General features: G+C 38.4%; 9 protein-coding genes, 1 long non-coding RNA gene and 3 pseudogenes across 15 annotated transcripts in view; 9 read left to right on the forward strand and 4 right to left on the reverse strand.

Annotated features, from left to right (window-relative positions):
* Window positions 1-14379: 14379 nt before the first annotated feature.
* Window positions 14380-29366, forward strand: LOC148719796 (discoidin domain-containing receptor 2-like). The gene is made up of 4 exons (XM_088739160.1): window positions 14380-14610; window positions 28429-28742; window positions 29008-29152; window positions 29317-29366. The coding sequence occupies exons 1-4, from the start codon at window positions 14541-14543 to the stop codon at window positions 29364-29366; spliced, it is 579 nt and encodes a 192-aa protein (XP_088595286.1). The 5' UTR covers window positions 14380-14540.
* On the reverse strand, window positions 20490-23224 carry LOC148719797 (uncharacterized). The gene is made up of 3 exons (XR_015992917.1): window positions 23089-23224; window positions 20856-21778; window positions 20490-20721 (listed from the first exon to the last, which is right to left on the reverse strand). It is a non-coding gene; the product is annotated as an uncharacterized LOC148719797 (long non-coding RNA).
* A 674-nt stretch (window positions 29367-30040) lies between the features above and the next one.
* LOC148719798 (neuropilin-1a-like) lies at window positions 30041-41575 on the forward strand. Its single transcript, XM_088737478.1, has 3 exons — window positions 30041-30344; window positions 40202-40349; window positions 40970-41575. The coding sequence occupies exons 1-3, from the start codon at window positions 30042-30044 to the stop codon at window positions 41281-41283; spliced, it is 765 nt and encodes a 254-aa protein (XP_088593604.1). The 5' UTR covers window position 30041; the 3' UTR covers window positions 41284-41575.
* Window positions 41576-41585: 10 nt separating this feature from the next.
* On the forward strand, window positions 41586-117050 carry LOC111342857 (receptor-type tyrosine-protein phosphatase delta). 4 transcript variants are annotated; one of them, XM_088737366.1, is made up of 17 exons: window positions 41586-41896; window positions 43700-44001; window positions 44083-44227; window positions 55586-55908; window positions 57110-57257; window positions 57810-58115; window positions 58381-58683; window positions 60985-61287; window positions 62296-62595; window positions 68924-69217; window positions 69729-70031; window positions 112307-112415; window positions 112675-112984; window positions 113227-113269; window positions 113618-113884; window positions 114283-114576; window positions 116254-117050. In XM_088737366.1, the coding sequence occupies exons 1-17, from the start codon at window positions 41887-41889 to the stop codon at window positions 116616-116618; spliced, it is 4125 nt and encodes a 1374-aa protein (XP_088593492.1). In that variant the 5' UTR covers window positions 41586-41886; the 3' UTR covers window positions 116619-117050. The 4 variants fall into 4 exon arrangements, with proteins under 4 accessions (XP_088593492.1, XP_088593491.1, XP_088593493.1 ...); XM_088737365.1 differs by lacking the exons at window positions 62296-62595; window positions 68924-69217; window positions 69729-70031 and adding exons at window positions 103392-103691; window positions 110361-110654; window positions 111134-111436 and having other exon boundaries at window positions 41760-41896; XM_088737367.1 differs by lacking the exons at window positions 41586-41896; window positions 43700-44001; window positions 44083-44227; ... (6 more) ...; window positions 68924-69217; window positions 69729-70031 and adding exons at window positions 93607-93789; window positions 96886-97209; window positions 98218-98365; ... (4 more) ...; window positions 110361-110654; window positions 111134-111436.
* LOC111341100 (uncharacterized) lies at window positions 81698-83828 on the forward strand. Its single transcript, XM_022948057.2, has 3 exons — window positions 81698-82526; window positions 82647-82712; window positions 82929-83828. The coding sequence occupies exon 3, from the start codon at window positions 82930-82932 to the stop codon at window positions 83620-83622; it is 693 nt and encodes a 230-aa protein (XP_022803792.1). The 5' UTR covers window positions 81698-82526; window positions 82647-82712; window position 82929; the 3' UTR covers window positions 83623-83828.
* On the reverse strand, window positions 83625-85252 carry LOC148719799 (uncharacterized). The gene is made up of 2 exons (XM_088737462.1): window positions 84394-85252; window positions 83625-84309 (listed from the first exon to the last, which is right to left on the reverse strand). Exons 1-2 carry the CDS (start codon window positions 85055-85057, stop codon window positions 83897-83899), a joined length of 1077 nt encoding a protein of 358 aa, XP_088593588.1. The 5' UTR covers window positions 85058-85252; the 3' UTR covers window positions 83625-83896.
* LOC148719800 (uncharacterized) lies at window positions 85530-87775 on the reverse strand (annotated as a pseudogene).
* Window positions 104538-109028, forward strand: LOC148719801 (uncharacterized). Its single transcript, XM_088737456.1, has 2 exons — window positions 104538-108054; window positions 108902-109028. Exon 1 carries the CDS (start codon window positions 104966-104968, stop codon window positions 106187-106189), a length of 1224 nt encoding a protein of 407 aa, XP_088593582.1. The 5' UTR covers window positions 104538-104965; the 3' UTR covers window positions 106190-108054; window positions 108902-109028.
* Window positions 117051-120640: 3590 nt separating the features above from the next.
* LOC148719802 (uncharacterized) lies at window positions 120641-122485 on the forward strand. The gene is made up of 2 exons (XM_088739161.1): window positions 120641-120763; window positions 121514-122485. Exons 1-2 carry the CDS (start codon window positions 120641-120643, stop codon window positions 122483-122485), a joined length of 1095 nt encoding a protein of 364 aa, XP_088595287.1.
* Window positions 122486-124156: 1671 nt separating this feature from the next.
* LOC148719803 (uncharacterized) lies at window positions 124157-126324 on the reverse strand (annotated as a pseudogene).
* Window positions 126325-131178: 4854 nt separating this feature from the next.
* On the forward strand, window positions 131179-179853 carry LOC111342856 (receptor-type tyrosine-protein phosphatase F). Of its 2 annotated transcripts, none has more exons than XM_088737350.1 (43): window positions 131179-131432; window positions 132951-133264; window positions 133518-133662; window positions 134560-134870; window positions 138848-138995; window positions 139918-140223; window positions 140560-140859; window positions 141652-141962; window positions 143992-144136; window positions 144562-144875; window positions 145410-145560; window positions 146200-146505; window positions 147022-147324; window positions 147714-148016; window positions 150679-150992; window positions 154229-154373; window positions 154948-155246; window positions 156017-156164; window positions 161240-161542; window positions 163639-163947; window positions 164325-164425; window positions 165088-165277; window positions 165856-165958; window positions 166566-166824; window positions 167228-167288; window positions 167891-168005; window positions 168098-168237; window positions 169363-169514; window positions 170037-170118; window positions 170522-170598; window positions 171002-171041; window positions 171652-171749; window positions 171934-172050; window positions 172760-172908; window positions 173505-173640; window positions 174618-174767; window positions 175380-175482; window positions 176068-176138; window positions 176365-176499; window positions 176818-176940; window positions 177877-178031; window positions 178397-178532; window positions 178885-179853. In XM_088737350.1, the coding sequence occupies exons 1-43, from the start codon at window positions 131363-131365 to the stop codon at window positions 178963-178965; spliced, it is 7719 nt and encodes a 2572-aa protein (XP_088593476.1). In that variant the 5' UTR covers window positions 131179-131362; the 3' UTR covers window positions 178966-179853. The 2 variants fall into 2 exon arrangements, with proteins under 2 accessions (XP_088593476.1, XP_088593477.1); XM_088737351.1 differs by having other exon boundaries at window positions 167894-168005.
* A 470-nt stretch (window positions 179854-180323) lies between these two features.
* Window positions 180324-192067, forward strand: LOC148719804 (EGF-like repeat and discoidin I-like domain-containing protein 3; annotated as a pseudogene). The gene is made up of 5 exons (XR_015993344.1): window positions 180324-180420; window positions 180676-180801; window positions 187558-187871; window positions 188119-188263; window positions 191356-192067. The product of XR_015993344.1 is annotated as an EGF-like repeat and discoidin I-like domain-containing protein 3 (transcript).
* Window positions 192068-212269: 20202 nt separating this feature from the next.
* LOC111319496 (receptor-type tyrosine-protein phosphatase F) overlaps window positions 212270-217189 on the forward strand; it is a 27737-nt gene continuing 22817 nt past the window's right edge. Inside the window, 1 exon segment of the mRNA XM_088739163.1 lies at window positions 212270-212766. Coding sequence (XP_088595289.1) covers window positions 212697-212766 — 70 coding nt within the window. The 5' untranslated portion in view covers window positions 212270-212696.

Below are 217189 nucleotides of genomic sequence, written 5' to 3' on the forward strand. Positions count from 1 at the left end.
TGACAAAAATTAACTCAATGAAGGTTAAAAGGAACTTCACGTACCGGTGCTCATCGTTCTTTCGTTTCCTCCCCAAGTTTTCCCCATAGACAGAGGGAACACTGCAAGGCGAAAAGAGAAAAACGCAGAAGACTGCAGAGTTGGACTTGATGGCGCGATATGGACGCATACCGGAATCACCAGCGATCTCGGTATATACTTCATGGCTTAATGCCATATAGACGACAAAATGGTTGATAAAAAAAATGTTATATATAGTATATACCGCGATTTCAACTAATGAGAGATGCGATGACACTTAAGAAACCTAATTCAATATGTTTTATACACAGTCGGACGATTGGTGGACATGTCACGCCGGATAGAGAAATTTAACATTTAGCACAATAATTAGCTTCCGGTCATTCCAGCTCTTTGGGGCTGCATGGTGCTGCTCGGTCAGTTAAAAAATCATCCTACAGTTTACCGTTTACTAGATCTCAGGTTTGAGGAGTTCTTTCAACATGTCCATATTGATCCCGGATTATGCCTCTGATCGCCGATCCCTGGATTCTGATCCATCATTCCATCCCTTGATCCTTGATCCCACATAGCTCGTGATACGGCATTAGCGTGTAGATTTTTTCCAAATGTTTGGAATCTCTCCAAATAACATTTGATACTCTCAAGAGGTTTAGAGTGAATTCAGTACCTTCTTTGCCATGACAACGTCATTGCAAGTAGGTGTAAATGTATTGAAATATGAGCTACAGCGCATGGCATGCTAGGAAGTATCAAAGTACAATAAAATACCAACCTTATAAAGCACAAGATCGTTATGCAACAACTGCAGACGAATTTGATTGGGAGGGAAAAAAGGGGCCTCTTTTCAAATGAGCTTTCTGTTACAAATGGCCGGTCGATTAAGTAGAGCAATCGTGATCACATATCGTGATGCCCGCAATCCAACCATGGCGCAGTTTTATCTCGACATTTGTTTCCGGTTAGCTTTTCTCGCTGCACTTAATTCTCTTGTTTCCGGTGAGTACAATATTATCTGAAATCTATTCGAAAGGCTTATGTAAGATATATTCCAGCATCTGGACAGGTTCTTGAAAATACTGATTGTCCTGCCGTCAAAAATGTGTACAGAATGTCGACTGAAAGGTTCTTTAATCTTCCCAAGAGTATCAGATTTTTGGTTTAGAAATGGCAATAGCCTGCAGGCGCAGGAGTCTCATTAGGGTGTGACGATGTTGATAAGCGCCCGATCAAAACTCGTTTCCTCAACCGGCCATCTTTGATTTGGGGTAAACGGTAGGGGAAAGGGGCGGGGATAGGAGAAAAGACGCCGGACTGATATTCACTCCCCACCCTTACCCCTCCTTATATTTTTTTTAATAATGCTCGCCCCCTTGGTACAAATTCATTTCTCTCGCCCAGCCTTCCTCTCCCACCTAAATAAAATGTGACGGTCCTAAACTTTCGCGAAGAAAATACAGAGCACTAGTTCGCAAAGATTACGCCTGCTCTACGGGTTAAAATGGCTAGCTATTTCAAATCCTACGTCGTTTGTTTACATATCGTAAAATTTCACGGATTGGATTGAGACTTAGCGATTATTTGGTATCATCACATTGGGTCGGAAAATTTATCTACTTAAAGAAGTATTCTAATTTCTAGAATCACTTAGCACACATCTAAAAAAACAACTTTTAATATTTTGAAGTTTGAAAGAGCTTACGAGGGGAGATTATGTATAAATTTCTGAATATCGGACCTGGAGTCTTTTCAAAAGCGTGTCAGTCTGGCGGTCATTTAGAATTGAAAATATCTACAAAATTTCAGGGTATTTCGTGTATAAGACTTTCTCGCAACTAAATTGCCTATACGGACCGTATAAATATCAAGGAGATGAGACAGCTGCTCCGGGTTTCACATTTGTTTTTTCTCTTTTTGTTAAAAGATCATCTCCAAAAAACAAAAAGGAGACAGTCAAAAATCTACCTGCCTGTGTGAGCAGCTCAATTTTAAACATTAAATTTTTCAGCAAACATAAAGAGGTTTCTGAACCATTGTGTTTCAACCAAGCTATATCCAGGGATTGTTTTTCCAGTTATCAGAAGTTATAATTTGTTTTACAGTCACGATGGAGATAGAAAAAACCAGGAAAGATTTATTACTCGACGTTTCGGGGTCATCATGACTCCATTATCAAGAGACTAGTTTAAAAACATGCAAATAAGGAAAGGTACAAGAATAGCATAAATTAGACTGAACGGCTTAAACAAACACCTTGGCGCGGATGGAATCCGTTTGCACGTTCAGTGTTGGCTTACGCATGCGAATATACAACATTTCATTAACAAGGCAATCAAATTTGCCGTTACATTTCGTGATGACGTTGAATTGCTCGATCAAGCGTTCAGGCATTTCACTATTGTGCTGGAGGTGGTAGTGTTTGTAGATAGAAGATGATTTCCTTTTGTGCCCTTCTACGCGCTCGTGTAAGTGACCACGAGTATAGCCCACATACCCTGCATCACACAGGTTACATTTAAATTCATAAACGATACATTGTTGGTTAACAATAGGGGGCTTAATTTCGTGTTGCTTAAGCTGTTGATCGAGCTTAGGGCTAACGAACACTGGTTGGACAGTTGTATCGTTTATGAATTTAAATGTAACCTGTGTGATGCAGGGTATGTGGGCTATACTCGTGGTCACTTACACGAGCGCGTAGAAGGGCACAAAAGGAAATCATCTTCTATCTACAAACACTACCACCTCCAGCACAATAGTGAAATGCCTGAACGCTTGATCGAGCAATTCAACGTCATCACGAAATGTAACGGCAAATTTGATTGCCTTGTTAATGAAATGTTGTATATTCGCATGCGTAAGCCAACACTGAACGTGCAAACGGATTCCATCCGCGCCAAGGTGTTTGTTTAAGCCGTTCAGTCTAATTTATGCTATTCTTGTACCTTTCCTTATTTGCATGTTTTTAAACTAGTCTCTTGATAATGGAGTCATGATGACCCCGAAACGTCGAGTAATAAATCTTTCCTGGTTTTTACGATGGAGATGTACCAGTAAAGATTTCTGCAATAGATAAAAAATGCATCGTCACACAGTTGATGTATTGGCAGGAGAAACTTAGCAGTTTCATGTCAGAGCTAGCTGTGACTATTAAACCTGGTCCAAATGAGACGATAGCTGTATCCACCAGGGAATATGGCGAGTTCCTTAAATTTACCGTTACTTGAATTGCATTGCACTTGGGCACATTTTCATGTATCACATTATTTAGTGACCTCATCTTGGTGATCCTTGTTCATGTTTAAAAATAATTAGATTCTTAACTTATTTTCTATTTGTATGATTTGATATGCTCACCATGAAAATAATAAGTATCTTGCATTACCAGAAAACTCTTTAAGTGAGTTTGATCTGTTATAACATTCTTGCTACAAGGTACATGTTTAAATATTGCATAGCATGAGCTACCGATCAACTCTACTTTTATCACAGGCATATTAATTTATATTTCAACCAAGGCATAGTAACCCGTTTTTCTTTTTTTTCTTTTTTTTATTTCGTGTATTTTTTCTTTTCTTTTTTTAACAATAACCTTTCAATATCTGTCACAGGTTGAACTGATTTCTAACATTTTGAGACTATTACTATGTCATTCTGTTTCACTTTAGTTGAGTTTTTTTTTTCATCCAAGAGTAATTAATACAACATGGTAAAAATTGTTTCTCGTGTTCGTCAAATAGAGCCTATTCGTGGACCAGAATAGATATCTTCCGCCGCACTAAACTCCACAAACATCAATATAACTTGGCCTAGACTGCCAGGAGAAGCAGCCTACGGTAACGTCATAAGATATGAAGTAAGGCTTACTGTAGTGGAAAATTGTACGCAGATCCAGTTTGCCTATCATTCAATCGTTAACACGACCATTACCTAATGCACTCTCTTTTTGTGCCAAGTACGAAGTGTCTGTTAGAGGCCAAACTGCTGTGGGGCCTGGACCCTACAGAAGACCTGTAATGGTGCAGACATTGGGTAAGTGAGCTTGTAGGGAGCTTTATGAGGTAATTAGTTGGGTGGGAATGGAGCTGAAAGATGGTAACAACTTCGGGGAAAATTTGGAAAGCATGGAAAAATGTTTTTGGTTCGAGCCAAGGCAATGGGTTAACGAGTTCTTTGGGTGTGTATTGAGACACAATGTAATCTCACATGTTCTCCTCCAGAGTAAGAGCTGCTTTTACAACTACTACCACTACTACTACTGCAACTCTTGCTGTCACCACCGCTACCATTCTTTGCTGGTAAATAGGTAAGTAGACCTTAGTTAACGACCTGGCTGAAGAAGACATGCAGTCGAAACGTTGCAATCCACCTCCCAAGTGATCAAATCATGCGACAAACAATTACATTTCTCTTTAAAGTGTTATTTATCACGAGGAATAGTTCGAAAAATTGCGAAAGTTGAATTGAAAGTGATCCATAATTTTTTTGAGAGCATTATACTTTTTTCCCTGATAATATTAAGCGAAAGTGTTTCTCAAAGCGAAACCTTCGGTGTCTTGCCGTTGAACAAAGTAGAAAATGTAAGTAGATGAGTTGGTCTGTGCGAACAACTGAATTAAGACCAGAAAAGGAAAGGCTTCACGTCCCTGTTGAAACGACAGAGCATTTGGAATTCACATAGTCTTTCATTCTACCAATGCAAGGGAAGGTGGTCCTAATTTTTTAGAGCACTGACAAAATTAGGTGAAGTAAAACCGACAGAATCCCTGATTACTTTTGACACTTCATAAACATGTCGAGAATTGTGCGAAACGATAAAAATAAGTGTTGCCTTTTCTCCAAATATCGTTAGATGTGCCGGACGTAACTGCGCCTTCTTTCTCTTCTCCCAGCTGAAATGTGGTCCAAAGAGAGGTCATCTTCGCCCTCTTTTTCCGCGGATTAAAAGGGAGGTGGAATTTCAGCCAAAGTAATGCTTCCACGTTTTCCTGGAAATGCAAGGTACGACTGACTAAGTAATCTTACGTTAATTTTAGGTGGTTTTTTAAATGAGTGTAGGCTTTTTCTTCTAACTAAGGAAGAAAGCATGAGCTTGAGACGATCAAAGTTTGGCTTTCGCATATTTTAGTATACGTGATGTAATTTCAGTTTATGTTCGTTTTCTTTCAATATAAATATTTTCAGAAATATGAATTGCCATGTGGAGATACAAAATAAAATATAAGTAACAATTGACACCCCAATATACTGTTGACACCACCAATATCCTGTCACGTATCTTGCAGGTTTTTTCAAGTTATCATCACAACATACAGTTCGAACTATACTGGAGCTGTTAAGCCACCAGGAAGATCATACAACACAAGACATGATGACGTACGAAGAAGCGCACAAATCTTCCGTTCCTGCTGCTTATGTTGCTTTCCAGTTTGGAGGAAATGATTTTCTTAAAAATAAGGAATTTGTTATTGGAGATAGAGCGCAATCCGGCGGTAAAGAAAGGACAAAAAGTAAGTAGTGGTGATTAGTTTTATTAAAACAAACCACTCCAGCTGAATACGAATTACAGAGTGGTCTTCAGGGCTTTTGTCTCCGAGGTATTCTAAGAAAACCTCTGTCATTCGAAAGGGAAGTCTATTCGTTATTTTAAGAGAAAAAACCGACCCATTGACCTATTCCAGGTCTGCATTCTGATATCTCAGGAACTCTCCCATCCTGAATTATCATCCTGCTGTCGTTACCTGCTTTTTGGCCTTGGTGAGTCACCATGTGGTACCCAAACGCACATCATGGTTGCACATGAATGATTCGTATGTTGTGGTTCTATTTTGCAGACGGTGTATGTGTCTAGTAACTTCGTAACCTTTTGTTTTGTTTTGTTTTATGTTATTTTTTCTGGTTTATTTGCTTTGTATGATTTTCTTATTCAGAGATTTCATGCGCTCAGTAACCCAGTGTAGTGTAATCTGTGATTTGCTTATCGATGAAAGACTTAGATGCTGTTTGTATGGTCATCTGTGTTTTGTAATCACCCTGAAGGTGGCTATCAACTGAGGGGCTTTCATGCTATAAATTGTTAAGTTAAAAGGGAGAGGCTGCAAAGCCTTCATGCTGCTTTGTGTCATGAGCTTTGTTAAGGCATGTCTAATCCATGTTTATCAATAATCAGGGAAACCTATCATAAAAGATCTGCCAAAAAGAACCATTACAGCAGTTGGTGAACTGGTAGTGTTGACTTGTGAGGTTAGTGGAGACCGTGAGGCCTCTGTTACCTGGACCAAAGATGGACTTACCAGTATAGCTCGCGCTCAGTTGGAGATCAACGTCAAAATACTTTTCATAAAAGATGTTATTCCCGGTGACAGTGGCGTTTATGAATGTAAGGCAGTGAACATATTTGGAGAGAGCCGTACAGCTACGATAGTTTTTGTCGCGGGTACGTAGAAACTGATTTCCTTTTTTTTTTTTTTCAGATGATAATGATGGTTTATTAAAATACACATAGTGGCATAAAGACTGAATTGCAATGTGCTTACATAAGTTACAACAAGAAATAAAATTACATTTGTTTCAAAGGGAATGGGATTACAGGCTATTTATAGATTATTTACAATTCAGATATAGATAAAATACTATGATAGAGATAACCAAGCTAACCAAGATAGTTGATTTTCGCCATTGCTGGGAAAAACTAGAACCAAAGCGTTTTGTTCTATACTGAAAACGGCTGGAACTACTACTTTTCCTGAGATGGTATGAGTGACACTCGGATCGCACGGGAGGGAGGAAACAGTACAGCTGGCAAGCCGGATTATTTTTGATATTGTACCACACTTTGAGACACAGGTGGGCGCGTCTCTCTTCTAAACTGGTAATGTTGGCTTGTACAAGGGCCTGTTGACAGTGGAAGTCAGGATATACGATTTGCAGGGCCCTCTTCTAGATAGCCTCAAGCTGGTCAATGAGGAAGCGAGGAAGGAAGGTTGCCCAGACAACAGAAAAGTATTCTAGAACAGAGCGAACCAGAGCGCTATAGATGGTGACAAGATCCACTGGAGGGACTCCAGCGCGCTTCAAGACCCTGAGGATGTGCAGTCGCTTGGACGTCTTGCAAACGATGTCGTTGGTGTTATCGTTCCACTTAAAGGTGTCCCTCGGGGTCAGACCAAGTACTTTGTAGGATGACACAGCCTCTAGATGTAAATTATTGATGGAAAGCATTGGGGAACAGGCTTGGTTTTGAGTGGACAAATGGTCATGATCTTGCATTTTTTGGGGTTGAGATTCATGTTGTTCTGTTGGGCTCACTGCGAAATTCAGTGGATCTCGTTCCGCAGAAATGACGCTTCCCCCAAACTGGTAACCTCGGATATTGTTACATCATCGGCGTACTTCCAGTGGCTCGAGCGGAGGGGGGAGTCAATAGCCAGGTCATTAATCATTATCAGAAAAAGGATTGGACCCAATTTGGTGCCCCGGGGGACATCGGCATGTACGGGCATTCACCCTGAGACGGAGTCAAAGAGCTTAACAGCCTGGCGGCGGCCACTGAGGAAGCTGCAAATTCGGCTGATCAACCATCCTCTAACACCTAGATGGATTAGCTTGGTCACCAAGATGATGTGGTCAATATGATCAAATGCTTTACTTACAAAGCACACACGAAGGAACTTGCCAGGACAGTCAAGGGACGACAGCCAGTTGTGCAGCATATCCAATAGGCAGTAGGTTGTAGAGGTACGTTTAAGGCTGCCGAACTGTTGGGGATCAATACGATGATTAACGTTATCTATCAGCCAATCGACGAAGAAATCTTCAAGCACCTTAGAAAGTACTGGAGTCAAGGCAATAGGTCTCAAGTCCCCGTCACCTGTGACTAGTTTGACCTTTGGGACGAGTGTTAGATAAGAGTCCTTCCACCGTTCTGGAAACACGCCAGATGACACTGTACAATTGAAGATTGCAGTTACTGGTTCAGCAAGCTCGGGTACAAATTCTTTGAGGAGGCGCGCAGGAATGCCATCCGGCCCTGAGGCTTTGCAAGTACTAAGACCAAGTAGCTTACGACAAACAGATGAGGTGGTAATAGTTGGTGGTTGGTCCAGCGATGGTAAGAAGGAAGGAAGGGTGGCGGTATCGAGTGGATGAATGTCAGATGTAACAGAAATGAAATAACTGTTCAGACGAGTGCAAGATTCTACAGTATGACTCTTTTTCATAGTTAAATTTTAGAATGTTACAATTTTACATTTTACGTTTTAGTAGTATTTAGAATTATACTTGTAACTCGAAGATACTAGCTTATCTTTAGCTACTCCAAATTCGAGGTTAAATAAAGTATCGTATTCCTGAAACTTTCACCTCTCATTTTTGTAAAAACTAAAACTTTTTTTTAATCGTTTCTGGGATTTTCCGAGGTTAAAATATCTTTAAAACCGAAGTTTGGACCAGTTTTACTGGTCTTCCTCAAGTTGTTTAAATGTTGTCAATATGGCGGATTGTTTAGTCTTTCAGCTTGGTGACCGCACATGACGTTTCGTGATTATTGCACGACGTTTAAACGATGCAAGATTGCGCGGGAAACTTAGTCTGAGGTCTGTCAAGTACTTCTACTTTTGCGATAATTAACTGTCTATTACAGTCTTTTTTCATGATCAAAGAAGGAGTTTAGGACTGGTTTCCATGTTTCAACGTGGTCAAAATTGGTAAGGACTCTCATTCTGCGATTTTTCTGCCGTAGCGATTCAATTCCTTCTGAAACTTTTCTTTGCTTTAATTCTCTCTCTGTTGCTACGATCTCTGCATTTCCCCAGTCAACACCACTTTGGCACTCCACGGTGTGTCGTGCCAGGGCTCCATCTTCTTTACCCATCCGTTTTTCGGCCGATAGGGTGTTTCCTTTATGAAGGTCCTCATTTGTTAGTCTCACTTTGTCCATGTGTTCTTTCTTTCTTGTTTGGAAAAGGCGCCATGTTTCTCCTACATACACAGTATTCTGGCAGTTACAAGGAATCTTATACACAACACATTTTTGCTTTTCATCAAGCAGCTCTTGACATGTGTGTTTAATCTCTTTTACCTTTCCTCCAGGCTTGAAAGCAACTCGAAAAGAGCGTCGGTTAGCAGTTCTTCTGAACTGCTTAGATAACCCTTTCAAATATGCTATGGCCACGACTCCACGACTTTCCTGTTCTTCCTGTTCTGTTGGTGAAGACGATATTCTATTTAAGTCGCAGTATGGCTTCTGCGAAAACCATTCCACGCAACATGCCATTATTGATATTGTTAATGTCATACAAAACAATATGGACCAAAACTTTTCCCTTGCGGGGTCTTTTTAGACTTAAAAAAGGCCTTTGATACCGTCGACCATTTAATCTTGCTTCAAAAAGTTAATCATTAGGGCATCAGAGGAATTATCAATGCTTGGTTTGCCTCGTACCTTCTCGATTGTTCACAAGTAACTGAAGTGGGTTTAAACTTATCTACCGAATGTATGATCTCATGTGGTGTCCCACAGGGGTCTGTGCTTGGTCATTCTATCTCTTTGCTGATGACACGAGCTTGTTGTATGCTGACTCTAATTTGAAATCTCTTGAAAAAACTGTCAATAGTTAACTGCTCAAAGTCTCTGACTGGCTCAATGCAAATAAGTTAACGCTCAATGCTAAAAAGTCAAACTATGTTATCTTTCATCCATATCAACATAAGTTGAATTACTTGGTTAACATTAAAATGATCGATAACTGTACTCAAATTCCTACCATGCTTCAGTGCGAACACCATGTTAAATATCTTGGCGTCCTATTGGACAGCAATTTAAGTTGGAAATTTCAAATTAATAATGTTGTGTTAAAAATAAGCAGAACTGTTGGTGTTGTTGCCCGTCTTAGGCACTTCGTCCCACGTACAACCCTTTTAAATATTTATCAATCACTGATCTTTCCTCATCTGACATATGGTTTGGCGGCTTGGGGTCAAGCTGCCAAAACCCATTTACAAAAAATTCTTTTGTTTCAAAAACGAGTTCTTCGTTTAATGTACTTTCTCAACCTAGAGCCCATGCTGTTCCTTTATTTATTTCCTCAAAAATTCTACCTTTACGGATGTTATATGCTGAAAAAGTATCTTCTATAATGTTTGACGTTTCCTGCATGAATGCTCCGTCTAACATCTGTGATTTCTCTACTAAAGCTAATTCAAAGCACAAGCATGAGAGGTTATTTTCGTCTGGAAATTATTATGTTCAAACTTCAAGACTGAATCTAAATCAAAATTCTTTTTCCAGGTTTGGAGTTAAACTTTGGAACGCAATTCCTAACGAATTTCGTCAACTCTCCAAAGAAGCTTTTAAGAAAAATTTTCGTGATTATTTGCTCTCGATAATGGAAGCAGAGGACGATTATGTTGAAGTGCCCCTTCTACAAAAAATGGCAAATTCTGTATCCTTGAATCAATGTACTAATAATCGATAGGTTCTGTTAGAGGTAAATTTGATTGTAATATTATTCAGCAAAACTATATCTTTTGTAACCTTAGCTTGTTTTTCAGTAATTTTTATTTATCCAGATAGTTTATTTAATAATAATAATAATATAGATCAATTTCTATAGCGCATTTCCATGTAAATGCTCTAATGCGCTTTACAACACTGTGCGGGGGACTTTTCCAGACTGCCGGTGGCAGTTTACAATTAATAAAGGAGAAATTTTTACAGATGCCCCCTCCCTCCCTTCCCAGTAAACAGGCCAGACCACATCACAGTAATCTCGTGATGTGGGTTCTTTAACGTCCCTTGCCGAAATTAACTAATTGATAGGTGCAGGAGACGGGACCTCCGGCTTTACGTCCTATCCGAGAAGACGAAGCAATGTGAGTGAAGCGTCTTGCTTAAGGACACAACGTCAAGCCCCAGCCAGGACTTGAACCCGGGCCATCTGACCTAGAGTCCAGCGCACTGACCACTGGACTACTCACGCCTCAATAATTTAGTTACTTTACAATTATTACGTATTATGCACGATCCTCGCAGTAGAGAGCGCTATTTATGCAATAGCAAAAATCAGATCTGAAAAAAATCAGGCCTTTACGGGATTCGAACCACTGACCTCTGCGATACTAGTGCAGCGCTCTACCAATTGAGCTAACAAGCCAAATGGGAGGAGGCCGTTAAGTTGACTCGTAATAAACCCGTGATGATAAATCAGATACAATGAATATATGAAGTTCATATATTTTGAACTGCGGTATTAGATACATCACATAAAGCCCTCGCTCTGTGAGCAAAACCTTTTATAATGGCTCTTTTCGAAACTTCATTTGCAGTCACCAAGCTGAAAGACTAAACAATCCGCCATGTTGAAAACATTTAAACAACCCGAGGAAGACCAGTAAAACTGGTCGAAATGTCGGTTTTAAAGATATTTTAACCTGGGAAAATCCCAGAAACGATTAAAAAAAATTTAGTTTTTAAATAAAAGTATGTATGTATGTATGTATAATGTTGCCATGTTTGTCAGGATGCGTCTGTTCTCATGGAGAACAGACACATAGATGACGTCACCATTAACAGCATCTTGGTTCGTTATTGTACAAAACAGCTGGATTCCATGTTGCCGTGTTTCCGTTCTGTAGTGAGTCACATAAGACGTCAAAATTTGGTAAGAAAGTCAGTGCCACACTCGGCTGCACTTCGTGTGCCACTGTTTTGTCCTGACTGCATTTTGATGTTATCTGTGATCAAAAACGGAACAGACGCACGGCAGCATCCAAACAGTACTTCGGTTCGTGACACACCTCTTGTTCTAGTTCGCTAAGAGAAGCGATAAGCAACTTGGCAATGAAATTAATTCATTTCAACTGTCTTCCTTCTTCATTCAAAATTCATTTCTTAAACCTCTCATGTTTTATTTGTATCTGTGTAATTAGATTTTTTGCTTTGCTGTATGTTAATTATGCAGCTTGATCTTAACCTTTAAAACTGTTATAACCCTCGGATGAGAGGTAAACTAGATTTATAATTTTGGTGAGGCTCCCAAACTAAACGAAACCTCTTCAAAGACAATTACATATAACTTCGTCAACTTGGCTTGACGAATCCGTGTTATCAAAATGTGAATTAAACTAGATATACCGTTAGAGTCAGTGTTACAGTATAAAAATTTGAATTTAAATTAAATTGTGTTCTGAACCACTCGTAAAAATGAGAGCCATTAGGTGTAAACGATAGCAAAGCTTAATAAAGTGATATCTCTTTCTCTCATAAATTACCTTTTAAAGACTGAAGGTTCTTTTTTTTTAGTCGTTTATTGGACATTAGGAATGTTTTCAATATATTTTTAGGCGCAGTAAATTATTTTCAATTGTAAAAGCAATATATTACTTTGCTCTCTTTAAAGCAATTGAAAGAAGCTGGGTTACAGAATATTATTGTTGGGTGTTTGTAGATAAGAGAATAGAAGATGATAGAATATTTTCACTTCTTAAGATATTTTTAGACTATAGTGTATTTACATATGGTAGAAAATGCTGGGAAAGATTGTTCCAAGGCAATTACATCTAAATAGGTTCTAAATGTAAAGAAGCAACAGAATAGTTGTAGATAGTAGAGTTAAAATGATGTTTTCACGAAACTGAGAAGTGTCTGATAACTGTAGACCATCTCCTTTTTAAACCGGACATTCAAGGCAAAACTGCATGTATTCCATGTACAGTTTTAGTGCCAGGCTTGTCGCAGAGCTTCAGTTGCCTTTAAAATTATTCACCACGCATTTACTTGCCCTGTGTTGTGCCCGCAACACAGCTTAATTGTAATAAAATACCGTCGCTAGTTCGAATGTATTGTCATCCTGTGATGTTATTTATCCCTAATTTTTTACGTTTGACTACGAATCCAATTTTCTTAATCATGGGACTTTGCTTGCGCGCTAAACTCGAGCAGCACGGCTGTAGGAAACCACGCGTGAGATTCTAACTTGAGCTGTTTACAGTTTTCCGACATTATTGCAAGAGCTTTAAACTTGTTGTGTGAATATCACTCAGCCGATAACATTTCAAGACATGACATGATTCCTGTAACCAAATAGTACATTCCTGTAACGGGTGTGGACAAAACCTGGCCTAGGCCATAGCCTACCCCGTGGCCTACCCTATGGCCTACCGGTGGTCAGATTTTTAAAAAGATAGCATTGCTGGAAACCTTTCAACGTTTTCCTGAGTACTGTCTTACCAACGACTCTCTTCTGCTGTTTTGGCGGCCACATTCCGAACAGAATTTCTTAACCTTCTGATAGAATAAGGAAATCGAGGAACAGAAGCCGGTTAAAACCAACTTTTGGGCAAACATCATATCAGCTCTCCTTTCAAATTAGTACAATACTGGCCCTTTCTTTGGAAAAGCAAGTAAAGTTTGCGAAATGTTTACGACGGCGATGCGTGCGTGTCCCGGGGTGTTCGTTGCAAATTAAATACTCTACAGCACTTGAGGGCACTTAAAAAATTGGCCTGGCACGTAATTTTTGCGTTTTATTACCTGGATATGTATGCTCTCCAATATAACGCCGGTCATTATATTTTTACACTAGCACTCCACTATATGTTACCAACTGACAGCCCTCATCATAAAGCCACCATTTTGTATATCCTCTGCGACTACGCAATATTGGCCCCTCCTCTCCCCCCCCCCCCTTAACCTACCGTTATGGTTGAGTGCTGTGATATTTGCAGTGTTTTGTTCCCTCGGACTTTGAAAATCGTGTTAGCGACCTCTTAGTATACCCTTTTCATAGACAGATAATTGTACAACAGCGTATTCGTTCTACTCTTACTGATTTTATTTTTATGTTCTTAAAAATCTGACCACCGGTAGGCCATAGGGTAGGCCATAGGGTAGGCCATAGGGAAGGCTAGGTTTTGTCCACACCCGTAATAACCAAATAGTACATTCTGTTTTTGCAGTTAACTGTTCATTTAGTCCCAGATTAAAGCAAGACTTCGACTTTCTGTTATCTTAGCTATAGTACTACTAATCTCTGCTTGGTAAGAACTACATCAACTGTTTGTTGATGCAGTTTTTAAGTCAATTATAATGATTTAGCTGGCTTGAATTCTTTTGCCTTTTCTGTTTACATGGGAATGAGAATGTATTCTGACTGCTATTAGAGAACTTCGAGAGGCCAATCTTAAACAAATTATTTACATTTTAAATTGTAAGCTGCTAACGAAACCAAAGAGAAATTAGCTGAAATATGCTGAAACATGAGCTACAGCGCAGGGCACTCTGGGAAGTATGAACAAAGTCCTGCTTCTGTCATCTTGTTACGAGATGACAATGCTAGGCCCACGCAGTCCGGGGTGTGATTGTTTTGCAGGAAGCGCGGACGATATTGTTACAAACTATACAAAGACGAGCTTGAATAGTGAGGGATCAAAGATATCTTTTGTCTAATGAGCGTTTTGTTACAAACGGCCGGTCAATCAAAACAATCGTGATCGCATACCGTGACACACTCAATTGATTCATGGCGCAATTTAATCTTGAGCTTCGTTTCCGGGTAGCCCTTCTTGCTGTACTTCTTCCTCTGGCTTCAGGTGAGCACTACTTCTTTCTTTAAAGACTCCCGACACATGTAAATGAGGTGGACGGGTATTCTAAAGTTGCTCCCACTATTTCATTTGAAATATATTAGAAATAGATTAATGTTTATATTCAGGGTGCTTGATTGGAGATTTCTTGCAGTTTTGAGTGCTGAAGCCTAAGGCTTTCTCGCACGGTCGCTTCTTAATCCTCATTGCGGACAGCATCAATTTAAGTAAGAAATAGGGTCCCTCGGGATTTGCATTTTTTTTTTATTCAAAATTAATGTCACTTTAAAACAAACGGTACAGTTGAAAATCCCTCTACATTTATATCTAACTCAGTTTGGAAGCATGGAGAAATTTTCGAAATTCAAATTAAACTCTAAATTAATCAACAAACAGACAGACGATTCTGACACTATTGTGTTGCAATGGAGCTCTTGACAATGTAATGAGGTAGTGACATGTGCTTCAATTTCATGAAACAACGCTCTTAGAAATTATTCTACCTCTTCTAACCAGCTTAAAACAAAGCTTTTATAGTTCCAGTGATGGTCTATTGTTTTTTCCAATGTTTCTTTTATCAAGGAACTCACAGTGTGCATAACATTAGGTATGGATGAATTAATTAAATGTACAGTTTCTGGGGTGCAAGGTATAGGGTTGTACGGGCTGATCAACAAAATGGCTGAGTGAACTGATCTATGCTGAAAGAGGCATAATCTATAATAATATTATAGATTATGCCTGTTTCAGCATAGATCAGTTCACTCAGCCATTTTGTTGATCAGCCTGTACAGATCCCCACCTTGCACCCCAGAAACTGTACATTTACACTTAAACTGAACCTCTCTTTGCTCTAAGAAAGCCAGTTTCAATCCCACTTTTCTCAAATTTACTGAGGCATTTTATTTGTAACCTTTAATTATCAACAACTCTCTTCACTTGCCGTCCAGTGCACCACAAGAGTTTCTCTAGAAACTAAAATTTTTCCTCGTTTTCTCTAAAGATGGACACCTTCAGAAATGACTTTCAGAGTATTTCAATGCTGGGGATTTGATTATTCACAACCATGTTACACTTACGAAATTATGATAATTAATAATAAGCATGATATCTGCCATCAGCATCACCACTGAATCAAACACTGAGGTCATTTAAAGAATAAAGTAAATGATTGCAGACTCAAGACGCTCTGGATTCTTAGAAAAATTATGCAAGTATCACAGGAAATCTTAAAGTGCCCCTAGCTGAGACGAAAATTGACCTTTTATTTTGGGCTAATTCTTTTACAGAATGTTGAATTGGATCAAGTTAAAACCCTTTTTACCATTAAAAACTCAAAATAAACCTTCGATGACCAATTTTTACCGCTTGAAAGTCGTGTAAAAATCGTCGGCCATTGCTGAAAACATGTTCCAGCCGTACAGCAGGAAACGTCATCATGACATCAAAGGCTCAACAAACTTATGCTTTGCTTTGTCACAACTCTCTTTGTTCGCTGCAAAGAGAATCACACATAGTACTTTTTTGAGAACTGTTTCGTTGTCAGTCGTAAAATGTCGACTTTGTCTGACGATGAATTGTCCCAGAAATTATCTGAAGCTTCTGAGAATAGTTTTGCGCCGGCAAACGATTAATTTTGCCACGCGAATAAAGATAAATAAAGAACGGCACGGACTCCCCATGCGGCTTTTGTGGTCACATCGCTTTATCGCCTTCTAATTGTATTTTTGCTTGATGTAAGAGATTTTCCTTTTCTGTAAGAAATGATCGAGAGATATATAAAAATTGTTTTCGGCCGTGGCTGATTGTGTATCAAGGCGGATATTGGGGTTTTGTGAAAGCCATTTGTAAGCCATTAATGTGTTTGCCCGATGCATTTGGTCAATGATCTCATTAACCCTTTCCAGCGTGTTTTTTACTGTCGGTGCTTTGAGAGGTTTGAGGTGAAATCTGTTGTTGAGTTGCACTTTGGCCTTATGTTTTTTCTGTCTTATTCATGATGACTAGCGTTGCGTTGCTTTGGTGAGGTTTAAAGCAGAGTTTGCTTCAACACTTTCAGAGCCGTGACCTCATTGCGTTACAAAGTATTTTTCGGCTTAATACAGTCAGCAAGTTGTATTATGAAAATTTTCCAAGTAGCTCTGAAGGGCGATAGAAGACTGAACCGGTGGCATTCAGTTTGATATGAAACGGTAGTGGTTCTTTGTTTTGTTCGTGAAAGGTGTAACGGAGGCGCATTGGCCTTGCGAATAAATCTCGCAAAACTAGGCCTGATTTCACATTCATTTGTCACGGATGTTGGGATGAATTTAATTAGGACCCTTTGATAGCACGCTGACTTGGCTGTCAGATGGTTGATAGTTTGAGAGGATTTTAAAGAAATTTTCATTGTCTCAGTTTTTTTGCTGCAAGCCTACATTTTAAAGTGTTTCTACACCCTATCTGTCTTCAGCTGTTTGTTCTACTTTCGCTGTTATTAAAGCTAGCTATTTTTTAGAGTTAGAGCACTCAATTATATTTTTCATCTCTTTTGTGAAAGTGAGCTCATTGAGGTGAGAAATCTAATTCCTCAATTCGGCTATTTTATCATTCGTATTCACAATGTTCACCGAGTACTTTCCTCTGGTTAGGCGTTCTGCCAGAGAGTTGTTAAAGGTGGATAATGATCAGCGTATATGTATAGGTGACAAACCCCGTCGAGGTTCGTAGACTTCACTTTCGTCGAGATCGCACAGAGGACGGTTTTTCTTGTCCCTTCTTTTGAACGGTAGGCACTGAACCCTACAGAATTCTTCACCTAGATCCTTCAAGGTACACAGATCTCTCTGTGACAATTTGTGCTTAGAGTTTTGTTTATAGACATGATTATCGAATCGCGTTACATAAGGTAATGTCACGCCATGCAGCCACGTGCTGACATCGGACACCGTTCAGGTATATGAACTTTGCAAGTACGAGACATCAGGTCTTTTGTTTTGCTAAGCATGTGCTGTTAGCCGTGGTCTTTGTTTGCCGAATAAAAGCTGTTTCAAAGCCTCAACCTCTGCGTCTTACACTCTCGAAACAGTCCTCCGAGAAGTGTTCGGAGTAGATCACAAATATTCCTGCAGGACTGTAGTTTACTCGGCGAGTTCGCACAAATCGCAACCGTTTTTCCCGCTCTGATCTGTTTGCAAGGCTCCGATACAGAGAAATACCTACAGCATGGTCTGCACGATTACTTCAGCTTTGAATTACGCATCGATGCCTCGTCATTTTCGTTTAGTTTTTGTAAGAATAGAGTAAAGCATTCTGTTATGTTTACCTGACATTTTACCATGTTAGATTTTCGCATTGAGCCTTTGACGTCACTTCCTCTGAGTCCTGCGATCAATTTCCGGAATATGGTCAAATTCTTCGTTTTTACGTTACGTCACGGCTAATTATGCAATGACCTGTGAACCGGAAGTCGGCCATGCTGGCCGACTTCCGGTTCACCCGCGAATATTTGCGAAAGCCCGCGAAAGGATGACATTTAAAATTGAAAACAGTTTTTCAGTGAGACTCGAAAGACTTGGATATTATTCAACACAATCTTAGCGAAGACATCAATAGCCTTGCCTCCTGGTTTCGAGATAACGAACTTATCATTAATCTCAAAAAAGGAAAAACTGAAGTAATGCTATTCGGAACAACAAAAAGATTAAGTGGTTTTGATGGCAAAGAACTAAACCTCTCAGTAAATGGATCTCGCATCGACACGACTACAAATTACAAGTACCTAGGTGTCTATCTGGACCCTACATTGAATCTTGACAAGCACTTTTACAAAACATACAAGAAATCTGCAGGAAGAGTGAATTTATTACGACGAATCCGTTCTAACACTGACAGCTTAAGCGCTGAACGAATCTACAGAGCAATGATAATGCCCATATTCACTTACTGCGGTCAAATTACGCTTGGTTGGTCAGAGACACGAAGGTGCCAAATAAGAAACCTGGAACAACGTAGTCACAGGATTATTCTGCAAAACTCAAAATGTCTAAACTGTGAACTCCGCCTACCCACAATTGAAAATTTTTTAAAGAAAAAGGCTTGTTTATTTGTTTTTGATTGCCTAAACGGCAATGTTTGTAGTCCTTTCAAAGAATATTTTGAATTGTTAACCCACGATTTTAATACGAGGAACAGAGGGACCACCGTTACTCTGCCGAAAGTGAGACTTGACTTTGCTCGGAAAAGTTTTTTATTTTTTAGGAGCTTTAGTTTTTAATCTTTTACCTTTAAAAATCAAGCAAATTAGCAGTAGGGTACCATTTAGGGAGTCTTTAGATCTATTTTTTGCATAGGGCATTTAATTAGGTGCGTAGTCATCCTTGTCTTATTCTAGTTTTTATCCTTATATTATGTTATTTAGACAGGACCCCATTGATAACAGTGCTCCTGCACTGAAGGGCTATCCTGTATAAATATTCGTTATTATTATTATTATTATTATTATTATTATTACACTAAAATGCGTAATCATGGCGGCGACTATTCAATCGTCTTTAAACCTTGAAAATTGTTCTGGTAAAAAACCAGTACTTTTTGGGTTATTTCGATGGGAAAAGAGACGAGTTCGAGGATATAATCGTTGCAGATTAGTGACGTAAATTGATATTGGAGAAAATTCTTCCTAGTGTGCGATTGACTTAAGACTTAAGACTAGGCTAGGCTGTGTACAATTCCTGAAAATCTTGTTCGTTATTTTACGAATCATTTGATGTTTTAGTGTTGACAAGTTTTTCGTATTACATTATTAAAAAAATTGACTTAACGCTCCAAGGAGAATCTCTCGCTCGAGAATCTCTCTACTTTTTAAGAGATGAAGCTACCGTCTAAAATTCAAACGTTACTGTTAGGTTTATTAGCGCATTGACAACCTTGTAAATTAGCTCAAACACACTGAAAACATTTGTATTAGTTTTTGTATATCTTTATACTTTGTTCAGTGCGATCTTACACATTTCGGGTTTGAACTTTTCGTTGGGAATAAGTGGTACAGCTTACATGACATATTTTATATTTAACCGCTATACTATAAATTTGTGTGTTCGACCCTCGACGAGCGCCTTCGATATAGCATCACCCTCAAAACGAAGGGGATCTAGGTCAATTCAGGTCACGGTTGTCGAAGGTCTTTGTGTTTTAAGCACTTAATCAATGGGCTACATTCGTGCAGTGAAGAATTGCGGACATAACAGTGCAAGAGATAAAGAAAGATTTAAATTTTATCGGTTTCCGTCGATAATATTGAACAAGGGAGAAGAAATTCACAAATTGAGTGAAGCCCAAAGAAGACAGCCCTTACCAAACCTACATATATGTAACATATATATGTTACATATGTATGCCACATATATGTGCCATATATGCCACATATATGTGGCATATATGTCAAATATATGCCACATATGTGTAACATAAATGTGGCATATGTAGGAATTTGGCACTCATGTTGCATGTATATCACATATATGTGACATATATATGTAACATATATGTAACATATATGTGGAACCTGGGAACCACAAATGCACCCTTACCAAATCTACATATATGTGACATATATGTTACATAAGTTCAATCGTTGCACATATATGCCACATATATGTGGCACACATGTGTAACATGTATGTCACATATATGTAGATTTGTTGAGGGCATGCATATGCAGGTCAACCTAAAGGCATAGATGTATTATAGTTTATAATAGCTAGCCAAAAACAATTGCAGTCAATATAGAATAACCACAATCCTTAATTGAGACCACAAAATCACATATTTCTGTAAGGCATGGCTTTGAGAAACCTGTTAATATGTAAAGAAAATAGAACTCGTATATATATATATATAAACGTAAAAAACCTTATCCTTGAATCGGAGAGTGCTCTAAAATCATGGAGCTTTGTAAACAATTATTTAAGAAAATAAAAATTAAAACTTCGCACTAAAACTTCGTGCAAAGTTTTAATTTTTATTTTCCTAAATAATTGTATATATATATAAGTAGAAGCTTGTAAGGGGTCCCACAAACAATGCTGATCAGTCTCAAACGCGCTGCCTGGAGGATCACTGAAGCGATCGTGGGCTCTTGAAATAACGTAAATAAAAGCAGAAATGTAATGGTCAAGAGGCCAACTCCAATGTAGCTTTATTGGTTTATTAGCCCGACGTTTCGACCGTCTCGGTCTTCCTCAGGAGCATACTAATTACATACTAATTACATTGTAATTAGTATGCTCCTGAGGAAGACTGAGACGGTCCAAACGTCGAGCTAATAAACCAACAAAGCTACATTGGAGTTGGCCTCTTGACCATTACATTTCTGCAGTTCTTCTAAATTTTATGAGCCAATCTTTTTTCATATTAAACAGTTATATAAAACATCGACAGCCTGTATATATGCAAATGAAAAGCTGTACCCAAATGTAAAGCAAGAAAATGCTGATAGACATATATGGTTGTGGCAAACAAAGCATATATTTTGTATTCCTCCTTAAACAAGGTGAATGAGTGTTTACATCAATAAAATGGCCTGAATTACAACGTACCACATCAAAGTGATGTATTTCAGTTTTATCCTACAGGCAAATTTTAATTCCATTTGTTTTTGGATATATGGCTATATGCAATAATGATAGAGTTTAATTAATACAAACGAAAATAAAAATTGAACCTAGGATAAAACTGGACCACAACATGTACACCAGTGACATGTACTTGGTAAATTACAGGTCAGTTGGAGAAACTTCTCTTGAGTTAAAGCACACCAATTGCCACAATCAATTTTTTTTCTATTTTCAAGGGCATTATAGATAAAAAAAAGCAGATATCAATCTCCCTCAATGATGGTCCCGCAAATATGCAACATTCAAAAACATTAACTCAGAACCCATCAAACAATAAACCAGGCATTCAACTGAGAAAATGATAAGTCTATTGCCCATATAGGTTACTGATGAGTGCATGAACTTTAATGGAATGTATTGGACAAGATTAAGGGTCATAAAACGCAAGTGCATGCTAACGATATAGTGTCAACATTCTTTCCTTTTTGAAATTCCTCTGTGGCATCCTGTGCACGTGTCCTGGATGGTTTTTCGCACAAGGGCCACTTTTGAGTCCTTGAATTGGGACTATACAAATGCTGTCAAATGAGAAGCAAGATATATACTTAGAATCATAAATTAGTTTGTGATATATCTTAAATATAGTGATACTAACACAATGTTGCCACTCATTGGAACCCAAAAAATTCCCTGACTTTTCTCTGACTTTTCACTGACCTCAAAACATTTTTCACTGACCTTGAATTAAATTAATTACCAAATTATCGAAAGCGCAGTGCACAAAATATTATTAGCACAGAGTTAAGCAGGGTTTGATGATTTGTTTTATTTCCTTGGGGTGCACAACTCAAATATAAAATGGCTAAGGCTAAAGACATGCAGGGAACGATTTACAAAATTTCTCGGAATAGCAAAGTTCTATTGTTCTATGATACACTTCTCCATCGCTTTTAAGCTTTCTATCCGATTTGCTACACTTGATCGACTACTTCACCAACCTCTGTGGAACCCTCAAATCAACATTCCCCAACTTTTCACTGACTTTGACGAGAACTAAGATTTTCCCTGACTTTTTGCAAAATTCCCCAGTAACTCTTCCCTGACCTTGAAAACTTTGCGGGGTTTACAGACAGATGTAAGGAAAATTAAAAACACGATCACCCACTTTTCAGCTTACCTTTATATATCCCCCTCAATTTTAAATAGAGAAATGCTTGGGCCTCCATATTACCCTCACCATTCAACGTTTGTGCAGATTTTGGAAAGATTTCCGTATAACCCCCTACCAATCAAAAACAAAGCTGTAGTCCCAAAGGAAATACGTTGTTTTTCCTCTGCTTTCCTTTATCCATGAATTGAATGCATAATCAAGTATGGGGATATAATACGGAAGTCTTGTCCAGATTTTTATATTACAGATGTTTTTTGACATTGCGTACAAACACTTCTCGATCTGTTTGCCCCGTTTCCAAAATGGCGGATTTTAATATAATAATGAACAGTTTAACGTGGAGAAACACTTAGCTAGAAGCTAGTTTACAGGTCAATCAATGAAAACAAACGGAAATTTCGGCTCATCCTCGGTGTAAAAACCTGTAAAGCTCACGAGTGACGTAAAACAAAGACAACAAAACATTAAAAACAAAAGCGTACAGCAAAACAATTCCTCATGAAACAAAGAAAACCTCATTAGGTTTTTACACTGAGGATGACCCGAAATTTCACGCTCTCAAAACATGCCGAAGGTAGCGAATCTTTATGGCAAAGTTGAATCCGCAATTGGCCTAGCTTTGAAACAAAATTCCTCTGGAACCAAAGTACAACGGAAAGCATTTATTCGCAGCTAAGACAACTATCCATATAACGCAGTTAATTTTGCATGACTTACCAAAGCCGTTAGCGAAGCGAGAAGGCGCCTTTGTTTCTCTCATTATGAGAGAAGTTGTCCAAAATGGGAGGACACTAGCGAAATTTATCCGATGAAACAATGCTTCGGAACTTGCGACTCAAAAACTCCCGCTCTTGTCGACGCTCTTGTCTAATCACATGAATATTACCACGTGATGCGTGCCCTCAGGCATTGTGGTCTTTCGCGATGAGAGGGCATGCGCTTTACATGCCATGTAAAATGGTGGAACGTTAAGAAAGCGAGATCGCCACAACATTCATCGAAGAGAAGTATCCCTTCAAAAACCCAAAAGCACTTTTTATCGACAGCAGGATAAAACGGTACAACTTACCTCAGATAAAGATGAGCAAACTCCCGAGGAAAGTGGGAATGTTTCGCTAGGAAATCGCAAATCAGAGTATTCAGATGACCGTGATGACAATTAATGCGGACTTCAGTATGTCGGAGACTATGTCAGATATGTCATTGCCTTCATCTCCGGACCATCAAGGAATGTCTTCACCTGAAGACAACAGCGATGATATTTTGGACATGAATTGGAGCGGTGTCTCTGAAGATGATGGAAGAAGCTATCGTGAAAGCTTTTCAGATGATGAAGAGAAATCAGTTGGTGGCGACATCTCCAATCAAACAGAAATTTTTAAGGATCCCTTTGTGTACCCAGGTTCACTACTTAAACTGTCTGAGAGCGTTCTTTTGATCCTTACTTTGGTGGTTGCTCGCAATCTAAATGGAAATTGTCTTTCAGGTGTAATTGCTTCGATTAATTTGCACTGTATTCCTGGATTACTTAACAATTAAGTGTGTCAGCTCATTGAATGCACTTTAAAAGTACTTTGCAGACTTGATACATGCATGGGCCATAAGGTAGAGCTGTACACAAGCCATGAGACCCACACCATCAGAGCTTATCCTTGCTATATGGTTTGCCTCTTTTAGCTACATGTATTTAAAGAATTAGTGGCACAGAAATTCAGGTATTTCTCTTTGGTATTTGTAGTTCAGAAGAATCTCACTTTTTATCAAATAATTTAAGCAATTTTTGTTCTGATGACAGCATAAATAACCCAGCCTAGCTTCACCAAAAACTTGGATTGCATTAATTCATTTGAGAGAAAGGTTCAAGCAGGATACATGCAAGCTATCGTTTAAGCAGAGGCTGATAGTTTCTAAAAGAAACTGTTTGGGGCTGCGTCAGTAGGGGTAACGAAATAATTTGAATATATCAACAAAGTTGAAATGGTAAATTGACCACTGTTACGATTATAAAAGCTGACGTTATCATTTAAGTAGGATTGGTAAAATGTTAAATATTTAATAGTTCACGATCAGATCTGCATGCATGAGTATATATAATGTGCTCATAGAGATTGATATAAGCACTTTTCCATTTTAAGTTTATTATTCATACAATGTAATAAAAATGAAAACAGCAGTGCATCATGTAATATTTGAACCCTACAATGGAATTAGGGACTCCTCAATTTACTGTATCAGTCCATGCAAGGCTATATCTATAAATATGAGCAAACATAAATGCTACATATATGTGCAAACTTGCATACATGTTACATATATGTTTTCATCCTTGCCAATTTTCATATATGTCGCATATATGCAAACATATGTGACATATATGTAGAAATGACTGTAGCATTTTAACTATATGTCACATATATGCACATATATGTGACATATATGTGCAACGATTGAACCTATGTCACATATATGTCACACATATGTAGATTTGGTAAGGGAGTGTTTCGCGAGTATTTACAGAAAGGAGTTTGACGACAACTGAGAAAGCTGAAAACTCTCGCGTTTGTAACAATCATTTTATTTCTGGTAAGTAGATAATGTGAAATACTTTGGTAAAATTTTTAATCTCTTCTCGGGAATCAGTCCTCACGTCCACAAGGAATAAAATTGTCGACCGAACCAAATGATAGCGAATCACCTCGCGCACATGTTCGCACGTATGGTCTGTCGTCTTTGAATTTGCGTGAATTATCAGGAGATAACCAAGTTATCTCTTGCGAATTGTCCGACAAAATGACCTAAATTAACGATTTGTTATCATTACATAGAAATTTTGTCAAAGAAATAGGACATTAATAAATGTTTACTTGTAGGAGAACGTGCTGATCTCCAGGACACCACCAACCATTACTGGGCACCTACCATAAATCTTGGTCACGACAAAATTAAAAATGTTTCCCTGGCAGTTGATCGAAATGCTTGTGCTCGAAAGAGGAATGAAAACAAGCGGAAATATGATGAGTTAACTTCCTCTAGTACTACCCAAGACAGCGGTGTGGAGGAGGTTATACAATGCAGCGAGTTTGTCGAGACTGAAACACCTTGTAAATGTACTTTGTCATGACCCAAATGCGGTCCTAATCGCAAACTTGCTTACTTGTTTCAAGTTTCTTCGAGGGAGGGTGTTGTGTCTTAACTAACAATAATGTTGGCACTTGCGTTTTGTCTTCTTGTTGTCACTGTGCCAGAATGCAAGTTTATATGGAATAATATTATCCCTTTCATTTCAATTAATTCAAATTGTAGACAGTATTGTATTTAGTAAGACAGATATGTTGGTAAACCCAACAGCAACCCTGTTTTTGGCCTTTCATTCGTGCCACCTACAAGCCTATGTTGGAATATTTATACAGCCATTACTAAATAAAATTATACACTTGACATATGATGCATCTATATTTTTCATGGCAGCACGCACAAGCAATTTCACTTCAGGGTTATGTCCCATTGAGAATGGCACTTCAGGGTCATGTCCCATTGATGATGGCACTTCAGGTTCATGTCCAATTGATGATGCCATTAACCTTGCTGACAACAGTGATTGTAATGATAATGATAAACATGACCAATTTTGTCAGACTGAAGAAAAGGTTTTGTCAGAGGGATGCTACCAGACTGACCTCGATATGACTCAACTGGACAGACAGCAGATCTACTTGCAACACATCACTGATGAGCTAAGCAGTACAAAGGGACAACAACTGTCTCTTCAGTTAACTATGGAAAGCTTTACAAATAATGACGAAAAAACGAAGTTTTATAAAGGAGTCCCCACATTTTCCCTTTTAATGTATGTTTTTAATATTATTGCTCCTCGCATAAAAGTAACCACCCAAAATGCACTTGGCCAGTTTCAAGAGTTTCTTATAGTTTTAATTAGACTTAAACTCAATTCTCCATTGCTGGATTTAGCTTTTTGTTCCAATATATCTGTGCCAACCACATCAAGAATTTTTGACAAGTGGACACATGTAGTGTCTATCTGACTAAAGTTTTTAATCCAGTGGCCAAAGCATGAGGAACTGCAAGCCACCATGCCAGCAGTTTTTCAACACAATTTTTGCAAGAGAGTTGCAGTCATCATTGACTGCTTTGAGATCTTTATGGAAAGACCATCTAGCCTAATTGTTGTGACCATCCGGGAACTGCCTGGCGGTGGCTTTGTCCCATGTGGCTTTTCGGGTAGAAATAGGTTTTTCAAGAAAAACGTTTTTGAATCGATGTTTAAGGATTTTACAGTCAATAAATTTCTTGGTTTGATTAATATTGGATTTAACGCTAATTGCTAGGGCAATGACCTGGTCTAATTATAATCATCACAATACTATAAAGTTTCTTATTGGTGTAACACCACAAGGTGTTATCTCATTCATTTCAAAAGCACAGGGTGGGAGAGTGAGTGACAAATATCTCACAGAAAAGTCTGGTTTGTTGAGAAAGCTTTTACCTGGGGACATATTGCTTACTGACAGGGGCTTTGATATTGCTGACCCTGTTGGTCTTTATCAAGCTCACCTTCATATACCAGCATTTACTAGAGGTAAGAAACAGTTGTCTGCAGAGGAAGTGGAGCAAACCAGAAAAATTGCTTATGTCCGAATCCACATGGAAAGGGTGATTGGTCTTGTCCGCAGAAAGTATTGTAAGAAATACTCCCTATTCAGCTGGTGACAGCTCGGCAAGGTGATGACTAGGCTCCAATAGACAAAATTGCAGTAACTTGCTGTGCCCTTACAAATATATCAGAGTGTCTGTGCCTTTTAATTAGAGTATTTAGACCCTTTGTGAGAGTATCAATATTTTATCAGGTATCATTGAGAAAATATGATGTTAAATTCAGCAACAATTTCCTCTTCAAGGAGTTTCTAAGTTAAGAAAAATAACTTTTAGGCCTAATCCATACCTTACAGTCAACGGAATTGAATTAAATTTGTGTAGTTATTAATAATTATGGTGGTTCCTAATACTAATAAAACATTCAACCAACGATAAAAATGCCTAAAGCGGCTAATGAAAGGGTTAACATCTTTTGTATAGGTAGCTTAAAAAATGTTCCTATTGTAATCAAAAGGTATCATAACAAATAAATTCAAGAACTGAATAACTTTGGACATCATCAACAACAACATTTCTTTATGCCAGCAATTCCAAATTTTTGCACATCAGTTTCATGGTGCACATGAAGGGCAAATCCATTCTCCATCAGGCTCTGTTCTAAGTCCCACACATGACTTATACGCTTTCATTTGCTGCCCGGTTATCCACGAGGTCTGGAGTACCAGATAATTCACAATGTCGGGATATTCCACGCTAGGATAATCCACTAAATCCTCGCTACACTCCGATTTTTTTAACGTGTATGGATCAGATCCACAGATAAGAACTTTTACTTGATACCTGGCCCTAGCAGAACCGGTAAGACTGCCATAATTCTCCGAAAAAGGAACACTTTCGCTCGAAGGCGCGTCTACCGAAGCCATATTTACTTTAACAGATGTCCACCAGCATGGCGGTCGCGACTTACGTTACAAAATTTGATCATGTGGCTGAAAACGAAGAATAATGGCGGACGCGAAATCGCGAGTTTAACGGCCCAAAAAAAGATATTTCTGGCGCTCGGTCTAGACTTAAATTTGACAGAGTAGGTGAAGGAGACGCACTGAACACGAAAATGAAAAAAAAATCATGTACGAAAATTTTGATCAAAAGCACAGTGTACTGTGTACAAAATTTTGATTAAAAGCACAGTGGACTGTAGAACTTGCATACTGATGTTAGGGTGTAAAGCTTAATAAGGACTGACATTCTTAATTTGTAATGAAATTGGAAAATCATTTTGGAAGCAGGCTAGCTCTAATTTTAATTACTGTCTGTGAAATGGACATTATGGTAGAGGTAACTGATACAAACACATAATTGCCTCTCACAGCCAACCCATTATCCCTTTTGCAATAATTATCATGAATATGTTATAGTGCAAACAAAATGTTGTTTCTACAGGAACTTGTCTTGATTTAGATCTTGGAATGGGAAGGGGAACAATTCCAAACAGTAATATAACTGCTTCTTCTGTACAAAGTGCCACCACACCAGCCAAGAATGGTCGACTGAACTACACATCAGGATCATCATGGTGTGCAAGAACAAATGACACCAACCCATATCTGCAGATTGATCTACAGACACTTCATATCATCTGTGCTGTGTCTACTCAAGGGAATTCTCAAGCAGATCAGTGGGTGAAGAATTACACACTACAATTTTCCACAAACGGGACAACTTGGACAGACTACAAGGAGGGCGGACAAGTTAAGGTATGTAGGAGATACAATGTGAAAGATAAATTAACTGCTCAAAAAAATGACAGCTATTTTTACAAAAGTAATATAACATGGACTCTAAGTCTGATATGAAAGAGTATCTTTCAGGTGGAGTGATATTGAAGTCTTGTGCTAAGAATTGTTGATCTTAATGCTATTTACACTAAGTCTTTCAATATTTTTGTTCTCACTATTTTCTCAACTTGCCAAAAAAATTAACTGATGTTGAGTTGACTATAATTTATTTACTATTTTGAAGTTTCTGAGAGGAAATGATGACAAGAACTCAGAAGTGAAGCATGTTGTTTATAAAGTGTTAACAAGATACCTGCGATTCTTGCCAAAAACACACCAGGGTGGGGTGTGTATGAGAGCAGAGGTGTTTGGAGTGGAACAAAAGCTTAGTGAGTTTGAAACCTATACTTATTTTTGCATGTTTTCCATTATCATATTATTATTTAGTATTGTATAGGGTGTAGTCTAAGACTATTCTTTAAATAAATTTCTCAAACCTACTGTCTGTTATATATTTTGATTTGGTGTGCCTCTTATGCTTGTTAATTTTTAGATAATAGCTGGTATACATGTGCCTCTGATAATTTGGCTGAAAATGATTGAGTGCATTTTTCTCAAGTTAATTAAGTGCAAAGTTATAACTGAGTGTGTATTACAAATAGCACTCATGCACTGTCCCTACAAAATTTTGTTTGTCTTGTCTTACTAGAATGCTTTTTTTGTGTAAATAATTAATAAGTATAATGTCATGATTTGTGTGATTTTGTGTTAGTAAGCACTATCTTGTAAATTTTTGAAAGACTACAGAATTCCACTTGCCGCATACTAATAGCTAGTGCAATTTTGTTTGCAATTTTGAAAGTTTGAAAAATCTGCTCATGCTCATAGTAACACTGAATTGGACTCAAAATTATTTTAATACCTATACTAGTACTATACTGTACTTGGGTAAAATTAAATGGTAGATATATGACTTTTATGCACTCATCAAAGAAATCCAGGCACTAATGTGATTACCTGTTAGTCTTATGAATATTGAATTGTTTAAAAATCCACCAAGAGAAACTTCATTCTGAACTTTAATAAAATCTGGTTATTTTTTGTTTGAAGTTCAATTGTAATTTTTGCGAATTGAAGTGCACATTGAAGGGCAGCACTCAACCAAGATGCATTACAGGGGTACAAGTAGCCATTCTAAGCATTTTCTGTTTTATATTTTTTCTACATTTTATTATCTAGGGAGGGTTGATTATATATTATTACCTTTCAGAATGTTCTATGCAGGCCATTGGTGTAGCCAAGAGTGACACTATTCCAGACAGCAGCTTCTCAGCCTCGTCAGAATATAGTTCAATATATGCAGCTACATATGGTCGCCTAAATAATACATATTCATGGGCACCTAAGGGGAACAGCAATGCTAATGATTACCTTCAAATTGACCTGCTGTTTGAGTATGTCATCTGTGCTGTAGCTACGCAGGGAAATCCAAGGGCTAGGGAGTGGACAACAAAGTACAAGTTTCAATTATCCCTCAATAGTTCAAAGTTTGTCACCTATCAGGAAAACAATGCTGACAAGGTTGGTTTATATGAACTTCAAAGTTATTTTAAGTTAGACAAAATAGTTCACTTACAATCAGTTTTTGCAGGACTGTAACACCATGCTTGTATTTACCTAGACGTAAGCTTAAGGAAATTAATTTGCTTTCTCAAGTAATTTCTTTCCTAAAGTAGGGTTTGAGCTAGGATTTGATCACTGGGGGAGAATTTGTCCCCTTTGCTAATATTTTGGGGGACATTTTTATTTTTAGGGGGACAGACAAATTAATTTTTATTGAACATTTTTTTTACATTCATACAGGCAAGCCAACAAAACATTTTTTTTCACCTGATCCTTGATACAAACAAGAAAAGTTAAGTTATTGGTGTGAAGACTTTTTTTTTTGTCAAATTTAAACGGAGGATCAATGACTATGCTTTATACTTTAAAACATTTCACAGCAGAATCTCGTCCTGGCATCCCCTTTTAAAATTCAATTCCTTTCTTAATTACTGATAGACGTACATGTATGATCTCTTCTGTTGGTTGGAGCCCAAACATCAAGGGCTGTAGAAAAGTCAAAGTCCTTGGAACGTGGCCCCTCAATGTCAATGGTCATGAGCACATCCAACGTTCTTAATTTGATTCTGTGCGCTAAAACCTCTTTCACAGCCAGCTATATTAGTAGGCAATACAAGTGCGACTTTACAAAGCTTAATTAAATTTTGGACTTCATCGCTATGATGGGTAGCAAGCATTTTCCATAGTTCAGCAATGTGGCCCACGGGTAATGCTCTCCAACAACCAGCCCTTTAACAAAGTTCCATTCAATTCTGCATTTTTTGACATCCACAACTGCTGGTACATCTTTACCACCTTAGGTTCCTTTGCAGATCCATAATGGGAAAGCAACGTTTCCAGCTCTTCATTTCCGTAGGTTGACAGATTTTCATTTTGAAAACGCACATTGTGGAGACTAAGAATCCCGAATGCATTAACTACAATTTGTGGAATCTATGGGGAATCTCTTTTCAAGATTTAGTAAGACATTGTCAAGGAATTTCATTTTCATTGATTCAAATTGTTGAATTTCACAGGCATGCAGTCACTTTAGTAGTGTTCTCTCGACTCCATTTAACTTCTGAAACATCATCTTATGATGGCAAAATCTCGGACGAGAATTTGCCGTTGTTACTCTTAAGAGCTGTTATTTGAGTAATAGTTGATTTCACCCGTGCCTGAACTGATGCAAGCTCTACATGTTCCTTTTGTAAAGCAAGGCTTATGAATGTGAGAATAAGAATCACATCCATCATCATGCAGAGGGTGGCAATGATATTGAACTCCTTCAGGCTCTTTTTGAATCCACGGGGGTGGTGTCGGGATTCCACATAGGCCGGAAGAGACGGCCGAGTGCGGTACATTGTCTCCAGAGCACCATAGAATGAAAGCCACCTGATATCAAACACTTCCTTGATTTCTAGCTCAGGATGTTCAAAGATCGTCTCAAATTCTGCTAGTGACTGGAGGGCAGACTTGTCAAAGTAGCGGTACAGATCAGTAAGGATCTCTTTGAATTTTGCCAAATAAGGAATACCATTAGCTGCTTGGCTTGTGCAAAGTGCAAGCCTGTGAGCCATGCAGTGGATAGACACAAGAAATGGACTATCGTCCTTCATTTGTTTTGAAACTCCATTGTTTTTTCCTCTCATGACACTCGCTCCATCGCTGCCGAATCCTGTCATTTTGTCTTTGTGCAAGTTTCTCCTTTCCATTTATTTAGCAAGTTAACAGCAGTGGTAATAGTTTCGGCCTTTCCATCCTGAACGTTGATGTTTTCTAAAATGTGCAGTTTTGGTTTAAATTCATTCAATAACTTAACATAAAGAAGATCTTCATGATTACTGAAGTCTGTTGATTCATCAATTAACAGAGAAAAGAATGGGCTGGCTTCTACTAGTTTGTCAATGTTAGACTTCAGAACAGTAGCAATAGCATCTTGCATACCTTCGACACTTTGATGAGATTGGTAGGTAGCATTTCCTCCTACTCGAAGATTCTTAACACTTTCGAAGCCAACTTCATCCAGAAAATTGAGCAGTGAGTCGTACTTGACTGTTGCTATATCCTCCTTGGCCAGCTGAACGTATCCCTCATAGCTTCTTCACTAACAGCATCCTCATGTTCTTTACAGTCTTTGCAGAGTTGAGGTTCTAAAATTTGTACACCCTTCTGCCGATGCAAAGGGGTTTGTCTTCTTAGATTTCCGGCAAAAATAGCAGAACATCGCCTCCTTTTCATAGCGCAACCATGTGTGATCTTGCAACCAGGTTTTTCTGGAAAGTTCATGACTTTTTCGGTTTCCTTTGATCCTCATCCGTTTCTTCCGGTTCTTCTTCCGTGCCAGTTTTTGCAGATTCACGCTGGCTTCGATTTGGAGCTGAAAAGCTCTCTAATGTTCGAACACGTTTTTGATGTGACATGTTACACACCAAATGTAAAGTTCACCACGCTTGGTTGAGCATGAGACGCACGTGTCCAGTTGAGCGTGACTGCAGAAATGTGACTTTAGAATGAACTTTTTGAAACGTGCGATAAAATATTCTTTTCATGTTCTGTTTTAGATGTGGCTAGATTTCTGTACTGAACTAAATCTCTTTGTGTGTGCTTCCTTTCGACCTTTTTCCCTAAATTTTGAAGGCGACAAATAATTGTCCCTTTGGCCATTTTTTTAAGGGACAATTTTGATTGCAGTGCGGGATTGGCACAATGGCGTGGCCTGGCTCAAACCCTGCTAAAGTGGCCACCTCTCCTTAATAGCAGAGTAGCCATTTTCTTGACCCATTTTTAATCCTTGTTTTACACTATTACAACAGATTTTTAATCATTACAACAATTGGTAATTCAGTTTTCCTCAAGGTTGCAGTGGTTTTGGACTGTATACATGAATGATGGTCATGTTTATGTACATATTAAAAAAGCCAAAAGTAGCTCCTACAACACTTGCTGATTCAATTTTTTTAAGTTATGAGGGGGGACACGGAAGATGTGTCTACTAGCTTGGTCAAGACTCAGCCTCAGTTATCTTTTAAGTGAATTACAAACTGTTTCTGGAACACCCATAATTGTTCATTCCAGCAGAAACACAAACCTGTGTGTTTACTTCATTGCAATTTGTACAGTTTGCTTTCAGTATCCTGTATATATGTTATTAAGTTTTCATCATGTAGACTTTATTACTATAACCATTACCTCATAGGTTCACACTAATATGACTGTTTTATCTTAAAAAATCAGGAAATGTTCAAAAGAATACAGAGGAAATATCAACTACAGTAACTCATATTACCCACACAGAAATACTAACAGTTTATAATCCTTGTGTGCTCATTGAAAAGATTAAAAGGTTTAACAAAAGAGCTATTAAGTGTCTGTGTAATAGGAAAATAATTTTATGTTTGTTAATGTGATTTCCTTCTAACATTTATGGAAACACCATGGACAATTACAGTTTGCACTTAGGGCTGTGAATATTAATGCAAAATGTAGCTTTCGTTCAGTTTAATCTTAGATTATATAGTTGACACCCTTACTTGGTTGCTCAAACTATGTCTGATTAATTATTTCAATTGTTTCTTTCATCTACCTTTTCATTGTTATTATTCAGAACATTGCATTAATCAGTTTTTTACACTTGAGGGAGTATATTATTTGATTTCTGTGGAATCAAGTCCCTTCCAAAAAATCTGTATTTTTTTGGTGTTTTGTCAGACCAATGCCTCTTAGAATTTCTCGAAAATTACATTTACCTCTCCCTCAAGTATCACCAAAAATGACATTTGAAGTTCTAAAGAATACATGATCACATACTGATTTTGTACTTCTTTTTTTAACAAGTGGAAACAATGAGTCCTTCAATATCATTACAGCCATTAGAGGCATTTACTTAACCAAATCTCCATGGTTCATGTTTCAATGATTTGCCATCAGTTTTAAAGCTCAAAGTCTCTGTTTATGGAATGGCTGATACTTAAAGTTGTTAATGATAGAGTATATTAGAAAAAAAAAGTGATGAAATTATTTCAAATTTTGCACCACAAACCACAGGTCTTCCCTGGAATCTCCAATCAAAATGGCATTGCAAAAAACAGTCTTCAGGAAGTTGCCATTGCAAAGTTTATCCGCTTTCAGCCAACAACATATCATAACTATAAAGGTCTGAGAGTGGAAGTTTATGGTTTAGCAGGAGAGTGGAGGTTTATGGTTTAGAAGTTTATGGTTTATGGTTTAGCAGTACCTAAACCACTCTACTCAGAGGTCAAGGCCTACATTGAAGATTTGTTAAACCGGGATTTTATAAAGAAATCGTCATCCTCGTACAGCTCTCCGGTCGTGTGTGTGAGAAAAAAGGACCACAGCTTACGGCTGTGCATGGATTTCAGAGCACTAAAGAAGAAGACTCGACCTGACCGCCACCCGATACCCCGAATACAAGAGATGCTGGATAACCTCAGTGGCAACTCATGGTTCTCTGTTCTTGACCAGGGAAAAGCTTACTATCAAGGGTTTATGAGTCCAAATAGTCAGCCTTTGACGGCTTTCATTACCCCATGGGGTTTGTACAAGTGGGTCCGGATACCATTTTGTCTTTCCCGCGCGCCTGGAGCGTTCCAAAGCTTTATGGAGAATTGTTTGGGAGACTTGAGAGACACTGTTTGTGTACCCTACCTGGATGATATTATCATATTCAGTGACACCTTTGAGGATCACATCGAAAAAATGTGCAAGGTTCTTCGACGACTAAAAGAATATGGGGTCAAACTGAAACCTCGAAAATGCAAATTTTTTTAAGAGAGAGGTGACATTCCTCGGGCGAATTGTGTCAGAAGAGGGTTACAAACAGATCCATGCAGTATTAAGCCTGTCCTTGCACTCAGAGACTCGCCTCCAAAGACAGTTAGTGAAGTGCGCAAACTTGTGGGTTTCCTGAGCTATTACCGGCGATATGTTAAAAGACTTTTCTAGAATCGCCAAGCCGATCTATGATGTGGTGAAGACAGCTAGTCGCTCTCCACGGCAAGTTCAGCTGGACAAATCTGGGAAGGACCGCAGTAACAATGGCCAATTACCGGCAAAACACTCGGTGGATTGGACTGATATTCATCAATATGCCTTGCGGACTCTTATCGACTCGACCACAAGTGCTCCGGTAATGGCGTATCCTGACTTTCACAAACCGTTTGTCCTCCATACAGACGCCTTAAAGGATGGCTTGGGCGCCGTGTTGTATCAGTATCAGGATGACATTCTTCGTGTTGTCGGGTACGGGTCGTGCAACTTGACTCCAGACGAGAAGAACTATCATTTCCATTCTGGAAAATTGGAATTCCTAGCCCTCAAGTGGGCTATATGCGATCAGATTCAAGACTATCTCTACTACGCACCAAGTTTTAAAGTGTTCACTGATAATAATCCACTCACCTATGTCTTATCCTCTGCAAAACTGAACGCCACCGGTTTGCGCTGGATTGGAGAGTTAGCTGATTTCAATTTTACCATACACCATCGCCCAGGAAAAGCTAACGTTGATGCCGATGCTTTATCTCGAATTCCTTTTGAGGACACAGCTTACGCAGAAATAGTACTACAGGAGGTCCTTCAGGCCGTTGCCGCTTCGGCAAAATCTCAAGACCGAGGACAAGTGAACTGGGTGTCTGCCCTTACAGGAGACCACGCCGTCTTAACGACTGACCCATTTAAAAGTGAAAAATTCACAGGACCAAGAATAGACCTGAAGCAAGCACAAACCACTGACCAGGTCGTTTGTCGAGTAAGGGATTTAGTCCAGCGTGGCCAACGACCACCAACAGCAGAGAGAAAACGTGAGTTGGCTGAGACGCAACTCCTCCTGCATGAATGGGCTAACGCTCGAAAAATCAGCTTTTATAATCGTTACGGTGGCCAATTTACCACTTCAACTTTGTTGATATATCCAAGCTATTTCGTTACTCCCTCCGACGCAGCCCCAAACAGTTTCTTTCGAAACTATCAGCCTTTATCCCTTGATGATGATGGCATACTTAAACGCCGTAAAGGAACTAGGACTCAAGTTATTGTACCCAGACAGCTTCGTTCATGCATCCTTAAGGAACTCCACGAAAACATGGGTCATCTTGGGGTGGACCGCACGCTAGACCTTGCTAGAGAGCACTTCTATTGGCCCCACATGCAGTGAGATATTGAATACCATATTGGACATGTCTGTCAATGTGTTAAACAAAAAGCCCCCTCGCTTAAGACTAGAGCCCCACGAAATCCCATTGTGACTACCTCACTTTTTGAGCTGGTCGCCATTGACTTCCTTCATTTGGAGAAGAGTAGAGGGGGGTACGAATATATTCTCGTTGTGATAGACCATTTTACACGCTACGCCCATGCTTACGCCACGAGAAACAAATCAGCTAAGACAGTTTCCCAGAAACTTTACACTGATTTTATTCTCCGGTTTGGTTTTCCGTCCAGAATTCACCATGATCAAGGAGGAGAATTTGAAAATAACCTTCATTGAGAGCTCGAGAAGCTGTGCGGCGTGGAACATTCTCACACTACCCCCTATCATCTCCAGGGGAACGGTCAAGTTGAGCGCTTCAACCGGACACTCTTGGGAAGGCTCCGTACCTTGCCAGAGACCCAGAAATCACGTTGGGCAGAACACTTGAACCATGTGGTACACGCTTATAACTGCACGAAACACGAATCAGCTTGCTACTCACCGTTTTTCCTTCTCTTCGGCCGCCATCCCCGTTTGCCGGTAGACTTAATGTTTGGTACTGAAGATGAAACCAACCACGTGAATCATTCACAATATGTCGAAAAGTGGCGCAAAGCAATGACAGAGGCCTACAAATTGGCAGGCAAGAGGTCCAGTGAAGCAGACACACGAGCCAAACAACGTTATGACCGTTTTGTACGAATTTTAGGGTTTGTGGTTAAGTTCAATATTGCTGCCTGGTGATTGAGTTCTTGTACGCAATCTAAGAGAACGGGATGGACTGGGGAAGCTGCGCTCGCATTGGGAGGATCAGATTCACAAAGTCGTTAGCCGTAAGGAGGAAGATAGCCCTGTGTATGAAGTCAAGCCCGAGGCTAGCCCCGGGAGGAACAGAATCCTACATAGGAATTTGCTATTGCCATGCAATAACCTTCCCATTAACATCCCAAACGGAGCTAGTCAGAGGAGGGAAGGAAGGATCGAGAAAGACAACCGTAGCACTGCTTGTCAGATACCCGTACCACAGGCCGAAGAATTGGAAGATGGCACCTGTAGTAATGATGATTATTAAAAACTAGATCATTGGATAATGCAATTCAAGACTCTTTATTGGCTTAGCCATTATGGTATATCATCCAATATACCATAATCTACAAATATGGCAAGCGTACGTGTCAGCTCCAAATTAAAAGGGAGCTAAGAATTTAATAAAACTTAATAATTTAATTTAACGTTTTTAATAAAACAATTATTCCACTCGCGCTTGTTGGACATGAGATGATTATAGCCAACTCGGCGCTATGCGCCTCGTTGGCTATCTATCATCTCATATCTAACAAGCGCGAGTGGAATAATTGCTAAACATACCATCACCCCAGGGAACCCTTACACTGGGCAGTTCATAGAAGAGGCAGTTACTGAGGAGCTCGCCAAATCATCAGTTGAAGAGAAACAGCCTAAGCCGACACAGTCGGAGGATGCAATATCGGACCACGCCCATCAAGGGAAAGTAACCAGCGATCGAACTGTTTTGGAAGAGACAGAAGAAGGCGGCTTAGAGAACAGAAAGGGCCAAGATCCCCTAGCCCAGGATAACAACAGCCCACCAGACAGTCCAGAACTGGAACCTAGGCTTAAGCGACAGAGACATCCACCAACAGTTCTGACGTACAACACACCTGGCAATCCCACGTATGAGACCCAAGCTGCTGTACATGACATAGCCGCCGACAGTTTTTCTGGAACTCAATTACCCCAGAGTGATACTCCGAATCCTCAGTGGAGAACAGGTTTGCCAACTGTAAAACAGTTTCAGCTACCCCTGTACTCACCTTTGTCCCAGTATCCAGTAATCTTTGGCTACCCAGGAACGTACCTGCAGTATCCACCCATGCCTCCACCTGTGTTTCATCCGGTTAACCAGTTCCCTGCTGCCTCACCTATCTTGTATCAGCCAAGGAGTGATCTGCTACAAGCACCCATAACCATTAACTCTGGGCACGTATCTGTATCCGGCTTTGTGTTTTAATCGAACTTTTAGTAAATTGGGTTGCTCAAAAAAAAATGCGATTAGATTTACGTCTCAGTTCCCGTACTTCCAAATGAGGCGAGTGTATCCTATGGACGCGAGATGCTAAAATGGATTTCAGTTGCTGCAGCCTTTTATTAGAGACTGGATCCTATTATTGTACAAGATGTGTGTAACCTTCAGTAGCACTCCCCTTTACGGGCGTGAAACCTATTCATCTGTGCTTTTCGCGTACGGCTATTTAGGTGGAAGTGTCAAAGAAGACACTTTTCCTCGGGGGAGAAGTTTGTTAGAGCGTAAACGTAATGGAAACATGTGACTTGTTACGTGGCAACATCTGGGACAGTTAGAAGAGAGTTGTTGTAATTTTTGAAAAAAACAAGAAATATATTCTTCTAGAAACGTTAGTTATTAAGAGTTCTTTGTGGTTCTTGGAGTATGGGTAACATATGTACAAAGTAAAAAAGCCAAAAGTAGCTCCTAAAACACACTGATTCAATTTTTTTAAGTTAAAAGGAGGGACACAGCAGATGTGTCTGCTAGCTTGGTCAAGACTCAGCCTCAGTTATCTTTTAAGTGAATTACAAGCTGTTTCTGGAACACCCATAATTGTTCATTCCAGCAAAAACACAAACCTGTGTGCTTACTTTATTGCAATATCTACAGTTTGCTTTCAGTTAATCCTGTATATGTTATTGAGTTTTCATCATGTGAACTTTATCACTGTAACCATCACCTCGTAGCTTCACACTAATAATGTGTTTTATCTTAAAAAAAATCAGGAAATTTTCAAAAGAATACAGAGGAAATATCAACTACAGTAACTGACATATTACCCACACAGAAATACTAGCAGTAATCTTTAATTTTGTGTGCTAATTGAAAAGATTAAAAGGTTTAACAACAGATCGAGCTATTAATTAAGCGTCTGTGTAAAAGGAAAATAATTTTGTCTGTTAATGTTATTCCCTTCTAACATTTGTGGCAACATCATGGACAATAAATTATTACAGTTTGCACTTGGGGGTGTGAATGCAAAATGTAGCTCTCGTTCAATTTAATCTTAGATTAAAGTTGAAACCCTTAATTGGTTGTTCAAACTATGTCTGATTAATCAGTTCAATTGTTTGTTTCATATACCTTTCCACTGTTATTATTCAGAACATTGTATTAATCAGTTTGTTACTCTTGAAGGAGTAATATAATATTTGATTTGTGTGAAATTTAAGTCCCTTTTAAAAAATGTTTTTTTGTGTGTTCTGTCTGACCAGTGCTTAGAATCTCTCACAAATGACATTTACCTCTCCCTCAAGTATCACTGAAAATTACATTTGAAGTTCTAATGAAATTATACGGTCACATACTGATGTTGTACTACTTTTTTTTAACAAAAGGAACAATAACTCCTTCAATATCACTATAGCCATTAGAGACATATTACTTAAACAAATCTCCATGGTTCAGGTTCAATTATTTGCCATCAGTTTTAAAACTTAAAGTCTCTGTTTATGAAACCACAGATACTTAAACTTGTTCATGATACAGTATATTAGAAAAAAAATGAAATTATTTCAAATTCTGCACCACAAACCACAGGTCTTTCCTGGAAACTCCAATCAAAATGGCATTGCAAAAAACAGTCTTCAGGAAGTTGCCATTGCAAAGTTTATTCGCTTTCAGCCCACAGCATATTATCGCTATAGAGGTCTGAGAGTGGAAGTTTATGGAATAATTCTAACTAAAGGTATTTATTTGCTTTACTTGTGTTGGTAATTCAGCCCCCCTTGAGAAAAAATGATCTATTTGCCAGAATCTGCGAGAGCAAGGTTTATCCGCTTTATACTAACAAATTCCAGACTCTGGAGGTTCTGAGAGTAAAAGTTTATGGTCAGGAATAGTTCTAATTAAAGTTTTTTTTTGTGTTGCTCTTATATTTGTCTCCTTTTGAGGCGAAAATGAGATCACAATGACCAATTATTTGAACAAGGAAAGGATGCATGGGTAAATGAATTGAGCTAAATCAGAGTTAAATACTCTTAAGTTATGAGTGTGCCTTGGTTGGATGAGTCTTTGTTTTAGTGTTATTTTAAAGCTGCTCATTGGAGAATTTGACTCTGACCAGTCATACAGCTGTACATACGTGAAATGCCACATTTCCTCCTCTGAGATACTGCCAGTTCGCGTTTTGTTTCATTGAACAAAATTGAGATCATGATTTATACCAGGTATAGGATACAATGTGTTTGTGTAATATAATTTATAATTCCGCCAACAAACTGTCTATCTTAAATTGTGTAGAAGATCCCTACTCTGATGATCCACTTAATTAAGAGTAAAGCACACATCTTGCTATATTTATTTTAGTTCCATCCAAACCTCCTACTGATTTCAAGTTGACTGTGAGCTCTTCTACCAGCATTATGGCTTCCTGGCAGTCACCACCAGTCCTTGCCAGACATGGAAGGACCATAACTGGGTTTATACTGTTCTACAAAAAGAAAAGTTCTGGTGTGCCAGCAACAAAGTTGAATATAACAGATGGATCAACATTCAGTAGAAATGTCACTGGGCTTGATGAGTACACAGAATATGAATTTCAAGTCCTGGCATATACTTCTGATGGTAATGGACCAAAGAGCCCCGTTGAGGTAGAGAGAACAAAGGAAGCTGGTATGTGATAGGTGAAGGTGAAAGAGAAAAAAATTGTCACATTTTTTGATGAAATAAATTTATAAATTGCACCTGCAGATTAAATCAAGTGAACGTTCCTGGTGTGCTACAATTTTAAGCAATTGCAGTTTAAGGAAGTCTGAAAAAATTCAGGCTTCAACAGGACTTGAACCCATGCCTCCAACATACCAGATGGGTGCTACTGCCAACTGTGGGATGAAGCCACAGGTTGGGAGCCAGACAAATTGTAGAGGATTCTTTTTTTGGTAGTAACATCTAACAGAACCAGTTAGTACTAAATTTATTCAATTGCAGCCCCATCACAAACCCCAAGCAGCTTCAGTGTGAGTGCAGTTACTTCTCCAATTATCACAGCATCCTGGCAGTTACCACCAGTAGGCTCCAGAAATGGAATAGTTAAAGGATTCAAACTGTTCTACAAAAAGAGAAGCTCTAAGGTATCAACAACTGTCTTGCCTATAGACAATGGAACAGCACTAAGTACAGATGTCAGTGGGCTAGACATTTACACAGAATATGAATTTGAAGTGTTGGCCTTCACTTCAGCTGGTGATGGACCAAAGAGTTCTCCTGTAGTGGTTGTGAGAACCATGAAAGATGGTAAGAATTCTGAAAAGATGTTTAACTGTTTTTTTAATTGAGTATGGTGTAACAATTAACAGTGAAAAAGGTTATGAGCTGATCTTTGGATAAGAAAGCTTTAATGTAACAGAACTTCGAACTAGCCCAATTTTACATTCACAGTACCAAGGTTGGCTCTTTTGTGCTTCATACATGTAGTATTCAGGTCTTGTACTGTATTACTATAATACAGTAATTATACATGTGTGGCCAACTGATGGCATGAAGGCATGATATGATTTTAGATATTGAGATATTGAAAAGTTAAAACACTTTGCTTTGAAACAAAATTAATGATATTCCTCTTTGAACATCCAATGCAATTGATGGAAAACCAAACGAAAATGAAATTTTTTAAAGCTGTGTATGTGGTGTGCGATGAAATCAAGAGTATATTTTTATGCAGGGCCAGTGAATGACACTTACTTAAGGGCTGACTTGAATGGCTACTTTGCTTAAATTAATGGAAGACAAATAAGCAAGGGATATCTAACGCAGATAAAATTAGTGTGAATCTATGCGAATTACACATTCACGTGATAATTAAGTCAGTAACCAATTATTTCTTAGGACAGCTGAAAGACGTAGGTAAATTTAAAGATCTCGGTGTTCTAATAACTAAGGACCTCTCTTGGAATAACCATATTAGTATAACTGTAAACAAAGCAAATAAAGTCCTAGGTTCCATTAAACGCTCGATAGGCACCACTAATGTAAATATTTTTTCTATGCTCTACAAATCTCTTGTACTGTACAGCCAATTTTGGAAAATGTGGTACCAGTGTCTGGTGTCCTTACCTCGTCTAGGACATCCATGCTCTTGAGAATGTAAAGCGAAGAGCTTCGAGACTTGCTTTAAATCAACGCAAAGGATACAGTCATGTCCTACGAAGACCAATGCAAAATGCTAAAATGGCCTACTCTTTCCGACCGTAGAACTTATTTATCTTTAGTTGAGTGTTATAAAATTGTTTTTGGTTTTTACCATTTAGAATTTGGAGACTTTTTTATTTCACTACAACTAGATGTTCGAGAGCAAATCATCAGTACAAACTTTACGTCAAACCAGCAATACTCAATTGTTATAAACATTCGTTTTTCATTAGGATTGTTAAATTATGGATTGAATTGCCAAGAAACATAGTGGAAGCTGATAATCCTCAGCATTTTAAATTTCAGCGTAAATTGTACTTAAATATTTAATTGTAATTAAGTATTTTATTTTCATTTAGACATTTTTTAGGGAGCTCTCACATAGGGATAACCTCTTAACTTCCTTTTCTAGAAGCATGTATGTATGTATGTATGTATGTATGTATCTATGTATGTATCTAAAGTATGTATGTATCTATGTATCTATGTATCTATCCAGGGGCTACCACTGTTTCCAGTCAGGCCATATATGATATATGGCTCTAATAGCAGTCAAATCCTTGAAAAACAACCGTGAGTCCTCATTCCAGGCCAAGGGTCTTTCATAGCTGACCAGAAGACTACTTTGTTCATGTAGGTCTGATGCCTGGATGAATCTAGGACTGCCAGCAAATGGTTGCTACTAAATTGCTTGGGATCTCAAAGATACATTGATTGTAACAAAGTTAAAACATTCTTTTTTATCATATATACATTGGAAGATTGTTGACTAGAAGAGCCAGCCAAATTGTGGCCATTCACTTTTTTAAATTGTCATTTTACTCCCTTAAACCTCTATATTGTTCATTACTAATAATTATTTTCCCTGTTATTTGTAATAATGCTTTAGATATTTTTTTAAATCTATAGGTTGTATTGAGTTCAATCTTGGAATGGAAAATGGAAGAATTCCAGACTTTGGAGTAAGTGCTTCTTCTTCCAGCACACCTGCCAAGAATGGTAGACTGAACTACACATCAGGATCATCATGGTGTGCAGGAATAAGTGACACTAACCCACATATAAAGATTGATCTACAGACGCTTCACATCATCTGTGCTGTGTCTACTCAAGGGAACTCTAAAGGAGATCAGTGGGTGAAGACTTACAAACTACAATTATCCACAGATGGGACAAATTGGGCAGACTACTTGGAAGGCGGACAAGTCAAGGTGGAAATACATTCTCTATCAGAAGCAGTATCTCACCTGCAAGTGTAAGGGTTTCATTGGTGGTTTTTTTTCCTTTTTCAGGTTTTGAGAGGAAACAATGATAGGAACTCAGAAGTGAAGCACGTTTTTTATGGACTGTTAACAAGATATGTGCGATTCCTGCCAAAAACTTACCATGTTGGGGTGTGTATGAGAACAGAGGTATTTGGAGTGAAACAAAAACCAAGTGAGTGTGAAACTTTTATGTACATTTAATCGTGCATGATTTCGGGAATATATAAAAGCTCAACCTTTTTTCAAATTGGCCATTTAGTAACCTAAAATACGTAAGTTAAACGAGGCTTATCTGTAAGGTGAAGTTTGATTGGGATTCTGTGAGTCAATGGTCGGGAGTGAAGGAGTCATGTGAGAAGGCGCATGAGCCTGGGAGGGTCAGTCTTTAACAGATGTGAGCACTTACACCCAATCATGGGTTAATTTAATAACACATGGTGGGCACATGACTCCTTTGCTCCCAACCAATGACTCTCAGAAAACCAGTAAAATCTAAAATTACTCTGAAAGAACCATCCTTTTTGGCCCTAGTAAAAATAGGAGAGATAAAATTCCCCTTTTTCATGACTACTTGGGGTAATAACACCCTTATCAAGGAGTTCAGCTATTTCAGTATCAATGACATGTTGTTTGTCCAAATCTAGGATTTTCTTCTCCTTGGGGACTACTCTTTGATATGGAGTCCTGGTAAATTCGATTGGCTGGCCTAGTATCATTTGCAATATCTCAGGGTCTGAGGTTAAGGCCTGCCACTGATAATAATATTCTCCCAGACCCCCCTACTTTAAAGCAGTGCACATTGTGCTCAAGGAACTGTAACATATTTACCTTGTCTGTTGGGATATCAGAGCATTTCACTGGCTGGATTTCTTCTCGGTTTCCCGTGGTTTGTAGGAATTGTGGTTGTGTGGCCGGGAAGACAAGCCCCTCTACCCTAAAAAAGGCTTCCCATTCGAGTGAGAAGATTTGCCCTTCCAGCCATCGCAATGGTTGCGATAATAAATTATGGCTTTGCAGTAGTCGCATAGCCAATTTTGTTAGTTGCTTTGATATTGTTAAGCTGAGATTGCAGCTCATCTCCAAACAATAAACCCGTGTAACTGCCAAAAGGCGTGTCCTTTCGTGGCCGCTTACAGCAATGATTTTAAACGCTCGATAGAGGAAGAGGTTTGAACTGATAAAGAACCAACAAAAATACAAGTTTACAAAATGCAGAAATATAAAACTGAAAGGCGGCTAAAGCGAACGCGATGAACATAATTACTAGGAACTTACATTGTATCGGCGCTGTAGGCCGCGAAAAAAGGGCAACTAAACCAGATGTTCTCTCGGTGAAATCGACGATGAAACTAAAAAGCTAGAATATTACAACATGTAAATTATAGCGAACACGGGAAAGAAAAACAAAACGTATTCCCGAGGGAATGCTAATAAACTGAAATAGAATGCAAAGAATGCTAAATTCTACGACCCGTGATGGGTACTTGAGAGCCACACAACAAGGAATACTCGTTTTTTAAGTTTGGTTTGATGGCGTTGCGTCAGCGGTATGATGGGTCAATGTTTACATGGCCTAACAATGCCAGAGCTTCAGCATTATACGTGATTAATTTCCCCAATTTCTCAGTGAGGGCCGACGCTGAGGTCTTCTCAGGATCTGCACGGATAGCCAACAGTGTGTCAGTCGATGTAACGATTACACTACCGACTTTGACAAGTACTTTCTGCATGTTGGCAAGGTGTAAATCTGCGCTCCTGGTCACGTGCTTCAGCTTATTGCAGATCTCAGGGTTGACCTTTGGCACAGTTAATTTCTCGCAATTATCAGGTCGATTGTATTTCGCCAATTTTTCTTTTAATTTGGCTTCCTCTAACTTAGAACCCCATCGCTTTTTGACAATATCCGCCAATTTGTGAGCGACTTTTGGGTCAGTTTGCTCGTCCGACTCAAAGGCTTGAGCAATGCGTCAGAGCTGCCCAGTTTTGGCAGGTCACCATTGGGCGGGAAATTAAGTTCCTCAGAATCTGACTTCTCAGGGTCTGAATGTCCACTATCACTCATGGTATTAGTTGTAGGAGATGTTCTCCTTTTTGATGGTGTAGCATGGTCTTCTGGTGCGCCAGCTAACCGTTTCATTGCGTTTTCCATGGACGACATGTCGTCCGATTTTGTCAGAATTTTTTCCTTTGACTTTAGTAAGGCCGCCGACTCTGTATCACACAATTCCCTCTGTAGTAAATTAAAGCAAGTTAACATTAGTCCATATATTATTAATTGGCTTATTAGTTTTTTAAATCATAGAAAGCAAAGAGTTGTTGTCGATGGTCATAGTACTGAATATGTTTCTATAAATAGGGATGTTCCTCAAGGTACAGTCCTGGGGCCGGTCTTATTTTCTATTTTTATTAACGATATCAAAGCTGTTACTAGGGACCTTAAGCATCGATGACTTTGGGCGTCACGGACGTTCGATCGTTTGTAGGAGGGGGAACCTGGGAACGACGTTGTCGCCAACAGAGTTCGTGACATGACTGCGTTAAGCAAAACAATTACGCTAATTTACAGACGTTGTCGGTCGACCGTGAAAATGTAAACACATCCTTGGCCTGCTCTCGATCTTGACGATGTCCAGTTTAAAGGAAGCTCAAGAAAAGCTTTCTCTAGCATTGAGTCATCATTTTATTTCCGAAGAAGAATTTTTGTTATTGTATGACGCTAGTTTCTCCAAAAGTCCATCATTTCCTCACGCCGACTACGATCGTTTTGATCTCGATTCTATGGACGAAGCAGAGTGTTTTCAGGAGTTTCGAGTAAGAAAAATGGACATTGTTGGACTTGCTGATGCCCTTGGATTACCTGCGAGTCTGTGCTGCCACCAACGAACTAAGGCCAACCGCATAGAAGGACTGTTGCTAAAAAGATTTGCATACCCATGTCATTTGGGTGACATGATCCACAGGTTTGGACGAAATTAATTGCCAATAACAGGACAGACAAATAAAAAACTAATATCAATTTGATAACTGTGGGGACTGTGGTTGTCTAATCACTTAATCTTCTGTACCAAAATAAAAATAAGGGCTTGTGTTATAAATGCTCATTACACTGTATGGCTAAGTTCATTAAGTTTTTAATCAAAATTTTGTTTCAAGGTAATGTGCCCAGTTTTATATTATAGCAAGTCATGTAAATTTTAAAGTTCTATACATGGCATTAATTTCTTATCAGTAATATACCTTTTGAGGATCAGTAATTACAATGTATATACTGGTATGAATAAATTGTGTCATCAACCAATTATATAAAATGTAATACAGAAAGCATGAAGACATCACAAGCAATAAAAAATATGTTAAGCATAAAAAATATGTAAGCAGTCAATTTCATCACACTAACAGACTCCAACTGAAGTAGATGGTGATTCTTTTGATCAATGAAGTTAATATGTACCGGTCTGTTGCTTTGGTTGGGGCCAATACAATCATAGTTTAAAAAAAATGTTTTAAAAGAGTAGCTCAAAAGATATCCAACAATATTACAAAAAATAAAAGGCATGAAATATATGTTTCATGGTATAATATTGTAAATCTTCAAATAAGTGGTGCCCAGGGTGTAACGACGTTAATTTATGTAGTTTGAGTTAATTTATACAGTTTACCTTACATCTGAGTTCCTGGATGTATTCGTTCACTTCGCTTGATGTGCACTCGGCTTACAAGATTAAATGTTGTGTTTAGAGTCTCTGGTGTTTCACTGTCTGTCTTAGCGAACACGTTCAGGGTACTTATTCAAATTTTGAGTTAAAACAGTAGGGTGCTTATTCAAGAGGGATCCTTTTCAGTTCACTTTAAACATGTTCACAAGCTGAATTGAAAGCATGTATTAATGTTTAAATCTGGGCCAGGGAAGGGGACAGGGTGCTTATTTCAAATTTTCGTGGATAGGAGAGTGCTCATATTTGAGGATTTACACTTCTTTTTTCAATTTTTCTATTCTAATATTGCCATAAGCATCTTATACTGCTGTTGTTGCTGTTGAGCCATGTAGGTTTGCATTTGAAGCAACTGCTGCTATTGTTGTTACTGGAACTGTTGTTGTTGTTATCGCTGCTGCTGCTGTTGTAACAGCAGTTGCATCAGGCTGTTATGCTGCTTGTCAAGCAATTGCTGCCTCTCAGTCTCTTTCTCCAACTGCACAGATCTTATTTCTATATCTCTCCCTTTTAGCCTGTTCTCTTCAGTTGCCTGCTCCCTCAAATAGGCCACCATTTCAGTTCCATTGGATTGCCTCTTTTTGGCCTTGTTTTGATTTTCACCATCCCCATCTGAAAGTGAAAGTCATGGAGTGTGAAAGTCATCTGAAAGTGAAAGTCAAATAGGCCACCATTTCAGTTCCATTGGATTGCCTCTTTTTGGCCTTGTTTTGATTTTCACCATCCCCATCTGAAAGTGAAAGCCATGGAGTCATTTCGTTTCACTCAATGACTCCATGGCTTTGAGCCTGATATCCTTAGCTTGCTCTTGTTCTTTCTGTTGTTTCTCTCTTGTGTTTTCATCCTCCTCGTCTCTTGACTGATCACAGGCCTCAGCTCTCTCTATGATTTCTTTGAGTAGCCTGTCCAGCTTGGTTGGCTCGGGACTGATGCCACTGGCTTTTAACTATTGTGAAGTCTTTTTTTTTAATTTTTTCACCAGGACCATATAATGGTCTCTTACAGACCTCTTGTTAACTTTAAACTCTGCTCTTTTGTTGAGAATGTTGGCAATTTTCTCCCATGCCTGTGCTCTCCCCACAGTCTTCTCTTTAGCCCTGTATGGCTCAGCCTGCAAGACTTCACTGCACTGGAGAATGTCTTTCTGTTCACTCCATTCCATTTTACCACTGTTTTAAAACAATGCATGAAATTTCAGCCTTTAAAAGATAACTTATACAAGTATCCAGTTAGCTTACATGAACATCATGCCCAGTTGACCTGATATGATTAAAAAATGCAATGTTAAACTTCTCTGTAGCATATGTAAATATAAGTCCCCCCAATTATACATTACTTCCAGTTTTCGAGCGTACACCCTATTTTTTGTAAAAATTTATATTTTTCATTCCCAAGCTTAAAATCCTTCGTTGCCCAGCGATTTTAGGCCAATTTAAATGTTCTATACAGAGGATAGTAGTACGTCAGTAAAGTAATTAATATGAATTCTACCAGTCAGCCAACAAATGGCATGGCTGGTATATAACCACCACAGTTGCAAACTTTCTTGAATTCTCCCAACCAACCTCATGTTTAGATGAGGCTATATAAACACGGAAAAAGTGCTCTATTACTTAAGCTTAAATAATATGCTTTACGTGTAAGAGTAAGTTTAATAGCTGCAACACACATTTTATTTTCAAACCAGTTTGGGCGGTATCACGGCTACCTATATACTTTAATTTCCGCCAATCTCAGAGAGATTACAAGAGAAAAAAGTGTGTACATTCGTATAGCTAGATGTCGCACTTTGAGCCGGGCCGGACAAAAAAGATAAACAAAATAGGAAATGCCGACTGCTTGTTGCACAAAACTAACGGACGACTTTTGATATTTATCTGTTGTAGCGAAGTTAACTTTAACCTAAGGCTAAGAATTTTTTTTCTCAAAGTACGCATTACGCTAAGTTACTTGCAGGACTTCAGAGATTTTCGTCCAAAAAAAAATTAAGCTGCACGACAACTAACCTCGAGGATCTGCTTTGACCAGCGTAATTTCCTCCTTCACCGGGAACTTGCAAGCTTGACATGACTACAAGTACAACAGCCGAGAAAATTTAAGGTGGTTATCGGAGTGAATGACATCAAATCATCTTCGAAGTACGGCAATTTTAATGTCAAATCCGCCTGTATTTCTGCGTTTTCTCCAGGACGTCAAACTAAGTGATCCAGCGTTGTCGACGTGACCTTTCATCAGGGACGGACGGTGTATCCATAGCAACGGCTAACGACAGCTGAAAATCACTTCCGGCGAACGTCCGTGACACCCAAAGTCATCGATGCTTAAGGTCCCTATTACTAATAAGAATCTTCTAGTTAAATTTGCTGATGATATAACTATTAGTTTACCAATCGAGGCAAATGTAGGCTTAGATGAATCCGAAACGGAAGTCCTATCCTTTATTGAATGGTCCGAGAAGAACTGCATGAAAGGCAACTTGACAAAAACATGGGAACTTCTTTTACGAGGGAAAACTTCTAACACGCCTCCTGAACCACTCGAGATCATAGGAAGAAAAGAAAAACTGAAACTATTGGGTGTTACCTTTGAGCAAGTGAAAATTTATTAGTTAATTGGGATACTCATATTGATTATCTACTTAGTAAGGCTAGCAGTAGGTTGCATATTTTGAGAATCTGTAAATATTATGGCTACCCTATTGAGAATATGGACTTACTTTTTCATAATAAATATTTAAGTATAGAATTGATAAGCTCTTTGCCAGATGTTATAAGCTGGGTTACTGCTTAAAGCAACACAGTATCTTGGATATCGGTTGTAATAGAGATAAGAAATTATGCCAAAGGATCTCTTCCAGCAACACTGCGTTGAGCGATCTCTTACCTCCCCAGAGAACACGACAGTTGAGAACTAGGTCGCATAATTATATTTTTGCCTAAGGCTCAGACAAGCCGTTTTAAGTCAGTTTTTATTAATAGCTAGATGTCTTTTCAATAGTAATTAATACCTTTCCTTTTTCCTTATTCATTCTATTCATGTTAATTGTTGCACGTCTGTTTGCACAATAATTCTTAATAAAGACCTTTATTATTATTATTATTATTATCATTATTATTATTATTATTATTTTTATTAACTCATTTGGGTCATGGCCGACAATACATCAGCAAGCACTTTGTCTGTACCCCGGTGCGAAGAATTTGCTGTCTCGTTCTCTTCAGAAAGTAAATTTTCTTCTTCTACTGGGAAAGGGGGTCCCTTCCACTCATATTTTTGGCAGTCATCTAGTTTTCTCGGTGTTGAGCAAACACCGTCTGACCTTGCCAAAAGGATCGCACACAACTGATCTTCCCAGGCTCGTGCACCTTCTCACGTGACTCCGTAGCGACCAATGACCAATGACGAAACATAATTGTGTCACGTTCACCAGGAATATGACATTTTTATGAAAGGAAAAAAAAGAAAAAAAAACACAGATGTTTTCCTGTCTTTTTTGAAAGAGAAAATTTGCCAATTTGATGATCCGTGTTTGTCAGTCATGTAGTAAGCCATTATACCCTCTAATTATTCTGTTAGTTTGTGTTTTTCATGCCCTAAGCTATAAAGAGGAAAACCTTTTGATAAAAATGTTGCACAACTAGTGCAATGAGCACCTCAACATTTGCACCTTCGTTATTCACACCCACCAATCACAATACATGTAATTATCACATCAGCATCTGGGAAAGGCAGAAATTCCACTCGCCGCATTCCGGTGGCAAAATTAAACAGGGTCAATGAAGTGCTGGAAAGGCTCTGTGAAGAAGGAATTATATGGCCTGTTGACCGTTACTTTTCATGTTCAAAGTAGGATGTTTAATAAAGCCTGTCCACAGATTTATATAGGCATTGTGTCCAGATGCTGATGGGATAATTACATGTATTGTGATGGGTGGGTGCGATTAACGAAGGTGCAAATGTTGAGGTGCTAATTGCAAAAGTTGTGCAACACCCTCTCTCTTAGAAAGAGGAATAATAAACAAATAAACATTAGTATACTGATATATTAAAGTTCAGTTCATCTCGCTTTTGAGTCTACATATCATAGTCTTTGAACCTTGACGGCCATTTACGAGTCTTTTGTGAACGGCGAAGTCCGCCCTCATTGGGTCGAGGTGTTGTGCTCTCTAATTCCATATGTGGACGGCAGAGTCCGCATTCTTTGTCTCGAGGTAATCCGCTCTCTAGTTCCAGCTCAGGGTCAGCTGGTTGTCTTTCCTCCTCCTGTTCAGAGTGTGTGGATGCGATTCAAGCTGGTCCATCTCGGTGGTCTGTCTTTAAGCTGGTTCCGTTCTCACCTCCCGGATTTGGGTGTGGTTTCGTGGAACAGGTCCCAATGCAGTCTTGACCACGCTGGATCTTGATGTGGGTTGTTCAACTGCCTCCCTGTAGATCCATGGCTGAGATTTGTTTGTTGGTTGTGGCTTCAGGAATATCATTTCCCCAAGGGCAAATGTTTTCAGCACACCTAATGCCCTCTTGTCATAATGGGCTTTTGATCGGACTCTCCTCTCTTTGATGTTTCTCATTACAACCTGTTGTGATGCGGCTTGTGGGAGGAGCTGGCTTGCTGCTGTTTGGATGATGTCTTGAAGTTTACGAGACATTAGTTGCTGTGCTAGTGAGTACTGGTATCCCTGTTTGGCGTGTTTCGATAGGCCAGAAGAGCCAGATGGCAAGATTTCCACGTAACCCTGTACTTCATTATGCATACAATTGTTGGATAAAAGAAAACAGAAGGAAAACAACAGATTACCTTTGGGACTTCGGCTTTGTTTTTGATTGGTATGAGGTTATATGGAAATCTTTCCGAGCCAGATACGGTCCTCAAAACGAGGTTTCTTCAGAATATTTTTCGCAATCTTAAGTGCAGATTTTGCTTTTTCGTTTCCTCGACTGTGATAGGGGGATGATTTAATACTGGTGAATCCACATTCACGTGCAAAACGTGCATATTCATGGCTAACAAACTGTGGACCGTTATCTGTTATGCATTCGTTGAGAATGTTGTAAGGTGCGAAATTTGTCTTCATGACTCGTGTGACTGCAATGGCTGATGTGTTTCTTAAAGGCTCAAGTTCGATATAGTCACTGTAATGGTCCACACGCACAAGGTAATTACTGGCATTTAGTTGAAACAGATCTGCACTCACTCTTACCCACGGCTGAGATGGTATGGCATGTGACTGCATGGGTTCCTGGGGCTGCTCACTTAGTGTTTAGATCACACACCACATGAGGAGCATGTTTGCCTGATTGCTGCCTGCATTCCTGGCCAGTAAACGGATTTCCAGGGTCTTCGCATGCTATTATCTGCACCTTGGTGTGCTTTGTGTATCTTCTGTAAGAGCTTAGGTTGGAGTGATGCAGAAACAATGACTTGATGAGATTTGAAAAGCACTCCATCATATACTGAAATCTCATCTCTGAAGTCCCAGTAGGCTCTGATTTCCTCTGGTACTTCACTCTTTTTGCAGGGTCAGCAACCAAGCACCATTTTGTGCAGTGTTATTAAAGATGGGTCTTTCCCAGTTTTCTCTCTGATCTGATTCGTTGTACCGGGTTTGACAAGGTTTGGTGACAGGTCCATCTGTGTGAGATCCACACGAAATACATCGTACTCTTGCATCATTCTGGAGGGGAAGTGGGGTCCATCACTGAGAGGTGCGCGAGACAGAGTGTAGGCCATGAAGTGATAGTTCTGCAATCTCAACATCACTCTCTGAAGCCTGCGTGGAGGTCTACTTAAAGGTTTCTTGAAAATGGTCTCTAGAGGCTGATGATCAGAGTGCACCGTTATGTCATGCTCTCCACATAGGTAATGATGCCATTTCTCCATACAGGACACAATTCCCAAGCACTCTTTCTCTGTAGCGCTAAGGGTGTGTGACGTGAAGCAGACAGATCATGACCCTCCTGAATTAAAACCCCGCCTATGGCACTGTCAAATGCGTCTACTTGAAGGGTCAGAAGAAGGCTGATGTCATAATAGCGCAACACTGTTGTGGAGGCTATGAGGGTCTTGGCTGAGTTGAATGCTGCCTTGTGAGCTTCAGACCAAAGAAATTCAGTGTCATCCTAGTTAGGTCCCCCAATGGGAGGACTGTTTGGGACAAGTTTTGGCAGAACTTGGACAAGCACTCGCACATTCCTAGGAAATGTTGCAAGGCAGCCATCTCTGCTGAGGCTGGCATTCCTGTGGTCGTAGCTACTTTACTTTGCGGTACTCCTTTGTTGGTAAGTCGGTGCACCATAAATGAAACAGATCTGGACTTAAGTTGAATTTTTTTTCCAGAGAGTTGAAGATCGTGTCCATTGCACTTCTCAAGTAGATGCGTAAGATTTTGGTCGTGATCAATATCGGCTTTTACCTCAGTAGCACCATGAATGTCATCTGCTATGTTGATTACCGCATTCAATCCATCCAAAAATTCATGTTGTTGCCACTGATATTCTTCTGGTCCTGAGGCAATACCAAAGGGCATCCGGTTGTAACAATAGTGACCATTTGGCCCCCGGAACGTTGTTAGTAGGGAAGGGTCTTTATCCAGTTCAATAATGTGAGACGCCTCAGAAATGTCAACAATAGTGAATACCTTGGCGTTTGTCAGGAGAGGTAGCCTCTCTTCAGTTGTGGGTATGGTGTAGTTTGGTCTTTTGATTGCCTTGTTTCTGGTCTGGCTCAGATCGATGCAGATGCGAAGTTTGCCATTAGGTTTTTCTTTAACCTTAACAGGTCTTATAATTCCTTCTTCACAGAGCCTTACTAGCTCTTCATTGACCCGGTTTAATTTTGCCACTGGAACGCGGCAAGTGGAATTTCTGGCTTTCCCAGATGCTGATAATTACATGTATTGTGATGTTTATGCTATGACATGTATTGTTAAATGTATGCCCTATTATAGTGTTCCCCTCCACCTAACCATCAACTTATTTTTTGTGGTGACCAAAATTTAATTAGTGGTTGCTGTTTATAATTTGCGGTGAGGTGAAGTGTGAACCCCATGCAAAAAAGCAGAGTTTAGAGCCCTGATGAAACTCGTGTATTTGACATCTCTTCCAACTTCAACATTGTATAATATATTCACCCAAGAGACAAATCCATCAAGAGGGGTAATAGGGAGAGAAGAGGGAGGAATGTTGATATAATATTTTTTGGTCTCATTGCAGAAGTGTAGACTATTTACGTTAGTCAAAATGCACCAGTTGCATGATATTAACTAATTGCAAAGAGGGTTTTGACAGTATGGACTAAGCATAGGAAGGGCCATATTAAAAAGAAGAAAGGTCTTTATTTCCTTAAGGAAAGCTTCCCATATAAGAACATTATGCACACTGTAAAATGGCGCTCAGAACGATACGTCTTTAAGGCTATTGGGTTACAACCCTTGTAACCAACTATGTACCAGGAGGTTGATACTGCTTAGACAAGGCCACATCGAAAGCTCTGAAAGTTACTTTTACTTCTGTACCTTATATTATGGCGCAAAAAGTTTAGAGACTTTTCAACACTTGTAGTTTGGTTATAATTCTTTTTAGCCATAGTGCAACTGGCTCTTTCACAATCTCTGTTATGCAGTAATTAAAATATTTTAATTATGAATTTACTGTCAAGTGTTCAAACTTTCATTGTGAATTGAAGCTCACATGAAAAGTTGAAAAATATTGTGATATGTAACAGATAATTAAATTGGGGTGAGATCCTTCACACGTTACAGAAGATATAAACTGGAAAGATTTCAAGTTTTATAATAATTAATATTATAAATATCTTGCAGCTTGTGATATGAATGCCATAGGTTTGGAAGATGTTGGTAAAATTCCAGATAGCAGCTTCACGGCCTCATCACAGTTTAGTTGGAGATATGCAGCAAAAAATGGCAGACTGAATAAAGATAGAGCATGGGCTTCCAAGGATAGCAATAATGTTGATGACTACCTACAAATTGATATGTTGTATGAGTATATTATCTGTGCCGTAGCCACTCAAGGAAATCCAAAGAGCAATACAGGTGCACAAGAGTGGACCGCATATTACAAGATTCGTTTATCACTTAATGATACCACTTTTGACACCTACAAAGAAAACAATAATGTGAAGGTTGGTCTATGTGATGGTCATGAACATAAATGCTTAAATTTACATCTGGTGCAGTTATTAAGTTTTTCGAGTCAAGATTGGGTTTCGTGGGTCTGTTTCCTTTTTCAAAATTTCAGTTTTGATGAGTTTTCTTTTTTAACTGATTGTAAACGTAAAAAGTACAACTGGATCATGCAGTGTGCACTTTACATTCCACAGTTCTCGGTAATTCAAAGTAATGTTCTTTACTTTTGGTTTATGTAAAGGAGACTCTCCTGTGCACACATATAAGAGACAAGAGGATAATGTTACACATTGTTGTCGGAAAAGCTACTTGCAAACAGTTAATTGTTTTTATGGGCACATCAGTGTTTGTAATGACCATACAATTTATACTTAACTGGTGTGGACTAGTTTGATTTAGGAATGAAGCTCTTTTTGTTCAGTGAACCTTAAGTTAACATCTTTGCTGTATGGATCTTCCCCCTTTTCTCCCTGTAATATTACAAAAAAGGCATGCGTTAATGATTTTGAAGGACCTAAGAGCTAAACTGTACGGTTTTCTGCATGTGCCCCCAGCATAGCACTGTCTTTCCAGGTGCATTAAGTGTAGCTCGAGTGTTAGTACCTTTAGGTCATCTCTGAAAAATTTTTTTGATCGGTAGGTTGTATCTTAGATTATTTTAGGTTTCATTTTATTCTTATCATTGTCAAGGACTTTAGGTTTCTTTGCATAAAATGCCATATAAATAATTCTGTCGTTAATATTATTTTTGTTATACAAGTAATTGTGTGTAAATATAACTATACAAGTTACCTCTCCCTGTGACTTGATGTGTGGTGTAACTTGTGAAGAGCTTTGTGAGACACAAAACTTTTAAAATGTTGCAACTATTATAGAATGCTCGTCACCAATTGATCTGAAATGAAATAATTATCTAGATAACTTTCCTTATTCCAGTAACCTAACACTATAATTTACTTATTTCAAAAACAGGTAAATTATAATCTTGAAGATAAACTACAATCAGGATAATTATATGCATGTTTGCATGCACGAAAACCAAGTTTATTTGAGAATTCTAATAGCATCATTCTCTGTCTTAAGTTAAAAGTTGATGTTCATGGATTTAAGTGTATATTGTGGTTAATGATGCATTATCTTAATTTCAAAAAAAAAACCTGAAAAGAAAATGGTATCTTTTTGTGCTACCATCCACAGGTTTTTCCTGGAAATAAAGACAAAGATAGCATAGCGAAAAACAGTCTGAACAAATCTCCAAGTGCAAGATACATCCGCTTCGTGCCAACACTATTTCATGGCTGGAAAATTCTGAGAGTAGAGGTATATGGAATACTTCTAACTAAAGGTAACTATTTGAACATTTTTTCCCTCGAGATCTACACCTTCAAAGTTACCATTAAAGCTATTTGCTAATGGAAAGCTAAGTATCCCTCAACGGTTACTGATCCTGGTTAACTGGCTTAGTAACGTCTTAGAGCTAGACATAGTAAAATTTTGGGATTAACACCTCAGATATTGATGTAGTTTAAGCCAAAATATTGTATCCACTATGCTTTGATCCTGTGCACTAGTGATAGACTGCACATGTATACACTGCGCATGAAGCAAATAATCCCCTGATATGATTACAAATTTACCTTCCCAATTGTGCTGAATTGTATGATATTAAAAAGTTGGAATTTAACAAAGCAATTCTTAGGAATAAAGACGATACTCTTCTTTTTTGATGCATACAGGGTTATGTGGAAGTGGGATGCTACAGAAAAATTAAATATCAGTGTATTCTAATGTAGTTCATGTCGATAATAAAATACCGGTTGGCATTATCACTTTTCTGTAGTGTCTACAGTATGTTGTTAATTAACCAGCAAATGTCACTTGATTCCTTTATCTATAGCTCCATCACAACCCCCTGCTTCCCTTAAGTTGACTGCAAGTTCCTCTACCAGTATTACAGCTTCTTGGCAGTTACCACCAGTATTTGCCAGACATGGAAGAAACATTGAGGGGTTTAAACTATTTTACCGAGAGAAGGGCTTTGCAGGGTCTTTTTACTTCTTGAATATTACCAGTGGTTCAACATTACGCAGGCTTGTGGCTGGGCTTAATACGTACACAGAGTATGAATTTCAAGTGTTGGCCTACACGTCTGGTGGAGATGGACCAAAAAGTCTTGTTGAGGTCGAAAGAACAATGGAGGGTGGTATGTGACAGTCCAGGGATAATGAAAGGATCTGTGAACCACATTTTTCTGATTTTTTCCATCATTGTTAGACGTTTCCTGCCAATGAGATACTAAACACATCATGATAAGGGTAAAAATCTAGGTAGTGTGGAATCAACTGATTACTTCAACAAAAGACAACAGCAATAATTTCATGTAGCAACTAAGTTAAGATATGACATTAATTTTTTCAGTAATTTCTACAGGTACTTAAACTAATTAAAGCGCTGTTGTCCAATTGCAGCTCCTTCACAACCTCCATCTAACTTTAAAGTCACTGCGACCTCTTCTACTAGTGTTAGGGCATCATGGCAACTACCACCAGTAGACTCCAGAAAAGGAATGATTAAAGGATTCAAATTGTTTTACCAAAGGAAAGACTCTTCAGGGTCAGGAAACACCCTAAATATCAATAGTGAATCAACTTTAGACAAAGATGTCAATGGTCTTGATAAGTACACAGAGTACGACTTTCAAGTGTTGGCCTTTACTTCTGCTGGTGATGGAGTAAACAGCTCTGTGGTTCGTAACAGAACAAAAGAAGACGGTTAGAACAATTATTTGTTTTGTCTTAAAAAAAGTCATGACTTTTAAACAAAAGACCAGATACACACATATTTCTCATACAGTTTTCTGAAGTGAAACGAAAAATTAAAATTTACAAATTTTCAATTACATGTATGTGATGAGTATGAACCTAATTTAATATACCGATATATAAGTGAGTCATTATTGGTAAGGTAATTATCTCAATATGAATAATATAGTGTAAGCATTCTGATTGGCCATTATGAGTAAATGATTACTATTTACACATGAATGTATGCATGCCAGTGAATGTTGACAATATGTCTCCTGTTATTATTTGTAGCCTTCCAGTTTTGGAGCTAGGCCTTGATGAGCACCCTTAGCTGCATTGCAAACTCATAATTATTTTTTTAGCTTACTGCCTCTAAAAGAAGCGTAAGCTACTATGGTGTCCTGTTGAGGGAGTGAGGGTAACGATAGAATCCGAGTGAGTGAGTGAAACAATAGAATCCGAGTGAGTGAGTGTAACGATAGAATCTCAACCCACATGGAGTCCTGCCTATTTTGATCCGATATTCCCCAATCTTAACTCCTTTTTGGTATCTACGGACTTGTGTGAAGTCGTAGATACTACGCTATCCAGAATGAAAGTTCTTCCGTATGTCCATAACAATAGAAACCTTCGGATAATGCTCAGAATTCAGTTCGGTCTTCTCCGATATCGTTCGATTTTCGTATCTCGCGTCAGGGATCGTGATCGCAGTTTTTTGTCTCCTGCAGGTTTTGTGTCGCATTGCTGCGATTATTTGCTCCTCCAAGGGAATATTTGCCCACCTCAAAGGAGTTTTCTGTCACATTGCTGCGATTATTTGTTGATTTTTAACTCAAAATCCAGATGAAAGAGAAATTTCGCTAAATAATTTCGCATGTGTGCGATAGGCATATGCGGATCAAATTCCAAAGTGAATTATGCAAATTTGTCCATCTATGAGGAAATCTCAAGTTTCATGGTAACTATTATTAGGAAGCAAGACGAAAATAACGGAGAGATATTTCGGGACGACGATTTTATTAAAAAAAATTCTTGATTTGCTGTTATAAGTGGAAAACGTACGGATTTTTTACAGGCACAAAGCCCACGCCGTAAAATTCATCATGCTTAGATCATTGTTTAGTTGACTTCACGGCAAGAAATTGCTTAGCGTTATGATGAAAATTCTGAAAGTACCACGATTTAACGAAAAATCTTCTATTGAACAATACTTTTTGAACACATTGTTAGTCAAACTTAATATTTACCGGGCAATGGAGTCGTAAAATTGTCTCTAGGCCCTGCTTGACCTTGACGTCCATTATTTTCCAAACAGAGTATTCTATAGCATTGCCACTTTATATTCTGAGTTCCACAAGGTCTAACGCGATCGCCAAGGAACTAAAAATCCAACTTAAAAATTTTATAGGTTGCCATATTTTTAAAATTTTTGATCTGTTAGTGTGAACAAATAGAATAATGCCCCTCTAGTACCCCCCTAAACCCATCAATATATTTTCGCAAACTAAGGATTCTTATTTGTTTGTTGATCTCCTAACGATAGAGGAAGTTTGGGGACAAAATTCTGTTTAGTAAGGGAGGTAGGGGCAGTTGCGGGTGGTTCAGGTGTCAATGTGTTAGCATATTGTATTTATAATAATAATATATTTGTTTTGTTAATCACGTAGCTTTCATCTTTGGTTGCACTATATCTTAAGTTGTGAGTAAGTTCTAGGGTTGTTTCAGGGCAGTTAAATACGGTATTCTAAGTAATAACAGGTGCAGTAAGCTACATACCGTCATCGACAGCCTATTTTTGGATTTGGGTCAGCTGTTATTTTTTGTTTTGTTTTGTTTTTTTTCGTTTAGTTTGTTCCTGAGTTGCATTAATAATAATGATTAAAAAAAAAACAGCTGTAGCACTAATTCTGAGTCAATTTTCAGATTATCCTCACCAGTAGAAACATCCTACAAATCAAAGGAAAAACAAAATTTGATTCCCCAAGATCATTTTTGAATATGGCACATTTACAACAGATTGCATGCATGGTAATTTGCATGCAAAGGGAACACTTCAAATTGGTTGCAGAAAGTTAAAATTGAATCAATATACAGTAAAGTCGCGAAAGTGTAACGAAACAAAATGGTGGACAGGGTATTAGAAAGTAACAACTTTGCTATTAAGGGATTCTCTGGTTTATAGTGATAAAAGGATGACGATCATAAAGACTCTGGTTGTCATTATGATTATCTTTACTTTTTATTGATGATGTAACCTTTTATTTGCAGTTCCTTCACAGCCTCCTAATGGCTTTACTCTGACTGCAACCACCTATACAAGTATAACAGCATCCTGGCAGTTACCACCAGCAGACTCCAGAAATGGAATCATCACAGGATTTAAATTGTTCTACCAAAAGAAAGGCTCTTTAGGGTCACCAAACGAGCAGCTTATTGGCAATCAGGCAACTCGCACTAAAGAGGTCACTGGGCTTAATAAGTACACTGTGTATGAATTTCAAATATTGGCATTCACTTCTGTTGGGGATGGAAAAAGAAGTGAAGCTGTTTTTAAGAAAACAAAGGAGGATGGTAAGATTAGGATTGTGGGAACTATTGTTACGGAAGATTAACTCCAGTTGTTCCAATTCCGAGGCTAACTGTTTGTTAACGCAGACCTGTGTTGTGACCATTTTTGAGAAATCTATAGTTATTTCCTATTAAGGTAAATTTTTGGCCAAATTGCCAAATTGAAGTCCCGCAAAATATGCCGTTCCATTTTCGCGAAATTGAGCAGCAGTGAGGTACTTCCAAATGTTCAATTTGATAACAGCTGTAGTAGAATACTAGTGTAGTGGGGTGTTGGCACTTTTGAAAGTGACAAGGTCATAGGGGAAATAACATCACAATTAATTTCAAATCTGCCCATGTTACGGCAATCAGAAGTGAATAATTTAAAAATGTTTTTTAAACAATCAAAGCTACGTATTTACATGTAGAATACAACGTTAAAACATGCAATGAAATTTTTTTGAGGCTTCTGCAAGGTTTTATTACCTATGTTCTGGCAGTCGGATTTGAAAATTATTAAAATGTTTAAACAGTCAAAGCTACGTATGTACATGTAACATACAATGTTAAAACATGCAATGAAGTATTTTTGGGGCTTCTGCGAGGTTTTATCTTTTATTATAGCTTTAAAAGTTTGTTAGCAAGTCTGTTATCCTGCAGTTGTGAGTTTTAAATGACCACATAGGAAGTGTCAATCGAAAAATAGTGACAAAGTTTTAAAGTAATGGAGAAGAATAAGAGTACCAAAATTTTGATGGCAAGCTTTGGTGTTGTCTGTTGGAAGTGAAATCTGTTACAACTAGCATCAAATACGGTGACATTTATCTTAATCAAGCCCGCACATTAGGTAATTTCAGTTAAAACTTAGACATTTTTCAGTCCGAATGTGCCGCCCTCTCAGGGAGGCATTAATATTTCTCTGGATGAAAACTTCTGTGTTGAAGCTGTAAGTTAGCTACACTATTTACAGAATCTATATATTATTTATTAATTAAAGATGCTGATTAAAACATGACTGCTCAATTGCAGCTCCTTCACAACCTCCGTCACAATTCATCGTCACAGTGAACTCTTCAACCAGTATTACAGCTTCATGGAAGCTTCCACCAGAAGACTCCAGACATGGAATCATCAAAGGATTTAAACTGTACTATAAAAAGAAAGACTCGAGTTCTGCAACCTCCTTTACTATTCACAATGGAACGACATCAACAACAAGAGTTACCAAGCTTGATAAATACACAGAATATGAATTTCAAGTGTTGGCCTTCACTTCTTCTGGTGATAGACCAAACAGTTCTACTGTTTTCACGACAACAATGGAAGATGGTGAGAATCAGAGGTGCTTTAACCAGCATTAACATAATCTGTACCATGATGTAGTGCCGGGTCATCACACCTTACTAGTAACAGGGAAACGTGGGTTCAAATCCCGCTCAGGGCAAATTTTCTTTTCAAACATCTATTCTATTTAAGTATGATTACTTGGGGTGTAGAGGGTTAGGGTTTCCCTCGTATACAGAATATATATGTATATAACCAATTATTACGCTGGAATGCTCCTTATCAACTATCAAAGTGCTCAATAGTTGGACTAGAGCAGTAGATAATATTTTTAGAAACGAATTGGGTTATTTGGTCCAAGACATTTAATTGCCACTCAGAGTTTCATGCTCCATCAGGAGCAATCATCAGGCAACTGCCTGAAAAAGGTTACATTCAAAGTTATTTGAAAAAAGCGGCTACATTCAAAGTTTTGAAAAACGTGTGGCGCGCGCTACGTGAGGCGCGCACTAATAATGTGATGACATTTTTAGCAGAAATTTCCTAGAGTGTCTACAGGACGATGCAATTCATTTCGGTTGTTTAAGGTTGACATTTTGGGCTTACACAAAATAAAATACTTCTCCCACAAACACAAATTACAATTCTTGGTGACGTTTGAATAAGATCTTGCCCGTTTTACTTTGCGCCATTTAATGTTGTACTCAGTGTTTCGGTCTTTCAGGTTCCAAATATGCTTACTAAGCTCAGTTGCGTTTCTATAATGTTCATTACGGAATGAGCAAATGTGGTTTCGATATCTTAATTTGAATGGAGTATCACAAAGTCCGATATACGTTTCCCTTGTTGTTTGCGTGGTTACTTCGGCTTGGTATATTATGTTCTCCACGCTGCAGTTACCATCCATGGGGCACGTGTCCGGTTTACGGCGGTTACAGATTTTGTTATTTCCTTCAGCGACTGTGGATTTTCTTATTTGGGCTTTGTTTGGGTTGGAGATAATTGATTTAACGTCATTCATGCAGCCGTAGCTTAATTTAACAGTGTTCCGATTGAAAATTTTATGTAGTGAATATATATATATATATATATACATATATATATATATATTTAATGTGTGGTAGTCAGAATAAAACAACTACATATACATCCCTACAGACCTGTTTCGTGGTTGCCCACTCATCACGGGATTTTAATTATATTCATCGACAGAGCAACCACCCCCAGCGCTACTTAAGAACATCCCAGAAAACATTAACAAAAGACCAGCGAGCATCTCACCTAACGAAAAATTTTTCAAAAACGCCATTCCCCCGTACCAAAAGGCACTCGCTGATAGTGGGTATACACGCAAATTATCATACAACCCGCAAACTACCCAAACATCAGCGAGAAGCCACAGGAGAAATCGCCAAAGAAACATCACTTGGTACAACCCCCCATGGAACTCCGACGTCAAAACCAACCTAGGAAGGAAGTTCCTCAACATTGATGTAAAATGTTTCCCGAAGGAGCACCCACTACACAAGATCTTCAATAGACATACGCTCAAACTCAGCTACTCTTGTATGCCAAATATGAAATCCATCATCGCGTCGCATAACAAGACACTTCTTTCAGCTCACACCCCGACCCCAACGCAACAACCCAGCAAGGAATGTAACTGCCGTACTAATGAAGAATGCCCCCTTGAAGGAAAATGCCTTCAAAAGAACGTTGTTTACCAAGCAATCGTAACAACCGACACAAAACAAGAATACTACGTCGGACTTGCAACAAACTTCGAAGAGCGTTACAGGAACCACAAAGCATCCATCCGTTACGCCAACAAAAGAAACACCACTGAACTATCAAAGCACGTATGGAAATTGAAAGAAGCCAAGATACCTTTCAGCACAAAGTGGAAAGTAATCAGAAAGTGCAAAACTTACAACAATGTCAAAAAAAATGCAGACTGTGTCTTATGAAAAATATGAAATAATCTGCAGGAAATATTTCTGCACCCTTAACAAACGTAATGAATTAGCATCCTCGTGCCCCCACAGGAATAGATATGTAATTAAAAACCTTTATTTAGCGCGCGTAACAAAATAGAAAGCACCATAGCGACCATGTCTTTGAATTTAAGTGCCAGCATCCAAATGTAATGGTCATTCGTTGATGTTGCCTGATGAGTGTGGTCATCCTTAGACCATACGAAACAGGACTTTCGCAGCAATAAAACGATGAATCACTGCTGAAGTTCTGAATTGGTTTGATTTAATATATGCTCACTAGTTTACTCTAGTTTGAGCACTCTGGCATGGCTTAGACGACACCACAAATGTTGGGTCGTTTGGGGTGACCCTCTCAGTTCTCCTCCATCCTAGCATCAGCACTGATGCAGTTAGATATAGATATAGATATCACTGTCTGCAGTCAGATATAGCTCTTTGGCATATATAGAGCTTTGCTTTCATGTCCAAATTGAGCACTCTACCTGGGATGAGTAATTGCTGTTGCAATTGCGCAGCTCACTAGTTTACTCTAATTTGAGCACTCTGGCATGGCTTAGACGACCCCACAAATGTTGGGTCGTTTGGGGTGGCCCTCTCAGTTCTCCTCCATCCTAGCATCAGTACTGCACTGATGAGGCCCAGAAGGCCGAAACAGTACTGTCTGCAGTTAGTTATATCTATATAGTAGCAAATGGACTACTCAAGTTATGCACATATGGATTTTAATACAGCCTGTTTCGTAGACCAACAAAAGTTGATCCACTCATCAATCAAAACTCCATACACACTGAGGCATCGTGACGGTTAACTAACTCAGCAACGTGATCACATGACATTGCTTAAAAAATTTAAATCTTGGAAACAATGAAAACCGTACGCGCGCCGATAATAACGTTAAGAATACTTAAGGATATATATTCGCCGATGTCTACAACTGGATATTATTTCACTTCGCTTGTTTAAAGAGGGTTCATGTGGATAAGACAAGATAAAAAAAATTCTCATTGAGGCATAATTTGCAACGTTTTGTGGCATTGGAATATGCTCTAGCCCCAGCAATAATTTTCCATGAAATCGAATAGTCTTCCCTCTTCTCCTTGAGTTTCCACAGGTACTTGCACAGCTCTGTGTCATTTCGCCGTCTCTCGTGGTTGAACGACATTCGGTGGTTGCGCCATCTAGTCTTAAAATCTGTCGCTGTGAGGCCTGTGAGTTTCTTCCCTGGTAGCGACTGTGGCTTGGTAGACAACTTCGCTTTGCAAACATTCCCTCATAAAGGGCATTCGTTTTCGTTTCTGCGGTTGCACAAGTTTGGTGGGCGGCTTTCTCCGGACATTTTTGCGTTCCTGATTGTGGCTTTGTTATGCCCGTCTATGATCTGTTTCATATTGGGTGTGCACGAGTAGCTCAGTTTAATAGTGTTCCTATTGAAGACTTTCCTCAGTTTGTGGGTGACTGGAAAGCACTTGTCAATAAGGTTAATGAACGTTCTGCCAAGGTTGATCTTGACGTTTCTGTTAAGTGGTGGGTTAAACCAAATTATGTTTCTTCGCCTTTTGGTTTGGTATTGCGGTCGTTGCGGTTCCGGTACAGTGAAGTTCAGCTTGTATGTGTAGAAACATATTGATGAATGTGCTGTGGAATTGACCCCTCAGTTCCCTATCTTTCCGTTTCACAAGATTCTCGGCCCTTCCGAGGTCATGACAAAGAACAAAGACAGATTTGTTATTTCGAAATGTAAACCCGTTCTTAATGATTTGAAATTAAGCTAAGCACTCGCGCGTGCTTCGAATTACAATAGCCATTATTATTGTAATTACAATTAGATCTGTGACGTAATAAGTCAATAAACACACTTTGCTATTCCTGAAGAGCCGCAACAGCGGTGAAAAGCGTAGTGCAAAAGCAAAGAAAAAGAGGACTTTCGTATATATAGAAAGTTAAAAAAAAAATGCGAGGATGGACAACTTCTGACGTAAAAAAAGATAAAAAATTTTATAAAAACGTTTCGGTCAGAGACCTTCAGTTATTTACAACTTTTGAAATAAAAAAGAGCTTTAAATAAGATCGAAATGCTAGTGATTATGTAACTACAAGTGACGACTAATGAACTGGTGCTAATAAAAAGATGACAAAAAACCAAGCTACAAAGAAAAAAATGGACAAAATACAAAAGATAAAGCCTAAAAACTAAGAGATTAAAAAAAATAAATGAGTATCCTAAAATGAGTGGCGCAATCGAAAAAGCAATGCGGCAAGCATTAGAAAAGGGTAGACCCACTTTTAACTACAACTGTAAACCGTACCAAAATCCCAAAACAAGGCCTTTGGAGCCCGAAAGGGCAAATTAGCAACAAAATCCCTAGAGAGGTCCTTAAATGATACTAATCATAATAAGATCTCCTGGAAGGGCCTCTAAGTCTAATCAACACCTAAAAGGCTGACAAAATCCAAGAAAAGGGCCTTTGAAAGATTAATTAGTAACGTCTAATACACCGAATCAAAATATGGCGTCCAATTTGAATTGCCATCGTTCTGGACTGACTAGCCTCTCACACATGTGATAATCCTTTTGTGTTTCCACGTCAAGACGAGGCTAGTAAGTCCAAAACAATGGTAAATCAAATTGGACGCCGTATTTTGATTCGTTGAATACAAGATGGAAAATTATTTATAGCATATTCTGATTTTAGAATGAAATTCCTTTCTTTCATTCAAACCATGGGGTGCCAAAGAGAACAGCTGAGCACTCTAATAAGCCTCTTTTGCGATTAAAAGCCTATCGATCTCTTCACAGCAGCTTGGGGCCTGTACTTGATCAATACATTTTCTAATGCTTGCCGCATTGCTTCTTCGATTGCACCACTTATTTTAGCCTATTTAGTTGTTTTTTTTTTTATCTCTTACTTTTTAGGTTTTATCTCTTGTATTTTGTACATTGTTTTCTTTGTAGCTGGGTTTTTTTCATCTTTTTATTAGCACCAGTTCATTAGTCGTCACCTGTAATTATGTAATCACTAGCACTTCAAACTTATTTAAAGCTCTTTTTTATTTCAAAAGTTAATTTTTTATCCTTTTTATGTCAGAAGTTGTCCATCCTCGCATTTTTTTTTTTAACTTTCTACGTTCGTGTTTGCTGTGAGGTTTGGATTGCGAATCTTTATTGATCCTCCTGGCGCGGTGCACCTTTGATGGCCTGAAAGTTCTACTAACGACTATATATATATTCTGTATACGAGGGTAACCCTGACCCTGTACACCCCAAATAATCATACTTAAATAGAATAAATGTTGCAAAAGAAAATTTGCCCTGAGCGGGATTTGAACCCACGTACCCCTGTTACTAGTCAGGTGTGATTACCACTACATTATCAGGACAACCATGCTGGCAACACGGCAATCGAAGATGTGATTTACGTGATCGGAGATGTGGTCTACCGGGAAACTTAATTTTCAAGGTGACAGGGTAGGGGAAGCCTATAACCCCATATGAAACTTAACTAAGGATCTATTAAAGGTTCAAATGAACGCAACAACTGAACTTTAAAGTTTTTAAGTTTACCGCGCATTATGCAAATTTTCCTAGTATATAAACGATAGTCACATGAATATTCTTTCATTAAACCCCTGAAGAGTGAAGCGATTCACGAAACAGGCTTGTCGGGATGAACTTGTAGTTTACTTGTCTCTTTCCTCCCACAACATATATATATATATATATATATATAACTAACTGCAGACAGTACTGTTTCGGCCTTCTGGGCCTCATCAGTGCAGTGCTAATGCTAGGATGGGGGAGAACCGAGACGGTCACCCCAAACGACCCAACCTTTGTGGTATCGTCTAAGCCAATATATGTACATATATGAGTTGTTATTTAAATTTTTTCTGCTTAACACAGGTTGATCAGAGGGTGATTTGCATGATATTCGCGGGTAATGTTTGTCTTCCTTGTCCAAAAAAAGGAAGATAATATGCAATGATATGAGGACATTTGAGTTAAAAATGCTAACATTGATATCAGTGATGTTAGGGGATAAAAATGACACACGTTTTACTTGAGAGATTATTCTTACTTTTATTGGGGTGGTTCCGCTTCATGTGAACGTTTAATACAGAGACCTTTGGGACTCAGTCAAGGGTGTCCACGACCGCTTAACAGAGGTAACCAAACAATAGAAGTGAAACTTACAGTATTGATGGGGAAAATGTTGTGACTTTAACAAATGATCTGCTTATACAGCGTGACTGCTTAACATGGCGCTACTTACGCCACCCTGCAACATGCTTGGGATTAGTAATCATTAACATATATAATAATATTGGTTTTCTGTACCATTCTTCTATTAATAACCACATTATCTTTGTTCTTCCAGCCCCCAGTGCACCTACGTCTTTGTCTTATGTAGGTGTGCCACCCAGCAGTTCGCATGGTCCAAGAATAATCTTGTCTTGGAGTAAGCCTACCGAGCCAAATGGAGTCATCAGAAGTTACAATTTGTTTTACCGTCACGATGGAGGTGCACCAGTAAATATTTCTGGAATAGACAAAAATGCACTCAGTCACACAGTTGATGTGTTAGGAGGAGTAACCTATCAGTTTCATGTCAGAGCTGTGACTATTAGACGTGGTCCAAATCAGACGATAACTGTAACTACCAAGGAATATGGTGTGTTCCTTAAATTTGCCATTATGTGAATTGCAGTGCACTCAGACACATTTACATGTATTACGACATCTAGTGACCTCATCTTGGTGATCCTTCATCTTTGAAAATAATTAGATTTTTAATTTATTTTCTGTTTGTATGATTTGATATGCTCACAATGAAAATAAGTATCTTGCATTACTAGAAAACTCTTTAAGTGAGTTTAATCCGTTAAAACTTTCTTCCTACAAGGTACATGTTTAAATGTTGCATAGCATGAACTACCGATCAATTCTACTTTAATAACAGGTACATTACGGCATACTAACCCGTTTTTCTTTTTTTTCTTTATTTCGTGTATTTTTATTCTATCTTTTTTGAACAATAACCTTTCAATGTCTGTTACAGGTTGAGCTTATTTCTAACATTTTGAGACTACTACCACGTCATTCTGTTTCACATTAGTTGAGTTTTTTTTCATCCAAGAGTAATTAATACATCATGAAAACTGTTTCTCGTGTTTGTCAAATAGAGCCTAGTCGTGGACCAGAAGAGATATCTTCTTCTGCACTGAACTCCACAAACATCAATATAACTTGGCTTGAACTGCCAAGAGAAGTAGCCTATGGTAAAGTCATAAGATATGAAGTGAGGCTCACTGTAGTGGAAAACTGTACGAAGATCCAGTTTGCCTTTCATTCAACCATTAACACCACCATTGCCTATGTTCTCGTGACTGGACTCTCTTTATGTGCTAAGTACGAAGTGTCTGTTAGAGGCTACACTGCTGTGGGGCCTGGACCCTACAGCAGACCTGTAATGGTGCAGACATTGGGTAAGTGAGCTTGTAGGGAGCTTTATGAGGTAATTACAAGGGTGGGAGTGGAGCTGAAAGATGGTAACAACTTATCAGAAAATTTAGAAAACACGGAGAAAGGTTTTTGGTTTCGAGCCAAGGCAAGGGTTTAACGAGCTCTTTGAGTGTGTCATTGACACATAATGTAACCTAACATGTTCTCCTCCAGAGTAAGAGCTACTTTTACAACTACTACCACTACTACTACTGCAGCTCTTGTTGTCACCACCGCTACCATTCTTTGCTAGTAAATAAGTAAGTAGACCTTAATTAACAACCCGGCTGAAGAAGACAAGCAGTATGCAGTCGAAACGCTGCAATCCACCTCCCAAGTGACCAAATCGTGCGACAAACAGTTACATTTCTCTTTTAAGTGTTATTTACCACGAGGAACAGTTCGAAAAACTGCGAAAGTTGAACTGAAAGTAATCCATATTTGTTTGAGAGCATTATACTCTTCTCCTTGATAACGTAAAGCGAAAGTGTTTCTCAAAGCGAAATTCGGTGTCTTGCCGTTGAGCAAAGTAAAAAATGTAAGTAGATAATTTGGTCTGTACGAACAACTGAATTAAGACCAGAAAAGGAAAGGCTGTTGGAATGACGGAACACTTGGAATTCACATAGGATTTTTTTCGGTCATCTGTTTTTGTAATCAACCTGAGGTTGGCTATCAACCGAGGGGCTTTCATGCTATTGTTAAGTTAAAAGGGAGAGGCTGCAAAGCCTTCATGCTGCTTTGTGTCCTTAGCTTTGTTAAGGCATGTCTAATCCATGTTTATCAATAATCAGGGAAACCTATCATAAAAGATCTGCCTAAAAGAACCATTATAGCAATTGGTGAACTGGTGGTGTTGACTTGTGAGGTTAGTGGAGACCCTGAGGCCTCTGTTACCTGGACCAAAGACGGACTTACTAGTCTAGCTCGCGCTCAGTTGGAGAACAACGCCAAAGTACTTTTCATACCAGATGTTGTTCCTGGTGACAGTGGCGTTTATGAATGTAAAGCAGTGAACATGTTTGGAGAGAGCCGTACAGCTACGATAGTTATTGTCGCGGGTACGTTCAAACTCATTTGCAATTACACTGAACATTGTGTAGCAATTGGATGATCATTTCTTCTGTGAGGATTATGTGGAAGAGTAGGTGTATAATTTTTAACAATACGTTAGAGAATTTGCCAATCTCAACCAAAGTTAATGACCAACTATATTTTTACTAAGCGCCACGCTGATCACCATGGAAACAAGCCTCAACCATACTCTAGCCACTTTTGACAGGTCGTGGACTACTTGTTGAATTTGAAGGTTGAAATTAAAAACATCAGTAACAACAAAGCAAACCACCACTAAACGCGCAAACTAAAATTACAGGGTAGTATCCCCTTCTCCGTTGGTATGAGCATACGATTTTGTAAAAATTTCTTTTGGTCTCATTACGTTTTTCGTTTGTTTGTACACAGTGCCACCCAGAATTATCGAAGAGCTTTCTCCTTCTTCAGTGATATGTGAAAAGCAAACTCCGTGTTTTCTCTCATGTCAAGCAACAAGTTATATTCCGTTTAACTCCTCTTGGACGAAGGATGGTCAGGTTCCAACTGGTGATAACGTGAAGTTATTGAATAACAGTCTCATTGTCACACCACGGGATGCACAAGATTATGGGGATTATGTGTGCCACGCTACAAACACCTTTGGGTCAACAATTTACAAAATCACTCTGGTTGCTCCTACAGATAATCAAGATCTCGATGACGGTAAATATTCTTCTTTAAAATTCGAACGCTTAAAGGTTTCTTCTAAAATATTTTGGAAAGCCCAGAACTTTTAAGCTCGGTATGAAGTTTTTAGGCTTCTTTATACAACTGTTTACACAGGTTTAATCTTGTCAGTAGCAAAAGCAACCTTATGTACTGGTCTCATACACCGACGTTTTTCAGTGTGAAGTTGCATTTTCCTTCTCTAGTTAGAAAATTTGTTAGTGTGCAGGTCGATCATGCCTTACATAAGAATAGCTGTTAGGTTGTAAATAGATTAAAACACAGCTACAAGTGCATTGTTGAGAGGACTCAAGGCTAAATAATGTCTTTGTTTCTCCTATTGGTTTTCCTCCCGGTTCGAGATTTCTGGAGGTCATATATGTGACTTGACAACAAAATTTCGAGTTCATAGGAATTCGAACTTTCTAGCATTCAATGAAGTTCTACCACGAGACGAGACAGCAGAAAGTTTGAAATTGTATTCGTGCTTCGGGGTTAAAAGAAACGTCATATTTCTTAATGTAATTCGACTGAAAAAAGAGAAACACCAATGCACTGAAAGGAAGTAACTAAGCAATATTTGATTGCTGGTTCGAAAGTTGTTTGTTTTCTTTTACCAGACACACAAAGCATCTTACTTGCCGGTGTCATCGCATTGTGTTTTATTGTGTTCGTGTTGCTCATTACAATTTGTGGGCTGATATGGCAGCGAAGACGAGCTGTTCCTAATAAAAGAATACAGAGTAAAGAAGAAATTGACTTTGATGGCGTCAAATCTTCACCTGATCAACTGTCAAGTAACGAACAAGCTTCAGACCCAAACACATATATGGAACTCAAACCCAGGCATTCGCACCAGGAGTCTCATGTTCCTTCTGAGTATCAGTCGTTACAGGAAAAACCCGAGAGTCCCGGATATTACAATATGGGGCTTTAGAAGGAAAGTGGCGAGAAACAAAATGAAGAAGTTTATGAGGAAATACAATATTTCCTAAACTGATTTTGTAAACTTTTAGCTCAGATTGTCCATCCTGTTTAATATGATAAGCTTAATTATATACTCATTCTCTATGTATAATCTCATAGAGATCAGACGCCTAGTTGACTTCACCATTAACACCATCTTGCTTCCCTATTGTATGTTGACGTCAAAATTTGGTAAGAATGTCAGTGCTACACTCGGCTGGACTTCGTGTGCCACTGTTTTATCCTCACTGCATTTTGACGTCATCTGTGATCAAAGACGAAACAGACGCACAGGAACATCCAAGTGTTACTTCGGTTCGCGACACACCTCTTGTTCTAGTTCGCTAAAAGAAGCGATAAGTAAATTTGCAATGAAATTAATTCATTTAAACTGTCTTCCTCATTCATTCAAAATTAATTTCTTAAACCTTTCTTATATTTTACTTGTATCTGTGTGATTATATCTTTTGCTTTTGATGTCTGTAAAATGTACAGCGCGATCGTAACCTTTAGTTATAACCCTCGGATTAGGCTAGGGGTAAATTAGATTAATAACTTTGGGCGAGGTTCCCAAACTAAATGAAACCTCTTAAAAGAAGATCACACATAACTTCGTCAATTTGGCCTAACGAATCCGTCTTGTCAAATATGAACTAATATATCTTATTAGCCAAGCGCGAGGGCCGTACTGGGAGAGTATCGGCCCGAGGTCTTGAGAGTACGGACCGAGCGCAGCGAGGTCCGTACAAAAAAGACCGAGGGCCGATATTCTTCCAGTACGATCCCGAGCAAGCTTGGTTAATAAGAGATTTATTATATACGACTGAAGTTCAAAGGGACACAAGTGCGGTATCATTCGGGACCATTGGGGACAGTGCCCGTTCCAATACCGAGAGAATATTGACCGGCAATAGAGCATTTTGATTGGTTGATTTTAGTTATTGGCCCTGTGACTGCCCGAGTCGTGTAATAAATGTTGATATACCATTAGGGTTAGTGTTACTGCTTGAACATTTGAATTCAAATTAAGGTGTGTTCCAGTAAACCACTAGTAAAAATAAGAGCCATTAGATGTAAACAATAGTAAAGCTTAATAAAGTGATATCTCTTTCACTCATAAATTACCTTTTAAAGACTGAAGGTTCTATTTTTTTAGTCGTTTATTGGACATTAGGAATGTGTTCAATATATCTTTATGCGCAGTAAATTCTTTTCAATTGTAAAAGCAATATATTAATTTGCTTTCTTTAAAGCAATTGAAAAAAGCGAGGGCACAGAATATTATTGTTGGGTGTTTGTAGATAGGAGAATAGAAGATGGTAGAATATTTTCACTCCTTAAGATATTTTTAGATTATAGAGTATTTACAGATGGTAGAAAATGCTGGGAAAGATTGTTCCAAGGCAATAACATCTAAATAGGTTCTAAATGTAAAGAAGCAACAGAATAGTTGTAGAATAAAATACTAGAATAAAATGTTTTCACGAAAGGAAGTGTCTGATCGCGGTAGACCATCTCCTTTTTAAAACCAGACATTCAAGGCAAAACTGTATGTATACAGTTTTAGCGCCAGGCTTGTCGCAGAGCTTCAGTTGCTTTTAAAATTATTCACCACGCATTTACTTGCCCTGCGTTGTGCCCGCAACGCAGCTTCTTATGAAATACCGTCGATAGTTCGAATGTATTGTCATCCAGTGATGTTCTTCTTCCTTAATTTCAATACTTTCAGTACATTTGATTAGGTATCCAGTTTTCTTAATTATGGGACTTTGCTTGCACGCTAAATGCGAGCAGCACGGCTGTAGGAAACCACCCGCGAGACTCTAACTTGAGCCTATTTACGCCGGGTTTGTCGACATTAAGGACAAGAACTTTAAACTTGTTGTGTGAATAACCCTCGGCCGATAACAATTCAAGACATGACATGATTCCTGTAAAATAGCGAGGGTCTCCCAGGGGTTTTGGGGAGCAAGGGAACATAAGCCTATTTTTAGGGAACAGGGGAACAAAACTGTACAAATTAGAGGAGAAAATATTATTGTTTTTGGTGTCTTTCTCTTTTGCGGGAGGGAATTGAGGGAGGCGATAAGAGGCAAGAAAATTTATTAAACGGGGAACAAATAAGGAAACAGGGTGGGAACATGGGAACATAGGAGAATTTTGGAAGGGAACAAGGGAACAAGGATGCACACGAGATAGGCTCTTTTGTTCAGTATAATTAATGCATAGAAACTCTTTGGACGCGTCTAAGCAAGTATGAAGGTTGACACAAGGAGAGGTTTGTTTGATGATTGCTGCCCTTGCTGTATTTCTATGCTGGTCAGGTTTCTCTAAAATGCGTACCGCGAAGAAAGCCTTTTCACGAAATCCAGTAATAATTAGATCTTTCGGCAGCTGTCGCACAAGAAGACAATTTTTTTTCCTCCACCCTCACTACTGTCTGTTAACCCAAACTTGTTTCAATATAGTATACATCCGTATTTTATCACTATGTCCCAACAGTATAACTTAAAGGATTTGTATAAAGAAAGCAATTGCATTTGGAAACCCTAAAATGTCCGGGATTAATGTTTAAAGAATCCTGATTCCGTTTTAGTCAAGCAATTTTATTTGTTGCAGATGTGATTTAATAAGTCAGTTATAATGATTTAGCCGGCTTGAAATCCTTTGCCTTTTCTCTAGTACATGGAAATGAGAATGTATTCTGACTGCCATTAGAGAACTTCGAGGGACCCATCCATCTTAAACAAAGTATTTACATTTTAAATTGTAAGCTGCTTACGAAACCAAACAGTAATCAACTGAAATATGCTGAAACATGAGCTACAGTGCATAGCACTCTGGGAAGTATGAACAAATTCCTGCTCCTGTCATCTTGTTACGGGACTTTAAAGCAAGGCCCACGCAGAGTGTGATTGGTTTGCACGAACCGCGGACGATATTGTTACAAACTATACAAAGACGAGCTGGAGTAGTGAAGATCAAAGATATCTTTTGTCTAATGAGCGTTTTGTTACAAACAGCCGGTCAATGAAAACAATAGTAATCGCACACCGTGACACACTCAATCGATTTATGGCGCAATTTAGTCTCGAGCTTTGTTTCCGGGTAGCTTTTCTCGCTGTACTTCTTCCTCTGACTTTAGGTGAGCACTATTTCATTTGAATTCTATTATAAATATCTTTTTTCAGTGTAATGTTTACGTTCAGGGTGCTTGGTTGGAGATTTGTTGCAGTTTTGAGTGCTGTAGCCTAAGGCTTTCTCGCACGGTCGCTTCTTAATCCTCATTGCGGACAACATCGATATAGGGTCCTTCGGGATTTGCATTTTTTTTTTATTCAACTGTCACCTTGAAAGGAACGGTACAGTTGAAAATCCCTCTGCATTTATATCAATGAAGCAAGACAATGTAATGAGGTAGAGATCGACATGTGTTTCAATTTCATTAAACAACACTTATAAATTATTGTACTTGTTCTAACCAGCATTATAAACATTAAGGTTTTATAGTTCCAGTGATCATTAATTTTGTTTTTGCCAATGTTTCTTTCATTAAAGAACTGTACGCATAACAAGGTATGGATCAATTTATTATAGATTATGCCTCTTCCAGCATATAGATCTGTTAACTCAGCTATTCTGTTGGATCTTCCCAGACATCCCTACCTTGCACCTCAGAAACTACAATTTACACTAAAAGAGAACTTCTCTTTGCTCTAAGAAAGCCAGTTTCAAACCCACTTTTCTCAGATTTATAGAGGCAGTCTATCTACCCAGTGCACCACAACAGTTTCTCTAGAAACTAAAATCATTCCCTGTTTTCTCTAAAAATGGACCATCAGAAACGATAATTATATTCAAAGTATTTCAATGGTGTAGATTTGATTATTCAGAACCATGTTACCCCTATGAATGCTTTTAAGCATGTGATATCTCCCATCAGTGTCACTAATGAATCAAACACTATAAGGTCATCAGAATAAAGGAAATGATTGCAGACTCAACAAGCTCTGGATTCTTAGAAAAATTCACAGGAATTCATAAGAGCACAGTGTGCAAAACTTGCATACTGATGTTAGGGTGTAAAGCTTAACAAGGACTGACATTTCTTCTTCATTTGTAATAGAATTGGTAGATCATTTTGGAAGCAGACTAGCTCTAAGTTTAATTACTGTTTTTTTTTTTAAGTCAGGGAAACTGTTTTTATAAAGGGCTAACCTCATGATTTTCCCTATTCAGGATGTATTTTTTATATTTGCGTTGTAGCTTCCTGAATAGACGTTATGTTATTTTAATGGACATTATAAAGTAGAGGTAACTAATACAGACACATAATTATAATTGCCTCTCACAGCCAACCCATTATCCCTTTTGCAATAATTATCAGGAATGTGTTGTAATGCAAATGTAATTTTGTTTCTACAGGAGCTTGTGTTGATTTAGATCTTGGAATGAGAAGGGGAACAATTCCAAACAGTAATATAACTGCTTCTTCTGTACAAAATGCCACCACACCAGCCAAGAATAGTCGACTGAACTACACATCAGGATCATCATGGTGTGCAAGAACAACTGACACCAACCCATATCTGCAGATTGATCTACAGACACTTCATATCATCTGTGCTGTGTCTACTCAAGGAAATTCTCAAGCAGAGCAGTGGGTGAAGAATTACACACTACAATTTTCCACAAACGGGACAACTTGGACAGACTACAAGGAAGGTGGACAAGTTAAGGTATGTAGGAGATACAATGTGAGAGATAAATTAACTGCTCAAAAAAATGACAGCTATTTTTAACAAAAATAACATAACTTGGACTCTAAGTCTGATATGAAAGAGTATCTTACAGGTAAAGTGATATCGAAGTCTTGTGCTAAGAATTGTTGATCTTAATGCTATTTACACTTTTAATATTTTTGTTCTCACTATTTTCTCAACTTGCCAAAAAAATTATTGATGATGAGTTGACTATATTTACTATTTTGAAGTTTCTGAGAGGAAATGATGACAGGAACTCAGAAGTGAAGCATGTTGTTTATAAAGTGTTAACAAGATATCTGCGATTCTTGCCAAAAACACACCAGGGTGGGGTGTGTATGAGAACAGAGGTGTTTGGAGTGGAACAAAAGCTTAGTGAGTTTGGAACTTATACCAGGAGCCCATTACCCGGAGCTTCCATCTCAGTTTTACCCATGAGTCAACCCTGTCCCGTATCTTTTTATTTTTAAAACTGAGATATTTGCAGGAGTTCTTTAATCTTTCTGCACTTTCTGCCATTATTGAAATAATTTCGTGCGGCCTGCCTGCAAGTGACACAATAGAGACCACAGCTCTCTTATGATTGGCTATCTTAAAAACATGTTTTTCTTGTTGCCATGTTCCCACCAATAATGTAGCTCCATTTCCTGCCTTTAAAAGCACACACAACCCACAACCCACAATTCCTCTATTTGCTCCATCAAAGGGCTAACACTTGGAACATCAGCTTTTATAATCATAACGGTGGCCAATTTACTATTTCAACTTTGTTGATGTATTCAAATTATTTCATTACCCCCACCGACGCAGCCCCAAACAGTTTCTTTAGAAACTATCAGCCTTTATTCATTTATATTTTAAAAACATCCGCGAAAACCACCATGGGAGGTGCTTCTAAAAATAGAAAGATACATGACAGGGTTGGCTCAGAGGGTCAGTGTGGAAGATGGAAGCTATGGGTAACGGGCTCCTGCTTATACTTATTTTTGCATGTTTGCCATTATCACAGTGCTTGAAATTAAAAAAAAATCCAGGTTACTGTCCCTATTTCAAAAGCCAGGTAACCAAAGCCGTGAATTTGGTTGCCCTGATGATTCCTTGGTTGCCTGGCCGGTAGAAAATCACATGGCGGTCAAGCTTGAACTAATCCCATAGTTCTTAGTGTGCAGCAATGGTTTTCGTGGAAGTCTGGGTTTAAGTTATGGTATATTCAAAATGGCGTCTTTGATCCTGATCACCTCCAGACAAGAAACTTTGTGTTTGTTCCTTACATTTTCCTACCTGGCAATGTTTTATAAAATTTACAGATATCCAAAACACAGGAAAACGCTTAGCTGAGGCAAATTATTATTAACTTCACACTACCGGAAATTAACAAAAGAAAATCTTCACGTAGGTCAGGTGCTGTTTATGGTTAATTTATTTTCTATTTTTGGCTGGGTTGTCCGTTGTTTTTTTTCCCCGCACAACCAGCCTCTTAATTTTACTAAAAATTGGTTACCCAGTAAACTTTTTGGTCGTCTCGGAAAACCGGACGACCACTAATTTTAAGCACTGTTATCATATTATTATTAATTAGTATTGTATAGGGTAGTCTAAGATTATCCTTTAAACAAATTTGTCAAACCTACTGTCTGTTATATATTTTGATTTGGTGTGCCTCTTTTGCTTGTTATTTGGATAATAGCTGGTATGCACGTGCCTCTGATTGGCTGAAAATGATTGAGTGCATTTTTTCAAGTTAATTAAGTGCAAAGTTGTAACAGACTAGTAGTGCAAAGTTGTAACTGAGTGTGTATTACAAATAGCGCTCATATGCACTGTCCCTACAAAATTCTGTTTGTCTTCACTTACTATAATGCCTTTCTTTTGTGTAAATAATTAATAAGTATAATATGTCATGATTTTGTGTTAATTTCTGTTAATAATAAGCTTGTAATTTTTTTGAAAGACTACAGAATTCCTCTTGCCACACACTAGCTAGTGCAATTTTGTTTGCAATTTTGAAAGTTTAAAAAATCTGCTCATGCTCATAGTAACACTGAATTGGACTCGATCAAAATCATGTTAATACCTATACTAGTAGTATACTGTACTTGAATTGGCTCAAATTAAATGGTAGATATTTGACTTTTATGCACTCATCAAAGAAATCCAGGCACTTGTGATAACCTGTTATTCTTATGATGCTCAGTGTTGAATTGTTTAAAAATCCACCACAAGAAACTTCATTCTGAACTTTAATAAAATCCGGTAATTTTTTGTTTGAAGTTCAATTGTAATTTTTGCGAAGTGAAATGCACATTGAAGGGCAGCACTCAACCAAGATGCATTACAGGGGTACAAGTAGCCATTCTAAGCATTTTCTGTTTTATATTTTTTCTACATTTTATTATCCAGGGAGTGTTGACTATAAATTATTACCTTACAGGATGTTCTATGCAGGCCATTGGTGTAGCCAAGAGTGACACTATTCCAGACAGCAGCTTCTCAGCCCCATCAGAATTTAGTTCAGTATATGCAGCTAAATATGGTCGCCTAAATAATACATATTCATGGGCACCTAAGGGGAACAGCAATGCTGATGATTACCTTCAAATTGACCTGCTGTTTGAGTACGTCATCTGCGCTGTAGCTACGCAGGGAAATCCAAGGGCTAGGGAGTGGACAACAGAGTACAAGTTTCAATTATCCCTCAATAGTGCAAAGTTTGTCACCTATCAGGAAAACAAAGCTGACAAGGTTGGTTTATATGAACTTCAAAGTTATTTTAAGTTAGACAAATAGTTCACTTACAATCAGTTTTTGCAGGACTGTAACACCATGCTTGTATTTACGTAAAGAGGTAAGCTGAAGAAAATTCATTTTCTTTCTCAATTAAGTCATTTCTTTCCTAAAGTGGCCACCTTTCCATTAAATAGAAGAGTTAGCCATTTTCTTGACCTATTTCTTATCCTTGTTTTACTCTATTACAACAAATTTTTAATCATTACAACAAATTGGTAATTCAGTTTTTCTCAAGATTGCTGTTCATGTGGTTTTGGACTGTATACATAAATGATGGTCATGTTTATGTACATATTAAAAAAGCCAAAAGTAGCTCCTACAACACACTGATTCAATTTTTTTAAGTTAAGGGGAGGGACACAGCAGATGTGTCTACTTGGTCAAGACTCAGCCTCAGTTATCTTTTGAGTGAATGACAAACTGTTTCTGGAACACCCATAATTGTTCATTCCAGCAAAAACACAAACCTGTGTGCTTAGTAACTTTATGTTGTTCTACAGTTTGCTTTCAGTATTAGACCATGCCCAAAATAGGATTCTTTTTTTCTTGTTTTTCGCTTAGTACGGATGATTAACGTACTATTAAAGTTAAGCCGACTTGATCAGACTTGTTTAAGTTGTGCTGTTCTTGCCCATTATAAACCTAAAAATTCTATCTTTCTGTTATTTGTTTATCAACATCTATACAAAGGAATTATAAATTTAGGAAATCATTACAACTCGACGACGGTTTAAGGTGGCTCAATAGGGTTATGCAAGATCACGAAGCGCGCACCAGTGACATCAATCGAAAGTTAATTTTTCTCGTTGTTTTTGCTATTTTTCAAATCAAAGCTACTGAAACTAAAAAAACAAGGGGCTAAATTTGCTGTACAACAGTCACCTCTGAAGTCAAGGCTTTTAGTCCCAAATTAAAACTACTCAAATATCGCCATTTTTTGACGTCTGTTTGACTTTGATTTCAATTTTCTTCAATTTCCTTCGGTAAAATTTTCTATTATTCTCTGACCGGGTAGAGTCTGACAAGAAGAAACTTTTGAAATCGAAAAAAATAGGGGTTGTCAAGGTAGTTTTTTCGCTTTTAACATTTTTGTTTTTTTTGGCTGAGCGAAAAACTTGTCCTACAAATTTTTCTGATAAATTCACAGCAAGGAAAGCTAAAAGGGTATAACATCTCTGCCAAATTTTAAGGAATTTCACCGAAGGAAATACGAGAAATCTGAGGAGGAACTTTCTATTTTCTCACCTCAATGACAACCACGTGATCAGAATAGGAACTCGCCAAGATCGCTATTTGAGCATGCGCGAACTTTCGAACCACGCGGTTTTGTCGAGAACAAGTGTGTAAACACGGGCGGTCTTTATCTTTGACGTTTTTGTACAAACTGCTGTTGACCTGAAAGTCAGTTGAGAACATACCTTAATTTACTATGCCGCAGAATCCTTGGAAATCTCTTCGAAGTGTTTCAAAATTGCGGAGACTATTCTCGTCGTGTTTGTGACCCTTGGAAGCGATGAGCGACTGGACAATGGCGGTCTCGTCAAAATACACACAAGACCTTTCCGTCCAAATCGTTGGTACAAATTATTTAAATCCTCATATCTTAAGCCACTGCCAGCAATTTTTTCGGCAATGCTTTGCTTTATTGGGCTATCAGCATGACCTGGGTTGTACAGCTTTCCTCGAAAAGACAAGAGTCTCTAGTGACGGTTGTCAAGATATTTCAGGTCTTCGGCGGCGTCCTTGACAGAGATTACAGAACTTCTGTTCACCAGCATTTCATCAGACAAAGCCAACCTAGGCGAAAGCAAGATTCTTCGAAGAGCGATCACGTCCTCTAGGGCGTCGTGGGCATCAAAGGTGGTTTGAAATAAATGTTCGTAAACAGAACTCTGCCCAGGCTTTGGAAATTTACCTTCTGCGTTTTGGATGGAAGAGTGCTTGCTTTTGATGAGTGATTTCATCAGTGTCAGAGTGTCTGCAAACCGGATGGAACTGAGCTCCGCGATAAAATTTTCGCCACCGTTTCGAAGAAGTATTGGAATAGGGACCTTAAGATACCCTGGACGCGGCCAAGGACGACGTGAACCGGAAGTAAATTCGCAAGGTCTCAGTTTTAATTTGCATAAATGTCACGCCACTTGACGGCCACCACCTCAGTTGCGGCGGCGACGAAGTTTATTTTGGCGGCCTCTCAGAAAGGTAAGTCATTTTTCCTAATTCTTCCCTTAAATTAACAAGTTTTGCATGAAATTTGCAAACATTATTATAAAAGAAATAGATTCCTAAACTGTCTGGTTCATTTTTGTTTTCATAATTCAGATTTACCGAGCATATAGAGGGTTTTTGTGTAAACGTCAAGTCTTCAGAAAGGAATCCGAAAAGCAGGTAAATCTGGGTAAATTTCCTCGGACAGTTTTGCTTTATTTTTCATTTTAACCTTCATTCTTATCGTGTAAAATTAATCAGTGGCAGTTTAGGACCGCTTTAGAAAATGATTTTGCATTATTTATATTATTTTGCACCATTATTCTTCGACTCGTGTTTGTTTTGATAAAAATGGCGCCAAAGATTTGATTGAAATTCTACTTTCTCTTCCTTTAGTATGGCAATGGAATGGACAAACGACCACGACATTGCTCTTGCTCGGGAGGTTTTGTTATTGGAACCGTACCGTCACAAGGCGAGGACAGTTGAAAGAGGAAAAGTGTGGCAAAAAGTAGCCGACAACCTCAATTCGCATGCCATATTAAGGTTTCTTGTCACAAAGAAATCGGTTAGGGAGCATCTTAAGCTTTTACTGGACAAGTATCGTGCAAGAATGCAGAAGGAACGGAGAGATAGTGGAGTGGAAGTGGAGGAAACAGAGCTGGACCGAGCCCTCGAGGAAATCAACGAGAAGTGGGAAGCAGCTGAAGAACAAGATATATTATTGTTGAATAACAAGAAAAAGACAGAGGAAGACAGAGCGATGGGAGAGGAGGTCCGAAAGAGGGCGTGCGAAAAGCTGAGTGAAACGATGAAACGGAAAGGAGAAGGTGAGGGTTCGTCAGAGCCGTCGAAGAAAAGGTCAAGAAAGGGTGGCAATGATACAATAGAGTTTCTGAGGGAAAAAGCAAACATTGATATGGCAATGAAACAAGAAGAACAGAAAGCCAGAAGGGAAGAGCACGAGCGACAAACAAGGCTTTATGAACTAGCACTTGCTAATCAACAACAGCAGCAACAACAGAGCAATCAACTCATGAGTTTGATGTTTGGCCTCATGCAACAAATTGCAGGAAGAAAAGACAGTTAATCTTGACATGAAAGCATTCCAGAGAATATACTTTAATGTTTACTTCAGAGTGCTTGTTTCTACTTAGTTCAACAGTTACGTCTTGAAGTTTTGACGACTTGTTAAGTTTGAAAAGCTTGATGGCATTTTGGGATGGAATTCCCTTTTGTGTTCTTTGTTGTCTACATGTATGGTAACAACAATAAAAGCCATTGATTGTTCTTTCATTGAGGTGGTTTTTATACAATTAACTCACAAAACTATTTTGTGAACATTACCATAACCTAGTACATTCTTATGCAAAATAGTCCTGTAGTGTGGGTGGTTGTAAGTGAAAAAACTCTGAGGTGAGATTGCCATACAAACAAGTAAGAGCATTTTGTAACACAGCACATACTATATAAAGTTTTCCAATGCTACTTAGGCCAATCTTCAGGTTTTTCTTAAAATCAATAAACTTAAAGTAATTAACTATATCACCAAAGAGCCACTCCACACAACTCCTTACTGAGCTCATTGAAGAATTAAATGCCTGCATCTGTGGAGTGAGAACTACATTTCTGAAAGGGGCTTGAAGTTGTACCCTTAAGGGGTATGCAGGGTCCCCATATATGCACATAGGATGTCCCGCTGGAGAATGTGCATACTGCTGTAGCTGTTGAAGCAGTCCAGAATCACCCAACATGCTTGCATCGTGCTTCCTGCCTTCTGAAATTCATAAGAGTGAAAAGTTTTGAGTTTTAAACAAGACTCTTAGGTATTGGTTAAACTTGAATAAAATGCAGTACCCACCTACAGGTCCATACATATTTGCTATGATGCCATTAGGTAGTGCTACAGACTGAAATTTCAGGGCGTGCACCCTTTTGTGTCCATTATAGACAACTCTTTGATTTTCATCTGGTCGTGCAATTGGCCTAACAGTACCGTCCACAAATCCAAAACAATTTTCAAGGGCTGCACCCTTTGCATACACAGCATCTGCATACGTTTGTAAACGTGCTGGACTAAGAAGGTCGTGATTCCATTGCTTGATTCTCCATCCATGGTTGTCATAGATAAAGTCAATTACCTTGTTTGTCACCATACTCAACACGGGGGCTGGTCTGCCAAATCTTGGTATCATATCTGAGTACCTGCAAGGGTATGAAAGCCTTCGAAGTAGCATACAGATAGCTTCCATACCGTCACAAACGGAGCCCTGGTTACATACAAAAGCATCAGGTATTTGTAAACACTCTGCTAAATGCGGTAGGTCGCGTTTATTTACACGGAACTCTGCTCTACACTCCGAATCTGCCATTTCTTCGAGGTCAAATCTTTCGTACTCGTCATACGGTAATTCTAAGTTCTTTGAAAAGCTGCAGTCATAGAGGAGCACGAATTCTTCGTCAGAAATGATGTCGGCTAAATAAGAGCCTGTTAAAAGCTCTCGGGTCTTCTTAAACGACGTCATAGCAGCAAAACCGCCTGATTTCAGCAGTCATTCTCTGACTGAATGTGTTTGTTGTTATGTGTTTCGGCGACCGCTTGCACAACGCAAATCTTAAGGCTCGTATTTCCCGCGCAGAGGTGGCGGTCACGACCCATGCCCTCTCGGACGTGACCGCGTTCTTAAAGGCAGCCGCGTCCAGTATCTTAAGGTCCCTAATATCAAATGTGGCGGCGTTGTGTCCAGCCAAGATTGTGCAAACAGGCTTTGTGGATCGTGTTGAAGCTGAATCTATTCTGGCCCTCAAAAAAGTTAAGAACTGCCTAAGTACTTGCGATAACTCAAAGGCTTCTACCAGTCGATTATCTTTGAAAAGTCGGCGGATTCCATTGACAGTTTTAACTGTAAGTTTGTTGACCTTTGACGCGTGAGAATCTCAGTCTCTGGTTGGTCGAATGTAGCATGAGAATTGTTTAGCTGACCTACCTACGGCAGCGACCTGACATACTTCTGCTTATTTTCCCGTTGAATTTGTCTCGATGTCAAATAAAACAAAGTGATAAAATTTACTGTCATCAAATTTTTCCTTTTGAACTGTGGGTCTCGAAGTGCATTTCGGAACTGCATTTTCGTACTGTTCTTGTTGTTTCGTGACAGCAGCGGTTATATCATAAAGATCAGTGATTGAAAGTTCAGAATTGTTCAACTCCAATGTTGTCGCAGAAGAGTTCAGGTTCAGGCCAATGCCACTTTCATACATGGTACCTTCTTTACCCTCGTTTTTCGAGGTTTCTGAAATCTGGTGTTTGTGTAATTGTGATCGACGTCGTTTGAATGCAACTGTTGATTTCCTTTGTTTGTCCTTCGAACTTTTCATGTCCATTTTCGTATTATGGTCTACACAGAAAAGACCTGGCTCTATGTTAAGTGACGCTAGAGTTTGAGGAATTTACCTGTAACCTAAATTTACTTGAGAGACAATGCAGGACACTATAATCATTGCTTTCACTTCCCCCGTAAAAGCGAATTTTGGGGTTCTTCGAGCCCACCACACTGTTCAGAGACTCGTTACGTTGAGAATTTGCTGCAGGTGCAAGTTTGTTCATAACAATGTCTGTGCTATATTCATCAAAGAGAGATTTCAGGGCCGATTGAATGCTATCTCCTTGGAGGTCTTTGCCATAGGGAAGATCTCTGTGACAATAATGAGAAGGGTCTTTCTTGTATCTACACCATGTTTCTCTACAACCAGTGTGGTCACCAAATGCATGAGGCACAATGCTTTGGATTGCAGATTTCATGTTTGTAGCATCCCCCTTATTTTGTGCAATACAGTATGTAAAGGATTTGACAAGGTAATTTATGACTTTCTGTGACAACACTGAACTGTTGGGGAACTTACTTTGTTGGCTCAAGTTGTATAGGTGTGTTGTAAGGGATCTTTTTATGTGAACTGTATCACTTCATTTTTCCACACCATAGGGTACCTTTTGCTCTAGGTGAGGTTCAGTCATTGAATCATCATCCCCGGTGTAAATTGAAAATTTGACATTTGATTTAGTTACCTTATTGAAAAGTTCAACTGCAGCTAAAGGCTCCATTGACTTTGAAGAGCCTGAATGATTTTTTCTACAGTCATGGTCATTTGGTTGTTTTCCTGCCTTTTTAGCTTCATCACAGGAGTGGCACATTTTATTTTTTGTTGTGTAGTCAAGGACCTTACCAGTTGAAAGGCCCATGACTGCAGCATGTCTGGTCTTAGAGTTGAAACCTCACCCCCGTTTCTGCCACCCCATGTCATAAGAACAGGCAATAGGTACCAAATTGTTCTGGTCAGGCTTGTTACCATTTTCAATTGACTTCTCTCGTTCAAGGTTTAGGAACTGCTGGCAACTATTTTTTGCTACTAGCTCTATTGCCTTTCCAGCTTCCCTTTCCCGATTTTTTAAAGTCGATGAGTTCAGTGCAGGCACATTGAGGATTGAAAGTAAATTGTTTAAATGGGTGTTGCCCACTCCTGTGTGTAAACAGCCAAGGGCAGCTCTCGTGTTCACATCAAAGGTCAGTGGACTGCGTGCACCAGATCTGTGCTCTTTAGATGTTTTAATGGTGTTTCCCCCATTGCATTGGCTGCATATAACAGTAAACGTGCTTGCCAAGCCACTGTGCTGTTCTTCAATAACATTGCCAAGAGACAAAGGGCCTAGAAATATTGTAAAATACACTGTAAACTAACAGGGAAAAAAGACTCCACAATATTTTTTATATGGCCACCTTTCCATTAAATAGCAGAGTTAGCCATTTTCTTGACCTATTTCTAATCCTTGTTTTACTCTATTACAACAAATTTTTAATCATTACAACAAATTGGTAATTCAGTTTTCCTCAAGGTTGCTGTTCAAGTGGTTTTGGACTGTATGGTTACATGAATGATTGTCATGTTTATGTACATGCATATTAAAAAAGCCAAAAGTAGCTCCTACAACACACTGATTCAATTTTTTTCAGTTAAGAGGAGGGACACAGCAGATGTGTCTACTTGGTCAAGACTCAGTCTCTGCAGTTATCTTTTAAGTGAATTACAAACTGTTTCTGGAACACCCATTGTTCATTCCAGCAAAAACAGTCAAACCTGTGTGCTTACTTTATGGCATACATGTAATTCTACACTTTGCTTTCAGTATTCTGCATATGTATTAAGTTTTCATCATGTGGACTTTATTACTATAACCATTACCTCATATAGCTTCACACTAATATGTGTTTTATCTCAAAAAATCAGGAAATGTTCTAAAGAATACAGGGGAAATATCAACTACTAGTAACTCATATTACCCACACAGAAATACTAGCAGTAATCTTTGTGTGCTCATTGAAAAGATTAAAAGGTTTAACAACAGAGCTATTAAGTGTCTGTGTAAAAGGAAAATAATTATTTTATGTTTGTTGGTGATTTCCTTCTAACATTTATGCAAACATCATGAACAATTACAGTTTGCACTTGGGATCGCGATCACATTTTCCCCTGAAATAAAGATATTATTGAAGAATCAGTTTGTTGTAAATAAATTGAAAAATTCGTTGCCATGGCAACATTGCTGGCTTGCAATGCTGGATCCAAAATTAGACTTGACTTGAATTTTCTTAAAAACTGGACGGTGAATTTATTTTAGATCTTGCATGCGTCCTTTGACTGTCTTGGTCTAGTTGACTGTTAAGTTTAAAAAAATTCTGTCAGAAAGTTTAAGGAAAAGAGGCCTTTTTTAGAATTCATCGTTAATATTTTTTCCCTCTGACAGAATTTTTGTAAAACACGCAGAGCCGTTCAAAGTTAACGTGCGAAAAAAAAAAAAAAAAAAAAATACACCGAGCGGAAACGGAAAAACATAAGTCTAAAGTTTCAAACTTCCGAAAATTTCGACTCGACAAGATGGGAAATTGCGCATGCGCAGCATTTGTGTCACGCCACGACACTTGCCACGGACGCCACGAAGGTTTTGGACGTCTTCTTCGCCGAACGTCCTTCGCGCTCCTCTAAAGAGCTTTATTTTGTGAAGAGAGGTTTACCTTCTGGGTGGATTGCGCATGGAAATGGCTGCTGCTCCATTTGCCTTCAAAGTGCTGGATTATTTTGTGCAAAGTGTTGGGATGTTTTGTTCCTCTTGGAGGTGATCGACGCGATGTGGTTGGCGATTTGCTAAGAATGGAGACCAGTGCTTCCTGCCCACCGTTGTTGTAAAGATCTTTTAAGTCATCGTAACACAGACCGCTTTCTGCAATTTTCTGAATGATGTTTTCTTTGACGAGGAGCCCGTTATCGCCCTGTGAATAGAGCTTGTCTTTGAAAGTTTACATGCGTTCGTGGCGTCCGTCAAGAAAGTCCATGTCTACGAAAGCGAAGGAGGCGGATTTCACATGCTGTTGTTTACAATGTCAGCGCTTGTTAGCTGCAACGGGGATTGAAAGAGGACACAGTGGAGGGCACGTACATCTTCCAAAGCATCGTGTGCTTTGAAATCTTTAAAAAAAACAGCTGGATACACAGAAGGGAGACTGCTTTTACATGGTTTTCCGTCATGATTGAGAAGAGCGTTACATCTTTTAGCGAGTGTTTTGATGACTCAGATACAATGAATATATGAAGTTCATATATTTTGATGACTGTAAGGCTATCGGCGAAAAACACTTTCTTCGACGATAATGTTTCTTTATTGGAATTTCCAGCACATCGTCGGAGTGTAGGAGTGTCGAACACAGAAGAATTATGGCCAATTAAAACGGTGTGACAATGCGTACTTCTTGAAAGGAAAGTGGTAAAAGATTGAAGACATTTGCTCAACGGTGTACTGGACCATTCTCTTCGAGCAAAGTTCTTCGCCGAACGTCCTTGAGAAGAGCTTTACCACCTTTAGCGAGTGTTTTGATGACTCAGATACAATGAATATATGAAGTTCATATGTTTTGATGACCGTAAGGCTATTGGCGGAAAACACTTTCTTCGACGATAATGTTTCTTTATTTGAATTTCCAGCACATCGTAGGAGTGTCGAACACAGAAGAATTATGGCCAATTAAAACGGTGTGACAATGCGTACTGCTCGAAAGGAAAGTGGTAAAACATTGAAGACATTCCCTCAGGAGTGTACTGGAACATTCTCTCTTCGAGCAAAGTTCTCTCACCATTCACAGTTTTGACAGTGACTTGTTTACACGAGAAGCATAGCTGCTGATATTGCATGTAGGTAGCACCTATTTAGTGTTCCGGAAACCAGCCACGATTTGGGAAAATAGCTCCGACGATCGCGATCGTGTTTGCGGCCGGATTCACGCGTATTTTGGTCACTTGAGAGTGTTGTACCTTTCCGTTTTTGAAACATACTACTAATAAAGTTAGAAGAAAGTGTAGGCAGCCTACCTAGAGGCGTAAAACATAGTCTACTAGGCAGATGAAAAAATGATTCTGGCCTAAGCGCGGCGACCATGTTTGTTTGTTTGTGTTTTTTTTTTTTTGCAACTTTTAAAAGTCCCGGGTAAATTACAACCCAGTCTGCGCGCGCCAAAGAAACTATATCCAGCCTCCTTAATCTTAGATTATAGTTGCAGAAACCCTTAATTGGTTGTTCAAACATACTATGTCTGATTAATCAGTTCAGTTGTTTGTTTCATCTATCTTTCCACTGTTATTATTCAGAATTAACATTACATTAATCAGTTTTTTACACTTGAGGGAGTATTATTTGATTTGTGTGGAATTAAGTCCCTTCTTAAAACTCTTTACTTTTTTGTGTTTTGTCTGACCAATGCCTCTTAGAATCTCTCGCAAATTACATTTACCTCTCCCTCAAGTATCACCAAAAATGATATTTGAAGTTCTAAAGAATACATGGTCGCACACTGATTTTGTACTACTTTTTTTAACAAGTGGAAACAATGAGTCCTTCAATATCATTATACAGCCATTAGAGACATTTACTTTAACAAATCTTCAAATGGTTCGTGGTTCAATCATTTGCCATCAGTTTTAAAGCTCAAAGTCTCTGTTTATGAAACAGCTGATACTTAAAGTTGTTAAGGATACAGTATATTAAAAAAATTAATGAAATAATTTCAAATTTTGCACCACCAACTATAGATCTTTGCTGGAAACTCTGATCGAAATACCATTGTAAAAAACAGTCTTCAGGAATTTGCAAGTGCAAAGTTTGTCCACTTTCAGCCGACAACATATAGTGGCTATAAAGGTCTGAGAGTGGAAGTTTATGGAATACTTCTAACTAAAGGTATTTATTTGCTTTACTTGTGTTGGTATCCCCCCTAAGACAAAATTGTCTATTTACCAGAACTCTAGAAGGTTCTGAGAATAAAAGTTTATGGTCAGGAATAGTTCTAATTAAAGGGGACTATTTTGCTCTTATTTTGTCTCCTTTTGAGGTAAAAATGAGGTCACAATGACCAATCATCTGAACAAGGAAAGGATGCATGGGTAAATGAACTGAGCTAAATCCGAGTTAAATACTCTCCAGTTATGAGTGTGCCTTGGTTGGATGAGTGTCTTTTGTAGTATTATTTTAGAGCTGCTCTTTAGAGAATTTGACTATGACCACATACAGCTGTATGTACATGAAATATCATATTTCCTCTTCTGAGATACGGCCAGTTCACTTTTTGTTAAATTGAACGAAATTGAGATAATGATTTATACCAGGTATATGATACAATGTGTTGGTGCAATATAATTTACAATGATTATGTTGGATTCCACTAACAAAATGCCAATCTTAAATTGTGTAGAAGATCCCTACTCTGATGATCCCTGAGTCACTGCTCTGATAAATATTTTATGTTATCTAAGTTCACATTGATGGTTCAGTCTTTGTTCCTTTCTTAACTTCACTTTAAAAATCAACTTAAGGGTAAAGCACACATGTGGCTATATTTATTTTAGTTCCATCACAACCTCCTACTGATTTCAAGTTGACTGTGAGCTCTTCTAGCAGCATTATGGCTTCCTGGCAGTCACCACCAGTCTTTGCCAGACATGGAAGGACCATAACTGGGTTTATACTGTTCTTCAAAAAGAAAAGTTCTGGCGTGCCAGCAACAAAGTTAAATATAACAGATGGATCAACATTCAGTAGAAATGTTACTGGGCTTGATGAGTACACAGAATATGAATTTCAAGTCCTGGCATATACCTCTGATGGTAATGGACCAAAGAGCCCTGTCGAGGTAGAGAGAACAAAGGAAGCTGGTATGTGATAGGTGAAGGGGAAAGAGAAAAAAAAATTGTCACATTTTTTAATTAAATAAATTTATAAATAACTGCACCTGCAGATGAAATCAAGAGAACCTTCCTGGTGTATGTGCTACAATTTTAAGCAATTGCAGTTTAAGGAAGCCTGAAAAAATTCAGGCTTCAACAGGACTTGAACCCATGGCCCTCCCAGATACCAGATGGGTGCTACTGCCAACAGTGAGATGAAGCCACAGGTCCAGGGAGCCAGACAAATTAATTGTAGAGGGTTCTCTTTTGGTAGTAACATCTAACAGAACCAGTTAGTACTAAACTTATTCAATTGCAGCTCCATCACAAGCCCCAAGCAGCTTCAGTGTGAGTGCAGTTACTTCTACAATTATTACAGCATCCTGGCAGTTACCACCAGTAGGCTCCAGAAATGGAATAATTAAAGGATTCAAACTGTTCTACAAAAAGAGAGGCTCTAAGGTATCAACAACTGTCTTGCCTATAGACAATGGAACTGCACTAAGTACAGATGTCAGTGGGCTTGACATTTACACAGAATATGAATTTGAAGTGTTGGCCTTCACTTCAGCTGGTGATGGACCAAAGAGTTCTCCTGTAGTGGTTGTGAGAACCATGAAAGATGGTAAGAATTCTGAAAAGATGTTTAACTGATTTTTTAATTGAGTCTGGTGTAACAACTGTGGAAAAGGTTATGAGCTGATCTTTGGATTAGAAAACTTTGTAACAGAACTTTGAACTAGCCCAATTTTACATTCAAAGTACCAAAGTTGACTCTTTTGTGCTGCATAGTATTGAGGTCTTTTACTGCAGTATTATTAGAATACAGTAATTATACGTGTTTGGCCAACTGATGGCATGATATGATTTTAAAAGTTAAGTTAGAAGTTAAAACACTTTGCTTTAATGATATCCCTCTTTGAAAATCCAATGCAATTGATGAAAAACTAAATGAAAATGAAATTTTTTTGAAAGCTGTGTATGTGGTGTGCGATGGAGTCAAAAGTATACATTTTTATGCATGGCCAATGAATGACACTTATTTAAGGGATGGAAGACAACTAAGTTAGGGATATCTAGGGGTTACCACTGTTTCCAGTCAGGCCACATATGAAATATGCATGGCTCTCATAGCAGTCAAATCCTTGGAAAACAGCCATGAGCCCTCATTCCAAGCCAAGGGTCTTTCTTAGCTGACCAGAAGACTACATGTACATGTAGGTCTGATGCCTGGATGAATCTAGGACTGCATGCCAGCAAATGGTTGCTTGATTGTTACAAAGTTACAACGTTCATTTTGATCCTACATTGGAAGATTTTTGTTGAGAAGAGTCAGCCAAATTGTGGCCATTCACTTTTTGAAGTTGTCATTTTACCCCCTTAAATCTTTGTAGTGTTCATAACTGATTATTTTTCCCTTTTATTTGTAATAATGCTTTAGATATTTTTTTAAACTTGTAGGTTGTGTTGAGTTCAATCTTGGAATGGAAGATGGAAGAATTCCAGACAGTGGAATAAGTGCTTCTCCTTCCAGCACACCTGCCAAGAATGGCAGACTGAACTACACATCAGGATCATCATGGTGTGCAGGAACAAGTGCCACTAACCCATATCTACAGATTGATCTACAGACACTTCATATCATATGTGCTGTGTCTACTCAAGGGAATTCTAAAGGAGATCAGTGGGTTAAGACTTACAGACTACAATTATCCACAGATGGGACAAATTGGGCAGACTACATGGAAGGTGGACAAGTCAAGGTGGAAAATACATCCCGTATCAGGAGCAATAATTTATATCAACGATGAGTGTGAGGGTTTCATCTGTTTTTTTTTTCTTTTTTAGCTTTTGAGAGGAAATGATGATAGGAACTCAGACATAAAGCATGTTGTTTACGGAGTGTTGACAAGATATGTGCGATTCCTGCCACAAACACACCAGGGTGGGGTGTGTATGAGAACAGAGGTATTTGGAGTGGAAAAAAAGCCAAGTGAGTGTGAAACATTTAATGGTGCTTGATTTCGGGAATATATAAAAGCTCAACATTTTATCAAATTGGCCATTTAGTAACCTAAAATTGTGTCATGTTCACCAGGAATATGACATTTTTGTGAAAGGGAAAAAAAGAAGAAAAAATTACAGATGTTTTCCTGTCTTTTTTGTCAAAGAAAGTTTTCCAATTTAATGACCTGTGTTTGTCAGTCATGTAGTAGGGTATTATATCCACTGATTATTCCAGTAGTTCGTGTTTTTCATGCCCAATGCCATATAGAGGTAAACATTTCAATAAAATTTTATGCTATGATATATATTGTAAAATGTATCCTTGGGTTTCACCCACGTGACCAATACCTTAGCAACGGTTACTATCCGCCATCTTGGTGTCCCTCGAGCGTAAACAAACCGTATCTAACGAAGAGTTCATGTGAGAAAGAAGGGATGGTTTTATGCATTATTGTTGGCTGTTCGAGCAAAAGTGGAAAGCATAAAGACTAAGGATTTTTTCGTATAATAATTTAATAATTTTATTATTTCTATGGCGCAAAATTCATTATATATATGATCTAATGCGCTATACCTAAGATCATCACAAATCAAGGGGAAGAACAGGAGGAACTAGAAGTTGTTGTATTGTTCGAGGCTTGCGGCTGTTGTAGATCCTCGATTTTTTGGTCGAGCTTTTCTTTGAGCTTCTTAGCCGATGAGAAATCGATGTCTTTAGCCCTCGCATACGGCACTTCATTGACCTATGTCGGCAAAATCCATGGGCATTTTACCTGAGTGCAAGTAAGCTTGGGGTGTCACGAAAACTCACACCCCGAAAACTCAGACTTCTCGAAAATTCAAGAGATAAACTCGACTCATGATCACTCCTGGTAATCCCTCGTGTATTTTGACCTTTTGGGTCTTCATCCAACTGAAGCAGCAAAAGCAAGGCCGCAAGTTGCACGTTTCGCAAAATCGTCCGATGGTTGAGTATTAAAACATTTTAGAGTGACACAAGACTTCATTTAGCTTAGATTTCCTCCATTTTTCCCGTTAATTTTGAACTTTTCATTCACAGTTAACGGGATCAAATGCGCTCGCTCCAACACCAAAGTATTAAAATGTGGCGTGATTTTGACGAGCCGAAAGGGACGTTTGTTTACCTTTTTGTACTTCGTCGCACAGATCCTTGTTGTCGCTCTGTTAAAATTCTTAAATATCTCGCGATAATAATGGATACAAACAGAGACTCGGCCCACCAGTCCCAAAACGAAGACAATTTTGCGACCCTTGGGCTAGAGTTCTTAAATGAGGCAGAAAGAGAAAAACAACGCGAAAGAAGACTCGGCTTCAGCGCCGTCACGATTCGCCTCACTGAAGAATCACTCTTGATATTGTTGTTCGTCTTTCGCGTCGGATTTGTTGCATTATTCCACCGGTTATATTATAAAAAAATTGGTTCATGCTTTATGCTATGCACTATCGAATTATGGAGCACTTCGGAGGCTTGGGGAACACTTCGAGGGACCTGAGTTTTCGGTGTCTGAGATTTCGTGACACCCAGCGACCTTGCCATGAATTCTAGTAGTTGCCTCTAACATAACTAAAACACTCGCGATATGTGAGCATGACTCAGCCAATCCAGCTTTGCATCCAAAGCAATGGGCTGACAAAATAGTCCCATCGTTTTCGGAAATGACCCAAATGTTCACTAAAGGATCATTCATATGCTGTGAATGCCAAACTCGTGCTCTCACGGCATACTTGCCGGCGATTACTTTGCCTACAACTGAGGTTACAAATCCCGACACCATTTGATTAAACGCCTTTAGACTCTTGAACGCCTTGAACTGCTTCTTGGTGTAGAAGCTGGTCTCAAGAACGAGGTAACTCAGCAGGTCCGAGGCTTCCACAGGAGGCAAGCATTTTGGACTGAACTTCTCGGCTGGTATGCTTGCAGGGTCAACCCCAATGACCGAGATCTTTTGCAAACATCTTTCCTTTCAACTCTCTAAGCTTTCGACATACTCAGAGAGCACTGGGATACCTTAAGATGAATGCCAGATACTTATACCGCTTTTTTCTTCCTGGATATTCATGTAGTTGGCGAAATAATACGGCGATAAGAGAGAGGGCTTCACATAGAAATCGACTAATTATTCATAAATTTGACACCCGAGGGACACCAACATGGCGGACACTAACTTCAGCAAAGCTTGTGACGTCACCTGAAACCCAACCATACCATATATATAGGGCTCCCCACCACTTAACCATCAACTTATTTTTTGTGATGACCAAAGTTTAATTAGGGGTTGTTGTTTGTGATTTGCGGTGAAATTGTGAATTGTGAAACTCAAAGAAGCAGAGTTAAGAGTCCTGATGAAACTCTTGCAATTTGATATCTTCCAACTTTAACATTGTATGTATTCACCCAAGACTGAGACAAATCCATCTAGAAGAGGAACAGGGTGAGAAGAGGGAGGAATGTTCATATTTTTGGTCTTAATGCACAAGTGTACCGTCTATGTTAGTGAAAATGCACCAATTGTATGACATTAACTGATTGCAAAGAAGGTCAACCGAGGTTTTGACAGTATGGACTAAGCTAAGGAAGGGCTATATTAAAAAGGAAGAAGGCCTTTATTTCCTTAACGAAAGCTTCCTGTATAAAACATCATGCACACTGTTAATGGGGCATTAAGGCTTTTGGGTTACAACCCTTGTAATCAACTATACACCAGACAATGCTCAGACTAGGCCACATTGAAAGCTCTGAAAGTTACATGTACTTCTGTATCATATATTATGTCGCAAAAGTTTAGAGACTTTTCAACACTTATAGTTTGGTTATAAATTTTTTGGCCATAATTGCAATCAGTGTAATGCAGTAAAATTAATTGTAAATTTACTGTCAAGTGCTCAAACATTCATTTTGGATGGAAATAATTGTGAATTGAAGCTCACATGAAAAGTTGAAAAAAATTGTTATGAGTAACAGAAATAATTAACTTGGGGTGAGATCCTTCAGATGTGGCAGAAGATATGAAGTGGAAAGATTTAAGGATTTATCATGTTTATTATCATAATTACCTCGCAGCTTGTGATAGGAGTGCCATAGGTTTGGAAAATGGTGGTAAAAATTCCAGACAGCAGCTTCAGCGCCTCATCACAGTTTAATGAAAGATATGCAGCAAAAAATGGCAGACTGAAGAAGGATAGAGCATGGGCGTCCAAGAATAACAATAATGTTGATGACTACCTACAAATTGATCTGTTGTATGAGTATATTATCTGCGCTGTAGCCACTCAAGGAAATCCAAAAAAAAATACAGCTGCAGAAGAGTGGACCACACATTACAAGATTCGTTTATCACTTAATGATAACACATTTAGCATCTACAAAGAAAACAATAAAGTGAAGGTTGGTCTATGTGAAGGTTGTGAACATAATTAATGCTTAATTTACATTTAGTGCAGTTATCAAATTTTCTGCGTCAAGATAAGGTTTCATGGGATTTGTTTCCTTTTTCAAAATTTCAGTTTTGATGAGTTCTCTTTTTTAACTGATTGTAAACTTAAAAAGCTCAACCGGATCATGCAGTTCACACCTCACATTCAGCACTTCTCGGTAATTCAAAGTGATGCCCATTAATATATTGCTTAATTTAAAAGAGACACTCCCTTGCGCACATTTAAGCTCCTGTAAGAGACAAGAAGATAATGTTACAATTTGTTGTCACAGATGCTACCTGCAAACAGTTAATTGTTTTTATGGGTACACCAGTGTTTGTAATGACCACTCAATTTATACTTAACTGGTGTGGAGTAGTTTGATTTAGGAATGAAACTTTTTGATCCGTGAACCTGGTTAACTTGACATCTTGCTGTATGGATCTTTCCCCTTTTCTCCGTGTAAAATTTCAAAGGCATGTTTTTATGATTTTGAAGGACCTAAGAGATAGTCTGTGCTGTTCTTTGTTTGTGCCCCCTAGCTGTGGAACTGTCTATCCAGTTAGATTATTAGTAGTTAGTACCTTTAGGTCGTCTCTGAAAACTTTTCTTTTTGAACGCTGTTATATATCTTAGGGTATTTTAAGTTTTATTATATTTTTATTGTGAAGCGCTTTAGAGACTTTGCATTATCTAGATAACTTTCTACTGTATTCCAGTAACTTAATAGTATAATTTACGTATTTCAAAAACAGTTAAATTACAATCCTTAAGATAAATTGCAATCAGGATAAGTTTCATAGGTGCATGTGTGCATGCAGGAAAACCAAGTTTATTTCAGAATGCTAGTAGCATCGTTCTCTGTCATAAGTTAAAAGTTTATGTTCTTGGATTAAGTGGTGATTATTGTGGTTAATGATGCATTATCTTAATTAAAATATGTGAAAAATGAGGTCTCTTGTTCTGCTACCAACTCTAGATTTTTCCTGGAAATACAGACAAAGATAGCATCGTAAAAAACAGTCTAAATAAATCTTCAAGTGCAAGATACATCCGCCTTGTGCCAACACGACGACATGGCCATAAAGTTTTGAGAGTGGAGGTGTATGGAATACCTCTAACTAAAGGTAACTATTTGAACACTTTTCACCTTGAGATCTACATAATCAAAGTTATTATTAAAGCTATTTGCTAATGGAAAGCTAAGTATCCCTCAATGGTTACTGCTCCTGGTTAACTGACTCATTAAAGTTTTAGAGCTGGAAATAATAAAATGTTCGAATCAACACCTCACAGGTACTGATGCAGTTTAACCCAAAATATTTTATCCACTATGCTTTGATCCTGTGCACTAGTGACAGACTGCCCATGTATACACTACACATGAAGCAAAATTAATGATCCTATGATATGATCACAAATTTACCCTCCCAATTGCGCTGAATTGTATAATATTAAAAAGTAAGTTGGATTTTAAGAAAGCAATTCTTCAGAATAAAGATGGTAGTCTTCTTTGTTGATACATACAGGGTTATGTGGAAGTCAGATGTTACAGAAAAAACTAACCATTAGAATGCTGTCAATGCATTAGCTAATGGAACTAATGAAGTTCATGTTGATAATTTAATAGGCATTATCACTTAACTTTAATGAAGTTTACAGTATGTTATTAATTAACCAGCAAATGTTACGGTTTTTCTTTATTTTCAGTTCCATCACAACCTCCTGCTTCTTTTAAGCTGACTGCAAACTCCTCTACCAGTATTACAGCTTCTTGGCAGTTACCACCAGTATTTGCCAGACATGGAAGAAACATCGAGGGGTTCAAACTATTTTACCGAGAGAAGGGCTTTGCAGGGTCTTTTAACTTCTTGAATGTTACCAGTGGATCAACATTAAGCAGGCTTGTGGCTGGGCTTAATACGTATACAGAGTATGAATTTCAAGTGTTGGCCTACACATCTGATGGAGATGGACCAAAAAGTTTTGTTGAGGTGGAAAGAACGATGGAAGGTGGTGGTATGTGACAGTCCAGGGATAATGAAAGGATCTGTGAACCACATTTTTGTGATTTTTTCCATCATTATCAGGCATTTCCTGACAATGAGATACTAAACACATCATGAGAAGGGTAAACATCTAGCTAGTGAGGTTTCAACTGATTACTTCAACAAAAGACAACAGCAATAATTTCATGCAGCAAGTTAAGATATGACATAAGGTTTTTCAGTCATTTCTACTGGTAGTTAAACTAATTAAGACGCTATTGTCCAATTGCAGTTCCTTCACAACCTCCATCCAACTTCAAAGTCACTGCAACCTCTTCTACCAGTGTTACGGCATCATGGCAACTACCACCAAAAGACTCCAGAAATGGAATGATTAAAGGATTCAAGTTGTTTTACAAAAGGAAAGACTCTTCAGGGTCAGGAAACATCCTAACTATCAATGGTGAATCAACTTTAGGCAGAGATGTCAATGGTCTTGACAAGTACACAGAGTACGACTTTCAAGTGTTGGCCTTTACTTCTGCTGGTGATGGAGTAAACAGCTCTGTGGTTCGTAACAGAACAAAAGAAGACGGTTAGAACAATTGCTTGTTTTGTATTCTTCAAAAAAGTTAAAAACTTTTAAACAAAAGACCAGATACACGCATAATAATTATTTCTCATACAGCTTTCTGAAGTGGAACGAAAAACGAAATTGTACAGTTATGCAATTACATGTATATGATGAGTATGACCATATCTATGACCATATCGATATATAAGTGAGTCATTATTGGTAAGGTAATTATCTTAATATGAATAACAGTGTGAGTATTCTGATTTATTCTGATTGGCCATCAAATAATTACTATTTACTCATAAATTTTTGCATGCCAACGAATGTTGACAATTCTGTTTCCTGTTATTATTGGTAGCCTTCCTCTTGGAGTTAGACCTTGATGATGCACCCTTAGCTGCGTTTCAAATTCGTAATTGTCAGATTCTATTCTGTTCTGAGTTCCACAAGGTCTAGCTCGATTGCAAAGGAATGAAAAATCCGACATAAAATTTTTGAAGGATGACATATTTTCAAATATTTGATCATTTGGTGTGAAGGAATAGAATGATGCCCCTCTAGTACCCCCTAAAGCCATCAAAATAATCTTTGCAAACAAAGGATTCTGATTAGTTTGTTGATCTCCTAACGATAGAGGAAGTTTTGGGACAAAATTCTGCTTAGTAAGGGAGGTAGGGGTGGTTACGGGTGGTTCAGGTGTCAATGAATGAGCTTATTATATTTACAGTAAATAAGTAAGTAAAACTTTATTTACACAGGGTAGCCCATTCAGCTCAAGGCTGGTATCCATAGGGGCCCTAAATATACTAAATATATTTCTTTCATTCATCACGGAGCTTGCATCTTTGGTTGCACTAAATCTTAAATCTGTTCATGTTGTCCTTCAGCAGCATTGTTGAAATATGTACACAAATTAATCGAATGAAGCCTTGCACTGCTGTAAGAAGTAAAATGTCTTAAAAAAGAGAGCTTCCGCCAATCAACGGCATCATCAGGGATAAGGATCCTTCACACTCAAACAAGCCGTATGCCACACCCCCAAAGTACGCAAATGCATCAGAGATAAGTGCCCCATCTCTAGCACCGGATTACGTTTACGACAAAATGTAGAATACCAGCTCACATGCAACAGCTGCAATCAACAATACATTGATAGTATGACACGCTTCATCCACGACCGCGTAAAGGAACATCTCAGCAACGGAAACTCGTCCGTAAAAAAACATATCAGTCCATTCCTGCCAAAACAAAGACCATGAAGGCATTGATGTCAAGATTATCATAATGAAAACGATCCCGCTAGTCTACGCCTTTGCGAAGCATTTTCCATTAGAAAGTACAAGCCCACACTCAATTCCCGGGAAGAATGTAGTAAATTCGCAGAACTTCTATTTTAGTATCTCATGTTTTAGACAAGTTTTTAACTCTTTTAGAGGTCCGCCTTTGTTTATAACGGTCCATTATTAGAGCTTTAATTATGTTCCATTTACATTTTATTTCTACAGTTTTCATACATAGTCACATCTTTTACACATTTCACCACACACCCTTTTACACATGTATAAAGCGCTCCCGGAATATTATCTTTTCTCTGATGATGCCGTTGATCGGCGAAAGCTCGGATTTTTAAAACATTTTACTTCCTAAAGCAGTGTAAGGCTTCATTCGATTAATTTGTGACTATATCTTAAGTTGTGAGTAATTTCTAGTGTCATTTTAGGGTGGTTAAATTCGGTATCCTAAGTAATAACAGGTGCAGTAAGCTACATGCAGTCATTGACTGCTTATTTTTGAATTTGGGTCAGCTGTTCTTTTTTGTTTTGTTTTCTTTTCTTTTCTTTTAGTTTGTTCTTGAGTTGCATTAATAACAGTGATTAAAAAAGACAAAACAAAAAAAAAAAACAGCTATAACTGCACTAATATTCTGAGTCAAATTTCAGATTCTCCTCACCAGAAGAGACATCCTACAAATCGAAGGAAAAACAAACTTTGATTCCCCAAGGTCATTTTCGAATAAAGCATATTTTCAACGTAGATTGCATGCCTGGCAATTTGCATGCAACGAGAACACGTCAAATTAGTCGCAGAAAGTTAGAATCGAATCAATTTACAGCAAAGTCGCGAAAGTGTAACGAAAGAAAATGGTGGACAGGGTATTAGAAAGTAACAACGTTGCTACTAAGCGATTATCTGGTTTGTAGTGATAAAAGGATGACGATCACAAAGACTCTGGTTATTGTGATGATTATTTTTACTTTTTATTGATAGTACAACTTTTTATTTGCAGTTCCCTCACAGCCTCCCAATGGCTTTACTCTGACTGCAACCACTTCTACAAGTATAACAGCATCCTGGCAGTTACCACCAGCAGACTCCAGAAATGGAATCATCACAGGATTTAAATTGTTCTACAAAAAGAAAGGCTCTTCAGGGTCACCAGACGAGCAGCTTATTGGCAATCCGGCAACTCGCACAAAAGAGGTCACTGGGCTTAATAAGTACACTGAATATGGATTTCAAATCTTGGCATTCACTTCTGTTGGAGACGGAACAATAAGTGCAGCTGTTTTTAGTAAAACAAAGGAGGATGGTAAGATAAGGATTGTGGAAACTATTGTTACGGAAGATTAAAATCAGTTGTACCAATTCCAAGGCTAACTGTTTGTTAATGCAGATCTGTATTGTGACCATTTTTGAGAAATCCGTATTTCCTATTAATATATATTTTTGGCCAAAATGCGAAATTGAAGTCCGGCAAAATATGCCATTCCATTTTCGCGAAATTAAGCAACAACAAGGTGCTTCCAAATGTTCAATTTCATGACGGCTGAAGTAGAGTACTAGTGTAGTGGGGTGTTGGCACTTTTGAAAGTGATAAGGTCACAAGGGAAATAACATCACAATTAATTATCGCAATCAGATTTGAACAATTTTAAAACTTTTTTAAACCATCAAAGGTACACATGTACATGTAGCATACAATGTTAAAACATGTTGTGAAGTATTTTTTGGGCTTCTGCAAGGTTTTTATTGCCCATGTTATGACAGTCGGGTTTGAATTTTTTTAAAATGTTTTCTACAGTCAAAGCTACGTTTGTAAATGTAGTATACAATGTTAAAACATGCAATGGTGTATTCTTTTTGGGCTTCTACGAGGTTTAATCTTTTATTATAGTTTTAAACATTTCTTAGAAACTTTGTTACTGCAGTTGTGAGTTTTAAATTTCTATATGGAAGTGTCGATCGAAAAATAGTAACAAAGTTTGAAAGTAATTGAATGGAGAAAATTAAGTGTACCAAAATTATGATAGCAGCCTTTTGTCTTGTCCGCTGGAAATGAAATCTGTTATAACCAACATCAAATACTGTGACATGTATCTTAATCAAGCTTGCGTATTACGTAATTTCATTTCAACCTTAAACATTTTTCAGTCCGAATGTGCCGCCCTCTCAGGGAGGCATCAATATCAATATCTCTCTGAAAAACAACTTCTGTGTTGAAGCTGTAAGTTAGCTACACTATAAACAGAATCTATACATTATTTATTAACTAAAGATGCTGATTAAAACATGACTGCTCAATTGCAGCTCCTTCACAACCTCCCTCACAATTCATCGTCACAGTGGACTCTTCAACCAGTATTACAGCTTCATGGAAGCTTCCACCACAAGACTCCAGACATGGAATCATCAAAGGATTTAAACTGTATTATAAAAAGATTGACTTGAGTTCTGCAACCCCCTTGACTATTAACAATGGAAAGACATCAGCAACAAGAGTTAACGACCTTGACAAATACACAAAATATGAATTTCAAGTGTTGGCCTTTACTTCTGCTGGTGATGGACCAAATAGTTCTGCTGTGTTCAGGACAACAATGGAAGATGGTGAGAATCAGAAGTGCCTTAACCAACATTCGAAAAATAATGCCATCATAGTTGTTGAGATGAAGGTGATAATACTGATTGATTAAGGATGATAGCTCTCAAATGTGGACTTCAGGCACAAATAGTTTATCTTGGCTCTTCGTTTAGTTTTAACTCGGTATTAATGAGATCTTCGTCTTCGTAATGCGATGTGATTAATCATGCAGTAGTTTGCTTTGATGACTTAAGTTGTTCAGTTGGTGAGATGAACCTGAATTTATTTTTTAGATTATCCCTTGAAACAAACCAATACCTTTAACGCCGAAAGTCGGTTCTCCCCCATCCCAGCATCAGCACGGCACTGATGAGGCCCAGAAGGCCGAAACAGCTCTGTCTGCAGTTATATATACATATAACTATATATATTTTTAATAGTTCCTTAGTTGGGTTTCATATGGGGTTATAGGCTTCCCCTATCCTGTCACCTTGAAAATTAAGTTTCCCGGGAGACCACATCTCCGATCACGTAAATCACATCTTCGATTGCCGTGTTGACACCATGGTTGTCCTGAAAGTGTAGTGGTCATCACACCTGACTAGTAACAGGGGGACGTGGGTTCAAATCCCGCTCAGGGCAAATTTTCTTTTGAAACATTTATTCTATTTAAGTATGATTATTTGGGGTGTACAGGGTCAGGGTTTCCCTCGTATACGGAGTTATATATATATATATATATATATATATATATATATATATATATATAAATAAATATATCTATATATATATATATATATATATATATATATATATATATACATACCACCGGGTCTAACTGTAAAATTAACACCACTAGTGGGATCTACAGACCTCCTCGTTCAATGGAATGACGCTACTAAGGAATGCTCAAACCGTTTAATTGACCTCCTCGTTAAATCACACAAAGCTAAAAGCTAAAAGCGTGACACTGAGAAATCAAATCGAGAGTAAAGAAAATATCCTAATCGATAAATTATCAACGTCACAACTTGAAGTACTTAAACACTGGCTTCAGTTTCAAAATGAGAATACTCATCGCCTCTTGACCTCAAGAAAACAAGAGAAACTTCACCAAAACATTGCCCTGCAAAAGTCTAAAGTAAGTAAACACAAAACACCTTCATTGCCCACACCTATATGTAATGATTATCGACCCCGGGATGCCTATTCATTTACGTCACCTTCGTCGGCCTCAACATCACACAATCTCCCAGGACCGAAAAAAGTACCTCTAAACCGTAAAAAATCTACTCCACTGATGCATGGAAATCATCAAGTTAAACGCAGAACCCACTCTTGCAGATTGCATAATGTACACCACACACCTCCAAACTCGTCCTTTAGTCAGATCAACAACACAACTGGACGTGACAACCAGGGTAATAATCCTGTAATTGCATCCGGCCAATTCACACCTGTGAATTCAGCCCATTCACCAGATCATAAACATCACAGACGGACCCACCGTGGCAGACGCAACACGAAACCACGAGCTAATTATAACAACTTCGAAAATGTTATCATTCTCTCGGACCGCACATTATCGGAGCACGAACTCAGGATCTTGAGTAAAGGTCTGAAGTTTGTCCCCACGCCGACAAATGTAAACAAAACTGAACTCATTACTGACATCAAACAATGGGGTCGTCGAATGCGCTTAAGGGAATACTTTGCTAATGACGACAATAGTAACACAGAGCTTGGCGATGACAACACCTACAAGAAACAATTAAATTGGACGCCATCTCCGGGCAGAGATCTAGCCTTAGACTGCTATTTAAATGGAGTAGAACGTGCCATCTTGCAACACGCGCCCCACAACGCGCAACGCTCTAACATCACTAGGCTAGAACGCGCAGCTATTAAATCGCTTAAACGTGATAGTGGTATTGTTATTTTCCAAGCTGACAAAGGCGCAGCAGTAGTAGTGCAAAACAAAAGGGACTATCTAACAGAAGCTTACAACCAACTAAATGGTACTGATGAAAACGGTAACAAGGTATGTAAACATGTGGCCAGCGACCCCACGTCTGACTTCATCATCAGAGTAAAAGAAACTGTACAAGAGGCCCACTCCAAGGGTGTAATCAACACCAATACAGCAGAGTATCTGGTAATGGAAAACGCTCAACCAGGAAATATCTATTTCTTACCTAAAATACACAAACCGCAACGCCCACCTCCCGCTCGACCGATTTGTAACACCCTCAAATTTGCCACAACTAACATCTCGAAGTGGATTGATGATCAACTACAGCCACTGGTCGAGAAACTACCCTCCCATCTCAAGGACAACAACGACTTTCTCTGTAAACTTGTCGAACTCAACAAAAGTCATACCTTACCGCCAGAGACTACTTTAGTAACATGGGACGTGAAATCCCTCTACACTAACATCCCACATGATGGTGGCATGGAAGCATGCGACTACTTCATGCGCCTTAATAATTTTGCAAACAACAGAAGGGAAACTATCGGATAATTCATCAATCTCGTTCTAACTTGTAATAACCTAACCTTTCAAGGCAAACATTACATTCAACAAACAGGAACAGCTATGGGAACACGAGTGGCGCCGAGTTACGCAAATCTCTACATGGGTCGCCTTGAGAATCGCTTTTTGATAGAAGCTACTGACCAACCTCTTGTCTGGTTCAGATACATTGATGACATCTTTTTCATATGGACACACTGCGAAGAAAAACTCAAAAACTTCTTTAACAAATGTAACTCCTTTGACCCACACATCAAGTTTGAACAAACCACATCAACTACAAGCATCCCTTTCCTACACGTTCGAGTCATCATCAAAAACAACGGCGAAGTTAGCACAGACTTATACACAAAACCTACCGATACCCACCAATACCTAAACTGGACCAGCTGTCATCCACGACACACTAAAACATCCATCCCATACAGCTTGACATTGAGACTACGACGCATCTGATCGGACAACAAGTTTTTTGAAAAACGAGCACGTGAGCTACACAACATACTACTTAAGAGAGGTTACAAGAATAAGTTGATTAAGGAATGTATCATGAAAGCAAGGAGAACATCAAGGCAGGAAGCGCTCACAAGCAAACCTATTTCCTCCACTGACCGTGTACCACTTGTAATAACTTACAAACCAGCACTGCCAAACATCCACAAAATCCTCAAGGAGCACCATCAAATACTCTTGACCTCGTCCAACACACAGGCCATATTCAAAGAAACACCTCTCGTTGCCTATCGAAGAGGGCGTAATTTAACACAGATGCTTACCCACAAAAGACTGCGATCGCCGATAGCCGCTGACACAACCCCCTCCACTGATGAATCCCCACACGGTATAAGCAGTCCACACATTCAAGTTCTATCTGACACTACCTGTACAATCTGTGGTCGATCATTCAAAACTAACAAAAATCTCAAAATTCATTTCTCTCATAAATATAAAAAGCAGAAACCATTGCAATCCACTAGTCCCGGATTCTGGCCCTGTAGGGCTGACATAAGATGCAACTGCTGCAAAACATACGGGCAATTTACAGGGTCAGTTAAAAGCAGCACTACAGGAGAAACGATAACACTGCGACAACACACGTCATGCAAGACTAGCAATGTGATATACCTGATTGAATGCAGCAAATGTAACGATCAGTACGTAGGCGAGACAGGTCACCCAATTCACCACCGTGGCAATCAACACCGTAGCGACATCAAGAGTGGACATAAAAACATACCCTCTGTCAGACATTTTAAGAACTGTGGAGTTGCCAATCTTAGACTTACGGTTATTGAAAAACTTAGAAGTCAAAATCAAGAAATCAGAAAAGCAAGAGAAAATTATTGGATATTAAGACTCAATCCTACTATCAATAAGCTTACTACATGAATTATAACTACTTTAATTTATCTATTTTAGACACCATGACACGTTTCGCTGTTATCTATTCTATTTTTATATTATTACGTCATGACATGTTTACTGTTGACACGAATTTTAAATTTGAATATTGCTCATGTAATTAGTATGCTCCTGAAGAAGACCGAGACGGTCGAAACGTCAGAGCTATTAAACCAACAAAGCTACATTGGAGTTGGCCTCTTGACCATTACATTTCTGCTCTTATATATATATATATATATATGTATATAACTGCAGACAGTGCACACTGTTTCGACCTATGTGGGTCTCATCAGTGCAGTGCAGACACTGGGCCAAGCTCTGGAATAAACCATTGCCTGGGCGCTACACTTGTGGGACCAAGTGCAGGCATGTTGCCATGCGAGAGTGCTCAAATCACAACTAAGGTGATGAGCTTTGCCCTGATCGTTACATTTGCTGCATTCAATCAGGTATATCACATTGCTAGTCTTGCATGACGTGTGTTGTCGCAGTGTTATCGTTTCTCCTGTAGTGCTGCTTTCATATATATATATGAACTGTTGTCATTTACATTCATTTGCGTCTTAAGACCGTCCCAACGCCCTGAAAATTAAATACCAAGTGACGAGGGGTTCTTAGTTTCTCTTAGACGTAGTTAATGTATGCTGTCATATGAACGGTTTAGCTCCATTACGGAATCATTGTGATACGAATATAGTTAAGATTCCTTTCTTTTTTTATTTTTGTTGCTGTAATTTTTTACATTTCCGAGTTTCATTCTGTTGATTTATCATTCCTATCCATTTTATTAATTAAGGTATAATAAGGAGGGTCGCTCACGGCTCGTGTTGACGCCCCAATTGTGCTTACTATTGAATGATGAATGTTCTATATTCGTTTGAGCGGGGTTGCTAATTAGAATACAAAGATGATATTAATGACTGATTTTGGGTGCTCGCCATCAGATGTGGACTTCAGGCTCAAACAATTACCTTACCTCTTAAATTAGATTTTTTTCATATTACTAAGAGGGTCTTCCGCTTCATCAACTCTTAGCAGTTTCCTTCGTGACTTTGGATGTTAAGTTGTTCAGATGAACCTGTATTTATCAATTTTTAGATTATTCCTTTCCACCATGGGGCATGGCGGGCTAACCGCCAAACACTGGTTGACCTGCTTAATACCGATTGACCAGATGGTGACTTGCATGATGTTCGTGGGTAATGTTTGTCTTACTTCCAAAAAAAAGGAAGATAATATGCAATGATTTGAGGACATTTGAATTAAAAATGCTAACATCGATGTCATTGATTTTAGGGGATAAAAATGGAATCAATTTTACTTGAGAGATTATTCTTACTTTTATTGGGGTGGTTCTACTTCATGTGATCGTTTAATACAGAGACCTTTGGGACTCAGTCAAGGGTGTCCACGACCGCTTAACAGAGGTAACCTTGCAATAGAGGTGAAACTTACAGTACTGAAGGGGAAAATGTTGTGACTTTGACAACTGACCGGCTAATACAGCGTACTTGCTTAATATGGCGCTGCTTAAGGTGGCTCGTACCGGTTTTCATCTTTTTGATGGTTTGTAACTTTGAAAGAATACAACAGAAAGACTGACCAAGGCCAGTTGAACACTTTTACGGGGTTGAATTACATAATCATTGGTTATCCAAAAATAAGTGTCATTTCGTCACTAGCAGTTTCCATGGCAACGCTTTTATAGGCTTATTCAGACGCATTTTTTAGCTTGTGGCTTAAATAATTCGAAAACTAATCCGGTGACCCCCTGATTTTTTTTCAGTGATTGCTTTTGGCACTTGAAAAGGAAAATGCACAAAGATTTTTAAAAATTCTACGGAGCGGAATTTCAGAAAATCTACAAAAAAGGCAATTTTTACACATCGCAAATTTCCTTCCGTAGAATTTTCTAGTTTTTTTTTCTGATGATTCTTTTCGACGTTATTATCATATTGGAAAAATAAAAAGAAGGGGTCACTGGACTTGTTTTCATGCAATAGCTTTCGTGAATTTAGCAATTTCCACGCGCGTTCTCGCGCATTTAAAAATCTGGATTCTATAAGATCGACATTTGCTCATGATCTGTTTTAGCTACCGCTGACAATTGCGTGTGCTCGCGCGAGCACCTTCGATCTGATGTTTACAGACGTTTACTGCTAAGAAAATCATTAAACAGCCGTCAAAGACAGCCTCCCGAGCTCACCTTAAAAATCCTTCACATGACTTCTGGCTATATCATACTATTTTCCTTGAAGTTTCAAAGTCTTCTTCCACTTCAGGTAGACTATCCTTCACTTGAGTTCTTCTTTTTTCGCCGTCGCAAGATTTCATATCAGTTGAATATTTCTTTTAAATGTGAAGTGAAGCAACCTTTACTTCCCCGAAAATCGTCTTCGTTATCTTAGTTTCTATCTCCTGCATTCAAAGTGGCCGCTCGACACATCGAATACAAGCTCTTAGGTAAAATTCTCAGAAAAGTAGAAAAAAATTCCACCCACCGCCATCTTTGTTTTGAATTTTCATCTTTTGATCTCGCACTTCTTTCGCACGTTTCTCTCGCGCGCGTCACGCAAGAGTAACCTGTTCCCCGCGCGAGGAAACTGGTACGAGCCACCTTAATACAGGCTCGACTGTATTACATTTTTACAGCACACTACAAAATGCTTGGGATTAGTAGTCATCAACATACATAATAATATTGGTTTTCAGTATCATTTTTCTAATAATAATCACATTATCTTTGTTCCTCCAGCCCCCAGTGCACCTACGTCTTTGTCTTCTGTTAGTGTGCCACCCAGCAGCACGCATGGTCCAAGAATAACCTTGTCCTGGAGTAAGCCTACAGAGCCAAATGGAGTTATCAGAAGTTACAATTTGTTTTATAGTCACGATGGAGCTGCACCAGTAAAGATTTCTGGAATAGACAAAAACGCATTCAGTCACACAGTTGATGTGTTGGGAGGAGTAACTTATCAGTTTCATGTCAGAGCTGTGACTATTAAACCTGGTCCAAATGAGACGATAACTGTAACTACCAAGGAATATGGTGTGTTCCTTAAATTTACCGTTATGTGAATTGCAGTGCACTTGGACACATTTACATGTATCACAACATCTAGCGAACCCATCTTGGTGATCCTTCATCTTTGAAAATAACTAGATTTTTAACTTATTTTCTGTTTGTATGATTTGATATGCTCACAATGAAAGTAACTATCTTGCATTACCAGAAATCTCAGGTATATGTTTAAATGTTCAATAACATGAACTACCGACCAACTCAACTTTTATCACAGGTACATTAAGGCATACTAACCCGTTTTTCTTTTTCTTTCTTTTTATTTATTTCGTGTATTTTTGTTTTATCTTTTTAAACAATAACCTTTCAATATCTGTTACAGATTAAGCTTATTTCAAACATTTTGAGACTATTACCGTGTCATTCTGTTTCAGGTTAGTTGAGTTTTTTTTCATCCAAGAGTAATTAAGACATCATAAAAATTGTTTTTCGTGTTTGTCAAATAGAGCCTATTCGTGGACCAGAAGAGATATCCTCCACTGCACTAAACTCCACAAACATCAATATAACTTGGCTCGGACTGCCAAGAGAAGTAGCGTACGGTAATGTCATAAGATATGAAGTAAGGCTCATTGTAGTGGAAAATTGTACGCAGGTCCAGTCTGCCTTTCATTCAACCATTAACACGACCATCACCTATGTTCTCGTGACTGGAATCTCTTTATGTGCCAAGTACGAAGTGTCTGTTAGAGGCTACACTGCTGTGGGACCTGGACCCTACAGCAGACCTGTAATTGTGCAGACATTGGGTAAGTAAGCTTTTAGAGAGCTTTATAAGGTAATTAGTAGGGTGAGAGTGGAACTGAAAGATGGTAACAACTTATGAGAAAATTTGGAAAACACGGAAAAAGGTTTTAGGTTTCGAGCCAAGGCGAGGGTTTAACGAGCTCTTTAAGTGTGTCATTTAGACGTAATGTAACCTCACATGTTCTCCTCCCGAGTGAGAGCTGCTTTTACAACTACTACCACTACTACTACTGCAGCTCTTGCTGTCACCATCGCTACCAATCTTTGCTAGTAAATAGGTAAGTAGACCTTAGTTAACGACTTGGCTAAAGAAGATAAGCAGTATGCAGTCGAAACGTTGCAATCCACATCCCAAGTGACCAAATCGTGAGACAAACAATTAGATTTCTCTTTGTAGTGTTATTTACCACGATGAAGAGTTCGACAAATTTCGAAAGTTGAATTGAAAGTAATCCATATTGTTTGGGAGCATTATACTTTTCAGTTCCCTGATAACATAAAACGAAAGTGTTTCTCAAAGCGAAACCTTCGGTGTCTTGCCGTTGAGCAAAGTGGAACTGTAAGTAGATAAGTTGGTCTGTACCAACAACTGAATTAAGAACAGAAAAGGAAAGGCTTCACGTGCCTTTTGAAATAGCACAGAATTCGGAATTCACACATAGTATTTTCTTCTACCAATGTGATGGAAGGTGGTCCTAATTTTTCGGAGGACTCAGAATGCAGTGAAGTAAAACCAACAGAATCCCTAATTACTTTTGACATTTCATTAACATGTCGAGAATTGTGCTAAACGATAAAAATAAGTGTTGTTTTCTCTCCAAATATCTTTAGATGTGCCCGACGTAACTGAGCCTTCTTTCTCTTCTCCCCAGCTGAAATATGGTCCAAAGAGAGACCATCTTCGCCCTCTTTTTCCGCGAATTCAAAGGGAGGTGGAATTTCAGCCAAAGTAATGCTTCCACGTTTTCCTGGAAATGCAAGGTACGACTGACTTAATAATTTTACGTTAATTTTATGTGCTTCCTAACTAAGCAATTAAGCATGAGCTTGAGGCGATCAAAGTTTGGCTTTCGTATATTTCAGTATACATGATGTAATTTCAGTTTATGTTCATTTTCTTTCAATGTAAACATTTTCAGAAATATGCATTGCCATGTGCAGATGCAAAATAAAATACAAGTAACAATTGACACCCCAAAATACTATTGACACCACTAATATCCTGTCACGTATCTTGCAGGTTTTTTCAAGTTATCATCATAACATACAGCTCAAACTATACTGGTGCTGTTAAACCACCAGGAAGATTTACAACACAAGACATGATGACGTATGAAGAAGCGCACAAATCGTCCGTCCCTGCTGCTTATGTTGCTTTCCAGTTTGGAGGAAATTATTTTTATAAAAATAAGGAATTTGTTATTGGAAATGGAGCGCAATCCGGTGGTAAAGAAAGGAGAAAGAGAAGTAGTGGTTATCAGGTTTATTACAACAAACCGCTCCAGCTGAATACAAATTACAGAGTGTTCCTCAGGGCTTTTGTCTCCGAGGTATTCTAACAAAATCTCTGTCATTCGAAAGGGAAGTCTATTCGTTATTTTAAAAACATTAACAAAACCGACCCATTGATCTATTCCAGGTCTGCATCCTGATATCTCAGGAACTTCCCCATCCTGAATCCTTTTCCTACTGTTATTACCTGCTTTTTGGCCTTGGTGAGTCACCATGCCATACCCAAACGCACATCATGGTTGCACATTAATGATAAGTGTGTTGTGGTTCTATTTTGCAGACGGTGTATGTGTCAAGTAATTTCGTAACCATTGACACCAAAGGTACTGTTCCCTCAGTTTCAGTTTTTGGCGATTCCTTTTGTTTTCTTTTGTTTTGTCAGTGTTATTTTTTCCGGCTTATTTGCTTCAGTTGTACGATTTTCTTATTGAGAGACTTTAGGCGCTCAGTAACCCAATGTAGTCTAAACTGTGATTTGCTTATCGATGAAAGACTTTGATGCTGTTTCTATGGTCGGTCATCTGTTTTTGTAATCAACCTGGAGGTTGGCTATCAACCGAGGGGCTTTCTTCCTATTGTTTAGTTAAAAGGGAGAGTCTGCAAAGCCTTCATGCTGCTTTGTGTCCTTAGCTTTGTTAAGGCATGTCTAATCCATGTTTGTTAATAATCAGGGAAACCTATCATAAAAGATCTGCCTAAAAGAACCATTACAGCAATTGGTGAACTGGTAGTGTTGACTTGTGAGGTTAGTGGAGACCCTGAGGCCTCTGTTACCTGGACCAAAGATGGACTTACCAGTATAGCTCGCGCTCAGTTGGAGAACAACGCCAAAATACTTTTCATACAAGATGTTGTTCCTGGTGACAGTGGCGTTTATGAATGTAAAGCAGTGAACATGTTTGGAGAGAGCCGTACAGCTACGATAGTTATTGTCGCGGGTACGTAGAAACTCATTTACAATTACACTGAACATTGCGTAGCAATTGAGTGATCATTTCTTCTATGAGAAATATGTGGAAGAGTAGGTGTATAATTTTTAACAAGACGTTATAGAATTTGCCAATTTCAACCAAAGTTAATGACCAACTATGTTTTTACTAAGCGCCACGCTGATCACCATGGAAACAGCCTCAACCATAATCTAGCCACTTTTGACAGGTCTTGGACTACTTGTTGAATCTAAAGGTTGATATTAAATACATCAGTAACAACAAAGCAAACCACCACTAAACGCGCAAACTAAAATTACGTGGTAGTATCCCCTTCTCCGTTGGTATGAGCATACGATTTTGTAAAAATTTCTTTTGGTCTCATGTTTTTCGTGTTTTGCACACAGTGCCACCCAGAATTATCGAAGAGCTCTCTCCTTCTTCAGTGATATGTGAAAAGCAAACTCCGTGTTTTCTCTCATGTCAAGCAACAAGTTATATTCCGTTTAACTCCTCTTGGACGAAGGATGGTGAGGTTGCAACTGGTGATAACATGAAGTTATTGAATAACAGTCTCATTGTCACACCACGGGATGCACAAGATTATGGGGATTATATGTGCCACGCTACAAACACCTTTGGGTCAACAATGTACAAAATCACTCTGGTTGCTCCAATAGATAATCAAGATCTCGATGACGGTAAATATTCTTCAAAATTCGAACGCGCTTAAAGGTTGCTTCTAAAATATTTTGGAAAGCCCAGAACTTTTAATTTGGATATATCAACAAAGTTGAGATGGTAAATTGGCCAACGTAACGATTACAAAAGCTGACGTTTCGAGCGTTAGCCCTTCGTCGGAGCGAATAGAGGACTTGTGGGTTGTGTGTGTTTTTAAAGGCAGAAAATGGAGCTACGTTATTGGTGGGAACATGGCAACGAGAAAAACAAGAATAAATTAGTGGAATGAAAAGCGTATGTTGATCCCTGTGGGATTTAGACTGCCGGTTTGAAAGATGAGCTTTTGTTCAAGATTTTTACCGCTTTTCGTGCTACCTAAGTGTAAGGAAAGACCGCAGATTGCCATGTGTTACTTAGAATGATTAGGTAAATTAAAATGTCTAGCGACTGGTTTCGATGTGTCCTTGTCATTCCTTTCCACGTCTCGAAGGTGTTCTCGGAACTTTTAAGTTCGTTATGAAGTTTTTAGGTTTCTTTATACAGCTGTTTACACAGGTTTAATCTTGTCAGTAGCAAAAGCAACCTCATGTACTGGTCTCATACACCGACGTTTTTCAATGTGAAGTTGCATTTTCTTTCTCTAGTTAGAAAATTTGTTAGTGTGCAGGTCGATCATGCCTTACATAAGAATAGCTGTAACAGCTGCCACGGCTTTGCCTGCTGTTAAGAAGACGTTAACAAACTTGTGCGCGCGCGACTCGCGTGCGCGTGCTTTGAGGTTACGAAGTAATCTCGTAAGCAAATCACGCGGACTCTTTTTTAATGTTGACGTGCGCGATTTTTAGAGAAGAGTAGTTGAAGTTTTTTTTGTTTATCGTTTGGTTGTTGTCGTTTGCCGTAAGACTACAGTTTTCTGTGTTAGAGTAAGTGTCTGTTTGGATTTCCCGTTTCGCTTCCGAATACCTAACTTATATTGAAGTTCGTTTTGGTTCGATTCTTACAAGCGGGACTGTTATGTAAGTGCTAATGTTCCTTTCCTTGAGCTTATATATAGTTTTTTTTTGTGAGTTTGTTTGAGTTTTTAGCTAGCTTTGCATCTTGCCTTGATATCGGAATGTTTGGAATGTTGGTTTGTCTATTCGCATTTAGCTTAGCTTCTTCCTTATAAATTCATATTTCAGTTTACGATAAGTACTTGGATACCACGACTACGTTAAATAAACGATTCAAGGCTTGTCCGTAAAATATATCCTCGCTTCATAGTGTGTCTTCATTTGCGAAACTCATAGTTGTCGTCGAAATTTTGCTTCGCTTGTGTCGGCCGCTACAATAGCTGTTAAGTTGTAACTAGATCAAAACAGAGCTACAAGTGCCATTGTTGAGAGGACTCAAGGCTAAATAATGTCTTTGTTTCTCTTATTGGTTTCTCTCCCGGTTCGAGATTTCTGGAGGTCATATATGTGACTTGACAACGAGATTTCGAGTTATAGGAATTCGAACTTTCTAGCATTCAATGAAGTTCTACCACGAGACGAGATAGCAGAAAGTTTGAAATTGTATTCGTGCTTCGGGTGAAAAGAAACGTCGTATTCCTTAAGGTAATTCGACTGAAAAAAGAGAAACACCAATGCACTGAAACAAAGTAACTAAGCAATATTTGATTGCTGGTTCGAAAGTTGTTTGTTTTCTTTTACCAGACACACAAAGCAGCTTACTTGCCGGTGTCATCGCATTGTCTTTTATTGTGTTCGTGTTGCTCATTATAATTTGTGGGCTGGTATGGCAGCGAAGACGAGCTGTTCCTGATAAAAGAATACAGAGTAAAGAAGAAATTGACTTTGATGGCGTCAAATCTTCACCTGATCAACTGACAAGTGACGAACAATCTTCAGACCCAAACACATATATGGAACTCAAACCCAGGCCTTCGAACCAGGAGTCTCATGTTCCTTCTGAGTATCAGTTGGTACAGGAAAAACTCGAGAACCCCGGATATTATAATATGGTGCTTCAGAAGGAAAGTGGCGGGAAACAAAATGAAGAAGTTTATGAGGAAATATAATAATTCCAAAATTGATTGTGTAAACTTTTTGTTCAGATTGTCCATCTTGTTTTATACAATTAAGCTTAATTATATACTCATTCTGTAGGTATAATCTCATGGAGAACAGACGCACAGATGACGTCACCATTAACAGCATCTCGCTTCTTTATTGTATAAAGCAGGTGGATTTCCTGTTGCCGTGTATCTGTTCTGTAATAAGTCACAGAAGACGTCAAAATTTGGTAAGAACGTTAGTGCTACACTCGACTGCACTTCGTTTGCTACTGTTTTGTCCTGACTGCATTTTGACGTCATCTGTTGCAAAGACGGAACAGACGCACGGCAACTTCCAAACGTTACGTCGGTTCGTGACACACTTCTTGTTCTAGTTAGCTAAAAGAAGCGATAAGTAATTTGGCAATGAAATAAATTCGTTTGAACTGTCTTCCTCATTCATTCAAAATTAATTTCTTAAACCTTTCTTATATTTTACTTGTATCTGTGTAATTATATCATTTACTTTTGACGTATGTAAAATGCACAGCTCGATCGTAACCTTTAGTTATGACCCTCAGATGAGTGGTAAACTAGATTTATAACTTTGTGTGGGGTGCCCAAACTAAACGAAACCACTTAAAAGACAATCACACATAACTTCATCAATATGGCTCGACGAATCCGTGTTATCAAATGTGAATTATCAATCTATATATACCGTTAGAGTCAGTGTTACAGCATGAAAATTGAATTCAAATTAAGGCGTGTTCTAGTAGACCACTAGTAAAAATACGAGCCATTAGGTGTAAGGAATAGCAAAGTTTCATAAAGTGATATCTCTTTGACTCATAAATTACCTTTTAAAGACTTCAGCCTATTTCTTTTAGTCGTTTATCGGACATTAGGAATATTTTCAATATATTTTTATGCGCAGTAAATTATTTTCAATTGTAAAAGCAATATATTACTTTGCTTTCTTTGAAGCAATTGAAAAAGCTAGGGTACAGAATATTATTGTTGGGTGTTTGTAGATAAGAGAATAGAAGATGATGAATATTTTCACTCCTGAAGGTATTTTTAGATTATTGAGTATTTACAGATGGTAGAAAATGCTGGGAAAGATTTTTCCAAGGCAATAACATCCAAATGGGTTGTAAATGTAAAGAAGCAACAGAATAGTTGTAGAATAAAGTAGTAGAATAAAATGTTTTACCAAAAGAAGTGTCTGATCTCCTTTTTCAACCAGACATTCAAGGTAAAACTGCCTGTATTCGATGTACAGTTTTAGCGCCAGGCTTGTCGCAGAGCTTCAGTTGCTTTTAAATTATTCACCACGCATTTTCTTGCCCCGCGTTGTGCCTGCAACGCAGCTCGTAATAAAATACCGTCGCTAGTTCGAATGTATTGTCATCCTGTGATGTTCTTCATCCCTAATTTTTTACGTTTGATTACGAATCCAATTTTCTTAATCATGGGACTTTGCTTGCGCGCTAAACTCGGACAGCACGGCTGTAGGAAACCACGCGTGAGACTCTAACTTGCGCTGTTTACGGTTTGTCGACATTATTGACAAAATTTTAAACTTTTTGTACGAATATCCCTCGCCGATAACATTTCAAGACATTTCATGATTCCCGTAACCAATTAGCGCTTTCTGTTTTTGCTGTTAACTTTGCATTTAGTCGAGGATTTGAGAAAGACCTAGACTTTCTGTTGTCCTAGCTATAGTAGTACTGATTTCTGTTTGGTAAGAACTGTAGCAGATGAACACGACATAGGCTCTTTTGTTCAGTATAATTAATGCATAGTAACTCATTTGTCGCGTCAAAGCAAGCTTGAAGGTTATGACATAATGAGAGGTTTGTTTGATGATTGCTGCCCTTGCTGTATTTCTATGCTGGTCAGGTTTCTCTAAAATGCCTACGAAGAAACCCTTTTCAAGAAAACCAGTGATATAATTAGATTTTTCGGCAGCTTTCGCACAAAGGCAATTTTTTTTCCTCCACCCCAACTACTGCCTGTATGAGGCGCCACTGAAAGTGGACAAAAATGCCGTTTAGCAATTTTTCTTTCCAATTACATAAATATGTTCTAAACTCAAGATTTTTGTCCTCAGTTGACATATTAGATGCTAACTTAGTGAAATATTTATGCTTTTTTCGCATTTATTTTCTAAACTCTTCAGTTGCATTCTAATTGCAAAGAAAATGCATGACAAATACAAAAAACTGAATTATTCTAATTGAAATGTGTTTTAGTTGTTCTGATGTTCTTATTACATTCTATTTTAAAAAAAATAAAGTATTCTAATAGTTCTTTTCATGCCAAGTTTGAAAAAACTCTGCTCATAAGAATGAAAAATTATCCTATTCTCAGTCAGAAAATATATGGCAATTGCAAAAAATACGTTTTAATTAGTATGCCAATCATTCTCAGTTGAATTTTTTCGTGCTAATTAAAACACGTTTCTAATTAACATGCAAATTTATGCTACACAAACCGGTGTTGGGCAAGGGTATCGCGAACGCCGATGTAATTGACATTTCCCCCTTTTTGCGCTAATTTTAAGGTGGCTCGTGCTAGTTTCCTCGCTCGGGGAACAGATAACTCTTACGTCACGCGCGAGAGAAACGTGCGAAAGGAGCGCGAGATTAAAAGACGAAAATTTAAACAAAGATGGCGGCGCGAGGATGTTTCCTGCTTTTGTGAGAAGTTCACCCAAGAGTGCGTATTTGATGTGTTGAGCGGCCGCTGTGAATGCAGGAGATAGAAACTAAGATAAAAAGACGATTTTCGGAGAAGTAAAGGTTGCTTTACTTCACATCTAAAAGAAATAATCAACCGATATGAAATCTTGCGACGGCCGAAAAAAGAAGAACTCAAGTGAAGGATAATCTACCTGAAGCGGAAGAAGACGTTGAAACTTAAAGGAAAATAATATAATATAGCCAGAAGTCGTGTGTAGGATCTTTAAGATGAGCCCAGGAGGCTGCCTTTGACAGCTGTTTAATGATTTTCTTAGCAGTAAACGTCTGTAAACATCAGATCGTAGGCGCTCGCGCGAGCACATGCAATTGTTAGCTATAACAGATCATGAGCAAATGTCGATCTTATAGAATCCAGATTTTTAAACGCGCGAGAACGCGCGTGGAAATTGCAAAACTCACGAAAGCTGTTGCATGAAAACAAGTCCGGTGACCCCTTCTTTTTATTGTTCTAATATGATAATAACGTCGAAAGGAATCGTCACAAAAAAAAATTGAAAATTCTACGGAAGGAAATTTGCGATGTGTGAAAATTTCCTTTTTTGTAGATTTTCTGAAATTCCGCTCCGTAGAATTTTTTTAAAAATCATTTTGCATTTTCCTTTTCAAGGGCTAAAAGCAATCACTGAAAAAAATCACGGGGTCACAGGGTTAGTTTTCGAATTATTTAAGCCACAAGCTAAAAAATGCGTCTGAATAAGCCTATGAAAGCGTTGCCATGGAAACTGCTAGTGACGGTTTTTGGATAACCAATGATTACATAATTCAATCCCGTAAAAGTGTTCAACTGGCCTCGGTCAGCCTTTCTGATGTATTCTTTCAAAGTTACAAACCATCAAAAAGATGAAAACCGGTACGAGCCACCTTAAAGCTTTGGATCGAAGACTATCTAGAAAAGCTACGATATGCTTTTATACCGTCTAGGAAGGGCGACACAGAGATAGCTAGAGAGATTCTTAGAAAATATTAAAGCAGTTCTCTGTCAAATTGCTAGCTTCCGGTGAACAATGGGAGACCCAGAATACAAACCTGGACGACTTAGAAAACGCTGTTGATCGAATGACCGAGATCTGTACAACGTTTGGCGTTCTTCATCAGGGTGTAACCAATAACAGCGCTGCAAATAATTCAGTTATTGGCCTGACGAGTATTTTAGACGATATATGAACACATCTTTGGACGAGACTCAAAGGTTTAAATACAGAGAGTGCCCGTTCTTGTGAATACCAATGCCCAGTGAGCAGCAGGGGCGAAAAAGGTCGTCCTCGTTTTGAAATTATGAAGGATCAACTGGAATTCTTGCGAAGTAAACACTTTCGCTGGGCTACCATTACTAAATTACTGGGAATTCTGAGAGAACTCTTAGAAGACGAAGAGAGGAATTTGGACTCGAAACGGACGGTTTTACTGAGATTTCAGAGAGCAACCTTACAGCTGTCGTTCAATCAGTGAAATCGCTTTACTCCCAATATTGGCCAGAGTCGCATGCTAGGTGCATTGACGAGCAGAGGTCTGCGCCGGCGTGCAGCGCTGGAGGGCCCGCGAAGTAATGAGGAAAATAGACTGAATTATTTGCAGCGCTATTATTGGGTACACTCTGATGAAGAACGCCAAACGTTGTACAGATCTCGGTCATTCGATCAACAGCGATTTATAAGTCGTCCAGGTTTGTATTCTGGGTCTCCCATTGTTGACTGAAGCTAGCAATTTGACCGAGAACTGCTTGAATATTTTCTAAGAATCTCTCTAGCTATCTCTGTGTCGCCTCTTCCTCGACGGTATAAAGGCATATCGTAGCTTTTCTAGATAGTCTTCAATTCAAAGCTTTAAAATTAGCGCAAAAAGGGGGAAATGTTAATTACATCGGCGTCCGCGATATCATTGCCCAACACCGCTTTGTGTAGCATAAATTTGCATGTTAATTAGAGACGTGTTCTAATTAGTACGAAAATTTCAATTGAGAATAATTCGCAGACTAATTAAAACGTATTTTTTGCAATTGCCATATATTTTCCACGGTGGCCCATACGGTGGCCCATAGGGGACATGACACATTTTTTTTTCATCGCGGGATAAATGGAAATTATCGCGCGATATTTCGCACTCAGCGTGTGCGTGATATTAGTCACGCAGTCAACACAGTAAGGTAAGGTGGCGTTGTTAAGGCGTTCTTTGAAAGGACTTTTACTTTTTGGAATAATACATTTATCCAGCACTGTATTACCGCCTTACGTTGGCAATGGCTTGCCTAATACTTTCCAGAGGAATGACATCATCAACCACCACTTTTCTCTCGATCTGGCTTACTCAGAGATCCTCGCTTTTCTTTTGTGTTTTCATGGAATTGAAATAAGCTTGCGCCAGCTGAAACGAGTGCTTAGGTGTCAGGGTCTTCGTAGAAGAAAAGACCATAGTGACATCAGGGAAATTTTAAATGCGATTGAAACTGAACTCGAAGGAAGTGGGAACAGTATTGGTTATCGCCAAATGCACCAGCGATTAAGAATTGACTATGGCCTTGTTGTCCAGAAGGAGACCGTACGAGTTATAATTAAAGAATTGGATCCTGCTGGCTTACAGTCACGATCATCAAAACGATTACGAAGGAGAGAATATCGTGGCAAAGGACCTAACTACATTTGGCATATAGATACTTACGACAAGCTCAAACCATTTGGGTTTTGCATACATGGGGCTATCGATGGTTACCGCCGACGTATTCTTTGGTTAGAAGTTGGTCGTACAAACAACAACCCAAAAATCATTGCTAACTATTTTACAGAATATATTCGTCAAATTGGTGGAGTCCCGAGGATAGTGCGTGCAGATGCGGGAACAGAAAATGTATATGTCGCGGGAATACAACGGTTTTTGAGGTCAGGGTGCGAAGATGCATTTTCAGGTGATAAAAGTTTCTTGTACGGAAAGTCAGTTAGCAATCAGAGGATAGAGGCTTGGCAGTCTTTTCTGAAGGAAAGTAATGCAAGATGGTGGATTGACTTTTTTAAAGACATGAGGGATGAGGGTATCTTTTGCGATAATGACCCAGTTCACTTAGAATGCTTAAGATTCTGTTTCCTGCCTTTGATTCAAGGAGAGCTCAACAAAGTTGCAATACACTAGAATCTGGACGGGATAAGACCTTCGCATGATGTAGAATCCCCTTCTGGCCGACAAGATGTACTGTATTATGTTCCTGCATGGACAAATGCAACGGATTACCGGACAGAAGTTGACCTAGATGACATTGATGTGATTCAGATACAATGAAATATATGAAGTTCATATATTTTGAACTGCGGTATTAGATACGTATGATGCACGATCCTCGCTGTAGTTAGCGCTATTTAAGCAATAGCGAAAATCAGACATGAAAAAAAAAAAAATTAAGGCCTGTACGGGATTCAAACCACTGACCTCTGCGATACTAGTGCAGCGCTCTACCAATCGAGCTAACAAGCCAACTGGTAGCAGGCCGTTAAGTTGATTCGTAGTAAACCCGTGAAAGTGATAAATCAGATACAATGAAATATATGAAGTTCATATATTTTGAACTACGGTATTAGATACGTATGATGCACGATCCTCGCTGTAGTTAGCGCTATTTAAGCAATAGCGAAAATCAGACCTGAAAGAAAAAAATCAGGCTTGTACGGGATTCGAACCACTGACCTCTGCGATACTAGTGCAGCGCTCTACCAATTGAGCTAACAAGCCAACTGGTAGCAGGCCGTTAAGTTGATTCTTAATAAACCCGTGAAAGTAATAAATCAGATACAATGAAGTATATGAAGTTCATATATTTTGAACTGCGGTATTAGATACGTATGATGCACGATCCTCGCTGTAGTTAGCGCTATTTAAGCAATAGCGAAAATCAGACCTGAAAGAAAAAAATCAGGCTTGTACGGGATTCGAACCACTGACCTCTGCGATACTAGTGCAGCGCTCTACCAATTGAGCTAACAAGCCAACTGGTAGCAGGCCGTTAAGTTGATTCGTAATAAACCCGTGGAAGTGATAAATCAGATACAATGAAATATATGAAGTTCATATATTTTGAACTGCGGTATTAGATACGTATGATGCACGATCCTCGCTGTAGTTAGCGCTATTTCAGCAATAGCGAAAATCAGACATGAAAAAAAAAAATCAGGCTTGTACGGATTCGAACCACTGACCTCTGCGATACTAGTGCAGCGCTCTACCAATTGAGCTAATAAACCAACTGGTAGCAGGCCGTTAAGTTGATTCGTAATAAACCCGTGAAAGTGATAAATCAGATACAATGAAATATATGAAGTTCATATATTTTAAACTGCGGTATTAGATACGTATGATGCACGATCCTCGCTGTAGTTAGTGCTATTTAAGCAATAGCGAAAATCAGACCTGAAAAAAAAAAAAATCAGTCTTGTACGGGATTCGAACCACTGACCTCTGCGATACTAGTGCAGCGCTCTACCAATTGAGCTAACAAGCCAACTGGTAGCGGGCCGTTAAGTTGATTCTTAATAAACCCGTGAAAGTGATAAATCAGATACAATGAAATATATGAAGTTCATATATTTTGAACTGCGGTATTAGATACGTATGATGCACGATCCTCGCTGTAGTTAGCGCTACTTCAGCAATAGCGAAAATCAGACATGAAAAAAAAAAAAAATCAGGCTTGTACGGGATTCGAACCACTGACCTCTGCGATACTAGTGCAGCGCTCTACCAATTGAGCTAATAAACCAACTGGTAGCAGGCCGTTAAGGAGGCAGTTAACCTTAAATCAGTCTAATCAGATAAAAATTCATAATTTATCATAGAATTGACCAAACTTAATAAAACTTGGCATATGGAAGTTGCATCAACAGCAGCATCATAAAATCTACTTTTGATGTTGCAACAATCTGTCGTTTCCATAGAAACTCCGATAAACAAATGAGAAGGTTGCGCCTAAAGACATACATTTCTCAAAGAATATTCAATTATTTGGCTCAAAAATTGCTGTAAATTATCAAAACACATTGCTCTGTGCAATGAATTACTAACTTTCTGTTTCTTTAAAATCCTTGCCATTTAAGGCTTGGCACCTTTGTTTCCATAGCAACAATGATCGAAAGCGACAAATTAAGAAAATTATAATTCATTGCATAGAACATCACTCCAGGAACAAGCCCTGGAAATTTTGTATAATATAGGTAAATAGCAAACCAACTATGCCTGTTTTAGTACTCGGTGTGTAAAAAATTGCTAATTTAAGAAAATGCAAGACAAAGTTCAACACAATGATAGAGCACTAAAATGATTCAAACAAAACACTAAGCATAGCCTTAATGGGTACAAGTGGTCTAGCATGTCCACATTTGATGAGTGAATGTTTTCTAAACCAAATAGGGAAAAAACTGGTTTGAATAGGTTACTGTTGCCCAGTTCTTTCTTTAGCTATAAACTCTACATCCGGGACAACAAACACAATGTCAAGTCCCCTTGAAGAAGATGGAGCAGGCAAAGCTACTGTTGATTTTTTTTGCTTGGGAGGATTTTTCTATTTCTTTCTTCCAGCTGTCTCTGGTTTGGAACTTGTGCCAAATGCTCCAGCCTGATAAGCCAACTTGTCAGCCTTTGAATTTTTCAAAGACCGAATGGTCTGTCGCCGCTTTCGATATTTTGAGCTGATCTTGTGAGCAGCAGAGGCAATTCTTTCCTGGTCCTCATTCTTCAGTGCTTTTAACATATTCCTGCCAGGAGAGATTCCACAGGATTCCAGAAGGGATGCTTTACTTGCAGCTCCTGTGTTAAACACCCCAACAGTCTCACAAACTGCAATGACACAATACCGGCTCTTGGGGCATCTTGACCATAACTGTCCATTTATGCTCTCATTTCGATTCTGGGTTTGCCCCTGCAAACACCTCTTCAATAAATCATCATTAGTAAGCCTAATGAAAATTGGCTTCAGTTCATCAATAAAAACACAAGGAGGACAGTTGTCCTCTTTATATTCTTCTGGAGCCTTCCAAAATTTGCACCAGGTACCTTCACCTTTGGGGCATAGCTTGTGCTGCTCCTCTAGGGAACATGAACCATCCTTTATCATGTGATGATAGATTGCCCATACACTGTTCTTCATTTGGTGTAAGTCACCTGCATTCTCACGTATGGCTCTTCCATAATATTTTTGCATTCTGTCCACAAAATTGTCAGTTAGCCGACCCCTTCCATCAACCTTTCCTCCATCCGACATCTTTAGGCCAGCCATCTTCACATTTTTTTTGTAATTTCTGAGGGCAGTCCCTAATCTCTTCTGAACATGGCCAACACATTCAGAGGAGTTATGATACCACAATACGAGCATTTCAAATACATCAATACAGCAAGGCCATTTCTGCTTGCGCTATCTTGAAATAGCTGCAGTTTCGACTTTGAATTTCGGCACGAGCTGCAAATAGCTGAAACAGCAAAGCACTCTGATAGTAGCTGCGCATCTTGTAGCCATGTGCCTCCTCATGAACACACATTTCTGCTGAACTACTTTGAGAACGAGTAGTAACTGCTTCTTGTTGATCCAACTTTTCAAAAGAACTGTTCATAAGTTTCTACTCCGACATATTTTTCGGCGCAGTGCGGTCTAGAAAGTCATCGTACTCACTTTGAGCCTTGGACGTGCTCGGTTGTGGTTCCTCGTGTGATTCTACGCTGGTGTCATTTCTCTTATTTTCCTCAGTTTCTCTTCGCACTTCCCAGGATTTTTTCCCGTGAAAACCTTTCCTTTTCTTCCTTCGACTCGATCTAAACTTCCCTTTTCTCTTAACACTGGTTTCTCCCTCGACTTCCATAGACAAATTTAAAATCCCATAACCTTGACAATAAAAACACTCCAGCACTCGCTCGCGATACTCGGTAAGAAAATCGACCGGAGTACGCGCAAAGGGCTCTGGGCTGGAAAATTAGAACTAAGTCATGTAGTATAGGACTTATGGATTACGGGAGAACAAATTTGGATCGTTTCTCGAGAAACCCAAATCTTGAAACCCCATAGCAACCAAAATCAACAACGTGTAAACAATGGTAACTAAGGCCTTTTTTAATGAGTTCCATTGATTAAAAATCAATTTTTAGGCGGGATTTTCAAAAATATTGTAATACGCTCTCAGAACTAAAAAGCCAGTATTATGAACTTCCTTCTTAGGCTTCTTTTCAAGTTTGACCGAATTTTACATTTTTTTCGAATTTTAGGGTTAACTGCCTCCTTAAGTTGATTCGTAATAAACCCGTGAAAGTGATAAATCAGATACAATGAAATATATGAAGTTCATATATTTTGAACTGCGGTATTAGATACGTATGATGCACGATCCTCGCTGTAGTTAGCGCTATTTCAGCAATAGCGAAAATCAGACATGAAAAAAAAAATCAGGCTTGTACGAGATTCGAACCACTGACCTCTGCGATACTAGTGCAGCGCTCTACCAATTGAGCTAATAAACCAACTGGTAGCAGGCCGTTAAGTTGATTCGTAATAAACCCGTGAAAGTGATAAATCAGATACAATGAAATATATGAAGTTCATATATTTTGAACTGCGGTATTAGATACGTATGATGCACGATCCTCGCTGTAGTTAGCGCTATTTCAGCAATAGCGAAAATCAGACCTGGAAAAAAAAAATCAGGCCTGTACGGGATTCGAACCACTGACCTCTGCGATACTAGTGCAGCGCTCTACCAATTGAGCTAACAAGCCAACTGGTAGCAGGCCGTTAAGTTGATTCGTAATATACCCGTGAAAGTGATAAATCAGATAAAATGGAATATATGAGGTTCATATATTTTGAACTGCGGTATTAGATACGTATGATGCACGATCCTCGCTGTAGTTAGCGCTATTTAAGCAATAGCGAAAATCAGACCTGAAAAAAAAATCAGGCCTGTACGGGATTCGAACCACTGACCTCTGCGATACTAGTGCAGCGCTCTACCAATTGAGCTAACAAGCCAACTGGTAGCAGGCCGTCAACTTAACGGCCTGCTACCAGTTGGCTCGTGTTCGAAGCCTTTCTGGCGACAAAGGACCGACAGTTCTGATGAAAAATGTGTCAAAGTAACTGTGTATTCATTTCGGATCAATTTTACTATAGGTAGTGTCGGCCGACATGGCGACCGACATGGCGACCGACATATCGGTCGATATGTCGGTCGACAGTTGGTCGACAGTTGGTCGATAGTCGGTCAGCAGGTCGGTCGATAGTCGGTCGATAGTCGATCGATAGTCGGTCGATAGTCGGAAGATAGTCGGTCGACATGTCGGTTTATATGTCGACCGACAGATGGGGTATCGTGTCTCGGTGGAATATCGGTCAAGTGTCGGTGGAATATCGGTCAAGTGTCAGGGGTCTATCGGCCGAGTGTTGGCAGTCTATCGGTCAAGTGTCTGAACTTTATCGGTAGATATAGTTTGAACGTCGCTCCTGTGGTTGTGTATTGTTGCAGTGTCGGTATTGAAAAATTTGATTTGAGGGTATAAACTTTCAGGTATATGATTAAGATAAGAAACGATTTATGAATGGCGTGGTGAATTTAAAAAAATTTGGGGTGACTTGTTTACTACAACATGAGCCACTCACGAATTGAAGTCCGTTAAGCAAGTAACAATAACGGGAAATGTGAAGGTGTAGTCTGATCGTCCGGGTGAGTGTGGTCCTGAGAAGGACTGTTGTCGGTGGTGTGACTGACGTTTCGACAACCTGTGCGGAAGTCATCATCAGAGTCGACTCTGATGATGACTTCCGCACAGGTTGTCGAAACGTCAGTCACTACCACCGACAACAGTCCTTCTCAGGACCACACTCACCCGGACGATCAGACTACACCTTCACATGTTACCCCCGGGTTCAAGCCATTTACTGAATAACGGGAAAGTGAAAATCCTCATAGACGCAAATCCTTGCGTCACCGTCCCACGTTAAGAAAAAATTAGCACCTATGATAAAACTTTCCGAAGACCTAATCTCGTTATGGTTTCAATCAGTACTTTTCTCTCGAATATTTTCCCTTTATTTTTGAGACTTTAGCTTTTTCCTACTCGCCTAACATTACAATAACTAATGACTAATGCGAATCGCAGGGGCGTCACTTCACGGGAAGAAACTTTAGCCGAGTAACATGCTTTTAGTTTTTTGTTCGCACATCTCTATGGTAGAGCCGGAACTGGCTGAATTGCATCTCTTCAAATAGAAAAAATTCTGAGACAGTTAATATTAAACCAATAAAATTTTATTCTGACAAGTAAAATAACCAAGAAAAATTTTCTCAACAAGATTATTTAAATTATTTTGTTTCCAAGAAGCTTGTAAAACAACACACTCAGATAGATTTACTCCGGTGTGGGGGTATGGAACCAAGCCTACTTTGAGGGTGGGGGATGATGGTAGCAGAAAGAGAGGACCTTTTTTTTGCTCTGCGTAAGGCAGGTGCAGTTAAAGATGATTCATGCCTAAATTATAATACTTCATTCTGGTGGCTACGTTTCGCTTGATTTGGTGGTTTCGTTTCGATTGTTTTGGTGGTTTCGTTTCAGTTGCTCCAGTCGTTTTGGCTGTCAGTCGGTGGTTTCGTTTCCCTTGTTTCGGCGGTTTTGGTTTGGACGTTTCATTTCGGTCGTGTCGTTTCGTTTCGGCAGTTTCGGTTGCTTCAGTCGTTTCGTTGTTTCTAGTTTTAGTCTATGTGCGAAGAACAGCAGAAGTTTTATCCTGTTAAGATTTCCTTAAAACACGTCCATACGACAATAGGTAAAATGCCATTGAAGCATCACTGAAATGTAAGTGAAGAATCGGTGAGGCATCGGTCAAGTGTCGGTCAAATATCGACCGACTGTCTACCGACATATATCGGTCGACATATCGACCGACATGTCGACCGACTATCGACCGACTGTCGGCCGACACTACCTGTAGTAACATTGATCCTTCAATTCTGCGCGAAATAAAGGATATTAAAGCCTATGAGCATTGTGTAACTACTCGTGTACACAAAGTAATTTGACCCTATTCGGTCCGTGCTTTTTTTTTTATCTTTTCAGACCGAGGAAAGAAGCGAATTCCGCCCCCCCTTCACCTCTGTAACTTCCAGAATATTTGAGCAATAACAATGAAATTTAGAGGGCATATAGTATAGACTGGAGGATAAGCAAACTGATGAAAGTTCATTTCGAGGTTTTAGTGTAACACAACAGTATAAACGTATGATGCACGATCCTCGCAGTAGAGAGCGCTATTTATGCAATAGCGAAAATCAGACCTGAAAAAAAACAGGCCTGTACGAGATTCGAACCACTGACCTCTGCGAGGCTAGTGCAGCGCTCTACCAATTGAGCTAACAAGCCAACTGGGAGCAGGCCGTTAAGTTGATTCCTAATAAACCCATGATGATAAATCAGATAGAATGAGTATATGAAGTTGTCTATGAACTTCATATATTCATTACAATAGTATAAGTCATGCAATCATCAAAAAGTTATCACAAAATATAAATAAATAATAAAAATTTCTACGGGCTCGGATAGCGGTCTATTAGATGAAAATTAGACTGAATATATAGCTAGCCAATAATATTTTAAAGCAGGCTAATTTCATTATTAATAAAGGCTTTTTAAACCTGGCAACAACGCTCTTGTCGACACATCTGCACTCTAGAAATTTGCAAACCTGCAATGTAATTTGAGAAAGATTAGATAATCCACTTTCATTCTCAGACACTGACAGTCATCCCTGAAAGTGTCTCGTAAGATTTCGAAAAATCAAGGTTTACTGTACTGATTCACAGAGCTATGTGTCGGAGTATTGCAACGTACCGCTAAATGATCTTTTTACGTAAATAAAACGAACTGTTGACCTCAAAACACACCTCCTCAACTGTGGCAGCCATTGTCGTCCACGGAAACATCGTGCGCGACAGCCGATTAAGTGACCTCCCTTGATCGCGCGATAAATGATAAATTATCACGAAATAATAAAAGTTATCGCGCGATAATTTATCATTTATCGCGCGATAATTTATTATTTATCGCTCGATAACTTCCATTTATGGCGGGATAATTTCCATTTATCACGCGATAATTTATCATTTATCGAGCGAAAATCTCCATTTATCGCGCGATAAAAAAAATGTGGCATGTCCCTTACTTCTTATGAGCAGCGTTTTTTTTCAAACTTGGCATGAAAAGAACATTATTAGAATACTTAATTTTTTTAAAAATACAACGTAATAAGAACATTAGAATATGTAAAACCATATTAACCATATTAACCATGTAAGTGAAAAAACTCCAACTAACTTCTACTTTCAACACACTACTGCGAAAACTTCAAAACTGAGTTTTGAAGTTTTCGCAGTAGCGTGTTGAAAGTAGAGGTTAGTTGGAGTTTTTTCACTTACATGGTTGATATGGCATTAAGTAATACTTTCTTGGCTTCGATAAGTAGAATTTCACAACAATATCTAAAACACATTTCAATTAGAATATTTTTTTTCTGTACTTGTAACGCAACTGAAGAGTTTAGAAAATAAATGCGAAAAAGAGCATCAATATTTCACTAAGTAAGCATCTAATATGTAAACTGAGGACAAAAATCTTGAGTTTAGAACATATTTATGTAATTGGAAAGAAAAATTGCTAAACGACATTTTTTGTCCACTTTGGCGCTTCTTAGCTTACGAAACCAAACAGAAATCAGCTGAAATCTGCTGAAACATGAGCTACAGCGCAGAGCACTCTGGGAAGTATGAGCAAATTCCAGCTTCTGTCATCTTCAGTTACGGGACTATAAAACTCAGCCCAGGCAGTGTGATTGTTTTGCACGAACCGCGGACGATACGGCTACAAACTATACAAAGACGAGCTTGAATAGTGAGGGATCAAAGATATATTTTTTCGGATGAGCGTTTTCTTTGAAATGGCCGGTCAAGAAAGACAATCGTGATCGCATACCGTGACACACTCGATCGATTCATGGCGCAATTTAGTCTCGAGCTTCGTTTCCGGGTAGCTTTTCTTGCTGTACTTCTTCCTCTGGCTTCAGGTGAGCACTATTTCATTTGAAATATATTAGAAATAGATTAGTGTTTACATTCAGGGTGCTTGGTTGGAGATTTCTTCTAGTTTTGAGTACTGTAGCCTAAGGCTTTCTCGCACGGTCGCTTCTTAATCCTCATTGCGGACAGCATCAATATAAGTAAGAAATAGGGTCCCTCGGGATTTGCATTTTTTTTCGTCAAATGTCACCTTGAAAGGAACGGTACAGTTGAAAATCCCTCTGCATTTATATCAATGAAGCTATAGACAATCTAATGAGGTAGAGACATCTGCTTCAATTTCATTAAACATCACTAATAAATTATTCTACTTGTTCTAACCAGCTTAAAACAAAGCTTTTTATAGTTCCAATGATAGTCATTTGTTTTTGCCAATGTTTCTTTCATTAAAGAACTGTACGCATAACAAGTTATGGATGAATTATTCTAGATTATGCCTCTTCCAGCATATAGATCTGTCAACTCAGCTATTCTGTTGGATCAGCCCAGACATCCCTACCTTGCACCTCAGAAACTACATATTTACACTAAAAGAGAACTTCTCTTTGCTCTAAGAGAGCCAGTTTCAAACCCACTTTTCTCAGATTTACAGAGGCAGTCTATCTACCCAGTGCACCACAACAGTTTCTATAGAAACTAAAATCTTTCCTTGTTTTTACTAAAAATGGACACCTTCAGAAATGATAATTATATTCAAAGTATTTCGAATGCTGCAGATTTGATCATTGAGAACCATGTTACCCCTATGAATGCTTTTAAGCATGTGATATCTCCCATCAGTGTCACTAATGAATCAAACACTATAAGGTTATCAGAATAAAGGAAATGATTGCAGACTCAACAAGCTCTGGATTCTTACAAAAATTCACAGGAATTCATAGGAGCACGGTGTGCAAAACTTGCATACTGATGTTAGGGTGTAAAGCTTAATAAGGACTGACATTTTTTTTAATTTGTAATAGAACTGGTAAATCATTTTAGAAGCAGACTAACTCTAATTTTAATTACTATTTTTTTTTTTAAGTCAGGGAAATTGTTTTTATAAAGGGCTAACATCATGATTTTCCCTTTTCAGGATGTATCTTTTATATTTGCATTGTTAAGCTTCCTGAATAAACGTTATGTTATGTTATGTTAATGGACATTATAGTAGAGGTAATTGATACAGACACATATAATTGCCTCTCGCAGCCAACTCATTATCCCTTTTGCAATAATTATCAGGAATATTTCCACAAGGTCGTAGTAGTAGCAAGTATGATAAATATTGTAAGAAATAGACAACTTTGTTGAGAGACATGTTTTGGCATGCTTATGCCATCTTCAATGAATGAGTAACAGATCAATGAATGAGTAATTACTTGTCTGTTATATAATTACTCTTGTTCTGTTACTCATTGATTGAAGATGGCATAAGCATGCCAAAACATGTCTCTCAAAAAAGTTGTCTATTTCTTGCAATATCAGGAATATGACATAATGCAAATGTAATTTTGTTTCTACAGGAGCTTGTGTTGATTTAGATCTTGGAATGGGAAGGGGAACAATTCCAAACAGTGATATAACTGCTTCTTCTGTACAAAATGCCACCACACCAGCCAAGAATAGTCGACTGAACTACACATCAGGATCATCATGGTGTGCAAGAACAACTGACACCAACCCATATCTGCAGATTGATCTTCAGACACTTCATATCATCTGTGCTGTGTCTACTCAAGGAAATTCTCGAGCAGATCAGTGGGTGAAGAACTACACACTACAATTTTCCACAAACGGGACAACTTGGACAGACTACAAGGAAGGAGGACAAGTTAAGGTGTGTAGGAGATACAATGCGAGAGATAAATTAACTGCTCAAAAAAATGACAGCTATTTTTACAAAAATGATATAACATGGACTCTAAGTCTGATATGAAAGAGTATCTTACAGGTAAAGTGATATTGAAGTCTTGTGCTAAGAATTGTTGATCTTAATGCTATTTACACTTTTAATATTTTTGTTCTCACTATTTTCTCAACTTGCCAAAAAAATTATTGATGATGAGTCGACTATATTTACTATTTTGAAGTTTCTTAGAGGAAATGATGACAGGAACTCAGAAGTGAAGCATGTTGTTTATAAAGTGTTAACAAGATATCTGCGATTCTTGCCAAAAACACACCAGGGTGGGGTGTGTATGAGAACAGAGGTGTTTGGAGTGGAACAAAAGCTTAGTGAGTTTGAAACTTGTACTTATTTTTGCATGTTTGCCATTATCATATCATTATCTAGTATTGTATAGGGTAGTCTAAGATTATTCTTTAAATAAATTTCTCAAACCTACTGTCTGTTATAAATTTTGATATGGTGTGCCTCTTATGCTTGTTAATTTTTGGATAATAGCTGGTATACATGTGCCACTGATAATTTGGCTCAAAATGATTGAGTGCATTTTTTTTCAAGTTAATTAATACAAAGTTGTAACAGTAGTGCAAAGTTGTACCTTAGTGTGTATTACAAATAGCACTCATGCACTGTCCCTACAAAATTTTGTTTGTCTTAACTTACCATAATGCTTTTTTGTGTAAATAATTAATAAGTATAATGTCATGATTTTGTTTGATTTTGTGTTAATAAGCACTTGTAAATTTTTGAAAGACTGCATAATTCCACTTGCCCCATACTAGCTGGTGCAATTTTGTTTGCAATTTTGAAAGTTTCAAAAATCTGCTCATGCTCATGGTAATGCTGAATTGGACTCAAAATCATTTTAATACCTATGCTAGTGCTGTCATGGCTAAAATAAAATGGTAGATATTTGTCTTTTATGCACTCATCAAAGAAATCCAGGCACTTGTGATAACCTGTTATTCTTATGATGCTCCATGTTGGATTGTTTAAAAATCCACCACAAGAAACTTTATTCTGAACTTTAATAAAATCTGGTTATTTTTTGTTTGAAGTTCAATTGTAATTTTTGCGAAGTGAAATGCACAATGAAGGGCAGCACTCAACCAAGATGCATTACAGGGGTAGTAGCCATTCTAAGCATTTTCTGTTTTATGTTGTTTCTACATTTTTATTATCTAGGTAGGCTAGGGTTGATTATATATTTATTTATTACCTTACAGGATGTTCTATGCAGGCCATTGGTGTAGCCAAGAGTGACACTATTCCAGACAGCAGCTTCTCAGCCTTGTCAGAATTTAACTCAGTATATGCAGCTAAATATGGTCGCCTAAATAATACAAAGTCATGGGCACCTAGGGGGAACAATAATGGTAATGATTACCTTCAGATTGACCTGCTGTTTGAGTATGTCATCTGTGCTGTAGCTACGCAGGGAAATCCAAGGGCTAGGGAGTGGACAACAAAGTACAAGTTTCAATTTTCCCACAATAGTTCAAAGTTTGTCACCTATCAGGAAAACAATGCTAACAAGGTTGGTTTATATTCCTCAAGTCATTTCTTTCCTAAAGTAGGGTTTGAGCTAGGATTTGATCACTGGGGGACAATTTGTCCCCTTTGCTAAAATTTTGGGGGACATTTTTATTTTTAGGGGGACAGACAAATTAATTTTTATTGAACATTTTTTTTACATTCATACAGGCGAGCCAACAAAACATTTTTTTTCACCTGATCCTTGATACAAACAAGAAAAGTTAAGCTATTGGTGTGAAGAGGTTTTTTTTTTGTCATATTTAAACGGAGGATCAATGACTATGCTTTATACTTTAAAACATTTCACAGCAGAATCTCGTCCCGGCATCCCCTTGTAAAATTCAATTCCTTTCTTAATTACTGGTAGACGTACATGTATGAACTCTTCTGTTGGTTGGAGCCCAAACATCAAGGGCTGTAGAAAAGTCAAAGTCCTTGGAACGTGGCCCCTCAATGTCAATGGTCATAAGCACATCCAACGTTCTTAATTTGATTCTGTGCGCTAAAACCTCTTTCACAGCCAGCCGTATCAGTAGGCAATACAAGTGCGACTTGACAAAGCTTAATTAAATTTTGGACTTCGTCGCTATGATGGGTAGCGAGCATTTTCCATAGTTCAGCAATGTGGCCCACGGGTAATGCTCTCCGACAACCAGCTCTTTAACAAAGTTCCATTCAATTCTGCATTTTTTGGCATCCACAACTGCTGGTACATCTTTACCACCATAGGTTCCTTTGCAGATCCATAATGGGAAAGTAACGTTTCCAGCTCTTCATTTCTGTAGGTTGACAGATTTTCATTTTGAAAACGCACATTGTGGGGACGAAGAATCCCGAATACATTAACTACATTTTGTGGAATCTATGGGGAATCTCTTTTCAAGATTTAGTAACACATTGTCAAGGAATTTCATTTTCATTGATTCAAATTGTTGAATTTCACAGGCATGCAGTCACTTTAGTAGTGTTCTCTCGACTCCATTTAACTTCTGAAACATCATCTTGTGATGGCAAAATCTCGGACAAGAATTTGCCGTTGTTACTCTTAAGAGCTGTTATTTGAGTAATAGTTGATTTCACCAGTGCCTGAACTGATGCAAGGTTTACATGTTCCTTTTGTAAAGCGAGGCTCATGAATGTGGGAATAGGAATCACATCCATCATCATGCAGAGGGTGGCAATGAAATTGAACTCCTTCAAGCTCTTTTTGAATCCATGGGGGTTGCGTCAGGATTCCACGTAGGCCAGGAGAGGCGGCCAAGTGCAGTACATTGTCTCCAGAGCACCATAGAATGAAAGCTACCTGATATCAAACACTTCCTTGATTTTTAGCTCAGGATGTTCAAAGATCTTCTCAAATTCTGCCAGTGACTGTGAGTGGAGGGCAGACTTGTCAAAGTAGCACTACAAAGCAGTAAGGATCTCTTTGAATTTTGCCAAATAAGGAATACCATTAGTGGCTTGGCTTGTGCAAAGTGCAAGCCTGTGAGCCATGCAGTGGATAGACACAAGAAATGGACTATCGTCCTTCATTCATTTTGAAATTCCATTGTTTTTTCCTCTCATGACACTCGCTCCATCGCTGCCGAATCCTGTCATTTTGTCTTTGTGCCAGTTTCTCCTTTCCATTTATTTAGCAAGTTAACAGCAGTGGTAATAGTTTCAGCCTTTCCATCCTGAACGTTGATGTTTTCTAAAAAGTGCAGTTCTGGTTTAAATTCATTCAATAACTTAACATAAAGAAGATTTTCATGATTACTGATGTCTGTTGATTCATCAATGAACAGAGAAAAGAATGGGCTGGCTTCTACTAGTTTGTCAATGTTAGACTTCAGAACAGTAGCAATAGCATCTTGTATACCTTCGACACTTTGATGAGATCGGTAGGTAGCATTTCCTTCTACTTGAAGATTCTTAACACTTTCGAAGCCAATTTCATCCAGAAAATTGAGCAGTGAGTCATACTTGACTGTTGCTACATCCTCTTTGGCCAGGTGAACGTATCCCTCATAGCTTCTTCACTAACAGCATCCTCATGTTCTTTACAGTCTTTGCAGAGTTGAGGTTCTAAAATTCGTACACCCTTCTGCCGATGTCAGAAGGGTGTTTTGTCTTCTTAGATTTCCGACAAAAATAGCAGAACATCACCTCCTTTTCAAAGCGCAACCATGTGTGATCTTGCAACCAAGGTTTCTGGAAAGTTCATGACTTTTTCGGTTTCCTTTGATCCTCATCTGTTTCTTCCTGTTCTCCTTCCGTGCCATTTTTTGCAGATTCACACTGGCTTCGATTTCGAGCTGAAAAGCTCTCTAATGTTCGAACACGTTTTTGATGTGACATGTTACACACCAAATGTAAAGTTCACCAGGCTTGGTTGAGCATGAGTTGCACGTGTTCAGTAGAGCGTGACTGCGGAAATGTGACTTTAGACTGAACTTTTTAAAACGTGTGATAAAATATTCTTTTCATGTTCTGTATTAGACGGGGCTAAATTTCTGTATTGAACTAAATCTCTTTGTGTGTGCTTCCTTTCGACCTTTTTCCCTAAATTTTGAAGGCGACAAATAATTGTCCCTTTGGCTATTTTTTTAAGGGACAATTTCAATTGCAATGCGGGATTGGCACAGTGGCGCTGCCTGGCTCAAACCCTGCTAAACTGGCCACCTCTCCTTAATAGCAGAGTAGCCATTTTCTTGACCCATTTCTAGTCCTTGTGTTACATTATTACAACAAATTTTTAATCATTACAACAGATTGGTTATTCAGTTTTCCTCAAGGTTGCAGTGGTTTTGGACTGTATACATGAATGATAGTCATGTTTATGTACATATTAAAAAAGCCAAAAGTAGCTCCTACAACAGTTGCTGATTCAATTTTTTTAAGTTAAGAGGAGGGACATGGAAGATGTGTCTACTAGCTTGGTCAAGATTCAGCCTCAGTTATCTTTTAAGTGAATTACAAACTGTTTCTGGAACACCCATAATTATTGTTCATTCCAGCAAAAACACAAAGCTGTGTGCTTACTTCATTGCAATTTCCACAGTTTGCTTTCAGTATCCTGTATATATGTTATTAAGTTTTCATCATGGGGACTTTATTACTATTATTATTACCTCATAGCTTCACACTAATATGACTGTGTTTTATCTTAAAAAATCAGGAAATGTTCAAAAAAATACAAAGGAAATATCAACTACAGTAACTCATATTACCCACACAGAAATACTAGCAGTATATAATCTTTGTGTGCTCATTGAAAAGATTAAAAGGTTTAACAAAAGAGCTATTAAGTGTCTGTGTAATAGGAAAATAGTTTTATGTTGTTAATGTGATTTCCTTCTAACATTTTATGGAAACATCATAGACAATTACAGTTTGCACTTAGGGCTGTGAATATTAATGCAAAATGTAGCTTTCGTTCAGTTTAATCTTACATTATAATTATAGTTGAAACCCTTAATTGGTTGTTCAAACTATGTCTGATTAATTATTTCATTCGTTTCTTTCATCTACGTTTTCACTGTTATTATTCAGAACATTGCATTAATTAGTTTTTTACACTTGAGGGAGTATATTATTTGATTTGTGTGGAATCAAGTCCCTTCTAAAAAAAATCTGTATTTTTTTGGTGTTTTGTCAGACCAATGCCTCTTATAATCTCTTGCAAATTACATTTACCTCTCCCTCAGGTATCACCAAAAATGACATTTGAAGTTCTAAAGAATACATGATCACATACTGATTTTGTACTTCTTTTTTTAACAAGTGGAAACAATGAGACTCCTTCAATATCATTACAGCCATCAGAGGCATTTACTTAAACAAATCTCCATGGTTCATGTTTTAATGATTTGCCATCAGTTTTAAAGCTCAAAGTTTCTGTTTATGGAATGGCTGATACTTAAAGTTGTTAATGATACAGTATATTAGAAAAAAAAAGTGATGAAATTATTTCAAATTTTGCACCGCAAACCACAGGTCTTCCCTGGAAACTCCAATCAAAATGGCATTGTAAAAAACAGTCTTCAGGAAGCTGCCATTGCAAAGTTTATCCGCTTTCAGCCAACAACATATCGTAACTATAAAGGTCTGAGAGTGGAAGTTTATGGAATAATTCTAACTAAAGGTATTTATATTTGCTTTACTTGTGTTGGTAATTCAGCCCCCCCCCCCCCCGAGACAAACTTATCTATTTGCCAGAATCTGCGAGAGCAAGGTTTATCCGCTTTATACTAACAAATTCCACACTCTGGAAGGTTCTGAGAGTAATAGTTTATGGTCAGGAATAGTTCTAATTAGAGGGGTTTTTTTTTTTTGCTCTTATTTTTGTCTCCTTTAGAGGCAAAAATGAGATCACAATAATTATTAATGACCAATTATCTGAACAAGGAAAGGATGCATGGGTAAATGATTATTGAACTAGATCAGAGTTAAATACTCTTAAGTTATTAGTGTGCCTTGGTTGGATGAGTCTTTGATTTAGTGTTATTTTAGAGCTGCTCATTGGAGAATTTGACTATGACTGCTACAGCTTTTACATACATGAACTGTCACATTTCCTCCTCTGAGATACTGCCAGTTCACTTTTTGTTTAATTGAATAAAATTGAGATCATGATTTATACCAGGTAAAATGGTACAAATTATGTGTTGGTGTAATAATTATAATTTATGAATAAAGGCTGATAGTTTTTAAAGAAACTGTTTGGGGCTGTGTCAGTGGGGGTAACAAAATAATTTGGATATGTCAACAAAGTTGAAATGGTAAATTGGCCACTTAAACCGATTAAAAAAGCTGACATTTCGAGCCTTAGCCCTTCGTCGGATAATATGATTTATAATAATGTTGAATTCGGCCAACAAAATGCCTATCTTTAATATATTGTGTAGAAGATCCCTACTCTGATGATCCCTGAGTCATTGCTCTGATGTCAATATCTTGTTATCTTTGAAGTTCACATTGATGGTTCAGTCTGTGTTCCTTTCTTAACTTCACATTAAAAATCAACTTCAGAGTAAAGCACACATCTGGCTATATATTTATTTTAGTTCCATCACAACCTCCTACTGATTTCAAGTTGACTGCAAGCTCTTCTACCAGCATTATGGCTTCCTGGAAGTTACCACCAGTCCTTGCCAGACATGGAAGGACCATAACTGGCTTTATACTGTTCTACAAAAAGAAAATTTCTGGTGTGCCAGCAACAAAGCTGAATATAATGGATGGATCAACATTAAGTAGAAATGTCACTGGGCTTGATGAATACACAGAATATGAATTTCAAGTCTTGGCTTATACTACTGATGGTAATGGACCAAAGAGCCCAGTTGAGGTAGAGAGAACAAATGAAGCTGGTATGTGAAACAGAAAAATTATCACAATTTTTGCTTAAATAAAATCAACTAGACCTGCAGATAAAGTCAAGCAAAGAAATGATCACCCTTGGTGGGCTGCAATTTCAACCAATTGCGGTGAAAAGGCAGAAAAAAACTCAGGCTTTGAAGGGATTCGAACTTTTGCTTCACAGATATTGGTTGGGTGCTTATAGCTACTTAGCTATAGCTACCAACTGAGCTAGGGAGCTGCAGGTTGGGAGCAACTCAATTTTAAGAGGATTCCTTGTTTTGTAGTAACAGTTTCAAATAACAGGGTCAGTTAGGCATTAACTATCACACTTTTTAAATTCATAGCTCCATCACGAGCCCCAAGCAGCTTCAATGTGATTGCGGTTACTTCTACAATTATCACAGCATCCTGGCATTTACCACCAGCTGACTCTAGAAATGGAGTGATTAAAGGATTCAAATTGTTCTACAAAAAGAGAGGCTCTAATGGATCAGAAACCTTGCCCATCAACAATGGAACGGCATTTAGTAAAGATGTCATTGGGCTTGACAACAACACAGAATATGAATTTGAAGTGTTGGCCTTTACTTCTGTTGGTGATGGACCAAAGAGTCCTGTTGTGGTGGTGAGAACCAGGAAATATGGTAAGAATTCTCAAAAAGGTGTTAATGTAACACTTTTTTTAATGGAGTCTGACAACAACAAAATACAACAACAACATCAAAATAAAAGACTTATGAGCTGACTCTTAATGAGAATTTCAAGCATAATTATTCTAACAGAACTTTAAATTTGTACTTATTGTATATATAATTTCAACTTTTTCACTTTTACATTAATTTGCAGTAACCTATGTGGTTCTTGCGAGTTGCTACTATCCAAGGCTTTGTATTATAGTTATCCATGTTTGGCCAACAGATCAAAAACATGTAAAGGTTTTTTAGACAGTGAAAAGTTATAACACTCTGCTTTTGTACAGGTATTATCCCTCTTTTAACATCTCAGGAACTTGAGGAAAATGGAAACTAACTAAAATGGATATTGTAAAAGCTGTATATCACCTCTGTATGGTGAATGAATAATGCTCATCATACTACTTATTTAAGTGCTGAGTTGAGTGACTGCTTTGCTTAAGACAACAGATGACAAGTGGCATGGATATCTAAGGGCTACCACTGTGTTCAGTGAGGCCTAAGATGAAAATATGGCTCCCATAGCTGTCAAATCCCGTGAAAATAGCCATGAGCTCTCATAACAGGCTAGGCTCAGTCTTTCTTAACTGACTGTAAGACTACATGTAGGTCTGAGAGAGCCAAAATGAATGGATAAGTGCTTACATGTAATTATACCCTTGCATGTACACCTTTCAAGCCTACATGAATGATTTTGTTTCAAGGTCATTAATTTTGTAATGTTTAAACCCTTGTAATTTATAGGTTGTGATGAGTTTAATCTTGGAATGGAAGATGGAACAATTCCAAACAATACAGTAACTGCTTCTTCTGAACAAAGCGCCAGCACATCAGCCAAAAATGGCCGCCTGAACTACACATCTGGATCATCATGGTGTGCAAGAACAAGTGACAGTAAGCCCCATCTACAAATTGATCTACAGACACTTCATATCATCTGTGCTGTGTCTACTCAGGGGAATTCTCGAGTAGATCAGTGGGTGACGACCTACAGACTACAATTATCTACAGATGGGACAACTTGGAAAGACTACAAGGAAGGAGGACAAGTTAAGGTGAAAAATAATAATTATGTGTTGCATGAAACCTTTGTCCTTGATAAATTGTTCCACTGAATTGATGTCTGCAATCCTTGAAGCTATGATTCCAGGCAAGTATAGGCAACGTTGCAATATTCACTCGACTCAATTACTTTGCAAAGTTGCCCCCAAAGGTGGGAAAATTGATTCAATCTTTCACACTTGTGAAAAAATGGTATCACTAAGGCTTCTCATTGGTCTGATATGTTTCACCAGTGACAAAAATCATTTGACCAGTGGGATTGCTTCTCATCGAAGAGAGATGATTTTTATTCAATGACTTTGCACTGAGTAAATCTCAACACTTAATTAATTGTAAAACAGTAGGATAAACAAACATGACGGGGATGACCTTTGTGCCCTGAAATAATTGTGCAATGAATGTGTGATCCAATGTATTTAATTTAATAGAAACAGATGCAACCACATTTGTGGAAAAAGAAAAAAAAAAATTGGATACTCTTGGTCAAACTACAGTAACCTGTTGAGTTTTCATCAAAATTTACTGAACGTTTAGCAAATTTTTTTTTTAGGTGGAACTGAGAGATTGTTACCATTCATTGTTAAAAATGTACTTACACTCTAGATAAAGACCTTCTATCTTTGACAAGCAAAATTTTCATCAATTTAATTGAGTATTGCTTGCAGCCTCCAATAAAAAATTCTCACTCAAAAATGAGGCTTAAAAGACTGTTTTACTTAGGAGCCCTGAGAAATGCTGTTGTCATGCCGTAGTAATGACTGACATTTCAAGTCAAGCTAGGAAGAAGTCATCAACAGAGTCAAGTGAAGAGTTGTTGTCAGTCAAGTCTGATAATTAATTCTGTTTGTAGGTTGCAAACGGACATTTCATGATTTTAACATGATGCAACTCTTAGTTGTTACCAGGCCGAGCGAGTGATCTTGGTCGGCCATGTGTAGGATGATTTTGTTCTGAAGATTGTGAATGTGAATCGTTTTCATCCTATTGATTTCAACGAATGTTTTTCAATTATTTTGAGAAGGAACCCTCAGATTGTTTGTAAGTGTTCAACATTTTGATTTATTTGAGCTTTGTATACTTTCATTTTGCTTTATTCTGCTTTGCGTTTGCAAGTTTCGATTGTTCAATTCTACTTTCAGAATCATATTTGTATGCTGTTTATTTCGATGAACCTGGATTAAAGACTCTAAAATTTACCGATCGATTCAGCGGTTACACTGTTTTGTACGTGTAGACTGGTTGGTCAGTTTAGCCACATTGTTATTTTCTATTAGACTCAAGTTGAGAGTGTTGGTTGTGATCCATTAGTAATATTAAGTTGCTCTCTTTGGTTTGTTTCTTGTGAAATTGTGATGGATGAGTTTCTTGTATGGTGCAGGTAGTAGTTGTCTATTCTAGGTTCTGTAAACCAGCTTTCCAGAGTCAGTTGTGGAAAATAGCTAATGCGCTGTAGGTTCAGTAATGTGATTGTTGGGTCACCTTTTCAATAGTGGCTTGCTTGTGCTCATTCAGTCTTGTTCTGAGGTTTCTACCCGTTTCTCTGGTCTAGGAGGCTTGGGAGTCAAAGCACTTGTTCTTATAAACCACTCCCTTTATATTGTTCTTCAGTTCACCCATGTCTTTGACATTCATTTGTATCTGACGTGGTGCAGTGATGGGTTTGTAGGTGACGTGGATATATATTGAAGGGTTATAGTACTAGTAGATGTGTAGGGGTTGCAGTGTTATTTCAGTAAGTAGGTTAAGGTTGGTGAGCATTTTGTCAAATTAAGTTGTCACTGGGTATTGTTTTTTTCATAAAAAACACGGTCAGGGCTATTTGAAATTCTCTTCAGATGAGCTGTCTGTCATGTTGCACACTAGTCACACTCATTGTGGTAGAGTCCTAATCATCTTGGCTTTGCATGATGAATGACAAACCAACTGGACAGAATGACGTAACATTGCCAATGGATCAAAACTCACCAATCATGACCAACCTTAATGTCACTTATGAGATATTTTCTTTGTTTTGTTTTCTAGGCTCTGAGAGGAAATAATGACAGGTACTCTGAGGTGAAGCATGTTGTTTATGGAGTGTTAACAAGATATCTAAGATTCCTGCCACAAACTCACCAGGGTGGGGTTTGTATGAGAACAGAGGTGTTTGGAGTGAAACAAAAGCCAAGTGAGTTTGGAATTGGATGTTTCGTGATTGTTATTTTAGCTACGACTTGTTTTTGATTGATCATTTTAACTAATTGTAATTATAGCATGCCCTTTTTAAATGAACTATTTTCAAGTAAGAAACTTAATTTTCAATCAAGGGGAATTTATAGTTAATAGGAAAATGCTGAATTTAAAATTACTGTCCCTGCTCAAGACTTTAATTTGGACCTTGAATCTTCCAACATTTGAAATCTATGTATCACATGAAACTTTGATGAATTGTAATACATGCTGAATGGTTTTAAAATTGTAGGCAAGAAACCAATTAACTGAAGGTGAGATTGATCTGCAGATCCCACACTGGTTACATTCCTTTGATTATCTAATTATTTTACTTATTTTGGGAAACAATGCGAAGGCTGATTTTCAATGTTTATCTTGCAGTATGTAACATGGAGGCCATTGGTCTGGCCAGTGGTGGTGCAATCCCAGACAGCAGTTTTACAGCCACATCATTTTATGATGTTAGATATGAATCTTATTACGGTCGTCTGGATGCAGATGAACTGGGTTGGGCACCAAAGACTAAGACTAATCCTGCTGACTTCTTACAGATTGACCTGCTGTATGAGTATTTTATCTGTGCTGTGGCCACTCAAGGAAGCTCGGGTTCCCTGGAATGGACAACTGAATACAAGATTCATTTGTCTTTGGATGGTACAACTTTTTTTGCATATAAGGAAACCAGTACTGACAAGGTAATGGAGTATGTGAAGGTTATTTCTTTTATATATCAAAAAAAACAAAATTGGCATTTGGAGCACCCATAATATGCTTTTGAGTGGAGAGGAGGGAGACAAAAAAGACTTACACTTTGTCAAAACTCTGGCTAATTAAATTTTAATTTCAAGTAGACTTCAAACTGTTACTGGTGTACTACAGGCCTACACTGTTCCCTTCATGGTTCAATCGATGGTTTAACACTAACATCCTGTAGTTTTTAGTAAAGTCAACTGGACTTAATACTAACCATGCATATAACTACCAGAAATGATATTACAATTCATAAGGCACATGCAGTCACATATTTAGTACACAATCTAATTATTATTTTGATCATATTTTTTGGAGATCAGAGACATGTTCTCATACAGAACTCAATGGCTCATGGTTCATTGGCTATAGTTACTGACTCAAAGTCACAGTTTATGAATTAAATGATATTTGTAGTTGTTAATATTGCAGTCTTTTGGTGCTTAACAATGATTTCTATTTTACACCACAAACTGCAGCTTTTTCCTGGAAACTCAAATAAAAATGGTGTTGTGAAACACAGTCTACAGGAATTTGCAAGAGCAAAGATAATCCGGTTTCAACCAATAAAGTATCATAATTGGCCAGTTCTGAGAGTGGAAGTCTATGGGATACTTCTTACTACTACAGGTATTTATTTTTTCTCATTTTTGACTCCCTGAGGTAAACATGAAGTCACAGAAACCAATTATTTTTGGAGGGCAAGATTGGGTAAGTGCAGGTTGAATAATTTCTAACTTTTGCTGAAGCTTGATGGGATGCGAATTGTTTTTCATATAATTTTTGGAGCCGACCAGAAAATTTGATGAATTGTGCCATCCATATATCTGAGATAAAACTGTGAAATGTAGCAGTGGTTATGGATCAATCATCATTATAGATGCTAGAGCGTGAACATTACAATGATCACAGGTACTTGACTATGTGTTTCCAGGTATTTCTCTACATACATGTGGGCTTCTTTAAAAGCTGCAAAATTAAAACCAGGTCAAATAATGCAGACAACAAAGTTGCAGTTGGTGGTAAATATAAAAACAAAATGTATGAGATGGCTTTGCTGATCCTGGAACTTAGTAGATTGTTAAGCTCATATGTCATGCACAGCATTTACACACTAAATGTAGGAGTAATACTGATTTAATGTGTACACGCATGTACAATCAACACTACTGACTTTGCTCCATACTCCTTTGTAAATTTGTAATGCTTATTACTTATTACTGCTAAGCATGCAATCATTTATTGTACATCTCTTCTTGTTTATTTCAGTTCCATCACAACCTCCCACTGACTTCAAGTTGACTGCAAGTTCTTCTACCAGTATTACAGCTTCCTGGAAGTTACCGCCATTATTTGCAAGACATGGAAGAAACATTACAGGGTTTAAATTGTTCCACAAAAAGAAAGGTTCAACAGGATCTGCTTCCTCCTTCACTATAAACAGTGGATCGATATTAAGTAGACTTGTCACTGAGCTTGACGAGTACACTGAATATGAATTACAAGTTTTGGCTTTTACGTCTTACAGTGTTGGAGCAAAAAGCCCTGTTGAGGTGGAGAGAACAAAGGAAGATGGTATGTGATAGTTGGAGATGAAAGAGAAGAATTGATGGCTCATATTAAGAACCTGTAGAAGTTAACTGCCATTCTAAACTTGCTGGGCCTGTATTACCATAGAATAGTTAAAAAAGCACCAGCATGGATTCCTTATTTTAAAACCTGTTAAAGTCAACTGACATTTTCCCTCCACAGGTTGTAAATTTGCTTGGCCTTAATTGCCTTTTATTAGTTAAAAAGCACAACCATAGATTCTTAAAATACCATTCAGAGCTTCTGTGCAGTACTAGGAATTCCTTTGGACCAATGACTAAGAGGTGACACAGGTACTAACCTTAGAATGGGAATTAGGGATTTTGACTGGATGATATAGGTGATGGTCATGGCTTCTTCTCAGGGCATTGGTTTTCTTTTCAGTAGCAAAGGAGACACTTGGGAAGTAATATCTTACTTGCAACAGACATAAGGATTGTTCCCCAGAAAAGGAACAGTTACCTACTAGTCATTTAATAATTATATGTTTTTCAATTGCAGCTCCATCACAACCCCCAAGCAGCTTGACTGTGACTGCTGTCACTTCTTCAGCTATTACAGCTTCCTGGCAATTACCACCATTAGCTTCAAGAAATGGAATTATTAAAGGGTTTAAATTGTTTTTTAAAGAGAAAGGGTCAGCAGGGTTAACAACCACCTTGCTTATTAACAGTGGATTAACATTGAGCAGAAATGTCACTGGGCTTAAAAAATACACAGAGTATGAATTTCAGGTCTTGGCATTTACATCAGTTGGCAATGGACCAAAGAGCCACAGTGAGGTGGAGCGAACAAAGGAAGATGGTATGTGATAGATCAAAGTGAAAGAGGAAAAATAATGGCTTCTTTGAAGAAGCCTTCACAAGGAGTTAACTGAAACTTTTCCTCCATCTACATTGTAGACTTACTACTCTGGAGGTCTTGATTGCCATCCAGTAGCTGAAAAGCATAATCATGGATGCTTAAGAATCTTATTTTGAGTTTTCGTGCTTTAGGCATTCCTCTGAAGCAAATTGTACAAACCATAGAAAGGAAATTAGTGCTATCTTCTGCCCCAGGATACTGGTTGTCCTTTCAGTGGCTAAATAGGCACTTGAAAAATAGTATTTTACTTGCAACATAATGATTATATTATGAAAAGGACCAGTTACCTGTGTGCATTACACATTACTGTTTTTTTTTTTCAATTGCAGTTCCATCACAATCCCCTGGTAGCTTCACTGTAACTGCAGTTACTTCGACAACTGTCACAGCAACCTGGCAGTTACCACCAGAAGATTCCAGAAATGGAGTGATTAAAGGATTTAAATTGTTCTACAAAAAGAATGGCTTTGGAGGATCAGCAACCAACTTGACTTTTAACAATGGAACAGCATTGGGTAAAGATGTCCCCGGACTTGATAACAACACAGAATATGAATTTCAAGTGTTAGCCTTCACTTCAGTTGGTGATGGACCAAAAAGTTCTGTTGAAGTGGTGAGAACTATGAAAGATGGTAAGATTTTTAAAAAAAGTGTGTGACTCTCTTTCATTTAGTTTGGCAATAGCAACAGTGATATTGAGGAAGGAGTGTCATAGAACTTAAGAACTTAATTGTATAATTTAAAGGTCATCCATTTTCATACTTCCATGTAATCTGGATGGGTCTTTTTTGGGCATATGTGCCAAAAGGTTCAGAATGTTTGTCAACATATGCAAGTTTAAAAATTACTTTCCCTTTATTCAAGGGATGACCCTAAAGGCCGGAATGGCCTAATGATGGAATGGTAGAAAATTAGCCAGAATCCTAAAAAACAAAAACTCATTTTTTCAGTGAGGCAGCAGGAATGTCATCTTTTGTAGACTATAAAGATTCACTGGCAGATAAATTCAGAGTGAGGACTGAAGTCCTACTATAAGTATGAATTTAATCTCAGTGGATGTACCTAGCCTTTTACATGGGAAAAACTTCAATGTCAAAAACGAGCTTTGAAGATAACATCTGAGCCACTGCAAAGCGCATTATCCAAATTGTGTAGCTGAAAGAATGCTTGCACAGGTTGATTTCACTAACAGGACAGCAGCACTTCAGGAGAAAAATAATGTGAATAACATAAAAAATTATTACCTTTAATTGCATGATATAACCTATCAGTGACGTACCAGCATTGAAAAGATTTAATTGAACAACTGGCAAATTATTGTGGAGCAGCCTTAGCTTCAGGAGATTTATAAAGAGCTTCCAATAGTTTCATGAAAAAGGAGGGAAAATTATGTAAAGAAATGCTAATTAGAGGGATTAGGTCCAAAAGTCAGCTTCTTTGAAAATAACCTAACCACAAGAACAGCAAGAGTTGTTTCAGCCTGTCAACCAAATTAACACCTCAACAATCACAGAAAATCATCTCAAACAAACTGAAAAGTCAACAACATGATGTCACACAGTACAAGCAAAGATGATTGTTTGAGTTTTGATTTAACTTTCAAGGAAGGTATACTCATTAAGGGAAAAAAGCTGACAAAAGATCTCTGCACTTACTTATGTACATGACCAAAACACTGCTATGATGTAGCAAAGGAAAAATTAATACAGTATTGAGCAGGATGTGTGTACAGTGCCATTCCCTCATTTAGGATTTGAGGTAAATTTTCCAGTGCTCCTTCTTTTAGGATCTGAGGTAATATTAATTTTTCCTCCTTTCCATCTTTATGGACTTGGGGTAATTTTTCCACCATTCTGTCAATCTGCCATTCTTCCTTTTCGGGTCTCCCTTATTCAAGGGTTATCTCTCCCCCCTCAAAACATTGATGATTTTGCAATTAAACAATTAATGGATTGCCTGTTTAGATTGGGGACAAATAACCACAAATGTAGTGCACACGAGGGATCTTATACAGTCGCCCTTAATGTCTCAGATATTGGTTAATTTTCTTTAGCAGTTTAATCCATACATACATACATACATATTTACTTTATTTAGCGTGGAATTATGCTTAGCTTAAGAGCTAGTTTACAGGTATTCCTATGTTTTGACAAATTTAAGGAAAAATATTAAAAGCAACCAAAAGCCTCACATGATTTTAATGATTTACTCCTTACAACTGAAATTGAGCAAATTTTTCTCTCTACTGCGAGGATCGTGCACCATACGTAAATTTTTCTTTAACAAGTGGACCTCACAAACTTTACATTTATTGATATAAGGGGAACTTAATGACACTCACAAAGATTCATTGTAACCTAGCTATCATTAAAAGTTTAAGTGGGGTGTGTGGTACAGCATTCAGGGTAATTGCATCTCATCTCATTTGTAAATGAGACATGTCTATTTTTAATGAATGCTTCACTCAAGTGAAGGATAGGTGCCCCTGGGTATCCTGAGGCTATCATGATGGTTAGAAAGTCCCCAGATAGAGTACCATTCCCATAGCTACCCAATTCCTTAAACTTAGCCAGGGGGATTGATTCCACAATAAGGAATTTTCCAAACTGATAATGGGACCCAGTCCGACATAAGGGCTTGTGGCTGGATGAAGTCATTACTGTAAACTTTCCAGGGTCTCAAGGCTCTTATGCTTGAAGGCAACCACTCCATGACCAACTATGAAATTTGAAGAGAACTCGAACTAATTTAGTAATCCATTGAAGGCAACTGTTGCAAAATTGCTCAAGAAGGTTTGTAGACCCAATTTTCATGCCTTTGATAAAGGCCTGAAGGAAATCCCTGCAAAATGCGAGGGGACTAAGGGATATTGCTTCTCCAAAACTGCAGATGAAAGGTGATTTCCACAACACTGCGTAGGTAAATCCCAAAAGACAACTGCAACAAAACAGCACAGGAACACTTGGAAAAAAAAAACATAACCATAAGACCACAAAGGAGTGGCCTCTCCTGAATTTCAGGAGAGCTCAAAAGTGCTGGCTGTAACAAAGTGGCAAAGTTTGGCATAAGCCTGCACTTGTAACAATGGACATCAACTGGGAGAGCCTGCTTAATTGTGAATGTCACCTTTGTTGAATGGTCACTAAGCTCAGTTTTAGATAGGTTGTAGGGGATGAAATTCCTGAATGCTGTTGTTCAAACTTTAACCCCGTTACACCACCCATGAGTACAATGCACATGTATGATATTGTTAGCTTGTCATGTTTGATGATTTTAACATTTTTCAATGGATAGGAGGCTGTGTTGAGTTCTACCTTGGAATGGAAAATGGAGGAGTTCCAGATGATAAAATAAGTGCTTCTTCTGAACTGAATGCCAGCACACCAGCCAAGAATGGTCGACAGAACTACTTATCAGGATCATCATGGTGTGCAGGAACGAGTGACACTAACCCATATCTACAGATTGATCTACAGACATTTCACATCATCTGTGCTGTGTCAACTCAAGGAAATTCTGAAGGAGATCAGTGGGTGAAAAACTATGCACTACAATTATCCACAGATGGGACAACTTGGAGAAACTACACAGAAGGTGGACAAGTTAAGGTATAAAATATCTTCTGTATTTGATATTATCGATCAAAGATCTGACATTTAGCCTTTATTTACTTTTATATCAACATCATATCCCCATAAGAGCTCAAATGAAGGTACTGACTTGAGGGGGAGGTGGAAAGGTAACCTTTCTGCCCAATAGAGCTATGCAAGGCCTGAATGAGTGATACAAATTGTTAAACAGATTCCAAGTGAAATACCTATAAAATAAAGACCACTCACAATTGTTACATCTCTGGAAAGCTGTGATTAATTCAGCATGAGAGTTGTTTTCTGAACTTTAGTAAATCTCAAGGTGGTTAGCAGATCTTTAGAGGGCGGACTATTCTTTTTTTTGTTTTTTTGTTTTTCTGTCAGTTGCCTGACGATTGCTTCGCAAGAGGCATGAAACTCAGAGTAGCAGTAAAAGTTCAAGCAGCCGAGATCTTGAAGTATAATTAATATATATATATATATATAGTATATATATCATGTATGTATAGTTAGATAGCTCTCGCTTGGCTTTGCCTTTTGGCTACCTTGCGATTGAGCACTCTACACTGGGGTTGCCATGCACTTAGCCTTCGGGCGAAGCTCATCACCTTAGTTGTGATTTGAGCACTCTCGCATGGCAACATGCCTGCACTTGGCCCCACAAGTGTAGCGCCCAGGCAATGGTTTATTCCAGAGCTTGGCCCAGTGTCTGCACTGCACTGATGAGACCCACATAGGTCGAAACAGTGTGCACTGTCTGCAGTTATATTATTATTATATATATATATATATAATAAGTGTAAAACGATGAAACATGAAGCAAACTTCTAATTGTTCCAGCTTTAATGTGGTGACGTTTCGGCCTTCAGCCTTCTTCAAATGGAACGTATTTACATAAAAACTAAAAACTAAAAGTCCTGACCGACGTTAGTTTTTATGTAAATACGTTCCATCTGAAGAAGGCCGAAGGCCGAAACGTCGCCACATTAAAGCTGGAACAGTTAGAAGTTTGCTTCATGTTTCATCGTTTTACACTTACTTAATATTTTCATTGAAGCACCGTATCCTCCGCGGATCCTTCTACTGGGAGCTCATCATTTGGTTTACCTTTTTATTCACAGTTCACATCATCTGTGCTGTGTCAACTCAAGGAAATTCTCAAGGAGATCAGTGGGTGAAAAACTATGCTCTACAATTATCCACAGATGGGACAACTTGGATAAAAATACACAGAAGGTGGACATTGCATAGTTTTTCACCCACTGATCTCCTTGAGAATTTCCTTGAGTTGACACAGCACAGATAATGTGAACTGTGAATAAAAAGGTAAACCAAACGATGAGCTCCCAGTAGATTCGCAGTCCAAACCTCACAGCCAACACGAACGTAGAAAGTTTAAAAAATTGCGAGGATGGACAACTTCTGACGTAAAAAATATAAAAAATTTTAATAAAAAACGTTTCGGTCAGAGACCTTCTTCAGTTATTTACAACTTTTGAAATAAAAAAAAAGACGTTCGACTGGATTGGCATGCTGTTTGAACGACTCAAGCTATCCGTTCTTGAATATTCATCATCCGTTCGAACCGTTTGAGCTATCCGTTTAAGAAACTTAATCATCCGTTCGAACGCCTCTAGCTATCCGTTCTTGAATATTCATAATCCGTTCGAACGCCTCCAGCTATCCGTTCTTGAATATTCATCATCCGTTCGAACGGTTCGAGCTATCCGTTCGAGAAAATTCATCAGCCGTTCACTTCGCACTTTGGCAATGATGGTAGAAACATTTTCCCTGTGATCGCAATCCATATCTTCTCTCGTTGAATTCTCCATTTTGTGATTGTGTGAAATGGCAGTAATTGACACAAGTTGTTAGCAGTTACCAAGGCAACTCATTTTTGATGGAGTGACACGGAAGCTGGGATTATGGAAATTTAAACCCGAATTGAAGTTGAGAACTATGCTTTTCGCGTGCAAGTTCCTTGGTTGTACCTTATCTTAATCGGTCGAATTCAATGATAAAAATATTAATTATAATTCATTTGAATGCGCCGAAAGCGAAGTCGAGTTATTCAAACGAGTGAGTTTCGACTCGTTTCAAGTTATCTTTTCACAGATTGTGTCAAATACCTTGCGTTACTTAACACCGCGTCACCCAACGCGTGACGCTTTCATGAAATAATCCTTCGCTTTGGCTCAAGACAAGAGCTTGGGACGCCTGTGTCAGCATTCGTTTTGATGAAACCATCTGTTCAAATAATTTCTACTGGCCATCACTTGTTCGACCGCTTAGCCGTTTATCCATTTGATCTCATCTGTGAGGCTTATCTCAGTGTTCGAAAAATTAGCCTTTCATCCCTTCAATAATTTTCATTAGCCGTTCATCCGTTCGAAAATTTTCACTAGCCGTTCACCCGTTCAACCTCGTCCGTTCTAATTTTTTCACTAGCCGTTCATCCGTTTGACGTCATCCGTTCGAAAATTTTGATTAGCCGTTCATCCATTCATAGTATCCGTTTCGAATGGCTTTCCAAGCCGTTCGTCACCCGTTCGCTTGCCGTTCCGTTCACTGTTCGAACGGCTACCGTTAGGAACATTTTCGCGTGAGAGGTCACATATATAATTATATAATTATATACACTCTTTTTCAAAAAAATTACAATTTGAAAATATGTAACAACTTTATAAACTTTTTGTTTTCTATTAAAAAGGTGTAGACAGAATAAATTATAGGGACAAAGGAAAAGTACAGCCACTGGTGTCAAAATTTCCAAAGTCTTTGTTTCGCCTTCGTGCAATTACAAAAATGGTATTGTTCCTTCCATGTGAACTATATACATGCATTGTTCATCCAAGCCAAAACTAATTCGTATTGCTTTTAGGTTTGGAGCTGGTCATTCCCTGCTCCCATAGACCACTTTCATAAATGGCTGCCATATAAATATTCTTTTGGTTAAATTTAAATTAGCTCTATTGGCCTCGCTTGAGATAATGTATTCTTTTGAATTTTGTACTGGAGAATGAGGCTAGTAGGGCTAATTTAAATTTAAACAAAAGAATATTAATCCGGCAGCCATTTATGAAAGCGGTCTATTCAACTGTGTTTATAGAATTAGAAGAATCGTCTCACAGAAAGGATGTCGAGAAGGCTGTTTTACCAGTTGTCTTATAAAAATTAGTTCAAAGATTGTTTAAGACCATCAACATGGAAAAAATGGATATTATAATGGAAATGGTAATTTACGATTTTTCTAGGTATTTGAAGGAAATGATGATAGAAGCTCAAATGTTAAGCATATTGTTTATGGAGTGTTAACAAAATATCTGCGATTTATTCCACAAACACACCAGGGTGGGGTGTGTATGAGAACAGAGATATTTGGAGTGAAACAAGAGTCAAGTGAGTAAGGAATGTAATGTTTTGTGATTCTTATGATCTATGACCTGCATTGTTGTGCAGTCCGAGATACTCTGTTTCTCTTGAAAGAAGTTGTGAATACCTGCTACCTAAAACTTTGAAGATATTAAATTTTGACGAAAAAGCCAAATCATTAATTAACCAACTAGACATTTTTTATTTACTGAAATGTGTTTGTGCAATGCAAACTATGGCAGCTTAATTCACACACCAACTTTTAAATCAAGGCATCCTATGGAAAAGCATAAGCATATTGGACTATTTGATAATTGAATTGTGATACATCAGAGATCTTAAACCAAATCTTCAAGACCTAGCAAATTTGCGTGTATAATTAGTGTCTTTACCTCCAAACAGTTCACCGACTGTTTCTTATATAATTGTTACCATAATTATGCACATTGCATTGGGATCTATTTGTAAAGCACATGTGCTTTTCACTTAACAACAACTCCTTAAATATGTTGTGATGTTTTTTTCTTTTTGATTATATTTGTATTTAAAACCCATTTCACGTGATTCATGAGTGAAAGCTGATTTTGATTGTATCTTGCAGTTTGTAACATGGAGGCCATTGGTCTTGCCAGTGGCGGTACAATTCCAAGCAGCAGCTTCACAGCCACATCGTTTTTTAATCATTTATATAAGCCTTTTTTTGGTCGCCTGAATGCAGATAAACGGGGTTGGGCACCAAAGACTACGACTAATCCTGCTGACTTCTTACAAATTGACCTGCTGTATGAGCATTTTATCTGTGCTATAGCTACTCAAGGAAGTTACGGTTCCAAAGAATGGACAACTGAATACAAGATTCATTTGTCTTTGGATGGTACAACTTTTTCTGCTTATGACAAGGTTGGTGTATGTAAAGGTTATTTCTTTTATGTATCAAAAACAAATTAGCACTTGGAGCACCCAATGTTTTTGAGTCGAGAGAAGGGATACGAGAGAGGCATTCACGTTTTCGTTATTCAGCCTGAATTCTCTTTCAAGCGGACCCAAAATTGTTACTGGTTTATTCAGGTTAGCACTGTTCCCTCCAGGAGAAACAAAAATTTGTGCGCATGATACAAATATGTAATGCCAGTGAGGTATCAACATTCTGTAGTTATTCATAGTTTCAAATCATGAGGGCTTAATACAGCCATAGCGATTACAACCTAGCTAGGTAATGGGATTTACTTGTATTCACAAAAAACAATGAGATGTTTAAAAACAGTGCACCTGCGGGATATATTACTGCCAGTGCTCCACACAGGGATACCAAATTCATCTTAAAGTGCTTCTTATATTTTGATAGGTGAAGTAGCTGCGCAAAACTTGTACTACTAGAAATGTTGTTTCAACTTCTAAGGCACAGTCACATAATATTAATACAAAAATTAATTCTTATTTTGATCATGTGTTTGGACACATAGTTAATGGAGGGGGACATCAGAAACTTGTCCTCATACACAGGTCAAGAGCTCATGGTTTATTGGTTAGTTACATAATTATTATGTAACAGCGCAAAATAACTGTTCAATGAATAACTGATACTTACAGTAGTTAACGATGCAGTTATTTGATTAAGAAATTGTTAGTGCTTAACAATAATTTAATGTTTTTTTCACCACAAACCGCAGGTCTTTCCCGGAAACTCAAATAAAAATGGTATTGTGAAAAACAGTCTACAGGAATTTGCAAGTGCAAAGTTTATCCGCTTTCAGCCAACAGATTATCGTGTTTGGAAAGTTCTGAGAGTGGAAGTGTATGGAATACTTGTGGCCAAAGGTATTTTTTCGTTCTTATATTTTTCTCAAAAATGAAGTTGTAATAACCAATGATTCACAGAAAGGAAGGTTGGTTGATTTTACAGAGCTAGGGGCAAGTTCAATATTCTAAAACGTTTAAATGTATTGAGGCATGGTTGAATGAGAATTGTTTTACTCAAATTTGGAGTTAAACAGTAAAATTGGACATACCAAACCTTTCATTCTTATTCTTCTTTCACTGAAAAATAGAATTATTTTTGGTTACAGATAGGTTTGATGGATCTGTTAAATTAATATGATATCACGGGTGTACTCCATTGGAGTCTCCATTTGTCGCACAAATCAATCTCTAAAAGATATTCTGTGTTTTGGAATCTAGTATTGGTTGTGGATTAATAATGTTTATGCTTATATAATTTTTTCAAACCTCATGTATTTCTGTCTAAAGGCTGATAGTTTCGAAAGAAACTGTTTGGGGCTGCGTCGGTGGGAGTAATGAAATAGCTTGGATATATCAACAAAGTTGAAGTGGTAAATTGGCCACCGTAACCATTACAAAAGCTAACGTTTCGAGCGTTAGCCCTTCGTCGGAGCGAATAGAGGAATTGTGGGTTGTGTGTGCTTTGAAAGGCAGACGTTATTTGTGGGAACATGGCAACGAGAAAAACAAGAATAAATTAGTGGAATGAAAAGCGTTCGTTGATCCCTGTGGGATTTAGACTGCCGGTTTGAAAGATGAGCTTTTGTTCAAGATTTTTACGGCTTTCCGTGTTACCTAAGTGTAAGGAAAGACCGCAGATTGCCATATGTTGCTTAGAATGATTAGGTAAATTAAAATGTCTAGCGACTGGTTTCGATAGGTGTAATACAAAGTGAGCTTGGTTGCAGAGGATAGGGAAAAGCGAGACCTAAATATAATACCTATTGATTTAGCGATTTGATTTGAGGGGTTTACCTCCAAAGAAGAGGGAAATGCTGGAGTTAAATTTCTTCTGTCTGGGTTTAAAAATTATATAGTTGGTTTTCTTTTCATTAACTGAAAGCTTGTGACATTTTAGTCAAACGTCAATGTTTTGGAGTTCATCATTAAGTATAGATTCTAAGCAATTTAGATTTGAGTGAGAATAAAAGATACTGGTGTCATCAGCGAAAAGTAGAGGGTCTGATAATTCAGAGGCATTAGGAAGGTCATTAATGTATAGAATACACAATAGTGGGCCTAAAATCGAACCTTGAGGGACACCACACTTGATGGTTTGCATCGGAGAGCAAGCTTGATTGAATTGGACAAATTGCTGGCGGAAAGAAAAGTAGTTTTTAAACCACTGCAGAGCCACGTCACGTTTAAACCACTGCAGAGCCATATCAACCATAGTGCTCCAATTTGGCAAACAAGATTTGGTAGTCGAGAGTGTCGAATGCTTTGGAAAGATCTAGGAAAACACCTACCGTTGTTTGGTGTTAGTCGATTGCAGATGCAATTTTGTTTACCAAATGAATTAGCGCGTGCGATGTTGCGTGATTTTTCCAAAATCCGAACTGACAGCGGTATAGTATATCGTGTTTTTCGGCAAATTCTACTAAGCGATTGTATGACTTTTTCGAAAAATTTGGGAAAATTAGACAACAAAGAAATGGGTCTGTAGTTTACAAAAACGCTAGGATCCTCTGCTTTGAAGGTGGGAATGATTTTAGCGATTTTAAGTTTGTCCGGGAAAATGCCTTTTATTATTAAAGATATAATGATGATATGTGCCAAAGGAGCAGAAATAAGGTATAATGAATATTTAATGACATGCATTGGGATACTGTCAGAGCCAGGAGCTTTCTTTGAAGCGAACACGCTACAAATGCTCTCCAGTTCACTAGTTGTGGTGGGCTTTGAGTTAATGGAGGGATGTTTGTTGTAACCGAGATAAGAACGAAAAGAAGGATTCACACTGGGTATAGATCTAGCTAGGTTGGGACCAATGTTTGTAAAGTATTTGCAGAATCTGTCAGCGATCTCCATTGGATCCGTTAATGTTCTGCCTTCAGATTTAAATGATGTGGGAAGAGATGACTTACTTTTAAGCTTGCTGATAACCTCGTTTAACAATTTCTAAGTTGTTTTGAGGCCATTTCTGGCATTCTCAAATTTGGAGTCATAGTATTTTTTCTGGCAATGCGAATGAGATGGGTGAGTTTGTTTTTGTAGGCTTTATACTTCGTTTCAGAAGATATGGAGGGCGAGGTGACGAGCTTTTTGTAGAGTCTGTTCTTCTTATTAACTGATTTCAGAAGTCCAGGGCTAAGCCATGGGGAAAAGAACGTGTTCACCTGTTTACCTTTGAAAACCTTTAAGGGAAAACAGGCATTGTAGACGCTGGAGTATTCTTCAATAAAATCATTATAGGCCTCATTGGGATCTTCCATGTTGCGAAATGAGGACCATTTTACGTTTGAATTTTTGCAAATTATCGTTATTGAATGTGCGCATCATAATTTTCCTTTCTGTACTGCGCGTTAGGATTGCGTCGTTAATATATGCAAAAACAGGTAAGTGGTCAGATAAATTATTTTGTATAATGCCACTAAAAACATTATGTGTAAGGTTGTTGGTGAATATGTTGTCAATTAGTGTCGCAGAGTATGAGGTGAGGCGCGTTGGATTGGAGATGAGAGGAAGAAAGGCGTGTGAAAATAAGCTGTCAATAAATTCCTGTGTTGAAGCATGATGATTGTATTGAAGAAGGTCTACGTTGAAGTCTCCCATCACATAACAATGTTTGTTGTCTTTAGAAATTAGTGAGAGAATATTGCTGAATTTGTCGATAAACATAGCAGTGTTTTGATTTGGTGGTCTGTACACGCAACCGACAATAATGTTTCTACTGTGGGGAACGATAATTTCTAAGAACAGTGATTCAATTACATCTGGATCTGAAAATTTTCATTCTTCGAGAAGTTTGAATTCAAGGCCGTTTTGTAAATAAATTCCAACACCACCGCCTGTTTTCGATTTACGATGGTTGGAGACAAAATTGTATCCTGTGATGTTTACAAGCTCTGCAGTGCAATCAGTTAGCCAAGTTTCTGACACACCAATCACAGAGAACGGCGTATCGAGGTTTCTCAGCAATAAATTAAGTTGATGGAAATTTCTCATTAAGTCTCGAGTGTTTAAATGTAAAATAGAAAAGTTCGTTTTGTCGCCAAAAGAAGCTACTCGATTGTTCAGATCTTCCTCAACCATGTAGCCACTATTGGGCAGGCGAGTGATAGTTAGAGACGGGATTCAGATTACTAGAAAGGGGATGAAATAATTCGGGCCTTTCGACAGGATTGAATAATAACGTTTCAAGACGGTCGGCATCGTAACTCGGGGACCATGAGAAAATTCATAGATCCCTAAATTAAAGGAACTATCATCCAAGTGATTAAAAGGGAGGAGGGATTGAAGGGGGTGTCTCGTCAGCCGTCATAGAAGTAGCAAATTAAATTACAAATAAGGTTACTCAAGGTTCAGAATTCAGATTACTTCGCGTAAAGGTAGGTTCTCTTGCCGTGCAAATCTTTCAAGGTCGTCAAGGGTTTTGAGCTTGATAGGGCGAGAGTCTTCGGTTTGCCGTAAATAGATATAAGTTCTTGCACCAACAAAACCTGAAGCCATTACGAGTTTGAAATTTTTTCGTATCGGCGAGGAGCTGTTGTACTTGCGGAGTTAGATGACCAAAAAGCTTTACGTTCTCTAGTGTGCAATCGGTAGGTAAGCCAATCATGCATCTTTCCGTACATTCATGACCTTCTCTTTAGCAATCCTTCTTGTGAACTTGCAAACGACTGGACTCGGTCCAGGAGTGGCGTTTCTGGTGGGAATACGATGAGCGATATCGATATCCTGAATCAAAATTTAAACTCCTGCAGCTTGAAAGAGGCTTACATAATGTAGTTGTATCGGAGTCTGACTCACTCGCTCTTATTTCAGGGAGACCGACGATCTTAACGTTGTACTGATAGCTGTAGCGTTGGATAAGCTCGATGGATTTCCCAATTTCTTCCACTCGTTTAGATAGGACATTCAGGCGTGACCAGAGTTGTTGTAAACGTTTGTCTGCCTCCAGACGAAGGTCATCGTAAGACTTGCCATAAAATTGTAGGGTGTTCAGTGTCTCGTCCTGAGATATCGCCGGTCGACTCGCTTCGCCGCCATTGCTGGAGACATTAGCATCGTTGACACTTGGTTTGAGCGAGTTTTGAAAGTCTTCAAAAGTTTTCTTTAGGGAAGCAATTTCGGATTTGAGGCTGTCATTTTCTTTTTTAAGCGAATAAACAGAGGGATTAGGCACAAGTCCTTAACCCCCGACAAAGGCAGCACGGAGCTTAAACGAGATCTATGGTTTCCTAACCATTACAAGTACTCAAATGTAATTGGTCCATAAGTTGCTTTATTTTATATTCACCAGTTATTCCGAAGGGTTTTAACGGGACTATTTAATCGAATAGTTGGCTGTGATCAGACACCTGAAATCTGACAGTTAAAGCAGTCAATCATACTAAGTGCACTCACCTTAATCCACGAATCGTAGTATTGAGTACAGTAGCCATAGCAACAGCTTAACCCCACATAGGAGGGGATTTCCAAAATGGAGGAAGTTTTTGCTCTACACAATGTCCTTACTGTAGATAATAGAAATAAATGTATTTGTTTTTCCGAAGTTGAAATGGTTATTAATTGGCAACAGGACTCTGTGTCATCGAATTGGGTCTGTTATCGTACTCGTAACCACTTGCATGATTATAGACCGAAATGGACTCCACTTGTATTACCATTGTTAATTGTGCTTCCAGGCGTTGTTCAATATGAGGTTCTGCAAAACCCACTTGTGTTGACAGAGGATTGTTAGCAAATTTTGAGCAAAATTTCAGAGATGGCTGTAAAATGCTATAGCATTGCGCACTATGGAACTTAGGAAGTTGCCATATCAACAAAGCCCATAGGCTCATATCATGAATCGCATCTTCACACTCATCATACTAAGAATATCAGTCTAGTGTTTAAATACAATCAGCGCTTCTGGTGAAGCATACGTGCTCTCTTCTTGTTTCTTTCAGTTCCATCAAAACCCCCTACCAGCTTCACGTTGACTGCAAGTTCTTCTACCAGCATTACAGCCTCCTGGCAGTTACCACAAGCAATTGGAAGACATGGAAGAATCGAAGGGTTTAAACTATTCCACACAAAGAAAGGGACTGGCAGTGCAGCAAAAACCTCTATTATAAAAAATGGAACAGAATTTAGTAGAGAAGTGTCTGGGCTTGAAAGGTACACTAAGTATGAATTTCAAGTGTTAGCCTTCACTTCTTTTGGTGATGGACCAAACAGTACAGTCAAGGCAGAAAGAACAATGGAAGATGGTATGTGACAGATCAAGGATAGTGACGATTTGTTAACCATATTTTTTTAATTGCTGAATGTACATCGTAGATGTCCTGATAAACACACTGATTGTAGGTAACCAAACACAGGATGAGAATAGTAAACAACTAGATACTTGGGCTTTAATTGATTTCTTTATTAAAAATTTGGAAACATAACGGCAAATTTGCCCTTGTTGTGACAATTACATTTCTTAGATTTTCAATTTTTTGTTCAATCAGTCAAATCATGCATTGTGGTATTTTTATGTCTTGCTGATATATTTTAGCAAAAGGGCCTAGCTTTTGCAGTACTTCGTTGCTAAAAGAACTGCACGTACATAATATTCTATTAATTATAATAACTAACATATCAATCTAATCGACCGCTAACATGCAATACCACGAGAGGGAGAGGCTATTTTGTACTCAAATTCTCTTCAAAGAAAATGGGATTATCCTGCAGTTATGAGCTGTTCATTTCACTTAAAAGATGTCAATTAAAAGAAAGGTTCTAAATTATGTATGGTTGTAGAAAAAGGAACGTCCATGTGTGTGTGATTTTCGGAATAGACAAAGATGCATTAAGTCAAACAATTTATATGTTGGGTGGAGTGTCTTATCAGGTTCATGTCAGAGCTGTGACTATTACACCTGGACCAAATGAGACGATAATTGTAACTACCAAGGAATGTGGTAAACTTTACTTTCAAAATAAACACAACGTTAAGGGAAAAAATCAGTGATTGGCTAAATTGTTTTTGCGTTTATCTTGATTAAGGCTAATACCTTCAGCACAAATACACAGTCTATAGATGATTCACCTACACCACTTTGCATATATTAAATGATAAAACGAATCAATTAATTAGAGAATTATTTGAAATAAGTAAATAAATGAAGGAATAGGTAACTGCTATTTGTTATCAATCAACCTAGAAAATGTCTTGGTGTTACTGTCACTCCGTCACAGTTTGAATGCGTTCCTTTAATCCCAATGATTCACTTGTACATAACACAGAAAAATACAGAACTAACAATTCCAACTTAAACCCAACGAAACTAAAATACCACGAAATGAATAGGAAAAAACACAGGAAAATACAAACGAAGGCGTAACTACTTACAAGATCTGTACGGCACTCCGGAATAACAACGACTGAATGAAATTTACAAACTAAGACGTTATATAACGGATAAAGGCTAAAACAATAGACTAAACAAGGTTACACAATATTCAAAGGCGATTGGATAAAACAACGCGGACAAACTTAATTTACATTTGACAGCACGAAAAAATACAAACTAATAAATACAGAACTGAACTATCGAGGCGAGAACTATTTACACTAATTACATATAACAAACACGAGCGACAGAACCGATAAAAAATAACTCTCGTGGCTACACTTGATTTTTGTTTGCTAAACACAAAGGCGCGCTATGAAAGGAGCCTTAGGTCCCACTGGACGACACCGTCGTGTGATGTAGAACTCTTAGAGTCAAGTCAGCTTGATCTACAGCTACTCCAAAGCAGTGAACAGCGGGCGCATTCCTTAAAATGTTTTATGTCTTCATCACAATACAAGAATTTTTGAGATTTGTATTTCTTTTCTCCAATGGAAACTGTCTTTATTCGTGGCGGTAATTTTGAGATCGAAGTAGGTGGTTCGCATGTTACCTCATGCCACCATGCTGGTGGAAGTAAACAATAGATATCTCATTCGCTCCTTTTGTTCCTCTACCAGCATTTGAATTTGACCCGCACACGTCAACTGTGAGTGACAAATGAGCCTAGGTCTTCCCAGGGAAGCCTTCCTTATATAGCGCGCCTTCGTGTTTAAGACTTCTGGTGATGCTAAGTGTTCAACTTATCATTAACTACATTGTAAATGGCTTAGATGTTAGACTTTTCTAGGTACATTTTTACGTGACAAAGGTTCAACTGTAATTTCCCTCATCGAAAATTCTGAGTATTTCTCCCCCAATTGTGGAACAGATATTTCCACTTTGTGAATAGAATACCAAAACATATTTTTCTAAAAAGTAGCAATCCTTTCTTCTAATAAGTGTGAGGTTTTTACTCTACTCATCAGCACCCAGTGTTGGTCCAGGACTTGCCTCATCCTCTCAAGTGGACAAGACGACGTTTAATATTTCATGGGAACCTTTACCAAGAGAAAAGAGTCATGGAAAAGTTACTTTGTATGAAGTCAAGGCCATCTTCTTGGAGAAGGGAAATTTGGGCAAAAGATCTGTCATTAACAGCCCCTCTGTCAATACCTCAGCGACATTTGTTGTCCTGTCTGACCTAGAGCTTTGCTCCAAATATAATGTCTCTGTTCGAGCTTATACTGCAGCAGGGCCTGGACCATATGGTGAACCTATGGAACTGGAAACATCAAGTGAGTGAGATGAGATCAGTGGCGGATCGAGACGTTGAGTTAAGGGGAGGCCGGGTTTTTTTGTATGTACACCTCCCGGCTTTTCTTCCTTCTGCGTTTATTTTTTTTACCCCAAGTAAGGAGGGGGGATGGGCGGGCACCCTGGGCCCCCCCTCTAGATCCGCCACTGGAGATTATTTTGAAAATTGTCTTGGTTTGTGACATGATCGGTGAAAAAAGATATTTTATGATTACTGGCACTTTTGAAAAAAGCTCAACTTGTAACGCTCATTATATAACTAAATTCTTTGCTTAATGGCATTCTGACTCGGTAAGTTTTACAATGTACTGTAGACTTTTTGTAATTTTTTTTTTTATTTTCTAACATAACACTGAAGGACCTGAAGCACCAAGGGGATTTAGAGCGACAGACATTGGAACAACTCAGGTTACACTGGTGTGGAAGCAATATGATGAAAAGGAAAAAATTATATATTCTGTGAGTTAGTTTAAAATTACCGTATTTGTTCTTTTTGAGAGAAATTCATACACATGTAATTATGAGTAGTATGTATACCATACATAGCGAGACATGTTTTGAGACTTAATGTTTGCGAGATGCTATTTGTATATTACTATTGCTAATACTTATAATTGTGTAATGAAGCTACCGAAAAGAGGTCCTTAAAGTACTTTCAAAGGAGGATTGTGTCTCGATTGAAATCTGTTTTTCAAAAGAAAAACAACTCTTACCTATGCTAGATTTCAAAGAAGATTATCCCTTGTGAATGATTTGATTCCTTGTCAGAGCAATTTTACCTTAGTTACAACTTCACATGGATACAACAGGGAAGTCTTTCTTTTATTTTTATCAGTAGGAGTTTGCCTCGACCTAAATTTATTTCACAAACTGAGTTTGACGGTCGAATTTCACCTGGAAACTATTGACTTTCGTTAAATCCTATCCTAAGCTCCTTATTCAAATTTCAGAAATTGTACCCCCCCCAAAAAGTCAAGAATACAAAGCGAATTTGTTTCATCTGAAAGTTAAAAAACCTTGTGTAATTTTGTCTAAGCTTACTCCCCTAGCTAGACTTTAATTAGGGAAACGTTAATTTTGAGATAAGTTTAGAACTGAGTCTGTTGTACTAAATCATGTAGGTGAAGTACACTGGAACAAAGTCCTACAATAAAACGTTCAGCGATAGTGATACTTTAAAACAAATAGAGGCAACAACGCAGACGATAAAAGAGTTGATTCCAGGCACCACATATGTATTTAGAGTTTATGGCTCCTCTGATTGTGGCGATAGCATTACCAAAATCGTCTCAGTGATGACAGATATGATAGGTGAGTTTTCTTTAAGGCTGACTAATCATTGTGGTAGGTATTCTATGAAATTGCTACCTTTCAATTTTAGTGAAGCTTATGATATCATACAGCTCTATTATCTCATTTAACAATAACTATTTTTATTTCCTCAAATGTGATTGGTGCATTAGCTGCTTAATTTTTCAGTAACTATTCTGTGGAGTTGTGATCGGAAAGTATATTTGGACATTTGGCTGTGATGAGACACTTGTAATCGGACAGTTAAAGCAACCAATCATACTAAGTCCCAGAATTGATTACAAAAACCATAGTAACAACCACTACCCCTCAAAACTGAGGAATTTCCTAGATGGAGAATTTTTTACTTTACATATTGTCTTTACCGGAGATAATTTATCAAATACCAGTAGGTGTATCAGTCTTTTGTATTGGAAAATGTATTGTTATGGTTAATTGGTATCTGGACTCCGTTTCGTCCAATGCGATCTGTTATTACACGAGTGATTACAAAATCGGACGACCACGAAAGAAGCCTTTTCTGTGCTAAAGTGTTGTGATACAAAGGTGTTTTTTTTGTTGTTTTTTTTTGGTACCAGCTCCCGAACACCCAGTTCCACATAATATAAGCGACGTCGAGGTTTCCGAGACAGCAGTTGATATTTATCTGTGGCCTGTTGAACAAAAATATGGTCCAATAAGGTAATTATTAATATTATTGTGATTTACCAAGGAACAAAAGGTTGAATGGGTCCTTCCTTAATATGGGGTAAGATTGCCAGCCACAGCTCGAGAAATTAGGTCACGCTCCTTCCACAAAGGCTGGATTTGTGCGTGCGGCCGAAATTAAACTAAAGAGGCGTTAAATATGTAAAATTGATCTGAAGGAAAAGAAATTTTAGCAAGTAATGTCAAATTTTTTCGCTAGCTGGTGAACATTTCAAGACCATACCGAATTATTCAAGAAATGAAGATCTGAATCGTGCTTTTTTGACAGACCAGAAACGGCTTACTGTCTACCCCATACAACCAATCGTACAAATCATACAAAAGTCTCTCGTTAATTTAATTTTGTGGTAATTAAGTGGGCTGAAACAACTATTAGTAAACGCTGTTTACTTGTAGCAAGCTTATGGTATGTTGTTGAAAGTGGGTTAAATTCGGGCTGGAGGGTTATAGTCCGTCGTATGCACCCAATTACTGAAGCCAAGATCAAAATATACTTAAATGCTACATGTATATTACTGTATTAATGGCCTTCTTGGAGATGTCAGTCTTTAGTCAAGCATTTTGGTTTTTTACGTTTCAGTTCTTATCAAGTTATTGTTTTGAAAGTCGCTGATGGTGTTGAAGAGCTACCAGACAATTATGATTTAAAACTGAAAGCTGCAAGTGATGCTCAGAAAGAGAGCGTGAATTTTTACATCGCTGCTGAGATACAAAATATCGACAAACCTCGGAAATTTACTGTTGGGGATGGTAAAATAACTGAAGAATATGTGAATGAAGAACTTGAAAAAGGAGAAAACTACATAGTGTATGAGAGAGCTCTAACTAAAACCCAGAAGGCATGTAAACTTATTATTTCTAACATTTTCCTCTCATTACAACTAGAATCATCTGACCATGAGTGTGGTGAAACGGTCTGTCTTTTCTTTTCGAAAAAGACATGTAATGTAACCTGAATCTACAACTGTTTTACTGCGGAGGAGGTGTATCCTAAACTCACTAGAGCACTGACGTGCTTCCATTAGTTGCTTAACTGGTTTTACTGACCTCTTTCAGAGTCGGTGTTTAAGAGTAGGTTGCAGTACTACTGTTTTTATTTGGTACAGCAGTGTATGAGCAAATACACCACAGGGAATCTAAAAACAGTACAACTTTGGAATTGCTTTCTTCTTGTTTCTGTTGCCTCTTTAATTTTGAAGCACGTGCATTCTTATGTGCTTCTCTTTTTTTAATATTCTTCAGGAGGAATTAAAAGGAAAAGCAAGTATAGTTGCCAAAATTTCCATCACCTCTTCCACTACGGGTTTGTATATATTGTACTTAACTAAAGATGAAGTTGCATATTGAATAATTGTACTGCAAAGCAACAGAGTGCAAAATTATTTAGATAGCTTTGCAAGAGCAATACCAATTACAACTGGTCTGGAGATCCTCTTTGTAAAGTTATTTTCCTCCAAGAAATTTATCGTTTTCAGTTTTTGAAAGCCTGGTTTCTACATTTTCGTTCCGCTCGAGATCATCATGCTATGCTCAATCCAAATCACCAGCTTTGAGCTTTCCCCGTAGTGGACCATACCGGCTAAATTCTCAACGAAAGTCGACAAATTCGGTGCCTGTTTTCGGCTGTCGCATAGCAAGCGATGTTGTTTTCCTTTAAAAAAAAAAAAAAAAAAGTGGGTAAATATTGAGTTAGTTCTTCGTCGTTGCCCGTTATGATAGTGTTTTGTCCTGAGATCTCACGCGAACCTTCAGAAAACGATTGTCGGCCACTGTCGACTAAAATTCTTTTTCTAGCGACGATTTTCTGAATTTTGTTTCCTAAACGTCTACTCTAAAACAACTGTTAGCTTGCAGCACTACAAGTAAGTAATTCCAGTAGAGCTTAATTGTTATTCTCTTCTGCAGAAGGTGGGAAAAAGGGAAAGTCGAGCGGTTCTAATGCTGCAGTTGTTGCTGTACCTGTGGTCCTGTTGCTGCTTCTTATACCAGCAATTGTTGTTGCAGTGTTCTTATACCGGAGGTTTGTGTTCTTTTTTAAGACGGAATGCGAATGAATGAGCGTAGAAAAAAATGTATGGCAACCGAAAATTAGACATTTTGTCCTTTTTTCAGGAGAAGGCAGTCAAGATCCAAAAGTGCCACTGAAAGATCTGTTGAACTTGATGACCTGAAAAGCGGTTCTCAAGACCTTACCTCAAGTACATCAAATCTCGTCTATCAAAATGTAGGAGACATTCGTCGGACGATTAAAGGTAGTTTTTCGTGGATAAAGGTGACATAAATACTTACATTATACATGAGAGTTTTGTAGCAGAAGGTCAATGGAAATCTTTCACGGTTGAGGTCATAACTTTTGTATAATTGACTACACTTGAAAAGTTACTTTCATGTTAAAAAGGGTTGTTGGGATGCCTTGCTATATTTTTCTAAGATATTTATTCTTTGGGTATCAAACTTATATCATACTTTAAATTTAAGACTTGGATCAGCATCATTTCAACCAGTAAAGTAGCAATAACTTTTAAAATTAATACAGTAATTGGTTTTTAACTGGGAGCAATGTGTAATCTTGTGTTCAAGTTTGCTGTAATATTATTGGCTGTAAAACTCAAGTGGTGTAACTCGGCCGTGATTGAACCAATCATCTTTTACGAACCAGACTTAGTTACGTCACCCGAAGTTGAATTCTGCTCAAGTTGTTATAAGATCTTCTTCGTTGTTGACAACAGTCTTTGTCAAAAATACTCTTTCATGGTAGATTGGACTACATGTACTTGATTGACGGTTTCAAATATAAACAAGAAAATATCAAATTAGGTAATAGGGGCTTTGTATCGAAGTACAAGTTTGGTTACAATATATTAAAAGTTAAAATACCTTAAAAATCTAATTTTTATCAAGTACTAAAAAATCCTCGAAAAAATTAAAGGGCATAGAAAGCTGTTTTGCGCGGTGACAGGTTACTTTCCTAGACGAAGATTATTGAAATCTTGAAATTACCAGCCCTTTACCTCAAAAGCGTGAATTCTGTTCGCGTTGACGTCCCTTGTCACAAAAGATTCTTCTCCTTCAAATATTTATTTAACACGTGAGGTCCATGGTACATGATTTTCAGACATCAGATATCTTGAGTCTTAAATTACTTTAGTCGAACCACCCACGATCTAAAGCCTAGAAAAGAAACACACTCCCATACCATGATCGTTCCTTAAGCATTATCGTAAGGCGGTGGAAAGCGTTTTTGTTGAATGAAGCAAATGAAAGAGGACAGTTAGGGCGTACATGTTATCTAGGATAATTCATAACACGGTCAGGTTTCCATAAAGAAGATCAAAGGAATTGCAGAAGACATTATCTGCGATTTCTCTACCATTCAGGTGCTGAGCAACAGCCTGTAAGTGAAGAGACAGAAGCTATTTACAGCGAGGCTGACGATGGTAAACCCAGACCAATACCTGTGGCTGAGTTTGCAAAATACTTCAAGCGAAAATCAGCAAATGGTGCTATTGTGTTGCGAGAGGAATTTAAGGTAAGATGTCTACAGTTTATCTATTTTAGTTTTAAACTGTTTTCTTTTCTTTCTTGTTATTGTACGACTCTGCAGTTATGAATATTTCTCGAATTGTGGCTGAAAGTTTCTAAAGAAACTGTGGTGCTGCGTTGGTGGGGGTAACAAGATAATTGGTTATATCAACTAAGTTGAAATTGTAAATTGGCTACCGTAACGAATAAAAAAAGCTGACGTTTCAAGCGTTAGCCCTTCGTTTGACAAAGGGCTAACGCTCGAAACGTCAGCTTTTTTATTCATTACGGTGGCCATTTTACAATTTCAACTTAGTTGATATAAACAATTTTCTCGAATTGTTTCGTGTTTTATATTTTCTCCATGGGCGACTTGACATATGCTTCAATACATTATACATCACCAATGTTTTGGAAAGAGGAAATAGTAGTTTTTGTGGATGTCGTTGCAAGGGTCGCAGAAAGTGATCAAATAGAATCGTTTTTTGATAAAAGCACCTTTATTGCAACTCAGTTTTTGCCTTTACAGTATTTGCCAGGAGGGATGCAGTTCTCTTGGGAAATTGGTAAGAGTAACAGAGGCAAGAACCGATACGGAAACATTGTTTCATGTGAGTACAATTCATGAACTTTGTAAGTGTTTTTAAACAACGGTAATTACATAAAACCAAGGAATTTAGATAACTTGAAGTCAGCTTCTAGAGCATAGAACGTAACAGGCGTTGCCTCTTTCAGTCGTCTATTTATCTTTCAAGGGAAGTGTCACTTTTGTCGAAGTAATTTCAAATTTCATTGTTGATAAATCGCAGAACTGCACTGGAATGAACATTCACTTCAAAGTTAATAATTTATTATGTGAAGAGCTTAAATCAAGAGAGATTGTTATGTCTAAATGAAAAATTTCACCACACCTTACACCGTACGTTCAAAGCACAATGATTCACAAGATTTTCTTTGTATTTCACACTATAAAAAAAACCGTGGAACTGAATGACCAATTGTTTTTGTTAACAGATGATCATTCTCGCGTCTTATTGGAGGAAATAGAGGGTGATAAAAACTCCAGTTACATCAATGCAAGCTACATTCCGGTCAGTGACAAAAAAACCACGTCGCGGTCGACACAACGACGCAATACGACAAGACAAGATAAAACTGTAGAATGACGTCGACACGACTTGTTTGATATAATGGATAGATAAATTGATGAACAATGAAACAGACAGACAAAAAAATTTTTTTTACCTCTAAGGTATCTACAAAAATTTAACTTGAATTTTTTGTCTCTCCGTTCTCTTCCTTTTTGAAGTTTAAATTTTATCTGTTATTGTTTGTCTTCGAGAGCTAACTTTTTTATCAGACTTACCCACTATTTCAAAAAATTCTTAGCTGAAAAAAAAAAAAACAATGAAAAGGACATTTAAATGGCTTGACATCGATATTTTAGTTGCCTATCATGAATTTCTGTTACCATTTTCAAATGTCTCTTCTCAGACCTACGATGAAGTCACCATGACCTATATTGCAACACAAGGTAAAAATCACGTGAGGCGTCTCATGGAAACACTGTCAATTGTCACACGCTAACAAATTTTTTATTGTTGAACAGCTTTTAATGGAAGTTGATTCAACGTATAGTCGGAGAACGAGCAAATGTCAGTAATAATGTGGGTCAACTTCACCGGGGTCTTTCTCAGTATATTTAACCGTGTACCCTCTACAAATGGGACACCCTTGGAACTAAAAAAAAGCGTCTTTGATTGAGGTTCGATCGTTGAAGGCAATACTGTGTGGCTGCAAGTTTTACAGAGAATTCCCATACAGTTCATGCGGACGATAGTTTCTGTAATTTAAGGGGGCAAAGATTATTGCTCGTCATGACGGGGTTCCATCACTTTATTGAGTTTTTTACTGTGGCCTCTTTGCAGCATTTTGCGTTGTGTCAGTGTACGTCTTTCTTTGTGGGCAAGATAATCAGAGAAAAGTAGCAATAAATGATGGATATTTTCAAGAAATTAACTACACTCCCAAACAAATGACTTCTCCCATTCTTTTGTAAATAGGTGCTAAGTTGCCCCAGTGAAATTAACTAATCTTTCGTCTCTCTTTTACAATTTTCTAACTGCTTTGTCAATGTCTGTTAGGTCCAACGTCTTCAACTATCGCTGATTTCTGGCGAATGGTCTGGCAGGAAAACAGTTCCACCATTGTGATGCTTACAAACCTGGTTGAGCTGGGAAAGGTAGGCTTAGAGAAATATTCAGCAAATATGCTTTGTGAGTGGTCTGTAAAACTCGCACCGTAACCTCAGCCAGCAGGCCCAAAACCAAAATAACGAGTTACTAGGCCACTCGCGTAGCATACTGTACGACAAAATTGGTCGCTACATATATTATCACAAGTATTTTTTTGTATGTTATCTTTAGGGAAAATGTGATCAGTATTGGCCAGATGATGCTACCACATTTGGTGCCATCACAGTTACCCTACACAAGACTGAAACCTTTGCCGATTACGTCATCAGGTCATTGATCGTGACAAAGGTGGGTTGTCCTAGCATAGACACAGTTTCATTTCCATCTATTAAGTCTTAAATAAATGGCTTTGGTCATTTTCAGTGTAACCTTAATGTGCCTGTTACGTAATTACAGTGTACATGTACATGATAAGAAAACACAAATTGCGATGCATCCCAACATAGAAAACTGTAAACCACAACCATTTTGTAACAGTGGTAGATCTCGGGGTAGGGCTCGGGGTGTTCAGAATTCCCCCCTCCTCCATTGCCATCAGACTTCTAGGTTGTTTCACTACTTGTCTGAAACCAAGATTTTTCCAACTAGAGAACTGCATATAAGTACTCAATTTGAAGCAATCAAAATTTACCTGTTTGAAATATCCCTTAGGTTATTTAGCTATATAGGCACTATTGCAAAACAAAAACAAAGAAGTAGGTTTTTTTCTTAATTAAAGTTTAGACCTCTATCAAAAAACTCCTGGATCCGCCGCTGTATAACATTAAGTATTAGAGCTTTTTCTCTCTGTTGATAGTGCGTGTTGTTCACTAAAATTCAGATAAGAATGATAGTATACGTTCATCTCTGTTAGAACTAAAATTACGTCATTAGAAATACGACATCTTGCATTAATTTTTGTCACGGTAAACTACTTGCAAAGAGTGACTACGTAAATTGGAGCAAGAAAGCTCTTACTATAAGAACATCCTAGACATAGATTCGAATTTTCACCTAGGACGCAGAAAAAAGGAATGTGCAGCAGTTTCATTACGTCACTTGGCCAGACAAAGGTGTCCCACACCATTCCACAGCTCTACTTGGATTCAGACAAAAGATTCATGCCAGGCTCCTGGCTACTGGTGGACCACTTCTTGTGCACTGCAGGTAAAAAGTATTGTAATATTTGAAGACTTCGAATTAAATGCTTCACGTTTTGGTAGATTTTCCACGTGAAAAGATGCTAAACAGCCTCCGTAAACCGTCCTTTCATCCTCAACACTCGACGGATCGTGCTTGAAATAACTCACAGTCGCAGCACCGCTTTTTGATTGTGTCCATAGTAATCACAGTAGCTAATCGGAAGAAAGATTAACGTCACAAGGAACCTATGAGAACTCGAATTAAAAGAGTTGAACTGTCTGAAGTGTGAGAATTACATGCGTAAGTGTAGGGCTCTTATTTAATAAATGAACCTCAGATATCTACTCTCAATAGCCTTATTGATCATACAAATGACGTCAAAAATTGTGAACACGAGCAAAACCTGCCAGAAGCGAAGCCTATAGGTATAGCCGCAAAGTTTGTTTCTATTCAGATTTGGTACTTCAGCAGTCAGATTTCCAACTTTCACTAAATTCCTAGTATATTATCTTAGTTTTCCTACCGTTTTCCCCTCTTATTGGTCCCAGCCTTTAAGAATTCCCAATTTCTACCCTCCTCTTCGTTAATTTTTAATTATTTTTCTTGGTACCCTTTTGCAGTGCTGGTGTTGGTCGAACTGGCACGTATATTGCTATCGACGCCATGCTGGAGAGTGCTGAGAAGATTAAAACTGTGTTCATACAGAATTACGTGCAAGTCATGCGTAAATCTCGTCCTCATATGATACAGAAAGATGTAAGCTAACAAATTAAGCCGTTTTCCATGAGAGTAATAGCAGCATAATTCCTAGTAATTCTCCCCCCCGTGCATCTTTTTTAAGAAGAATCTTTGTCGTGATAGTGAAACTGATACGGTGTCTAAAGAACCCAAGCCTGGTCTTTATGATGACCGTCAAAGGCCATTATAACATAACCAAAGTAAAGCGCGCGCTCTGATTGGTCAATTTAGCGTCCCCCGTTTGCCCATGGGTGTACGCTGCTGACGTGAGCAAATGCAAAGACTATTTTTCCGCGCGCGCTTGTTTTTTCTGGTCACGTAAGAATTGTTAAATAAAAGGGAACTCTCTAGCTACAATGTATCAATGTTATGTTATAAAACAAATGGTAAACACCACAGCGTACACTATTGAGTTATGGATGCACTTGGAAGGTTTGCTAAGCACTCAAGAATGATCGCTCTCGGCTATCGCCTCGAGCGACTCTTACGCTTCTTTCGTGCTTAGCAACCTCCCGCGTGCATCCATAACTCAATAGTGTACGCTGTGGTGTTTACCATTTGTTAAGTAGTGTTTTTGCAGGACGCTCAAATGATTTCAGAGTCCACCTCCTCAAATCCGCCATTTCTACACAACTTTAGAAAATACTGTCATTCCTGATGACTTTATCCGAATTGATATATCTCTAAAAATTACAAGTTTAATGAAAAATGTTTGTAAAACTCAGGACTTATGAATAAAAAGATAAGTAATGTAAAATAACCATATTCAACAAGTCAGCAACTGATACCTGGATAGATTTAGTCGACATCCTGTTTCAGAAGATTTCATTTGTCTTAAAATAACGCCCAGGAAAGGTCACGTTTTTGTTGGTAATGAAGATGCAGAGCTTGTTAAGCGCAGGTGATTTATTTTGACGATAAGGAATTTCTTAAATTTGGCTCTATCAAAAACCGCCTGTCTTAACAGTACTGGTATTGACTTTGTCTTTGTATAGGACCAGTACGTTTTCTTGCATCAAGCAGTGATGGAAGCTTTGGTATGTGGAAATACAGAGATTGTCCCACAGGACCTACGAATTACAATGAACAAGCTTACCATGGTGCATAAACCATCCAAAAAGACTGGATATGAGCAAGAGTTTAAGGTAACTAGTAACTATTCCTAGTAACTAAATTTGCTTTTGTATGTTGTGAACTGTGAGTAGACGTTAATACCTGCAGGACAGTGTATCACTTGATTTTGAGAATTCTTTTCAAAATGTGTCTGACTTTTTAACCTTGTCTTCATATTTCTTATACACTTCTAAGGATAAAAGAATCTCGACAACTAGCAACTGCCTCACCCACAAATCAGACTTAAATATCAAACTTTACATCAAGTGTGCTTTTGTTCATCAATAACTCCTGCAAGTAACCTTTTCACGTACATACTAGTGACAAATGAAGTACTCTGTTTGTTGTTGATCTTGCGTCACAGTACTTTGTGTCACTTTTCTATTTATTTAAATTTTTTGTGTTGGGGGAGGGGGTGTTTTGCGCCAATAAAAAACACTACCTTCATCCTTATGGAGGCAGTAATATATTAGTTCGGTAAAAAACCAAAACACTAAAGAAACAACAATAAACTAGGACTGAAGCTAATGGCTTGGGATTGAGAGGATTAAAACGGATTGGAAAGGACAAACCGAGATCATTTAGAAAAAATTTTTAAAAATGCCCTAACAATTACACTACTTTTTTCAATTTATGTGTTGTAGCGCTTGGAGCTTGTAACAGACTCCGAGGCTTCTCCAGAGGAAGCAAAGCAAGCATTTATGCCAGCAAACGTTGTAAAGAATAGGTTCCCTAACGTTGTTCCACGTAAGTGTTGCCTTGTCTTCGTTTGCAGTTGTTTCCGAAACACTAAACAAGACTTTTGTTTACTCCTGTGTTATTTCCTAGTTGAGTCCTAAAGCAAGTGTTGTCATTCAGGCATGACTTGTGTACTGTTCGATTAGTGCGCTATTCAAGCTGCCGGTCATCGATCGTTCTGCATTATTTTGTTAGTCGTTTAAGTCAGGTCATAGCCTACAAGGGATTATGAAGTTGTACTGCGATGACTCAAACAGATAAAATGTTGTAGGTTGGAGTGATGACTAAAGTCACTGTGTTGTGTTTTGAGACAGCTTGCGTAAACTTCACCCGTAAGTGACCCAAATAGGCGTCAAAGGAAGCTGTCTAAGGCATTGTTGGGCTTGGGATGGGGAGAAATATCTCTAGGATGACTAAAATGCGTAAAATTCGACATTTGTTTCCCCAAAACTCCACACCAAATGTCAGGTGGCGCTTCACATTGAATAATGTTTCCAACCGAGACAATCTTTTTAACTTTTGTTGGGTTTATTTTTGGTCTGCATAAATACCTTTACTTCTATAATTAAACACTCTTATTCGATTCTGTCCCAGTGGACAGCGCTCGAGTGCTCTTACAAGCTTCTTCTCAAGACAAGAGTTACATCAATGCCTCATTCGTTGACGTAAGTACAAAAATGACCTTTTTTTTATTTGGTTATGGTATATTCTGTAATTCCAACATTTTGATCAGAAAAGACTCAGAACTTTCAGGTTATTTACAATCTATATGTAAATATTTATTTTAAATTTTTTCCTTCCCGAGTTGTGGTGGTCTTATTCTTTTTCTGCTGATAAACTCGTGTTGCTCAAATTAACTTCCATATTTTCTTTTGATCCTTTATTTATCAGGACTACAAACAACGTAATGCATACATCCTGACTCAAGCGCCATTAGATAACACTATTTTAGACCTCTGGCAAATGATTTCTCAATATGATATTGGCACAGTTGTGATGTTGAATAACTTGAAAGAGGGAAAGCAGGTAAGGTCATGATATGTTTCTAAAAAGCGCGAAGCAACACGCTTCACTTTTAGCAACGGAGAAGTCATTTAGTTCACTTAAGATAACTTAAGACATTTTGAGAGACTTAACAGCCTTTTGACATCCTTCATCGTCAAGAGAAAGTAATATTTTACAACGATTGTCCGAATGATTATGCTCTTAAATGTTAGACTCTAGAGGTGGAACTCTTTACTGAAAAATCCTTCCCACCTCTTTTTAGATTGCTATCGTAATATTAAATATATTCAGTTAATGGTATCACGGAATCTCCTAGTAGCACTGCTTTTGTCTTTACAGAACTACCCACAATACTGGCTAAGCAAGGAATCCGCTAAGTATGGGGAAGTCACCGTCCAGCTTTTGTCTCAAGAGACTTCTAACAATATCACTACCCGACGATTCAGCGTAGAGAATGCAGCGGTACGGTTCGCTTGTTCTAGAATTTTTAGATCCCCTTTTATCTGATTACTTTCAGGGCTCGACACTAACTTTTCAACCTACTAGCCAAGTGGCTGGTGACATCTTAGATGTTACGACATTGTCAGTTCGTTTACCAGCCAAACTGGCTAGTGGAAATCGAAATCCACAAGCCAAAACTGAATTTCTACTAGGCTGTGGCTAGTGAGCTGTAGCTACCGTTAGTGTCGAGACCTGACTTTGGGGGAACCTTTACTATAACAATAGAAAGTGTTTGTACGTTTTCCATGCGCAGGAGTTTGACCTTAACCCTTTTACTATCGGAAGAGACCAATGAAAGATTTTTCATAACATCGTCAGTACAGTGTCTGGTAGAAAGATGATCAGTAGAGAAGAAAATATTTAGTAGAGGATATTGTTTGATTTAGCATCAGATTTTCTGAACTTTTGTATGACTATGGAATCCAGCGGTGGAAGTCTTTCTTTTCTTCTTTTGCTTCTTTATTTTTCAAAATTTAATGTTTCATTCCTCGTAATGAAATTGATCCTGCATGGAAAATTGATTTTTTCAATAGGGGTATCCACTGTAGAATGTGTTTGGGAATTTTACAGAAAATCCCACGATTCAATTCACAAATAAGTTCATTACACCTTGTTTCGCCTCTCACGCGTAGGCCAGTAGACCTACAATAAAACTAAAAACACACCAATAAATTGATATGAATTGCAGTGTTTTCTTAAGATGCGAAGTTCAGAGTATTTTTTAAGTACTTACAAGTTTTCTGAGGCTTCCCCACGAAGAAAACGACGGATTGAAATCTCTGGAGGATTTCAAGTTCTCAACAGCAACAGCCAAAAGAGAGACTTGCTTATACGATCACGTGGCCCTCGTGACGACTTATCAAAATCACTCGCTTTCTAATTAAATTTGTTCTTTAGCTTCCTAAGAAGACGTCAACTTTACAGCATATACAGTACACTGGTTGGGCCAACACAAACTCGTGCCCAGATCCCCAGGAGATACTCGACCTCATGACCGCTGTTCAGCAGTCTCAGCAACAATCAGGAAATGGAGTCATTGTTTTTCAGTGCAGGTAAAGAGCACGCTTCTTCTTGATGTTATTACACGTTGAAATGTTTTACTAGACATGACCCTAAACCCCCTAGGGGTTTGGCTAAGAATGGTTCGATCGGTCTGTACCTCATGAGAATAGCGTATGGTAACTTGTCAGATGCTTGAATCATATATAACTGCAAACGCGTACTTTTTGCACGACAAGCTCAGATTGTCATCTGAACATAAAACAATTTACCCTGTCTGCAATCTGCACCATCTACATTAAAACTCAACACTTTTGAAAAATTAAGGCTAAAGAAACGAGGCGAGAAACTGTAACATCGTTCCACCAGAGTCCACGTTTCCACTTTGTTGATTGATTTCCCTTTTATCTTTTTACAGTGATGGTATTGGCCGTAGCGGCTGTGTAGCTACTATAATGTCAGTGATCGAACGAGTCAAGATTGAACAAACAGTTGACGTTTTCCAGACTGTGAAACTTGTTCGAGCAAAGAGACCAGGTGCAGTCAACACTCTGGTAAGTTGACAGGTGTCAAAAGTTGTGACTGTTACAATTTTACTCGGATGTAGATTGGCATAACAGGTTACCTCTTCTCCAGCGTCTGTTAGTAACGTAATAGAATACCACATTTGCTTTTTCATACTGGGGGTGGGGTAAGGGTTATCACGTGCACCTAAAATCTTCCGCCAGTCCTTCTGGCTAAGACTGAGTTTTCCTTTATACTGAGCAGTTTATTGTTTGTCATGTTGAATAGTTTTTGCTTATTTTTACTTCTTCCTAGGCTTCCTTTGCACAGTGCTGGGTGCCCACTATTCAATAGTATATCCGTCGTGAGCCTAAGGTGTGCTGTTTTTTATTCATCTTTCAGGAGCAGTACATGTTCTGTTACAAGACAGTTGTGGCTTACTTAGACTCTTTCAGCACCTACTCAAACTTTGCAGAATGTTAAAGAGCATTGCAAAGTATAAAAGGTTTGACAGACAGAAGTGATCTACATCCTCGAGTGTTTTTATGGCTGAGCTGTGTTCGGCAGCTTTTTTTTCTTCATATTCAAATTTTTATAACATGTTAAATTTACCTCTAAGTAGAAGGCCTTTCCCTCCAATATATTTGCAAAAAAAGTTTTTTATAAAGTTTTATATATTTTAGTATTATCCATAAAATATTTTAAGTAAAAGTAGGTAAAATAAGTCAATACAACTGAAGGTGTTGTCAGCTGAAGGAGGTTCAAAGTTTGATTGTAGATGTACTTACCTCAGATTCCGTTATGGTAACTTGAAACACAAACATGTGTCTCTACACGGCTCAGTACAATGGCAACATCATTAATTGTGTTATCGTACTTTTCAAAATATCCCATTAAAAGAGAGAGATACTACATTTTCGGTGTATGTAGAAAGATTTAGAAGACAACAACTCTTAGAGAATTTATTACATTTATAGAGTTTTGTAGTATTTTGTAGTTAAAGGTAAAGGAAAGTTTTTTAGAACATATATTTCATAATATTTTTTCTTGAAAGTCTATGTGAAGTTTTAAAGTTATCGTTTCTTGTCAAAATCGTTGCATTCAAAGTGGAGGTTTGTAGTTCTATAGTTTGTTTTGGTGTGTTAATGTGCCTTTTGCGTTTACCTCCGATATCTAGATTTAGTTCTCATTATATTCCATTATCAAACCATACAGGAAGGTCACACAACGTCTATATATGAAATTGCCTTTTTTCTCTCAGAAATAAGATAGAATTTTGTATAGGTTAGATTTTTGTTTATGAAATGATAAAGTGACTTTTTTAACGATTTATGGAAAATTAAAACGTGCAAAGCACATTGAATTGTCTAATATTCAACGATTGTATAATTTTCCAAAGTAAAGTATAGAGTCTATTCAGCGTAAAGATTTATATTCACGTAATTATCTGGAGGAGATGCTTAAGCTGGCTGTGTAGTGCTCAATAACAGAAAGTAGACCTTCTGATGATTGCGAAAGCATGAAACTACGAGTCAGGGAAACTTTGTTTCGTTGTTGATTTTACTATTTCTATTCACATAATTATTAATTGATTGATTGTGATTGAAATCGGTATTTTTTGAAAATGTGGTCATATTAACCAACTTAAAGTTAACATTTTCTATATTCTGTGAATTTTGTAGTAATCGACCTTCGGATTGGCTATCCGAGCGGGTAAGAAGGGCCCGTTTTGACCGCTGGACTTTTTCTCAGTCCATGAAATTACGAAGAAAGAACTCGGCCAGTATCCAGCCCTCTTGACCTCACACATCGTCAATAACTCATACATCGATAACAAGTCGATGCATTTTCTCACATCAGCAGCAAACACCCCTAAGCAAATAGTAGACACTGAATCGCCCGATCAGAGCGTACGTTGTGTTGGGTATGTTATAAAAGGTACTTAGATTTTCTGAAAATCTTAATAGTAAAAGTATTACTGCTACATCCATAGCATTAGAGGGTGAAATTCCAACTGCCGAACCAACCGACCTACACATCCATTCGTGTAACTACTATAAATACTACAGAGAGCTAAATGTATCATCATTTAAAAATCAACATAAACTGATTGACAACCACAATTTTCCGAGACGAGCTTGAATAGTGAGAAACAAAGACATCTTTTGTCGGATGAGCTTTCTGTTCAAATAGCCGCTCAATTAAGCAAACCAATCGTGATCGCATACCCTGACAAACTCAATGGAAACAGGGCGCAGTTTCATCTCGAGCTTTGTTTCCGTGTAGCTTTTGTCGCTGCACTTCTTCCTCTGGCTTCAGGTGAGCACCGTATCATTTGAAATCTACTGATAACGTATGTTTATCATTTTAATTGCTAAATTAAGCGAAATTGGTTGGATATATCTTTCACCTTTAAGTGCTAAAGCCTAAGACTTCTGCACCCCATCGCAACTTAATTGCCAATGCAGACAGCATCAACAGCATTTTCTTTTATTTTGGTAATCAAATTTAGCGAAAAGGGTTGTATACATCTTTCACGTTTGAATCCTGAAGCCTAAATGCCTGCTATTCCAACGAGGTCTAACCCAAACAGCAGTGCTACCTTAACAATGGGCCTCAGGTATTCTCTATCAAAAGGTTGACTAAGTGATTGTCACTGTTCACAAAAAGTAAACGTTCAGATAAAAGGTTTGGCTTAAATGAAGATAGTGTAGAACGCGGTTTTGTTAAACAACGGCTAAACTTTGTTTAAATAACCGGTCCAAAGATTTCCGCACACCATCGCAACTTAAACGCCAATGCAGACAGCATCAATACCAAAAAGATAGGAGAGCTACTCCGGCTTCCGCATATTTTTCATAAAAATATCATCTTACAACAAACGGGAGAGTTGAAAACCTTTATACTTTTGTAACTTTCCCATTGCGGAAGCAAAGAGAAATTTACAAAAGTCAGTTTAAACATTAAATTATTCAGCAAACAAACAGAGAGTCTGAAACGACTGTTTCTGTAAAGCTATCAGGTGGTAGCATTTGCTTCAATTTCAAGTTAAAGAACTCTTGGAAATATTATACCTGTAATTTTAGCTAGGTAATTTAGTACAAAGACTCCCATTTAACCCGGTACTGTTCTAAGACAAAGTCGTGAAGACGTTCTGGTGTTTTTCATCAAAGAATTGTATGGATAATGAGGTAAGAACACATAATGATGATATATTATGGATTATGCCAATTCCAGCATAAATCAGTTCACTTAGCATCACCTTCCTGTATTTCACTACAGAAACTGTACATTTACACAAAAAGTCCACTTTTCTTTGCTCCAAAAAAGTGTTTAAGACCCAGTTTTCTAAATTTGCTGTGGCGAGGTCATATTAGTAAAGAAACTCCTACAGGCAGCTGGTAGGTCGACTGATAACGTCTGCGGCTGAGTTACTGTTTTGTTTGAATAATTAATATTTGGGAGAGGGGCGAAGCTTAGAGGGCAAATGCGAAAGTTTGAGGACGATCTCTCAGCTGTGGACATTATCAGCAGACGTCACTATCCCTGGACAAAAGAGAACAAAGTGAAAAAGAGATAAAAGAAAAGTGGGTTTAACAAAGGAAAAAAGAAACCACTGCCTTTACTTAGCCTTAGGAGGGGTGGTCATCGGTCACTGCGGAATAGCGCTTTAGACCTAAAAAAAGACTGGAAACTAATTTCTCCTTACTGTATTACCGCTTAAACAAAACTTTAGCGCGTGAGAATAAAGGAGATGAGAGGTAACTGAAGAAGCTCTTGATTCTTCAGCAGCCCTGTAGGAAGTGTGTAAAGAACAAAATGGTGAATATAAATAACAATTTTAGGTCACAAAAGATTTTAGAAAAATAATTAATTTCCTAAGTTGGCAGATGTAACCAGCTTTTCTCCATATTGTTACTCCTGTTTTCAAAATGTCAAATAAGTACCTCGGCAGTTCTTTTCGCTTTTTGAAAATTCGAGCGCATGAAAACAATAAAGGCCGATTACCAGTCAGAGAGAGCAGACTTAATTTAATACAAGCAGCTGAAGTTCTAGAAGAACAGCTGAAGTACAATTTAAATAACATATGAGATTACGCGGGAAGGGACGATACATTCTAGCTCATAATAATTTAATATAAGAAACCGTAAAAAATTCGCTTTGGAAGAACTTTTGTAAAGAGGCAGTTTTTACCCTAACTGCTGATGACCCTGGAGAGCACAACAAAGCATCACAGGGTGAAAATCAAACTGAAGAACAAACAGACACGTACACTTTTGTAACAACTATAGATTCTGCAAACAACTAAATGTGACCTCATTTAGAAATTAACATAACCGGATTGAAAACTCCAAATTTACATGTAATGACGATATGCTACAAATTATGTAAAAACGAGCTTGAATAGCAGGGAAACAAAGACATCTTTTGTCGGATGAACTTTCTGTTACAAATGGCCGGTCATGCAAAACAATCGTGCGGTATTCCGTGACAGTTTCGATCGAAACATACCGCAATTAGCCTGCGAAGCAAGCCCTGGGGGAGAGGAGGGGGATTGGGGCGAGCGGAATATGCGGAGGGGAGGGAGGGCTTGCCACAGACCCCCACTAACCAACGAAATTTCCGAACTCGTATGGACGAAAAATTCCCATTGGCTGAGAGCAACACGTTGTCAATCAACCCTCGAACTAAACAGTCTTCGTGGCGACCACCTTTTAGAAAATGGTGGACGACGGTGATTTCGAGAAGTTCTGCCCTCAAGAATCGATGTCGAAGTAGAATATTTGTGGCAGCCATCCACTTGTTCAAGCTCAGGGCCTTGATAAGAATGGCGTCTTCATTCTCAAACCAGTTGCCCTTAACCGCAACATTGCAAAGCCGATGGACATTGGATCCAAATCATCAATGCTTAAATCTGTATCCATCGCTGAAGTTGAAGGTTGTCCTTTCGTCGGCGGATCAAGCAACGCTTCCCTGCTAGATGTAGGTTTTGCATGTGCCGGGGAGTGGACACGCAAGCTCTTTCTACTGGACTTTTTCCTGTCAGCCTTGAGAACTTTGATTTCGACGAAAAATTACGGGAATCCGGACATTGAGCAGCGGCCTTATTCAACAATTCATAAAACTGGCAAAAACTGTTAGCTTTTCTTGCACAAGGAAGGCATATAATTTTAGACATGTGCGACTTACTTTCGAAGTAAAAACCGACCGTTCGAAGGCGACCGGTGAAGACACACTGAAATTCTTCCCTTTGACTGATTAAAAATGTTTACAAAACTCTTGAAGCCACTTTCAAATTTAATTCTGAAAGTGCTACTGAAACGAAATTTTCGTATCTGAAATTTTTGCTCTAACCTGTAGTTTTGAATATGGTGATCATCGTGAGATAATTTGCTTTGGCCAAAATGAGGCGAAAGATATCTTTTTTAACCGTTCAAATCAAAAATTTTACACAAAACCATGTCCGGGCTCTGGTACCGAGCGAAATGGATTGATGACGTCACTGGTTGTGTTCACTCCGATAGCATGGTTTATTTCCCTCATTGTTTGTTTGTATTCGTGGGCGAAGGAGATGGCAGATATTGAAGTTTTGTCAATTGAATCTTCTTCTGAACGAAGCAAAGTTGTCTCCAGTAGCGAAGAGGAAGATGGTGCCGTAAAATGGGGTTGACAGGCCTACACGACTCCCCAGCGTGTGTTTAGAGTAGCCTATTCAAAGTTTAGCCCTCATGAGTATGTCTTTGAGCGACCGCCCTCTTTTGTAAGATACGACCGGCGGATTTTTGTATAGTTCGCTCAGTAGTGGTTGTGTTTCTATTAAATGCCAGTTTTTCATGAGAATTTGCTTTTTGTGTGGCACTGAGTACGCTAATCAGGGATTGCGTCTTTTTCGAATCGTTCGCCTTTGTAGATGTACAGCCATTTTTTTTACTGTCTCGATCGTTAAGTTGTCTTGATTGCTTTCAGCTTGCGCCACGCGCGCTGATTCGATCGTACTACAGTTCTTAGTGTTCAGTGTTCCAGCCGTTTTGGCTCGTTTTCTTTTCTTTATTTCGGTATCAAAACGACCGATTTCACGTTCATAGAAGCACATGATCGCCTTTACTGTTTCTTGCCCCGCGTTGTTAAGGATTTGCTTTATCTCATTTTTTAAATCCTTGTCTGCTCTTATTTTGGCCCTCGCCCTATATTGTAGGGATTCTGGGCATGTTCTGCTGGGCATTTTGTACAGAGGGATTTGTTCGTTATCCTCAGACTTGCCGAGTAGATCATCTTCAGTGGCGGTGTCGCAGGAGGCTTCCATGTTTTCTTTTTTCTCTGAATGGCCTTTCTTTGGTCCGGGGCGTTTAGTAGCCCATCTGCCGTTATAATGTCTTTCGACATTTTCTGTATATGGTCAGGCAAGACCGCGGTTTCGATCCTAATCTTGTGGATCTCGTCAGTTGCCGATTAACTAAGTAGACTGGTAGAGTTTCGTTGTCGGTATCAGTCGGGAATTTTGCTCCCTATCCAGGCGAACCTCTCGCAGATAGCCAAGATGCCGATATGGCCGCCGATGAAGAAGACGAGGATTGCTTTTTGCCCGAAATCCTCTTTTTCGGCTTCCCAACATGCAAGCCACACTCCATGCTTTTACCCTTCTTTCACAGAAGTACACAACCAGTGAAGTCACAGGGCTGTTTTGGCCGCGCCAAGATGGCCGCCAATCTTGATCTCAGCCGGTCAACTTCGAATTGTTAAAAATGTACTTTTCGCTATGCGTTGACCCAAAAAAAGTACACAGCGTTTGCAAATAACGTTCAAACTCTATTATATTGCAAAAATCTCGGATATGAAAATTACGTTTCAGTAGCACTTTAAATCTACTCCACAAAACCGGCAAACTACGTCTTCTGGAATAACTTTTGGCTTTCTCCCTCTCTTAGATTTTGATACCAGATTCTCCTTGTCGTCTGACATTTCTCACTCACGTGGAGCAAGTTTTAGTTGTTGTTTTGACAGTTTGTATGGTTCACTGAGCTCTCGCTAACGACGCTTTCTGATTGGTTAATTTTAAGAGGCGCTGATTGACATATGCAAGACGATATGAATATGAAAATAGGGGGCGTTTCGTTAGTTAGTGGGGGTCTGTGGCAAGCCCTCCCTCTCCCCTCCACACATTCCGCTCCCCCCAATTCCCCCTCCTTTCCCCCCAGGGCTTGCTTCGTAGGCTATGCCGCAATTCGATCTCGAGCTTTGTTTCAACATAGCTTTTCTCGCCGTACTTCTTCCTCTGGCTACAGATTAGCACCATATTATTTGAAATCTAATCGTAAGGTTTATCTTTGTTCTTATTTAATACATCTAGCGGAATAAGTTGAACATGTCTAAATGTTACGCGAACATCACAACTTAATCGTCAATGCAGACAGTATCAATACCAAAAAGATAAAAGAGCTGCTCCGAGGTTTACATTTTATTAATGACAAAATTATCTTACAGAAAACGGGACAGTTAAAAAACTTTCACGATTTTGCTACCAGCTCAGTTAGGAATATGAGGGAAAGAGTTACGAAAGTCAAGTTAAACTTTGAACTATTCTATCACCAAACAGTCCGAGAGTCTGAATCCATCCTGAAGCTGTCGGGTGGTAACATTTGCATCAATTCAAGTTAGAGCACCCTTGGATATTCTACATGTAGTATTTATAATAAAAATGATCCCATCTAATATATACGGTATTTCACTGAGACGGAGCTAGGGTCAAAGATAGTCGATTGTTTTCGCCATTACTTTTTTTTCATGAAGGAACTGTATGTTTAATGAGGTGTGGATTAATTATTATTTATTATTAAAAACTAGATCATAGGATAATGCAATTCAAGACTTTCTATTGCCTTAGCCATTATGGTATATCAGCCAATATACCATAATCTACAAATATGGCAAGCGTACGTGTCAGATTAAAATTAAAATGGAGCTAAAAATTGAATACAATTTAATTTAATTTAACGTTTTTAATGAAACAATTATTCTACTACAATGTCATTTTACTAAGTAAGGTCACTACAATGTCATTTTACTAAGTAAGGTCACCAATTGAGTTAACCGCCTCCTGGCAAGCTCAGTTGGTTAGAGCGCCGGATTGTGTTGTGCGGGAGGTCGAGGGTTAGAGCCCCGGCCGGACCAATACTCATGGTCTTAAAATAACTGAGGAGATTTTGCTGCCTTTCTATAATATCAATGAAATGGATAGATCTTCTAGTCTTCTCGGATAAGGACGAATAAATGGAGGTCACGTCTCCTGCAGGGATAGGGGTAGGAGACGTTAATTTTCCCGGGCACGAGATTACTGTGTGATGGATGTCCTCCCCTGGGGTGGGATGTGTGGGGGGAAAGGTGAAGTCGTTACATGGACTAAAGCAGCTGCCAGAGGCGCGTGATAATGCTGACGTCCGATCTCAACCTTAGTAACACTGTAGACCTAAGCAATTCAGCCAATGCTGCTCTTAAGGTATCGAATCATTCACTTTCAATTTCACCTCCCGGTAAAGTGCAAAATATGCCACGGCAAGACACTGTGGAACACGAAAAAAATGCGCAGTAAGAATATGGCCGCACTGAACGATCCAAAATTTCTTTTTCGCTTTTTTAGGCTTGACCTGTAAAGAAACGATATTTTAGGCGCGACAGATTTTTTGTGACCATTGCCTCCTGTAGGAGGCATAACAGCACTATATATTATTATGTATTATTATTATGTATTATTATGTATTATACTAAATGGTGAATAGCGTTGAAGACAGATAATGATAGCAGACTCAACCTCCGACTATCCTTTGCAATTCACCTTCGAGCAACTTGCCCCCAAAAATATTATCACTGCAGGTATAAAAGAGTTAATTTACTTTTCTGTTTACCACTAGCCACCACTTCTTCGGTAAATAGTTGTCAACTATCTGTGACATAGACCTTTCATCGGAGGTAATTTATAAAGAGATTTAAGGCATCCACGGGCTCCGCACATCAAACCCATCATCTCTGTTACAATATGAATCTATCAGAATGCAAAATTAATGTAATTATTTTTTGTAGGAGCCTGTGTTGATTTAGATCTTGGAGTGAGAAGTGGGACAGTTCCAGATAGTGACATAACTGCCTCTTCTGAACAAAGTGCCAGCACCCCAGCCACGAATGGTCGACTAAACTACACATCAGGGTCATCATGGTGTGCAGGAACAAGTGACACTAACCCATATCTACAGATTGATCTATACACACTTCATATCGTCTGTGCTGTGTCCACTCAATGGGATTCTCGAGCAGATCAGTGGGTTAAGTACTACACACTAAAAATATCCACAGATGGGACAGCTTAGACAGAATACAAGGAAGGTGGACAAGTCAAGGTATATAGTAAATATAGTATGAGACATAGCTGCTGACAAAAAATCTCAGTGTACATTTAGAAAATTAATATAACATGGATTATTAAGTTTGACAATATAGGATATCTTATAGGTAAAATGATACCGAAATCTTGTCCTAATTGTCAATCTTAATGGTATCTGCACTGTTCATATGTTTTATGCCCCCTATTTTCTAAATTTTCGAAAAAAAGTTATCAATGACATGCGAGTATTTGTTTGCGTCAAGTTTCTAAGAGGAAATGATGACAGGGACTCAGAAGTGAAGCATGTTGTTTATGGAGTGTTAACAAGATATTTGCAATTCCTGCCACAAACACACCAGGGTGAGGTGTGTATGAGAACAGAGATGTTTGGAGTGGATAAAACGTTAAGTGAGTTTATTTATTTTAACATGTTTGCATTAATCATTTTATCATTATTATAAATACTAATTTTTTTAATGTCAAAGTGTCTGGAAAACTACAAATGTTATTATTATTATTATAAATGTTATTATTATTGTAAATGTTATTATTTTTATTAGTATTGTCTTGTAGGGTAGTCTAAGATGCTCTTTTAGTCTTTACCTTTTTAGTCTATTTTATGACGTATGCTTGTTGTTTTGATAACTGGTTGAAATCTTAGAAGTCAAAGACACCTAGCCACCTATAATGGCCTGTTATTTCTATGCTCAATGTGGAATTAATTGTCAATAAATATTAACCAAGGAAACTAAATTTAAGTTATAAGAGAATAACTGAAAGGAAAAAGCTGAATTTGAGTTTATTGTTGTACTTAAAACTTCATTATGAACTTTTAAAAAGTCAGGGTATCCTTAATTTGTGATCAATTGTAATTTTTGTGAGGTAAAGAAAGCAAATTAATGGCCATACAGTATGGGGTAAAATACCAACTAAGTTGAACTGAGATTTGATCTACAGTTCTCCTTAAACTTACTTGTTTGATCATTTGAATCATTTGACATAATTTGTGTAAAGATGCTCGTAGCCTCTTCCTGGTCTTCACTTCTATCTTATTGACAAAGGAAAGAAAACAACTCTGAAATGCACATGCCATGTGCTGACGCATCCTGTGGTGCGTGCGTAATGTCTAATGGGTGAAAAGTCTAATGCGTTTGATAAACAGCAAGGCTACCTACACAAACAGGAAATACTAATTAGCTGAATGTGATGCAATAAGAGTCGTAAAAGGCCTAACTTAAGCCATAAATATAGTCTGTAAAACAGTTTATAGGTCTAATTTCGATGGTTTCTTTAGAATGCTAACCAAAACAATATCTCAAGACATTCAAAATGGACAACAAAGTACTTGAGAAACAACCAACCTTCGAGAACTAAAACCTAAATAAACTCCCCTTGAGGACACTAAGCAAGGTCAAGGACAAACCCAAAAACCACTAGCGGTCAAGGGCACATCACTCAAAATGTAAAGATAAAAATGTGGACTTGCACAAGACTCGCGCAAGGATTTCAAGATACAGGGCTAAACAATTCCGAACACTTAGTCAGTAAACTCGTAGTTTTAGTACTTCCCAAACACTTCAAATTTTAGTAGTTCATAGCATCTTGTTAAGATGCTATTTCGGGATGTTTTGTCGATGATGACGATGTTCTTGACTCCACTTTATGTTTTGCTAGAGCTGAAGTCGTCCGCTGCAAGGTAGATGCAGAACACAACAAATTTCCTTAACTGGTATCCCATGTTTGGCAAATCCCATTCCCCATTTAAGCTTCTGCTATGGGAAACTAGCCACGCTGTAAGGTTATAGTGGCTCTAACGGTTGCTGTTTGGAGAACTGTAGGCACTTGGCACAGTTTGCGGACATTTCCCTTACGTCTCTTTGATATACCTGGCCAAAATAGACAACTTCCTGTTTTTAGTACACATTTTTCTGTATCCTTGGTGCATGATTTGCAACATTTTCTGGCGGGGCTTAGAGAAAATTACTAGGCGGTGTCCCTTGAGGATAAGGCCATTTTATTCTGTTACTCCAGAGCTCTCTCAAGTGGGTTCATTCATTCGGATATTCTGGTCACCCATGGTTTACCACATCCTTTAATTGGGCAAGTACAACGTCTTGCATTGATCGGTGTACTCTCATATTTCTTGTGGTTTGTCAGAACTAACCAATGTATAGTAGGTCCACATCAGCCCTTCGGCTGCCAAACAGTCCCAACCTACCCATCAAATAAAGTTTACTTCTATTTACCTTACCTAGGGCTCGTTATCATTAAACAATAGCGCTAGGATGTTTACAATTTGCATTGAAATATGAAGGCTGAGTTGAAATTATTACTTTGCAGCTTGTGAATCGAAAGCCATTGGCTTGGTCTCTTGCGCTACAATTCCAGACAACAGCTTCTCTGCCTCATTGTATTAGGACCATAGGTATAAACCCTCTTCTGGTCGATTGAATGGAGCTAATCGGGGTTGGGGTTCCAAGACTAGGACCAATTCTGCTGACTACTTACAAATTGAACTAAACAGCAGCCTCTGCTCATTTCATTCAAACGCCACAAAAACATATGCAATTTTTTGGTCAGAAGTTCTTTTCAGACTAATGACCAACAAGGTATTTTTAAATGCGCTCGTGCACGATGAAAAACGTGTCCTTTCATTCACAACACTGATAGAATATCGGGACCTAAACGATCCATGAAGATCACCGATCACTTCACGTGCACCTCCGCCAATGTAAACTATTGCATAACTTGCACTTTTTGCAAAAAGATATACATCGGCGAAACAGGCAGAAGACTAGGTGATTGATTCCGAGAACACCTTCGAGACGTGGAAAGGAATGAGAAGGACACATCGAAACCAGTCGCTAGACATTTTAATTTACCTAATCATTCTAAGCAACATATGCAAATCTGCGGTCTTTCCTTACACTTAGGTAGCACGGAAAGCCGTAAAAATCTTGAACAAAAGCTCATCTTTCAAACCGGCAGTCTAAATCCTACAGGGATCAACGAACGCTTCTCATTCCACGAATTTTTCTTGTTTCTCTCGTTGCCATGTTCCCACCAATGACGTAGCTCCATTTTCTGCCTTTAAAAGCACACACAACCCACAATTCCTCTATTCGCTCCGACGAAGGGCTAACGCTCAAAACGTCAGCTTTTGTAATCGTTACGGTGGCCAATTTACCATTTCAGCTTTGTTGATATATCTATATATTAGTTAGTTCGAAATTTCTAGAGGTCATATAAGTGACTTAATAGCAAGAATTTCGAATTTATAGGCGTTTGAAATTTACGGAATACAATGAAGTAAGACCAAGAGACGACACAAAAGATAGTTTGAAATTGTATTCATGCTTCGTGGATAAAAAAACCTCGTATTCCTTATGATCAATCTACTCTTACTAAAGCATCAATGCACTGAAACAGAGCAACAAAGTAACAAAGCAGTTTTCAGTGTTTGATAGCTGGTTCGAAGGTTGTTTATTTTCTTTTACTAGATACAAAAAGCATCTTACTTGCCAGTGTCATCGCATTGTCTTTTATTGTGTTCGTGTTACTCATTATAATTTGTGGGCTGATATGGCAGCGAAGACGAGCTGTTCCTAATAAAAGGATACAGAGTAAAGAAGAAATTGACTTTGATGGCGTCAAATCTTCACCTGATCTACAGTCAAGTAACGAACAAGCTTCAGACCTAAACACATATATGGAACTCAAACCCAGGCCTTTGAACCAGGAGTCTCGTGTTCCTCCTGAGTATCAGTCGTTACAGGAAAGTCCCGAGAACCGCGGATATTACAATGCTGTGCTTCAGAAGAAAAATCGCGTGAAACAAAATGAAGAAGTGTATGAGGAAATATGATATTCCCAAAACTTATTTTGCATCTGTTTAGTTCAGATCACCCATCCTGTTTTATACAATAAGCCTAATTAAATACTCATTCTGTATATGTAATGTAATGGAGAGCAGACGCATAGATGTCGTCAAATCGTGCTTCTTTATTTTATAAAGCAGATGGATTCCGTGTTGCCGTGTGTCTGTTCTGTAATAAGTCACAGAAGAAATTTTTTAAGTACGTCAGTGCTACACTGGGCTGCACTTCGTATGCCACTGTTGTCCTAACTGCATTTTGACTTCATCTGTGATCAAAAACGAAACAGACGTACGACAACATCCAAACAGTACCTCGGTTCGTGACGCACTTCTTGTTGAAGAAACTGGAGACCCCATGGCAGTGCCGTGTAACTGTTTGTAGTGTTTACCGTTGTACTGAAAGTAAGTAGACGTTAGGCAAATGTTTAGCAAGTCCATGATGTCGTCTGTCGGTAGCGGTAGTGGGTCGGTAGATTTTCGGATTGCAGTCTCAGTGCATTGTAATGCTAATTGAAGTGGAATACTTGTGAAGAGTGATTTCACATCAAATGACACTAGTTTGTAGTCGTCAGGTATCTGAACAGTCTTGGTAGCGTTAATGAAGTCTTCAGTGGATTGTAGTTCATGTCTGGATTTGTCGGTTAGCGGTTGTAGTATTGTCGTCAGGTACTTGGATAGTTGGTATGTAGGAGAGCCACAGAAAGAAACAATAGGTCGCATCGGGAAACCAGGTTTGTGTAGTTTCGGCAAACCGTAGAGTTTCGGTGGCTGTGGTACCGAGCACCTCAGTCGATAGTACCGTTGGGTGTCAAAGGCGTTCGTTTTCTTGAGTGTCAGTAGTTTACTGTTGAGTTTACGTTGAAGGGCAGGAGTTGGGTCACGTTTGAGTTCTTCGTAGGTTCGTTTGTCGTTAACTAGTGTTTAGTCCAGTTTCTGTTGTTATAGCAGAAATTGTGATGCAGAACATCGAGGAACGCGCCCTTTCGACTTGCCGACAAACGATACCGCTTTGGTTACGTTACGTTGACGACACATTCACCGCCGTTCGACACGACGAAATTGACGCATTCCACAACCACCTTAACGAACAAAACACTGACATACAGTTTACCAGAGAAGTCGAAGAAAATCGCAAACTTCCTTTTCTAGACTGCCTGGTAAGCCACAACGACAACTCATTACGAACGACAGTTTACAGGAAACCGACACACACCGACAGATTACTAGACGAGTCATCCTACAACCCTACATCACACAAAGCCACAACTATCAGAACTCTAACACGACGCGCACAACTAGTATGTGACTCGACAGACAGCTTATCCGACGAGAACAAATACCTTCACCGTGTTTTTACGAAGAACAACTACAACAACGACTTCATCCGACGAAACACTCACCGACCCACTACCACTACCGAAACAAACGACACCGCAACCCCTACGACTACAGCAACCATACCGTACATAAAAGGCATGTCTGAAAACATCTCGCGCATCTTACTACCCTTCAATATCCGCGTCGCCCACAAACCCATCACCACACTACGTCAGTTACTAACCAACGTCAAAGACAAAGACGAACCGAGGAACAGACAGGGAACGATTTATAAGATCAATTGTTCCGACTGCCAAGCCTCCTACATCGGTGAGACTGGCAGAAACCTCACAACAAGACTGACTGAACACAGACGGGCGACGAGGAAAGGTGATGTCAGCAATCACATTGCTGAACACCATCGACTTACCAACCACAACATTGACTGGGACTCTGCGCAATGCCTAACCTACAGCACTGACTATTTTCAACGACTGACTCTGGAAAGCTGGTTTACTAACTTAGAACAGACTCCCCTAAACAGATGTCAACAACTACCCGCCCCATACAAACGACTCATTCACAACATAAGCATCACAAACGACCGAAAAAGAACAACACAACTTTACCGACAGACCCAAACAGACCAATCACGACCGACTTACGTCACTTGAGTCTTACAGCCAATAACATCACGGCAAAACCAACCGATCATTTCACACGAACTGGAATAAGAACATTCTACTGACAACAATCATTCACTTGACTCTGATGATGACTTCCGCACAGGTTGTCGAAACGTCAGTCACTGCCACCGACAACAGTCCTTCTCAGGACTACACTCACCCGGACGATCAGACTACACCTTCACATGTTACCCCCGGGTTCAAACCATTTACTGCATTATTATTATTATTGTTATTTATATTATTACCTAACTCCAAGCACTCATCGACAAGTCATTAACGAATTAGTGTGTGTACTGATCCGATTTAAGCTTAACTATATACTCATTCTGTCTATGTAATCTGTTGGAGAGGAGACGCATAGATGACGTCACATCTTGCTTCTTTGTTGTCTAAAGCAATTGGATTCCCCGTTGCCGTGTGTCTGTTTTGTAATAAGTCACAGAAGACGTCAAAATATGGTAAGAACGTCAGTGCCACACTCGGCTGCACTTCGCGTGCCACTGTTTTGTCCTGACTGCATTTTGACGTCATCTGTGATCAAAAACGGAACAGACGCAGGGCAACATCCAAACAGTACTTCGGTTCGTGACACACTTCTTGCTCTAGTCTGGCTAAGAGAAGCGATGAGTAATTTGGCAATGGAATGAATTCATCTTAACTGTTTTCCTCTTTCATTCAAAATTCATTTCATAAACCTTATATTTTACTTGTATCTGTGTAATTATATTTCTTGCTTTTGATGTGTTAAAAAATGTACAGCTCGATTTTAACCTTTATTTATAACCCTTGGATGAGGGTTAAACTAAATTCATAACTATTGGTGAGGTTCCCAAACTAAACGAAACCACTAAAAGACAATCACACATGACTTCGTCAACTTGGCTTGATGAGCCCGTCTTATCAAATGTGAGTTATTCTATATATTTAACAAATGGTAAACACCACAGCGTACACTATTGAGTTATGGTGCACGTGGGAGGTTGCTGAGCACGAAAGAAGTGTAAGAGTCGCGCGAGGCGATAGCCGACAGCGACTCTAGCTTCTTGGGTGTTTAGCAAACCTCTCAAGTGCATCCATAACTCAATAGTGTACGCGGTGGTGTTTACCATTTGTTTTATAACATAACATTGATACATTGTAGCTAAAGAGTTCTCTTTTATTTAACAAATCTTACGGGACCAGAAAAAACAAGCAAGCGCGGAAAAATAGTCTTTGCATTTGCTCACGTCAGCAGCGTACGCCCATGGGCAAATGGGGGACGCTAAATTGACCAATCAGAGTGCGCGCTTTACTTTGGTTATGTTATTATAAATACCGTTAGAGTCAGTGTTACAGCATGAAAATATGAATTCGAATTAAGGTGTATTCTGAACCACCAGAAAAATAATAGCTCTGTCACTCAGAAATTACCTTTTAGAAGACTAAAAGTTCTAGTTTTTAGTCGTTTATTGGACGTTGGCAGTGTTTTCATTGTATTTTTATGCACACTAAATTATTTTTAGCTGTAAAAACAATATATTGCTTTGCTCTCTTTAAAGAAACTGAAAAAAGCTAGGTTACCGAATATTATTGCTGCGTGTTTGTAGATAAGAAAAGGGAAGATGATCGAGTATTTTAATTAATTATTTTAATATAGGAGAAAATGCTGGGAAATATTGTCGCAAGGCAATAAGGTCTAAATAGGTTCTAAATGTAAAGAAGCAGCAGAACAGTTGTAGATAGTAGAATAAAATGTTTTCACGAAAAGAAGTGTCTGATCGCGGTAGACCGTCTTTTTTTTTCTAAACCAGACAAAGGCAAATCTGCCCTTATTCGATGTACAGTTTTAGCCAGGCTTATCGCAGAGCTTCAGTTGCTTAAACATTCACCACACATTTACTTGTCTTGCGTTGTGCCCTCAACGCAGCTTGGAACAAAATTTAAGTTTTGAAAAGGGTTTATTCATAACAAACCACCTAAGTTACAAAATAAAAGTGCTAACGCTCGTGGGCTTGGCTCCAACTAATTATTGATAAACAGTCCAAAGTTCCAAAGTTCAAGAGTTCTTAAATATATACGAGTATTAAATATTACTAATATTAATATAAGGTTATAAATAATTCCAAAATACTTAGGTCTAATATTAATATAAGCTTAATCTATAATATTGGTATGGCTAGGGCTAACGTAGACTAATATTAATGTAACTCTAGGATTGTTTAATGGTAATTCTAAGTTGTAAAATTATTCCAAGTTGATTTAATCAAGTGTTAACTAAAGCTTAAGGTGAACTAATATTAATATAAGCTTAATCTATAATATTGGTATGGCTAGGGCTAACGTAGACTAATATTAATGTAACTCTAGGATTGTTTAATGGTAATTCTAAGTTGTAAATAATTCCAAGTTGATTTAATCAAATGTTAACTAAAGCTTAAGGTAATCTATTTACAAAAGTATTCTATAGGAGTCCCCATCAATTGTACAGATTGATAGGGACTCCCAAGCGTTTCTAAAGTTAGATAACGAGAGTCAGAAGTAGTCGCACGCAATTCTGTTTTTGGTCTCGCTGAGGGCATAGCGAATTATACCCTCAGGGGGGTCATTCCCATTGTGGAAGGTAGATTTATTTCGAAATCTCCAGATGCTGTACAGCATTGTCTTAATTAGAAAGCGGGCAATACGATTCTGTTTTGGACTAGCGGGGGTCCAGCGAAAAAAAAAAACATAGGTACAGGATGGGAGAAATCTAGTTCCGAGGATAGAGGAGATAATAGGAGAAAAGTGGGTCCATACATATTTCACACGGGGGCAATTGAGAAAACAGTGATCTATAGTTTCTTTACGGAACAGAAGGCGCACTTATCTGAGTCGATATATCCCCAATTCGTTAGAGAATCGCGGACCTTAATAGCGCGAAGTACAATTTTCCAGAGTATGTCGTTCTTATAATCTTCAGAAAAGTCATCTCGCACTAAATTCCAACATTTGTCAAGATGAAAGTCAATCAGAAGGAAGGGAGTCCAAAAGCGATGAAGAATTGGAGATGTGGAGTTTTCCTTCAAGAGAGTTCGATAACATTTCTTGGAAGAAAATTCAAAATCGCACCACTCCGTGCGGGAGAGAATCCCACGTAGAGTGGTGAGCACCGAGAGAACATTCTCATAATAGGGCGTCAAGATCTGTGTACTCGGGGTGGAGTTATCTCGAAGAGAGCTCCACTCCGAGCGACAGGAGGCAAGCCAAGAGCCCAGAAAATATCTGGCCAAAGAAAAGGATTTCGATTCGCAATCATCTAGATTGGAAATTACTGAGGCTAATTTAAGAGATGTACCTTTGATCAGGAAGTTCAAAATGCCGAGACCGCCACTGCTAAGAGATTGGTGGCAGGACGCTCGGCTAACCGTTTCAATTCGGCAACCCCAGACAAATGGCCAGATTAAAGCGTTCACCTTAGAAATTACCCATTTTGGGACACACAAAACTGTAGAGAGATATAGGAGCTTGCTAATTCCGAGCGTGTTAACGGTGAGTGATCGGCCGACAAGAGGAAGAGAGCGGGATTTCCATAAGTTGAGATTTTTTTCTAATTTCTCTAGTTTTGGCTGCCAGTTATCTAATTCAGTATCGCGGCCGAAAACAACACCTAGAATTTTAATTTTTGTCACCCACTTGAGGCCAAGTGGTTGGTCGTCGCGCGTACGCTACGCCCCCAACCGCATGGCCTCTGTTTTCGTGACATTAAGGCGTGCCCTAGAGCCACGCTCGTAAATATTAATCATGTTGAATAGAACTTGCAGAGAGGGAAACGATTTCACTATACAGGTCGTATCGTCAGCATAATTTCCAACTTTATAGCAGAGACCATGTGCGCCCGGAAGGAGAAAGCCTTCGATTTCAGGATTATTTCGGATTTTGCATGTGAGAGTTTCAACGCACAAAACATAGAGCAGGGGAGACAGGGAATCCCCCTGTCTTACCCCACGGGACAAAGAAATCGCATCGGTTAGCCATTCATTAACAATAACACGCATATTGGCCCCATTATATAAAGTGTTGATCCAAAAACAAAAAGACGGGCCAAAACCAAAACGGGGTAAGAGGCTTTGCAGAAAGGTGCGATTAACGCGATCGAAGGCTTTCTCTTGATCTAAACTGAGCAAAATGTCGGTTTCCATTCGTGCGGTCGATGTAATCTAAGATATCTCTAAGTAAATGTAACTTTGAAGTAATTTTGCGTCCGGGCACAGAACAAGTTTGATCAGGGTCAACGATATATTCCAGAACTTTAGAGGGTCGAAGAGAGAGAACTTTTGAGCATAACTTATAATCAACGTTTAAGAGGGAAATCGGACGCCAATTTTTCAGATTCTTACGATCTCCTTTCTTAAAAATAACGCGTGTGTTGCTCATCTTCATGGAATCGCGTCGCGAATTCGGAAGTATTGTCATCCCGTTATGTTCTTCATACCTAATTTTTGACTTTTGATTAGGTATCCCATTTTCTTAATTATGGGACTTTGCATACGCGCTTAACGCAATCGGCACCACTGTAGGAAACCTGCCACACGGGAAGACTCTTTAACTTGAGCTGTTTATCGACAAAAAAATTAAATTTGTAGTGTGAATACCCTCGACGTGTCTTGAATCAGTGTAGATTAAAGTGCGCAGAGGCTCTCATGGGCTATATACTGCGTTGTGTCATTAGCATATACACGTATACAGGGAAGAAGATCCAGCTAAGTAATTGACATCATTCACAAAGATATTAATGAGCCGACGACGGCAGACATCCGGGACGGCAGACTTGGCCGAGGGGGATTGAGGAGAGGTCGCCGTTGCATTGGCATGAAAAATAGCCTTAAGATAGCGCGCGCGACAGCGGCTGTACTGGCTTTCCTCGTCGAAGTTTAGGAAAAGCATTGATTACCTTTAGAAAGGCTTGTAAATTGTTGATCGTAAGTCTCGATGATGGTAACATTTCAGAAGATGAAGTTTTACTGTTGTATGATGCCAACATTTCAAAGAATCTCGATTATCTCTACCAGAATTACGAACATTTTGACTTGGAAGGACTCGACGGGAGTGAGTGCTTGGCAGAATTTCGTTACCGAAAAAGCGACATATCTATTCTCACAAACGTAATGGGGCTGCCTGATGCGTATATTTGTGAACAAGGGACTGTATGCGATGGAATTGAAGGCCTTTGTCTTTTGTTCAGAAGATTAGTATTACTCTTGTAGGTAGAGTGACCTTTTTAAACTCGGGAAAAATTTGAAACACAACACAGACATGCATGCAAAGCAGCATAATGCAGATATAATCTTATCATGATGATAAATGTTAAACCAATTTCCCGCAGCAAACTTTTCACGCTTAATCAAGGACGTTTTCTATGGCTGAGAACACATTACCGAAACTGTTCATTATAAAAATTTTCTCAAATGAGCCTTGTTGTCAAACTCCACAAAAGACGAATGGAATAACGTCATGACCATCAATTTCTGCCCGATTAAGTCTACGAATTTTTCATTGAAATAAAGAGAAATAGTGAGATTGTAAAACTTATTGGGTTCCTTTCTTTGTTAACATCGAGCCAGTACTAGAAACGAAAAGTGTTTTGAGAAAGACAAACGAATAAAGTTAAAGTTTCCTCGAACAAATCGTTTATTTTTTGCTCAGCTATTTCACAGACATCCTCTCATAACAATAAACTGTTAAAATGGTCAACAATTTTCGCTCAAAGTAAGTTAAAATGACGTTATTTTGCTAAAGTTTACTCACGTTTTAGTCGCGACGGCACAATGGCTTTCTTCACGTCACAGACAACACCGCTAGGCGGGAAACTTCACAACGACGACAGCCGGAAGTAATTCAGGCAGTAACTTCACTTCCGCTTGCCGTCTACGAAGTCTGCCGTCGTCGGATCTTAAGCTCATTACTAAAAAAAGCGCACCTAGAAGGCTCCTTTACGGCACTCCATAGAGAAGACGCAGCGGCCAGTCTGACACCTTCCCGTTACATTTTGCTCGTTCAAAGCGGCCTGATAGATATGACTGAGTAAGCTTTAGGGCAGAATTGTGAACGCCGTAAGCATTCAGTTTTGCTAGTAATAATTTATGACAAATAGAGTCAAACACTTTGGATGGGTCAATAGCGACCACCGCCACATCCTTTTTGTTGTTAAGAACCTGGCGCCAATCATCAGTTAGCTTTAATAAAACGGTACAGCAAGAATACCCACGCAGGAACCCTGACATATTGTCCGAAAAGACTGGTGTGAATACGTTGTATTAATTGATCACATTTTAGTTTCTCAAACACCTTGAGTTTAACTGACAAGACACTAATGGGGCGATAATTCTTCATAGATGTTTCGTCGTCTTTCTCATGAACAGGGGTGACGTTACAAGGTTTTCATTGACATGGCCACTCGCCTACTTCAATACAATAATTAAAAAGTTTAGTCATAGGTCCGGCTATGACTGGAGCGGCAATTTCAAGCAGCTTTAGAGATATTCCGTCAGGACCAGCTGACTTCCTAATGTTTAGATTAGTGAGGCTTTCAGAAACCCAGACCACACTAACTGGATGAAAATAAAAGTTAAGTTTCGGTGCCTTCGTCTAAATATTGGCAAAACTGGCGTGGCTGGAAAATTTACTCACGGACAAGGTTAAGACGGACTCATTAATTGTAGGAAATGTAAAGTATTCATTAAGAGACGCACCACATTGTGAAGTTTCTCTGATGATTGCTACCCTTGCTGCATTTAATATTCTGATCGGGTTTCTCGAAAGAACGTACGAAGAGAGCCTTTTGAAATAATTCTATGAAAATTAGATTTTTCGGCAGCTTTCGCGCAAAGACAATTTGTTTTCTTCACCGAGTACTATTTATCAATAAAATTTGGAGGATGTGTTTGAAGAAAGCAATTGCACTCGGAACCCGAAAATGTCCGGGATTAATAATGTTTAAAGAATCCTGACTATGCTTTAGTCGAACGGTTTTATTTGCCATTGATATAATTTTTAAGTGATTTATAATGATTTAGCTGGCTTGAATTCCTTTGCCTTTTCCCTTTCTATGGGACTGAGAATGAATCCTGAATGCCATTAGAGAACTTCGAGGGGCCCATCTCAAACAAAGTAGTTACATTTTAACTTAGACCAGGCTGAAATCCAGCGGAAAAGTGCTGAGACATGAGCTACAGCGCAGGGCACTCTGGGAAGCATTAACAGATTTCTTCTCCTGTGATTGTCTTGCTCGAAGCGCGGACGATATTACTACAAACTATATAAAGACGAGCTTGAATAGCGAGGGATCAAACATATCTTTTGTCTAATGAACGTTTTGTTACTAATGGCCGGTCAAGCAAATCAATCGTGATCGCAATTTTTATACCGTGACACACTCAATCGATACATGGCGCAATTTAATCTGGAGCTTTGTTTCCGGGTAGCTTTTCTCGCTGTAGTTCTTCCTCTGGCTTCAGGTGAGCACTCTTTCATTTTGGAATCTGTTAGAAATATTTTTTTCAATTTGATGTTCACCTTTAGGGGGTTTTGGTTGGGTATTTCTTACATCAATATTATATTTGGCATTATTAAAAACTGGATCATTGGATAATGCAATTCAAGAATTTTCATTGGCTTAGCCATTATGTTATATGAGCCAATATGCCATAAACTACGATATGGTAAGCGTACACATAAGCTTAAAATTGAAAGGGAGCTAAAAATGTAATAAAATTTAATAATTTAATGTAGCATTTTTAATAAAACAATTATTCCATTCGCGTTTGTTGGATATGAGATGATTATAGCCAACGAGGCGCTACGCGCCTCGTTGGCTATCTATCATCTCATATCCAACTCGCGCTCGTGGAATAATTGTTGAGTATATACACATCTGGATGCCGATCCTACTCACTCAGGCTAGGCATTGACCGTGGCTAGCCTAAGTCTTATTTACATACTTTAATATATTCTATTTATATTATTATTATTATTATTATTATTATTATTATTATTATTATATTGTATCTAGCTCAGTTTGGAAGCATGAGGAAATGTTCCAAATTAAGATAAGACTTTAAATCATTCAGCAAACAGTCAGACCATTCTGAAGCAATTTTGTGGCATTGAAGCTATGAGTTTGTTTCATCTCCCATCCCACTGTTGTTTTTCAGAACTTTGCATTAGTCAGTTGTTTTGCACCCAAGAGATTATATTGGAGTTGTGTGAAATTTAGCCCCTTCAAAAAAATGCTTTTTGGTGTTTTATCTGAGCAATGCCTCTACTAATCTCTCAGGAACTCAGTACATGTACAACTTCTCCCTAAACTATCACCGGAAATTATATTTCAACTTCTAATTAATACAGGATCACAGACTGGTTTTGTGCCAGTTTTTTAACAAAAGAAACAATAAGTCTTACAATAGCATTTTAGCCATTACAGACATTTGCTTACGGAAGTAAGCAACGCGCCTCACCTTATACTCTGCGACAATAATTGACAACATATTCACCAGCAACCTTACACATAATGTTTTTAGTGGCATTATACTCAATGATTTATCTGATCACTTACCTGTTTTTGCATATATTAACGACGCAATTCTAACGCGCAGCACAGAAAGGAAAATTATGATGCGCACATTCAATAACGATAATTTGCAAAAATTCAACGAGAACCTTTCAAACATAAAATGGTCCTCATCTCGCAACATGGATGATCCCAATGAGGCCTATAATGATTTTATTGAAGAATACTCCAGCGTCTACAATGCCTGTTTTCCCTTAAATGTTTTCAAAGCTAAACAGGTGAACACGTTCTTTTCCCCATGGTTTAGCCCTGGACTTCTGAAATCAGTTAACAAGAAGAACAGAATCTACAAAAAGCTCGTCACATCGCCCTCTACATCTTCTCAAACGAAGTATAAAGCCTACAAAAACAAACTCACCCACCTCATTCGCATTGCCAAAAAAAACACTATGACTCCAAATTTGAGAATGCCAGAAATGACCTCAAAACAACTTGAAAATTGTTAAACAAGGTTATCAGCAAGCGTAAAAATAAGTCATCTCTTCCCACATCATTTAAATCTGAAGGCAAAACATTAACGGATCCAATGGAAATCGCTGACAGATTCTGTAGATACTTTACAAACATTGGTCCTAACCTAGCTAGATCTATACCCAGTGTGAATGCTTCTTTTCGTTCTCATCTCGGTTACAACAAACATCCCTCCATTAACTTAAAGCCCACCACAACTAGTGAACTGGAGAGTATTTGTAACATGTTCGCTTCAAAGAAAGCTCCCGGCTCTGACAGTATCCCAATGCATGTCATTAAATATTCATTTCACCTTATTTCTGCTCTTTTGGCAGATATCATCAATATATCTTTACTAAAAGGCATTTTCCCGGAGAAACTTAAAATTGCATCTGCAATCGACTAACACCACACAACGGTGAGTGTTTTCCTAGATCTTTCCAAAGCATTCGACACTCTCGACCACCAAAATCTTGTTTGCCAAATTGGAGCACTATGGTATCCGTGACGTGGCTCTGCAGTGGTTTAAAAGCTACTTTTCTTTCCGCCAGCAATTTGTCCAATTCAATCAAGCTTGCTCTCCGATGAAACCATCAAGTGTGGTGTCCCTCAAGGTTCGATTTTAGGCCCACTATTGTTTATTCTATACATTAATGACCTTCCTAATGCCTCTGAATAATCAGACCCTCTACTTTTCGCTGATGACACCAGTATCTTTTATTCTCACTCAAATCTAAATTGCTTAGAATCTATACTTAATGATGAACTCCAAAACATTGACGTTTGGCTAAAATGTAACAAGCTTTCAGTTAATGTAAAGAAAACCAACTATACAATTTTAAACCCAGACAGAAGAAATTTAACTCCAGCATTTCTCTCTCCTTTGGAGGTAAACCCCTACAACAAGCTAATGTAACTAAATTCCTTGGGGTCTATATTGACAATCATCTCACCTGGAAATACCATATCAGCTATGTATGTAAACAAATCGCTAAATCAATAGGTGTTATATTTAGGTCTCGCTTTTCCCTATCCTCTGCAACCAAGCTCACTTTGTATTACACCTTAGTTTATCCTTATATCGTCTATTGTAACTCCGTCTGGTCGTCCACATACGTATCTAACTTAAATAGAATTTATTATTTGCAAAAGCGAGCTGTGCGGGTTATCACCAACTCAGACTATCGAGACCACTCTGCCCCTTTATTCTCCAAACTAGGAATTTTAGATATGTTCCAAGTAAATACGTTTGAAATCGCTAAATTTATGTTTTATCTCAAAAATAACTTATTGCCCCCATTGCTTCTCGATCTTTTTGTAAGGAATAGCCAAATTCACAACTATGGTACCAGAACAGCCAGTAATTATCGAACGCGGTTCTGCCGTACAAATGTCAAGCAATTTACTATTCTCTACCAAGGTCCTAAAATTTGGAACTCTCTCCCTATTTCAGTCACTCGTTCGTCAAACTTTCTTAGCTTTAAAGCGAAATTGCAAGAGTTTTTACTTAAATAATCACTGAATTGGCCAAGCCGCACATTCGCAGCACTTTTTCTTTACTTAATTTATTATTGTAAGTGAGGTGGCTCTCCCATAAGCCTGGTGGCTTCTTGGGTCTCCTCGCCTTCTAACTGTTATCGCTGTAATTATCTATTTTTTAATTGTTAAAATAAGGCAAATAAAGATGATGATAATGATGATGAAGTCTCCATGGTTCATGGTTCAATCATTTGGCCATCAATTTCTAAGCTGAATGTGGCCGTATGTTAATGAAGTAGCCGAGACTTAAAAGTAGTCATTGATACAGTATATTAAGAAAATAATTACGAAATAATTTCAAATTTTGCAAAATAGCATTGTAAAAACAATCTTGAGGAGTTTGCAAGTGCAAAGTTTATCCGCTTTCAGCCAACAGCATAGTATGGCTTCAAATAATATAATATACCGTTTATTTGCCACATTGCAGAATTAACTGAAATAAAGGGCTAAATTTACAATCAATAATTAATTATAACTACAATTACTATAAGAACGATAAAAATATCTTAATTAACTATTTACATGTTTGCATATTCACTATTGAAAGAGATAAAGGAACCTGAACGCTGGGTCCGGCAACGACTCCTATAACAGGCGTCCCCAGTTCACGTCTCAGCAAAAGCGAAGGATTATTTCTTTAAAGCGTCACGCGTTTTGTGACGCGGTGTTAAGTTAAGCGAGCAACAGTTGAGAATTTGAATGCGTTATAAGGAATAGTACAGGAAATAAAATATGGTCCAGTTAAAACACTAAATATTCCGAAATGTTAATATTTTACACGTTAGATCAGTAAAACTTACTCATTCCTTGTGTATTCGTCGTGTTTTTTGGCGATTTCTGCTGTTTTGGGCTTCCTTTGCCATTACTGTTTTTCCTGTTATGAGACGAAGTGAAGGCTGCTCACTACGATTTCGACCGTTGTCCACGCGGAGGCGGTTTGCGCCCACAAAATCCATCTATTCGGCAATTTTTTATCCGCAGCTTACGATCCGTGATCATTGCACCCTGGAAAGTGTCTCGATTCCAAAAATCTCCGCGCATTACGCTGAAAACGAGCGTTTTCTACCATCATTTCCAAGTTTCTTTCTTTCTGCCGTTCCCTTGACGTGCAAACTGGACACGGCCGCGCAAGAGGCCTGGGTCTAACGTCAATTTAATCTCCACTGATAGTGGTATGGTCAATTGATGTACAATACTTACCCCATCCCCACAGAATATTCTGCTGGGTTTGCAGTGAGCACTTACATTGAGTGAAATGCCATCGATGGCGACGAGATGGGGCGAGACTGACCGCGAAGCGAATAGTAGTATCTTCACCTTTTGTTCTGATTTCTCTGACATTCTCATTCCCTGACGTTCTCAGATTCCCAAAAGAGTAAACAATCGCGAAAGTTCAAGATGAAGATCTTTAGATTTCATTAGCGGAACTTTGTAGATCAATAACTGATTTTCAAATAACGGTCGAATAGCTTGAATTTAGACAGAAAAAATTTTCATTGCGAATCTTATATAAACATTTAGGTAGTTCAGGACAACGGATCAAAGCGAGGTGTCTCTGTGGGGATGGGCTAAGTATTGTACATAAATTGACCGTACCACTATCAGTAGAGATAAAATTGACGTTAGACCCAGGCTTTTCACGCGGCCCTGTCCACTTTGCACGTCAAGGGAACGGCAGAAAGAAAGAAACTTGGATATAATGGTAGAAAACGCTCGTTTTCAGCGTAATGCGCGGAGATTTTTGGAATCGAGACGCTTTCCAGGGTGGAATGATCTCGGATCGTAAGCTGCGGATAAAAAAATTGCCGAATAGATGGATTTTCTGGGCGCAAACCGCCTCCGCGTGAATGGGTAAAAAAAAAAGGGGTTATACTAGGTGTCAATTGGAACGAAAGTTCTGTTCCTTTCTCCTGCCATTCCTGTGGCGAATGAATTATACTAAACTAAACTCCGCGTGGATAACGGTCAAAATCGTAGTGTGCAGCCTTGACTTCGTCTGATAACAGGAAAAACAGTAATGGCAAAGGAAGCCCAAAACAGCAGAAATCGCCAAAAAACACGACGAATACACAAGGAATGAGTAAGTTTTACTGATCTAACGTGTAAGATATTCACATTTCGGAATATTTAGTGTTTTAACTGGACCATATTTTATTTCCTGTACTATTCCTTATAACATATTCACAACTGTTGCTCGCGTAACTTAACACCGCGTCACACAACGCGTGACGCTTTGAAGGAATAATCCTTCGCTTTTGCTCGAGACGTGAACTTTGGACGCCTGTGCTCCTTTCAGCGTAAACAACACTTCTGAAGCCATACTATGGAATGCTTCTAACTAAAAGTATTTATTTGCTCCTCTTGTGTTTGTCTTCCCCTGAGACAAATATGCATTGTGGGTCAATTTTTTTCTTTGGTTTGAATTTTTTTAAACTGGTCTAAATTTTTTGAACTGGTGTAAAATATTGAAACTGCAGGTTTAAATCTTTTGAGCACACCACATTACTCATTCTCATTTATTTGAATCTTTTTTTGTAAAATACTTTGTGTAAAATAAACTTGTGATATTCCTTAATTTTCAAACTGTATGTCCACTATGATATGTTAGTCTCTGTGTGAAATTTAATTCAAGATGAGAGAGAGGGTTTTATGGTTGTTACTAGTGAAGGGAAATAACTCTTTTTCACAAACTCATGCCAAAAGAAAACATCCTATGCAACAAGCAATAAGCTGTTCGCAAAAACTTTTTCTCCCAAATTGCAAAATATTTAAAGGATAGCAAACTTTGTGCTAAAATATGCTTGTACTGTGTATATTTGTCCTTGGACGTAATCTGTTCCTTAAAGCTGACAGTTTCCCCTGAGCGTAGCTCTTGGAAAACTGTTCACATCTTGGAACAGATAATGTCCAAAGAAAAATATCCATGCACATTTTTGTGCCAGAAAGAGGCTATTGTTTATATATTCATAACAGCCTTGGTCAAGTCATAATTTTTTTTAAGGTAACTTTAGAGCTGAGCAGGAGAGAATTAATCATCTGTTCTGGAGAACGTGACGTTGCGTTACATTTATGGTATTTTTAAATGAGTGACAGGGATCAAATGTCAAGTACTTTTACTTCGTTCGAGATTTTGCCTTGTGAAGATCGAGTATTCGCCAAGGAGGTTTTGTCCTTAGTCAGAATAAAGTAAAACTTTCGGTTTAACCGCGGATTTATTGAGTCCTTCTTAACACCATCATTACCTTTTATTTCTTTTAAACCCTAAAATATCTTATTCACTCAGCTGAAATCCTTGAGGTTCTCCCTTTGCGAAATGAAATAAAGTTTTGCTTGGATTATTATTCATGCTTGGTTGTAGTATATACACTGTAGATTCTGGAACCCAGTATGTATGTATATGATGGGATTTTATCATAATGATTGTACATGATAAATTCTGGGACCAAGTAGGTTGCTATTGCAACATAATAGCTTGTCTCCTATTTTGTAGAGCATCCTTTACAAAAATATATAAGATATAAAGAATACATACATGTATCTAATGTATACAAACAGTTCTTACTTGCGATGGTTCTCCACAATCCTCTGGGTCAATGCTTTCTAAGTTCACAAGGATGACTGATCTACAGACTTATTAATAATCAACTTAAAATTGAAAAACACAACTGTTGTTGTGAACATGTATTTTAGTTCCAACAACTTCATGTTGCCTTCAAGTTGACTGCAAGTACTTCTATTAGCATTACAGCTTCCTGGCAGTGATACCATCAGTCTTTTCCAGGCATGGAAGAACCATAGCAGCTGGGCTTATACTGTTCTACAAAAAGAAGAGTTTTGGTGGGTCAGCGACAAATTTGAATACAACATTTGGATCAACATTAAGTAGAAATGTCACTGGGCCTGATGAGTATGCAGAATATGAATTTCAAGGCAGAAGTACTGCTTGGGGCCACAATATAGACATCGCAGTCTTGCTGGTTCTTGGAGGCAGTAAACACATGTTGTGTCAGTCGGAAAACAGCATTCCTCCACATAAGAATCAAACAACTGCCTTCTTATGTTGTCCCATTTCTGGATGTTGGCGATATGTCTTTTCTCGTACGAAGATAGACCAGAACCGCTCTCACTAAACTCCTCAAACGAGAAAGGTTCGACGATCTCAGGTTGTTCATTTTCAACTGAACCGGTTCGTGGCGGAATTTCCGCCGTCAGCGAAAAAGTTTTCCTCGATGTCTTTCCACTTTTGTCTATAAAAGTAGCGTCGAAAGAAAACGGCTTAAGCCGCTTTCTGCTTATTTGAAATTAGGTAAATTATACGGTCCATACGAACTGGTATACCAAATAAAACACCGAATAAAAGGCTACTATTAAAAAAGCCACCATCGATAAAACACACGCTGGATAAAACATAGGAGGAATAGCTCTTGTTGATAGAACGACTGAAACGAAATCTGGGAATGTTTGACAACGAGAATGCGAAGAATGTATTTTGAAGTGGGCTGAGCCCAGCAAGGGAAATTTCTTTCTCCGGGGTGAGCCCATTTCCTCCGAGTGATCAGGGTGTCAAAACCCATTGTGGTGTCAGGGAATCACCATGCTCGGAGACCCAGGGACTGAGTCGATTTCAAGTTAGGGCATAAAGAGCCCCTGGGGACATTCTCTTACAAGACTAGTTTCAAACGGTCGCAGTCGTTCTGCCATCTGATTGGTGCCAGAGAATCTTTGTTTTTCTGCCCAATCAGAGTGAAGTATGCTTTAGAGTCCTTTCGTGTGTTTTAACACGGATATACACTAGTAGCTCAGTTGCTCACTATGTTTGTTTGGACCGTGCGGCGGAGATTTGCTTGAGGTGAAAAGTTTCAGTCTCAGCACACAATGTAAGAGAAATCGATCAGATTGTCCGCACAACCGGAAATTATACTGAATACTTTCGCAGGTATCACTAGAGAACGTGTTTTAAAGTTTGCGAGGTTTGTATACAACACGGTTGTTGCAGTCATTGATATGTCGCTTTAAACGTTAAACGAGATTTAAGCTTAAATCTTTCTGGATTTTTTGCATAATTTGCGGTGACTGAAACTTTGCCAATCCCGTGAAGTTATTTCGTCGCTCGGGCCACGCAGGTAAGTCGAGCAACTGGTACTTGCGCAACTTTCTGTGCGTGCCAAAATCTAATCTCATCTTTTGTAATCGTTACGGTGGCCAATTTACCACTTCAACTTTGTTGAGATATCCAAGTTATTTCGTTACTCCCACCGACGCAGCCCCAAACAGTTTCTTTCGAAACTATCAGCCTTTAATCTCATCTTCGCTTGGAAAAAAAGAAAAGCTAAGCGTGGAAACTTTTGCTTATTAGATTTGGGTAGATGACCCTGTACTACCAAGCTGACGTTTGCAATAAAGCAAACCCGCCCTTTCCATCCAGTATTTCTTGGTCTTTGATTTTGTTTTTCCCATTGAAAACAGCATCGGATCGATTCCCAATGATCAAAGGTATTTAACTTGGTCTTCAACAATCGACAGAAGAGGTGAAATGACAAAGACCAAGGGACTAGAAGAGAATCCGTGGCCTTCCTAGCTCAAGAATTTCAACACTCTAGGCAGCAGTTGAAAGATTAAACTCTTTCAAACCCCTTTGGTAACTACCCGAAAACATCTCTCCTTCCCACGATGTTCTCGTTAATAAGTTTTTGTTCAGATTTTAATTAGCTAACCGAAAACACAGCTAAGCTTTCTCTTAGCACTTGCTGGAGGTCGTCCACGAACCTAACGTTCTCTGCAACCTTGGCCGTCTTGTGAACGACTTTACTACAAAGCGAAGATTAGATTTTGGCGTGCACAGAAAGCAGAAAGCTACGTAGGCGAAAGCGCCAGTTGCTCGACATAGCTGCGTGGCCCGTGCGACGAAATAACTTCACGGAATTGGCAAAGTTTCAGTCACTGCAAATTATGCAAATTATCTAGAAAGATTTAAGCTTAAATCTCGTTTAACGTTTAAAGCGACATATCAATGATTGCAGCCATCGTGTTGTATACAAACCTCGCAAACTTTAAAACACGTTCTCTAGTGATACCTGCGAAAGTATTCAGTATAATTTCCGGTAAGATTTCCGCGGACAATCTGATCGATTTCTCTTAAATTGTGTGCTGAAACTGAAACTTTTCACCTCAAGCAATACTCCGTCGCACGGACAAAAACAAACATAGTGAGCAACTGAGCTACTAGTATATGTCCGTGTTAAAACACACGAAAGGACTCTAAAGCACACTTCACTCTTATTGGGCAGAAAAACACAAAGATTTTCTGGCTCCAATCAGATGGCAGAACGACTGCGGCTGTTTTGAACTAGTATTGTAAGACAATGTCCCCAGGGGCTCTTCATGCCCTAACTTCAGTGAAATCGACTCAGCCCCTGGCTATCCGAAGATGGGGAATCACCATATCACATTATAAACATTTACATATTATTTCACAAAGAAAAAAGGTTACATTCACCGATGACTGAACTTAAACTACTCCATTTTTTTTTTCAGAATTACCGATATCAGGATCAAATCTGGAAGGCATTCATCGAAGATATACAGGCGTCCTCACAATTTTACAAAACCATCACTGTTCCTTAATTAACAGACGCTATGCGACGCTTTGGCATCGCACGAGACACGTTAAGAGACTACATCGGCCTGTGTGAACTCAAGATCGTGGACCCCTAGAGATATGAAAGAATTCTGGCGAATGAGCGTGAGAAGACAGGGAAAACATCTGCCAAGAGTATTGAACGTCGTTGCAGGGTTACTTTGAAAGAACTCAAAACTCGCGTAAATGAATTGAAGGAGGAAAATCAGCTCCTTTCTTTCTATCCAAATGACGGATTTTACTCCTAATCATTTTCAGAATAGGGGGCAGTTTTCGCGAGGCTCTGGCGACGTGTCTTTTAGCTAGGATTATTTTCTTTGACGTTCTGTAGAAAGCAATCGGTTATTTCAAAATGTAGTGGGTAATTATAACAAACGGTACATCAGACATTTAACTGCAGGATTTCGACAGAGCCTCAGCTTCTTGACTTCATTTTCGTTGTTATTATGTTTCAGTTGCCTTACCCGGCTGCGAGAGTAAAGATAATATTATATTTGTGATAATAACGATTAATGATTTTTAATGAATTTTTTAAACATGAATACTGAATTGCTTCATTAAAGTTATTGTTTATCGAAATACAATGAAGCTGTTCATAGCGAACTGATCCTCCCAGGAGGGTTTCATCACCTCCACGTAAACACGGCCCGAGCGGTATGATAGATTTTAACATACCTCTGCTAGGAAAGCAGTGCAGTTGAAGAGGATTCATGCCTAAATTATAATACTTCATTCTGGTGGCTACGTTTCCCTTGATTTGGTGGTTTCGTTTCGATTGTTTCGGTGGTTTCGTTTCAGCTGCTCCAGTCGTTTTGGCTGTCAGTCAGTGGTTTCGCTTCCCTTGTTTCGGTGGTTTTGTTTTGGACGTTCCGTTTCGGTCGTTTCGTTTCGACAGTTTCAGTCGTTTCGGTTGTTTCAGTCGTTTCGGTTGTTTCAGTAATTTCGGTTGTTTCGGTTGTTTCAGTCGTTTCGTTGTTTCTAGTTTTAGTCAATGCCCCAAACAACAGCAGAAGTTTTATCCTGTTAAGATTTCCTTAAAAGACGTCCATACGGTCGACAAAAGGTAAATTGCCATTCAAGCATCACTTAAGTGTCAGTGAAGTATCGGTGAAGAATCGGCCAAGTGTCGACCGAGTGTCGGCTAAGTGTCGGTGAAATATCGACCGACTGTCCACCGATATGTCGACCGACTATCGGCCGACATATATCGGTCGACATATCGATCAACATGTCGACCGACTATTTTCCGACTATCGACCGACTATTGACCGACTATCGACCCACTGTCGACTGACTGTCGACCGACTATCGACCGACTGTCGGTCGCTATGTCGGCCGACACTACCTACAGTAACATTGATCCTCCCTTTCTATGGGACTGAGAATGAATTCTGACTGCCATTAGAGAATTTCGAGGGGCCCATCTCAAACAAAGTAGTTACATTTTAACTCAGACCAGGCAGAAATTAGCTGAAAAGTGCTGTAACATGAGCTACAGCGTAGGGCACTCTGGGAAGTATTAATAAGTTACTTCGCCTGTCATCTTGTTACGGGAAGATAAAACTCGGCCCACGCAGGGTGTGATTGTCTTGCTCGAAGCGCGGACGATATTACTACAAACTATATAAAGACGAGCTTGAATAGTGGGGGATCAAAGATATCTTTTGTCTACTGAGCGTTTTGTCACAAATGGCCGGTCAATCAAAACAATCGTGATCGCATACCGTGGCACACTCAATCGATTCATCATGGCGCAGTTGAATCTCGAGCTTTGTTTCCGGGTAGCATTTCTCGCTCTTCTTCTTCCTCTGGCTTCAGGTGAGCACTATTTCATTTGAAATCTAATAGAAATATTTTTTTTCAGTTTGATGTTTACATTTAGCGTGCATGGTTGGATATTTCTTACATCAATATCATATTATAATAATTATTATTACTATTATTATTATTATTACTATTATCATTTTATTATTATTTCTAGCTCAGTTTGGAAGCATTGGGAAATTTTCCAAATTTACTAAGGCTTTAAATCATTCAGCGAACAGTCAGACCGTTCTGAAACAATAAAAAATAATCAGCTAGTATTCTTTATTTAGCAATAATTTCCATAAAATCCTCTACAATACAAAATATTGACAGCGTAAAAAACGATCCAAAATCACTCACTTTCGGCTCACATCTACTCCTTTTTTTAATGTCAAAGTGTCTAGAAAACTATAAACTATGAGTTTGCTCTATCTTCCACCCCACCGTTGTTTTTCTGAACTTTGCATTAGTCAGTTTTTTAGAACCAAAGAGATTATATTTGAGTTGTATGAAATTTAGTCCTTTCAAAAAAAATATTTTTTGGTGTTTTGTCTGAGCAATGCCTCTACTAATCTCTCATGAACTACATTTACTTCTCCCTCAACTATCACCGGAAATTATATTTCAACTTCTAATTAATACAGGGTCACATACTGGTTTTGTGTTAGGTTTTTAACAAAAAGAAACAAGTCTTACAATAGCCTTTTAGCCATTACAGACATTTGCTTACAGAAGTCTCCATGGTTCAATCATTTGGCCATCAATTTCATAGCTGAAAGTGGCCGTATGTTTATGAAGTAGCCGAGACTTAAAAGTAGTCATTGATACAGTATATTAAGAAAACAATTATGAAATCATTTCAAATTTTGCAAAATAGCATTGTAAAAACAATCTTTAGGAATTTGCAAGTGCAAAGTTTATCTGCTTTCAGCCAACAGCACAGTATGGCTTCAAAGCTCTGAGAACTTATGAAGCCATACTATGGAACATACTTCTAACTAAAGGTATTTATTTGCTCCTTTGTGTTTGTCTCCCCCTGAGAAAAATATGTATTGTGGGTGAAATTTATTCTTTGGTTTGAATTTTTTTAAACTGGTTTAATTTTTCGAACTGGTGTAAAATATTGAAACTGGTTTAAATCTTTTGAGCACACCACATTACTCATTCTCATTTTTTTAAATCTTTTTATGTCAGTAAAATACTTTGTGTAAAATAAACTTGTAATATTCCTTCATTTTCAAACTGTATGTCCACTATGATACATGTTAGTCTCTGCGTGAAATTTATTTCAAGATGAGAGAGAGGGTTTTATGGTTGTTACTAGTGAAGGGAAATAATTCTTTTTCACAAACTCACGCCAAAAGAAAACATATTTTGTTAGATGAACTTTCTATTCAAAGGGCAAAACAATCGTGATCGTATACCGTGACATACTCAATCGAAACATGGCGCAATTACATCTCGAGCTGCTTTGTTTCCGTGCAGCTTTTCTCGCTGTACTTTTTCCTTTGACCTCAGGTGATCACCGTATCATTTGAAATCTACCCGTAACTTATATTTATCATTTTAATGACTAAATGAGGCGGAATTGGTTGGATATCTCTTTCATCTTTGAGTTTTAAAGCCTAAGACTTCCGCACCCCATCGCAACAACGTTTTCTTTCACTTTAATTATCAAATTTAGCGAAGTTGTTTGTATACATCCTTCACTTTTGGGTCCGTAAGCCTAAACGCCTGTTATTCAATCGAGGTCTAACCCATGCCGAGGTTTTAGCTAAGCAATGGGCCTCAGGTACTCTCTGTTAAAGAGTTGACTCAGTGACGAGATAAATGTCCTTCGACTGTTACTTTTCGGCCTTCTTGTCAATGTTCACGAAATATAAATGTTCAGATAAAAGGTTTGGCTTTAATGAAGATAATGTTGCACGCGGTTTTGTTAAAGAACGGCTAAACTTTGTTTAAAAAACCGGTCCTAAGACTTCCGCACATCGACGTAACTTATTTGCCAATGCAGACAGCATCAATGCCAAAAAGATAGGAGAGCTACTCCGGTTTTCGCAAATTTTTGATGAAAATATAACCTTACAAAGAACCGGAAAGTTAAAACCTTTTATGCATTTGTAGCTTCCTCAGAGAGGAAGCAAAGAGAAACTTACAAAAGTCAGTTTAAACTTTAAATTATTCAGCAAACAGACGGAGAGTCTGAAGCAACTATGTTTCTGTAAAGCTTCAATTTCAAGTTAAAGGACTCTTGGAAACTATTCTGCCTGTGCTATTTTCTTTGTAATTTTAGCTATACAATTTAGTGCAAAGATTTCCGTTTAATCTGGTACTATTTTGAGACAAAGTTAGTCGCAAAGATGTTCTGTTGTTTTTACGTCAAAGAATTGTATGCATATGATGAGGTACGGATTAAGTATTATGGATTATGCCAATTCCAGCATAAATCAGCTCTCTCAGCCATTACGTTCCTGTATTTCACCCCAGAAACTGTACAGTTACACAAAAGTAAACTTTTCTTTGCTTCAAGAAAGTGTTAAAGACCCAGTTTTCTAAATTTGCTGTGGCGAAGTCATTTTATTAAAGAAGCTCCTACAGGCAGCTGGTGGGTCGACTGATAACGTCTGCGGGTGAGTTACTGTTTCGTTTGAATAATGAATAGTTGGGAGAGGGGCGAACCTAAGAGAGCAAATGTGAAACTTTGAGGACGATCTCTCAGCTGTGGACATTATCAACAGACGTCACTATCACTGGAAAAAAAAAGAACAAAGTGAAAAAGTGATAAAAGAAAACTGGGCTTAGCAAAGGAAAAAAGAAACCACTGCCTTTACTTAGCCTTAAGAGGGGTGGTCATCGGTCACTGCGGAATAGCGCTTTAGCCGTAAAAAAAGACTGGAATCTAATTTCTCCTTACTGTATTACCACTTAAACAAAACTTTAGCTCGTCAGAATAAAGGAGATGAGCGGTAGCTAAAGAAGCTCTTGATTCTTCAGCAAAATTCCCATTGTCAACCCTGTAGGAAATGTGTAAAGAACAAAATGGTGAATATAAATAACAATTTTAGCTCACAAAAGATTTTAGAAAAATATTTAATTTCCTACGTTGGTAATTGTAACCAGCTCTTCTCCACATTGTTACTCCTGTTTTCAGAATATCAAACAAGTACCGCGGCAGTTCTTTTCGCTTTTTGAAAATTCGAGCGCATGAAAACAATAAAGGCCAATTACCAGTCAGAGAGAGCAGACTTAATTTAATACAAGCAGCTGAAGTTCTAGAAGAACAGCTGAAGTACAATTTTAAATAACATATGAGATTACGCGGGAAAGGACGAGGTAAACAAAGAACGATACATTCTAGCTCACATTTAATATAAGAAACCGTTAAAAATTCGCTTTGGAAGAACCTTTGTAAATAGGCAGTTTTTACCTTAACTGCTGATAACCCTGTAGAGCGCAACAAAGCATGAAAGTGTGAAAATCAAACTGACGAACAAACAGACACGTACACTTCTGTAACAGCTATAGATTCTGCAAAGAACTAAATGTGACATCATTTAGCCTGAAATTAACATAACCGGATTGAAAACTCCAAATCTACATGTTATAACGATATATATATATATTTTTTTTCAAATAAATTTTTTGTCCATGTTTTTTCGAGTTACATATGTATAATTTCTTTAATTTTTTATTATATTTGGCAATCTACAATTTCTCCAATCTACTACAATTACAAACCACTGAAATCACTGCATCCTTTTCTCTTACAACAACCAATGATTTTTCTTCTCACTTATCAGGTCAAAAAGATTCTATGCTACTCTTGTAGTCTCTTATCCTCCAAAATAATTTCGCCAAGATGTTTTGCTTCTGCCTCATTTGCATGGACAAAACTTTACTTAATTACCTCATGTCGCGTAAGTTAAAACTGTTTTCTTTGAACGTGAGAGGTTTACGCAATGTTAACAAAAGAAGAGCAATTTTCTCTTATTTGAAGGCTCAAAAAGCTACAATCTTTTGTCTTCAAGAGACATATTCATCAATCGAGGACGAAAAGGTGTGGTCTGCAAAATGGGGTGGTAAATTTTTTTTCTCGCACGGTTCTTTGCACTCCAGAGGCGTTTGCACTCTTTTGAATCCACATTTCATTTGCGACGCGTCGAAGCGGACTTAGAAGGAAGGTTTTTAATTATTAAAGTCATAATAGATGAAGAATGCTTTTTCATAACATATATATATGCCCCGACGGACTACCGTGACCAGGATTTTTTCATCCGTCGCTTAAGTGAACAACTTATTTAGAATACAGACACCTCAAAAGTCGTCGTTTCAGGAGATTGGAATACTACTTTCAATCCAATCGATAAGCGAGGCGGCCAGCCTTGGAAAGCTACAAACTATAGAAACTCTCTCATGAATCTCATGGAAGAACTTA

The sequence above is a fragment of the Stylophora pistillata genome, chromosome 11, assembly GCF_964205215.1.
Source record: "Stylophora pistillata chromosome 11, jaStyPist1.2, whole genome shotgun sequence".
NCBI classification, from domain to species: domain Eukaryota; kingdom Metazoa; phylum Cnidaria; class Anthozoa; order Scleractinia; family Pocilloporidae; genus Stylophora; species Stylophora pistillata.

Excerpts from the sequence above, each read along its gene's own strand:
- LOC148719799 (XM_088737462.1), bottom strand. The coding sequence starts at position 85,057 with ATGACGTCGTTTAAGAAGACCCGAGAGCTTTTAACAGGCTCTTATTTA. Across the intron at positions 84,310-84,393 it reads AAATATGTATGGACCTGTAG|AAGGCAGGAAGCACGATGCA; the intron begins GTGGGTACTGCA and ends TATGAATTTCAG.
- LOC148719802 (XM_088739161.1), top strand. The coding sequence starts at position 120,641 with ATGAAGGATCAACTGGAATTCTTGCGAAGTAAACACTTTCGCTGGGCT. Across the intron at positions 120,764-121,513 it reads ATTTGGACTCGAAACGGACG|GTGGCGTTGTTAAGGCGTTC; the intron begins GTTTTACTGAGA and ends CAGTAAGGTAAG.
- LOC148719798 (XM_088737478.1), top strand. The coding sequence starts at position 30,042 with ATGCAGGCCATTGGTGTAGCCAAGAGTGACACTATTCCAGACAGCAGC. Across the intron at positions 30,345-40,201 it reads AGGAAAACAATGCTGACAAG|GTCTTTCCTGGAAACTCCAA; the intron begins GTTGGTTTATAT and ends CACAAACCACAG. Across the intron at positions 40,350-40,969 it reads TGGAATAATTCTAACTAAAG|TTCCATCCAAACCTCCTACT; the intron begins GTATTTATTTGC and ends TATTTATTTTAG.
- LOC111342856 (XM_088737350.1), top strand. The coding sequence starts at position 131,363 with ATGGCGCAATTTAGTCTCGAGCTTCGTTTCCGGGTAGCTTTTCTTGCT. Across the intron at positions 140,860-141,651 it reads GGTGAGAACCAGGAAATATG|GTTGTGATGAGTTTAATCTT; the intron begins GTAAGAATTCTC and ends TGTAATTTATAG. Across the intron at positions 170,599-171,001 it reads TCAATGCAAGCTACATTCCG|ACCTACGATGAAGTCACCAT; the intron begins GTCAGTGACAAA and ends GTCTCTTCTCAG.
- LOC111341100 (XM_022948057.2), top strand. The coding sequence starts at position 82,930 with ATGGCAATGGAATGGACAAACGACCACGACATTGCTCTTGCTCGGGAG.
- LOC148719801 (XM_088737456.1), top strand. The coding sequence starts at position 104,966 with ATGCATGGAAATCATCAAGTTAAACGCAGAACCCACTCTTGCAGATTG.
- LOC111342857 (XM_088737366.1), top strand. Across the intron at positions 44,002-44,082 it reads TGGAAGGCGGACAAGTCAAG|GTTTTGAGAGGAAACAATGA; the intron begins GTGGAAATACAT and ends TTCCTTTTTCAG. Across the intron at positions 58,116-58,380 it reads CGAAAGAACAATGGAGGGTG|CTCCTTCACAACCTCCATCT; the intron begins GTATGTGACAGT and ends GTCCAATTGCAG.
- LOC148719796 (XM_088739160.1), top strand. The coding sequence starts at position 14,541 with ATGGCGCAATTTAATCTTGAGCTTCGTTTCCGGGTAGCCCTTCTTGCT. Across the intron at positions 14,611-28,428 it reads ACTTCTTCCTCTGGCTTCAG|GAACTTGTCTTGATTTAGAT; the intron begins GTGAGCACTACT and ends TTGTTTCTACAG. Across the intron at positions 28,743-29,007 it reads AGGAGGGCGGACAAGTTAAG|TTTCTGAGAGGAAATGATGA; the intron begins GTATGTAGGAGA and ends ACTATTTTGAAG.